At 42.0% G+C, this 288358-nt stretch overlaps 1 protein-coding gene and 1 long non-coding RNA gene across 2 annotated transcripts; both read left to right on the top strand.

The window, feature by feature from the left end:
• The first annotated feature begins 78456 nt into the window (after positions 1-78456).
• LOC148145133 (uncharacterized) lies at positions 78457-242108 on the top strand. Its single transcript, XR_015750945.1, has 5 exons — positions 78457-78706; positions 205473-205603; positions 228016-228226; positions 240784-240817; positions 240931-242108. It is a non-coding gene; the product is annotated as an uncharacterized LOC148145133 (long non-coding RNA).
• Positions 242109-244355: 2247 nt separating this feature from the next.
• Positions 244356-258620, top strand: LOC122563234 (troponin I, slow skeletal muscle). The gene is made up of 7 exons (XM_087973394.1): positions 244356-244457; positions 245011-245052; positions 246788-246919; positions 255427-255516; positions 256128-256304; positions 257316-257419; positions 258384-258620. The coding sequence occupies exons 1-7, from the start codon at positions 244356-244358 to the stop codon at positions 258385-258387; spliced, it is 651 nt and encodes a 216-aa protein (XP_087829520.1). The 3' UTR covers positions 258388-258620.
• The last annotated feature ends 29738 nt before the right edge of the window (positions 258621-288358 follow it).

Raw genomic sequence — 288358 nt, 5'->3', positions numbered from 1 at the left:
ATACATTGAGAGATTAGAAACAAATTGCAAGAAGTAGCAAATATCCACTAAAATTAACTCAATCCACTGGGGATAAGAATATAAACATAGAACCAGGAGTCAGTCATGTGGTCTTGTGAAGGGCTCCTTCGTTCTATAAATTCATGGCTCGTATTTTATTTTCCTATCCTATCTAGATGTCCCTTAATTCTATTACTCTTAAAAAAAAATCTATAAGACTTGGTTTTGTAAAACCCTATGTCAGAATGTTTGCAGCCTTTTGAGGTGGAAAATTTCAAAGACATACAACTTTCTAAGTGAAGAAAGCTCTCCTTATGACAGTCCTAAAAGGCCAAACCCCAGTGCTGAGAGCCACTTAGTTCTAGAATCTCTGACAATGCATATCAGAGGACCCATTCTGTCAGTCCTCTAAGGACTTTGTACATTTCATTGAAAAGTACATCTAATTTTTCTAAAGTCCTGGGGATATTGGCCCATTCTGAGAAAATATGCTCTTATTCCTGGAATCAATCTAGCTAACTTTGGCATCTTCATTATTTCCTACATTCAGTTGTGCAAAATGTGTGGGCTAATTGCAATTTGATTATACATAAGAATGTAAGAACTAGGAGCAGGTATAGGCAATACAGCCCCTTGATTATACTCTATCATTTAATCCAATAATGGCTGATCTCATCTTGGGTTCTTCCTATAATCATTTAACCCAATGCTAATTGAGAAGCTGACTATCTCCTCCTTAAATGTATTCAATGTCCCGGCATCCATAACAATCTAGGATAGTAAATTCCATAGATTCATTATCATTTGTGAAAGGTAATTACTCCTCCACTCTGTTTGAAATCTACATTTGTCGTTTATATAAATGATTTGGATGTGAGCATAAGAGGTATAGTTAGTAAGTGTGCAGATGACACAAAATTGGAGGTGTAGTGGACAGTGAAGAATGTTACCTCAGATTACAATGGGATCTTGATCAGATGGGCCAATGGGCTGAGAAGTGGTAGATGGAATTTAATTTAGATAAATATGAGGTATTGTATTTTGGGAAAGCAAATCTTAGTAGGACTTATACACTTAATGGTAAGGTCTTAGTGAGTGTTGCTGAACAGAGACCTTGGAGTGCAGGTTCATAGCTCCTTGAAAGTGGAGTCTCAGGTAGATAGGATGGTGAAGAAGGCGTTTGGTATGCTTTTCTTTATTGATCAGAGTATTGAGTACAGGAATTGGGTGGTCAAGTTGCAGCTGCACAGGACATTGGTTAGGCCACTTTTAGAATACCGCATGCAATTCTGGTCTCCCTGTGACAGGAAGGATATTGTGAAACTTGAAAGAGTTCAGAAAAGATTTACAAGAATGTTGCCAGGGTTGGAGGATTTGAGCTATAGGGAGAGGTTGAATAGGCTGGGGCTGTTTTCCCCGGAGCTTTGGAGGCTGAGGGGTGACCTTATAGAGATTTATAAAATCAGGAGGGACATGGATAGGATAAATAGACAAAGTCTCTTCCCTGGGGTGGGGGAGTCCAGAACTAGAGGGCATAGGTTTAGGGTAAGAGGGGAAAGATATAAAAGAGACCTAAGGGACAATTTTTTCCACGTAGAGGGTGGTATGTGTATGGAATGCCAGAGAAAGTGGTGGAGGCTGGTACAATTACAGCATTTAAAAGGTATTCTGGATGGGTATATGAATAGGAAGGGTTTGGAGGGATATGGGCAGGTGCTGGTAGGTGAGACTAGATTGGGTTGGGAGTCTGGTCAGCATGGACAAGTTGGACTGAAGGGTCTGTTTCCTTGCTGTACATCTCTATGACTCCAAATCTGTCATTCCTCAGTCTGAAAATATGACTTCCCATTGTAAGTTGCACCATGAGGGAAACATCCACTGTATCTTTACTTTGTCAATCTCTTTTAGCATTTTACATACCTCAATTAGATCTCCTCTCACTCTTCTAGTAAGAATAGGCCTAAATTGCTCAGTCTCTTCTGATAAGCCAAGCCTCACATCTCGAGAGTTAATTGAGTGAACCTTCTCTGAACTGCCTCCAATGTAAATGCATCCTTCTTCAAGTAATGGGATCCAAACTGTACACAATATTCCAGACGCAATATAAGCAAACGTAATTTGTGTTGAGGAAACTATATCAATCTTTATAAATAGCTGAATGATTCGCAATTTCACGGTGTCCCATTAATGGTGAGATCTTAAGGTATGGCATGCTGTTCAACCTTGAACTTTCAGAAAAGTAACAATTGAATCGAAATTATTGAGCCTTGCTCCTGCAGTTAGTCATTTGTTCTGAGAGGTTTTCTAAATAAGTTTATTTTCCTCCCTCTGCTTCTCTTTTCCTCAATATAATCATTGCTTCCCCTTTTTATTTTCCATTCTGTAACTATTTTGATCTTAAGTAACTCTATTTCATTTTATAATGTTTACTTTGTTTCTTTCACGAGCTTCAGATTTAATTGACTATAAGAACAGACTATTGCTACCATTAAAATAAAACAAAGATCTGAATATTTGCAATGGAAAACAGAATTTGCTGGTGAAACTCAACAGGTCTGGCAGCATTTGTGGGGACAAAGCAGAGTTAATGTTTCAAGTCTAGTGACTTTTCATCAGAACTTGTTTACATTCTGTCCTATGGCCCCAGAATCCTCTCTGATGTCACCTCCCATTTTCAATTTACATTTTGGACCCAAAAATAACTGCAGCTAAAGGATGAGGGGTAAATAATATATTCCTGGTACATACTGAAGGAAGCCACATTCAGGTAAAGGCTGCACCACTCGATTGCCTGCCTGCAAAGCAGTGAACCCCAATATATGGTTATTAGTATTGGTTAAAAAGCTGTGAGGGGAAAATCTAACAGAAGACAGACAACAAGTTTGACTGGTTGATTGCTAGTGCCCCAGAAACAATTGGAGAAGTTAGATTAATCACAGATTATAATTTCTTTAGAACAAAGAACATTACAGCACAGGAACAGGCCCTTAGGCCCTCCAAACCTGTGCCAATCCTCTATCAAAACCTGTCGTCTAATTTCTAAGGATCTGTATCTCTTTGCTCCCTGCCCATTCATGTATCTGTCTAGATACATCTTAATGATGCTATAGTTCCCGCCGCTATCACCTCTGCTGGCAACGCATTCCAAGCACCCACCACCCTCTGCGTGAAGAACTTTCCACGTATATCTTCTCCCTAAACTGCTCCCCTCTCACTTTGAACTTGTGTCCCATAGTAATTGAGTCCTTCACTCTGGGAAAACGTTTCTTGCCATCCACCCTGTCTACACTTCGCATGATTTTGTAGGCCTCAGTCAGGTCCCCCCTCAACCTCCTTCTTTCCAATGAAAATAATGCTAATCTACTCAATCTCTCCTCATAGCTAGCACCCTCCATACCAGGCAACATCCTGGTGAACCTCCTCTGCACCCTCTCCAAAGCATCCTCATCCTTTTGGTAATGTGGTGACCAGAACTGTATACAGTATTCCAAATGTGGCCGAACCAAAGTCTTGTACAAATGTAACATGACCTGCCAACTCTTGTACTCAACACTCCATCCGATGAAGGAAAGCATGCTGTATGCATTCGAGGATTCTGGATTAGAGTGGTGCTGGAAAAGCACAGCAGTTCAGGCAGCATCCGAGGAGCAGGAAAATCGACGTTTCAGGCAAAAGCCCTTCATCAGGAATACAGGCAGAGTGCCTGAAGGGTGGAGAGATAAATGAGAGGGGGGTGGGGTGGGGCGAAAGTAGCATAGAGTACAATAGGTGAGTGGGGGTGGGGATGAAGATGATAGGTCAGGGAGGAGGGTGGGGGAAGGTAGCAAAGAGTACAATGGGTGAATGGGGGTGGGGATGAAGGTGATAGGTCAGAGAGGAGGGTGGAGCGGATAGGTGGAAAGGAAGATAGGCAGGTAGGACAAGTCATGGGGATGGTGCTGAGCTGGAAGGTTGGAGCTGGGCTGAGGTGGGGGGAAGGGGAAATGAGGAAACTGGTGAAATCCACATTGATGGCCTGTGGTTGAAGTGTTCAGAGGCAGAAGATGGGACATTCCTCCTCCAGGCGTCAGGTCGTGAGGGAGCGGCGGTGAAGGAGGCCCAGGACCTGCATGTCCTCGCCTGAGTGGGAGGGTGAGTTGAAATGTTGGGCCACAGGGCGGTGTGGTTGATTGGTGCGGGTGTCCCAGAGATGTTTCCTAAAACACTCTGCTAGTAGGCGTCTAGTCTCCCCAATGTGCACCTGATGTGGTCTCCTCTACATTGGGGAGACTGGATGCCTCCTAGCAGAGCGCTTTAGGGAACATCTCTTGGACACTCGCACCAATCAACCACACCACCCTGTGGCCCAACATTTCAACTCCTCCTCCCACTCTGCCGAGGACATGGAGGTCCTGGGCCTCTTTCACCGTCGCTCCCTCACCACCCGACGTCTGGAGGAAGAACACCTCATCTTCCGCCGCGGAACACTTCAACCCCAGGGCATCAATGTGGACTTCACCAGTTTCCTTATTGCTCCTTCCCCCACCTCACCCCAGTTCCAAACTTCCAGCTCAGCACTGTCCCCATGACTTGTCCTACCTGCCTATCTTCCTTTCCACCTATCCACTCCACCCTCCTCTCTGACCTATCACCTTCATCCCCACCCCCACTCACCTATTGTGCTCTATGCTACTTTCTCCCCACCCCCACCCTCCTCTCATTTATCTCTCCATCCTTCAGGCACTCTGCCTGTAGTCCTGATGAAGGGCTTTTGCCCGAAACATCGATGCTCCTGCTTCTCAGATGCTGCCTGAACTGTTGTGCTTTTCTGGCAACACTCAAATTCAGATTCTGGTTTCCAGCATCTGCAGTCATTGTTTTTACCTGTATGCCTTCTAGACCACTCTACTGACCGGCATTGCCACCTTCAGGGAACAATGGACCTGAATACCCAAAACTTTCTGTATATCAATTTTCCCCAGGAATTTTCCAATTACTGTATAGTTTGCTCTGGAATTGCATTGTCCAAAATGCAACACCTTGCATTTGTCCGGATTGAACTCTATTTACCATTTCTCTACCCAGCTCTTTATCTATATTCTGCTGTATTCTCTGACAGTCCCCTTCACGATCTGCTACTCCACCAATCATAGTGTCATCTGCAAACTTGCTAATGAGGCAACCTACACCTTCCCCCAAATCATTTAGGTATATCACAAACAACAGTGGTCCCAGCATGGACCCCTGTGGGACACCACTGGTCACCGGTCACCATTTTGAGAAGCTCCCTCCCACTCCTATTCTCTGTCTCCTGTTGCCAAACCAGTTTTCTATCCATCTAGCTAGAACACCTTGGACCCCATGTGACTTCACCTTCTTCATCAGCCTACCCTGGGGAACCTTATCAAACACCTTACTAAAGTCCATGTATCTGACATCTATATCCTTTCCTTCATCAATCAACTTTGTCACCTCTTCAAAGAATTCTATTAGGTTTATAAGACATGATCTTCCCTGCACAAAACCATGCTGCTTATCACTGATCAGCCCATTTTCTTCCAAATGGGTATATATCCTATCCCCTAGTGTCTTCTCCAGTAGCTTCCCTACCACTGACATCTGGCTCACAGGTATGCAATTACCTGGTTTATCCCTGCTACTCTTCTTAAACAAGGGGACAACATTATCAATTCTCCAGTCCTTTGGGACCTCCCCCATTTTCAAGGATGATGCAAAGATATCTGTTAAAGCCCCAACTATTTCCTCTCTTGCTTCCCTCAGTAAGCTGGGATAGATCCCACCGGACCTGGTGACCTGTCCACTTCATGCCTTTTAGAATACACAACAATTCCTCCCTCCTTATGCCGATTTGACCTAGAGTAGATCTATCCCTAACTTCAACATCCACCATGCCCCTCTCATTAAGAATCTCACCATTTTCTCTGACTCCACACACAACTTTCCTCCTTTGTCCTTGAGTGGGCCAACCCTTTCCCGCGTTACCCTCTTGCTCCTTATATATGAATAAAAGGCTTTGGGGTTTTCCTTAACTCTACCTGTGAAGGATATCTCATGACCCCTTTTAGCCCTCTTAATTCCTCATTTCAAATTGGTCCTACATTCCCAATATTATTCCAAAGCTTCATCTGTCTTCAGTTGCCTAGACCTTATGTATGCATTGTGTTTCCTCTTAGTTAGTCTCACAATTTCACCTATCATCCATGGTTCCCTAATCTTACCATTTCTGTCCCTCATTTTCACAGGAAAATATCTCTCCTGAACTCTAATCAACCTTTCTTTAAAAGCCTCCCACATATCGAATGTGGATTTCCCTTCAAACAGCTGCTTCCAATCCACATTCCCCAGGTCCTGCTAAAGTTTGGTATATTTGGCCTTACCCCAATTAAACACTCTTCCTTTAGGACCAATCTCACCTTTGTCCATGAGTATTCTAAAACTTATGGAATTGTGATCACTATTCCCAAAGTAATCCCCCACTGAAACATCAATCACCTGGCTGGGCTCATTTCCTAACACCTAGTCCAATATTGCCCCTTCCTGAGTTGGACTACTTTTATACTACTCCAGAAAACCCTCTTGGATGCTCCTTACAAATTCTGCTCCAGTTAGACCTCTAACACTAATTGAATCCCAGTCAATGTTGGGAAAATTAAAATCTTCTATGCTCCTACATCTTTCTATGACCTCTCTACACGTTTGTACCTCTATCTTACGTTCACTGTCAGGAGGCCTGTAGTACAATCTCAACATTGTTACCGCACCCTTCCTATTTCTGAGCTCTGCCCATATTGCCTCACTGCTCGAGTCCTCCATAGTGCCCTCCTTTGGCACAGCTGTGATGGCTTCTTTGAGCGGTACTGCAACTGCTCCACCCTTTTTACCTTCCTCTCTATCCCACCTGAAGCTTCTATATCCTGGGATATTTAGTTGCCAATCATGCCCTTCCCTCAACCAAATCTCGGTAATAGCAATAACTTAGGTTCAAGCTGTATTGTTTTGTGGTCAAAGACTTGAATTGAGGATAGTGCTCTGCAGTAATATGGGTCCTTATGCCGACTTGGTCAGGTGCTCCCATTGAATGAACAGTCAGTCCAGCAAGTCATCGAGTCATAGAGATTTCCAGAACAGGAAAAAGCCCTTTGGTGCATGGAGTTTGTGCCAGTCAAAAAAAGCAACTACTTAACTACCCTAATTCCATTTTCCAGCTTTTGGCCCACAACCTTATATTCCCTGGCATTGCAAGCGTACATCTAAATAGTTCTTGAATGTTATGAGGATTGCTGCCTCTCCCACACTTTCGGGCAGTGATTTTCAGACTCCCGCTATCCTCTGCATGAAAAATGTTTTCCTTACAACCCCTCCAAACCTCCTTCCCCATACCAGAAATTCCCCCAGCCATTAATTTATCCATCAAGGGGAAATCTCCTTCCTGCCTATGCTCCTCATAATTTTATACATCCCAATCATTTTCTTCTCTCAGTCTCCTTTGCTCCAATGAAAACAACCTTAGCTTATCTATTCTCCCTTCATAACTAAAACTCACCAGCCCAGGCAATATCCTGGTGAATACCTTGCACCGTTTCCAATTCCTCCTATAATTTGGATTCCAGAACCTCACACAGTACTCTCGCAGTAACCTCACGAATGATTTATACAATTCCACCAGACCCTCCCTGTTCTTAAATGCCAAGCCTCAGCTAATAAAGGCACGGACCTCATATATCTTCTTAACCATGTTATCTCCCCGATCCAGGCATGCACACCAAGGTTCGTGATATAATCGGGATGTTAGTGGCATCGGGAGAAGCTGGTGGTTCTTTGTATACAGTTCTACAAAACTCTGCACACTAATACAAAAGCAAAATACTGCAAATGCTAGAAATGAATATAAAGCGCTGGAAAAACTCAACAGGTCTGGCAGCATTTGTGGAGAGGGAAACAGAGTTAAAATTTTGAGTCCAGTATAACTTTTCGTTGGAACTGAAACAAGGAATGGCACGGTGGCTCAGTGGTTAACACTGTTGTCTCACAGTGCCAGGGACCCGGCTTTGACTCCACCCTCAGGTGACTGCTTGGTGGAGTTTGTATGTTCTCCCTGTGTCTGTATGGGTTTCCTCCAGATACTCCGGTTTCCTCCCACAGCCCAAAGATGTGCAGGTTAGCTTAATTAGCCATGCTAAATTGCCCGTAGTGTCCAGAGTTGTGCAGGCTAGGTGGGTTGGCCAAGAGAAATGCAGTATTACCAGGATAGGGTGGGCTGCTCTTTGGAGGGTTAGGCTGAATGGCCTGCTTCTACGCTGTAGGGATTCTATGATTCTAGGTTGGTAAAAGGTGCCTTCATACTGAAGTCAGAGGGGGAAGAGGAATAAGTGGAACAGATTATGAGGTAGCCCAGGTCAAATGACAAAGGCAGTAATAATGGTGGTAAAGGAGAGATAGATAGGCGCAGGGTGTTAGGTATGAAAAGGAAAGAAATGGGTCTGCTTTCCTGAGAACAAAGTCAAAGAGACATAGCTCTGTGTGTGTGTGCGTGCGCCGCACACAGTGGGGTGTATGGTTGTTAAGGAATGCAAGAAAAATGGAATTTAGAGGCCTTACTCTGAAGCTGTGGAACTCAATGTGGAGGCTGTAAAGTACATAAATGGAAAATGATGTGCTGTATTACCAGTTTGCATTCAGCTTTGTTGTAATCCTGTAGCAAGCGAAGCACAGAAATGTTACCACGAGAGCTGGGTGATTTATTAAACTGCAAACAACTGGATTCCTATGGACAGAGCAGACGTGTTCTGCAAAGCAGTTACCTCATCTGCATTTGTCTTTACAATGTAAAGGAGACCATGCAATATATAATACCTGTACTTCAGAGGTTAAGTTATAATGACAAATTATAAAAAAAAGGTGTGTTTCTCTGGAATTTAAAAGGATAAGGGGTGACCTGATTGAAGTCTTCAATATATAAACAGGAAGACGACCGGGTGAATAAAGATAAACTATTACCACCGAGTGGTGATTCTAGAACTAGGGAGCATGGTCTGAGAATTAGGGCCAGGCCATTCAGGACCGATGTTAGGAAGCACTTTTTACACAAAGGATAGTAGATGTTTGAACTCATTTCCACAAAAGGCAGTTGATGCTAGATCACTGCTGAAGAATGGTCACTGGTCGTGAAACTTTAACTCTGTTTTCTCTTCACAGAGGAAAGAGTGAGGACTGCAGATGCTGGAGATCAGAGCTTAAAAATGTGTTGCTGGAAAAGCGCAGCAGATCAGGCCAGGCTTATGCCCGAAACATCGATTCTCCTGCTCCTTTGATGCTGCCTGACCTGCTGCGCTTTTCCAGCAACACATTTTTAAGCTCTTTCTCTTCACAGATACTGCCGGATCTGCTGATATTTTCCAGCAATTTCTGTTTTTGTTCTGGATGAGTTGTTAGTTCCAAATCTGAGGTGGACATTTTTTTTTGGAAGCAAAGATTGTAAAGGATATGGGCCACAGGATTTAAGATACAGATCAGCCATGATCTCATCAAATGGTGGAACAGGCTCAAGGGGTTGAATGACCTACACCTGCTCCTTTGTTCCTATGCTCGGATGTTCCCAATGCCTTAGCCAATAGCTCGGTACTGGTTAAACAAGCAGTCACATATCATTTTAAATATAGCTGTAGGATGATAATCTTAGGGAGCTCCTTTGGTGAACAAGGCAAACCCCAGTCAGTTCTTTCTCTTTTGCCAATAGATGCTGCATCATCTTTCTTGTAACATTTCGGTTCCCTGACCTCTAAAGTTGGTATGTTAATTGCAAAGTACCTGATACTTTAAAGTTATTTAAACCAAATCTCCATGACCCATCACTAGCCATGCCTGCTGGTGCTTTTATTAGTGAGGTCTGAATGATTGGTTAAGACTGCTTCCAAATTCATTGACATTTGTGGACATTTGGACACATTAATCAATGGACTACTATTTTCAGACTTAGTTGCTATAACTTTAATCAGTTGTTTATTACTTAAATTAACATTACCACTCCTACTATAAAACTGTGTATCAGCACACTGTCATGACAATGAATCAGAACCCCATTATAGACACAGTTTAATCACAAAATGTGTTTTCTTCTAAAAAACAAAGACATAATACCAAAATGTAATTGAAGATGCAAATTCAATGCAGTCTAGAGAGGAACACTGGAATGCCACCCTTTGAGCTTCAGGGAAGTGTCAAAGAGAAGAACTTTGAAAAGGGAAAATGCACTGCAAACTGTACTGGATTCCTCCGTGAGTCCACTTAGATTTAGAAAATGATAGGAAAAAAGATAAAACGGTGAGCTAGAAACATGTCCTTGTTTTCCCCTTTCAAGATTAAATGCTCATTTCATCTCTGATCTGGGTGTATTGTGGGCAAAGTTGTATGTTGTGAAGGCCACAACTGAGAAACCTCTTAGTCATCATTGTGCTATAAATGAAAGAGAGTCTCTCTTTACTGAAGTTAGAAAGCAAATGAAAATTACAGTCGAGAGGAAACAACACACCAGTCTTTCAGCTGACCTGCAGAACCAAGCTTCTTAAAGCTCAATGTTACTACCCAACATAACAGCTGCAACACTTCACAAAATGTCTAGACTCTCATCTGTATCTTTTTTTTTGGACTCACCTCTCATTCGCAATCTGTGCGTATATGTATTGCATAGGTTTTTCTCCTCATGTTAGTTACTAACTAAAATCACTCATCCAATAGCTCAGGGAAGCCTGGTGAATATGGCTCCATTTAATTCATTAATTAATTTGTTCTGGGGCAGGGGAAAAGGTATGCACAAGGGAAGCGATCCTTTTAAAATTAACCTTGTTACAAGGGTGCAGGTAAAATAAAGGAGGGAATATGGCTCATCCCTTTTTACTCAGAAGCTTGACAGATTAGGATATCCTATCTGGAACCTCAATGAAATGCGGACCTATACTGATCATAACAACATGGGCTAGAGGACCTCTGGAGTTAATCTTCAAAGCAAACATACAAACACGAGAAATAATTGGGGAACTTCAACCACCGAATATATTTTCATGCATACAGAGCAACATTAACAGCATTGGCCATATATCAACCTGTAAAGCACTCATTTCCTCTCTAAACTGGAGGTATGTAACCTGGGATTGAGTAAAACTGTGAGCAAAGTGAGAAAATTGTGATTTCTTTCAGAATAATGTGTATTAAAGCAATTGGCATCTTAATTAACAATATAGGTTCATTAGTTCAAATCCTCATTTTTAGTTTCAAAATCGAGGGAATTGAGAAACATAAATTTCAAGCAACATCAATGAATGACATTCAGTGTCATTGTGGATATTGTTAATGTATTATTGCAACATGGTACAGATCACATTAGTCATTCTGTTACCATGGAAATGTCTCCCTCATGCTCATACTTCATTTGTCCTTTGAGAAAATTATGCTTAGATCCAAAACATGTGGGTAAACTGTGCTCAGCACTTTCTATTCACCCACTTAAATGTCCTTAATGTAGCCTGAGTCTGTATTTCATCAGAGGAGGATTTTAATGTACAGCTTATAATCAGAATTTGCAAAGTTGGTAAACATATTTTGATGTAATTTGATGCTAAAAAACAATACTATAAATTCGAGGTTCAAGAAAAAAAAAGCAGATGTGTTTTTTTGCTTCAAGTTATATGAAGAAATGTACAAAGAAGTTCAATTTAAATTTTAAACCCACTGCATTCAGGGATTCCCTTTCAAGAACTGTCATTTCAACAGAGTACAGTACTTTACTCTTTGATGATTTGTCGAGTGCTTAAGCCAGTACTGCTACCTGAGATGCCAATATTGAATATCTTAAATAATGCATGTCAGCACATACTACCTCTGAGGCTGCTCACTCCTCTTTGCTCAGTAAGGCTCTTCTTATCCTCATGTACCCTAGCTCTGCTTACATCAGTACATAATTGACTGTAAAATACAGCTTTCCAGAATAGTGTCTGAGACCACACCCTCCTTTAAAACTGATCTCTTCTCTCTTACTGATGTCAGATTAACGTAATCATAAATTACATGAATCTCTTTCTACCACATTTGTCATAAATCTGCAATTGTGGTGGGGTTAGAAACTTTGTAATCTTTCATTCATCCCCTCCATACTATTTTCCAAGATGGATGTCTGAGAGTCAAATGAGTTAACACAATGCATTAAGTGAGTAGATATTTCAAAATTCTAAGTCTTTAACAGATTACAAATTTATATTATTTGCAATGCATACACGGTTGAAATATATTTCTTGTATTCTATATCTTCCTCTCTCCAGATTAGACAGACAACAATGTGTAACTCCGCATTAAAATTATCTTGTAAACCTCTCCAGGAAAATCACTTTGCCCTTCTTCATAAATGCCATGGCGACCTCTATTCCATTGATGTCCCATGATACATCCAAGATTGCAACAGTGATGCCAGAGGCCTCTTCAACAATAGATGATGCAACATTGAGCGTTACTGCAAAGAGCTGCAGCCCTGATGGGCATATTGCCTCTCAAACTTATGTCAATAATTTACCATCCCTGCTCTTTACTGGCACTACAACATCATGTAGAAATCATAGAGAGCCTTTATTTCTCAGGAGAACAATCTCAGTCATGCCTGTTGACAAATGTCTGCAGCTTTGTGATTTAGTTTTTGACCATCCATATGGAATTTGGTATGGTTTGATCAGCACTCTGCGTTTTGATGAACTCTTCTCTTTATATCAAGCAGGAGATAAATAAATTCTTCATTCTTATTATATCACTTGTGGTGCAATATAGATAAAAATCTAATAGTCTACTCGAGTGTTTGATGTTACCCTTTCCACCACCTTTCATGTACCAGCAAAACATCCAACTCAAGAGGTAATGCTATTGTCTGCTCCACACATATCATTCCTCCAACCCCAAGACCCTTCCCTCAGTCACCATTCTTAGCCTCCCATGAACAATGGACACAGAAAAGGTCACAGACAGCATAAACAGAAATAAACAGAAAAGAGTGGAAAGCAATAGAGTGAAAGACATGAAAATTCAATGGATGAAGAAAACAGAAAATTGACAGATAAGCAGAAGAGGTAGAAAGATGGTTTGGGAGAGTAGTTTGCAGTGGACAAAAAGAATAGATTAAATTGGATCTTGGGTGTTATAAGCAGGGAAATAAAGTATACATTTCAGCAGAAGACTGCATTTTAACAGATCATAGGTCTGGTCTCTCGTGAAGTCTAGTATAATTGTTGTCACAGTTATTACAGGAACATTTCCAGAAATTGGGTAGGATGCAGCTTAAGGATGATAAAAGATAAAGTGCAAAGATTAGGCACTGGTATTATAAGAAATAGGAGCTGTTTGTACTGAGGAAAGTTAAAAATCACACAAAACCAGGTCATAGTCCAACAGGTTTATTTGGAAGCACTAGCTTTCAAAGCACTGCTCCTTCATGAATCTAGTGTTGTGTGATTTTTAACTTGTCCATCCCAGTCCAACACCTGCACCGCCAAATCAAGTAGTGAAGAAAAGAAGATTTAGACTCATTTTTAACCAGATCCATTGTAGGAATATTCTTTATCTTTATTTTATGCAAATTATAGAATTCATTGGGATAAAATTTCCATAGAGCTCCAGTGAACTCCAGCAGAATCACAGGAAAAACAGCTGAAGCCACCTGGAGGAATGTTATTCAAATGTTTTTATTTCAATCACGCATCCTAAATGATGTCAAAACTTCAAACTTGCAATGGGGAGAAGGAACCTTTTCTATTCAGAATGTGATGTCGGTAAAGAATATACCATCGCGGTTGGCAGCAAAAGCTTATGCAAATTCCACAAAATGGGACGATTTACTGGCAAAGAAAGGGTATTTGGGTATGAGAGGTATCAAATATAATATTTTGTTTTCAATATTTCATAAGGACTGTAAGCAGCCAGTTGAACCTCAACGCTCCTTTCTTCATCTGGACGTTTCTAATTTAACATATGTTATATGAACCACAGGGAGAATAATAGCAAAGTAAAGGAGTATATGGTAGTTAAAAGAAGAAAAATATATTCTTTTGGCGGGCAAAGCCAGTGGTTTGTACTATGGGTGGACATCACAGCAATACTGTAGTATTGAGTTAAATCAAATGAAGCAAATTACGTTCTTTAATCTAATGTTAGGCAATCCAACAGGATCTCTGGGACACCCAGCTAAGTTTCTTTTTCTTGCGGCAATACCAGGAAACCAACAGCTACTTTGGCAGCTTTTACACATATATTCATCCAAACAAACTTGCTCTGAATTTGCCAAGATGTTGAGAAAGAAATGTGTTTCTAATTTACTTATTTATTGATTTCTTTTAATGTACTGACCCTTAATTTTATAAAGGTTTTGCCAAAGTTAAAATAATGAATTGGGGGCTATCAGTTAAAACTTGTATGCCAAATCACTAAGTAGTTATTGACATTAATGTTCAATTCTCACAATTATTATTGTAATCAGTTGGTGGCACTTGCATGGTCACACCAAGAGAAAAATCTTCGAGGAGAAAGTGAGGACTGCAGATGCTGGAGATCAGAGCTGAAAATGTGTTGCTGGAAAAGCGCAGCAGGTCAGGCAGCATCCAAGGAGCAGGAGAATCGACGTTTCGGGCATGAGCCCGAAGAAGGGCTCATGCCCGAAACGTCAATTCTCCTGCTCCTTGGATGCTGCCTAACCTGCTGCGCTTTTCCAGCAACACATTCACACCAAGAGAAAGACAGTGTCAAAACTGAACGGAGAATATGGTTCTGCATTGGATATCTTGAGGACCCCAAGTATGTGTAAGAACTTGAGTAGCTGTTCCACAGGTTAGCATCTCAACAAGAACAACTTTCATTTATATGGAGCCTTTAACATAGGGAATGAGTGAAGGCACTTTCTGGATGATTATAAAAAATGTTTATGCCAAATTCATAAGGAGATATTAGGACAGATTATCAAAAGTTTGGTAAAAGAAGTACCTTCTAAGGAGTGCTTTAAAGAAGGAGAGGGAGAAGGGGAGAATTTTTGGCAGAGACTTTAGGACTTGGGGAACTGAAGTTGATGAAATATAAGAGGCAGAATTGGAGTAGTACAAGGATGGTGGAAGAGCTGGAGGCGATTACAAGAATAGGCCGGGGTGACGCCAATAGGATTTGACAGCAAAGATCATAATTTTAAATATTTCTCACCAAGAGACTGTGTAGTTCAGTAAACACAAGGTAATAAGTGAACAAAACTTGATATTCATTAGGATATTTTGATATAGCCTGCAGTTGGTTTAGTTGAGTAACTTACCTTTGGTTCAGTTAGTAATCCTTGTCTGGAGGTTGTTTATTTCAGTTGCCCAGTTTCCAATACAGAGTGATACCAACAGCACCAATCAATTCCTACACTGGATTCACCCAGAGAGCACTGCCTTCTCAACCTTGCACCTCATCTGGGATGTGCTGACTCTCAGATAGAACTCAACACTACTATTCTCTCTAATGAGAGAGCAGGCTATGGTCCTTTGAGACAATGGCAACTCTCACTTTCAAACCTGGTCTGCTCTACTCTACCGGAATCTGAACATGCGGGTATCCTAGAGAAATTTCAACTCTTTATTCACACTATTTACAGTATTACACTTTTGGTTAGGACCATGTCTTGATAAACAGAAAATACTTTTTTTCTCAGCTTTTTTTATGTTTACAACATCAGTTACATCATTGAATGATTAACATTAATCCCTTACCTCACACACATGCACCTCAATGTATATCTCAGACTTCATCCATTTTATTGGACAGAACTCATTACAGTTCATCAATGGTGGGATTCCAAATATTTATCAACTATATCAATGGCTTGGGTGTGAAAATTGAAAAAGAAGTGGTGAGTAAAATGCCAATTTACCAAGAGAGGTAAGAAACTAAGTTGTCACAGTTAGGTTGCGTTGGTGGGCACAAAAATTCCAGATGGACTGTAAACTGGGGAAATGTGAACTTGTTCTGTTTGGCAGGAAGAATAGAAGTGCAGCATGTTATTGAACTGGAAAAAGATTGCAAAACTTAGCGTTATATAGGGATCTCACTGTCCCGGATGAATCACAAAAAGTGTTAAGGAAGGCAAATGGTACGTTGGCATTTATTGTTTGGTGAATAGAATGTAAAAGAAGGAAACTATTATGGCAGCGTCACAATAGCTTGGTGAGATTACATTTAGAATACTGTGTATTATTTTAGTCTCCTTAGTTAAAAAATAATACAACTGCATTAGTATCATCATTAGTTCAGAAAAAAAATTACTTGAATAAATCCTGGATTAAAGGTTGATCATGTTGAGCCTTCACTCGTTGTAGCTTAGAAAATTAAAGGCAAATAAGAGTTAAACTTATTGAAACATATAAAATCTTGAGGGGATGTGAAAAAATGGATTCTAAATGTATGTTTCCCCTTGTAGGAGCGCCTGGATTGAAGGAACACAGTTTAAGAACTAGGAACAACAAAAACAGAAGTTGCTGGAAAAGCTCAGCTTTTGTTAATGTTTCGGGTCCGGTCACCACAGAACTGAAACATTAACTCTGATTTCTCTTCACAGATGCTGCCAGATCTGGTGAGCTTTTCCAGCAACTTCGGTTTTTGTGTCTAATTTACAGCATCCCCCATTCTTTTGATTGTTATTAAGAATAGAGGGTCTCCTTTTATGGAATAGATGAGAATTTGGAATTCTCCCCCCAAAGAAGAGTGGAGACTGGACCATTATATTTAGTTAAGGTTAGCTGACATAGGTTTTTGACAGACGAGGGGGTCAAGTGTCATAGCAGTCACAGGAAGGTGCAGCTGAGAGAACAACGAGATGAACCCTGATCTTATTGATAGCGGAGCAAGCTTGAAGGGCTGAATTTCCTATCCTGTTTCTGAGTCCTTAGTTCCTATATGCACAGTCTGCTGCCCATTGACAAGAAGCAGCAGTCAGCACAAATACCAAAAAGAGAATGAGAATGTTAAAATAGCAGAAGTGTTATCGAGACTGAAATAAATGTTTTCTTCGAATCAGTCTGGCTTGTATGTGACTGCAGACCTTGATCAATTTGTTTGACACATAGCTGCCCTTTGAAGTGGACTAGAAAATCACTTCATTGTATCATCACATTCCAAATGCAATTAGGAACTGGCAAGAAATATAACTTGGCCAGCAATGCTCACTTCAGCGTAAAGGAGAAACAAAACAGTCAAGTAGATCAAATGATGCAATTTGAAATAATGCAACAATTTGTTACAGATCCTTGCTGTAATAATTATGATTTAATTGTGCCTTACTGAGTACTCCATCATGAAACTCACACCTTATTCGTCCCACAAAACAAATATACCTACACAGCTAGTTTCTGTTGTAGGAATAAATGTCATGAAATTTTATGAGGTTCTTTGTTGTAGCTGCCCAACAGCGATCTAGAGACAATATTTTAAAATATCATCTTATTGTAATCTATTTCTTGAGCATCTAAAAGAACAGAGGAAAATTAAAAGATAGAAAAGCTGGATTGCAGTAGTTGCATTGTGGAGATGAAAATTATGATTATCATGACTGAACTATGTATAAGTGATCCCAAGCACCCCTTGAACTATATTTCAAGGCTTCCTGTATTTCAACTTTCAACCTCGTGTCACTGAATGTTGATAATCCCACTTTGTGTTTGTTTTCAATCATTCGTATTTTCAGTAGCCCACTAGCTTTGAGAACTGCTGCTAGTCAATAGTTCCTAACAACTCTTGCAGTCCCAATTCACCCTGATGTATGTGTCATGCACACTATTATGTTGAAATGTTGGCAAATCAGAGTTGCATCACTCAGTGATTAGCTTTAGTTAAAAAACAGATCTTATACAATCATAGAATCAGAATGGAGAGAGGCCATTCCATCCATCGAGCTGCACTGACCCTCTAAAAAGAGTAACCTGCCTCTCTTCCCCCACCATTTAACATGGCGAACGCACCTAGCCTGCTCTTCCCTGGACACTGCAGAGTAAGTTAGCATGGACTAATCACCTAACCTGCATATCTTTGGACTGTGGGAGGAAACTGGAGCACCTGGATGAAACCCATGCAGATGTGGGGAGAAAATGTAAATTCCACACTGGTGTGAATCTAACCTCAGGCAACAGAGTCCCTGGTGCTTGAGAACTTATCGAATCTTACAGAGATTCATTCTTTGTTATGAATATTCTTCACTTTTGACCCCTGAAGATAATGTTTTCTTAATAGATTATGACTGTACTGGTTGCCCTTTCATCTCTAATGACTCACTTCAGTGAAAGATCTTTCTTCTGCATATTGCTTTTAATGAACTTGAGATGTCCAAACGTGATTTAGAGTCAATTAAATCCTATGCACAGATTAGCTTCAACAGTGCATCAAAAAGATCAGTTCAGTTGGCTTGATAACTCATGTGTTCTTAAGATAATGCCAATAATTAGAGTTTAATTCCTTTTCCAGCTGATAACTCTTGGGACCTCCCTTGACTCTGTTCCTGAGACAAATGAAAACCATCACTGAGAAGTGTAAATGAATGGATTAATGAGTAAATGAGTGCAATAAAGGGATACTTAAATCAGAGAAGGGTGGTCATTGCAAAGCCAAATCCTATATTTAAGCAAAATTCTTATTCTGCCTATTCAACCAGTCCACGCTTGCAAAACTCGGAAAATACTATTAAATGCGATTCAGTAATTGGACAACACTTGCTGAATAATCCTAAATGTGCCAAGAATTTCACAAGCAATCAATTTATATTTTTCAGTTGCAAGCATGCACCCTTGCTAAAAGCTGCAGTCAATTTGAATTAAACAGAAAAGGTGGGGGACTATAGTGCCCTGGTGTAATTGCCGTAGCAACAACTTGACCAACAGTAAATTTGTCAACATTATCATCCAGTACAAATTTTTGCTGCCTTTGAAATGTTACAATCTTTCAAATGTCTTGATGAGTGCAATGATGCAATGTTAACTCAGCTTGTCTGTTTTCTCAGCAATACTCAATTACCACACAAAGTACAATATGAAGCTAGTAGTGCTTGTTTTGTTTAATCTTGTCATAAAATATTTGCTTAAAACATGAATTCTTATGGTGGCATTTTTCAAGCTCATCACTGGGGGATTAAATTCCTCTTTAAAAGTTACTGGCCCCTAGTGAAATCATAATATCATTCCACTGCAATCTATTATCACCAACGTTTTGAAATTTGCGGTTTTCAGGGATTCAATAGACAAGAAATGAACAAATAACCTTTTCAAAATAACTTTACTAGAGACAAAATATGGAACTATTTTAACATTGAGGGATTTGTAGTGCAGAATTACCTCAGGGGTTGGTTCCTCTATTTATAATGAATATAGATGAGGAGGCTGCTGAAAATGTATTCAGAACCACTTAACTCACCAGACAGAATTACCCCCGTGCTTACACCATTCAATGCCTTGGCAGCTTGAGCTGAAAGGAAGGAAGGGAAATATGTAATGTTGAAAAAAGGAGAAAATAAAAAGTAAAAAATAGTAAAACTTGGAAATTATGACACTGGTTTAAATTGGTGTTCCGTACTGAAGTACATGAGGTAAATACAGAATAGTGCTGTCACTTCCACGTTTTACAGCTTATTCCTTCTTGCAAAGCACATGAAACATTTTTTTTTGCAAATGATACACACTATGCTACAGTCCCCCACCCCTGGTTCCAGCAACCTCACCATTTACCATATGATATGCATTAACTTTGAAAGAAGCTTCTATTCAGTTAATGAAGTGATTCCAATGGTGAAAACTGATCCAATGAATTCACATCCAAAAAGTGAGTGAAACAAGGTTGCATTTGTGAGCAAGCTATACAAGAGTATTCAAACTTAGAAGTAGGTGCCAGAGCTATAGACGCTAAAACAACTTCACATATAAACTGATTTCTGTGATTAACTACAAATGTAGGTTGTGCAGTATAATCATCAATTAATGACAAGAATTAAGTGCAAGTTAGAAATAAATAATCAGACTATGGGCTAAAGCTTTGCTATCAAGGTGGCTAGCTCAAATTAGGACATTGTCTGACTCACCGTTCCTGCCTCAGCTTAAAGGGTTCAACTCTCACTTTGAGGAGACATGACAGGGGAGAGTTGAACTAGTTTCCAAAAGATATTTAAATGGTAAAAAGAATCAACAAAATGAGCTTTAATCTTGTTGAAAGTGAACGTGGGTAATTAGAAGTGGCAAACAAAAGTGCCAAATGAATAGAATATGTATTTTGCATTAGTCTTCATTATAAAGCTGTCACAGAATATCACAGAATATCTCAGAATAATTTGCATTTAAGGAGATGGAAAGGAGAAACTCAAGAATATTACAATCTCCTGGGAAGTAGGTCAGAGAAAATTGTTGGAGCTATGTGTTGGCAAGTTCCCAAGTCTTTGAGATCTTCATCCCAGAATGATAAAGTTGTAGAAGTTTTATAGTATTGGAAAAGGCCCTTCAGCCCATCGTGTCTACAACGGGGATCAAGCATCTATCTATTCTAAAACAAAAAGATATGGATGCTGAAAATCTGAAACAAAAGCAGAAATTTCTGAAGAAACTCAGCAGGTCTGCCAGCATCCGTGCAGAGATAGCAGAGTTAACAGTTCAGGTTCAGTGCCCCTTCTTCAGAACCAGTTAACTCTGCTTTCTCTTCATAGATGCTGGCAGAATTGCTGAGTTTCTCCAGCAATTTCTGTTTTTGTTTCAGATTTTCAGCATCTGCATCTTTTTATTTTCGAATAGACAGATGCTTGATGACCATGGCAGACGTGATGGGCTGTAAAACCTTTACAACTCTGTAAGTCTGGGATGAAGAGATATTCAAATCTCATTTTCCAGTATTTAGTCCATAGTCTTGTATGCTATGCATTTCCAACATTCATTTAAATAGTCCTTAAATGTCTTAATGATTTTTGCCTCTACCATCCTTTTAGGCAGTAAGTACAAGATATTCCTCTGGGTGATTTATTTTCCTCAAATTTCTTCCAAATCTCTTACTCCTAACCTTGAAACTATTCCCACAGTTATTTACCTCTCTACTTAGGGAAAACGTTCTCGCTATCTAACCTAGCTCTGCCCTTCATAATTTTGTGCACCCGGTTCCCCCTCAGCCTTCTCTGCTCTAAGGAAACCAACCCCAACGTATCAAGCCTTCCTTCATTGTTCAACCTCAGGGGGCAGCAACCATGTAAAACAGGTTGAATGTTCAGCTTGCCCACTCTAGGCATGTCCCCATTATATGGACATTGGGGGTAGGGGGATTGAGTTCCACCATCTGTGAATAAATCATTACGGGTAAATTTAACTTATTAAATGCCATTCCTCTTTGAATATTACCCCACCCACAACATGATATATTTGGTGTGGGCAGGCCAGCAGGAGTGAGAAGCCTTCTTCTTTACAATTGGTAAGGAGAGGAGGCTGAGCCACTATCTTACCCTAATGACATGGATCTGGATTCCATTGGAATCATAGAAACCTACACTGTGGAAGCAGGCCATTCAGCCCATCGAATCTGCACCAATCCTCCAAAGAACATTCCAACCAGACCAATCTCCCTATGCTTTCCCTGTAACCCTGTATTTCCCATGGCTAATCCACGTGAGCTAAATACGGTCAATTGAGCATGGCTAATCCACCCAGACTGCACATCCATGGACACTATGGACAATTGAGCCTGGCCAATCCATCCAACCTGAACATCTTTGGTCTCTGGGAGGAAACTGAAGCATTGACAGGAAACACCTGGGCACACTGGGAAAATGTGCAAACTCCACACAGCCAGTTGCCCAAGGCTGGAATCGAACCCAGTTCCTGTGAGGCAAGAGTACTAACCACTGAGCCACTGTACCGCCTCCTAATTTGTTGAAAGAAGAAAAGGAATTGGACTTTCTTAGAGTCATAGAGAAATACAGCATGGAAACAGACCCTTCGGTCCAACCTGTCGATGCCAACCAAACATCCCAACCCAATCTAGTTCCACCTGCCAGCACCCGGTCCATATCCCTACAAAACCTTCCTATTCATATACCCATCCAAATGCCTCTTAAATGTTGCAATTGTACCAGCCTCCACCACATCCTCTGGCAGCTCATTCCATACACGTACCACCCTCTACGTGAAAATGTTGCCCCTTACGTCTCTTTTATATCTTTCCTCTCTCACCCTAAACCTATGCCCTCTAGTTCTGGACTCTCCGATCCCAATGAAAAGACTGTGTCTATTTATTCTATCCATGCCCCTCATAATTTTGTAAACCTCTATAAGGTCACCCCTCAGCCTCCGACGCTCCAGGGAAAACAGCCCCAGCCTGTTCAGCCTCTCCCCATAGCTCAAATCCTCCAACCTGGCTACATCCTTGTAAATCTTTTCTGAACCCTTTCAAATTTCACAACAGCTTTCCGATAGGAAGGAGACTAGAATTGCACGCAATATTCCAACAGTGGCCTAACCAATGTCCTGTACAGCCGCAACATGACCTCCCAACTCCTTTACTCAACACTCTGACCAATAAAGGAAAGCATACCAAACACCTTCTTCACTATCCTATCTACCTGCGACTCCACTTTCAAGGAGCTATGAACCTGCACTCCAAGGTCTCTTTGTTCAGCAACACTCCCTAGGAACTTACCATTAAGTGTATAAGACCTGATAAGATTTGCTTTCCCAAAATGCAGCACCTCACATTTATCTGAATTAAACTCCATCTACCACTTCTCAGCCCATTGGCCCATCTGGTCCAGATCCTGTTGTAATCTGAGGTAACCCTCTTCGCTGTCCACTACACCTCCAATGTTGGTGTCATCTGCAAACTTACTAACTGTACCTCTTATGCTCGCATCCAAATCATTTATGTAAATTACAAAAAGTAGAGGACCCAGCACCAATCCTTGTGTCACTGGTCACAGGCCTCCAGTCTGAAAAATAACCCTCCGCCACCACCCTCTGTCTTCAACCTTTGAGCCAGTTCTGTATCCAAATGGCGAGTTCTCCCTTTATTCCATGAGATCTAACCTTGCTAATCAGTCTCCCATGGGGAACCTTGTCGAATGCCTTACTGAAGTCCATATAGATCACATCTACTGTTCTGCCCTCATCAATCCTGTTTATTACTTCTTCAAAAAACTCAATCAAGTTTCAGAGACATGATTTCCCATGCACAAAGCCATGTTAACTATCCCTAATCAGTCCTTGCCTTTCCAAATACATGTACATCCTGTCCCTCGGGATTCCCTCCAACAACTTGCCCACCACCGAGGTCAGGCTCACTGGTCTATAGTTCTCTGGCTTGTCTTAACCACCCTTCTTCAACAGTGGCACCACATTTGCCAACCTCCAGTCTTCCGGCACCTCACCTGTGACTATCGATGATATAAATATCTCAGCAAGAGGCCAGAAATCACTTCTCTAGCTTCCCACAGAGTTCTCGGGTACACCTGATCAGGTCCTGGGGATTTATTCACCTTCAACTGTTTCAAGACATCCAGCACTTCCTCCTCTGTAATCTGGACATTTTGCAAGATGTCACCATCTATTTCCCTACAGTCTATATCTTCCATACCCTTTTCCACAGTAAATACTGATGCAAAATATTCATTTAGTATCTCCCACATTTTCTGTGACTCCACACAAAGGCCACCTTGCTGATCTTTGAGGGGCCCTATTCTCTCCCTAGTTACCCTTTTGTCCTTAATATATTTGTAAAATCCATGTGGATTCTCCTTAATTCTATTTGCCAAAACTATTTCATGTCCCCTTTTTGCCCTCCTGATTTCCCTCCTACTTTCTTTATACTCTTCTAAGGATTCACTCGATCTATCCTGTCTATATCTGACATATGTTTCCTTCTTTTGCTTAACCAAACCTTCAATTTCTTTCATCAGCCAGCATTCCCTATACCTGCCAGCCTTCCCTTTCATACTGACAGGAATGTACTTTCTCTGGATTCTTGTTATCTCATTTCTGAAGGCTTCCCATTTTCCAGCCATCCCTTTACCTGCGAACATCTGCCCCCAATCAGCTTTCAAATGTTCTTGCCTAATACCATCAAAATTGGCCTTTCTCCAATTTAGAACTTCAACTTTTAGATCTGGTCTATCCTTTTCCATCACGATTTTAAAACAAATAGAATTATGGTCACTGGCCCCAAAGTGCTCCCCACTGACACCTCACTCACCTGCCCTGCCTTATTTCCCAAGAGTAGGTCAAGTTTTGCACCTTCTCTAGTAGGTACATCCACATACTGAATCAGAAAATTGTCTTGTACGCACTTAACAAATTCCTCTCCATCTAAACCTTTAACACTATGGCAGTCCCAGTCAATGTTTGGAAAGTTAAAATCCCCTACCATAACTACCCTATTATTCTTACAGATAGCTAAGATCTCCTTACAAGTTTGTTTCTCAATTTCTCTATAATACAATCTCAATAAGGTGATCATCCCTTTCTTATTTCTCAGTTCAACCCAAATAACTTCCCTTGATATATTTGCGGGAATATCCTCCCTCAGCACGGCATGGTGGCACAGTGGTTAGCACTGCTGCCTCACAGCGCCAGAGACCCTGGTTCAATTCCCACCTCAGGCAACTGACTGTGTGGAGTTTGCACGTTCTCCCCGTGTCTGTGTGGGTTTCCTCTGGGTGCTCCGGTTTCCTCCCACAGTCCAAAGATGTGCAGGTCAGGTGAATTGGCCAGCTAAATTGCCCGTAGTGTTAGGTAAGGAGTAAGTGTAGGAGTATGGGTGGGTTGCACTTCGACGGGGCGGTGTGGACTTGTTGGACCAAAGGGCCTGTTTCCGCACTGTAAGTAATCTAAGCAGCACAGCTGTAATGCTATCCATTATCAAAAATGCCACTCCCCCTCATCTCTTGCCTCTTTTGTATCCTGGAACATTAAGCTGCCAGTCCTGCCCATCCCTGAGCCATGTTTCTGTAATTGCTATGATATGCCAGTCCCAAGTTCCTAACCATGCCCTAAGTTCATCTGCCTTCCCTGTTAGGCCCCTTGCATTGAAATAAATACAGTTTAATTTATTAGTCCTACCTTGTCCCTGCCTGCCCTGACTGTTTGACTCATTTCTGTTCTTAACTGTACCAGTCTCAGATCAATCTCTTTCCTCACTATTTCCCTGGGTCCCACCCCCCCCCCCCCCCCCCACCTTACTAGTTTAAATCCTCCCAAGCAGTTCTAGCAAGTTTCCCTGCCAGTATATCAGTCCCCTTCCAATTTAGGTGCAATCCGTCCTTCTTGTACAGGTCACTTCTACCCTTGAGGACCTCCTTTTTAAATGTCTGTCTAACTCTCTGTAATCTCCCTTCAGAATCTCAACCTTTTCCCTTCCTATATCGTTGTCCAATGTGGACAATGACCTCTTGCTGGCCCCTCTCCCCCGTGAGAACATTCTGCACCCTCTCTGAGACATCCTTGATCCTGGCTCCAGGGAAACAACACATCATTCTGCCTTTTCTCTGCTGGCCACAGAAACGTCTGTCTGTACCTCTGACTACAGAATCCCCTAACACAATTTATCTCTCGGAAGCCGACGTACCCCTCGTTGCATAAGAGCCAGTCTCAATACCAGAAACTTGACTGTTCGTGCTACATTCCCCTGAGAATCCACTACCCCCTACATTTTCCAAAACAGCATACCTGTTTGAAATGGGTACATCCACAAAAGACTCCTGCCCTAGGCGCCTACCCCTCTCACCCTTCCTGGAGTTAACCCATCTATGTGACGGTATCTGAGACTTTCCCCCCTTCCTATAACTGCCATCCATCACATACTGTTGCTGTTGCAAATTCCTCATCGCTTCTATCTGTCTCTCCAACCGGTCCACTCGATCTGATAAGATTTGCATCCAACAGCATTTATGGCAGATATAATCTGCAGTAACCCTTAAACTCTCTTCAAACTCCCACATCTGACAAGAAGTACATATCAATGCAGAGGCCATTTTTGCTCCTTCACAATCTACAGACCCAGAAAATAACACCGTCTTATTCCTCTACTAACACTGCCCCAGGTTAAATTAATAGCTATCTTGTGACTCATCCCACAACTTGAACCCTCATGTCGTTGGCACTACTGGAGTTGTTAGTCAGACTATGAGGATTTTCCCTGATTGAGGGGCAGAGGCCCAGCTCTGTGTTAAGTTAGCAAACCACTTTTACCTTACAATTGCTAGACTACATTCTTCTGCGTTTGTCAGCCAACTGCTGATTTTCCTTCCTCGATGTGACAAGTGATTCTCCCCCATTGTTAAATATTATAGATATTATATCTGTATGTCATGACATGGTGCGACAAGACCCAGTAACTAGTAATGAATCAAGGTTGATCCTGAATTTAGTGTTTTGTAATTAATAGGCCTCACACACAATGATCCAAATTTCTGAGAGTCATTGATAACCCAGCAGGTTGCAGCCTTGTCAGGACCTTCAATGTAGATAGGATCAACTTTAGTGGATGCTTGATTTAACTTACTACTCATCACTTACACAGCACATGATTGTGGTAAAAATTACAAGGGAAATTTTCTTTTAGTACAGCAATGATGGCAATTGTGATGAACTAATGCTGGTTCTGATGGGCCAAAACCTACCAGAAATCATTAAGTGCCATTTTTCTCCATGAGGCTCAACAAGTTTTCTCACTCTACCATCCTAACCTCGCCATGAAATGCGACACCTAGTATCCTGCTAGTCTGATACTAGCTCTGTTCTCCCACTCACCATAGGAGGAAGTACTTGCCGCATCCAAGGCATCTTGCAATACTTGATGCTAGTTCCATATTTAAGGAGTGTTGTGTATCCAGTCAAGCATTGGGAGCCCAAAGATGCTCATGACATGTCATTTGCCCCAGATGTGGCAGGTTGAGGGAAATTGGCACGCTGTTTTGCAGACAGGATCCTACAAGTTCCTGGTGGATGGGTGGTGCAGAACAGGGTTGTTCTCCTCCCATAGGACCAGCAGTGGAGGCCATGACACAGGCTCTTCCAGCCTGACCTGAGATTGCCACTTGGGTCAGTGTGGTCTCAACTGTCAAGTGGAATGTAGATCAATGATCCAAGAAGGTCAATGATGCTCACTTTGTCAGGGTAAGTACCACCATCTTCTCTACGGTATTTCTGCCACTGCAGCCAACTCTCACCAAGGCTCATGCTCTCCCACTCTCACTGTCACATACAACATCTTTCCTCACTTGCTCTTAACCTCTCAATCTGCCCAGACAACAAACTCCGCATGGCCCCGGTGCTGCCTACTCATTACTTAAGAGACCTCAGCACCTTCCCCAACTGCACCAGCACTAAGAGTCATGCCAGTCACTTTTATCACACTCAATTCCTCCCTTTGTCTAATTCCAGGTGAAAACAGCTCACAGTAGGGCAGAAAGAACCAGGAAAAGTGGTGGAGTGTCTGATATTTGACTCCTCATTTTCACACAGGGAGAATTCTTACAGTGCCCACCCTGAACTAATATTGGTCCAGGCCCTTGACTAGTTGCACCAGGAATGCCTGACAACCACAGTTCCCTTGCACAAAGACAGAAATTGCTGGAAAATTTCTCTGTGGAGAGAAATCAAAGTTAACGTTTCGGGGCAAGTGACTCTTGTCCTTGATCTGACTGAGAATTACTACCCTTCAACTTTAAGATCTTGACTATTTAATTGATGAAGAGACAATGTGTTTGCTATGTAGGCTGCTGCTGCATTTTGTAGGTGTGACATTGAGATGCAGTACAGTGCACTATACCACCCATGAGTGATGACTGCTGACCAACCATGACAAGCTGCTTGCCTTTCTGTCTGCTTTGAAAAGCAAAGTGAGACAGAAGTATTGTGAGCCTGTAAGCTCCAGCTGAGGGGGCAAGATACAAAAAAAAGGCAAGATCTACTAAGGTAGGAACGATATGACCATCCATAGGTGCAAAGTGAGTGTGCACTAAGACAGTGAGCGAGCACCTCAGATGCTATTGGATCGGTTCATCAGCTGGGTCCCTGTGTCTGTGTATAAAAAGTGTCCTTGGCAGGAACATTCCAATTAAATGTACCAGGCATGCCAAAGTATAACATTGAAGGACAGAAGCACAATCTAAGTGGATTGGCGATGTGCCATGTTGATGGTGAGGCTAATACATGTCAGATGTCAATGTCCATGGGTGTGGGATGCATATGGCTGCTGCCCATGGAGTGTGCCCTGAGATATTATTGTCAGATGTCCAAAGCGGAGGTCTGGAGGAGCAAGCAGTGAGCTCAAATCACCAGGTTTCGGCTCTGATTTTCAAGTTGGGCTTTATCAACATATAGTTTTTGTGTGGACAGTGGGAGAATGGGTGGATGCATACTAATGAGGTAAGATTATTTAGTAATGTGGGCGATATTTAAGCCGTTAATTGATTTCTCATTGCTTATTAGTGAGAATCTTGGCTTGGCGTCAAGAAGGACCTGACTTGAAATCTCATCTGATTTTTCCAAATTTCTCACCCAGGTGGGTCTGGGAATATTCTTACTTGATTTTGTTTGTTAAATAATGTTTTAATCTGTTTAGTTATCAGTAAAACAAAACATTCCCCAGTTGTCTATCATGATCACTAATTAATTCCCACTTGGATAACCCACATACACACACCCAAACAATTTATGTTGGCTGTTTACTCAATTATTTAGTTTGCCTTTGCATTCTCCAAGATGCTACACAAGTGTTTTCTGTAAAACTTGTTTCACTCAGATCACACGCGTTCAAAGTTATATTGATACTTAAACAGTGAATAGATATAAACTCCACGAGGGATAGTAGATGCAGATAAGTCGGGATGTTACAATCAAGGATAGGTAAAATGTTGGCTGTTGTTCTGCATTATACTATGAAAGTTATTTCATGGTAAGATGGCATGACGGTAATATAGATAGACTGCAGGCTGTTCAGATTGATACAGTGTGTATTTTATTGAAACATCTGCATAATTATTGCCTCAGCTGTTCATGGCCGTTAAGGCAATTCTGATTAGACTCCTGTATATCTCCAGGTGGTGAGCTGTTCACCTCCTTTAGGGAGTTCTTCAGAGGATTCTTGTAGTTGCGCTACCTACAGAACACCCCCACTTGCACCACAAGGTTGTGCACAGCCCAGTACAGAACAACCATCAGGGATACTGTGGCTTGAGAGTCCTGCAGAACACCCCTTCGCTATGGAGGTACTTAAAGTTTATCTTCTGTAGAATTAAAATCTGCTCAAGGACAGGACTCATTGTGCTATGGCTATCATTATACATTCACTCATCTTCTAATGCTGTCAGAAGCTATATCGTCAATAATTATCCCTTGTCCCTAAAGCCATCCTTTGAAGCATCAGTAAGCTTTGCACAGTCAGTCAGTGAGATACAGTCTGAGTGAATATATAATTCAGGGAATTGTGAGGCAATGTGGGAATTCAGTGCAAAGGGGAAGATGTGCTTTTGCATGTTTTTTTGTCGCTCAGCATTTGGAAGGTTTTTGGTAAAAGGATAAATTGAAGCCCAGGATCAGAGGCCCAGCACAAGAGTGACATCACAGGTAAACTGTAACTTCATTGATAGCTACAAATCTGACTGTGTAATCTTGGTTACTTTCAGATTGAAGGTAAACAGAAATCGTACCCCAGGCTACAAACTAAAAGACCAGAATGAAAATGTTAAAATTCAAATTAAGAACTAAATAATTAAAATAGAGATGCTGTCCAGGCGATGGGTTGTACTTGCATGATATGGGAGCTGATGAACCCCATTGTGGTGCATAGTGACCACATTGTAGGAAGCACACTAGCTTTCGGAGCGACGCTCCTTCATCAGGTGAACAATCACCTGATGAAGGAGCATCGCTCCGAAAGCTCGTGTGCTTCCAATTAAACCTGTTGGACTATAACCTGGTGTTGTGTGATTTTTAACTTTGTACACCCCAGTCCAACACCTGCATCTCCAAATCATGACATTGTAGGAAGTATTGGTTACTTGATCAACTCTGAGCTGTAGTTGTGAACTGGAGTCTGAGTTTCGAACACTGTGATACATCAGGGAGAGAGAGAGTGACCTGGATGCTGTGTTTCAGGAGGCTATCACATCCCTCAGATTAACTGCCTCAGGTTTGGTCAGTGGTCAGGGACAGGAGCGATTGATTACCAGCAAGGCAGGTAGGGGGATCTAGGAGATAGTACTGAAGGAACCTCGGCTTTTGAGCTTGTCGAACAGGTTTGAGATTCTGCTCCCTGTGTGGATGAGAGTTGGGGCTAGAGGAAGGATGAGAAAACTGACCATAGCATTGTGGTAAAGGGAGAACAGAGAAATGTGGTTGTAATGGGGGGAATAGTATATTCAAGGAAATAGACACAGGTTTCTGTGGCCAGGATCAAGAGTCCTGCAGGCTGTGCTGCCTGCCTGGGACCCAGCTTCAGGATATCTCATCTGGGCTGTATAAGAAATTGGAGTGGGTGGGGAAAGATCAGTTATTATGGTCCAAATAGGTACCAATGACATAAATAGGAAGAGGTTCGAGGTTCTACTGAGGGAATATGAGCAGCTAGGGGCTAAAGTAACAAGCAGAACCAAAAAGGTAATAATTCTCCAGATTCTGCTGTACATCTCTATGACTCTATACTACCTAAGCCAGGAGCAAATTGGCAACAAGATAGAGTAAATGTGTGGCTCAAAGATTGGTGCAGGAGAAATGGTTGGAGTAGGACATTGGCAGTTGGACTGGGGGAAAAGGTAGCTGTTCTGGTGGGACAGACTCCACCTGAATCATGCTGGGACTGGAGTCCTGATGAATCGCTTAACTAGGGCTGTGGGTAAAGCTTTAAACTAAGTCTGCTGGTTAGTGGGAGCACTTTTGAGTGGATGGATGGCTGCATTATTTATTTATGATGTGGAGGAGCCGGTGTTGGACTGGGATGGACAAAGTTAAAAAATCACACAACGCCAGGTTATAGTCCAACAGGTTTATTTGGAAGCACTAGCTTTCGGAGCGCTGCATCTTCATCAGCGAACTTGTTCCCCTTCAGAACTCTGGGGTGGAGACTATCTGATCTTGGTGATTTATCAACCTTCAGGTCTTTCAGCATTCCCAGCACCTTCTCCTTAGTGACGGCCACTGCACTAACCTATACCCCCGATTCTCTTGAAGTTCTGATGTGCTTCAAGAAGATGGCTAGATATTACTTCAGTGTGTGTGGAGAATAGATCCGTCCAAGTAAAGATCATTTTCTGTCAGTTGACTTATATGAAAAATGGAAGTATAAAAGCAAGAAAGTGAATATGCAGGACAAAAATGGATTCTGCAATAAAATCAGGTATATAGTTTCACAATTTCAGTGACTGCCTCACTCAAAGGGTGGCTGGGATTGTAAGTGCTTGACTGTGGGGTATGGATTCATTGATGAGTGAATGATTGACAGTGTACTGAATAAGTGGGTGAATGAGTAAATGAGTAACTGACTCAGCCAGTAGGTGAGTGAGCTAGCTATTGATTGACTAGGGATGGTAGCTAGATGGATGAGTGACTAACTGGGAGATGGGGGCACAGGATGAGTGATTAGTTGAGCATTTGAAAAGGTCTTGCATGAAAGATTAACAGGCAAAATGATAACTCATGGATTTGGGTGATGTGTTAGCATTAACAAAGGATTGATTAAAGGCAGGGAGGAGAGAGTGGACATAAACAGAATTTTCAAATTCACAGTCAAGTTTGCTGGCAATGGATAGTGGGGGTCCACAAGGGTCACTGCTGGACCGTCAGCTAATTACTCTAAATATTTTAAAATTTGCTACAATACAAAATTATGCAGAAAAGTAAGCTGTGGGGTGGTCATGAAGGGATGTAGACAGGTACAGTAAATGGTGAACAATGTGACAGAAGGATTGTACTGTAGGGAAGTTTAGTCAGCAGGACTTTTTTTTTAAAAGGTGTGAAATCTATGAATGTTGTTGCCCAAAGAGCTCCTGTACTCATGCGTATGGAACGTTATCTTGCAGATGCAGCAAGCAATTAGGAAGGCAAATTGCATTTTGGCCTTTATTGCAAGGGCATTGGATGGCAGGTAACTAGAAGTCTTGTTTCAATTGCACAGGTTTTGGGGGAGCTGTAAAACATGGAGTGGGAGTGGCATGTTCCACATAGTCTTGCAATAAGGGACTAATCATTTAGAACTGGGATGAGGAGAAATTCTTCATTCAGAAGATTATGAATCTTTTGGGATTCCCTTCCTTAGAAGATTGTGGACTCTCCTTTGTTGAATACAATTAAGACTGGAATGGACAGAATTTTTTTTGTCTTTCATGGAATTAAAGGACATAGGGGAGAGGTTAGAAACTGAATTGTTACTGGCTTACAGCTACATTGGGGTAGGGGGATGGATTAGTGAGTGTTTGTGTGTGTGCCAGGGGTTGAATGTGTGAGGGATGGAGATCATGACTGGGAGACAGTGAGTGCAATTGAACTTGACATAATTCCCTCCTCTTCCTTCCCACCCCTTCCCTCAATTTAGGCTTGTATATTGTGACATACTTTATCTTTCTGAAATTTGGTCCCCCGAGAGAAACATTTAAATGTGCCCCATACCCACCTCCCCCACCATGAGAACATTTTGGGCAACTCTGCTACAATGCATGCTTTTTTAAGCAATTTCACACATTTGCAGTAAGTAATTTTTAAATCATATAGAAAAGCTGCCAATGTTTTGAAACTGAAGAACCTCTCACAAATCCAAAAACTAAGAACAATTTTCAAAACATTTCCTATTGGCAAAAATAAATTGCATAGACATGTTGCTTTTAACAATAAAGAACTGTGGCAAAACACCACAGAGACCTAAGTAAAAATTAATGCTGTGCCAAGAAAGGAGATATTAGCAGAGGTGTTTAAAAAGAAACAATTTACATTGGACCTTAAATAACAAGAACACAGCTGAGAAGTAATGGGGTTGTGGGAGGAAATTCTAGGTTATGGCATTGAGGTGTCTGACAACATATTCCCTTCTTTCATGCCTCAGTTGGCAATGTAGCTCAGAGTCTGAGGAACCTGAGAGCTCAGAGGTGTTGCGGAGATAGAGAGATATGAGACAGTGAAAGGATTTGAACAGGAGGATGAATTTTAAATTTGAGGATTTGGGAGTAATTGTAAGTCAGGAAAGGACCTTTGTCAAGCTAATGCTACTTGGATTTGAGAAAAGGCAGCAGAGTTTTGAAGGACTCACAGAAGGTGGAGTGTAGAAGAGGGAATGTGATGAGCTGGTGAGAACAGCATTTAAACAAACAAATCTGGGAGTGACAAAGGCAGGATGAGGGTTTCGTTGGCAGAAAGGCTGAAATTTCGATGACAGTCAATATTGCTTTGGAGGTGAAAGCTCCACTATTGGTGATTGAAGGATACAGTCTTAGGAGATTAGTTGAAGATCAAATAGGATGACGAACCGACTGGTTCAGTCTTCAAACATTTCCTGAGAGGGGTAGTGTTAGTGACAAGGTATGGAGATTGTGGTAGGGCTGATATCTGACAATTTTATCCCATGTTTAACTGGAGTAAATGGCAACTAACCTAAGAATGGATGACAGACCATGTCACAACACAAAGATTATACAAAGATGTAGAGCAATTGTTCAGAGATAAAGTTAACTACCATTAGTGTACACACAGAAGCTATCCCTGATAAGTTCAATGATATCATCATAGAACTGCATATTGATGAAAAAAGGAGGGGGAGCGTGAATGGTTGGAGTGAAAAGTTCTGGATTTGAATGAATGGGGTTGAGAAAACAAAGAAAACTTACAGCCCAGGAACAGGCCCTTCGGCCCTCCAAGCCTGAGCTGATCCAAATCTACTGCCTAAACCTGTCGCCCAAGTCATAAAGATCTGTATCCCTCTACTCCCTACCTACTCATGCATCTATCCAGATGCACCTTAAATGAATCTACTGCACCTGCCTCTACTACCTCTGCTGGCAATGCGTTCCAGGCACCTACCACCTTCTGTGTAAAGTACTTGCCATGTGTATCCCCCTTAAACTTTTCACCTCTCACCTTGAGAGTGTGCCCTCTCGTTATGGAATCCTTCACCCTGGGAAAAAGCTTATCTCTATCTACCCTGTAAACCTTAATCAGGTCCCCCCTCAATCTCCTTTTTTCTAATGAAAACAAACCTAACCTACGCAACCTCTCTTCATAGCTGACATCTTCCATACCAGGCAACATCCTCATAAACCTTCTCTGCACCCTCTCCAAAGCATCCACATCCTTTTGGTAATGTGGCAACCAGAACTGTACACGGTATTCTAAATGCGGCCAAACCAACGTCGTGTACAATTTTAACATGACCTTCCAGCTCTTATACTCAATACCCCGTCCAATGAAGGCAAGCAAAGCATATGCCTTCTTGACCACTCTGTTCACCTGTGCAGCAACCTTCAGGGTACAATGGTTCTGAACTCCCAAATCAAAAGTAGCCATGGCTAGAAATATTTTGGCTGTAATCTGATAAAGGCACCAGTAAGTTGGGTCATACTGTGCTGAAAGAATGGTCTAGGTTGCTGTGGCTAACCATGTCAAAGGCTTCATTGTGGTTAATGAGAAAACAGAGAGACAGGGTCATTGGCCTAGGCACACAGAATACCATAGGGCCATAGGTTTTCTATTAGGGAAAGAAAACTGGTCAAAGAGATTTAATAAGGCATTTTAGAGCCAAGGACACAGAACTGGGAGAGTGTAATACAACCAAAATCTACAATAATAATGTACTATGAAAAGTTTTTGAAACTGAATTATTGTATATATTTCAGTTGAAAAGCATCATAATGCAGTAAATTGCTCCAAGTTACAATATCTTATCACCATAATATATATCTAAATTGTAGCTTTTGCCTGTATACTGGGTAAGAATACTTCAAAGCACTCTAATGCTTCAGTTTGTGTTTTTATTGGATGCATCTCATTTTATTTCAACATTCTCTGTAAAGAAACTCTTTGGCATAATTCCTACCTGATACTCAACACAAGGCATCACTGCTGCAGCTGTGCAGGGTGCAGGACGTGGAGGGAAACAAACATCACAACAGACAAAGCAGATAATGAATTAGTTCACTGTTGATGTTCCAGCCCATTGCAGTAGCCAATGTTTAGAATGAATAGTTAGAAAGAATTACAATGCTGGTGTATTCAGATTACATCATAAAAGCTGGTACACTTAATATCTACGAATTGACAGTCGGTGTTATCCAGCTATCTTTAACTCGCTGGTGCCCATCTAGTTAATTGTACATTAGAATTAGTTATATTTCTATTTTAAAACTACTGTTATCAGCCATTATGAAGAGCTATAAAAAGTGCTATTCTAACCTTTTGGTCTAAGCAAATGGTCACAGAGCGCCTAGACGAAATAAAACAAAAGCAGTGGCAATATGTAAATGGAGACATGCAAGGAGAAAATGGCTTTGCAAATGATATTTCAAGAACTTCTCATGTGTTACCACAACATGGTCAGAATGGTTTTGTTTTTACTGGCTAAAACTTCATTAAGAAAATTAAATTTAATAATATTATCCTAAACACACATTGACAACTGATTATTGTTCTTTGCTAATTTGCGACCGAACAGATGATATATTATTCCCTGAACTGGCTTTGGCAGAAAGGGAATATATGCAGGAATCTGACTTTGGATGAAGGGCCTAAGTTGATGTTGCAAATTTTTTTGACAGTTAATTTAATCAAAATCATCATTCACAGTCAATATCTGACAGCAGGAAGTACAGGGATTTATGTTAAACATTACTTCAGCATGAAGGCGTTCAGTAGGAAACCTTCCATTAGATCATTAATTCTGACTTTATACTGTATCACTGGCCAGAAAAGCAGCTGGTGGGAGGATAACACTTACAAATGCCTGCCTAATTATTTAGAAACTATAATAAACACTGTCACAAATGTTATTTAATGTCATGAGATTGAGCTATAAGGCAGAACACATTTCAAAAATGAATCAATCAATTCTAGGGCATTGTACAACATCTGTACAAACCTTTCACATTGCCTTTTAATGTGATAGCCATATCAAAGGATAAACATAGATGAGGTAGGTCACATGGGCCAATTTAGTTATTCCATCTAGAAGGACCAAACCTTCATTGCAGCATTGAGTCTTTTTAAAATGCTCCCAATGTTTTTATTTTCGTTTGACCTGGCAACTTATTCCGATTCCTTGTGCTGATGGACTCTGAAGATTAAGTTACTGTCACCCAGCATAAATTTCATTGTTTCTAACTAAATTTCTATATTCCCCTTTTCTTCCTGTCACAATTTAAGTTGAAATAATTCTACTGGGTTTAACTGTGGCTTGAGGTGTGTTGTAACACTTATACCACTCAGTTAGGATAGCATGGGCTCACGTCTCACTGGTGTCCTGGCCAACATTCATCCTGAAACAATGCCCACAAAACTGATTAACTGGTCATTTACCTCCGTGTTGTTTCTGGACTTCCTCTGTGCAAATTGCCCACAGCATGTTCCTGAGTTGTAACAGTAACTATGTGGCAAAATATCTCATTGGCTGTGAAGCAATTTGTAACATCCTGAGGTTACACAAGACATTGTAAAAAATAAAATTTATTTTACATAAGAATTGGATCATGAACCAAAAACTAAAGTCCCAAAGATAAAAAAAAGGATAGTTTCCTTTTCAAATCTACTTGCTTTTAGATGTTGGAAGAATTGTTGCATAGCCCAGTGCTTTTAATCTCAGTTGTCTTGAAGAGAGTTTTGTTTTTAATTGTCCAGCAGGGAAAGAATCAGTTGGCCACTACATAGAAAGAAAAAAACAGACAGGTACAAAGGGGAAGAGTAAGTAGTTCAGGGCCAAAGCTGAGCAGGAATAAACAGAGAGAAGCCTGGGAAGGTAAGAGATTATAAAAATTTATCTCATTGATTTGGGACTGGCACTTCAGGACCAGAGCTGAGTGGGAGCAAGCAGAGAGCAGTCTGGGAAAGTAAGAGAGTCTGATTCAAAATGGTTTTGAATGAGGAGAAACTGATAAGTAATGTCACAGGAGGGCTCTGATTTGATTGGCTAATAAGGGATCTGCTAAATTTGAATTTGTGTTAAGTTGAATCTTGGTTGCAACTTATTGGTTACAACTAATTTATTGGTTACAAATTGCATAAACAGAAGTACAAAAGCAGTTAAAATTTGAAATGCTAAATTCAAAACTAATTAAATAAAACAAGGATGGAGAGTCAGGTGATGTATTGTTTCTGCATGTTGTGGGAGCTGGTGTTGTTGTTGTTCCCAGTGACCATGTTTGTAGTAAATATTGGTTGTTGGAAGAACTCTCGATCAGAGTTGATGAGCTGGAGCCTGAGCTTCAAATTTTGTGCCCCTTAAGGAAGGGGGGGAGGGAAGAGTAACCTGGATGCTGTTTCAGGAGACAGTCACATCCCTTAGGCTAACAAACTCAAATTCAGCCAGTGGTCAGGGACAAGAGGGTGTGGCTGTGAGTGAGGTAGGGAAAGGGATCCAGGATGGAGAGTGGAAGGAGCTGGAGCCTCTGTCCTTGTCCAAACGGTCCAATGTGTTGCTCCCTGTATGGACGGGAATGGGATTGAGGGAGGATGAGCCAACTGACTGCAGCATCGTGGTACAAGGAGCAATTCAAATTGGGGCGAAGAAGGGAGTGTGGTGCCGGAAAGCACAGCATCTGAGGAGCAGGAGAATCAATGTTTCAGGCATAGGCCCTTCATCAGGAATGAGAGCTCAGCATCTCCAACATCTGCAGTCCTCACTTTCTTCTGGGGGAAAGCAAGGAAATGTTGTAATTGGGGATAGTATAGTTAGAGGCATAGACACTGTTCCCTGTGACCAAGATCGAAAGTCCCAAAGGTTGTGTTGCCTGTCTGTTGCTCAGGTACGGAATATCTCATCTGGGCTGCAGAGGAACTTGAAGTGGGAGGGTAAAGATCCAGTGGTCATGGTCCACGTAGGTACCAATGACACAGATAAAACAAGGACAGTGATTCTGCGAAGGGAGTATAAACAGCTAGGAGCTAGATTAGAAAGCAGAATCAGAAAGGTAATAATCTCTGGATTATTACCTGAGCCAAGAGCTAATTGGCACAGGGTCAATTAGATTAAGCAGGTAAATGACTCAAAGATTGGTGTGGGAGAAATAGGTTTGAATTCATCGAACATTGATACCAGTACTAAGGAAGAAAGGACCTGTTCTGATGGGATGGTCTTCAGCTGAACCGTGCTGGAACCAGAGTCCTAGCGAATCGCATAACTGGGGCTGTAGTCAGGCCTTTAATTCTAACTAGATGGGGGCTAGAGGGTTCAGTTATAGGGCAAATTAGAAAATCCGAATTAAAAGAGGCGGTAAGAGTGCAGAATGCAGGAGAGGTTATTAAAATCTCCAGCACAGACACATATAGGTCAGAGTGTATGGAAAGAGTTAGCAATCAAAGTTTAAGCACACTGAACAAACAAATGACAATGAGAAGAGGGACGGTTAATACAGGACTAAAGGTGTTATATCTGAATGCACGCAGTATAAGGAATAAGGTAAATGAGCTTTGGCACAGATCAAAATTGACAGGTATGACGTGGTGGTCATCACAGAGATGTGGTTGGAAAGGATCAGGATTGGGAGCTGAATATTCAAGGATATACATGCTATTGAAAAGATAGGCAGGTGGGCAGAGGGGATATGGTTGCCTTATTAGTAATAAATGAAATTAAATCAATAGTAAGAAACAAAGTAGGGTCAGATGTTTAGAATCTGTGTGGGTAGAATTGAGGAACCACTAAAGATTAAAAAAAAGTTATGTGCAGGCCTTCAAACAGTAGACAGGAGGTGGGGCAAAAGATACACCAGGAGATAGAAAAGGTGTGTAGGAAAGGCAAAGTTACATGATCATGGGGGATTTCAATATTCAGGTGGACTGGGAAAATCCGGTTGGTAGTGGACTGCAAGAAAAGGAATTTATGGAATGTCTACAAGATGGCTTTTTGGAGCAGCTTGTGATGGAGCCCATTAGGGAACAGGCAATACTGCATTTTGTGATGAGGCAGACTTCATAAGGGAGCTGAAGGTGAAGGAACCCTAGGAGGCAATGATCATGATATGATTGAATTTGCTGTGCAATTTGAGAGGGAGAAGACAGAATCAGGTAACAGTATTACAGCTGAATAAAAGCAACTACCGAAGCATGAGAGAGGAGTTAGGTAAAATTGACTGGAAGAGGATCCTAACAGGAAAGACAGTGGAACAGCAATGGCAGAAGAGAGACAAATGTGGACATTTGGCCACTGGAATTGATGCAGGAGAGATAGTAGTGGGGAACAAGGAAATGGCTGAGGAACTGAATAATTACTGTATTTAGTATTCATGGTGGAAGACATGAGTAATATTCCAAAAATTCAAGATACTGAGGGGGCAGAGCTGGGTGGCCATCATCAAAGAGAAGGTGCCAGAAAAACTGAATGTCCTGAAGGTGGATAAATCACCTGGATCAGATGGACTACACCCCAGAGTTCTAACGGAGATAGTTGAAGAGATAGCAGAGGCGTTAGTGGTGATCTTTCAGGAATCACGAGAATTAGGAATGTTCCCAGAGGACTGGAAAATCACTGATATGACATCTTTATTGAAAAAGGGAATAAGGCAAAAAACAGAAAATTACATATTGATTAGTCAAACCTCAATCGTGGGTAAGAACCTGGAATCCATTGCGAAAGATGAGATTTCTGAATACTTGAAGTGTATGGTAAAATAGGGCAAAATCAGCATGGTTTCATCAAGGGGAGGTCATGTCTGACAAATCTGTTAGAAATCTTTGAGGAAGTAATGAGCAAGTTATACCAAGGAAAGCCAAAGGATGTTGTCTACCTGGGTTTCAAGAAGGCCTTTGACAAGGTGCCGCACAGGTGGCTGCTGAGTAAGATAAGGGCCCATGGTGTCAGAGGCAAGGTGCTAGCATGGATAGAAGACCTTTTAGGATGGAGATGAGGAGAAGTGTCTTCAGCCAGAGTGTGGTGAATCTATGGAATTCATTACCACAGAAGGCCGTGGAGGCCATATCATTGAGTATATTTAAGACTGAGATAAATAAGTTCTTGAGTATCAAGGGGATCAAGGGTTATGGGGAGAAAGTGGGAGAATGGGGTTGAGAAACTTATCAGCCAGATTGAGAGGAAGAGCAGACTGGATAGGCTGAATGGCCTAATTTCTGCTCCTATGGCTAGTGGTGCTATAGTCTCATGGAAAATCTTCCAGTCTATTACTTAAATTAATACTTCCCTCATGAATGTCTTCTTTCTGTTGTGCTCAGTTATATTTACATTATGATGCTAAGACTATAGTAAGTTTATTATACATATTTTGTATTTAATTCTTGTGATTAGCTGAGACACAGCAAATTTTGTTTTCTATGTTGTTGAGATATTTCAATGTTTAGTGAACGCTCACACATACACTCCCACACGCAACCTCTCACAGACTTATACCCCTTTACATTCACACTCACACACATACACACACGGTGTCACAGACACTCATTACCCCTCCTCCACACCCCCCCCCCCATCCCCCCCACCCATCCCCACATCCCACACACATACAGATATAAGTTTGTGGGGTGAATCAGTACTTGCAGAATTTCTTTTTACATTGCTCAAAAACTGCATGAATCCATGTAAGATTCTGTAAATCCATTTTTAAAATTAGAATCAGTCTGATCATTGTGGCACAGACAGCCTCACAGGGAAGCTCACACTTTCAATACATTATCTGGGCCGACATGACACCATTTGTTAAAGTTCACTTGAGAATGTAACTTTTAAAAAAATGTTTGTGATTTACATATGAAAGAACCCAAACCAACATGGTAATTCTAAAAGGTGAGAGATTTAACAAACAATCCAGATCTTCTTCAATATTTAATTTCAGTTACATCACACTGTAAATTTTTGCTATAAATTCCGTGTTTTATAATCTTATTCTCCACAACCACCTGATGAAGGAGCAGCGCTCTGAAAGCTTGTGCTTCCAAATGAACCTGTTGACTATAACCTGGTGTTGTGTGATTTTTAACTAGGGATTTCAGATTAGTCATAATCTCACTGAATGGCACGGCAGTCTTTATAAGATGAGTAGACTTCTATTGCTCATACATCGTATGGTCTTTAGATGTTGTGGTTCTGTTCGCCGAGCTGGGAATTTGTGTGGCAGACATTTCGTCCCCTGTCTAGGTGACATCCTCAGTGCTTGGGAGCCTCCTGTGAAGTGCTTCTGTGATGTTTCCTCTGGCATTTATAGTGATTTGTACCTGCCGCTTCCGGTTGTCAGTTCCAGCTGTCTGCTGCAGTGGCCGGTATATTGGGTTCAGTCTGTGTTTATTGATTGAATCTGTGGATGAATGCCATGCCTCTAGGAATTCCCTGGCTGTTCTCTGTTTGGCTTGTCGTATAATAGTAGTGTTGTCCCAGTCGAATTCATGTTGCTTGTCATCTAAGTGTATGGATACTAAGGATAGCTGGTCATGTTGTTTCGTGGCTAGTTGGTGTTCATGGATGCGGATCGTTAGCTGTCTTCCTGGTTGTCCTATGTAGTGTTTTGTGCAGTCCTTGCATGGGATTTTGTACACTACATTGGTTTTGCTCATGCTGGGTACTGGGTCCTTCGTTCTGGTGAGTTGTTGTCTGAGAATGGCTATTGGTGTGTGTGCTGTTATGAGTCCTAGACAGGAGACAAAACATCTGCAACACAAATTCCCAGCTCGGCGAACAGAACCACAACAATGAGCAGCCGAGCTACAAATCTTCTCAGAAACTTTGAATGGTCTTTAGATACCTTCAGAAAAGGCACAAAGAAAAGTTAACACTATTATTCCAGGTTGCAATTGGCTTCGGGCGTATTTTTGGGTAAAAGGCAATCATTGTGTAACATTGCAAGACTTCCCCAAAACTAGGTCTTTGTCCACATTTCAACTAAGTTGCAAAGTTTTGGAATTTGTCACACCCTCAGCAATAGTTTCCCAGTTACTGCAAAAAGAAATTAGGTCGTCAATGATGATCAGCTAGGAGGCAATGGGGGAGACTAAGGTAGAATGGCAGCAACCTTCAATAGAATACAAAGGTTGAACATCACATTAATCTAATTCTTGCATCATTTTTATATGACATGTATTGATGGTGTCATGAAGATGTGGTCATGTCAAATATTAGTATTTTATTTCATTTGCTAGAGACAGACATCAAAATTTTTAAAATGGCAATTTACTGAAAGAAAGACAATGACTTAAAATGGCTGCCACTGTTTGAAATTTCACTTTTCAGTTCATTGGGATGAAGATACAGAGTCTATGGAGATATCACCAGCGATAATAAACTTCCGAGAAATATGAAACTCACCATCACCATGAGCTTTAAGCATCTACAATTCAACTGTTGGAAACAGCTCATTAAATCTAAACACTTTATCATATGATAAAGACCTTTCTGTATGTTCTGAGCACATAGACCTTTGCCGGAAGACAGCCAGCAACTAGTGAGAGAAAGCGGTTGCTCTGTGGCTCTCTCTCCGTCATTCACTTCCTCTAAGTAGGTGCCCTATCTGTTACAGCTTGATTGTGCCACAATTCAGAGAGAATTTTAAAGAAAGATTATTGTTTTACAGCAATGCTTCCAGAAAAGGAATAAGAAAAAAATCAGTTACCACTTTAACTTGTCAGTTGAGAAGTCAAAATGTTTGAATAACTACTGCCAGTCAAGACAGCAAGTTGTAAACTCTTTTGTTTATACTACTACAGACTTTAACTTGGCCAAATCAAACCTCCTCCATTCTGTAATTTGTACTTTCCATGTGTGGTTCAAGTATGTGCGTGTGCAGGATTGCAGAAACTGAGATTTTTAAAAACATCTTTAGTACTTTTCCTAGTGGTTTTTAGTATAATAAAACTAACATCTTATTTGTTTAACTCCAGAAAACCTGTCTGGCTAGTTCTTCATGATCAACAGATTAAATAGTTAAGTACACAATGGATTGGCAAATGCAGCATTTAAACAAATCAGAAACTCTTGGTAAAATTAAATGTGAAGTGGGGAGAATTAGGGAGATCATCTAGCCCTCCTCACATGACCATTAAAGCGAGGAATAGATGTCATCAGTGGATAGCAGGAATCTTCATCGAATCTAGATTACTCTTGACTAAAGTGTTTAATCAACAGTAATAATCATTCAATACTGAATTATTTTTGTGAAAGATTGGATGGATTGGTGTTTCACCAGGATCAGATTGAGTTATTGGAGTCATAGAAAGGTGCAGATAGACTGTTCTAAATTATCCAATAACGATTGTTTTTAAAAAGATTTGTAGGCTTTTAGAATCCTTCAATGTATAAACTCTCAAACCTAGTTTAGGTAAGTTCTAAACAAATTGTATAGAAATGTTATTACACATCACTGTAGCAGGTGGGACTTAAACACAGGTCTCCTGACTGAGAGGTAAGGACACTGTCACTGGGCCACGGGTGACTTGCATAAACTGAAGACTGTACAGCACATTATGCTTGATCCAAAGACATAAATTGCTGGAAAATCTCCACAGATCTGGTAGCAACTGTGGAGAGAAAGCAGAGTGAATGCTTTGGGTCAAATGACAGTGGTGATGGAGCTCAGAGAGAGGAAACAGCAGTTGACAGACAAAGAAATGGAGAATGTTGAGCCAGGGAGAACAGAAAGCTGCTAATGGGACCATTAGTGGGTGAAAATGGTTTGGCTGTGATGAAAGCAGCCCATGTGATAAGTCCAGAGGCGTGGGGGCAGTTAGGGACATGAAGGACACAAAATTTTTGACTTCAATATTATATCTGATCCTAGTTAAACATTGCACAACATTGATGCATTTAAATATGTAAGGGAATAAAATATTCTATGAACAAATAATCTACATCATGAAGGGTCCACTCACAATGATATTTTGCAAGTAAATTGTTGTTGTATCACCATAGTCTTACCAGACCATAGGGGCTGGTCTCTCACTAGAGAGAAGCGACTGGTGGTGGTATAACCTGAGGGCCACCAGACCCTCAGGTTGAGAAGAGATTGAGAAGGAGAGTCCTTTTTTAAACTGGTAATGGGAATTGAATCATTGCTGTTGCTACCACACTGCTCGAAAAACCAAAAATCCAACCAACTGAGCTAAACCAATTGTCTGAAAAACATAAGGGTACTTTCTGACCCAGTTACGACCTACTCACGCATTTTAGTTGGGTAAAGTCTAATTCCCCTTGGGTACATAACAAAAGTAGGTGTTTATATAATAACAGTGCTGGCAGTGGCACCTGGTCTACAACAGCAAAACACAAGCATCAAAGCCTTTGTCACTGAACAAAGAGACTTGGATATGTTTAAAAGTTATTATAAAAAGGTGCTTGCAAATGTTCTAAAGGTATATGTCACTCTTGGGATTAGATAACAATCATAATCTGCTCAAATTTCAGCTATAGATTTTAAACAGTCATCTGAAGCTTTCAGGTATGTTACACCCTTGTAACATATTCTCAGACATCTGTTATTCTCTGTATATTAATGTTGCAAGAAAGCCTCTAAACTATGATTCTATGTTAACTACCAGATAGAGAGTCTTAGTGTTTTCATTTATAAACTATCCTGTAATATTAAACTCTTAACCAAATGACCTTAAGGTGCAGATTTTTATAATCTGATGATTTTCAAATGTTACCCAATACTACAGAAGATTAATAGCACAGTAGGTGAGAAATGGACCTTAGAGTTGAATTTAACAGCACAATGAAGGACCACTGACAGGCATTAACCCACTGTATCACTAAACTGCAGTAGTACCAGCATGTTGGAAAGGGACAGTCACTGATATAAATATAGAGAATAAATTACTTCTATTCGTCAATCATTTAGAACAGTCTGACTGCACCTTTCTATATCTTCAATAAATTAGTCTGATCCTAGTGTGACACCATTACTCCAGTTTGAAGAATATTGTCAGTTTTGACCTATGCTATTGGAGGATCCTGGGTAATCCAAGATGGAGGACAGGAAAAAAATGTGTGGCTGTCAGAGCTGCTCTTTTTTTTGAGGTATGTTGAATGTTGGAACTGATTTCGTTTAACTCTAGGAGCAATACTGTTGCATTGTTTTGGAACGTTGGAAAAAAAAGATTAGAACAGCAGCAACATAAAAAGGAGGAATTCAGGCAAAAGTAATGACCACATGGGAAGTGAGTCAAACTGAGAAATAAACCTTTTCAGCTGTACATTTTTAAAAAAATCAAATCCCTACAAGTGTGGAAACAGGCCATCCAGCCCAACAAGTCCACACCGACTCTCTGAAGAGCATCCCATGCAGACTTATAGCCGTACCTGATAACTCTCCATTTCCCATGGCTAATCCACCTAACCTACAGATTCCTGGACATTATGGGCAATTTAGCATGGCCAATCTACCTAACCTGCACATCTTTGGACTGTGGGATGAAACCGGAACACCTGAAGGAAAGGCATACAGACAGGGACAATGTGCAAACTCCACACAGATAGTCGCCTGAGGTTGAAAGTAAATCCGGGACCCTGGCACTATGAGGCAGCAGTGCTAATCACTGAGCCACCATGCTGCACATAAAAGGCATTTGGATGGGTATATGAATAGGAAGGGATAAGAGGGATACAGGCCAAATGCTGCAAATAGAACTAGATTTATTTAGGATATCTGGTTAGCATGGACAAGTAGGGCTGAATGGTCTGTTTCCGTGCTGTGTATCTCCATGATTCTATGACTCTCTACCCATGAATGCATTCTGTAGGAGGCAGCCATTTGTTGCCATCAGTATGCCTAAATTCTTGAGGAAAGGCTTCATCATCCTCATTTTCACGTAGAAGGGGGAAAGAGAGGAAATTTGAAATTTTCCAAATAAAAAATCTTTCAAACCTACTTGCGACATACTTCCAAGGTTGGTAAGATTTGCATCTTGACATTTTGACCCAGAAGTAAGGATACTATGATAGTGCTACAAGAACCCCTTGCTAACGAAAGATCTCACTGCTGAATGAGCACAACACAATTTTTTTTTGTATATTTAAATCAATATTCCCAGCCTTTGAACAATATGGATCACAGAAAAAAATCAGGAAAATTTTGAGAGGTAGTCAATGAGGAGCTTCTCAAAATTGAAAGCAAAATGTCCGATGCTCTAACCTGTTGAGTGGCAAGATGAGATTCTCACTAGTGACAGATGAGAGTCTTACTTGCATTGGCATTCATTATTACGAATCTCACTTCATTGATATGTAGTTTCCTTCTGCCCAAGCAACCTGAAAAAAATGACATGCTAAAAATTCACAACATGCAGGTCAGCATGGTTACCTAGCAACTCCAGGTTTGCTGCTTCCTCCTTTGGACATCTCTCTTGGACACCCAGCATCTAACATATCAGGGGAGAAAGTGAGGTCTGCAGATGCTGGAGATCAGAGCTGAAAATGTGTTGCTGGAAAAGCGCAGCAGGTCAGGCAGCATCCAGAGAACAGGAGAATCGACGTTTCGGGCATAGAAGGGCTTATGCCCGAAACGTCGATTCTCCTGTTCCCTGGATGCTGCCTGACCTGCTGCGCTTTTCCAGCAACACATTTTCAGATCTAACATATCAGGCACAGTCCATCAGCAGAGATCACAAACACATCTCTCCATTGACACTTGACATGTACCAGCCTCACAACATCACCAAGGCATGTACAATATGGTTCAGTACTACAGTGCTGTACTTTGGAGTTCAGCAGTACTTTTCATTGTAATACTGCTGCTCTGAGACTTTGTACACAGGGACAAACGTGGATTCGACCAGTGGTGCATTGAGGACTGGACTGCTTCCTTGCTCTCTTGGTACTCACTCACTTTGTGTCATTGAATATTCTCAGCCATCCTGCCTTGACTTGCCTGGCTTTTTTTGGACCTTACTAAAGATATTTGGCAAATTAATAGATAGACAAGGGAGTGGAAAGTTGGGAATTTGAAAGCTGATACAGATTCTGGGGAAGGCTACCATGAAGGGGATTGTGTGCATTGGGTGGTTTACCCAGTGTAAGAGCCTGAGCCTGAGACTCACCATATGAGAAGGACTTCTTCCATTGTGTTATAAATAACAATCCGCAGTGAAGCTGAAAATGACTGTGATAACTCTCCTATGTGTTGTTGTAGTATTTCAGTCCACAGCTATGGTGGGGTCCTATCCTTCTGTCGTGCCCATTGGCCTTGGCATTCTTGTCAATCAACCCTGGGGGGAGTTTGTCTCTAGAAAGCCCAGACAAGCTGAGTGTGCCCTGCCCAGAATCAGAGACACATTCCTCAGCTTGAACTCACACGGGGCTGAGGATGGCAGGTAGGATGGAAGTCGAAGGCCTGGTCACCTCTTCTGACAGGAGGCTTCTCAGGGATGGGTGAGGAAACTGGATGTGGTTCCTTCTCTGGTTGTGTGTTTACTGTCACTACCCAGTCTCCTGGTGAGTAAGGCAGCACATGAAGTGAGATTTAAGTCCTTTGTCATCCTTGCTATCTTGCTATTGATGCTAAGTAACAAAGCCCAGAGTGATGGAGTGCAGGCACTGAATGCTTTGGACCTGACTGTCCATGGCAGCTACCAGTCTGGCCATGGAGATGGTAAATGCTCACATGCCAGAAGCAGCTTGGTGGAGTCCTACAACCTGTGAATCAGTTTGCCTGGTGGGTCCAACAATCCTGCCTGCTTCCACTGAGTAGTGGATGTTTTGTCAGCTGGGCCTTTTAGCCAGTGAGAATTTGTTGAATCCACTGGTACTTGCAAGGAGGAAAAGCCAGAATGTTGTCATGAACAAGGCTTTGGCACAGTGAGAGCACATGATCTATGTCAGTAATGGGAGAGTAGCACAGCAATGGACAATGCTTCTTACTTGCTTACTTACTTACGGTCCTGAAGAAGGGTTACACACAAAATATCGACTTCTCCACCTTCTGATGCTGCCTGGCTTGCTGTGTTCTTCCAGTCACCTGCCTGACTTAATTTGGATTCCAGTATATGTAATTTTTTTAGTCTCTTACTTGGTTGACAGACATGGAGGATGAAGGGCTTTTGCCCGAAACGTCGATTTCGCTGCTCCTTGGATGCTGCCTGAACTGCTGTGCTCTTCCAGCACCACTAATCCAGAACCCACTCCCAGTTCCTTAATAGGTGTGCAACAGCCTTTAAATGTGGCCCCAGTGCCCAAGGATCCTGGGAATTCCTGACATTGGTACAATACCTCCACTTATTGCGAATAGATAAATACATCAAGTGGGGCACCAAAGCAATGTGGTATGTACATAATGAAGAAACTTTGAGACTAGAGCATAAGAATTCTTTCTAGATTTGGTGGAGAGAAACTCTCCCATAAAACTCACCAAAAATGATCCTCAGCTGATTTCTGGGAAGATTCAGTCCGTATTGTTTAATCATGGTGAAAAATAAATTGTTTCCCTGGTAAAGGAATGTTGTGTTCCAAAATAAATGGTAGTCTGCATTGAAAGTTGAAATCAGTGCAGTAATCTGAAACCAGGCAATCTGGGAAGCATCATGATTTTGAGCTGTTTACATAAGTCAAAAAATAACATGCTCCTTCTCAGACCTAGTAATTTATCACCCTGATTCGCCTTCCTAAGTTTTATACAAAAAACATCTGTAAGCTAATAGTTTCTCCCACCACTGAATTTGGCATCATGGGTTTCATGCATTGGGAGTTGACTCCTTTATTTATGGTCTTAAGAGGTTTTCCATAGAAATTTTAACCATGGTGCTTCTGCCTCAATCTTGTCGATTGGAAATCTTATTGCTTACCATCTGTGAGAAGAAAAACAAAATTCTTCTTTTTACTGTTGCATTCTCACAACTAACCATTTATTTTAGACACCTGCAGGATGCATGAATTGGGTCACTTAACACAGTTGGCAGCCTAATTAGGAGTTACTTTTAGTGAACAGGACTGCAACTCGCTGAAAAGTACTTTCAAGATTATGATCTGATCAAAATCATTCATCCTAGAAGGAGAAGCCATTAAAACTGGTGAACGTGGCATATTGGTCTGACTTGTTTTGTACACTTCAAAATGGATGGCCAGTGTGACCAATGTTCCTGTCCTTTCAGCGACTTTCCCTCTGGGATACATTTGAAAATATTGTATAGGTTCACCTACCTAAATGTACTTAACATAATTTGGAGATGCCGGTGTTGGACTGGGGTGTACAAAGTTAAAAATCATACAACACCAGGTTATAGTCCAACAGGTTAATTGGAAGCACACTAGCTTTCGGAGCGACGCTCCTTCATCAGGTGATAGTGGAGGGCTCGATCGTAACACAGAATTTATAGCAAAAATTTGCAATGTGATGTAACTGAAATTATACATTGAAAAATTGATTGTCTGTTAAGCCTTTCATCTGTTAGAATACAGTGATAGATGAAAGGCTTAACAGACAATCAATTTTTCAATGTATAATTTCAGTTACATCACACTGCAAATTTTTGCTATAAATTCTGTGTTACGATCGAGCCCTCCACTATCACCTGATGAAGGAGTGTCGCTCCGAAAGCTAGTGTGCTTCCAATTAAACCTGTTGGACTATAACCTGGTGTTGTATGATTTTTAACTTTGTACTTAACATAAATTTGACAAAATAGGTCTTTTAATAGTTACTTGTGAAGGAAAGGCAAAAACAGGGATTATAAAAGACAAAACTCAAATTGATTAATAGCCTGACCCTACTTTATGAGCAATTAGTTATTTTGTGACAGGTAGTTGTTCTCTTCAAAAAGTATATATTATTTGATCTCTTATGGTATTACACATTGTCATTGAATACGAATAAGAGTTTTTTGGGTTAAATATAATAGAGGGTCGGGGAAATTATGAAATATCGTGTTTGAGTGAGATGGTTGAAAATTGCAGGAGAAATGGGAAGGGAGCAAGAGAGGTAACAAGAGAGAAATGTGCCTTGTTCAATTGTTCTACATTTGATTATGTGAATTTGTTGTATTGATGCCACTGTGCTTTATTGGTTAGCTGGAGATGGATGTAGAGAAAAACATACAAAGCTGTAGAAAGAGCAGGAAGCTAGATTGAACAGGGAATAGACAAGTGCTTCCCAAACCCATTGTGACTCCATTTCAAAGATTGAAAATCAGTGCAAATTCTTGGTGGGAACTGTCAGAGTGGAAAGGGAGGGGACAAGAGCCATAAAAGCAAGAGACAGAGAAAAAAAGACTTTTTTCATTCACTCATGGGATGTGGACATCACTAGCCTGTCCCTAAACCTATGATGGCAGGGGAGAGGATGGAGCTCTGTAGTGGCCATTGATGCATCAGAGTTGGTCACTCCAACATTTCAACTTGTGTCCCCACTTGGTATCCTGAACTCTTGTTTTGGAAAGTCAGGGAGGAGACATTTTAAAGCACTGTGCGCCAGGTTTTATTCACACAAATAAACTATTATCATTTTTGTGATCAGAGATATAAACTATGCAACAGATTAAGAGGAAAGACAATGAGGATGTTAGAAGAAAGAAAAGGTAAACAAAGGAACCAACACCTTGCTCAGTGGTTATTGCTGAAAGTGGGAATCTTGTTCTTTGCGTATGTAGATACAAAATGCTTGCAAATATGAAGGGCACTATCTTGCTTAAAAGCAGATGGAAAATTGAGCTTAGAGTGTACATTAACTCATGCAATTACTATTTAAAGAAGTAAATTGTGCTTTATAATGGTTATTTTCTCACTATGTTGCAAGTTACCTTCTATTATATCAAATGATTGTAAACGAATGTTGCCATTGATATTTCCTGCAATAAATCATGACAAGGTCATGGGAGAGTTCCTACATTTGTAACAATATCTGTTTTTGATAGTGAATAACAAGAAAACTTTATGGCTAAACATTATTCATACTGAAGGATCCATGAGGAGCATTGAAGGATCAACGACAATAGGAGAGTGCCTGAGGATTTGAAACATGTAAGTGGATGGTAAATATGAGGGATTATGGAGGGAGCATGTGTGAAGGGAGGAGGTCTGAGAGAGGAAAGGCCTAACATTCATCATTAAAACAGGGCTAACTTCACAATAAATTGACTTGGGCTTCTTAGCTTGGTGACTTGGCTGACCAACCACTCCAATACTACCTCAGGAATGTCTCAGAGGCATTGGCCCTGAATCCATTCTGTCCCTGCCTTTGTGACATTAAAATATGGCTGGGGTTGCGGCTGGGTTTTCTTTTGTTAAAGGAGATGTACCTATGAAATCAAGAAGTTTTGTGACAACCTCACCACCACTGCTCCCATAAAATCCACAGCAACATATTTTAATCATGAAGTTCTGATGTCTTTATCTACTTATCAAGTAGAGGATCTATATATTGTCATTACATTATGATCATTTTATTTATGCTACAGTTTGAATCTATATCTTTGTGTATTAGTTATTATGGATGTAGGGATAATGAATAACTATCTAATGCTGCACCAACTTGATGGTCTGATCTATAATATCTGTCAAAGGTTTTATTGAGCTACCTCTCTATAAATATGGTTGTCAAGATTTATCAAGCTATTGGCTTACACATTACACTAACCAGGGATGTTGATACTGAGATATAATAAAAGCCAATTTAACTTATCACATCAAAGAGATGGAGATGACTCGTAATTTAGAATTGTAGATATGAAAATTAAAATCTTAGGAAGTTTTGGAGTACACCTTTATTAAATATTAGATGGTCATAAACTGCTAGGGAGATGTAAACATGTGATTTAATTAGATCGACGACTGAAATTTAAGTGTGCGTGGGAGGATTTATAGATCAGGTTGGTGTTTTGCAAGAGGGAAAGAGAGAAAATATTTGAACTTTGTATGGCCTTTGTTCAATGAACAACAGACTTAAAGAGTTGCAAACAATAATTTAACTTGTATCCTGTTGTATTGTCTTGTTCTAAACTTATGTAACCAAAACTGAAGGGCAGGCATAGAGGGTGAATGCAGAACTTAATGGAAGCTTCCTCATGCTGCTGTTGTATGTGCTATCAGCTCACTCACTGCTGCATCAATTCCTGTGATGACATTTATTCAAATGGTTGTGTGTTTTATGTCAGATATTATCTTAATAAATGAACTAATTTACTATAAGAAGATAATACCATAAGATATAGGAGCAGAATTAGGCCAATTGGCCCATCCAGTCTTCTCTGCCATTCGATCATGGCTGATACATTTCTCAATCCCAATCACAGAAACGTAGAAGATAGGAGCAGGAAGAGGCCATTCAGCCCTTCGAGGCTGCTCTGTCATCCAACATGATCATAGCTAATCATCCAACTCATTAGCTTAATCCTGCTTTATCCCCATAACCTTTATGGGGAGTGCTATATTTAGCCGTCTCTTGAATTCAATGTTTTGGCATTAATGACTTCCTCTGGTAATGAATTCCATAGGCTCACCCCACTCTGGGTGAAGAAATGTCTCCTCATCTCTGTCCTAAATGGTCAACCCTGAATCCTCAGACTGTGACCCCTAATTCTGGACACACACACCATCGGGAAATCCTCCCTGTATTTACCCTTTCTAGTCCTGTTAGAATTTTATAAGTCTCTAAGAGAACCTTCCTGATTTGTCTGAACTCCATCAGAAACAATCCAAACCTAGTCAATCTCTCCTCAAACGTCAGGCCCACACCCCCAGAATCAGCCTGGTAAACTTGCACTGCACCCCCTCAAGAGCATCCTTCCTCAGAAAAGGAGACCAAAATCTCCATAAGCCTTACTAGTCAAGAATCTAGCTATTTTTGCCTTAAACACTCTCAATGACTTGGCTTCTACAGCCTTCTGCGACAATGAGTTCCACAGATTCACTACCCTCTGGTTGAAGAAATTTCTCCTTATCTCAGTTCGAAAGGGTCATTCTTCACTTTGAGACTGTGCTCTTGGGTCCTAGTTTCTCCTATTGGTGGAAATATCTTCTCCATGTCCCCTCTATCCAGGCCTCTTGGTATTCTGCATACCCTCCTCATCCTTCTAAAACTTCATCAAATACAGACAAATGTAAGTTGAAAGCCTTTTCACACTTGCCTTGGGGCCCACCTAAGTGATTTCATTGCCCTCGGGGGAAAGAAATGAATTTCAGCTCAGCCTGTCTTTTTTATAATACAGATTAGTTTCATGGCATTTGACCAACCTGTGTGATCACCGAATACCTGCAACCAATTTAAGTCAGTATTTTGTCCCTGTTCAAAACAGCTCCTGTCTATGGGAGTCCCGGATATTAAATTGACTGACTAAATTCAGAGATCAATGAGTCCAAATATGAAATTGTCATGGTAAAGATTGCTAACTCTACAGATAATAGTTATAGATCTGCACGTGTTATAGAAATTACTAATGGGAACTTGCCATATCCACAGAATATTAGCTACAACCTCAAAGACTTCAAAAGAAGACTTCAAATGGAGACTGGGAAGCATATTCTGAGAGCCATGCCAAATGTGGAAAATACAAATCAAATTGGTTCTCTCAAGTGAAAAGACATAGCCAATTAATCATACAGTTAAAGACAGAGGCGATGCGTACAGCTTTGCTCTGATAGGTATCAAATCAAAATGATTGACAATAGACAGAAAATGTCTTCAGAAATAACGGGCCCTGGAGACATGGAACAAAGTGTGTTATTGTGCCAAGCAGTTTTCCATTGAAGAACGTTCTGTTGTGTTCTGCAAACAGAATATGTTTCCAAAGAATGAATGCTCTGTTTGTTCAATATAAAAGAAGCTTGCATCTTATCTGCAGGTGTTGATGCAATCCAAATTGAATGCTGGATGATGTGGGAAATAAATGATTCCCTGTATTTTGCAATGTACTATGGATATGTACTTTGGATCCTGGAGATCTGAAATAATAACACAGCAAAAGTAAGGCCTCACATTTTCTAGGGCAAAGCGACCTGCTTAATTGGGCTCACATCCGTAAACATAGACTCACTCCTCAACAATGTACCCCTTTATTCTTCCTCTCTATACAAAATATTTGATGTTGGAAATCTATTCACTGATCAGAATACAAAATTATTTTAAATTTGCAGCTTCAGATAAATAAGACAAATTATTCTCCATGGAATATATTAATGTCAAGCAACTGTGACATGTTATGGTTTTGTTTTCTTGCATTACTGGACAGGTTTGAAACCAAAATAAAAGCAAAATACTGTGGATGCAGGAAGTCTGAAACAAATATAGGAAATGCAGTCCTAGCAACATCTGTGGAAAGAGAAACAGAGTTAACATTTCAAGCCTAATATGACTATTCTTCAATCCTGATTTAGAAAAGGATTGAAATCCTCTATTTTTCCTGCATATATTTAATCAATGTCAGTCTCCTAGCTTTGATCACCTAGTTACGCCAAAATGTAAAAATCCCTACATTAGTAGAAAAATAGAGGGTGTAAAAAATTAGAGATGATTTCAGAATTATGAGATTATCCTGTGAACTAACAAACATGTTGGTTCTCTTTTTTGAAAATGGTAGGACTGAGGGGTGAGCTTGATTTATTTTTCTTTAAAGTTATGAAACAGTTTAATTCAGTAAACACAAAGAAGATTCCATAACTTAAAGGGAAGAGCAAAAAGTATGGGCTATCAATATCAGATAGTCAACAAATAATTAAGTAGGAAATTTAGATGAAACATTTTTTTATTACGAGGTGAGAATGCAGAACTCATTACTTCTGAAAATGGTTGAGGCAAATTGTAGAAATGTGCTTAAGGAAAAGCTAGACAAATATTCTGCACTTTACACTGAACTAGTGTTGATCCCTGGCTTGATGGTAATGGTTGAGTTGTGGATATGTTGGGCCATGAAGTTGAAGATTGGGCTGGACTACAATTCTGCTGCTGTTGATGGCCCACAGCCTCCTGATTGCCCAACCTTTAGTTGCTAGATCTGTTTGAAGTCTGTAGTGATACACAACATGATGCAGGTTTTCTAACTGTGAAGGTGGGACTTTGTCTCCAAAAGGACTGTGCAGTGGTCACACTTACCAATACAGTTACGGACAGATGAAGCTGCAGCCAGCAGATTGTGCTTGTTGTTTCTTCCTTGTCAGTTCCCTCATCACCTGTCACAGTCTCAGTTGAGCAGCTATTAAGACCCAATCAGTTAGATCAGTAACGCTGCTTCTGAGGCACACTTGGTGGTGGACATTGAAATTCACCACCCAGACTACATTTTGCACCTTTGCCACCCTCAGTGCTTCCTCCATGTGTTGTTCAACATGATGCCATGAGAATTCATGAGGTCCAGAGTCTATGTTGAGCACTCCAGCATAGCAGTCCCAATGTCAGCATTAGCCCCGGGATATTAGTAAGGATTTTGCCGGATCTACTGGCTTTGACTCTTGTCACTTACAGAGCCTAGGCAGATGTCAGGTGGTCTGTCTGGTTTCATTTCTTTTGTTGAGACTTCATAGAAATTGATATAACTGACTGACTTGTAAGGCCATTTCGGAGAATTAATCACATTCCTGTGACTCTGGAGTTACACATAGGCCAGACCAGTTGAGGATGGTAGATTTCCTTCCCAGAAGGACATTAGTGAGCCAGATGGGCTTTTCCAATAATTGGCAGTGGTGTTATGGTCATCATTAGACTCTTAATTCCAGATTGAATTCACATTCCGCAATATGCCATGGCAGATTTTGAATTCAGGTCCCCAGAATGAGTGGCAAGGTGGTAAAGTTGTTTTCACTGCTGCCTTACAGTGCCAGGAACCTGGGTTCAATTCCAGCCTTAGATGACTGTGCAAACTCCACACAGACATTCTTCCATGTCTGCATGGGTTTCCTCTGGGTACTCCGGTTTCCTCTCACAGACACAAAGATGTGCAGGTTACCTGGATTGGCCATGCTAAACATGGGGATACAGTGAGGGGCTGGGTCTGAATGATATGCTCTTCAGAGATTTGGTGCAGACAAATTGCCTCTATCTGTGCTGTAGGAATTCGATGACAGCATTAAGCTAGGTTCTGGACTAACAGTCTAGCAATAGAACCATGAGGCCATTGTCTCCCACAGGACTAATATTCTTGGGATACATAAAAAAGAGCATCAGTAGTTTTCAATTTTCTGAGTTTTATCAAAATGTAGATGATAATCTTCCTTCTTTTAGTTCTGGACCTCATTTCCCTGACCTGACACTGACTCCCATGCAGTATAGGATTAACTATGTGTGAAATTTTACAGAGACCTGAAAGGTGTGCGCTATGGTAAGAAATCTGGGAGAATAATAACAAAGCCTTTCTTGATGTCAGGAACAACAGTTTACATTTTCCAACAGTGTGTGCTTGATGTTGAGACATGACTCTTGCTAGGGGGAGCATGTTAGTAGGAATTATTGCTCATTACCACCCTTATTAACACTGAATCTCACTATGTGGATTCCTAACGCAACACCAATTGGGAAGAAAATAGATGCTGAGAGTTCCTCATATGAAAATCAATGCTGGTGCCTGGCAACTCCTGCTCACCATTTGCTCCACTGGACCACTACCAGGCACCTTCATCTCAGTATGCCCTTGGGCAGTGGCCACATGTACCTGACATTCACGATTGGGTTTGGTTGCATCCGAAGGCTGCCTGCTTGCTGTCTTAGCACTCACACTCTTTTTGACTACCTGGATGCTCAGCACAGTCTTGTATTGCCTTTCAGCACTTTGCTTCCTCAACTATGCTTCAAAGGTGCAGACTATTTCTGTCTCACCTTACAGTGCAATGTAGATACAGAACCAGGCAGCTTGTTGTGTTTGTCAGTCAACAGTAGGGGAAGGGTGGTGGTGGACTTGTTGGTGAATAACACAGTGCAATGTCAAACACACACATACAGCATGTGCCAATTGCCTGAACTGAAAACACTCTGCTTGTGCCTCGACCAAATAGCCATGTCTCAAAGTCAAAGAGGACTAGTCCTCAGATGAATCAAAAGGGCCTGGTCTCAGTCTGGGATCTGTGTGTAGTCAGCCAAGGGCAGTGTCCGCATGCAGTCCAAGAGCTTGGCCACAGTCAGTTATCAGCTCGGTGTGATGGTCACTGTCTCAGTACAGTACAAGGAGTGGGCCACATTAAATCTTGGGGAATAAGTATGAGGGGAGGTGGAATTATTAATGGCACTGTAGGAATTGAGGGGTAGAGAATCATCTCTGGGGAGTACAGGCTGCAGCCTGGGATGAGGAGGGGACAAGAACAAGATGGAAGGTAACGGGACATAAAAGATTGGGGAACCCATAGTCATTGATGAGAGTTAATTGTCTCCCAGTTCCAGCAGATGACAGCTACATGCAGTAATCATTCACTGACTGCAAAATACCTTTTTGCTCAAGAAGAAAGATGTTTGTTTGAATGGCCAGTTTCATTTGTTACCTTTGGGTTTCTGTAAATAAAAGTTTAATATTATGTATTGTTTGAAGACATTTCTGTCTGTCTTGGTCCCATAATCAACACAGGGAAGATTTGAACTCCAGCGAACATTGGAGACAGAATAATATTGTATTCGAGAAGCCTGTAGACTGGGATGTGGTTACAGGCTGGTGAAGTGTGTAACCTGGTGCTTACACAGCGATTGAAGTAGAAAAAGCAAGGTATGCATCCTTGTGAGAAATATTAGATTCTGGCTGATGTGGCACTAGATCGTGGTCAAAGGCAACACTGGCCTGCCAACATTTGACAGGGTTCACGGACAAGTTTCCAAATTGTCACCGCGCAAGAGCTACTGATCTATTCTGACTAACCTGGTAGTAGTGAGACCTTTTGGTATGGCAAATGGTACAATTAGGCTAACATAAAATGAGAAGAGTGCTACGTAGTGGTGTAGGTAGTTAAGAGGTAATTTTGAAACAAAAGCGTGAGAAAGCTCGCTAGGCCTCACAGAGAGAAACTTTTAATTAAATTCAACAAAAATGACACTTAGCCAAAATACGGTAAGATTCCGCCTAGTAACCGTTTCTCTAATGACAGCTACTTGGACACATACTCAGTTGCTATATTATGACAGACAGCAGATCATATGGAACAGGAATCTGAGAGTATCAATTCCAGATAGGCCCTCTCTCACTCACGAGGAGAAAGTGAGGACTGCAGATGCTGGTGATCAGAGCTGAAAATGTGTTGCTGGAAAAGCGCAGCAGGTCAGGCAGCATCCAAGGAGCAGGAGAATTGACGTTTCGGGCATGAGCCTTTCTTCAGGAATGAGGAAAGTGTGTCCAGCAGGCTAAGATAAAAGGTAGGGAGGAGAGACTTGGGGGAGAGGCGTTGGAAATGCGATAGGTGGAAGGAGGTTAAGGTGAGGGTGATAGGCCGGAGTGGGGGTGGGGGCGGAGAGGTCAGGAAGAAGATTGCAGGTTAGGAAGGTGGTGCTGAGTTTGAGAGTTGGGACTGAGACAAGGTGGGGGGAGGGGAAATGAGGAAACTGGAGAAATCTGAGTTCATCCCTTGTGGTTGGAGGGTTCTTAAGCAGAAGATGAGGTGCTCTTCCTCCAGTTGTCGTGTTGCTATGGTCTGGCGATGGAGGAGTCCAAGGACCTGCATGTCCTTGGTGGAGTGAGAGGGGGAGTTGAAGTGTTGAGCCACAGGGTGGTTGGGTTGGCTGGTCCAGGTGTCCCAGAGGTGTTCTCCGAAACGTTCCGCAAGTAGGCGACCTGTCTCCCCAATATAGAGGAGGCCACATCGGGTGCAGCGGATGCAGTAAATGATGTGTGTGGAGATGCAGGTGAATTTGTGGCGGATATGGAAGGATCCCTCGGGGCCTTGGAGAGAAGTAAGGGGGGAAGGTGTGGGCACAAGTTTTGCATTTCTTGCGGTTGCAGGGGAAGGTGCCTGCAGTGGACGTTGGGTTGGTGGGGGGTGTGGACCTGACGAGGGAGTCACGGAGGGAGTGGTCTTTTCAGAATGCTGATTGGGGAGGGGAGGGAAATATATCCATGGTGGTGGGGTCTGTTTGGAGGTGACAGAAATGACGAGGGATGATACGATGTATATGGAGGTTGGTGGGGTGGTAAGTGAGGACCAGTGGGGTTTTGTCCTGGTGGCGATTGGAGGGGCGGGGCTCAAGGGCGGAGGAGCGGGAAGTGGAGGAGATGCGGTGGAGGGCATCGTCGATCACATCTGGGGGGAAATTGTGGTCTTTGAAGAAGGAGGCCATCTGGGTTGTACAGTATTGGAACTGGTCCTCCTGGGAGCAGATGCGGCGGAGACGAAGGAATTGAAAATATGGGATAACGTTCTTACAGGGGGCAGGGTGGGAGGAGGTGAGGTGTAGGCCCCAAGGGATCCTTCCATATCCGCCACAAATTCACCTGCACCTCCACACACATCATTTACTGCATCCGCTGCACCCGATGTGGCCTCCTCTATATTGGGGAGACAGGCCACCTACTTGCGGAACATTTCAGAGAACATCTCTGGGACACCTGGACCAGCCAACCCAACCACCCCGTGGCTCAACACTTCAACTCCCCCTCCCACTCTACCAAGGACATGCAGGTCCTTGGACTCCTCCATCGCCAGACCATAGCAACACGATGGCTGGAGGAAGAGCGCCTCATCTTCCACCTAAGAACCCTCCAACCACAAGGGATGAACTCCGATTTCTCCAGTTTCCTCATTTCCCCTTCCCCCACCTTGTCTCAGTCCCAACCCTCGAACTCAGCACCACCTTCCTAACCTGCAATCTTCTTCCTGACCTCTCCGTCCCCCCATCCCCACTCCGGCCTATCACCCTCACCTTAACCTCCTTCCACCTATCGCATTTCCAACACCCCTCCCCCAAGTCCCTCCTCCCTGCCTTTTATCTTAGCCTGCTAGACACACTTTCCTCATTCCTGAAGAAGGGCTCATGCCTGAAACGTCGTTTCTCCTGCTCCTTGAATGCTGCCTGACCTGCTGCGCTTTTCCAGCAACACATTTTCACCTCTCTCACTCACCCCTGTCTATTGTGTGACTATTCAATAAATGTTGTTAATACTTGTTAACATGAGGGTGGACTGCCTGCTATCAACAACCCACACAAGATCTTAACACAACTCTTTCCTGAAACTGGTAAGAATAAAGCCACACAACAGACCACGAGCGAAACTTTGCAGGGGTTCAGATTGCAGCTGGTAATCTTGCAACATACTCCCTAACAAGGTTCATGAGTGATTGGATTGGGAAATAAATCAGGTTCAGGATCAGTGTAAGAGGTACCCAGTGAAAATAAGGTTTGGGTAACGTTGAGGTTCACATAGAACTTGTAAAAGACTTTTAAAAAATAACCACCAACTTCACAAGTGGGTTAAATAGGCTGTGGTTGAAACGCATGCATAACCTAACGTCATCACTACAGGAACGTTTTGATTCAGATAAGAGAAGGTGGATGTGAAGTAGTATGCTGTAAAATTCCAAACCATTTTTGGTCTCTCCAGCCTGTACTGTCCTGCTGGGGCAATGAAGGAAATAAAGTACTCCTTTACGTTTCTCAAAGATATCCTGGCTCCATAAGCTTGTACAGTATATGTAATAGAAGATCCTGTGTTGGTAATTGCCTGACAGCATGAAAGCAGATTGGGTTTGATTAGCCTGCTTCAAGAATGGAGAGTAATTGTAAATTGTAAAGAGAAAAACCAGGAAAATCTTGTTAAGCAGTTGGAAGCATAGTGCAATTTGAATCTATTATAACCCAAAAATGACAAATGATGGATTAAAGGATACGTCATGAATGTCAACAATGTAGAAACAGGTTCAGTTACAACCTGATGAATACAATGCTTTACTCTCAGGAAGTACCCACCTGACCTTCTGGTAATTTTTCTTGGAAATGGGAGAGTGTACAAAATAATTAGCACATAATGTGTTCATGACTCACTGACTTCGAACAGTCTCTCACCTTTCCTCCCACTCCAGTGACATCTTTTTGATGTAAATTGTCATAAAGCATGCTGATGCCAAATAATGGTTTTTAATTCTTTAACTGAAACATAAAATTGAACTGTAAAAGAAAAAATTAAAACCAGGCTAAAAATGACTTGCGCTCCCTCTTAAGCTAGCCACTCAAATTGTATTACTGTGCATCTCAGTTCAACAGCTTTGGACTGAAGGTTCTAAGACAGCAGAAGCATCAAAGACAATGCCACCCTACACAAGACCCTACTCGAGGTATAGGAAAACCCCACATCTCCTACCTCATTAATAGTGCGTCAAGCAATTACCCGAGATATTCAACTGGTGGAGATGGACCATTAAAGAGTAATTGCACCTTTAATTGCATTAAAGAGTAATTTAAAATATCTTTTCAGACAAAACCAAAATAAGTTACAACTGGAACACACAATCATGTTTAAGCTATAACAGCTGGAAGAGGACCCAACTCTGTAGGTTTTAACTAAATGGTCACAGGACTTTGCCCAACAGAATTGTGAAAATAACTGAGAAGTGAGATGGAGTCCCTCCTGTCTCTCTCTTCACACGACTTAAAAATATTTGGCCCTGGTTCTATTGTTGACGCTGTTTTCATGGATAAAGGCAATTATTTTAAAGAAAGTATTAAAACTGACAGATGAGCAGCCAATTCAGTTTAGCTCAGTCACATACATCTTTTAATTAGGAGTGTCAAGACTGTTGAATTCAGTCTGATGGAATCCAAATCACTACATTACAAACCAAAGTTGCTTACCTTATTTAATGGGTTTTAAATTGGCCATCTTAGCCTTGTCCACCCTTTAAGCTGTGTCCATACATGTGTGGATTTCGAATGTGTGTGTGTGTGCAAAAATTAGTGTGTAGTTTATTATTTTACTTAGCTCAGTTTGAGTATAATTAAACAAACCTCTTTCCTTGATGAACTCAAGAAGACCTGTCCCAATGAGTCTTCTATGATTACAGCATGGAAACAGTTCTATACTTACTGAATTGACAAATAGATCCTTTCCAAACAAAAGACCTGTTGCAGTCAGGAGAGGAAAGGGCAAAAAAGGGAACCACTCAACCCCTCCACACTTGGTCATAGGAAGATGCACTGTAGATCATGGAGGAGCTTTATTTTCATGGCTGCGTTGGGGGATGGTGTCTGATATAAATTGTGCTCTTAAATTGTTTCAGTTTTATTTGTTGCTTGTCCCAGCATCGTTGGTTTGACATATTCCATAAATATTTTACAAATTGTTATGCAATCTTGAGGCCATGATGACTAGCAATGAAATATTCCTTTTTGAAGTTAATTGATGTTATTTGAAAATAATGCAATACCAGGAATACCAGGAAAATGCACATTTCATATTCCCAGTCCAAAATAGGTGGCTGTGACTGATTACTTGGGTACTTTTCCATTTGAAGCAACTATCTTTCTTAACCACCTGTACCAAGCCACCATATTAAATCACACCCTTGCACTGCTCTCTGTACTCTATGAACTTTCCATTATTTTCAAGATGTGGAGGAGTCGGTGTTAGACTGGGTTGGACAAAGTTAAAAATCAGGTAGCTGTGGTGAAGGAGCTGCGCTCTGAAAGTTAGTGCTTCCAGATAAACCTGTTGGTCTATAACATGGTGTTGTGTAATTTTTAACTTTGTCCACCCCAGTCCAACACCGACTCCTCCACACCTTGAAATAATGGAAAGTGTTCATAGAGTACAGAGAGCAGTGCAAGGGTGTGATTTAATATGGTGGGTCCCACCCAGAAAATAGTCTTGATTGACTGGACAGCAATAACACGCTATGATTCACCTTCAATTAGCTTAGCTGCAAAAGCCCATTACCTTGGTACTGGTGGTTAAGAAAGATAGTTGCTTCAAATGGAAAAGGACCCCAGTAATCAGTCACAGCCACCTATTTTTGATTGGGAATGTGAAATGTTCATTTTTCTGGCGTTGCTACATACATGGAATCCATTTCTTGTTGTATTTGTAACAGCCACAGGGCAAACAAAGTTGGCAGTATTTAATGATGGGCAGACCTGTGTATTTAGAAATAACACAAAACAGTTGGCAGAATATATTTATTTACTCTTGGTGCCAAGCATTTAAAGTTATGCTGAAATTAAATGAACTGCAGACTAATATTTAATTGAGAGTAACTAACTTTTCCCCTGCTTCTAGAATCTCGTCACAGCAAAGATAGAAATCACTCACCTGCTACTTCCATCCAGGCTGCTGTCACATTGAGGAACAGGGGATATCTTATTGCTTCACAAAGGACCCTCCTGTCTCAAAGCTGCATTCATTGTTCTGATTTGCTGTAGCCTTTAATATCCCACGGTTGCAGCAAACTTTGAGAGTAACCAATATCCATTTCCTGCACTAGACGAAACTGGTGCCTTTTATGCTGTGGATTAGAAGTGTTATTATGCGTGCTTCAAATCTGATTTCATAGCATGTGACACAATATGTGCATGAAGTGCCTAAAGAGCAGAAATCCTGCAGTTTAAAGGTTTAAAAGTTTTTTGAATGATTGACTCTGATGTATCATGACATCAAGCTCTACACATAGAGCTGGGGGCCAGCAGCATATCTCACCACCATTTCTTCACACTTCTTCATGACCTCTGCATTGTCTGTCCACCATTTCATTCACCAGCACTAACCTCATCCCTGGAACAATTCGGTAATAAGGATACCTACATCAGGCTTCAACTTATTTACTACAGCTCCACCTTCAACCCTATAATTCCAACCAAACTAATCTCTGAATTCCAAGACCTCTGCAACTTGTTCCTTGACTTCCTGACCCACAAATTGCAATCAGTGGGGATAGGCAACAACATCTCCTCCATGACAATCACCAACACCAGTGTGCCCCACAAGGATGCATACTCAGACCATTACTGTACTCCCTGTACACTGATGATTGTGTGGCCAAATTTTATCCGAACTCCAGATAATAGTTCGCTGACAATATCACCAGTGAAAGCTGGATATTAAACAGAATTCAGGATTGAAATAGCATGCTTGGTGGCTTGGTGTGAAGATAATAATCTCTCCCTCAAAATTAAAGAGCTGATCTTCAACTTCAGGAAACAAGGAGAAGGGTGCTCACCTATCAATATTAATGGAGTTGAGGCAGAGCTGGTCGAGAGCATTAAATTCCTAGGAGTGATGATCACCAACAATCTGTCCTGGACTAGCCACATTGATGAGGCTGTTAAGAAGGTACAAGAACACTCCTTCTTCTTCAGAGGGATAAAGGAAATGTCTGTAAGGACTCTCACCACATTTTGTAGATGCATCATAGAAAGCATTCTATCTGCAGGACCTAAGAATCTACAGAGGGTTGTGAAGATATGCCAGTTCATTAGGCAAGCCAACCTTCAATCCAATGACTCCAAATATACTTGTTGCTACCTCAGAAAAGCAGTCAACATCAACAAAGACTCCTACCACCCTGGTTATGATCTCTTCCAACCTCTTCTGTCAGGCAGAAGATACAAAAGCCTAAACAGACATACCAACAGGGTCAAGAACAGCTTCTTCCCGCTGTTATTAGACTTGTGAATGGACCTCTCAAATTTCAAATCTAATACTGATTTTGCTTTTTGTGCACTTTCTTTGCAGCCATAACTTTGTATTCCTCACTCTGTTCAATCACCTGATGAAATTTGTATGCTATGATCTGCCTGTACTACATGCAAAGCAAAACCTTTCACTGTACCTAGGTACATGCAAAAATAATAAATCAAATCAAGTCTGAAAATCAATTTCCTCCAAATAAATGCAGAATATCTGGTCCCTGTCAGAGTTAGAAATGCAGGTCCCTTTAAGGCTCCAACTGATCAGTTCTAGAGTTGTTTGAGACCAGATGATAGTCATCCTACTTTTACATTTTGGAATTGAGCTCTTCCACTTTCTTTTCCATTTTGATTTAATTCTCCCCTCTCTCCTGGCTTTTCCCCCATCTTTGGTGGTATTGCATTGTCCTTGTTGGTATTTGCACATAAGTTGATGAATTGGGAATATGACTGATTTAGTGGTGGTAGATAATACATAAAAAATACCATAGGTGGGGAAAAAACTTGTTTGTGATAACATTTCTAGATATAAAGAGAAACAATAACAAAAAAAGGAGATGAGCTCTTAGGGCTCTTGAGGTACAGTGATAGTGTCCTTACCTCTGAGCCAGAAGGCCCAGGTTGAAGTCCAACATCCTCCAGAGATATGTAATAACAAATCTGAACAAGTTAATTAGAAAATACCTAGTGAGTTCTTCATAGAATCCCCAGTGTGGAAGCAGGCCATTTGGCCCATCGAAGCACACACAAACTCTCTTAAGAGCATCACATACAGATCCACCTCCTAACCCTACATTTACCTTGGCTAATCCAAATACCCTGCACACTATGGGCAATTTAGTATGGACAAACCACCTAACCTGCACATCTTTCGACTGTGGGAGGAAATTGTAGCACCCAGAGGAATCTCATGCGCACATAGGGAGAATAGGGAAACTTTACCCAGACAGTTGCCCGAGGGCGGGATTGAACCTGGGTCCTTGGCACTGTGAGAGAGCAGTGTTAACCACTGTGCCACCATATCACCCCGAGGTGTCCTTGGAAAGGGAGCATGTGGTATCCACCAGTACCCTTCAGACCATTAGAGGGAAGCAGGCCCCCACCAACTCCATTCTGATTTAATCCCCTCCTTCCTTTCCTCCCTTTTTTTTTCAGTTTTGTTATTTGGGCCTTAATTGTTATTTGTTGGGTGATTTAATGATGGGTTTTCCAAACCAAAGGGAGCTGAGTTCTTAAATAAAAAACAAATCGCTGGAGAAACTCTGGCAGCATCTGTGGAGAGAGAGAGAAGTTTTGAATCTAGTGTGATTAATCTTTGGAACTTACCTTCCCAAGTGGGTGGCTGGTTTCTTGAAAAGGAAAGGATCTAGAGGGGAAAAGTAAATCCTTGTGTTTAGACCAAACCATAGATTTACACAAAAACCTCAGCAAAGTTCCATATGTCTTGTTGTAATGCTTATGTCTTTTTCACCATATGGGTATCAATGTTTAAAAACATAATAGCAGAGGATGAAACTCAAACTCTTCAGTCAGGAAGACAAAGAAACCAGAAGGTAATTCCTGTTTCTCACAAGCAGCACTCAGCCTTTTTAACGTGAAACGGCTGAGTCGACACAGCAGGATCATGAATTATCATTATCAGCTGGTGTTTTTGTACTTTGTGCCACACAAGCAGGGAAAGAATGAAATGGAAATGTGCACTCACTTCTCTAACCAAAAAGAAGCAAAGTAATGGCTTTGGCTTTATCCTTAGCAGAAAAGAGTAAAATTAAAAATAACACCTTTTTGAAACTGTATGCAACAGATTTGAACACAAAGAGGAAATAAAGATTCTCACACAATTTATGGACAGAATTTACAAAAATTTGTTGGAAACCTACAAAGTGTGGTAAATATTTGATAAAATTGGCAATCAGATTACGGAAGAATATATCATGGAATTTGAAAGGTTATATATTTGTCGTGAAAGAAATTCAATGCAGAAATTCCAGAGTCAATACTGGTGTTTAAGTTATTTAATGCTGCACAGATTTTACATACAGATACACTTTAGAGCTTTGATTCTCCCCACATCTCTGTCTCAGGGTAAATCAGCCTATTTGACCCTGAGCTGAACTTTTCTACTTTATTCCTTCATAAATTAGCACAAAGATCAGTTACTTTCATCTGCACGCCATCACTTGTTTCTGGTCTTTGTCAACTCATTTGCTGCAGAAATTCCGATCCTAAAAATCCATACCCACACTTCTGAACTCAACTATTTCGATGTTCTCCTGGTCTTTCTCAAAGCTTACACACTCAATAAATATTAAGCCATCTAAAATTCTACTGCCCTTATGCAAACATGCACAAAGTCTTCGTTCCCCATCACAAATATACACTGACCGTATAATTAGACCCAGAAAAAGATTTCCATAACTTAAAAAATTCTCATCCTAACATTCAGATCCCTTCATGGTTTCTCTCCTTCCTAGTTCTGGAACTCTAACCCTATAAGAACTCCACAGATTTCCACTGGGTACTGTTGTACAGCCCCCAATCATTTTACCTTATTATTGACCATGCTTTCAGCTGACTGGAATTCTCTACAAAAATCTTCAATAAATTTACCACAGTTTACTTATAAGAGGCCTTTTAAATCTATAATTTATACTCCTGTGATACAACCTGGGGTGTTTTATTTGAATGAAGAAGGTGCTATATGAATGCAAACTGCTCCAAGTTTACCAATTTGATTTCTGGCCTGACAGTAATGAAATAGGAGGAGAGACTGAGTTGGTGAGGATTGTATTCAGTGGAGTTATGGAGAATAAGGACGGATCTCACAGAAATCTATAAATTTCGAAAAGGACTAGACAGGTTAAAAGCAGGAAGGAGGTTCCAATGGTGTGGGAATTTGAACCAGGGGTTATAGTTTTAAGGAGAAAGAGTAAATTGTTAGGATGGAGTTGAGAAGTAATTTCTTTGCCCAGAGAGTGGTGCGCCTGTAGAATTTATCATCACAGAAGGTAGTTGAGGCCAAAGCATCATGCATTTTCAAGGCGGCGGTGGATATAGCTCTTGTGCTAAAAGGATCAAGGGGTATTGGGAGAGGGCAGGATTGGGATATTGAGCTCAAGGATCTGGCATGACCATATTGAATGGCGACGCAAGCTCAGGGGCTCGAACGGCCTGCTCCTACCTTGTATGTTTGTATGTTTCTACACTTAGCCCTAAATTGGCCCGTTATGACAAAAATAAACACTTGCCATTGGATCCACCACTGCCCAGTTTTGAGCATGTTAATGCACTCCAAGGGGAGAGAAAATTTGCTGAAAATGCTTATGCATTGTTCCTGTGATGATTCCTTCTCAAATAGTTTGTAAACAGTTTCTACCTTGTTTCCACAGCTACAAATACAATTTTAAATTAGACTCTTGAAAAGATAATTGATCAGAAATAAATTCAACCATTAAAATTTTAGCATTAAATGTTCAAAAGCAATGATAACCTAAATGGAAGAAAGTAATTATGCGTGATGCACCTAATTGATCCACTCCCAAGCTGCAAATGCAATGGATGACTACGTAATACCAGGAGATCTTTGCTAACCTATATAGCGAGATTTAGTTTACTGCAAAGGAACTTTCAACATGGAATTGAATTGTGAGTGTTTAGAGAATAAATTTAAAGGAGCTAGGGATCAAGGAAGAACTGCAATTGTTTTGTTTATTTATATTTTTCAAAAAGAAGAATACTTCTGTCTTTAGATTTTACAAAATAACTGTAAGGTTTTAACTCATTTATATCTGTGTTGATTGGAGTCAGCTGTGATAGCTGCTGAATTGTAAAATCTTATCTCAAGTAACTTGCATGAATCACTGTCTAAGTGATTTGGAGAGAGCGGTAGAGTGGGAGTGTCCTTATGACTGAGCTAAGTGACTGAAATTCAAGTTGCCTCTGCTCCAGATGTGTGAGATAATATTTCTGAACAAGTTGATTAGAAAGTATCTATAAGTTAGTTAAGGGAGGTAGTAAGTTAAATTCTTGTGATCTAAATTCTATGACGGATTCTGATGTCTTTTACAGTGGATTCTAGCTGATATATTATATTTAAATGTCTGTCACAGAGTCATAGAGATTTACAGCACAGAATATGATCTTTCAGCCCATCACATCTGTGCTAGTCATAAGCAACCACCTAACTCTTGACATGAATGTTTAACTTTTCAATAAAATCCTACAAAATTGATCATTAATTGATGATTTTGTACTTCAAGGCAAAGCTGAAAAAACGTAGGTTTTGAGCTTCCAAGGATATGTGGGGCAGATGGGTATGCCTGTGGCATTGGACTTAAGAATAAATTAACTAGGAACCTAACTCCAATCAGTTTCTAATTTACCACTTCCAGCTTAAAAGGAGGTATTCTGAGGGAGACGAACGTGCATTCCAGACATTACAGGTATTTTAGTGAGGCTATGTACCTAAGATTTTCTGTGTTCCAGATTGTCTGGCAGCATGTGGAGAACTTGGCAGCTGACAGGCAAACAGAACTGGCTCCAATAGCTAAGTACTTTTCCTGAACTGTTTGCTGGGGCAACAGAAACAGACATGTTGACCTCAACCTGTTAAAACATACATCCTTCAATTAGAATTGTGCTTCTTTGATTGCACCCCAAGATCCCTCAATCAATCTATCATCACCTGTAATCATACCCCTAACAATTCAATACCTACCTGTTTCCAACTCCTTCCCTGCATACCTTTCCCTATCACTTCCCCACCTGTCCTCATTGTCAGCCATAACTCAGTTAGTAGTAGTCTCACCTCAGGAGGGTTAACCATCTTGTGCGGTGCTGAAGGAGTGAGCACCTCAGATGAGGCAGTAAACCAAGACCATATATAGCTGTTCAGATGATAGGAAATACCTCAGGGTGTTATTTCAAAACAGAGCAAGGGTGTTATCCTCAGTGACCGGGCTGATATTTATTCCTCAATCAACTGCAAGAAAACAAATCATGTGGTTGTTATTACATTGCTGTTGTTGGAGCTTGCTGTGTCCAAATTGGCTAACATGTTTCCTGGGAGAAAGTGAGGATTGCAGATGTTGGAGATCAGAGTCGAAGAGTGTGGTGCTGGAAAAGCACAGCCAGTCAAGCAGCATCCGAGGTGCAGGAGAGTTGACGTTTTGAGCATAAGCTCTTCATCAGGAATGTCCACATTTCTGATGAAGAGCTTATGCTCGAAACATCGACTCTCCTGCTCCACGGATGCGGCCTAACCAGCTGTGCTGTTCCAGTACCACACATTTTGAATATCATGTTTCCTGCATTACTATAGCTATCACACTTCAATAGTATTTTATTGGCTGTAAAAGACTTTGAAGCATCTTAGAGTCACAAGTTTTATGGTACAGAAAAGGCCCGACAGCCTACCATGCCCTCACCAGTTGTCAAGCAATTATCTATTTTAGTCTACTTGGCCAAAGCCTTGATTGCTTTATGTTTCAAGGATATGTGGGGGTAGGTGGGTGTGCTTGTGGCATTGGACTTAAGAATAAGTAAACTCGGAACCTGAAATGAGGCAGTTTCTAATTTACCACTTCCAGTTTAAATGGAGGTAGGCTTCTTAATGCTTCTTAAATATTTTGATGGTTGTTGCCTTCTACCACTCTTTAGGCAGTGAGTTCCAGTTACCCACACCCTCTAGGTGAAACAAATTCCCCTTCAAACCTCCTACTGTTTACCTTAAAACTATGTCCTCTGGATTTTTCCCTCTAATGGGAACATTTCCCTCTATCTAACTTATCTATGCCTTTTCCAACATTGTGTACCTCAGTCAGGTTCTCCATCAGGTTTCTCTGATCTAAAGAAATTTACCCCAGTCTATCTAGTCGCACTTCATAGCTGAATCACTCCAGTCCAGGAAACATCCTGGTGAATGTCCTCTACACCCTCCCAAATGTAATCACATTGTGCAATTCTGGTCACCCCTCTTTAGGAAGACAGTACTCCAACTGTAGCCTTATTAGAAATATCGACAGCTCCATCATAACTTCCTTACTTGTCTTAATGTTTTGACTAATAAAAGTCAACATGTTTTTAGCCACTATCTACATGTCCTGCATTCAAATATTAAAGGACATGCACACCAAGGTACCACTGATCCTTCTGCACTTCCTAGGGTCTGAAAAGTATTGAATAAATTCATATGAGCCGCCAGAGGATATGGTGGAGGCTGGTACAATTGCAACATTTAAGAGGCATTTGGATGGGTATATGAATGGGAAGGGTTTGGAGGGATATGGGCCAGGTGCTGGCAGGTGGGACTAGATTGGATTGGGATATCTGGTTGGCATGGACAGGTTGAACTGAAGGATCTGTTTCCATGCGGTACATCTCTATGACTATGTCATTTTTTCCTTTTTCTACACTTGCACCCCACACTTGTGGTAAATATGATGATGAGAAGGGAGGAGATAAAAGGGTAGATGTTGCATTGTCTGTGCTTGGTGTTGGGCTGGACTGAGCAGCAACTCATGGCGGTATGAATTTTGAAAAGGGAGGAAAGGCAGTGATGTTTTTGCTGGTGACTATATGATGGAGTCATGGGTTGCGCAGTGGCTCAATGATTAGCACTGCTGCCTTACACTGCCAGGGACTCAGATTCAATTCCACCGTTGGGTGACTGGCTGTGTGGGGTTTGCACACACTCTCCCTGTGTTTATGGCAGTTTCCTCTAGATGCTCTGTTTTTCTACCACAAAGAGTGCAGGTTAGGTGGATTGGCCAAGCTAAATGGCCCATTGTGTCCAGGGACATGCAGACTAGGTGGATCAGCCATGTAGGATTACAGAGACAGGGTAAGGGGGTTGGTGGTTGGGGGGAGGGGGGGGCGGTGTGGTGTCTGGGTGGAATGTTCTTTGGAGGGCTAGTGTGGACTTGGTCGGCCAACTGGCCTGCTTTTATATTATAGGGATTCTATGAGTCAATGGAATTTGCAGAGCTGTTGAACGTGGAGTGCAACGAATAAGAAAACAAGAGGATGCCTATCCTGATTCTAGAGGGTTGAGAAGGAAGCAGACCTAAAGTTGTAGATCCAAAGTGGAAGATCCTGTCAATCATAGTGAAGATTTGTTTGGTAGGGGTGGAATATCAGGATGAGAGAAAATAATATGTATCAAAACTGCTGGTTTAGCAGGTTGCAATGGAGATGGAGAAATTGGTTGAATGAAATAGCATTCTTACATCAGGCAGGCTGGGACTAAGTGTAGTCAAGGCATCTGCGGGATTTTGCGGGTTTGTAGAGAATCTTATTAGTCACACGGGCGGCTCAGTGGTTAGCACTGCTGCCTCATAGCACCAGAGACTCAGGTTCAATTCCAGCCTTGAGTAACAATGCAGAGTTTGTGCATTCTTCCCAAGTCTGCATGGGTTTCCTCCCACAGTTCAAAGATGCAAATGTTAGTTGGATTGACCATGCTAACTTATAGAGATGTACAGATGGAAACAGACACTGCGGTCCTGAACCATCTGATGAAGGAGCGGCACTCCAAAAGCTAGTGCTTCCAATTAAACCTGTTGGACTATAACCTGGTGTTGTGTGATTTTTAACTTTGTCCCCCCATAGTGTGCAGGTTAAGTGGATTAGCCATGGTAAAAGGTCAAAAGTCACACGACACCAAGTTATAGTCCAATAGATTTGTTTGAAATCACAAGCTTTTGGAGCACTGCTCCTTCATCAGCTGGAGTGAAGAGAGGCACACAGGCACAGAATTTACAGTCAGAGGGATCAAAAGATTGTAAAATGGTGTGAGTGTCAACAGGCTGAGTAACAGGTTTCTGCAAGTGATCAAAAGTATCAGACCGGGTGAGTAAAGCGTCAACAGCTGAATAGCAAGTGAAGGGATGACCTATAATCCAATTAATTGAGGCAGAGAGATAGTTACAAAAAAATAAAAATTACATGGTGCTGGAAAGACATGATAGGTATAATCGTTCCATCCCCCACCCTCATTTCAGGAACTCCAACCACACTGCCATGCTTCTTCTCCCAGCTTACAGGCAAAAGCTCAAGCGGGAGACTCCCTCATAGATACAGGTCCAGTGCTGGTCAGAAGAGGCAGAGGATCAACTCTGTGCTGTATGGAATCGGCTGATTGGGCCATGTTCAAACAGTCCGCAGGTACCTTGGACGAGTGCGCCACCACCGTCACAGACTTTATCAGCAAGTGTGTGGTGGACTGCATACCGAGGAAGTCAATCCGGGTATTCCCCAACAGGAAACCATGGATGAATCAGGACACACATAACCTGCTAAAAACCAGGTGTGAGGCCTTCAGATCAGGAGACCCACTCAAATAAGACCTTTGCAGAGCCATTAAGACAGCTAAGACCAAAACCGATCCAAACTAGAGACCCAGACAGGTAACCAGTGACTATGGCAAGGACTGAATGACATCACAGGTTCTAAAAAGAGACAGTGCAAGATAGCAGATGATGACACATCCCTCCCAGATCGTCTCAATGCCTTTGATGCTCACTTTGAGAAGAATTTCAGCAGAGAGGTAAGACTTATTCTGACAAGTCCTGATGAACCTATCCCAACAGTCACTGTATCAGAGGTCAGATCAGTTTTCCTTCCTGTGAATCCAAGGAAAGCATTAGGACCAGATGGAGTACCAGGCCATGCACTCAGAGCATGTGCAGATCAACTGACATGTCTTCTCAGGCATCTTCAACCTCTCCCTGCAGAAGGCCACTGTCCCTGCCTGTTTAAAGAGGGCCAACATCATCCCTGTGCCCTAAGAAGTCTCATGCAGCATGTATCAATGACTACTGCCCAGTGACCCTAACTTTGGTGCTTTGAGAGGCTGGTCATGGCATTAATCACCTCCAGCCTCCCCACTACTCTTGACCCACTCGAGTTTGCCTATCGAACCTACAGAACCTCTTCCCTAGAACACCAAGAACAGCTATGTAAGAATCCTACTCATTGACTACAGTTCAGCCTTCAACACTGTTATCCCCTCAAGACTGATTACTAAACTTAGTGACCTCAGACTAAGCCCCACTCTCTGAAACTGGTTCCTCAGTCTCCTGACCCACGGGACACAATTAGAGAAGATTGGGGACAATACTTTATCCTCACTTACACTCAACACTGAAGCCCCCCGGGGTGGGTACTCAGCCCCTTACTGTACTCACTGTATACCCATGACTGCATCGCCAAATACCAGACTAATGCCATTCACAAGTTTGCTGATGATACCACCATAGTTGGTCGAATCTCAGATGGTGACGAAACAGACTACCAGGTAGGAGGTGGAAGACCTGGAATAATGGTGCACTGAGAACAACCTAACTCTCAATGCCAGCAAAACCAAGGAACTCATTATTGACTTTCGGTGGGAGGTTACTCATGCCACTCCTACACATTAACATCACAGAGGTGGAATGAGCGGAGTGTCAAGCTCCTGGGAGTGGTCATCCACAACAAGCTTTCTCAGACTCTTCATGTGGACGCACTGGTTACAAAGGCCCGACAACGTCTCTTCTTCCTCAGGCAGCTGTGGAAATTTGGCGTGATGGCAAATACCCTTGCCAACTTTTTTAGGTGAGCCATCAACAGCATTCTGTCTGGGTGTATCACTACCTGGTATGGCAACTGTACCATTCAAGATCAGAGACGGTTATAGAGAGAGGTGAACTCGGCCCGGACAATCACAAAGGCCAACCTCCTATCTATAGAGTCCATCTACCAGGCCCGCTGTCAAGGAAAGGCCGCCAGCATTCTCAAAGATCCATCCCACCCTGGCAATGTTTTTCCACAACCTCCACCATCGGGGAGAAGGTACAGAAGCCTGAATACACACACCAGACGGTTTCAAAACAGTTTTTAACCTTACTGTTGTTAGAATACTGAATGGACTCAAACTCTTAACATTTGCCTGTACCTGTGTTTTTGCTGCTGTTATTTACTTATCTATGCTACTTAACTCTGTGATCTGCCTGTATTGCTCACAAGACAAAGCTTTTCACTGTACCTTGGTACACGTGACGATGAATTAAATTCAATAAGAGTCACATGTCAAGGTTCTAACCAAAGTAACAAGTAATCCAAAGTTGTACAAATAAGGTAGAGAGTCCTTGGCTTTTGTTGTATGGAATATTTTGTAACTTAAGTTTGTCATCCACTGTTCACTTGCTGCCGCTCTATAATCAAAATTTCTGTGATTTCTATTCCAGGACACCCACAACCATCTGAGTCCCTGACATCTCACATATTGTCTGTCACTGAGGTTCTGGGACGAGATTGATCCCTCATCCACCAGAGCACATAAAGCCACCTGTTGAGACTTCTTCTCTCTCTTATCTTCCTTGGCCAAGCAATCTGTCTTGTTCTAAAGGGGGTCTGTGCATTGTGCAGGTCTTGTATCCATGTCTGGTGGCAGCTGATAAGTACAGAAGCTTTGAAATCAGTAAAGCCCATTCAGCACTTTCCACACCACTCCCTGTTGACTTGAGGCAATTACAGAAAATATCAAACACCTGTGGGATTGTACCAACCGTCGGCACAAATCAAGGGAGAACAAATCAGAATCCCTTCAACTAAAACTAATGGGGGATCTTACTGCTAGTGAACATGTCGGAGATTGAAGAACATTGGCTGACGTGTTCAAGTCAACAGTCATATTGCTTATGCTAAATCAGCAGAACACATTGATTGAGTTTCATTCACTCTGCATACTTTGGCAGGATGCACACTATACTCTTTCCAACACCTGTACAAGCATGACCTCCAGCATGTTCCACCCCTCCCCTTCCCTATGATTGCATGGATTCTATAGACACTATTTTGGAGCTCTGACAGGGTGAACTAAATTTCTAACTGACTACTTCAATCTAGTGCTCAGTGTGCAAATGATATCTACTAATCAGCAATTCAAAAATCATTGTTCAACCACTGAGCAAACATTGACTTAATTACTTCCCATGGCAATGACACTCAGAAAGAAATCGGCTTCTCATTGAAACTCTACAAATACCCAGGCAATACTCTCCTGGCAGAACCAGACAAATTCTTTCAGATAGGCCTAGTTGAAACCAAATATTGAATTCACATTTATTTTGTCTATACAAAATACCATATAGTCTATATTCCCTTTTGGCTACAGAACAGAGATACTGTTGTAATTCCATTATGCTTGTGTGGGCTTAGACTCAGTTGTGATTGCTCTGGAAGGCAATATTCCACAAGATGTGCTACTGTACAGCCACATACCAGAATCCTAACCCCCATTAAAATAGCAACTTCAATATCTCCTCCAAAAGGGCAAAAAGGAAATGACAAAGCCAAAAAACCTTCAAACATTCAAAATACGCAACATTTTTCACTTTGTTTATGGTCAGAGGCAACAAATTAAGCTCAAGTATTTTGAAAAGACTCATAGCTGGAGAAGAGCAAAACAAATGTACTCATTGCATTCCTGTTTTCTTTAATGCTCTTTATAAGTATTTCCCAAAAGTCAAGTATATTTCCTGTAAAAACATCAAAGGAATTGTACTTGGAAATAGATTAAATCTTCGCTATAAGGCAACAACTGACCTTTCCAATAAAAAACAAGACAGCTGTTCCAACAATGCAGTTTTGGCAAACACATTGATTTCCATCATTGGACAGACAGATTCCAACAACCCTTTCCCTCACCCCTGCAACCTCCACCCCCAGCCCTCATTGTTCCTGATGACTCACAAAATATTCAGCTGTTCTTGATAAGCAACACACCAGCTAATGCCCAGCTGTCCAGTCTCCTTCCTCTGAGCAAATGTTGCAATCTTGTGTCATTGAGGGACGATTGATTAAAGGGAAAACTACAGCTGCTTTTTTCATATGTCCCAAAGACTTCACTGAGAAAGCAGTTTCGTCACTAACTCCAGCTCAAGGGATTGCATTGCAGTTAGCCTCCCAAATGTGTTCTCATGTAACAAGTCTTCCCCCATCCCATAATTAAAGTCCGTTGTTGGTGCATTTTTGGGAAAGCTGGGAGGAAATAGGGCAGGATGCAAAGTTTGAAAACAGTATTTTTAACTTCCACGGTTGACATATTCAATTAAGACAATATATCCTCATTCATTGCTCACTTGATGGATTGGTTACAGTGAGAAAATTCTTCCTAAAACTGACAATCACTGAACGTGAACCCTGCTAACAGGAAGACAGAGCAGATGGCATTTGCATTAGCTCTCATTCAGCGACTGAGGATAATTCTTTTAATTCATCATCCTCACCATGGAATTAAATACTGGAAAGACTCAACAAAAATCATCTCCAAAACTAAAGCTTTAATCTCTTTGAGCTTTGCAATTACCATTTTAACTTGATGTCTGGCAATGAAAAGTGACAACATTTTGTTGCCATGCCATAAAAATTCTAAAATATAAAGCAAATTGGTAGGAAAAATTCCAAGTCCAAAATTATAGTCATAAAAATCACTACAATGTTGCAGACTTTTTATTCTGATAGATTTATTATGAGAAAGAGCCACTTTATGAGGAAACAAAGCTACCCCCTGATGAGATTGAAGATTAGGATGACCATAGTCTGTTGTTGAATATTCCCAGATATCATCCATTAATTGACTTGACTACACTTCCAAGGCTATGTAATGAGACCACTATACCAAGCATCAAATTTGGTAGCTTTCATTGTTACAATATCTGATAAAGATGATAAATCCATAATTGTATTTCTGAATGTTTCTCCTGCTAAGCTGTATAAAAGGTTTGGCAAAGATAGAGTTTTTAATAGCAATTAGAACCACACACCAATGTTCTTTTTTTAAGTTTAATTGATTACAGCACAGCAAAATAGCCATATTAAATCTTTTTATGGTCTAATTAGGTACAAAATGTTTTTTCCATAAAATTTCAAATACTTGCTTTTTGAATTTTATCCCAGCTTTCTTCTGTTTCACACATGGAAGTGCCATTGTTAATGGAGATGTGTGAATAACCAGCCCGCTACCTCGTCACAAAAACAGAAGTTGCTGGAAAAGCTCAGCAGGTCTGTCAGCATCTGTGTAGAGAAAACAAAGTTAACATTTTGGGCCCGGTGACACTTCCTCCCAACCTCATAGTTTGGTTAAATATCTGTGGTGTGAACTGAGATGGGGAAAGTCATCAGGCTGGATGAATACAAAGGCATGTAACAAAGACCAATGTTTTCCTTACTTGATGAGTCCTATATACAGATAAATAAACATACAAAGTTAGAAGCAGTCATTGGATAACTGTGAGATGCAATAACCTAGGTCATTGGCACTACATCCAACTGGAACACCCCAATTGGTGCCTCATTGCAATGAGGTCACTCAGCACAGACCACAGATTTTACTGCAAAACATTTTAGCTTTTATCCGTGCATAATAATGATTTCCGCTTGAAATAAGCTGTTGGCTCATCTAACATATCCAATTAATGTCTCACAATATTATAAACACATTTTTATATTCAATAGCTTAGAATTTTACGTATTACAAAGAGCTGTTTAGGCACTTATCGACATCTGCCCTAGTTCCTTTCTCCTTTTCCCTTTCTGGTAATGTGTGACACATGTTTACAGCTCTTTTATTGAAACACTATGGTTGAATTACTCATTTTCCATGCAATGCATTCACTCCACAGGCAAACACATTCTTCCTTAACTTGGGGCCACAGTGACATAGGCTGTGACACATTCAACTATTAAAGCGGAGACTTCAAGTGATCTTTAGCTGGATAACCTTTGCATTTTTCTGAGAAACTGCTGGATTAGGACAATGAATGGTGCTTTGAAGATTAACATTAAGCTCAATTTTTAGAAACAAAATGCAAATTAGCCCAAGCAGACAGGAATAAAGAGAAATCTTGTGGCACAGCGTGTACCATCCCTGTCTCTGACCCAGGAGCTCCAGCTTCATGTTTCACTCTAGGACTTGATACTCACAGAAGGTGCATTCGTAACGTGAACAAACAGGTTGCTAATCAACCTGTAAATCCTTCCCAATTATTATGGCAGATGGTAAGTCTGTTGTTGTCGGTTGGAGTTCTAGACAATGTTTTCAGTGTATTACTCTAAGGCAGACAGATGATGAACTTTGGGGTAATTTTTAAAGCAATTGTTTATTTGCATCATGCTAACTGTATTTGTTACAATACTACACAAGGTCTGAGCTGTTGATCTTTCCTTAGATCATCATATGGATATGACAGCACCAATGACATAACATCCTATTTACATTGTGGAGAGTTAACTTTTTACATCACTCCTTTCCCCCCCAAGTCTTATATGTGCACAAACATAGAGATAGTCGTTGATATTGTCTCACCAATCTTTGCAACCTGGATCAGAGTTCTCATTGTAATTGTTGAGGATCTGTAAACACTGACTTTTAGGAGCCTTAACTCTAATTCTATCTCAGAGAGCTTTACTGCCCAGGTTTTTTTATTCCCACTCTCTCTCACTAAGTATTTGAATCTAGAAATATGATATGCATCTGATCAAAGCAAGGAACAGTTCAAAGTACTGACTATAGTCAACATACAGTATTAATAAAAATTAGTTCGAAACTTAGTTACTTGTAGATTCCCTTTGTGAATCCTATTCATACACTGCATTCCTTTTGTGTTATTAGACTCCAGAGAAGCAACCATTTCTGGGCAGTCATTTTGTCAGTAATGTAAGTTTGACCTGACTGACTAGGCCATTTTACTACCCCTGTCCATCTTGAGATATTCAGCTCTGGATACAAAGCTAAGCTGATATTTGTACTGCTGTTGTCTGTTCCAGACTATTTCTTCAGCTGCAAGGACAATTTGTGTGCCCCATGGCATTGGACAAAAGTGTGAGAAGGCCTGCTCAATACTGTTCTTCCCTTTTCCAAATGTGTCTGTGACCATCAGCAGTGAGGCATGCATCAGTGAGTGTATAAGGGAAAGATGTCGGGTCCTTAGCTTTTGGTCCTGCTCGACAGTTGTGCAACAGCAGCAATGATAGCTCAAGAATGCCAATTCAAAATCTTCACTCCTCTCCAGGAGACAATTGATTATGATTGCTCTTCTTTTCAGGAGATATTAACATTCCTTTTATGTTCTCAAAAGATTATGGTGATGGTGATCCCAACACCATGCTGATCTTGCATTTAGAGTTGCCTTAAGGGTTTGTTGATTTGAAATAAGTGCAGTAGAAATGTGTCCAATTGTGTCACCATTGCCATGAACTTTTGTCATTCAGTCACATTCTTGGATGGTGGGAAATCATAAAGATTTAATTTTTTTTATGTCTACCACCCTGCCTATCGTTTGCATAATGTTTCCTAAAATATTTTTACAGGTTTTGAGAACTTGCACTTCTTGTCTGGGTGAAACAGTATCTTGTAGAATTTTAAACACATCTCTTACTCTTTGGTCATGCTCTGTTTTCATATAACAATGGATCATGATACCCTCCAATCTTACCAACGTGTTTAAAATTATCCTCTGGAATATTTCTATGCAGATGTGATCCCACATAGTCAAAGCAATGATGCCCAAAGGACGCAGTGAAGAATGTTAAAATCTTTGACCTTTCACCTCCTGTTAACTGCCAAAATCCATTATTAGCGTCCAGCTTTGTGAAAATGGTACTCCTTGCAAGTTTTGCCAAACTCTCATCTGTTCGAGCAAGGGAATTTATTTCATGTTCCACTGCCTTTTTCATATGAGTAAGATCGACACGAATTCTGATAGTACCAAAAACAGAAATTGCTGGAGAAACTCAGCAGGTCTGGCCTCAACTGTGGCGACTAAACGGAGTTAGTATTTCAAATCCAGTGACCCTTCTGTCTTTGTACTTCAGCTTTGCTGTTAACTGCCCTTTGATCTTCAGTTTGATCCCTCCTGAATCTTGTAGTCGAATTGCTAAAGCTTGCAATGTTATTTGATTGTGCCATTCTATCTGGTTAGAAGATACTGAGGCTGTTGTTCCTGTGTATTTTAAAATTGCTAGATTTCCATTAACCTTCATATTTGCATTCCAGCATTTGCTTTTAATTCTTTGATTTCTCAAAGGAAAGTGAACTCTTTACTTTCTGAATGGAGATTTTTGTATTGAAGGTAAGCTTAAAAAAATTCCTTGGAACAACACTTTGATTTGAAATGACCAAGTGTATTTTGGGAGTCATCTTTATACCCATGGATCTTCTTCTTGCCACAATGAGGACATGACAAGATAACACTTGCGGCTCATTTTTCATCCTTCATTGACTGGTGCCACTGTGTGGTTTTGGTTTTGCACCCATATACTGAATTGATTCAGAGCTTCTTAATCCAAGGGATGTGTCTCTTCCTCCCAATAAGGATTTGATTGTGGTTTTTGGACTTCAACCTGTCCAGCCAGATGCACCTGCTTTCATCGAAGTTAGATATTCTCTAGGAAGTCAGAAAGACTTTTGCCAAAAATCCCCATCACTATTCTATTATTAACATTTTCTTTAGCATCCCTTAATCACAACTGGCTGCCAAGCAGCAAAGGTGATTAATCATGGAGCTGATGCCTTCCATAGGGTTTTCTCCCTCATCTGCTCAATTTCATTCTCTCAATTATAATGTTGTGCCATGAACACTAAAGTGAGGCTCAAATATGTCAATTGCATCCGTGAATACTGCCATCTCTCAATTCACTATTGTCTAACAAGCACGTCATCAATGATGTTGTCGATTGTGTATAGCATGGTACTGACTTAGCCCTATTGCTAACCCTGAAGCTTTTCTGTACCACATGATCTCTTTCTCCAATTTTTCAAGTGTTTCTGGAATTAGGAAGGTCAAGTCCACTTCAGCACCTTTGTCAAGATTTCCTTCCTGTGGTAGTACTTTGCTAGGTGCTGGGTGATCTTTTTCTTCCTTGCTTTCTCTGCTCATTGTGACAGTAGGAAGCTCGCCAGGAAGATTCACCCACTGTATCAAACACTGCTGCTGGGTCAGCTTTCAGGCTATTTTCAGTTTGTTCACCTATGCTACCATCTGTTGCTGTCAGGTGGAATTCTAGATGATGCTTTTACTGCACTGCTCCAACACAGGGAGATAGCTGGACTTTTGCTTCTTCTGCAATTGTTCATTTACACTCTGCTAGCTCTATATAGTATAGCTCTGCAGAAGGTCTAAGCTTTTGCTCTTTCTTTAGAGTTTCTTCATCATAAAGTGGTCATAGACTCTCTACAGTGTTGAAGCAGACCATTCAGCCCATCATGTCCGCACCAAGCCTCCAAAGTGTATATTACCCATACTCCCACCCTAACCCTGCAACCGTGCGTTTCTCATAGCTAATCCACCTATCCTGCACAATCCTGAACTCTATTGGCAATTTGGGACAGTCAAGCCACCTAACTTGCATATTTTTGAACAATGGAAGCATCCGGAGGAAACCCATGCATTCACAGGGAGAATGTGTCACCTGAGGGTGGAATCAAACCTGGGTCCCTGGTGCTGTGAGGCAGCAGTGCTAACCACTGAGCCATTATGCTGCTATGTGAAATGATGTTGAAAGGTATAGCTTCCTATATACATACTTGGGAGTTAATCCTTGACTTAACAGTAAGAATGAGAGGAGACTCCTGACAGCCAGGCTTTATGTCAAGTGGTACCACTTATGGTGTCTGGTGAGAGGCTACCAGTCTATTTCAGGAGCCCAAGAAAAGCAGACTTAAGCATGTGCTTTGTCTGCTTTTTGCACAAGTAGGTATGAAAGAAGAGGCAATGAATATAAAAAACAAACTTTTATGCAATGGCATAGTTTCGAGACCAGACACATCTGTACCTTTAAGCAAGTTATATGATATCAAACATCTGATGTTCCAATGTAAAGGTACCCACCTCACCTTCAGTCATTCTTTCTGTATACTGTATTGGCATCAGTCAATACAGTTCAGTTAATTAGCTATATGAATGTAATGTACAGGAACAGCAGTAAGCACAAAACAGGCTGTGTGTAAGTCTGTCATATTGCAACAGTATTAGCAGTTAGTCTTGTCAAAAAATATCAAAATATCTGTCTCAATATGAACCTGATTCTCTGTTTAAAAGTCACCTGGATTAATTTAAAGAGCACCATAAATTGCATCATAGCGGCAATAAGTGAGCAATCAAAGCCAGGCCTGACAGCTAGTTAGTGACAATAAGTGGTTGCTAAATTTTGAAAAAGTTAGTTTCAGTTGTGAAAAACATTTTTTTGGAATGACTATATAGTTGTCTTTGAAAATATAAATGGGAAAAGATGGAAGTTTGTACACAAGTATGTTGTAGGGAATAAACAAATTATTTTTAACAACTTGAAGGTTGACTTATTGGTTACATAAGGTCATCTACCTTTGGAGAAACTGGATTTTATACTTTTGTGAGACAGAGACACAACAGGTACCTTTGGCTTGAAAAACTGTTGAACAAATAGTTTTACTGCATATTCAAGTTGCTGTTTATCATAGAACTGTCTATGACTCTATGAAGGAGGGCAGTTGCACCTCAACCTCCAGAAAGCTTGCGTTCTTCTGTCAGTGGGAAATAAACAGCACTCAAAGACTCTGAAAACAATGTCCAAAGCAAGCAAAAACCTACTGGTCCAATTGATCAACTACTGAATTGAAGATCTTCTGCACTGGATAACAGCATATCATTAGCAAAATCCTAAAGCACTATGAGAAAGTCACCACATTCCACCCCTTGTGGTTTGGACTCCTGCTCTACAGAATTGATTTCTTTTTGTTTGTGTTTTCCACAGATGATAATTCTACAGTAGTTTTGCCTGTTCTTTTTGTGAATGAATTGGGATTTAAAGCGACTGAATTTAAGTCTGCATGTTGAAAATTAATGATATATTTTGCCACTCATTAGCGGATAAATTTATTTATAATAACTAAGTCTTTTTTGTTTATTGGTGAAACCCAGTGCACCTTTCTTTTATCTTAGGTAGTATTTACAGTCAGAAATTAACCTTTCTTATGATTAAATTGGTCACATTTCACTTCTGTGATAACCCATGAAATAGTTGAGCTTGCTTCACAGTGAATTCTTCCCATCAGGGTCATGACACTATTCAAGAAGAAGGTACAACTTTGGAGCAATTGTAGTAGGCCAGCAGTATGTTCAAATGCTGTAATGATTCTTGATTCCAGCAATAGATTCAGTGGAAGAACCAAATCATGCTTGAGGCATGGATTGTCTCACCAATCAAGACAGTTCCCAGCACTTCATGACATATACAAGCTATGATCCAGAAAAAAAACATATTGTTAGAATATTCAATTGCCCAGAAAAATATCCAAAGTGCCACACACTGTTCCACAACAGTTTGTAATGAACAGTCAACCAATACTGAAGAAGTGTCCAAATTTACACCCATGACAATGGATGGCAATGCCCAAGAGATAATCAAAATATTATGGTTTTTAGACCCCAATCATGTAGTCCTTGTGTTAAATTGATTTTTTATGCATTCACAGGATGGCCAGCACTTACTGTCCATTCCGAGTGAGATGTTGTATAATGGCATATATTCCAGAAAAAGTCAGACTTGTACCTTTAAGACCAATACATGACATCTTGACATGCGGCATTTCTTTAGAAAGATACACACTTCGCTTTCAGTCACTCTCTTTAACGGAATGGAATTAGTATAGTGTCCTCAGTCAATCAATTATATGTGGATAATATACAATAACGTCAGTAAACACTGACCACTTGTGTAAGTCTGTGATCTTACAGATTTGTAAAATATTAATGTTGCTAATATCTGTCTCAACAAAAACTCTACTCTTTATGGTATTTGCTATGCAGTCTAACACATAATATTTCTGATGTGGCTTTCTGGTTTTCTCAGTAAGGCTAGTAACACCAGTAAAGAGAGAAGCAGAGTTATGGTGGAGATTTCTTATTTAGGGTCCCTAACCATTCCAGTTCAAGATGGTAACATGTCTGTCCACCCACCTGACCCAATAAGAGTTCTGCCAATTCTGCAGCTTCAAGAACACCAAGAGAAGTGGCTGCTGCTAAGGCTGCAAAGGAGGCTTCCAAACATAGCTCCCCAGCATTTAACTGGAAACCTGACACCAATTTCAGGTAGGTAAATAGATAGACAAGCAGACACAGACAAAAGATGGATGCATGGGTAATTTTCAATGTAAGCTTTTGAGATGAGCATGAAATGAGGGACAATCACTGGAATAGCAAAGATGTAGCTGTCTATTAATTACATAAATAAAATGATACAGTTGTATTATTCATGTAGTAATGATGTAACATTATACTTTTGTGTAGTGTTTGTAGTTAATTCCCATTCATAACTGATCTTGCAAAGATACTAATGAACATTCTTCTTGCATTACTGCAATCTATGTGCTGAAGATAGCCCTGCACTGACGCTTGGTAGGGTCAAATTATATATTTACTCTAAGAATATCTCTAGCACATATGCAAAACACTTATTTCATTTTAAAAAAAACTTACTCTGTAGGGCTCCAGGTACATTGTCCTCTCTTACTGTAGGAATGGTGTCAGTTGACACATAGTGTAAATAGTGCACCAGGTTCATAGGGATAAAACACCTTTGGAGGGGAGGGGAGATGTGAAGTAAAGTGAATTATATTCACATGAAGGATAACTCCTGAGCATATGCAAAAGGACCTTTGCCACAGTGGCGTTAGATCACATGGAACTGGTGCCTGATTCTGTCGGGTTCCAGATAGGATCTCCCCTTTTACCAGCCTTTTTCTAGAGTTATGTTCAATAAAACCAGTTAATGTTCATCTAGATGTGTATAAACGCTGCCTTTGGAGAAATGCAGACCAAGCGAAGATGATGAAACAACAATATGTTTTTCAAGTCAGAATGCTGTGTAACGTTGGGATTTGGAAGTGAACCTGATGTATATGCGCATCTACTTCCCTTTGTCCTTATAGCTGGTGGCATGTGTTTGGGAGGTTCTATTGAAAATTCCCTTGCAAGTTTTACACTGCATGCTATTGATAGTACACATAGCACCTCTGATACACATGGCAGAGGGATTGGATATTTGACATATCTTCTTTGCAACACGTCAAATATTGAATGATTTATTTATGGAGAAAACTGAACATGCTTTGTAAATGTATTTGAAGAAAATAATATATCCAGTATAAAGCTAGTAGGAGTCTCTATAAGTTATCTATGATAAAAACCAAAGATCAAATCATCTCAAAAATCTAACTTTTCCAGTTGATTTCATTCCACATCCTATTAAGTTCTACTTGTAAAAAGAACCTAACTCACCCATTTTAAGGTTGAATAAAAGGAATTGATCTCACTGACTTTACATACCTATTGTTTGATTAAACACTTGTGTAATAAATTTATGTTTGAAATGTAAATTATAGCTTTTTTAATCCCAATGTGTTACCTTTAAAATTCAGAAAATAAAAGGTCATTTTGCCCAACAAGTCAATTATTTCCACAACCATGACAATTTGCTCCATCACTGACTCAACTGATCCATATAATCCCTCGTAGAATATTTAAGCAAAATTCAATAAAGTGGAAAACGTTTTAAATATATATTTCATTTTTCAACCCTGGTACATTGTCCTGGACAGAGTCCATTTCCCAGGAGCCTAAGAATCGAGATACAGCATGAAGTATTTGATAATTTCAATTTATACTTAATGTTGAAGTTGAGTACCATCCCATTTTTATGTTTAATGGGGTTAATAAGCATAAGTGAAAAAATATTCCACTAAGTCAGCATTCTCAAAAATGTACCATTTTAGTTAGTTTGCATGAATTTGAATTATCCATGATCCACAACATTTTACAGACTTGGCTTATGTTTTACAAGTCTCTTCCGGTCGGGAATATTCTTTGCCCCTCTTCTGTGAACTTATAAAATAAGTAATCTAATTCTTCAAATATTTGTAGTAGTACAAGGTCACTTCCAAATGTGTTTGGGGTTTTTCGAGAGAACACTTGTGAAATGACCTTGCTGATCCACAAAATATTCAGCTGCAGTTAATTTTGCTATGTACTAATGGCATCAGTCAAATTTCCTTTAGAATTTGCAGAGCAAAGAATGGAATACAGGGCCAGGAAATTATTAGTTGTCAAAATGTATGAGTGGTGTTTCCCCTCTGTCGTGAGGTTTCCCTTCGAGGATTTTCTTTAAGCAAGACTGCCCTGAAGCACTGAATGACTTTGCTTGTTCCGTTCTTTGCTAATTAGAAATGGGCTTGTTGTGTGGGGGTCGGTACTGAATCACTGATGTGAGCAATAATAATTTACCGTCATTAACTTCTGCAAGTTACCAGCCTGTTCAGTATGGTGCTGAGAAATATGATCCCTCTCTCTACCATTCAGAAAACTTTTTCTATGCAAGTTTCAAAACTCAAGTGCATAGAAATATTCGTGCATTTACAATAAGTTCAAGACAGATTTTTAGTTTAGTGCCAAATATTTTGAAGCTTGCTCCTTAAAACCATATTATAGCTTAAAAACATTACTTACGTTGTTTCAACATGGAAAAGAAAGGTAATGTGGAATAGATCAGAAAAGTGGCCAGATCTAAAAGCAAAGGGAATGCTAATGACAGCAGAGATGGTAGGGGGTGGCTTGGTGGCTCAGTGGTTTGCACTGCTACTTCAAATCACAGGGACCCAGGTTCAATTCCTGCCTTGGGTGACTGTGTGTTGAGTTTACATATTCTTCCTGTGTCTTTCTGGTTTTCCTCCAGGTATTCTGGTTTCCTTCCACAGTTCAAAGATGTGCAGTTTCAGTGAATTGGCCATGCTAAATTGCCCTGTAGTGTCCAGGGATGTGCAGGATGATGGGTTAGCCATGGGAAATGTGTGGTTACAGGGATGTGAATGGCTCTGGTGGGATACTCTGGAGGGCTGGTGCAGACTTGATGGGCCAAATGATCAGTTTCTGCACTGTATGGATTCTATGAAGTGAAATAGATGAACAGTATGTGTTGGAAAAGCTCAGCAAGTCTGGCAGCATCTGTGAAGAGAAATCAAAGTTAATGTTTCCAATGCAATGACCCTTCCTCAGAACTGATGCTAGCCAGGAAGATGTTGGTTTACATGCAGAAGATAGAGTTGGTTGGGAGTGGTGGGGAGGAGTCCTTGGGCCAGCTGCTGGTGGCATGTTGATCACTTTGACTGTCAACTTTAGAAGGAGAAGGCAGACTGGGGATGATAGCAAGGCCAAGAGCAGCAGCAGGTAGTGGAAAGAGACAAAGAGCGCCCAGCTCAGGGAGAGGTCACTGACAGAGGCCCTTCATGATGCATGGACTGTCCTGGAGAACCAACATTTTTCAGCCCAACCTCCATTTCCTGGGATGAGTGAGGCGCAATGCTCACACAGGTTCCTTATGTCCTGGGTCACTGTCACAGAACTTCCCCAGATGCTGGAGCAGGAACTGAGGGCCATAAGAGTGAAAGGCTGTCCTCTTTCAATAGCTGTGAATGTCACTGTGCCTGTATACAACTGGTTCTTTTCAGGGAGTGACAATTGACATCTCTCAGTCATGCACCCACAAATGCAACAGAACAGTTGCCAGTGGGAGATTTTTCTGCCATGTGATGAAGTGAGTGCTGCAGCCCAGGCTTTGGGATTCAGGAACATAGCTGGTGTCGCTCAAGTGTAGGTGCCATCAACCACACATGATGTGGAAGTGCTAGTTTTGGACTGGGGTGGATAATGTTAACAATCACAAGCTTTCGGAGCACTGCTCCTTCATCTGGTAGCTAGTTCTGAAAGCTTGCACTTCCAAATAAATCTTTTGGACTATAACCTGGTGTTGTGTGAGTTTTAACACACATGCACACACACATGTCACTGATGAGGCCATTTCACTATACTGTGGAATTCATCTACGGGGAAGCGTTCCCATTCAATTAATGTCTAGGTCACCTGTGATGACTGTTACCACTTCCTGAAGGTGTGTGCCTTTATCCTAGCAGCTGCCATGACTCCTACATCCTAGAGAAGTCCCACCTACCTGGGGTGTTTGAGAGTACTGGTGCTTTACAAGCTTGATTACTGGGGGACAAGGGCTACTCACTGCGAGCATGGCTCATCACACCATTGCGCAACCTCCTGACAGATGACAAGTGCAGGTTTAATGGCGCCCATGCCTCGATCAGGACTCTGCTGGAGCAGATGACTGGACTTTTGAAGATATAGTTCACTGCTTGAAATGGTCTGGGGAGATCTTCAGTAGAGTCTAGACAGAGTGTGCTGCAACATCCAGGTGTGCAATGCTCTGCACAACAGAAGCAGGCAATGAGGTGATGTGCTGGATACTGAGGAACTGGGGAGGAAACCGGAGCAGTCTTCCATGGGGGACAAGGACAGTGGGGAGGAGGATGCTGTGGTTACTCTTGAAAGAAATCAGCTGTGTTGGGTACAATAAGCTGGACAAAACCTCACTGACACACGGTTCCAAAAGAAGAGAGCTGGGTACAGCACATGATTACAGACTGTGAAGTATTTATTGGTTATGATGCTGAAATCAGGCATGCATTTTCAGGGAGAATCTCAGCCTCTACTGTCTGTAAATAAATGCTCGTGTTTCAGATATCTTGCACGTGATATTCCTCTCCTGGAAACGACACGTTGCTGATGTTCAGACAGGCTGGTACAGTGTTTGATGTGCTGATTAAACAGTGCCGAGGGTGAGAAGTGGGCAAGAGAATGTCAACTATGTGCCGTGGGTAGTTTGGCTTTGGGGATGTTCCATTACATCACCAGTGAGAGGCAATGCTGGATTGCCAATTGGCATCTGGGTTAATATTACCCTCTCAAAGATGGTACAGGCAGCCAGGACGCCAGTCTTTTGGTAGATAACAAAAACAGAAATTGCTGGAAAAGTTCAGCAGGTCTGGCAGCATCTGCGGATAGAAATCAGAGTTAACGTTTTGGGTTGAGTGACCCTTCTGAGAACTCTGAGAAAGGGTCTCTTGACCCGAAACATTAACACTGATTTCTCTCTGCAGATGCTGCCAGACCTGCTGAGCTTTTCCAGCAATTTCTGTTTTTGTTTCAGATATACAGGCATCCAAAGTTCTTCCAGTTTTTGGTAGATATCTGCTGATTGATGATTTGTTCTGATGGGAATGGGATCAGACCTCATGGATATCATAGGGAATGGGATAAGTAGTCATTGAGTTTGGTAAGATGTGGGGAGATAACTCACGAGACCCTGCAGCAGAAATCCCTCCAAAAAACAAAATGTAACTGGGAGTTAGTCAAAAACTGTAAAATTCAGCCTGATATGTTTGGGACCCATCTGATTGATTAACCAAGCAGAGAGGTGCCTAGCACAAGATGACCCCCGGGCATACTTTGCTCTTAACTCCCACAAAACCACATTCTACATGTTGGGAATCAGTTGATCATAGGCTGGAAGCTGACATCAATCATGCAAATAATTCCAAGAGTGTTAAAATCTCCTGGATCTCAAGCAGTGAATTACTGGGTGGTTTCTTATCCAGCTTAACACTGGTTAAATTGATCCTCTTCCCTGCATATCATTAAAACTACTCCCATCAGACCAGTTAAAAGACTGATAATGTAAGGTTTTAGTAAAGATGGAAGCGACTTAAAATCTATAGCCGAATCCTATTATCTTCTGATATGGTGCAAGATTCAGTTGTGTCAAAAAAGAATGTTCAGAATAATGCCTCCTATTTCAGTAGGTTACCTCATATGACAACAATAAATAGATTTTGATGGATCTGTCCCAAGATTATATTGTGAAGCTGATGGCTGTATTCACAATGTCAAATTATTTTTATAGATAATTTCTAAGCAACCTGTAATGATACATCTGAGGATGAGGTGGGACTTGAATCCCAGGCCTCCTAGTTCAGAGGTAGGGATGGCATGGTGGCTCAGTGGTTAGCACTGCTGCCTCACAGTGCCAGGGACCTGGGTTAGATTCCTGCCTCAGGCGACTGACTGTTTGGAGTTTGCAAATTCTCTCCATGTCTGCGTGGGTTTCCTCTTGGTGCTCCTGTTTCTTCCCACAATCCAAAGATGTGCAGGTCAGGTTAATTGTCCACAGTGTTACGTGCATTAATCAGGGGTAAATATAGGGAAGGAGAATGGGCCTGAGTGGGTTACTCTTTGGAGGGTCGGTTTGGGCATGTTGGGCCGAAGGGCCTGTTTCCATACTGTAGGAAATCTAATTTAATCTAAAGATACTTTGATTGTGTCTCAAGAGCCCAGCAACAAATAGATTTTATAAATTTCTCTGGTGCAAATGGTTTTTGGAAAGTTGTATTGAAAACCAAATGCTGCTGGGGTAATGAAAACTTAAGATAACTTGGTATGAGTGCCAAAAGCCAGTTTCCCATATCATTAATGTTCATTACATTTTTTAAATTTCTTGCTTGGCATATGAATATATCTGAGAAGGCCAACATTTACAGTCCATTGCTAATCACCCTTTAAACTCTAGTGATGAGCTGATTACGTGACATTTTTTCTGCTAGAACTCAGTTCATTTATCCTTACAATTTTCAGAAAAAGATCAATAGAAACTAAACAATTAGTAATAGGCAAAAGAGGAGGTCAATTTGTCTTCTATTTACTTAGTTACATGCTCCACCTACAGATGACAGTACTGAAACTCCGGTATATCAATCCAAGACCAGAAACTGAGGTGCAAGCTATATAACTAACATCCTATAGAGCATGTAGGAGATTTCAAAATATACATTAATGTCGCCCCAAGAACTTACATCAATGGTGCTTTATCGATATTAAACCTTGTCATCAGAGAAGATTAATTAAAGATGAGTAACAGAGGGGGATGAGCACTAAAGTTGCTTGCAATTACAACATACATTTAATTATGTAGCATGAGGTCAATTGAGCCAATACGCACATGTTTAGACAGAGTGCATCATTATATATTTCCTGGTGACACAACAGAACAATTGAAGTTAGCTAAATGAATGTTTCTATTCAGAGCTGTTAGGAAACACATTTCAGCATCTAATCCTATATTTCTTGAATTTAGTGTTAGCCAAGTGGGAAGATGAAACTTACATGCCATACATGAAAGTGAATGCAAACTGGATGCCTCTTCACTTACAAATGCACATGAGGTATAACATCCTGTTGTTAATTTCTTGCTTGCACAAGCTCTATTGAAGTGATGTGACAGTGCCATCACTCAGATTTGTGCTGATGCCAGAGATTACTCTGGCGTATGAACATTTGGGATGCTCTACTAATTTAAAGGCACCATATAAAACTATTTATCTAAAGCTGTTGTGTACAGATTGTTTAATTGTTGGCTGCCACCATGAGAAATTAAATTAGGAGCAACAGATCTCTCCACATATTAACCATATTTTGACAGCGAGTTCCTTTTTTTACTTTTTTGACATGGCATTTGCAGAACAAATAATGTTTGAGGAGATGACTCAAACTTTTTTTTATTTACTTGTGGCATGTGGGCATCTAGAATCATGGGGTCATATAGATGTAAAGCATGGAAACAAACGTTTTGGTCCAACTCGTCCATGCCGACCAGATATCCTAAATTAATCTAATCCCATTTGCCAGCGCTTGGCCCATATCGCTCTAAACCCTTCTTGTCCGTGGACCTATCCAGATGCCTTTTAAATGTTGCAATTGTACCAGCCTCCACCACTTCCTCTGGCAGCTCATTCCATACACTCACCATCCTCTGTGTGAAGAAGTTGCTCCTTAGGTCCCTTTTAAATCTTTTCCCTCTCACCTTTCCCTCTCTAGTGTTGGACTCCCCATGCTGGAGAAAAGACTTTGTCTATTTATGCTATCCATGTTCATCATAACTTTATAAACTTCTACAATGACACCCCTCAGCCTCCGATGTTGCAGGGAAAATAGCCCAGCCTATTCAGCTTCTCCCTATAGCTCAAGCCATCTAACCCTGGTAACATCCTTGTAAATCCTTTTTGAACCCTTTCAAGTTTCACAGCATCATTCCTATACCAGGGAGACCAGAATTTGTTTTGGCTAGACCAGTATTTAATGCCCATCCCTAACTGCCCAGAGGTCAGTTAAGGGTCAACCACATTGCTGAGGTGCGAAGTTACATGTAGACAAGACCAGGTAAGAATGACAGATTTTCTTGCCCAAAGGGCATGAGTGAACCAGATGAGTTTTTCCAACAATCAGCAATGATTTCATGGTCATCATTAGATCCTTAATTCCAGATTCTTTATTGAATTCAAATTCCACCATCTGTCATGGTAGGATTTGAAACCGAGTCCCCAGCACATGAGCTGAGTTTCTGGATTCATAGTCAAGTGATAATATCACTAGGCCACTATCGCCCCACAAAAATCTGCATTTACTGCATTATTCCAATGAGGGAGGATTTTTAAAATGAAGGCCACTTCTTTCTGGAGGAGACATGAGCTCAGAATTCACCTTGGTTGATGGTGCTAAACAATGCTGTCAGAGCAGCTGCCACTTATATGCAGAACCTAATAGGCAGTTCCACGGGATATAATGGATGGCTGCTCTGGCATTACTTGTTTATGTCAGAACCTGGGACCAATTTCTGTTGCATGATGTGAAGCATTAATATGCTGTCTAGAGTTGTGATGAATATTTACTGGAGAACAGTTGATAACCAAGACTCCTTGCTGTTCAATTTGTTCTACATTTTGAAAGATGTTTTTACTTTCACATGGTTTCTGACTGCTAAGCATTGTTGTCCATTCTTTTATTTTCTAATACAATTTTACTCGACATTTTTTCTCTTGTAAATCTTACATTTTCGTGTATATACGTTGTACACGTGTTATGATGAGAATTTTGATCTCACCGTTTATAATTTCTGGAACTTAATTCTGTAGTCATTCACACATAATCGTTGATAAATTTGTTTTGAATTGCACTATAATACATTGTTTTACACGTTATCTTAACAATCAATCACTGTAAAATTATTTGTCCAGTGGGGGTAGGGTAATGCCTATTGTTTTCCTCCTTTGCTTGATTAACAACATGGTTTGTAGAAAAGAAATCGTCCTGGTTTTTTTGGGATGCACAACATGGTGCTGTTTTCCAACCAAGTGCCTGCAGAATTCATTTTGGGACAAAGCCGACCAGATATCCTAAATTAACCTAGTCCCATTTTTCAGCACTTGGTCCACACTCCTCGCAACCCTTCCAATCCATGTACCCCTCCAGATGTCTCTTACATGTAGTAACTGTACCAGCCGTCACCACTTCCTCTGGCAGCTTATTCCATACACGCACCACCCTTTGTGTAAAAACATTGCCCCACAGGTCCCTTTTAAATATTTCCTCTCTCACCCTAAACCTATGGCCTCTAGTTCTGGACTCCCCCAACCCAGGGAAAAGACCTCATCTATTTACCCTATCCATTCCCCTCATGATTTTATAGATCTCTATAAGGTCACCCCCTCAGCCTCTGATGCTCCAGCCTATTCTGCTTCTCCCTAGAGCTCAAACTCTCCAAACCTGGCAACATCTTTGTAAATCTTTTCTGAACCCTTTCAAGTTTCACAACATTCTTCCGATAGTAGGGAGACCAGAGTTGCACACGATATTCCAAAAGGGGTAGGGTAAATAGACAAGATATTTTCCCTGGGGTCGGGGAGTCCAGAACTAGAAGGCATAGGTTTAGGGTGAGGGGAAAAAATTTAAAAGAGACCTAAGTGGCAACTTTTTCATGCAGAGGGTGGTGCATGAATGAAATGAGCTGCCAGAGGAAGTGGTGGAGGCTGGTACAATTACAACAATTAAAATGCATCTGGATGGGTATATGAATAGAAAGGGTTTACAGGGATATGGGCCAAGTGCTGGCAAATGGGACTAGATTAGGTTGGGATATCTAGTCAGCATGGATGAGTTGGACCGCGAGGTCTGCATTCGTGCTGTACATCTCTATGACTCTCTAATTAAACACAATGCTACTGGTGGGACATTAATTGTTTATGACAATTTTGAGCTTCATGTCATCTGCAAACTTAGAAATTATGCCTATGGCTTTTGTGGCCCAGTGGTAATGTCCCTATCTCTGAGCTGTGAGATGAGGGTTCAAATCCCAACTGCCCCAGACATGGATCATAATATGTATGAACAGTTTGATTAAAATAAAATGCCCTGTATAACCATGTCCAAGTTATTAAAATGTGTCAAAACCAAAAGCTGTTGTCCTAGTAGTAACTGTTCAAAATGTTCATCGCTGCCATTGGCTCTCTGTCTCATGGCTGATTTTCACAGAATGATAGAATCTCTATAGTGTGGAAGCAGGCCATTTGGCCCATTGAGTTCACACTGACCCACTGAAGAGCATCCCATCCAGTCTCGCCTCACTGCCCTATCCCTGCATTTCCCATTGTTAATCCACCTAGCCTGCACATCCCTGTAACTATGGGCAATTGAGCATGGCCAACCCACCTAACCTGCACATCTTTGGACTTTGGGAGGAAACCGGAACACCCAGAGGAAACCCACGCTGACAGAGGGAGAATGTGCAAACTCCACACAGTCACCTGAGAGTGCAATCAAAGCTACGTCCTTGGCACTGTGAGGCAGCAGTGCTAAGCATGCCCCCCCTAAATTTGTGTCCATGTTGCCACTGTCATTTTAGTTTCACGAACAATTCTGTTTGTGATGCATTATTGAATACTACCCTTGTAATGAAATGTCAGAAAAAAAACATCTCATTGATGGTCTTTGGAGTAACATAATATAGCACACAGTCCCATCAGTGATCCCTGTCCACATGGTTTACATAGACCTGATCTCAGTCGAATTGTTGAAAGGATAGCAACAGTTAGTCATGTTTCAATATTAGCCCTCCCTTTACCAAACTAGAAAGCAAGTGTCAGTCCATCTTCCACAACAGTTTATTTGCATTTCATAATTTAATACAAACTGCAACTCCTCTTACTGGTGCAAACTAGCCATTTATAAAACAAAATGAACCCGTTGAGAAATCTATGAAATTCTAACAGGATTAGACAGGATCGATGCAGGAAGGACATTCCCAATGTGGAGAGTAGGGAACCAGGGATCACAGTATAAGAAGACAGGGTAGACCATTTAGGACTAAGATGAGGAGAAGGTTCTTCATCCAGAGGGTTGTAAACTCATGGAATTTATTACCATGAAAGCAGTCAAGGCCAAAACATTAGATGACGTCAAGAAAGAATTGAATATAGCAACTGGGGCTAAAGGAGTCAAAGGATTTTGGGGAAAAGCAGGAACAGGTTATTGAATTGGATGATCAGCAATGATCATAATGAATGGCAGTGCAGGCTTGAATGGTCAAATGGTCTACTCCTGCTCTTTTTTTATATTTCTAAATTATGACACAGCTGTAAAGCAGGTGGGACCTTTTATTTTCATTTGTTCAGAGATGGACTGGGACACTTATTCTCATTATTTTCTTTCTTCATATCCAGAGATGCTTTTACAGATCAATAAAATGTTTTTCCGAGATATTTTTAATCGTACACTACAAAATCATCCATGTCTCTAAGTAAATGAACAATTAACTTGCAAAACCCATCAGGGGCAGCACAACAACAACAAAACTGAGGAAAAAAATGAAGGAGGAGGCTAAATCAAAATGGAATTGTAAGGGGGAGGTAAGACACTTCATCCTCTGCAGTGCTCACCTCTCTCTAAAGACACCGTGAGTGTTGGTGCTCCCTCTGCAAGAACACTTAGGCACAAATGGAACTGCACATGGTCGGAGCTTTGTTTTACAACTGATCATCTTTTTTCACACTACCAAGTCACTCTTGGTAATTTTCACCTGTTATTCACTGCCAATAAATCATCCATGTTTACAGTTAATCAATTTGTGCAGTGGGATCCTTTTTATATTTCCAAATCAGCTCATTCAGAGATATTATCATACACCTCTAGTCCAGGTAGGACTTAAACCCAGCTCTCCACAGTAGAGACACTACCACTGCACCATAAGACGGCTCTAGTGGGAGCCTTTTCCTTTATCAATATACAGAATTGTTATGATGTGGAGCTGCTGGTGTTGGACTGTCATGGACAAGGTCAGAAGTCACACAACACCAGGCCATAGTCCCACAGGTTTATTTGAAGGTGAAGTCGAATGAAGGAGCAGTGCTCCGAATGCTTGTGATTTCAAATAGACCTGTTGGACTATAACCTGGTGTCACTTGACTTCAGAATTTTTTTCCCTACCAGCAAATCACCCATGGTACTTTTCATCTATTATCGACCACCACTAAATCACCCATGTTGCCAATTGTTCAAATTACATGTAATGCTCTGCAACAGTGGGCCCCTTACATATATGCTGCAATGAACATTACTGCTCTCTTGTAACTCAGGAGAATGTTCCAGTTAATTCTTTATTCTCATCGTTTACAATATTGACAAGTCTCAGTTTTCTGAAAACTACGTAGTGAGGATTATAGAAAACAACTCAAATTTTCAGGCCCAATCTCTATCCAGTAGACAAAACAAAGGTTGCATGAGCTCTTTTATTCAGCTGCAAAGTTAGCATTTTAATGTGAAGAGTATGAGAGAAGCATTGGTATTTGTAAGAAGTAGAGGAGCGACAATTTGGACGGTTTAAGAGAGAAAGTGACCAAATTTTTCAATGTGTATATTTAATTTAAATATCAATCTATTTAGATGTGTTATGACACTGCCATCACCATCACATCCTGAAATGGACTTGAACCCAGATCTGTATACTAAATGCAAAATAGGATAAGTCAATATATTTTTTTCAAACTTATTTCTTTACACTGTACTATCATTTATTTGCAATCTATTTCTCCGTTTCAGCACCATTTATGTCCCTGGAATTTTGCCAGAAACCTGTGCTATCACTCACAGTAACCTTGGATAGAAATATTTTTTGCAGCAGTTAGAATGGTTTACTCATGGAGGATGTGGGATGTAGAAATTAGAGATCGTGTTTGACATTGCTCCCAGTATTAAATTTTTGCCCTCAAAAGATTGTTTCTGCATTAAAGGAGAATTTTGCTATGATTAAAACTGGTGCATTGGATAGATTTTTACACCTGAAATATTCTGTGAAATGTTTTGATAATTAAGATCTGTCCGTTGGAAAAATCTGGCCGTTGGAAAAATCTGAATATTTCACCACCAGAGATGTGCCATTGTTACTCCTCCTAGGTTACAGACAGAGTCAACATTCCTCTGTCCCACTATTCAAAGTGACTACTGGGAAGTTTGATGAGAGCTGTTCTTTTGGAAAAATTAAAAATTGATGTGCCACATTATAAACCTTGTTCAGGACATCTGGCAGCATTTGAAAAAATATTGTAATTATATGGGACAGTTACTTCTTCATCGTTAACAATGGCCTGTATAAAAGAAAGAATTTGTATACTGCTTTTCATAATAACCCAAAATGCTTTCCACAATCCATGTTTTCTAATATTGGTGACAATCCAATGACCACATTAGGTATTCTATTCCAGGAATCCATTTGGTAATGGACAGGCAACTCTTAGGTATTTATTGTAAATACTGTATCTTTTTATATCTTTGTATTTTGAGTGTGAATTGAAACAGGAAAAGGACTGTTCAAAAATCCAAGAATGGTGGACGTGTTTGCTATCCATTTAAAAAGCAAGCTACCAGCACTTATTATAAGTATTGTTTGCTTTGTTGCTTGTTTAACTATTGGAGGAAGTATAGTTGCATATGAACTGGCACCAGGAAGTGTGTGAAAGGTGTGATGAAGCTGCTCCCTTAACAAGGTTATGTTGTCCTTGGTTTTTTTTTTCAGAAAGTTTACAAAAGGCACAGACTCCAAAATGTCTGGGTTTGAATGGGTTTTAGGGCCAGATTGATTATAGCTAACAGATACTGCCTCAGGAAAAAAGGTTTTCAAGTTAGAAAAAAACACTTGTACAATGAAAGGATAGTGGCCAGTGCTCTCTGCTCAGCTTGTCTCTGGTTTGGTTTGGTTTTAGCACAGTAGTGTTTGAAAGCAGGTCCATACTGATTCTCCCTCTCTCTGACATCTCTCCAGTAAGACACTGTGTTTGATTTTACCTCTTGCACCAAGGGTGTTTACGGAGTTTGTTGTAAGTATTTGGAATAGAATCATTAAGTTAGGATGATCTGTGGGGTTTTCAGATAAGTTAAGTTATTCAGTATTCTGTTCTCTTCTGTTTGTGTTTCATTTGGTAATCTTGTAAATAAATTTTGTTTTGTTGAAAACTAAGTGGTTTGTCCAACTTCATCCTTCCTGGAATATCCCTGTTACACCTGCTTACAACAGCGAACAATGCTAGGGTCTGGGTGACTTTCTTGAAATATTTTGAAGGAGTCTGTCCTGGTCCAGAACAAAAGCGAGATCTGGCTAGCAATGAATGACTGATTAATCTGAGGAGAGATGACCAGTTGTTGATGACAAAGTCCTTCTGCCTGCCAACAATTGTGTGATTGGCTCCTAGATAGCTTGTGGGTGAGAACAGAACAGCCAAAGACTTTGGACCTCTGGAAAGGAGATGTCTTTTTCTCTGCAGTTAATAAAAAACATCTAAAGCCTAAACAAGGCCAATTAAGTTCCATCACCAGTTGGTATAAGCTGTGGCTTTTAACTAGTAATTCAGTAGTAAGTTGCGTGTGGTTCCTGCATGCAAGTGAAAGTACCTAGGTCAGGGAGGGATCTGTGAACAACAAATCCTGATAAGCCAAAAGGATCATCTCAGTGAACCCTGGGAGAGGGATGATTAAACTGCCTTCCCAGGTTTTCCTTTCATCCATAACAACAATGTTTTATCGTCTGTGTATGTGTGTGTGGGGGTTTCATAAAGGGTCAGAGTTTTAATGAATAGAATTATATGTCAGCAATTCATAACTGTTGACCTCAACCAGAATAGAATAGTTTGTAATAAATAGTAATTGTTGTTCAGTACAGAAAACTAATTTGTGCTTTCTGTGAACCCACGTCTAAAGGACAGGTAAATGTGGGAATTCTGCGTGTTTTTATAAAATCTTTAACTTTTATGATGATGCTGGGAGTAGCAGAGCTTGATATCCAATGCTCTATCCCAGTGAAATGCAACATAATTTGCAGAGTTTTGCATTACTTTCCACTTCTTATCGCAGAAACCATAATTGTACTCTTTCTATTGATTAAGATTCAAGTGAATGAACATTTGAAGGCTAACACTAACATGCAATTTAATGAAACTGAAGTACAACGCATGTTTGGTAAAATATTGGTGGTGTTAATATCTTCACCCAAGCATTGTAGGGAGGTCAAATATGGGAAACTAGAGGCATGCATTGATACTGTAACACCTGCTGCCTTTCCATGAAATTTCTGCTTTACTGGACCCTTGCTTGTACAAGACATTTATCAACTCACTGTAACTAATGAGGAGGATAAATGAAACCAAAGCAGAATATATCAGAGAAGCTCAATAGATCTGGATGGCATTTGTGGAGAGGGAAGCAGAGTTAATGTTTCAAATCCAATATGACTCTTTTTCAGAACTTCTGTACATTAACTCTCTTCATAACTTTCTCTCTTCATAAATTATGCTAAAAGTCACCCAACACCAGGTTATAGTCCAACAGGTTGGACTATAACCTGGTGTTGTGTGATTTTTAACTTTGTCCACCGGCTCATCCACTTCATAGATTATGCCAGATCTGCTTAGTTTCTCCAGTATTTTCTGTGTTTGTTCCTGATTTACAGCATGCAAAGTATTTTGGTATTATAAGAAGATAAGTCCAGAACTAGAGGGCATAGGGTGGGAGGGGAAAGATTCAAAAGGGACCTAAGGGGCAACTTTTTAATGCAAAGGGCAGTGCGTGTATGGAATGAGCTTACAGAGGAAGTGGTAGAGACTGTTACAATTACAACATTTAAAAGGCATCTGGATAGGTACATGAATAGGAAGGGTTTAGAGGGATATGGGCCAAATGCTGGTAAATGGGACTGGATTAGATTGGGATATCTAGTCGGCATGGATGTAGGTAGACTGAAGGGTCTGTTTCCATGCCGTACATCTCTATGACTCTATGACTCTAAGTGAGTTCAGCCATATTTCCCAAATGGTATATGATGTAACTTTATTTTTATTTGTATCAATAAATGGAATACATCTTGAGACAACAGGAATGAGTGTGATTTACCATGACCATCACATTTGTTGAGAGTATAAATGCGAGGGAAAAAACCACCACAAAAGGAAGACATATAATACTCTGAATATAGATAAGATCTATCTCGCATGTTCTCATGCTCAAAACTTTAACATTGTTTTGCTCATACAATAGAATTTTTTTTTCCTCTTTGCAGGTTGAATAATCTTTTGTTAATTTTTGAACAGATGTGAACCATTGAGTAGGCATGCTCACATGATTTTGGTAAATTTCAAGGAACTGAATGTTTTTCTCCCTTATTCAGCAGATGTTCTCCAAAATGATCTTTGCAGACACAATGGATTATTATCAGCCAGGCTAATATTTAACAAGGCATATTGTTGCAAATAAGAAGTTGTACTTAGTTGTTTCCTGATCTAATTGCTCTCACAATTTTTATGCAAAATTGTTAAATCACCAATGTGTTAATTCAAGGTTCGTGTTAACAAATAAAAGGCAGTGGCTTAATAAAAAAAAGTGTTCTCCCAGCAATAAAGATAAAGATTGCTACAATTTTAAGGGGCTGACTTAATTCTATAACTGAAACAGTAGTTAGTTCTAAATATATAAAAAGAATTGCCATCTAGATGTCAAGGTATTTTGGATGACTTAATCCTTAAGCTCTTTTTTTTGAGTGCAAATTTTATTTGTGAATACATAGGTTGTCACTGGTAGAAATTAATTGTAGAATTCCTCACATCAGCTTTACATGTAGCCTCTATTGTTAAGTGTAATTAGTTCAGGATTCAAGCAATGCTGTTTAGTGGACACATCGACACTTAGAAATGATCGTGGCTGAACTATTTTAAGTTTTGGACCTATCAGCCATATTGAGAATCCTGGTTGGATTCCACCTAGAGTACACCAAGCTGTCCTGAGCACCCTTACCTGAGAAGGATATATTGCCCTTGGAAGAAGTGCATTCCAAATGCATAGAACGATAACAGACCTCCAAATGTTAAACAATGCAAGAAGGTTGTATTCCCTATAAGTTAAGGAGTGATTTAACTAAACATTTGGGCTAGGAGGAAGTGAGGACTGCAAATGCTGGAGGTCAGAGTCAAAATGTGTGGTGCTGGAAAAGCACAGCGAGTCAGGCAGCAACCGAGGAGCAAAAGAGTCGACGTTTAGAGCATAAGCTCTTCATCAGGAATAGGAAAGGCCCAAGGGGGCTGAGAGATAAATGGGAGCAGTGTGGGGCTGAGGGGAAGCTAGCTGGGAATGCGAGAGGTGGATGAAGGTGGTGGGGGGGTGGGAGGTGATGCTGACAGGTCAGAGCGGAAGGTGGAGTGGATAGGTAGAAAGGAAGATGAACAGGTAGGACAGTTCAAGAAGTGTGGTGCCAAGTTGGAAGGTTGGATCACAGATAAGGTGAGGGGAGAGGAGATGAGGGAACTGGTGAAATCGACATTGATCCTGTGTGGTTGGAGGGTCCCAAGGCAGAAGGTGAGGCGTTCTTCCTCCAGGCATTGGGTGGCTAGAATCTGGTGGTGGAAGAGGCCCAGGACTTGCATGCCCTTGGTGGAGTGGGAAGAGGAGTTGAAGTGTTCGGCCATAGGGTGGTGGGGATGTTTAGTGCATGTGTCCCAGAGATGTTCTCTGAAATGTTGCGCAAATTTGGTCTGTTAGGCCCTTTTCTGGCTACGTGTAGACTGTGCCAAGTATTTTGAAGGGCTTTTGCCATGAGGCCCAATGAGTTTTCTCACTGTATCATCCCAAACTCAACTCATAATGACCTTTCACGCCCTATGCCATCCCTTACATGTGATTCCAGCTGCATATTACCAAATGTTATTTCCCAAACAACTTGCCATTCAGCAAATACCCTGGAATTCACTTGCCCCTGTGCCATTTTTAAAAGCCTCTTGTTTAGCTTTGGCTCCCTGCGGTGCATTGGTAGTGTTCCTACCTCTGGACCAGGAAGATTGGTTTTAATCCCACCTGCTGTAGAGGAGGGTAATGACATCTCTGAATAGGTTGAATACAAAAACAGGTTCAATAAAAAATATAAAAACACTTAAAAGCCTGAACAAGCAGGAAGAGTGTGGAACTGCTGTGCATGGATCCTGAGGTTTGTCCTGGTCATGGTGGGCAGGGGGAAATTGTCCCCCTGCTTTGTGGCAGGGTCCTGGGGATCCTGCTGGATGGTGCGGTGTGGAGGCAGGACTGCGCTTTCCTTCCAGCCCAGCAATGGAGGCTGTGATACCAGCACATGTCAGCCTGGTGTGAGGTCGCCACATCTCAGTCCCCTGCTGGAATGTCCAGCAGTGTAGGAAGAAGGTCGATGATCTTCTCCCCTGCACCAGCGTAGGTACCACCACCTTCTCTCCAACACCTTACACTCATTCCATCTCTGCTAGTGCCCATCTCCCACCAAGGTTGACATTCTCCCACTCTCATTATTGTCTGCAACATTTTTCCTCACCCAACCTGACCCTGCCCTCTCAAGACACGCCAACACCATGAACCCTACTGGCCTCCTGCATGATCTACACACTCACTCAGGCTATTTCCCCATCTGCACCAAAAATAACAGCTGTGCCAGTCACTTTCATCTGCCTTATTACCCACCTCTCTCTCATTCTCGGAATGAAACATCCCACAACAAAGCAGAATGGATAAAAATGGGTGGTAGGCTGCATGTACCTTATATGGAGAAGATCCTGACTTTGATCACCTGAATATCTGACTTTTTCTGAGCCCTTGTACTGATCATAGAATCCCTACAGTGTGGATGCTGGCCATCTTTGGCCCATTGAGTCCACACCGACACTCCAGAGAACATCCCACCCAGACTTGCACTCCCCCAACCCTATCCCCAAAACTTGTACTTCTTTGGACTGTGGGAGGAAACTAGAGCATCCAGAGGAAACCCAGACAGATACGGGATGATAGTGAAAACTCCACACAGTCACCAAAGAATATAATTGAACCCAGGTTCCTGCTGCTGTGAGGCAGCAGTACTAACCACTGAGCCACCCCATATTGGAGGCTGTCCTTGATTACTGGGCTGGCATTCCCTGACTGAAGTGTGGCCCCTGACAAGCTTCCTGCTTCTGTATCTGCACTAAATGGTAAGGTAAAACAGAAGTAATATGATTCTGATATCTTTGGCTGAGGGGGCAGATAGAAAAAGGATAAGCAATGCAAGGCAGGGATGCTATGAGCCTGGGATCTTGATGAAGTGTTTTTGCCTGATATGTCGATTTCCCTGCTCCTCAGATGTTGCCTGACCTGCTGTGCTTTTCCAGCACCACTGTAATCTTGACTCTAATCTCCAGCATCTTCAGTATCCACCTCCGCCCTGCTATGAGCATCCAGGCAGGTTCGGAGTGAGTGGGCACTAAGAGAGTGAGAAAATATCTTGGAGAAGCAGCCCAGTGCAGTCCATGAGCTGCCTGCAGTGCACAGTATCACGATGATAGCTGGTACTATGTCCCAATGTACAGCACTGAAGTGCAGAAGTGTCCTGTAAGTGAATCAGAGAGGTGTCATGAGCTTCTTTGGTGTTGGCACATGCACAATGTAATGTCCTTGGACATGGATTCCATGTTGTTAGTGCCATGGAATATGCCCTGAGATATTGATACCTTGAGTCCAAAATAAAAGTCCTTCAGACTAAACTGTGAGATGAAGTCACCAGGTATCCACTTTGGCTTCCATGTCAAATTTTCTCAAAATCTAGCGTGTTTGGTGCAAGTAACATTTCTGCCACACAAATGCCAGACAATGATCATCTCTAATAAAAGACAATATAACAATTGTCCCATGATATTCAATGGTGTTACCATCACTGAATCTCCCACTATCAACATCTTGGGAATTACCATTGACCAAAAGCTGAACTGGACTAGCCATATAGCCACAGTGGTTACAACAGCAGGTAACAGGCTAGCAATACTGCAACAAGTAACTCATCTCCTGACTCATCAACATCTGTCCACCATTTACAAGGCACGTCAGGAGTGTGATGGATAACTCTCCACTTGCCTGGATGGGTACAGCTCCTACAATACTCAAGAAGCATACACCATCCAGGACAAAGCAGCCCACTTGATTGGCACCACATTCACAAACTTCCAATTCCTCCTCCATTGATGCTCAGCAGCAGCACAATGAACTATCTACAACATGCTCTACTGGAAATTAGTCAAATATTCTTGGATAGCATTTTCCAAAGCCATTACCCCTCCATCTAGAAGGACAATGGGAACAACACTTTGTGTAAGTTTCCCTCCAAGGCACTTGCCATCTTGACTTGGAAGTATATCGTTGTTCCTTCACTGTCACAGATCAAAATCCTGGAATTCCCTCCCTAAGGTCATCCTGAGTCTACCTACAGTGCAGGGACTGCAGTAGTTTAAGAAGGAAGCTCACCACCAAATTCTCAAGGGCAACTTGGGACAGGCAAGAAATACTGGCTCAGCCTGTGATGCCCTCATCCCAAGAGTGAACAAACAAAATTCAAACAAATGTTCAACAAAAAACAGAAGTTGCTGGAAAAACTCAGCAGGTCTGGCAGCATCTGTAAAGAGAAATCAAAGTTAACATTTTGGGTATGGTGACCTTTCCTCAGAACGGACCTGAAATCTTAACTCTGATTTCTCTCCACTGATGCTGCCAAACCTGCTGAGATTTTCCAGCAACTTCTGTTTTCATTTCTGATTTACAGCATCCGCAGTTCTTTCGGTTTTTATCAAAAACATGAGTAATGTTTCAAATAAACCTATCCCAAATTAAGGCTTACTTGGAATCCTTGCTTCATCAGTGTGTTATCTGGAATTTAACACTAAAGGACATACTCCTGCTATCAACTCCCTAAGATCCTAGAATGTGGGCCTTGCTACCAGATGGCTGGCATACATTCAACTGTTGTGATTCTAAGGCTTTGTAAATTTGCTATGCTTCAAATAGTGTTGTAAATGTAAGCTAAAATTAAATAATGAAGAGAAACATGTGATCTATTATGCATTCTGCCCAACAACAACAGGCCTGCCTGGAGGACAAGAGAACTCAGGTCAACACTTGGTGAGTAAAGTGCAAAAAGTTCTCACATTTGAATATAAAAGCAAGAGCAGGAGGAGCTGACTGTGGGTTGACATTCTATCTCCAAGATTTTGAAAACAGAGAGAGACAGAGGTCTCACAGAGACAGAAGGCTAGAGTTAGTGTGGGCACCAGAGAGGAGAGCATACCGTTTCTGTAGACGACAAGGTAGAAAATGGCAGGGAGAAAAGACTCTGGTTGAAGAGACCAATGTCATTGCAATGTAAAGGATCAAGAAAATTTGTTTTGGTGAATACTGCGGTGGAATGAAAAATCACTTGAAGGACCTTCCCACTGAAAGTTAATTTGAAACTTCTCCAGTAGTTGATAGCTGCACTTCTTTGGCAGTCCCTCAATGTTGCAACTTACCACACTGGGGATAAGAAATTTCACTGGAAGCTGGTAATGACATTGAACGTATTTTAGGAAGGCACACAATTGTCCAGGGAGCTCACAATGAAGTATGCCTATGGTCAAGGGCTTGCAAAGTTAAAAGTATTCACGTATTTTACTAATTAAAGAGGTAATATCTTTTCTATAGCATAGCCTATTAGATTGGTACAGTAAAAGGATTCAAACTTGAAATCTTCGATTTAGTCACTGATTTGTTCCTGGATTACAACATAAGGGATAGCTAGATTAACGCATGTGAAATAAAGGGATAAAAAGATATGGAATTAGAACACAAGGAAGAAGTTTGAGAGGAGCCTCTTGTGGGACATAAAAATGAATTAGAACAGTTGGGGTGAACAACTCTTTCTGTGATGTAAATACCAGATAGTAGCTACTAGGTATGCTTTTACATTCACTTTTTAATTGAAGATAAAATGACTAACAGGAATTTCAATACACATAACAATCAAATTGCTCACATGATTTGGAGATGCTGGTGTTGGACTGGGATGTATAAAGTTAAAAATCACACACCACCAGGTAATAGTCCAGTAGGATGTAGGTTTGCTCGCTGAGCTGGAAGGTTCACTTTTCAGATGTTTTGTCACCATACGAGGTAACATCTTCAGTGAGCCTCTGGTCAAAGTATTGCTGATGATTCTGGCTTTCTATTTATATGTTTGGGTTTCTTTTAGTTGGTAATGTCATTTCCTGTGGTGATGTCATTTCCTGTTCTTTTTCTCAGGGGGTGGTAAATAGGGTTCAAGTCAATGTGTTTGTTGATAGAGTTCCGTTTGGAATGCCATGCTTCTAGGAATTCTCGTGCGTGTCTCTGTTTGGCTTGTCCTAGGATGGATGTGTTGTCCCAGTTGAAATGGTGTCCTTCCTTATCTATATGTATGTATACTAGTGAGAGAGGGTTATGTTGTTTTGTGACTAGTTGATGTCCATGTATCCTGGTGGCTAGTTTTCTACCTGTTTGTCCAATGTAGTGTTTGTTACAGGTCTTGCACAGTATTTTGTAAATGACATTAGTTTTGCTTGTTGTCTATATAGGGTATTTCAAGTTCATTAGCTGCTATTTTAGTGTGTTGGGTGGGTTTGTGGGCTACCATGACTCTCAGCAAGGCAGATTTGTTACATTTTCAGATTTGAGCCTTTGGGTGGCAGGGGGATCTTGCCTTTAATCACCTGTGTCTTGCTTGATTGCAACAAGGATTCCGTTCTTCCACACCTCATGGATTTCTGAAGAAGCATCACTGGACCCGAAGCGTGAACGCTTTCTCTCCACAGAGGCTGCCAGACCTGCTGAGTTTTCTGGGTTTTTTTGCAAATAAATTTATGTTTTAACAGGAACTAATTTACCCAGGCTTACTTGAGTTAACAAAGGATTGAGTTTTTTAGTTACTAACCATAAGAAAAAATAAGAACGCAATGCGCATACATGCAGATGAGGAACAAGAAGTGAGCCCAAGAGAAGTCAAAAGCCTACTAAAAAAAATTGTGGGTCAGTCTCAGAGGCATTCATGAAGAGTGAATAGGAGAACTTTACTGCCACAGAATGAATATTACTGGTCGCACTGTTATTAGTAGTTGAACAGTGAATTTAAGATTCTTATCTTTTCAGGTTGATTGAAATTCTTTTATCCTGATTCCTTTCAAAATAATCAGAGTTTTTTTTACCTTTCTCTACATGTAGACCAATAGTGTTTACTGGCCATTCTTAAAGTTGTGACCTACACAGCACACAACTCCATGCATTCGAATCACATGACGTTAACATGTACACACCAGGGTTGAAGTTGTCTGAAGTACAACATTGGAAATGCTACATAAATGCAAATTGTTGTAAATGCAGGGCTGGTTTCAGAACGTTTCAAATACTTATCGTAGTGCATCAATGATTTTTAATCTGGAGAATGTTTTAAAATCTTGTAACTTTTTATAATTTGCCCCTCAGTATATTATCATAGAATCTCAGAATTCTGTCTGCACCAGCCTTATGAATGAACAGCATGCCTCAATACCATTCTCCTGCCTTTCCTCCCCCTAATCTTGGATATTGCTTTTATTTAAATAATCATCTAACATCCCCTTGAATTCTTCCATTGAATGCAGGTCCACCACACTTACAGGTTGCACATTCCAGACCAGGCTACTCACTGTGTAAAGTTCTTGCTCACTTTGTGTTTGCCTTTTTACAAATTATCTTATATTTGCACCTTCTCATTCTCGGTCCTTTAATAAGAGGGAACAGTTTCTCCCCATCTATTCTGTCCAACCTTTTCATGATTTGAAAACTTCCAACAAATTAAGAGCAGTAATTTTTAAAAAAATCAAGTTGTGATCCAGTTACCATATTTTGCAATTTAGTTAGAATTATCATTATTCTTTATGCTCTATTTAGATTGTGGTCTGTGGCCAAAAAAAAAGCAAATGTGTTTTTTTCATGATTAGTTATTAATATTATTTACTTGTAGGTGTCTTACACACCAGCAAGCAAAACAATTCATTTCTCCCAGCATTTATTGCTCTGTTGCTTATCAGGCTTTTACTCATTTAAAGTAATACACACCATAAATTGTAAGGAACCCTAACCTGTCCAAAAATGTATAAATCCCAAAATATTGTGAATGCATAAAGCTTGAAGTGACATTTCTGCACTGGTGTGAATTTCGAACCAGAAGTTGCATTTAAAGGAACTAATGCAATAAAATTCAATTCGTGAGAAAATTATATGTGATTTGTAAGTGAATTATCAAGTTCTGAGATCATAGACCCTGTTTACATGAAGAGGATTTGAAAATAATCAGTCACTTTTAAACTTGGATATTTTAAAAGTATTGTACCTTCCACTATTAGTTCATTAAGAAGGTACCAAGATGGCGATTACAGTACTACTCAGTTAACTTGGTACTTGCTAAAGTCCTTCCCAAGACATTGTTAGCTAAACTTGATGCTCATAGAATTGAAAGCAGATTATTGATCTGGTTAGGGAATTGGTTGAGTGGCAGCAAACAGAGACAATGGACATGAATTCTAATTGGCAGGATGTGACTAATGGTGTTCCACAAGGATCTATGTTGGACACTCAAATATTTACTGTGTTGATTCAGAATTTAATGATTCATTTAAAAAAAACCACATGTCAAAATTTGCCAATGACAACATAGACTGCAGTGTACATGAAAGATTAAATTACAAAGAGTTAGATTAAGTTGTAGGCAAACCTGGAGTAAATAGATTTTAATATTGATAAATTTGAGATCATCCACTTTGGATCTTATCAGGATGAAACAGGCTACTTTCTAAATGGAAATGGTGGTCCAAAAAAACTTGGGATCCAGTGAGACAAATCACTTTGAATGTTACAAACAGGCACAGAAGATTAATGCAATGTGGCCTTTATAATTCAGGGGAAAAGGAACAGTCATTCTTCAGCTATATAAATCCCTGGCTAGGCCACAAGAGGAGACTGCAAGCAATTCTGAGCAATTGATAAGAATATACCACTATCAGCTTCAGAGGGCATGCAACATAGATTTACTGGAAAGACACATGGATTCCAAGGGTTAATCTGTGAGGAGAAATTGTAAAAAAAACAATTTTGTACTCCCTCAAATTTAGAAGGTTAGGGGTTTGAAGATAAGGAAGGATACAGGACAAATAATTTTTGCTTGTTGATGGGTTTAGGATATGAGAATGTAATACAAGAGTTGTGCTACAAGTTTCTATGGTGAAATGCAATGAAAGTTGATAAACAGCCACAATGATACATTACTGGCCTCCTATCTCTAAGCGTGTTTAGAGCCATAGAGTCATAGAGATGGACAGCATGGAAACAGACCCTTCGGTCCAACCTTTCCACGCCGATCAGATATCCCAACCCAATCTAGTCCCACCTGCCAGCACCTGGCCAATATCCCTCCAAACCCTTCCTATTCATATACCCATCCAAATGCCTCTTAAATGTTGCAATTGTACCAGCCTCCACCACTTCCTCTGGCAGCTCATTCCAAATACGTACCACCCACTGGGTGAAAAAATTGCCCCTTAGGTCTCTTTTATATCTTTCCCCTCTTACCCTAAACCTATGCCCTCTAGTTCTGGACTCCCCGATCACAGGGAAAAGACCTTGTCTATTAATCCTATCCATGCCCCTCATAATTTTGTAAACCTCTATAAGGTCACCCCTCAGCCTCCGACGCTCCAGAGAAAACAGCCCCAGCCTGTTCAGTCTCTCCCCATAGCTCAAATCCTCCAACCCTGGCAACATCATTTCTGAACCCTTTCAAGTTTCACAACAGCTTTCCAGTAGGAAGGACACCAGAATTGCACGCAGTGCAATTCCAACAGTGGCCTAACCAATGTCCTGTACAGCCGCAACATGACTTCCCAATCCTGTACTCAATACTCTGACCAATAAAGGAAAGCATATCAAATGCCTTCTTCACTATCCTATCTGCCTGCGAATCCACTTTCAAGGAGCTATGAACCTGCACTCCAAGGTCTCTTTGTTCAGCAACACTCCATAGGACCTTACCATTAAGTGTATAAGTCCTGCTAAGATTTGCTTTCCCAAAATTCAGCACCTCGTATTTATCTGAATTAAACTCTATCTGCCACTTCTCAGCCCATTGGCCCATCTGGTCCAGATCCTGTTGTAATCTGAGGTAACCCTTTTCGCTGTCAACTACATCTCCAATTTTGGTGTCATCTGCAAATTTACTAACTGTACCTCTTATGCTTGCATCCAAATCATTTATGTAAATGACAAAAAGTAGAGGACCCAGCACCAATCCTTGTGGCACTCCACTATCACAGGCCTCCAGTCTGGAAATCAACCCTCCATCACCACCCTCTGTCTTCTACCATTGAGCCAGTTCTGTATCCAAATGGCTCGTTCTCCCTGTATTCCATGATATCTAACCTTGCTAATCAGTCTCCCATGGGGAACCTTGTTGAACGCCTTACTGAAGTCCATATAGATCACATCTACTGCTCTGCCCTCATCAATCTTCTTTGTTACTTCTTCAAAAAACTCAATCAAGTTTGTGAGACATGCTTTCCCATTCACAAAGCCATGTTGACTATCCCGAATCAGTCCTTGTCTTTCCAAATACATGTACATCCTGTCTCTCAGGACTCCCTCCAACAATTTGTCCACCACCGAGGTCAGGCTCACCGGTCTATAGTTCCCTGGCTTGTCTTTACCACCCTTCTTAAACAGTGGCACCACGTTTGTCAACCTCCAGTCTTCCGGCACCTCACCTGTGACTATCGATGATACAAGAGGCCCAGCAATTACTTCTCTAGCTTCACACAGAGTTCTAGAGTACACCTGATCAGGTCCTGGGGACTTATCCACCTTCAACTGTTTCAAGACATCCAGCACTTCCTCCTCTGTAATCTGGACATTTTGCAAGATGTCACCATCTATTTCCCTTCAGTCTATATCTTCCATATCCTTTTCCACAGTAAATACTGATGCAAAATATTCATTTAGTATCTCCCCTATTTTCTGTGACTCCACACAAAGGCCGCCTTGCTGATCTTTGTGGGGCCCTATTCTCTCCCTAGTTACTCTTCTGTACTTAATACATTTGTAAAAACCCTTTGGATTCTCCTTAATTCTATTTGCCAATGCTCTCTCATGTCCCCTTTTTGCACTCCTGATTTCCCTCTTAAGAATACTCCTACTTCCTTTATACTCTTCTAAGGATTCACTCGATTTATCCTGTCTATACCTGACATATGCTTCCTTCTTTTTCTTAACCAAACCCTCAATTTCTTTCGTCATCCAGCATTCTCTATACCTACCAGCCTTTCCCTTTCACCCTGACAGGAATATACTTTCTCTGGATTCTTGTTATCTCATTTCTGAAGGCTTCCCATTTTCCAGCCGTCCCTTTACCTGCGAACATCTGCCTCCAATCAGCTTTCGAAAGTTCTTGCCTAATACCATCAAAATTGGCCTTTCTCAAATTTAGGACTTCAACTTTTAGATCTGGTCTATCCTTTTCCATCACTATTTTAAAACGAATAGAATTATGGTCGCTGGCCCCAAAGTGCTCCCCCACTGACACCTCAGTCACCTGCCCTGCCTTATTTCCCAAGAGTAGGTCAAGTTTTGCGCCTTCTCTAGTAGGTATATCCACATACTGAATCAGAAAATTGTCTTGTATGCACTTAACAAATTCCTCTCCATCTAAACCTTTAACACTATGGCAGTCCCAGTCGATGTTTGGAAAGTTAAAATCCCCTACCATAACTACCCTATTATTCTTACAGATAGCTGAGATCTCCTTACAAGTTTGTTTCTCAATTTCCCTCTGCTCATTCACCTCAGCTTGCTGAATATATAATTTGCTTTTCTTAATAAATCTAGTACTTCAGAAAATATTAATATGAATATTTACTTCTACCATGTGGGCGGCAGGAGATCTGCAGATTATTTACCAATGAAAATTAAAATTGGGCAAAGTCTGAAATGAACATCTAAACAACTCCCATCCACTTCCTGCTTAGTGACAAAAGTGAAAATTCAACTTATTGAGTGGAAAATTATTTGAAAAAGAAATGTCCTTTCTCATCTTACTTAGGTTAATTATCTTCTTGTAACAGCAGTAGAGACACAAAAGATCACTCCTAAGCAGTTAGTGAAGATTACACATATTTGTAGAATTCAATCGTGTATTCAGTGTCAAGTACCCTGTAAGTGAATGTGAGAAGGAGGATTGAGAAACGTATGCCTCCTTCTAAAGGACAATTTGTAGAGGGCAGCCGAGGCAACTGGTCAAATTAATGTTCAGCCATCTTGTGTTCTCTAAGCAATGAACAGTTGTCAAATATTCTCTATAAATAATACACCTGCTCATAACTATTATTGCCCACACAATGGATAGCACATGTCAGGCGTAGGTGTAATCATGAACAGTAGGTGATTAACTACAAAAAAGTGCAACTAAAAATATGCTTGACTCATGCAAAAAAAGATGGGGGATGATTTGCAAAGATAGTCTTTCTGACATCAGAACCCACACAGTAAATCTACTTCACTGTGCATTCTAGGCTTTGTATCAGAAACAAATAAATACAGAGTGACAGCAAGCAGTGCGTGACAACCAGATAGGGAAAAGGGAAGAGAAAGAAAGAAGACCTGGGTCCAAATCTTCTGAGAAATGGTAATCACTGTCAGATTGCCATGGCAACCCTGTTTCCTAACCCTGACTTAGAGCTCCACGTTTCTGGCTTGAGTTTATGATTTGAGCCTCTTGAGAAACAAAACCACCCCTATTTTCTTACACCAAGACTGTCATGTTTTGAAGTTTAAAGGCACTTTGATAAGCTTTGGAAATAAGGTGTGTGCTAAGTACATGGGTGAAGGTATAGGGTGGCAGGTGGATAGATGAGGGGATAAGATGGCAGTACTAGTGGGGCTAGGGTGCCAAGTAGCTGGGTGAAGGTGTTGGGTGGCAGATATGTGGTAAAGGTGCAGGCAGGAGGTCAAGGAGGAGGTCAGGATGTGGGGTTGGCTCAGGGTCTGTCAGGGTCAGGGATCAATATGATACCAGGGGACCTATCAGTTTGGGGTTGGGGTGAGGGACGTTAAGTTAGCATAGATTGGAAGTGTCAGGCAGGGGTTCTTTGGTGAGTTGGGTTGCCAGTTTCATATTTATCTGTAGCTCTTCATTCTTCCAACTTTTCCTGGCTCACTATTAAAACTAACCCACTGAAGCTTGGGATTCTACCTTAGAGTTGCATACATTTTTGGAGGAATTCAGTTGAATTGCTCATCGCAATTTTAACTTGTGAGAGATTTAAACACCAGAGAGACACTTTCACAGTGTGGGGATATTGTGGCTCTGACAATTAGCTACATATAAGCCGATTTATAACCTATAAGTCTAATTTGCAACGTGGATTGCAAATCTGAAGCAGTTCAAATGAAGATTAGGTGAAGTTTCGCAATAATGTGCTATTGCAGAGGCAGAATAGAAATCAATGTACAATGTTAGCAATTACATTTCTATATATTTTTTATGCATTGTAAGAGTGATGGAAGCAGATACCAAAACAATTTTTGAAAGAAATAAAAGAATAAAAATACCCAGAGCTATAGGTAGTGGAGTGGGGCTTATTGGCTGGCTCTCTAAGAGCAGACACAAGCATAATAGCTTGATTTGTTTCCTTCAGTGTTGTATTATTCGGTCCTCTCAAGAGGGAGTGCACTTGAAAAGTACTTGATTGGCTGTAAAATGTTTTGACATGCCTCAGGTATGGCAGCTCCTACCACAATCACAAATGACATCCTTGTAACAAAAAACTATCTCTTCTCATTTTATTGATCTGTCTGCAAAACTTGACATGGCTGTCCATGAAGTTCTACTTGAATGTCCGTGTAATCATTCTTATTTGTCCAACTAAAGGATCATCTGCACTCATACTTACTCCTACACTGACACCATGACCTCTGCTGTTCCCCATGGCTATATATTAGCGACCAAACAATTTCTCGTCGGCCTACTGCACCTCAGAAATTTGCTCTGAAACATAATGTCAGTTTTCATGCCTATGGTGACAAGCCAGCTTTATCTCATCTCTGTATCTCCATATCAGTCCAAAGTCTCTCACTGTCAGACTGCCTTTTGACAGCCACTCCTGGATGACTAGAAATTTTGAAAGAAGAATTAATTGTCTTTGTACCTCATCACAAATTCTGTCCCACATTTTCACCTCCTCCTCTGGATGATACTGACTGTCTGTCTCAGGGTGCTCCTCTTGCCTACTTTTTTTTTCTCTCTGTGATACTCTGTGTTAGTCTGGGGTTCCTCCTCCTGCCTACTCCTTTGTTGCAGATGTTAAGCACTCTAGTACCCAAGTGGAGAAACATAATCTTCATGATTTTATTTACCCTTTCTGCCATTGTCATTTCCTTCAGTTTTCTTCATTCATCTTTTCATTTTTAACTCATGGACCTTCTTTGGATTGGTCCATGTTTATTGGTAAAGTACTATACTGGTTTGACATTCCATCTGCAAAATGGCTGACTGGAGACTCTCCCATTGTTACAACTGCCATCAAACATGTTAAAAGGATTTACAAGCTAATACAAGCATACAACTTAAGAGCAGATGTGAATCATTCAATCCTTTTGGCGTGCTTCACCATTCAAAAGATCCTGGTTCCACATTCTCATTTGCCCTCCATAACATTTGACTCCCCTTTCTAAAATGAATTGATCTACCTTTGACTTAGAAATAATCAATGACTCCACCTCGACTCTTTCTTGAGGCAGAATGCTCCACAGTTTGTGCAACCATCTGGGTGGAGAAAGAAATCTCTCCACCTTTGTCCTAAAAGGACATTATAGTGATTGTAAAGAGGCCAGCCAAGTTGACCTCATAGAATATGCGTTCCCGGATTGTGGTTGTAAATCTGGTCCAACCAGGGAGCCATGGCTGACCGATATAAACAGGAGAGTCAGAGGTTCTGTTTACGTTGAGAGCTGGCGCTGAGGGAGCTGGATCAGTGTCAAGGACTCTCCATGAGTAAATAAAGGGTAACTTGGTGGCATGATACTGGCCTCAGTGGAGTTACTTCAGTGGCAATGAGAGAAAAGCACGTTCCTGAAGACTTTCACTCGTGTTACGACACGACAATGGACTCTTCTGCTAATTAAATCAAACACACAGAAAAGCTCACCTCGCCTCATACTCTGTTAAAGTATGAGTGACAGAGAACTCTCCAAATTCCACTATTTAAAGAAAAATATCAATTTGAACAGTAAACAACAAGTATTTACAACTCTAAGCCTCCTTTCTCACAAAGGTCTGTTTTCTACCTCAAACTCCATAACAATATACTAACCCAATAAAAAACCCCAGTAAATTACATCAACATAATTTTCAAACCAGATAGTGCCTGCGGTATCTGTCTTCCTCTGGCTGTAGATCTCCCTGGGTCATCTTCAGTCTTTTGCTGCAAAGATGTTTCATATTAAAAAGGTACCTTTGATAGAGAGTGTTTTGAATGGCAGTCCCTCTCTCTCTAGATGGCAGGTTTGTCACGCTCTCTGGCTAACTCTCAAAATGCTGGCTTATTTACAGCCTAAACATCAGATCATCTCATTGGTAAAACAGTAAAATTCAAATTCGATTGGGATTTAGTATCCTGGGGCATTATTTAAACTGATTGGTTAAATTTGAACTGTTCTGAACACAGCCGCCAAATGTTACATGTTTTTCATTTTCCAGTACACTCTGAGACTGCTAGTCAGTCACATGACAGGTGCCTGCAAACTCTCACTACCAAAATAGTTTTCACTCTTTCTTAAAAGTACAGTACACACCTTCAACTTCATAACACTCGCAACAGTCCAATCTTTCCTTTGGGGTGAATGATCTATCAGCTTTTTCAGCCATATTACAAACACACCTTGCATGGCCAACAAGTCCTCATGTGGGATTTGAACTCCACATTTCTGACTGTTATAGTATTTTGCCAATAAACATGGACCAATCCAATGAAGGTCCATGAGTTAAAAATGAAAAGATGAATAAAGAAAACTGAAGGAAATGAAGATGGCAGAAAAGATCAATAAAATCACGAAGGTCATGTTCCTCCACTTGGGTACAGAGAGCGTGTTTAACATCTGAAGCAAAGGAGTAGGCAGGAGGAGGAACCCCATTACTATGCCACTTTGACACAAGACCTCCTGTGCTCACTAAACACATTTCACCACTTCTAACAGTTCCTAACCTAATAACAACATCAAGACTGCAGGAACATTGTGGCTAGGTTTAAATGCTATAATTAAAGATAGGGAAAAGGTGCCGTGGTCTTATCAGACCATACTGTTGCTCTCTCATTAGATAGAAAAAAATGGTGGTGGTTTAACCTGAGGGCCACCACACCTTAAGCGAAGGGAGAGGTTCAGAAGCAGAGGCCTTCAAATGCTATATCTTCTTAGGAATACCTAAAAATGTCCAGTCTCTGAAATTGCAATAAATTCTACTGAGAGATGGAAAGTAAGTCAAAAATGTATCTTCCACGTTTATCAGAGATTAATGAATGTGAAAGTTGGTACATGTTCTGGTAGATGCCTTTATTTGATTTTTTTTGGCCCCAGCTAAAACATCACATCATAAACTACAGTTGACTTTAATCAGTTAAATATATGCTACATGGTTTCCCATGACAATCTGACATGCTGTTCCATTTAATTAACTTTCGTTCTTCCTGTTGTTAAAGAAACCATCAAAATAAAACACAATAAGTTACTTAAAAAAACATGAGGATGTTTTCATGACAAACATTACTGTCAGTAAAAGGGATAAAATATTGTTGGGTATAGGAAGGGGATTGCATTGATCTTGTCTCTGGCTTTTGTGAAAAAAAAACAGATCGTTGTTTGCAGTTATAATTCATCTAGTAGGAGAATCTAGAAGAAAACAGTTCCATAAGGAGTGGAATTCCTTTGAATTATCCAACAGAAAGAATAAATTCACCAGCAGTAAAATATAAACACATAATGAAGGAAAAAAAGAATGAATGCAAAACTTTTCTCAAACCAAGTTAATAAATAAGGTAAAATTTTAATTTGTTTAAAATTAATAGATCTGAATTATACATTTCTCTAGGGATTTGGAATAATGTTTGAACTTGGGTAAAAAGCAGGGAAATTGGACTAATTAAAATTTTAATAACTAGCATGACAGTAATGATGGGTCAAATAGCCTCCTTCAGTGCGATAAGATTTCCATGATTAACATGTTACGAAAAAGGATTGAAAATACTGATCCTTGCAAGTGAGACTGGATTTCCTTTAATGTGCTTGACCACATAATATAGAAAAATATTAAATGGATGGCACTAAATCAATCATCAAGCCGCCTGCATATCTTCTCAATGACAGTCTCAGATGGGCTTCATTACAGACCTAATCCTTCCTACTCATATACTCCACGATTGACAGCAAGTGATTTACCACGAAACCAAAGGGTTAAGCATTACTCTCTGTTTCTCTAATGAAGAGTGCTAAAAAAAACACATTTGTATACAATTTCTAAGGCAACACATTTGACAAGATCTGTAACAGCTTAGTTAGTAAGGTCTAAGATTCTGCTCGGAGACTCAGAACATCTCAGCTTAAATCACAGATTTCTCTTGAGTTTCTAGAGTTGAGTTTGGAAGTAACAAAGGTGCTAAGCTTGGGCACCATTGTTTCTCAAAGAAAGTCGAAGGCTGCCAGGGTTCTAGGTCCAGATTGTTATTTTGTTGCCTGCTGGGATGAGGCGCTCATGATAACGGGACTGAGCTTGACTTTGACCATAATATGGGCAGCACGGTGGCTCAGTGGTTAGCATTGCTGCCTCACAGCACCAGGGTCCCAGGTTTGATTCCAGCCTCGGGTGACTGTGTGGAGTGTGCACATTCTCTCCATGTCTGTGTGGGTTTCCTCCAGGTGCTCTGGTTTCCTCCCACAGTCCAAATATGGGTAGGTTAGGTGAATTGGCCATAGTCGGACTGAAGCTCGGCAGCATCAGAAGGTGAAGAAGTCAAAGTTTTGGATGTGACCCTTCTTCAGGACTTGGGTTAGGTATAGGTAGAGCTGCAGATAAAGGGGGTGGAGGGGGCAGGGTGGTGAAGTGGGGATAGGTAAAGACAGGCAGAGGGTACGATCTGGTTGGTCAATGAGAGGAATGAATCCAGCTGGTGGCCAGGAACAGTGGAAGGAAAGGGGAGGAGCTGGAAAGGGAGTCAGGTGAAGGGAAGGGAGGTTATTTGAAATTGGAGAATTCAATGTTGTGTGGTCCGGGCTCTCACCTGCTCAGGCAGAAGATGAGGTGTTGTTTCTCTAATTTGCGGTTTGGCTCGTTGCGGCAATGGAGGAGGCCAAGGATGGTCATGTCGGAAAGGGAGTGGGAAGGGGAATTAAAATAGGCGGTGACTGGAGGTCTAGTCAGCCCCAATGAGCCTGGTTGAGATGCTTGGCGAACCATTCCCCAAGTTTACATTCAGTCTCCGCGATGGAGAGAACATCACATCAGGAGCACCTGATGCAGTGAACTAGGTTGGAAGAGAAGCAGGTGAACCTCTGTCTCACATGGTAGGACTGCTTGGGGCTCGGGATGGTTGTGGGGGGTGGGGTGAGGTGGTGGTGTACCAGGTTTTGCATTTTTTCTGGTTGTAGAGGAAGGTATTTGGGGTTTCAGGGGATTGGGGGAGAGTGGCACAAACCAAGGACCTTCGAAGGGAACACTCCTTGTGGAAGGCAGAGAGGGATGGGGAGGGAAAGATGTTCTTCGTTGGAGTTGGCGGAAGTGTTTAAGGATGATAATTTAAGTGTTTAAGGATGATAATTTATTCTTCTTGCCAAAGTGCACAACTATCAAGCTTTTTGCTTTTGGCTTAACTTGTCTATATCCTTCTGTAGACTATTTGCTTTCTACTTATTTTTGTGTCATCTGCAAACATAGCCATGGTACATTCATTTCCGTCTCCAAGTTAATCGTATATATTATAAAGATTTGTGGCCTTAGCATTGATTTGTTTGGCACACCACTAGTTGCAGGCTGGCGTCCTGAAAAATGTCCCCGCCCCCATCTCAACTCTGTCTTTTATTAGTTGGCCAATCCTCTTCCTATGCTTGTACAACACCGTGGCCTCTTATCATATTAGGTGGATATATGTGCAGTACCATATCTAACACCTTTTGGAAATCCAAATCTATTACAGCTGTCTATTCCCCTGCTTACTACCTCTTCAAAGAACTCTAATGGTTTTGGCAGGTGTTGTTTCCTCCTCATGAAACCACACTGAATCTGTTTGATGATATAATGTATTTCTAAATTCCCTGTTTTCCATCCTTTAAAAAAAGAGCCTAACATCTGCCAAATTACAGATGTTAAACTAACTGGTCTATATTTACCTGAACAAGTGGGAATCTGATAAGGTTAAATTAGTTTTCTGACAGTATGGAAACAGGCCCTTTGGTCCAACAAGTCCACACAAACCCTACGAAGAGTAACCCATCCAGATCCATTCCCCTAACCTATACTTACCCCTGACTAACGGACCTAAGACAATGGGCAATTTAGCAGGCCAGTTCACCTGACCTGAACATCTTTGGATTGTGGGAGGAAACCAGAGCACCCAGAGGAAACCCACGCAGATACAGGGAGAATATGCAAACTCCACATAGACAGTCTAGAATTGAACCCAGGTCTCTGGCACTGTGAGGCAGCAGTACTAACCACTGAATTCCCTGTTTTATTTGACTCCATCCCTTTTTGATTATGGGTGTTATATTGGCAGTTCCCAGTCTTCTGGAACTTCACCAAAATCTAAAGGTTTTGTGTATCCGTTATCTCTATAGCTGCTTCCTATAAATTCCTAGGATGCAACCTGTCGGCTCTAGGTGAGATATCAGCCCCAAGCCCTATTAATTTCCCTCATCTCTTTCTTGAGTAATAGTCATTGTGATGGCTTCCTCCACAATTCCACTCCCTACCCTTTAGCCCCTTGAATATTTAATATTTTCTACCCATCTGGTGTGAAGATTCATGGAAAGTAATTATTCTTGGTGCAAAATAATTAAGCTACTTCATGGTTCTCCATTATTATTTCTCTAGATTCATTCCTAAGGGGCCTATATTTACTTTAGCTTCTCTCATCTTATTATGTAAATAAAGAAGTTCTTACGATGTTTTTTTGTGCTACTTGAGAGTTTGCCATCATAGTTCATTTTCTCTGTCCTTTTGATTTGATCATCTTTTATTAGCTTGTTGGGTTTTACAATTTCCCCAGTTCTCTGATCCATGACTAATTTTTGCCATTTGTATATTTCTTCTTTCAATTGATACCATCCTTAACTTCCTTTGTTGACCATTTTTTCTCTTGTGTAGTGTTTGGGAAATTGGACAGCATGGACGAGTTAGACTGAAGGATCTGTTTCCATGTATGAATCTATGATTCTATGATTTCATAATTCTTATTTCTCACAGGGATGTAGCAATGCTGTGGATCATCAACAATTTTCTTAATCATCTGCCATTGTTCCTCAACTGTCTTTTCTCTTACAATCCTTTTCCTGTCCACTCCAGTCAACTCTGCCCTTAATCCCCTACCATTATCCTCCAATGTAATTTTCTCACTCTCAAGCTGAATGCTAAATTCTACCATATTGCTGTCACTGTAATCCCCAGGGGATCTTTTACTCAGATCATTTGTTAATCATGCATCATTATACTTTGAAGATCTAACAAATACTCACAGCACATTGTTCTCGCAAACAATCCGAAATACGCTAGATGAATTTTTCCACATGACTACCTCTGCCAATTTAATTTTCCTGACCTATATGAAGATTAAAGCCACCTATGATTAATGTACTGTCTTTTTTACATGCCCTCCTTATCTCCTGATTTATTCTCTGTCCTGCAGAACACCTACTGTTACTAAATGCCATCCATTTAATAGTTCTCTGTATTATGTGGTCCATCACATTAAAGGAAATCCAGTCAAGTTTGCGAGGATCAGTATTTTCAATCCTTTTTAGTGACATGTTAATCATGACATCTTATCGTACTGAAGGAGGCTATTTGGCCCGTCATTACTGCTGTGCAGGTTATTTGAAATTTTAATTTGTCCAATTTCTCTGCTTTATAATCCTGTGAATACTATTACTTTTTCTTCTCCTTGTTATTTCTTGCCTCCACCGATATTCAAGAAGCTTGATACCATCAAGGACAAAGCAGCCTGTTTGAATGGCACTGCATCTATTCCCTCCACTCCACCAATGCTCAGTGGTAGCAGTGTGCACTATCTACAAGATGCACTGCAGAAATTCTTGAAACATCTTCAGACAGTACCTTCTAAATCCAAGACTTTTCCATCTCGAGGACAAAGGCAGCTACGTGGGAACCGCCACCTGGAAAGCCCCTCCAAGCCACTCACCATCCTGACTTGAAAGTATAATCACCATTATATTTTCAAGTTTTAAACTAATGCGGCAGGGGACTGGGAACCAGAAGAGAAAACAAGTAGGCAGCGAGGTGAAGACTAGAGACTGTAAGAATTGTGAAGATAACATTAATAAAGGGAAGAATAAGCAGAGAGCAGGTGAGCACAAACGAACTGGTGGCCTGAAGTGCATCTACTTCAATGCAACGAGTATCGTGTATAAGGCAGATGAACTTAGGGCTTGGATTGGTACCTGGGAGTATGACATTATTGCCATCACAGAGACTTGATTGAAGGAAGGGCATGATGATTGGCAACTAAATGTTCCAGGATATAGATGCTTCAGACAGGACAGGGAGGGAAGTAAAAGGAGTGGAGTTGCATTGCCGGTCAGGGACAATATGCTAAAGGAGGACACTGTGGCAGTCTTGGGTAGTGAGGCATTATGGATGGAGCTGAGAAATAAGAAGGGTGCAGTTACATTGTTGGGGCTGTATTACAGACCTCCCAATAGTGAGTGTGAGGTAGAAGAACAAATAGGTAAACGGATTATGAATAGATGTAGAGGCAATAGGATAGTGGTGAAGGGAGATTTTAATTTTCCCAACATTGACTGGGATACACTTAGCTTCAGAGGTCTGGATGGAATAGAATGTGTACAAAGCGTCCAGGAGAGTTTTCTAGAGCAGTATGTCAATAATCCGACGAGGGAAGGGGTCACATTGGACCTGGTACTGGGGAACAAGCCAGGACAAGTGGTAGAAGTTGCGGTGGGGGATTTCTTTGGGAACAGTGACCACAATTCTGTAAGTTTTAGAATACTCATAGATAAAGAAGAGAGTGGTCCTCAGGAAAGAGTACTAAACTGGGCCAAAGCCAATTATATCAAAGTTAGGCAGGAGCTGGGAAATGTGGATTGGACACAGATATTTGAAGGGAAATCCACATTTGAGATGTGGGAGGCTTTCAAAGATAGGTTAACGGTAGTGCAGGATAGGCCTGTCCCGTTGAAGGCAAAGGATAGGAAGAGCAAGATTTGTGAACCGTGGATGACAGGAGAAATTGTGCGACTAGCCAAGAGAAAAAGGAAAGCGTACATAAGGTCTAGGCAGCTAAGAACAGAACGGTCCCTGGAGGAATATCGGAAGAGTAGGACAAGTCTTTAACAAGGAATCAAGCGGGCTAAAAGGGGTCATGAAATAGCTTTAGCGAGCAGAATTAAGGAAAATCCCAAAGCATTTTATTCTTATATAAGAAGCAAGCAGGTAACTAGAGAAAGGATTGGTCCACTAAAGGATAACGAAGGAAGGCTGTGTGCTGAACCTGAGAGAATGGGTGAGATTCTGAATGATTACTTTGCATTAGTGTTCACTGAGGAAAGGAACATGATGAGTATTGAGATTAGAGATAGAAGTTTGATTAGTCTGGATCACATTGGCTTAAGTAGGGAAGATGTGTTGGTATGCTAGAGGTTATTAAGGTGGACAAATCCCCAGGACCGGATGGGATCTATCCCAGGTTGCTGAGGGAGGCGAGAGAGGAAATAGCTGGGGCCCTGACAGATATCTTTGTGGCATCCTTAAATACAGGTGAGGTGCCGGAGGACTGGAGGGTAGCTTATATTATCCCCTTGTACAAGAAGGGTAATAGGGATATTCCGGATAACTACAGACCAGTGAGCCTGACATCGGTGGTGGGAAAGTTGCTGGAGAGGGTACTAAGAGATAGGATCTATTTATATTTAGGAAAGAATGAGCTTATCAGTGATAGGCAACATGGTTTAGTGTGGGGGAGATTGTGCCTTACCAACTTAATAGAGTTCTTCAAGGAAGTGACCAAGTTGTTAGATGAAGGAAGGGCTGTTGATGTCATACACATGGACTTTACTAAGGCGTTTGATAAGGTCCCCATTGTAGACTAATGGAGAAAGTGAAGTCACATGGTGTGCAGGGTGTTCTAGCTAGGTGGATAAAGAACTGGTTGAGCAACAGGACACAGAGAGTAGTAGTTGAAGGGAGTTTCTCGAAATGGAGAAAGGTGACCAGTGGTGTCCCACAGGGGTCAGTGCTGGGGCCACTGTTGTTTGTAATATACATAAATGATCTAGAAGAGGGCACTGTTGGTATGATCAGCAAGTTTGCAGATAACACGAAGATTGGTGGAGTAGCAGAAAGCATAAGGGACTGTCAGAGAATACAGGAGGATATTTATAGACTGGAGAGTTGGGCGGAAAAGTGGCAGATGGCTTTCAATCCAGACAAATGTGAGGTGATGCATTTAGGCAAGTCTAATTCTAGGGCAAATTATACAATGAATGGAAGAGCCTTGGGAAAAGTTGATGGGCAGAGAGATCTGGGAGTGCAGGTCCATTGTACCCTGAAGGTTGCTGCACAGGTGGATAGAGTGGTCAAGAAGGCATTTGGTATGCTTGCTTTCATCGGATGGGGTATTGAGTATAAGGGCTGGCAAGTCATGTTAAAATTGTACAAGACATTGGTTCAGCCGCATTTAGAATACTGTGTACAGTTCAGGTTGCCACATTACCAAATGGATGTGGATGCTTTGGAGAGGGTGCAGATAAGGTTTATGAGGATGTTGCCTGGTATGGAAGGTGCTAGCTATGAAGAGAAGTTGAGTAGGTTAGGTTTATTTTCACTAGAAGAAAGGAGATTGAGGGAAAATCATGAAGGTATAGACAGGGTAGATAGAGACAAGCTTTTTCCCAGGGTGAAGGATTCAATAACCAGAGGTCATGCTTTCAAGGTGAGAGGTGGAAGGTTTAAGGGGGATACATGTGGCGAGTACTTCACACAGAGGGTGGTGGGTGTTTGGAATGCATTGCCAGCAGAGGTGGTTGAGGCAGGCACGATAGATTCATTTAAGATGTGTCTGGACAGATGCATGAGTAGGTGGGGAGCAGAGGGATACAAATGCCTAGGAATTAACCGACAGGTTTAGACAGTACATTTGAATTGGCTCAGGCTTGAAGGACCGAAGGGCCTGTTCCTGGGCTGTGAATTTTCCTTCATTGTCACTGGGTTAAATCCTAGAATTTTCTAGGAGAAAGTGAGGACTGCAGATGCTGGAGTTTCTTGGAGAAAGTGAGGACTGCAGATTTCTAGGAGAAAGTGAGGACTGCAGATGCTGGAGTTTCTTGGAGAAAGTGAGGACTGCAGATTTCTAGGAGAAAGTGAGGACTGCAGATTTTCCTGAAGAAGGGCTCATGCCCGAAACGTTGATTCTCCTACTCCTTGGATGCTGCCTGACCTGCTGCGCTTTTCCAGCAATACATTTTCAGCTCTAAATCCTAGAATTCCCCACCTCATGACATTGTGGATCCACCTACATCATATATACTGCAACAGTTTAAGAAGGAGGCTCACCACCACTTTCTCAAGGGCAACAAGGGACAGACAGTAAATACGAGTCCAGTCAACAATGCTTATGTCCCATTAGTAAATAAATAAAATGTTCTACGTCATCTGATCCATGATCATTTCTTACTATTGAAGCTAATCGATTTTGTACTGTGAAAGCTGCCCTTTTGAAAAGTCACATATCCCTGAATATTTAACTCCAAGTTTTGATCACCTATCTCCATACGGATGCTCTCTGTGCCCAAATACTGTACATAGAATGTAGAGCATTTTAGCGAAGTACAGGCCCTTTGACCCTCGATGTTGCGCTGCTCTGTGAAACCAATCTGAAGCCTATCTCTCCTACACTATTCCATTCTTGTCCATGTGTGTATCCAATGACCACTTAAATGCCTGCAAAATTGGCGAGTCTACAACTGTTGCAGTGCATTCCACAGCCCTACTACTCTCTGAGTAAAGAAACTACCTCTGACATCTGTCCTATATCTACCATCCCTCAATGTGAAGCTATGCTGCCTCGTGCTATCCATCACCATCTGAGGAAAAAGGCGTTCACTGTTCACTCTATCTAATCCTGGGATTATCTTGTATATCTCAATTAAGTCACCTCTCAACCTTCTTCTCTCTAACAAAAACTGCCTCAAGTCCCTTAATCTTTCCTCAAAAGATTTTCCTTCCATACCATACAACATTCTAGTAAATCTCCTCTGAACCTTTTCAAAAGCTTCCACATCCTTCCTATAACGCGGTGACCAGAACTGCATGCAGTACCCCAAGTGCGGCCGCATCAGTGTTTTGTACAACTGCAGCATGACCTCATGGTTTTGAAACTCAATCCCTCTACTAATAAAAGCTTACACACCATATGCCTTCTTAACAGCTATATCAACCTGGGCGGCGAATTTGAGGGATGTATGTACATGGACACTGAGATCTCTCTGCTCATCTACACTACCAAAAATCTTACCATTAGCCCATTACTATGCATTACTGTTACTTCAACCAAAGTGAATCACCTCACAGTTTTCTGCATTAAACTCCATTTGCCACTTCTCAGCCCAGCTCTGTAGATTATCTACGTCCCACTGTAACCCACAACAGTTATGGATAGTTCCTCCTTCGGCACTATCCACAACTGTAACAACCTTCGTGTCATCTGCATATTTACTAACCCATCCTTCAATGCCCTCATCCAGGTCATTTATAAAAATGACAACACTGTGGCCTTAAAACAGATCCTTGCAGTACACCCTAGTAACTGAACTCCAGGATAAATATTTTCTATCAACTACAACTCTCTGTCTTCTTTCAGCTAGCCAATTTCTGATCCAAACCGCCAAAGCTCCCTAAATTCCATGCCTCTGTATTTTGTGCAGTAGCCTACCATGGGGAACCTCTTCAAATGCCTTGCTGAAATCCATATACACCACATCAACAGCTTTACCCTCATCCACCTGTTTGGTCACCTTCTCAAAGAACTCAATAAGGTTTGTGAGGCATGACCTACCCTTCACAAAACTGTGCTGATTATCCCTAATCAACTTATTGTTATTGAGAAGACTATAAGTCCTATCTCTGATAATCTTTTTCAACACTTCAACCACAACTGAAGTAAGGCTCACTGGTCTATAATTACCTCCACTCCCCTTCTTGAACAAGGGAACAACATTTGCTATCCTCCAGTCTTCTGGCACTATTCCTGTAGACAATGATGACAGATAGATCAAAGCCAAAGGCTCTGCAATCTCCTTCCTGGCTTCCCAGAGAATCCTAGGATAAATTCCATCTGGCCCAGGAAATTTATCTTTTTTCACACTTTCCAGAATTTCTAAAATCTCCTCCTTGTGAACCTCATTCCCATCTAGTCTCTTAGCCTGTTTCTCAGCGTTCTCCTCACAGCATTATCTTTTTCCAGTGTGAATACCAATGAAAAATATTCATTTAGCACGTTCCCATCTCCTCGACCTCCACACACAACCTCCCGTTTCTGTTGTTGATTGGCCCTAATCTTACTCTAGTCATTCCTTTATCCCTTTTAAAGCTATAGAAAGCTTTAGGGTTTTCCCTGATCCTATCCACCAACAACCTCTCATGTCCCTTCCTGGCTCATCTTAGCTTTCTCTTCAGGTCTTTCCTGGCTATCTTGTAACTCTTAATTGCCTTCACATCTCATCCTAACAAGTCTTCTTCTTCCTCTTGACAAGAGATTCAACTTCCTTAGTAAACCACGGCTCGACAACTTTCTCCCTGTCTTGACAGGTATATTCTTATTAACGACACACAGTAGGTGTTGCTTGAATAAGCTCTACATTTCTATTGTGCCCATCACCTCCTTCCCCATCCTGTGCATCCTAAAACTTGTCAAATTGCATCGTAACTGCCTTTCCCCCAGCAGTAGCTCTTGCCCTTTGGTGTATACCTATTCCTTTTCATTGCTAAACTAAACATAACTGAATTGTGGTCACTATCACCAAAGTGATCACCTACCTCCAAATCTAACACTTGGCTGGGTTCATTACCCAATATCAAATCTAATGTAGCCTCGCCACTTGTTGGCCTGTCAACCTACTGTGTCAGAAAACCTCCTGAACACAATCTTAAAAACTGACCCAGTCAAAGTATTTGAACTATCGTGTTCCCAGTTAATATTTGGGAAGTTGAAGTCCCTCATAACATCTACCCTGTCACTCTCGCTCCTATCGAGAATCATCTTTGCTATTCTTTCCTCTAAATCTCTGGAACTATTCAGAGGCCTATAGTAAACTCCCAACAGGGTGACCTCTCCTTTCCTGTTTCTAATCTCAGCCCATATTACTTTAATTGACAAGTCCTCAACTGTACTTTCTGCAGCTGTAATACTGTAGTTTGTATAGGTTCATGCATTACAAATGTTCATTGGAAGAGATGCTGTTGTATAGTATATCAACAAAAATGCACAGCTTTGAAAGAAGCAAAATGCATGACCAAACTATGAATCCATCTGTTATTTACATTTTTCCTCAAAGTAGTTGTCTTTATTTTCAAAGAATTAGAAAAGCAGTATCTTACTTTTAAACAAGGTTTCTAATCGTCGTATATTTATTTTCATTCACAGTTACTTACAAAAACAAGAGAATACTGGTTCAGTCCGGCATTCAAAATGTTAAAAATGACAGGAAATAACAAATACCAATTCTAATGTTGAAAAAAAATGTTTGACATTCAAGAAAGAATGTTTCATAAATCCACCCACACAGGTTTGCTGCATCAACCAACAGCAGCCGAAAGGTTTCAGTATCATTTTAAAACATATTTTTGTTTTGATTTTGTTGGTAAACTTTGGAGTGCACAGTAGTTTTAGTCCAAAACACAATTTAGCAATTCCAAAGTACTGACGGCCTTGTCATGTCTCAAATCATAGGTTCAGGCCATACATAGACTAAGCTTTTTTTTTCACTGTGGATTTTGCACAAATGCGTGTCTTGCAGTTTAAACATGAATCAGGTCTCAATCTGATTCTGGAGTATTACATCCTGGAGAGGTACTCCCTGGAGACTGTCATCTCATAAAAAAACATAGGAAAAGTAGTCGACCTTTTATTCCCATTGAGCTCATTCTGACTTTCAATGAGATCATGGCTGATCTGGAAACTAACACTAAGCACTTGAGCTTTGCCATTTTAGTTAACGCCTTTCAATAACAAGAAAACTAACAATCTCAAATGGAAGAAAATCAAAAATTGATAATCATCAATTGCTAATTATGAAAGATAGCTCCAAAATGTTATTGCCCTTTGCGTATAGAAGTGTTTCTTAATTTCATTCTTGTCATGTCCGGCTTCCAGTAATTTTTTAACAATGCTCCAAGTTTAGACTCCCCAACCAACTGTAAAAAAATCATCTCTTTCTACCGTGTCTGTTCCTTTCATTACCTTAAAAACATCAATCTAACAACCTTTAATCTTCTAAATTCACCAGGAATACATGATAAAATTGTGTACTCTCTTTTCATAATTTAACCCTTGGAGTTCTTCTATAACTAGACTACATTTAAGTTGTTTTCCTTCTGAGGCTAATAGATGACTCTATTATTAGATACATCACAATCTAAGGGTAGGGGTAAGACATTTAGGACTGAGATGAGGCAAAAATTCTTCACCCAAAGTGTAGTGAGCATGTGGAATCTTCTGCCACAGAAAGCAGTTAAGACCAAAATTATTAAGGAATTAATTATAGTTCTTTACGCTAAAGGGATCGAAAGATATGGGGAGAAAGCAGGAACAGGGTTCTGAGCTGGATGATCAGCCCCAATCATACTGCATGGCGGAGCATGCTCAATGGGCCAAATGGCCTACTCTTCCTCCTCATATCCATGATTCTATTCACCCGAAGGTTAGATGTCCCCCAAAGCTGTTCACAGTGATCTTGGTGTGGTCTAATTATTTCTCTGTACAAATTAAGGGCATTCTATTTCTCAAAACACAAATGGCCAGCATTCCATTAGACTTGGAGATTTTTTTCAGATCTGTTTCTGAAATTTTAATGAACTAACTACCTGGACATCTTTGGGTTTCATCTGCTTTTCAGCATTTCATTCTTTGAAGTATAACCTTGACCTGGTCAAAGACTCAAAGCAGACTCACAATTGCCTGAATTGAAATTCATTTGCCACAGTTTTGCTGATTCACTTAATCTTACTTCTAATGTTATGCTTTCATTTGCATTGCTCACAATGCTGCCTATCATTGAGCCATTGGCAAAGTTTGATGTGTAGCTTTTTATCCCAAGAATATAAGTCACTTATATCATGAAGGCCTCAGTGCAGATCCATTTGGGACATTAATCTTGTTTGTAATGTTATGCTTTCGTTTCCATTGTTTACAGTGCTGCATATCATTGTGTCATTGGCAAATTTTGATATGTGGCTTTTTATACCAAGATATAATATGCATAGTTAAGGCAGATCCATTTGGGACATGATTACTCACATCCTGTCCATTATCCGGACATGCTCCCTCCTTCCACTCAAACAATTTCCACATCAATAATTTTTCTTTAATGCCATATGCTTGAACAATGCCATAACCTACAATCCTATTTGGGAGAAAATTTATTAAAAGTCTGTAAAGACCTGTATAAATAATATTCCACTCTTTATTATGTCAGTCACCACTTCAAAAAATGTCAAGTTTGTCAGCTATAGTTAAGGACTTATACACTTGATGGTAAGGTCCTAGGGAGTGTTGCTGAACAAAGAGACCTTGGAGTGCAGGTTCATAACTCCTTGAAAGTGGAGTCGCAGGTAGATAGGATAGTGAAGAAGGCGTTTGGTATGCTTTCTTTTATTGGTCAGAGTATTGAGTACAGGAGTTAGGAGGTCATGTTGCGGCTGTACAGGACATTGGTTAGGCCACTGTTGGAATTGCACTGCGTGCAATTCTGGTCTCCTTCCTATCGGAAAGATGTTGTGAAACTTGAAAGGGTTCAGAAAAGATTGACAAGGATGTTGCCAGGGTTGGAGGATTTGAACTACAGGGAGAGGCTGAACAGGCTGGGGCTGTTTTGTCTGGAGCGTCGGAGGCTGAGGGGTGTCCTTATGGAGGTTTACAAAATTATGAGAGGCATGGATAGGATAAATAGACAAAGTCTTTTCCCTGGGGTGGGGGAGTCCAGAACTAGAGGGCATAGGTTTAGGGTGAGAGGGGAAGGATATAAAAGAGATCTAAGGGGCAACTTTTTCATGCAGAGGGTGGTACGTGTATGGAATGAGCAGCCAGAGGAAGTGGTGGAGGCTGGTACAATTGCAACATTTAAGAGGCATTTGGATGGGTATATGAATAGGAAGGGTTTGGAGGGATATTGGCCGGGTGCTGGCAGGTGGGACTAGATTGGGTTGGGATATCTGATCGGCATGGACGAGTTGGACCGAAGGGTCTGTTTCCATGTTGTACATCTCTATGACTCTATGACTCTATGTGATCAGTCCTTTCAAAATTCCAAGCAGTTCCCAACTTTTACTCAGCTTATCCTTAAATATAAATTTATGAAAGATTCCAACTACAGAGATTAGGCTAACTGGGTCATTAACACTTGGTTGACTTCCTTACAGTGCAGTGACGTGCACCACTTTCCAAAAGGAAGGATATTACAAATCGTGATAACTTAGGAAAATTGTGGCTATAGTTATGGTGTTCTTATCTATTTCCATGAGAGCCTTGGGATGGAAACCATCGGTTTGAGGAATATGGTATTCAATAGTGTCATTATTTTTGCCATTAATGTTAGTTTGTTTGCTTAAGTTTTTATGATTCCTGTCCCTGAATAAAAATTATTTTCCTTCGGATGTCTTGCACACTGATCGATTATATAAGAACACACATGAAAAAAATCTTTCACTTTCAATATCACTATTATCATTTTAAAACAAACCACATTGCACCTGGCCTATATTTAAAAAAAGATTTATAACATTTATCATGGTGATCTTTACATTCCTTAAAAATTTTCTTCATACTCTTTTTTTGCAGAACTTACCAACTGTTTTTATTACCTTCTACTGTTCTCTGCTTCTCTCCTGTTTGTCAGGATCTGTATTCCTTTTGCATTTTTAATGCTTTCCTCGTTTCATTTTTAATTGCACCTTAACTTCTTCATTATCTATGGCTGTTGCATTTGGCAAGCAGAGCTCATCTCTCTCAGGGCTAGCCGTGTACATTAATTAATGTCATCTATCACTTTGATTGATGCCAAATGTGAAATGTTCCTAGTTTTAATCTTCTTGTAAAATTAATCACGATAGTTGGACTCTGAGTCAAAGAGTTCTGACCTAAAGTTGTGATTGAGCACAAATTCAGGCACAGCTTCTAAATGGGTTCCTGGGTAATGTTACATGTTTGGAGGTGTCACATTTTGGGGATGGCAATGGCTGGAATAGGGATGCCAGTGACCAGTGGCTCAGTGTGGAGTGGGGGTACTGGCCGAGTGTGGAGTGGGGGTACTGGCTCAGTGTGGAGTGGGAGTACTGGCGCAGTGTGGAGTGGGGGTTACTGGCCCAGTGTGGAGTGGGGGGTACTGGCCCAGTGTGGAGTGGGGGGTACAGGCCCAGTGTAGAGCGGGGGTAGTGGCTCAGTGTGGAGCAAGGGGTAGTGGCCTAGGGTGGAGTGGTGGGGTACTGGCCCAGTGTGGAGCAGGGGTAGTTGCCCAGTGTGGAGCAGGGGTAGTTGCCCAGTGTGGAGTGGGGGGTAGTGGCCCAGTGTGGAGCGGGTATAGTGGCTAAGTATGGAGTGGGGGTACTGGCCCAGTTAGGAGGGGGGGCACTGGCCCAGTGTGGAGCGGGGGTAGTTGCCCAGTGTGGAGTGGGGCGTAGTGGCTCAGTGTGGAGCGGGGGTAATGGCTCAGTATGGAGCGGGGGTAGTGGCCCAGTGTGGAGTGGGGGATACTGGCCCAGTGTGGAGCGGGGGTATTGGCCCAGTGTGGAGTGGGGGGTACTGGCCCATTGTGGAGTGGGGGTACTGGCCTAGTGTGGAGTGGGGGTTACTGGCCCAGTGTGGAGTGGGGGGTACTGGCCCAGTGTGGAGTGGGGGGTACTGGCGCAGTGTAGAGCGGGGGTAGTGGCTCAGTGTGGAGCAAGGGGTAGTGGCCCAGGGTGGAGTGGGGGGTTACTGGCCCAGTGTGGAGTGGGGGGTACTGGCCCAGTGTGGAGCAGGGGTAGTTGCCCAGTGTGGAGTGGGGGGGTACTGGCCCAGTGTGGAGCGGGTGTAGTGGCTAAGTATGGAGCGGGGGTACTGGCCCAGTTAGGAGGGGGGGCACTGACCCAGTGTGGAGCGGGGGTAGTTGCCCAGTGTGGAGTGGGGCGTAGTGGCCCAGTGTGGAGCGGGAGTAGTTGCCCAGTGTGGAGTGGGGCGTAGTGGCCCAGTGTGGAGCGGGGGTAATGGCTCAGTATGGAGCAGGGGTAGTGGCCCAGTGTGGAGTGGGGGGTACTGGTCCAGTGTGGAGCAGGGGTACTGGCCCAGTGTGGAGTGGGGGTAGTGGCTCAGTGTGGAGCGGGGGTACTGGCCCATGTAGAGCGGGGTAGTGGCTCAATGTGGAGTGAGGGGTAGTGGCCCAGTGTGGAGTGGGATGTACTGGCCCAGTGTGGAGCGGGGATACTGGCGCAGTGTGGAGTAGGGGTAGTGGCTCAGTGTGGAGCGGGGGTACTGGCCCATGTAGAGCGGGGTAGTGGCTCAATGTGGAGTGAGGGGTAGTGGCCCAGTGTGGAGTGGGATGTAGTGGCCCAGTGTGGAGCAGGGGGTAGTGGCCCAGTGTGGAGTGGGGGGTAGTGGCCCAGTGTGGAGCAGAGGGTAGTGACCCAGTATGGAGTGGGGTGTAGTGGCCCACTATGGAGTGGGGGGTAGTGGCCCAGTGTGGAGTGGGGGGTAGTGGCCCAGTGTGGAGCAGGGGGTAGTGGCCCAGTATGGAGTGGGCTGTAGTGGCCCAGTATGGAGTGGTGTTAGTGGCCCAGTGTGGACTGGCGGGTAGTGGCCCAGTGTGGAGTGGGGTGTAGGGGCCCAGTGTGGAGTGGGGCGTAGTGGCCCAGTGTGGAGTGGGGGGTAGTGGCTCAGTGTGGAGCGAGGGGTAGTGGCCAGTGTGGAGTGGGGGATAGTGGCCCAGTGTGGAGTAGGGGGTAGTGGCCCAGTGTAGAGGGGGGGGTAGTGGCCCAGTATGGAGTGGGGAGTAGTGGCCCAGTGTGGAGTGGGGGGTAGTGGCCCAGTGTGGAGTGGGGGATAGTGGCCCAGTGTGAAGCAGGGGGTAGTGGCTCTTTATGGAGTGGGGGGTAGTGGCTCAGTGTGGAGCGAGGAGTAGTGGCCAGTGTGGTGTGGGGGATAACAGCCCAGTGTGGAGTGGGAGGTATTGGCCCAGTGTGGAGTGGGGGATAGTAGCCCAGAATGGAGTGTGGGGTAGTGGACCAGTGTGGAATGGAGGGTAGTGGGTCAGTGTGGAGTGGGGGTTAGCAGCTCAGTGTGGAGTGGGAGGTAGTGGCCCAGTATGGAGTGGGGGGGGTAGTGGCCCAGTGTGGAGAGGGATACAGTGGCCCAGTGTAGAGTGGGGGGGAGCGTAGTGGCCCAGTGTGGAGTGGGGATGCTGGCACAGTGTGGAGCAGGGGTAGTGGCACAGTGTGGGGCAGGGGGTAGTGGCCCAGTGTGGAGTGGGGTGTAGTGGCCCAGTATGGAGTTGGGGGTAGTGGCTCAGTATGAAATGGGGTGTAGTGGCCCAGTGTGAAGTGGGGGGTAGTGGCCCAGTGTGGACAGGGGGTAGTGGCTCAGTATGAAATGGGGTGTAGTGGCCCAGTGTGAAGTGGGGGGTAGTGGCCCAGTGTGGACAGGGGGTAGTGGCTCAGTATGAAATGGGGTGTAGTGGCCCAGTGTGGAGTGGGGGGGTAGTGGCCCAGTGTGGAGCAGAGGGTAGTGACCCAGTATGGAGTGGGGTGTAGTGGCCCAGTATGGAGTTGGGGGTAGTGGCCCAGTATAGAGTGGGGTGTAGTGGCCCAGTATGGAGTGGGGGGTAGTGGCCCAGTATGGAGTGGGGTGTAGTGGCCCAGTAAGGAGTGGGGTTAGTGGCCCAGTGTGGAGTGGGTGGTAGTGGCCCAGTGTGGAGTGGAGGGTAGTGGCCCAGTGTGGAGCGAGGGTAATGGCCCAGTGTGGAGCAGGGGGTAGTGGCCCAGTGTGGAGTGGAGGGTAATGGCCCAGTATGGAGTGGGGAATAGTGGCCCAGTGTGGAGTGGGGGGTAGTGGCCCAGCGTGGATTGGGGGGTAGTGGCCCAGTATGAAGCAGGGGGTAATGGCCCAGTATGGAGTGGGGGGGTAGTGGCTCAGTGTGGAGCAAGGGGTAGTGGCCAGTGTGGAGCGGGAGATAGTGGCCCAGTGTGGAGTGGGAGGTAGTGGCCAGTGTGGAGTGGGGGGTAGTGGCTCAGAATGAAGTGGGGAGTAGTGGACCAGTGTGGCGTGGGGGCTAGTGGACCAGTGTGGAGTGGGGGGTAGTGGCCCAGTGTGGAGTGGGGGTTAGCAGCTCTGTGTGGAGTGGGAGGTAGTGGCCGAGTATGGAGTGGGGGGTAATGGCTAGTGTGGAGTGGGGTGTAGTGGCCCAGTATGGAGTACGGGGGTAGTGGCCCAGGGTGGAGTGGGAGGGGTAGTGGCTCGTGTGGAGCGGGCATTAGTGACCCAGTATGGAGTGGGGGGTTAGTGGTGTAGTGTGAAGTGGGGGGTAGTGGCCCAGTGTGGAGCGAAGGTAGTGCCCCAGTGTGGAGCAACGGTAGTGGCCCAGTGTGGAGCGGGTGTTAGTAGCTCAGTGTGAAGTGGAGGGTAGTGGCCCAGTGTGGAGTGGAGGGTAGTGGCCCAGTGTGGAGCGGGGGGTTGTGGCCAAGTGTGGAGTGGGGTGTAGTGGCCTGGTGGGGAGTGGGGAGTAGTGGCCCTTTATGGAGTGGGGTATAGTGGCCCAGTGTGGAGTTGGGGGTAATGGCCCAGTCTGGAGTGGGATGTAATGGCCCAGTGTGGAGTTGGGGGTAGTGGCCCAGTCTAGAGTGGGATGTAGTGGCCCAGTGTGGAGTGGTGTGTAGTGGCCCTGTATGGAATGGGGTGTGGCCCAGTATCGAGTGGGGGGTAGTGGCCCATTGTGGAGTGGGGGGTAGTGGCCCAGTATGGAGTGGGGGGTTGTGGCCCAGTGTGGAGTGGGGGGTAGTGGCCCAGTGGGGATTGGGGTGTAGTGGCCCAGTGTGGAGCTGGGTGTAGAGGCCCAGTGTGGAGTAGGATGTAGTGGCCCAGTGTGGAGTGGGATGTAGAGGCCCAGTGTGGAGTGGGATGTAGTGGCACAGTGTGGAGTGGGGTGTAGTGGCCCAGTGTGGAGTGGGAGGTAGAGGCCCAGCGTGGAGTGGGGTGTAGTGGCCCAGTCTGGAGTGGGATGTAGTGGCCCAGTGTGTAGCTGGGTGTTGAGGCCCAGTGTGGAGTGGGATGTAGTGGCCCAGTATGGAGTGGGATGTAGTGGCCCAGTGTGGAGCGGGATGTAGTGGCACAGTGTGGAGTGGGGTGTAGTGGCCCAGTGTGGAGTGGGGTGTAGTGGCTCTGTATGGAGTGGGGGGTAGTGGCCCAGTGTGGAATGGGGTGTAGTGGCCCAGTATAGAGTGGGGGGTAGTGGCCCAGTGTGGAGTAGAGTGTAGTGGCCCAGTGTGGAGATGGATGTAGTGGCCCAGTGTAGAGTGGGGGGGAAGTGGCCCAGTGTGGAGCGAGGGTAGTGGCCCAGTGTGGAGTAGGGGGTAGTGGCCCAGTGTGGAGTGGGGGTAGTGGCCCAGTGGGGAGTGGGGTGTAGTGGCCCTTTATGGAGTGGTGTGTAGTGGCCCAGTCTGGAGTGGGTTGTAGTGGCCCAGTGTGAAGCGGGATGTAGTGGCCCAGTGTGGAGTGGGGTGTGGTGGCCCTTTATGGAGTGGGGTGTAGTGGCCCAGTCTGGAGTGGGTTGTAGTGGCCCAGTGTTGAGTTGGGGGTATTGGTCCAGTATAGAGTGGGGGTAGTGGCCCAGTGTGGAGTGGGGTGTAGTGGCCCAGTGTGGAGCGGGATGTAGTGGCCCAGTGTGGAGTGGGATGTAGTGGCCCAGTGTGGAGTGGGATGTAGTGGCCCAGTGTGGAGTGGGATGTAGTGGCCCAGTGTGGAGCGGGATGTAGTGGCCCAGTGTGGAGTGGTGTGTAGTGGCCCTGTATGGAGTGGGGTGTAGGGCCCAGTGTGGAGTGGGATGTGGTGGCCCAGTGTGGAGTGGTGTGTAGTGGCCCTGTATGGAGTGGGGGGTAGGGCCCAGTGTGGAACGGGGTGTAGTGGCCCAGTGTGGAGCGGGATGTAGTGGCCCAGTGTGGAGTGGGGTGTAGTGGCCTTGTATGTAGTGGGGTGCAGTGGCTCTTTATGGAGTGGGGTGTAGTGGCCCAGTCTGGAGTGGGATGTAGTGGCCCAGTGTGGAGCGGGATGTAGTGGCCCAGTGTGGAGTGGGGTGTAGTGGCCCTGTATGTAGTGGGGGGTAATGGCCCAGTGTGGAATGAGGTGTGGCCCAGTATCGAGTGGGGGGTAGTGGCCTAGTGTGGAGTGGGGGGTAGTGGCCCAGTGTGGAGTGGGGGGTTGTGGCCCAGTGTGTAGTGGGGGGTAGTGGCCCAGTGGGGAGTGGGGTGTAGTGGTCCTGTATGGAGTGGGGGGTAGTGGCCCAGTGTGGAATGGGGTGTAGTGGTCCAGTATAGAGTGGGGGGTAGTGGCCCAGTGTGGAGTGGAGGGTAGTGGCCCAGTGTGGAGAGGGATCTAGTGGCCCTGTATGTAGTGGGGGGTAATGGCCCAGTGTGGAGTGGGATGTAGTGGCCCAGTGTGGAGCTGGGTGTAGAGGCCCAGTGTGGAGTGGGTTGTAGTGGCCCAGTGTGGAGTGGGGGATAGGGCCCAGTGTGGAATGGGGTGTAGTGGCCCAGTGTGGAGCGGGATGTAGTGGCCCAGTGTGGAGTGGGGTGTAGTGGCCCTGTATGTAGTGGGGGGTAGTGGCCCAGTGTGGAATGGGGTGTGGCCCAGTCTCGAGTGGGGGGTAGTGGCCCAGTGTGGAGTGAGGGGTAGTGGCCCAGTGTGGAGTGGGGGGTTGTGGCCCAGTGTGGAGCGAGGGGTAGTCGCCCAGTGTGGAGTGGGGGGTAGTGGCCAAGTGGGGATTGGGGTGTAGTGGCTCTTTATGGAGTGGGGTGTAGTGGCCCAGTCTGGAGAGGGATGTAGTGGCCCAGTGTGGAGCTGGGTGTAGAGGCCCAGTGTGGAGTGGGATGTAGTGGCACAGTGTGGAGTTGGGGGTAGTGGCCCAATCTGGAGTGGGATGTAGTGACCCAGTGTGGAGTTGGTGGTAGTGGCCCAGTGTGGAGTGGGATGTAGTGGCCCAGTGTAGAGTGGGGGGGAAGTGGCCCAGTGTGGAGCGAGGGTAGTGGCCCAGTGTGGAGTCGGGGGTAGTGGCCCAGTGTGGAGTGGGGAGTAGTGGCCCAGTGGGGAGTGGGGTGTAGTGGCCCTTTATGGAGTGGTGTGTAGTGGCCCAGTCTGGAGTGGGTTGTAGTGGCCCAGTGTGAAGCGGGATGTAGTGGCCCAGTGTGGAGTGGGGTGTGGTGGCCCTTTATGGAGTGGGGTGTAGTGGCCCAGTCTGGAGTGGGTTGTAGTGGCCCAGTGTGGAGTGGGGGGTAGTGGCCCAGTCTGGAGTGGGATGTAGTGGCCCAGTGTGGAGCGGGATGTGGTGGCCCAGTGTGGAGTGGGGGGTAGGGCCCAGTGTGGAATGAGGTGTAGTTGCCCAGTGTTGAGTGGGGGGTAGTGGCCCAGTGTGGAGTGGGGGATAGTGGCCCAGTGTGGAGCGGGATGTGGTGGCCCAGTGTGGAGTGGTGTATAGTGGCCCTGTATGGAGTGGGGGGTAGGGCCCAGTGTGGAATGGGGTGTAGTGGCCCTGTATGTAGTGGGGTGTAATGGCCCAGTGTGGAATGGGGTGTGGCCCAGTGTGGAGTGGGGGGGTAGTGGCCCAGTGTGGAGTGGGGTGTAGTGGCCCTGTATGTAGTGGGGTGTAATGGCCCAGTGTGGAATGGGGTGTGGCCCAGTGTGGAGTGGGGGGTTGTGGCCCAGTGTGGAGTGGGGGGTAGTGGCCCAGTGGGGATTGGGGTGTAGTGGCTCTTTATGGAGTGGGGTGTAGTGGCCCCGTCTGGCGTGGGATGTAATGGCCCAGTGTGGAGCTGGGTGTAGAGGCCCAGTCTGGAGTGGGATGTAGTGGCCCCGTCTGAAGTGGGATGTAGTTGCCCAGTGTGGTGCGGGATGTAGTGGCCCAGTGTGGAGTGGGGTGTAGTGGCTCTGTATGGAGTGGGGGGTAGTGGCCCAGTGTGTAATGGGGTGTAGTGGCCCAGTATAGAGTGGGGGGTAGTGGCCCAGTGTGGAGTTGGGTGTAGTGGCCCAGTGTGGAGAGGGATGTAGTGGCCCAGTGTAGAGTGGGGGGGAAGTGGCCCAGTCTGGAGCGAGGGTAGTGGCCCAGTGTGGAGTAGGGGGTAGTGGCCCAGTGTGGAGTGGGGGTAGTGGCCCCGTGGGGAGTGGGGTGTAGTGGCCCTTTATGGAGTGGTGTGTAGTGGCCCAGTCTGGAGTGGGTTGTAATGGCCCAGTGTGAAGCGGGATGTAGTGGCCCAGTGTGGAGTGGGTTGTAGTGGCCCAGTGTAGATTGGGTGGTTTGTGGCCCAGTGGGGAGTTGGGTGTAGTGGCTCTGTATGGAGTGGGGTGTAGTGGCCCAGTGTGGAGTGGGGGCTAGAGGCCCAGTGTGGAGTGGGGGTAGTGGCCCAGTGTGGAGTGGGGTGTAGTGGCCCAGTGTGGAGAAGGATGTAGTGGCCCAGTGTGGAGTGAGGGGGCTGTGGCCCAGGCCCAGTGGGGAATGGGGTGTAGTGGCCCTGTATGGAGTGGGTGTATTGGCCCAGTGTGGAGTGGGGGCTAGTGGCTCAGTGTGGACTGTTGGTGTAGTGGCCCAGTGTGGAGCGGGGGTAGTGGCTCAGTGTGGAGAAGGGGGTAGTGGCCCAGTGTGGAGCGAAGGTAGTGCCCCAGTGTGGAGCAAGGGTAGTGGCCCAGTGTGGAGCGAGGGTAGTGGCCCAGAGTGATGTGGGGTGTAGTGGTCGAGTGTGGAGTGGGGGTAGTGGCCCAGTGTGGAGTGAGCATAGTGGCCCAGTGTGGAGTGGGGGGTAGTGGCCCAGTGTGGAGCGAGGGTAGTGGCCCAGTGTGAAGTTGGGGGTAGTGGCCCAGTGTGGAGTGGGGTGTAGTGGCCCAGTGTGGATTGGGGGTAGTGGCCCAGTGTGGAGTGGGTGGTAGTAGTCCAGTGTGGAGCGGGGGTATTGGTTCAGTGTGGAGTGGGGGGTAATGGCCCAGTGTGGAACAGGGGGTGGTGGCTCAGTATGGAGTGGGGTATAGTGGCTCAGTGTGGAGAAGTGGGTAGTGGCCCAGTGTGGAGCGAAGGTAGTGGCCCAGTGTGGAGCGGGGGTTAGTGGCCCAGTGTGAAATGGAGGGTAGTGGCCCAATGTGGAGTGAGGGTAGTGGCCCAGTGTGGAGTCGGGTATAGTGGCCCAGTGTGCAGTGGGGTGTAGTGACCCAGTGTGCCGTGGGGGGTAGTGGCTCAGTGTGGAGCGGGGTAGTCACCCAGAATGGAGCAGGCGGGATAGTGGCTCAGTATGAAGCAGGGGTAGTGGCCCAGTGCGGCAGGAGGGGTAGCAGCCCAGTGATGGGGGTAGTTGCCCTCAGCAGGAAAAGGTGTAGCATCGCAGTGTGGGAGGAGGGGAATTGGCCCAGTGATGGGGTGTGGTCCAGTGATGGGGTAGCAATCCAGTGCAGAGTGGGTGTAGCAGCCCAGTGCGTGAGAAGTGTAGCAGCCTGGTGCAGGAGCATAGTGGTCCAGTGTGGACACATGGTGGCGCAGTGTCCTGGTGTTGAAAGGGGATAGCAGGCCAGTGCTTGGCAGGGATAGTGGCCGAGTGTGTAGTGTGGCAGCAGGCAGTGGTCAGACCACGTGGAGGCCCCATGCGGAGAGTGTTTGGAGAAAGACTGCAATGTTTGACTTTTTAACTTTGCTCCTTGATTTTTTTCTGATCTATGTTTAAATTGTATAGAGCTGTGAGATAATGTTTTTTCTTCCTTTCTCTATTCTGTAACTAAGGATTGTACCGAGGTACATTTGTACCTAAGATGGTGCTTTAATTGGCAAAGTATAAGCTTTTCATGGCAATCATTTGAGTATATGTGACAATAAAGCTAAATTCAGTTTAGGTCTGAGAACGTTCTGTCCTCTCAGGTGGATGTATTTCAAAGAAGAGGAAAATTCCTCCTTGATGTTGAGACCAATCGGTCAAAGCAACATCATGACAGCAGATCTCAGGTCACAATCACATTGCTGTTTGTGAGACCTTGTGTGCTAAATGAATATGTTATGCATTACTGTAGAGACTATATCTCCGTAAAGTAATTAATGGGTTGTAAAAAACTTTAGGCTATCCTAAAATCACGATAAGCACCATATAAATGTCAGGCTTTCTTCATGTTAGCTCAATTTAAAACAACATTAACCTCTACAGCTACAAGCATTAAAAGTCAATGTTACTGCTGAAGGAGAAAACTGGCATGTAGTGAATTGTCTCTGTTGGAGAAGGTTTTGGTTCTGGAAAGTTTAATGCTGAGGAGTGCTGCCCAATATAATCATGTCACCTGATGATGATCCAGAGCAACTCTGAATCTTGAAGGAGATAGATGTATCATCCAAGTTCCCTTCATCATATATCGAACAATAGGCAGAATATTCACAGCCTGAATGACATGCGCATCAGTGAGTCAATTGGGAAAGTAGGTTGAGAGTGGCAGAAATTAGATTCTCAGCATTGAGTAACAAAGCTTGATTCTCCAATTAAGATTTAAACAGTGAAATGGGAATTTTGCCAATGAGCAGGGAGGTATAATTGCATGTATTGGCATGTCATTATTTTCCAATCTCACCTCATTGATATACAGTTTCCTCTTAGGAACATAGGAACATGATTAGACTATTCAGCCCATTAAGCCTGTTCTGCCACTTAATTCAATATGACTGATCAAATACTTGAATGTCTTTACTTATATTATGCGATAATCATTTTATGCCATTGATCAGAAATCTGCATAAATCTACACTTTCCCTTACCATTTAAGAAATACTCTGCACATCTGTTCCACCTATTGAAGTGAATAGCTGCCATATTCTCGCCCACTCACCTAGCCTGTCCAAATCCTCCTAAAGACGCTTTACATCTTCCTCACAGTATACATTCCCACTTAGCTTTGTATCACTTGCAAACTTTAAATATTACATTTGTTCCTCACCTCCAAATCATTGATATATATTGTGAACAGCTGGGGTCCAAGTACTGATCCTTGTAACACACCATAAGTCACAATCTACCAGTATGACAATGGTCCATTTATTCCTACTCTCTGTTTTCTATCTGTGAACTAATTCTTAATCCTTGCCATTCGCTACTTTCTAACCCTTGTGGTTTTATTTTTAGAACCAACTTGCTGTGAGGGATCTTATCAAAAGCATCTGAAAATCCAAGTGTACTCATCCATTGATTCTCCCTTACAAATTTTGTCGGTAACATTGTCAAAAGAAAACTCTAAGAAGTCTATCATACACAAATTCTCATTAAAACTCCATTCTGATTATGTTGAATCTGATTATTAATATCCAAGTGACACTTTATAACATCCTTTATAATAGCTATGAGCATTTTCCCTGCTATCGATGTATCGATCCACTCACTGGATAGACATTAGACAGTGACAATTCCCAGCATGAAAGTCAGAACAGCTACCTACTGACTCCAGCTCACTGCTTGCTTGTGTAGGCCTCCATCTTGTAGAACAGATACCAACATCCCAAGGGTATATCCCATACGGAACAACCACCCACACCCTATTCTGGATTAGTGGTGCTGGAAGAGCACAGCAATTCAGGCAGCATCCAAGGAGCAGCGAAATCGATGTTTTGGGCAAAAGCCCTTCATCAGGAATAAAGGCAGAGAGCCTGAAGCGTGGAGAGATAAGCTAGAGGAGGGTGGGGGTGGGGAGAAAGTAGCATAGAGAACAATAGGTGAGTGGGGGAGGGGATGAAGGTGATAGGTCAGGGAGGAGAGGGTGGAATGGATAGGTGGAAAAGGAGATAGGCAGGTAGGACAAGTCCGGACAAGTCATGGGGACAGTGCTGAGCTGGAAGTTTGGAATCCACACCCTATGTCTAAGGTTTGCAATTTTTGAGAAGATTTGTAACTCAGGTTGAGGTTCAGGTTATAAGTTTGCTTGCTGAGCTGGAGGGTTTGTTTTCAGACATTTTGTCACCATGATAGGTAACATCATCAGTGAGTCTCTGGTGAAGTGCTAGAGGTTTGTCCTGCTTTCTATTTATGTATCATGGTTTGTTACAGTGGGTGATATCATTGCCGGTTCTTTTTCTCAGAGGTTGGTAAAATGATATCATCCACTGTAATAGACCAAGACATATAAATAGAAAGCAGGACAAAACACCGGGACAGAACACCAGTGCTTCACCAAAGGCTCACTGATGATGTTACCTTCCATGGTGATGAAACGTCTGAGAACAAACCTTGCAGCTCAATGAGCAAATTTACAACTTTGTCCATGGTGTTTTGCAGCCACCACATAACCTCATGGCATGTCTTTAACCCACTTACAAAACTGAATGTAAGTTTGCTCACTGAGCTAGAATGTTTGTTTTCAGACGTTTCATCACCGTACCAGGTAACATCATCAGTGAGTCTCCAGTGAAGCATTAGTGGTATGTCCCATTTTCTATTTATGTGTTTAGGTTTCTTTGGGTGGGTGATAACATTTCCGGTTCTTTTTTCTCAGAAGATGGTAGATGGGGTCCAAATCGATATAATTCTGGTTAGAATGCCATGCTTCAAGGAATTCTCGTGCTTGTCTCTGTTTGGCTTGTCCTAGGATGGATGTGTTGTTCCAGTCAAAGTGATGTCCTTCCTCAGTGTATGTAAGGACGCTAGTGATAGTGGGTCATGTCTTTTCATGACTAGTTGATGTTCATGTATTCTGGTGGCTAGTTTTCTGTCTATTTGTCCGATGTAGTGTTTGTTACAGTCGTTACAAAGTATTTTGTAAATGACATTTGTTTTGCTTATTGTTTGTATAGGGTCTTTTAAACACATTAGCTGCTGTTTAAGTACGTTGGTAGGTTTGTGGGCTACCAGGATGCCAAGAGGTCTGAGTAGTCTGGAAGTCATTTCAGAGATGTCTTTGATGTAGGGGAGAGTGGCTGGGGTTTCTGGGCGCGTTGTATCTGCTTGTTTGGGTTTGTTGCTGAGAAATCGGTAGACTGTGTTTATTGGGTACCCATTCTTCTTGAATACTTACAAGACAATCCTGCCTTCAGTGTTGCATTTTGGACAATGGATAGCTGGTTTATTTGTCAGCTGCTGGCAGAATATGTGGTGCACAGGGATAGATGCCCATCTCATGGATTTGATCAGACTGCATCTCAGGCCTCCTTGCTTGTTCTCTTAGTGCTCATGTATTTCATGCCTGACTGGATGCTCACAACATGGCTACCTTGCAATGCCTAAACTTTCCTTTAGTCCTTTGCTTCCTTGACCAGAACTTAAAGGCTCACAACACTTCTGTCTTGCCTTGCCTTTTAACACCGAAACAAAGACAGACAGTTCAACATGACTGTCAGCAATGATTGGTCAAAGAGGTGGAAACGTTGCTATGTGACAGTGTCTATGTCAATCTCATACCTGCACCATGTACCAACAGCACATGCGGTGAACACACTGCATGTGATTGCAATAAATGGCCACATCTCCAAAATCGAAGGGGAATAGTCTTCAGTCATGCCAAGGGAAATTCCTATCAGACAGGAGGTACTTACACAGTAATTCAAGGGCAACATCCAATGTCAATCCAAGGGTCTGAAAATGGGGCAGTCAGTGTCTGGGGGCCTGCAATCACTGCAGTCCAGGAGCGAGCCAAGGTTAGTCCCATTGGTGTGATGCAACTGTTTCAGGGAGTCATGTTAAGCCAGTCAGGGAGCCTAACAAAAGTCAGTCATAAATCTGATCACTCATCAACTGAGGCTGTCCATCCAAGTCAGTCAGGGATTTGCTTGACGTTTAGGTCTCACGGTCAAAGGGGATTATCAGGGTCTACTGCTGGGGCAGGGAGGCTCTGTGAATTGGATGCAGCATGCTGGAAGGTAGAAGGAGAAATTGTTGTGAACAATGTTCCTTCAAAGTTGTAGGCACAACTGCTGTGAGGATCTACATACAGTTATTGGTGTGCTAGCACCTGTTCTCTGTATTGTCTTCTGGTTCTCGAAGTGGCAAAGGGAGAAAGAATTTAGCAGGAATGCTGGGTGTGAAGGGGAAGACAATGATGATAACATTAAGGATATGGATTATTGCAGGGATGTCTCATTGACTTTGGCAACAAAACTGAGTATAACTAGGAGACAGTGCAGCATGATGGTTAGCATGGACTGGAGCTCAGGGATAATGTTGAGAGATGCAGCAGTATTTCATACATGTGTGTGTGAATGTGTAGTAGTTCAACAATGAGTACAAGGAAGAAAGGAAGTTAAAATTTCAGGCGATTCTTAATTACCCCAGGATGAGCCTCCCCAACACAGGCAAATCCTAAATGTGCAATGGAAATGGAAAATGGCTGTGCAAACACCTGAAGTAGGGGAATCAATGCCTTTGTGTCTGAGCATGCAGGGTCTATCTGTGACTGATGTGAGGACATTCAAGGGACAATTGCAATTCAGGTATCCCCTATTTTTCGAATGTTCGCCTTACGCAATTTCGCTTTTATGAAAGACCAACATTAGTATTTGTTTTCGTTAATCAGAAGAGGAGTTTTGCTTTTACAAAAAACAGTGATACTTTTTCCCATATAAATCATGCACCTTTGCTTTACGCCATTTCCAGCTTTCGAAAGGTTTCCTGGAAACGCTCTACTTTTGGATAGTGTGGGCTACTTGTAATTAGGCATGTTCACAGTTCAGGTAGAGATCATAATATCCTATATATGAAAAGCACTCTGTGTGCAACAGTGTGGGTTACAGATCCTTATCACAAACTATCTTGACCTTGTCATAGGTCATTACAGATTCCACATTTGTCATCTGTGAAGCAAAACTAATCACAGGTGACACAATTCCTCAAGACAATCTGGGAACTAAATAGTTTGCACAAAGGCGTAGACTCGATATTTCTTCCAATTTAAACTGTGTGCATCCACCAACATGCTGGTATTTGCAAAGCTGCCTTTCTTGGGTGAGTGGTGGGGGGAGCAAGGTATCAGTGATTATGCATCACTTACAATATTTGACTGTATTTGTACAACATGGCTGCATACATTGGATTAAGATCCAGCATCTGATATCCATGTAATAGGGTCTCTATGGCCCTCTTTGTCAGAGTTCTCCATGTCCTAATCTATGAAGAAGAATGTTAAACCATGATTTGGAGGTGCCAGTGTTGGACTGGAGTGGGCAAAATTAAAAATCACACAACACCAGGTTATAGTCCAACAGGTTTATTTGGAAGCACTAGCTTTCGGAGCGCTGTTCCTTCATCAGGTGGTTGTGGAGTATAAGTTTGTAAGACGCAGAGTTTATAGCAAAAGTTTACAGCGTAATGCAACTGAAATTATATATTGGAAAAGACCTGGATTTTTGTTAAGTCTCTCAACCTTTAGAATGACTATGTTGGTTTCAGTTCTATCATATGTAAATCCCATAACTTTTTTCTAGAAGTTACATTCTCGAGTGAAGTTAACAATAGGTGCCTTTAGTATCTGTCTCATTCTTGGAAATATGCATCTCCATCAAGGATGGGCACTTCAGCAACTCACTCCACTGCAAACCCACGGATAACCTCACGATGCTACACTTCTCCAGCTTCCACCCGAAACATATGAAAACAGCCATCCTGTATGGACAAGCCGTATGCATACAGAGGATCTGTTCAGATGAGGAGGAACGTGATGGGCACCTGGAAGTACTCACGGATGCCCTCATAAGAACAGGGTATCATGCTTAACTCATTGACTGCCAGTTCCGACGTGCAACAGCAAGAAACTGCAATGACTTCCTCAGGAGACAGACACGAGCTGCAACCGACAGGGACTCTTTGTTGTTCAGTACTTCCCAGGAGCTGAAAACTATGCCATGTTCTTCGCAGCCTGCAACGCATTGTCAATGGGGATGAGGACTTCACCAAGACCGTCCCCACACCCTGGCTTCTCACCTTTAAACAACCACCAAACCTCAAACAGATCATTGTTCACAGCAAACTGCCCGGCCTTCAGGACACCATTCAACCTTGTCACGGTAGACGCTGAAAGTCAAGTCAGAGTGTTGACACGGATACCACCATTACATGTCGGATACCATCCACCATGTCGGCAGCAGGTACTCATGTGACTTGGCCAACATTGTCTATCTCATACGCTGCAGGCAAGGATGCCCTGAGGTATGGTTCATTGGCGAGACTGAGTAGAAGCTACGGTAATGGATGAATGGACACCGCACAACAATCAACAGACAGGAGTGTTCCCTCTCAGTTGGAGAACACTTCAGCGGTCCGGGACATTCGACCTCAGACCTTCGGGTGACCATCCTCCAAGGCGGACTTCGGGACAGGCAACAATGCAAAGTGGCCGAGTAGAGGCTGATAGCTAAGTGCAGTACCCACGGGGTTGGCCTCCACTGGGACCTTGGGTTCATGTCACACTACAGGTGACCCAATGCACTAGACACACACAAACACACACATGCACACCAACACTCACACCCACCCACACCCTCTCATAGACTTATACCCCTTTACACTCACACTCACACTCACACACATACACACACTCGCATACATCTCCCCCCCCCCCCCCCCCCACACACACACCCACAAGCACATATACACATATACTTTTGTGGGGTGAATTTGTGCTTGCAGAATTATATTTTATTTTGCTGAAAAACTGCATGAAACCATGTAAGATTCTGTAAATCCCTTTTTTAGAAATAGAATCAATGTGAACATTGGGGCATAGACAGCCTCACACCTTCAATACATTATCTGAGATGACATGGCACCTATTGTTAAAGTTCACTTGAGAATGTAACTTTGAAAAGGAAGTTCTGAGATATACATATGAAGGAATTGAAGTCAATATATTCATTCTAAAAGATGAGAGAGTTAATCAGGATTCAATATATAATTTCAGTTGCATCACACAGTAAACTTTTGCTATAAATTCTGTGTCTTAAGATCTTATACTCCACAACCACCTGGTGAAGGAACAACACTCCGAAAGCTAGTGCTTCCAAATAAACCTGTTGGACTATAACCTGGTGTTGTGTGATTTTTAACTATGTTAAACCATTATTTATAATTGACGCAAATGCTGACTGCTCACATTACTAAAAACATGTTCTGGTATTATACCTTATATAAGATCAATGTTTTTGAACAGATTCCAAGTCCACACTTCTAGTGAGTGCTTTATTTCTGTTAAACACACTTCATAAAATTCCCAGCCCACTGATTTCGAGCTGCCCCTATTTATACAATGAATTCATGCCCAATTAATTGTACTTAACACATTCCCATTGTGCTATTAGGTCTCAGGGATCCTGTCAGTCTTATTGGGCAATAACAGATCTTTTGTTTCTTTATAAATACATCAATATTTATAATTATTAAAAAGACACCAGATTATATTTCTATTCTTTTATTTCCACATTACATTTCCAAGTATCGTTTTGCTAGTACATCCACCAGTTTCTTATAGTTTCCTACTTTCTTTGTAAAAGAATCATATTACTGACTGTTGCTTTCCATTCACTTCTACTTTGGAGAATTCCTTGTTCTTTAGCTAAAAATATCACAACACCAGGTTATAGTCCAACAGGTTTAATTGGAAGCACACTAGCTTTCGGAGCGACATTCCTTCATCAGGTGGTAGTTCTTTAGCAACTGTGTTGTAACTGCAGTAACAATCCATTGACTTTTTCATGCGTACATTGTGTCAAGTGTAGTGAATTATCATTGACATAGCACTCAATGGGCATTGCTGCTGCTTCCCTTTGTAAAACTGCTTCCAATATTTCCACTGAGAAAATGCCATACCTGCTGTGTCATCAAGAGTTTCTGCTGGCAAGACACTTCACACTATTCCCCTGATCTTTTTAACTTTTTAACTTCTCAAGTTAAAGAGCAGCATCTATTTCCTTTTCCCACAACAAAAATGATAAACCCTCCTGCACTTGAGTTTTGCCTAAGAGTTTTGCCTAAGAAGCATTTATAAAACAAAAGTTTCCTTTCTCTGGCATCTCCCAATAATAAAAATTTCAAAACACAATGCTCCATTTTAATTTTTCCAATGTCTTGTTTACCCAAATCACACTTTCCACCTTGGAAATTTTCATAGTTAGACTCAATGCTCATACTTCAAAACCAGCATCTGGCCAGGTTAAGATGTCCAGCCAGTGCACCTATACAGGTAAATTTTGCAATTCCTCAATTTCAGTTTTGGGAGTCATTGCATCATTTTGTCAGGCTATACTTTGAGGCTAACATTTGGGGCCGACATTTTCCAGAAAGGATTGCTGATGCAAAGTGGCACTCAGTCTATTCTGTCGGATTTCCAATCCAAAGTACTTAAAAGTCCCAGATTGATTTGGAGATGCCAGTGTTGGACTGGGGTGTACAAAGTTACAAATCACACAACACCAAGTTTTAGTCCAACAGGTTTAATCGGAAGCATTAGCTTTCGGAGGGCCACTCGTTTATCAGGTGGTTGTGGAGCGCACAAATTGTAAGACACGGAATTTATAGCAAAAGTTTACAGTGTGATGTAACTGAAATTATACATTGAAAAATATCTTGATTGTTTTTTAAGTCTCTCATCTGTTAGAATGACCATGATGGTTTCACTCTTTCATATGTAAATCACAAAACGTTTTTAAAGAAGTTACATTCTCAGCTTAACTGTAACAATTGGTGTCAGTGCAGATAAGATGTTGAAGGTGTTAGCCCCCCCTGTGTTCCCTGTCTATGCCATAATGTTTAGACTGATTCTAATCTAAAAAGTGAGTTAACAGAGTCTTACATGAATTCATGCAGTTTTTGAGCAAAGTACAATGTAACTCTGCAAGTACAAATTCACCTCACAAATGTATATGTGTATGTGTCCTTTTGATTTGTGTGTGTGTGTAATGGAGGTTTGTGAGTGTCTGTGAGAGAGAGTGGTATATGTGTGTTTGTGTGAATGTAAAGTGATCTAAGTCTGCGAGAAGGTGTATGTGTGAGTGTGGGAGTGTGTATGTCTGTAGGAATGTATGTGTCTGGGGTGGGGGGACTGTGAGTGTCTGTGAGAGAGAGCTTAAGTGTGTGTGTGTAAAGTGTCTAAGTCTGTGAGAGGATGCATGTGTGAGTGTGGGAGTGCGTGTGTCTGTAGGAGTGTGTGTGTGTCTGGGGTAGGGGTTGTGAGTATCTGTGAGAGAGAGTGTATATGTGTGTGTGAGTGTAAAGTATCTAAAGCTATGAGAAGATGCATGTGTGAGTGTGGGAGTGTGATTCTGCAAGAGTGTGTGTGAGTGTCTGTGTGCATATCTGTGTATAGGAGTGCCTGTGTGTGTGTATAGTGCACTGGTGGTCACCTGTAGCGTGACCTGTAGTGTGACATGAACCCAAGGTCCTGGTTGAGGCCCTCCCTATGGGTACCGAACTTAGCTATCAGCCTCTGCTCGGCCACTTTTCTCTGCTGCCTGTCCCGAAGTCCACCTTGGAGGATGGTCACCCGAAGGTCCGAGGCTGAATGCCCTGAACCGCTGAAGTGTTCTCCAACTGGAAGGGAACAGTCCTGTCTGTTGATTGTTGTGCGGTGTCCATTCATCCGTTGCTATAGCCTTTGCTCGGTTTCACCAATGTACCATGCCTCAGGGCATCCTTGCCTGCAACGTATGTCTAACTTCCAATTTTGAATTCTGATTTAAGCTCATTTATGTTAATGTATTCAAATTCATTGTTCCCATCTCACAAAAATTAATTTGCCTGCATCATAAAGATGCTTGTTTGCTGCCATTCATATTGCCAGTAAAACATGGGTCTCCTTTAAACTGAAGGCAATTCAATTGTAATAAGATGGACCTTACTGAAAAGGCCAAACTCTAGATGCATTATTTAGGCCATATATACATTTATTCATCTTCCAGAGTGTTCTCACTGCATTTGCTGCTTCTTTTCAAAGACAAAGAAGCATTTTACCCTAAAACTGGTCTCTCTGCAGAAATACAGTTTTAATATCAATTGGTCTATGTGTCCAAGCATTTGTTGCTAACAAAACTAAACAAAACTTTCAAAATAGCTTTTCATGCTGTTGTGAACCCACTGTTATATCTTGATCCTACAATTTTTCTTCAAACCTCATGACATTAGGCCTGCTTTAGCCTTATCTGAAGAGCTGTTTTCAATGCACATTGTCCAATGTGATAGAGTTGATTTTCCTCTGTCAGGCAACTCTGAGCACAACTCAAATTCTTTCTAGCTCTGCAGTTCTCATTGTTTGCATCTTTTCTTATTTGTCTTCTCATTTATTTGTGGCACTAAGGTCTCATGATCACATAGGCTTCTGCCTGGAGTGATATTCCTGATGTGTCCAATATTTCTTGACCTTGCTCAACTATGCCCTCCACCTTGCCTTCTATTTCTTTCTGGACTGTTACTCTTAGTGATCTTTATCCTACTAATATAATTTATGTCAACAGTCCATGTTCTCTTTTGAGGGGCATGTTCGCTCCCTAGTCCACTATTTGAGTTTACACTGTATTCTCTTGCCTTCCATCGTTGTGCTTCTTATTTCCAGTCCATTTACCTACCATCTTGCCCCTCATACAGTGCATTCACCTGTCTTCTATATTTTCTAGAGGTATTACCTGCTCTTCTTATAATGGTTCTATTCCTTCATTGTCTGGACCCTTCTGGTAAATACCTAATTTTCAGAAATGATTTGTCCATCATCATACAAAATATCAGTTGTGGCAATTTGATCCTCAAAGACTTGTGCCTTTTGGATTTGAGAAGTACCTGATACTTTGTTATTTTCCATAACTTCTTTAGAATCTGGAAATGTGTTGTCTAAATCAAGGAGCATTAAAAATGTATCTGGACAGTCTGTATCCCTTGTTGCACATTTATTGTTTTCCAGTCTTTACAACAATTTGAGTTATGTGGGATTATAAGGAAAGGCTGGGTAGGTTGAAGGTTAAGGCCTCGGAACATTTCAACCCCAGGGCATCAATGTGGACTTCAACAGCTTCCTCATTTCCCCTTTCCCCACCTCATCCTAGTTTCAAACTTCCAGCCCGCACTGTCCCCTTGACCTGTCCGGACTTGTCCGACCTGCCTAGCTCCTTTTCCACCTATCCACTCCACCCTCTCCTCCCTGACCTATCACCTTCATCTCCTCCCCCACTCACCTATTGTACTCTTTGCTACTTTCTCCCCGCCCCCACCCTCCTCTAGCTTATCTCTCCACGCTTCAGGCTCTCTGCCTTTATTCCTGATGAAGGGCTTTTGCCCGAAACGTCGATTTTGCTGCTCGTCGGATGCTGCCTGAATTGCTGTGCTCTTCCAGCACCACTAATCCAGAATCTGGTTTCCAGCATCTGCAGTCATTGTTTTTACCCCATAGAAGGTTAAGGGGTGACTTACAGAGGTTTATAAAATCTTGAGGGGTATAGGTAAGGTGAATGGCAGTTGTCATTTCCTTAGGGTGGGGATTTCAAGACTATGGGGCATATTTTTTAAAGTGAGAGGAGAAAGATTTAGAAAAGACATGAGGGGCTTTTTATTTACACAGAGTGTGATTCATGTGTGGAATGAACTTTCTGAGAAAGTGGTGGATGTTGGTACAGTTACAACATTTAAAAAGTACATACATGAATAAGAAATGTTTGGAGGATATGGGTCAAGTGCAGGCAAGTAGGACTGGTTTAGTTTGGGATTATGTTCTGCATGAACTGGTTGGTCCAAAGGGCCTGTTTCTGTGCTGTACGACTCTATGACTCTGTAACAATCTTCCACTGATCTCTACCTTTTTTAAGCCCATTTTTCTTAAAATAAACCAGATCTCCCTGATTGAAAATAGATTCTGATAGACTGACTTCATATTTTCAGGCTCACCAAATTCATGCTGAGAATTCAACTTTAATTAAAGCCTGAATGCATTGCTAAGATGCTAGAATGACTTATTTGGTATTTCTTTGGTATTTCTTACAAATCTCAAAAAGTCTTACATCTCTTCTATAAATTGTTGTACTCCACATCCTCATTTCTACATCCTTTATTGAAATGTTTAACCTTTATGTCACTGGTTGCTCCAAGGATCCCAAGAGGAATCTGGGTGGTTCTGAATCCAATCTGAATCCCATACCATTGATCCACTAGTGTATCACTATTGTTACTGATGAAGTGTGACACTCTGAAGAGCTGTGCGAGGCAGGTGAGAATATTGAGCAAGAGGAACACCACCATCTACATGATAGTGTATTGTAGCATCACATGCAATAAGCCAGACAGGACATATTGACACCCAGTTGGGTGCAGTTAGCACGTATCGGTTGCAAATTTGTTGCTGCTCAAAAGGCAACAGTCCATGTTTGGTTCCACCTGCAAATATATGTTCTGTTTGTAATCCTTTGCTTTTGCTGTAAGTGAATAAAAGTGAATGCTTTAACTATGTGAAAATTTTCCAGTACGTGGTGCTCCCACATTGAATACCAAGAGGATGTTGGGCTACACCGGGCTTTGGGGAAAGAATAGCACTTCCTTTGGCAGAGTTCTAAGATGGGATACTGGTCAGGACAGGAGGACTGGCATCTTGTGTGAGTTAATTCTTAAATATCAACACATTTATGAATATATAACTTGGTTTGCAATGTGATCTTCCTAACTCTAACCCTATCACACCCATACAGTCAATGTGCCCTGAGCTCTCTTTCCTTTCGGTTCCCTTCCCACTACACGCATGAAGACCGGCAATTTTTGGCTGTCAGTGCTTGACCTGTTGCCAGTGCTGGGATTCCCAGGAGGTTCTAGTAGTGGTGAGTATCTTCACTTCCAGCAGGAGGGAAGATAGGATAGACAGATGCACCGGAGAGGTGTGGTATACAGGAGAGTACCAAGAATGGTGTGGAAGTCGTGGAGAGAAAACTTTCATGAAACCCACCAAAATTGACACTCAGTGGATTTCTGGTGAAATTTATTTTGAGATAAACTGTATCTTGCTTAAAACAAAGTCCTCTTATCATTAGAATACCGAATAGTTTTCATCTACCATACAAACCAAATGGGATCTGTCAATCCGAACTTAAAAGGCAGCAAAACTACCTTGTGGTTTCTAATAGTCCAGATAATAACATCATGGGCAGTACTGAGGATTCATTCCTAACCAGAATACTAAAGGTTCCAGGTGAAACAGTCCCAAGCAAATATATCTCTGTTGATTGCAAACAGAGTTGTAAACTATTGTATTCAATTCTAACTGTACATCATAACCTTAAATGATACATGTCTTCTGGATATGTTGAGGTGTTTCATTAACTATATATCATTCCTCTATGGCAACCTGTTCCTCTAATGCTAGCCCAATTCTTCCAGACAGAATCTAACCATCCCCCCTTGATATTGATTGTCATTACCCTCATTCAATCCCCCACTATCAATATCTATTGACCAGAAACTGAACTGGACTCGTGAAATAAATACTGTGGCCACAAGGGAAGGTCCACACTAGAAATCCTGGAGCAAACAATTCACCTTCAGACCACCCCCCTGAAAAATCTGTCCACTACCTACAAGGCAGGAGTGTGATGGTGTACTCCCCACTTGCCTGGATGAGTACAGTTCCAACAACACTCAAGAAGTTTGATACCATTCAGGATAGGTAGCCCACTGAATTTGATTTGATTTGATTTATTTATTGTCATGTGAATTTTGTTAGAAAATACAGTGAAAAGTGTTTCATAGTGTCACCGCTCTCCAGCGCCATCTTAAAACACAGAAAAAAAACCCCATAAAATATAAAGGCAGAAAAGTGAAAAAATAAAAAATGTGTCCAACTTTACAGTCCTTCTTGTTAACTGTTCCATCATAGGCCATAGGCCTAGTACCGCTCACTGTGCTGCTGCCACTGGAACGAATGTTGCTAGCCTTCGGCGCCATCTTGCCTCTACTGACACCCTCACCATTATGAGTCATCATAGAATCCCAACAGTGTGGAAGCAGGCCATTTGGCCCAACATGTGCACACTGACCTTGCTGAAGAGTAACCCACCCAGACCCATTCCCCTGCCCTATTACTGTACATTTGCCCCTAAATAATGCACCTAACCTATACATCCGTAAACACTATGGGTAATTTAGCATGGCCAATTCACCCTAACCTGCACATCTTTGGATTGTGGGAGGAAACCGGAGCACCTGGAGGAAACCCATGCAGACACGGGGAGAATGTGCAAACTCCACACAGACAGTCGCCTAAGGCTGGAATCAAATCCGGGTCCTTGGTGCTGTGAGGTGATGGACCATGCCAATGCAGACACCATTGATTCCATCCGGTACAGCACTGGTCCAAACACGACTCCACTGCTGCTGTGAGTCCACTTTGAACCCACCTTGCCATTGCAACCACTGCTGATGCCGTCGGATCTTGTACTGGGCCCAGATTCACCTCTGCTGCTGCCTCCAGGTGTCTGTATTGGTCACATATGCTGCCAGGAACCCAAACTCACCTCCTCAGCAGTAGCCACAAAGTAGCATGGGGACCATTTCGGCAATGCAGACACTTCCGGGAATCTAAACCTGCCTCTGACGCCGTTACCGTGATGCCACTGTTGCCATCTCTGAATTCTTCACCAAGAGGTCAGTAAAATAAAATTGAAGAGAAAAAAACATGAGAGCAGTATGAGGGGTGACATTATAGAGGTTTATAAAATCATGAGGGTCAGTAGACAAGGTCTTTTTCTGAGGTGCAGGAGTCCAGAACGAGAGGGCATAGGTTTAGGGTAAGAGGGGAAAAATTTAAAAGGCACCTAAGGGGAAACTTTTTCACACAGTGAGTGGTGTGCTTATGGAATAAGCTGCCAGAGAAAGAGGTGGAGGCTGGAACAATTACAGCATTTAAAAGCATCTGGATGGGTATATGAATAGGAAGGGTTTAGAGGGATATGGGCCAAATGCTGGAAAATGGGACTAGATTAGGTTGGGATATCTGGTCATCATGGATGAGTTGGACTGAAGGGTCTGTTTCTGTGCTGTACATCTCTATGACTCTATGACTCTAAAGGAGAAAGAAAGAAAAAAAATCGAAGAGAAAAGCAAATAGAGCGGACGAACCCCAGGCTCAGAAGCCCTACTCCACCGCCAACTTCCCAAAATTGGCCAAACTGACATCTTTGATGTTGAAACTTTATTGCTGGAACAGCACAGCAGGTCAGGCAGCATCCAGGGAACAGGAGATTCGACGTTTCGGGCACAGGCCCTTCTTCAGGAATGAGCAGAGAGTGTTCAGCAGGAGAAGATAAAAGGTAGGGAGGAGGGACTTGGAGGAGGGGCGTTGGAAATGTGATAGGTGGAAAGAGGTCAAGGTGAGGGTGATAGGTCGGAGTAGGATGGAGGCGGAGAGGTCAAGAAGAAGACTGCAGGTCAGGAAGGCGGTGCCGGGCTGGAGGGATTCGGCTGAGACAAGGTGGGGGGAGGGGGGATGAAGAAACTGGTGAAGTCCAAGTTCATCCCCTGTGGTTGGAGGGTTCCCAGTCGGAAGATAAGACGCTCCAACGCCCACATTTCCAACGCCCCTCCTCCAAGTCCCTCCTCCCTACCTTTTATCTTCTCCTGCTGAACACTCTCTGCTCATTCCTGAAGAAGGGCCTGTGCCCGAAACGTCGAATCTCCTGTTCCCTGGATGCTGCCTGACCTGCTGTGCTGTTCCAGCAATAAAGTTTCAACTTTGATCTCCAGCATCTGCAGACCTCACTTTCTCCTCAAACTGACATCTTATCTGCTAACATTCCCTTCAACTACCAATGATGCTCAGTAGCAGCAGTGTGTACTAGTTACAAATACAATGCAGAAATTCATCAAGACTCCTTGCACAGCACCTTCTATCAAAAAGGACAAGTGCAGCAGACATGAGAGCACCGTTGACTGCAAGTTCACCTCCAAGCAACTCACCAACTTAACTTGTAAATGTATTGCTGTTCCTGACTCAAACCCTGAATCTGTCCTTACCAGCTCTGTTGGTGTGCCTACACGAAGTGAACTACAATAGATCAAGGAGGCATCTGTTATGCCAGCACTTCCTCATGGTCATGAGCAATAACTGCTATCCACGACCATTTCCCCTGGGAGGGACATTTGCTAATGCTCTTTGGGAGGGTTTAAACTAACTCAACAGGGAGATGGGAACCTAAATTGTAGTTCCAGTGTTCAGGAAGTTGAAAGTAGTGAGGTGGAAATGAGGTTTCGAGGTCGCAAGAGTTCACCAGCAGGCAGAATGGTGGTTTGGAGTGTGTCTACTTCAATGCCAGGAATCTGGAATAAGTTGGGTGAACTTGCAGCATGGTTTGGTATCTTGGATTTCGATGTTGTGGCCAGTTCGGAGACATGAATAGAGCAGGGACACGGATGGTTGTTGCCGGTTCCGGGATTTAGATGTTTCAGTAAGAACAGAGAGGATAGTGAAAGAGGGTTGGTGCTACGTTGTTAGGAGAAAGTGAGGACTGCAGATGCTGGAGATCAGAGCTGAAAATGTGTTGCTGGAACAGCGCAGCAGGTCAGGCAGCATCCAAGGAGCAGGAGAATCGATGTGGGCTTATGCCCGAAACGTCGATTCTCCTGCTCCTTGGATGCTGCCTGACCTACTGCGCTTTTCCCGCAACACATTTTCAGCAGTGTTACATTGTTAGTCAAGGACAGTATTATAGTGGCAGAAAGAACATTTGAGGACTCGTCTGCTGAGGTAGTTTGGGCAGAGGTTAGAAACAGGAAAGGAGAGGTCACCTGTTGGGAGATTTCTATCGGTCTCCAAATAGTTCCAGAGATGTAGAGGAAAAGATAGTAAAGATAATTCTGGATAGGAGCCAGAGTAACAGGGGAGTTGTTATGGGGGACTTTAACTTTCCAAATATTGACGGCAATACCATAGATCGAGTACTTTAGATGGGTCAGTTTTTGTCCAATGTGTGCAGGATGGTTTCCTGACACAGTATGTAGACAGGCCAACAAGGGTGAGGACACTTTGGATTTGCTACTGGGTAATGAACCTAGCTAGGTGTTAGATTTGGAGGTAGGTGAGCACTTTGGTGATAATGACCACAATTTGATCCTGTTTACTTTAGCGATGGAAAGGGATAGATGTATAAAGCCTGCCTTGAGAAGTTTTCCTCCTCTCTCTACAAGAATCTCAGGGACTCCCTCTCCCACTACAACTCCCAGGTCATTTCCTCTGCCCTGAAGCTCTTCAACCATGTCCTGAAACAGACTCGCTACCACAGCCACATTTGCTTCCTCAGTGCCTGCCTCTATACTTCAGATGCTGCCTGAACTGCTGTGCTTTTCCAGCACCACTCTAATCCAGAAAACAAAGCAGGACCAGAGTTATTGCTGCGGGAAAGGCAAGATGATGCAATTAGGCAAGATTTGGGATGCATAGAATGGGGAAAGAAATTACAGAGTTGGGCACAATTGAAATGTGTAGCTTATTCAAGAAACAGCTACAGCGTGTATTTGATAAATAAGTATGTACCTGCTGGCAGGGAGGAAATGGTTGAGCAAGGGAGCTGTGGTTTACTAAACAAGTTGAACCTCTTGTCAAAAGGAAGAAAAAGGCTTAAGTTAGGATGAGATGTGAAGGCTCAGTTAGGGCACTTGAGGGTTACAAGTTAGCCAGGAAAGACCTGAAGAGAAAGCTAAGAAGATCCAGGAAGTGACATGAGAAGTTATTGACAGGTAGGATCAAGGAAAACCTTAAAGCTTTCTATAGGTATATTAGGAATAAAAGAATGACTAGAGAAAGATTAGGGCCAATCAAGCATAGTAGTGGGAAGTTCTGCGTGGAGTCTGAGGAGGTAGGGGAAGCATTAAATGAATATTTTTCATCAGTATTCACACTGTAAATAGACAATGTTGTTGAGGAGAACACTGAGATACAGCTACTAGACCAGATGGGATTGAGGTTCACAAGAAGGAGGTGTTAACAATTCTGGAAAGTGTGAAAATAGATAAGTCCCTGAGCTGGATGGGATTTATCCTTGGATTCTCTTGGAAGCAAGGGAGGAGATTGCAGACCCTTTGGCTTTGATCTTTAAGTCGTTATTGTCTACAGGAATAGTACTATAAGACTGGAAAGATAATAAATGTTGTCCCCTTGTTTAAGGAGGGGAGTAGGGACAATCCTGGTAATTATAGACCAGTGAGCCTTACTTCGGTTGTGGGTAAAGTGTTGGAAAAGATTATAAGAGATAGGGTTTATAATCATCTAGAAAGGACTAGGTTGATTAGGGATACTCAACATAGTTTTGTGAGATGGTGACCAAACAGGTGGATGTGGTGTATATGGATTTCAATAAGGCGTTTGATAAGGTCCCCCATGGTAAGCTATTGCACAAAGTATGGAGGCATGGGACAGAGGGTTATTTAGTGGTTTGGATCAGAAATTGGCTAGCTGAAAGAAGACAGAAGATGGTGGTTTATGGGAAATCTTCATCCTGGAGTTCAGTTACTAGTGGTGTACTGCAACAATCTGGTTTGTTGCCACTGCTATTTGTCATTTTTATAATGAGGGCATAGAAGGATGGGTTAGTAAATTTGCGGATGACACTAAGGTCAGTGGAGATTACAGAGGGACATAGATAAACTGCAGAGCTGGGCTGAGAGATGGCAAATGGAGTTTAACACGGAAAAGTGTGAGGTGATTCACTTTGGATGGAACGACAGGAATAAAGAGTACTGGGCTAATGGTAAGATTCATGGTAATGTAGATGAGCAGAGAGATCTCGGTATCCATGTACATAGATCCCTGAAAGTTGTCACCCAGGTTGATAGGGTTGTTAAAAAGGCATACGGTGTGTTAGCTTTTATTGATAGAGGGATTGAACATAGGAGCCACAAGGTCATGCTGCAGCTGTACAAAACTCTGGTGCAGCCACACTTGGAGTATTGCATTCAGTTCTGGTCACCGCATTATAGGAAGGACATGGAAGCTTTGGAAAGGGTTCAGAGGAGATTTACTAAGATGTTGCCTGAAATGGAGGGAAGGTCTTATGAGGAAAGGCTGAGGGACTTGAGGTTGTTTTTGTTAGAGAGAAGAAGGTTGAGAGGTGACTTAATTGAGACATATAAGATAATGAAAATGTGTTGCTGGAACAGCGCAGCAGGTCAGACAGCATCCAGGGAACAGGAGAATCGAAATTTCGGGCATAAGCCCTTCTTCAGGAATCCCTGAAGAAGGGCTTATGCCCGAAACATCGATTCTCCTGTTCCCTGGATGCTGTCTGACCTGCTGCGCTGTTCCAGCAACACATTTTCAGCTCTGATCTCCAGCATCTGCAGACCTCACTTTCTCCACATATAAGATAATCACAGGGTTAGATAGGGTAGACACTGAGAGCCTTTTTCCTCAGATGGTAATGGCTAGCATGAGGGATCATAGTTTAAATTGAGGGGCGATAGATATAGGACAGATGTCAGAGGTAGTTTCCTTACTCAAAGAGTAGTAGGGGCATGGCCTACAACAGTAGTAGACTCGCCAACTTTAGGGGCATTTAAGTGATGAAAATAGGATAGGATAGACAAGTGGATGAAAATAGGAAAGGATAGATAGGCTTCAAATTGGTTCCACAGGTCAGCTCAACATCGAGGACTGAAGGGCCTGTACTGCACTGTAATGCTCTATGTTCTATGTTTGATGTTCTAAGACAACAAAGCTTACATCCCATTAATGATTAGAAAATATGGCAATTGTGGTAGTGCTCGGACAGAAAAGTCATCTCTGTCTTCTACCTCTCCTTAGCCCCCAAGGAAATGTTTTTTTTTTAAAATGGACATTTATTTCAACTGACTTTGGGGCTGCTACCTCTCCATCTTGCAGAATGCTCTTAGCAATGAGTGGGAACTGGTGAGGTTAAAATTAAGTTTGAGTCAGGAACACTAAACATTTTTGATTTCAATCTTTGAATTTGAAGGCGACACTTGCTTGCCTCATCTGAGGATTTAGGTGGATGTCTACCCACATCTCATGTTCATAAGAAGACTATAAAACCTGGGAGTAGAAATGGGCCGTTCAGTCATCAAATCTGCACCACTATTCAATAAAATCATGGCTGATTTGACTATCCTTAACTCCACTCTTCTGTCTTTACTCTGCACCCTTGATTCCCTGACTGATTAAAAATCAGTCTATCTCAGCTTTGAGTATACTGAACAAGTCAGTCTTGATGGCTCTCTGCAGTAATAATTTCTCCAGATTCACTTTCCTCTGAGAGAAAAAAAATTCCTCCTCATTTCTGTCTTAAATGTGCGACCCCTTATTCTGAGATTATGCCCTCTAGTCATGGACATTCCGAAAGGGGAAACAGCCTTTGCTCATCAATCTTGTAAGCTTTATTCTTTGGAATTCCAGTGAGTACCACTCATCATCAGACAGTCCCTCCATACTTGTTATCAAGCTTGTGAATCTTCTCTGGACCGCTTCCACTGCCAGTACACCTTTTCTTAGAAAAGAGGACAAAACTTTTCACAATATTGCAGTGGTAGTCTGATTAGTGCCTTGCATAGTCTTACCTAAACCTCACCACTGTTAAACTCCATTCCCTTTAGACTAAAAAGCTACATTCCATTTGCCTTCCTAATTACCTTGTGATTCCTTGTTTCAACCTCACCACTTGCCTTGCAAACTATTTTTGTGTCAACCGCAGTCTTTGTTATGGTACATTTATTTCCCACATCCAAGTTAGTAATTGTACTTTTACTAATTATTGGGACCATTTCCATAGGTCCTTCACCTTCCCCTTATCTAATCCTACTCCTACCTGCTGCCTGATATCAGTAACATTGGTTCTTGTGTGGGAGGTTTGACTGGAGTAGTTCAAAGAGGCCGGTGTCAGCGTCAACTTCACTTTGGTGAGCCTGAACGCATAACCCCATCTTCCCTGTCTCAATCTTAAGTAAAACTGGAGCCCAAATGTTTGTGATAAATATTTCAATTCTTACCCTTCTTGGGTCACACAGACCATAACAGGAATGTTGTTTATGTTTAAAACAAGCTGCAGTACTTGACATTCGCTTACAAGGGCATTTACTCAGTCTCATTAAAATTGAAATGCTGGATTAGAATAGATTTAACCCTTTGAGCACTCCTACTGAATGGGCTGTATTATAATGTAGACTGTACAAAAAGTTTGAGTACTGGTGGGAGATTAAAACCGACAAAATTGACAGAGCATCAAGAAGCCATCTCCAACTCACAGTTTTTGAGTTTGACTGGAACACTTGATATTGTCTTGGAGAATAAAGTTACCACTTTCAGTCTGCTCTTGCCTGCGGTTCTCATGAAGCTCCTGAGCTCATGGCCAACCAAATGGTCGAAGATATATTTCAGAAGGCCCCAAACACTTCAAGAAATTTCATCAGAAGCAAGCAGAGATGAAGTTGAAGGGTTGGAGAACTTGCGCAGATCTCCAAATAAACAATCGACTTATTCTTTCAAGTACCATCTTCACCACATATTATAGAGTCTGCAGATTGAGTACTGGACTTATCAGCCATTTCAGAACCTATGAAACTGGACTGGAAGCAAGTCATCCATGACCCCAACTGACTAAGAAGAAGATTGATGTTGCTGAATTGAAGTGATAGATATTCTGTGCTGAATGTTCCCATTGCTTTAGCTCTATGTTATTCTTTGGAAGTTGCATGGTCATCCTGACATTGCCCATGTTGACTTTACTGACTCAGTCATCTGCTGCTCACCTCAGTAATTATGCATTCAGGTTCAAAGGATTCGAGGTGTCCTCTTTTCCTGTGGATACGCCAAGAAGACCACATCACCAGATGCAGCCATCCAGCACCCAGCTAATGGCCAAGGTCCATATTGATTTCCACATCAAAAGCAACACAGTTAATGACTATTTGCGATCAACTATGGTTATATGCTACTATCATCTCTCTGTCTCGTCACCCTCACTCTAATTGTCACGTCACAGTCACTCACACTACTCTCACATCACACCTAGGCTAATGGTCTACCACTGTCACTATTATATGTACCATCTCCACTCAATGGATCTCAGTTATCTCAACCCCCCCAGACTACAAACCCTTTCTGTCCTCTCCACTCCCTACTTACTCAGTGGGACACTCCACTTTGTTTCCTTGTCCAGTGTAATCACTAATAGCTTATTTTTAATTTGTTCACTGGTTGTAGGTACTGTTGGCTGGACCAACATTTATTGCACATCCCTAATTGCTCAGAGGGCAATTAAGTTCAATCACGCTACTGTGGGTCTGGTGTCACATGGAGGCCAGGCTGGGTAAGGATGACAGATTTCCTTCCCCAAAGGGCATGAGTAAACCAGATGAGTTTTTATGACAATTAACAACAGTTTCACAGTCATTATTATATTCTTAATGCCAGATAGTTCCTCCTTGAATTCAAATTCCATCATTTGCAGTATTCGTACACCAGTCCCCAAAACATTACCTGGGACTCAGAATTAATAATTTAGTGATAACACCACCAGGCCATTCCATCCCCTCTGGCACTTCTGTCCACATTCAGCTCACTCCTCTGTGATGGAAGGTCCTCAAAATGTCTGCAGAACAACGTGAGCACTCATGTGGGGTTGCCAAGTACTTCACGTCCATGCACCAAGTCAACATCATTGTGTTGTACTGTGTTTCTCTTCCATTATCATGTAGTCATAACATTTTCAAGCTTCCAACCTATTGCACATTCATTAGGCTCTCTTCTTTTATGTAGGAACCAGCAGCACCCATGCTAATGTCACCCCAAAGAATTGTCTCCCTTCCATTTGGACTTCCTCCAATTCTGAGGAAAAGGCCCAGACCCCTCAGAGGACGCACAAGCCAGGTTCTCTCCTGCACCTTCCACTAGCTCAGAAACTTTCATCTTGGTGAGTTCTCTTTCTAGATCAGATTCACAGATATATTCTCTTGAGCACATTACTGGCACGTCTCCCCAGATGGTCAAGGAAAGCTTGTCTCAGTTTTCTGACACACAGAAAACTACTAGAGACCAGGCACCTTCTCAGGCTCAGGTAGAAGATGACCCCATTAATGACTTGGTGCAAATGTGCAGTCACAGGAGCAGCAAGCAGATTTGTTAGCGATACTTACTGGATCAAAGGCTGGAGGAGTCCACCAACATGATCAGTACCACACTGGCTCTGGTATGCGAGTATCTAACAAGTAGGCTAGCAGCTGCCATGGAAAGCCAGTTCAAGCAGAATGCTTAGTGTCTGTTGGAAATGCATGCAGACCTGAAGTCTATCTTTTTAGCCATTGATGCTCAGTGTTGACAGCATAGCTTGGAGGGATGAGAGATCACCACCTCACTTCAAATGCCTCTCCCTCTCAAGGACATGGGGTGATGTCAACAGATGGAGAAGGAACCGCATACAGGCACATCACTCTACCCCCATAAGATTGCTCTCAAGAAACACCAGTGAAGCCAGAGCCCTCCACCTGCTCTTCACCTATAAATCCCCAACACTGTGGAAGTTGCAGCTGAAGATGACAGGCTGGCATCTGCACAGGACAGTCTCAGTTTGACTATCTCTCTGGCCACAAATACCTCTTCTGACATCCATCCACATCTTTCAGGCTAGGAGGGACCATGACAGAGCAGGTTCCTTCCAGCCCAATTGTGGAGCCAGGATAAGGATGAGATATAGTGGGTGGGCAAGGAGAGAAATACTCTTATAGCACACAGGCAGCATGAGTGATACATTGGTGTAACACCTTCTATCTTGGAAATACATACGCACTTTCAATCACCACCAGTCTGATGAAATGCCATGATAGCTGTAAGACCCAATAACATAGTTACAATGTCAAAGCTAAACAGAATCTTCAGACATCCCAGGGGGGTTAGGAATTAGCAAGGCATTGCTAATTTCTGAGAAGCATCCTAGATAGCAGTCATTGTTAGGCACCTTTCAACCCACATGGTCATTAGTAAGAGCAAGTCTTTGAACTTTAATGAGGATATCACTGAGGTTGAAAGTAACGTGAATGCCTTGTAATAGGTTCCACACTTGCAAGTCACCCCCTGCATCCCACAGTGCCCTGAATCCTCCCATGTTATATCAGTCCCCACACTTTTTATTTGGAGTTGTTCCCATTCACAGCCATTATGTCCTTCTATTCCAGCTTAATGCAGCCCATCTCCACATTTGGGTTTCAGTTTTTCCCCAACACAACGTGGACTCTCCCTGATAACATCCCCAAATATTTACTGTTCAAATTTACAGGCCTGACTGTGTCCCACCCTCTTAGATTGACTTGTGTGGATAGCCCTGATGAAGTGGGCATGGCCCACCCCTCTGACTCATGCCTCTATCACTCCTTGGCTGATGTGGCTGTAATCCCTGGATTCATTGGACTTGGTTTACAGTCTGACCGTGGACTTATTCCCAGATTGCAGGGAGATGGATCCCTGGACCTTCCTTGCAACAAGTGGCTAACTGACCATGGCTAACCGTCTGGACTGAGATCAGATGATGCCCATCACTGAGTGTGGCAGCAACCCCAGACTGACCATAGATCCCCTTCACTCCACTAAGGAGTACTCCCCTCGGACTTCCACACATGGCCATTTGGTTGAAACACATGAGGTAAGTTTGCCGGATAAGCTGCTAGCACACTTTGTTGATACCATACAGCTCATATCCAACATCTTGATTTATCTCATGGGAGACCAGGACACAGAGATAGATAAAAAGAGGACTAACAAAGACAGAATCAGTACCAAGAGTGAGAGAAAGGACCAGCAGAAGGATGACGAGGAAAGGAGTAGGTAAAAAGAACCAACAGAGGGAAATAGAAAAATCATAGAGTCATAGAGATGTACAGTGCAGAAGCAGACCCTTTGATCCAACTTGTCAATGCTGACCAGATATCCCAACCCAATCTAGTCCCATTTGCCAGCACTTGGCCCATATCCCTCTAAATCCTTCCTATTCATGCATTCATCCAGATGTCTTTAAAATGCTGCAATTGTACCAGTTCTACCACTCCCTCTGGCAGCTCATTCCATACATGCACCACCCTCTGCATGAAAAAGTTGCCCCTTAGGTCCCTTTTATAACTTGCCCCTCTCCCTCTAAACCTATGCTGTCTAGTTCTGGACTCCCCCAAATTCAGGGAAAAGATTTTGTCTATTTACTCTATCCATGCCCCTCATGATTTTACAAACCTCTATAAGGTCACCCCTCAGCTTCTGACGCTCCAGTCTACTCAGCCTCTCCCTATAGCTCAATACCTCCATCCCTGGCAACATCCTTGTAAATCTTTTCTGAACCTTTCAAGTTTCAAAACATCTCTCAGATAGGAAGGAGATCAGAATTGCACACAATATTCCAAAAATGGCTTAACCAATGCCCTGTACAGCTGCAACATGACCTCCCAACTCCTATACTCAATGTTCTGACTAAGAAAGGAAAGGATACCAAAGAGAGAAACCAATAGGAACAGGCTAAGGAGAAGTAGGACTGAAGATAGAGAGAAAGAGAAAGATGTTGAAAGGAGACAGAGAACCAGCATAGAGATGCAGTTCACAGGAGATATCATCACAAAACAATTTCAGATGATCATTTTCCTTTAGATATTCGAACACCAATGTCTCAGGAGTTTCAGGATGTCATGTTAGGTTGTGTCAAATATTCATGCCTTCTAGAAGAAGACCCACTCTCTGATGGGTGTGTTGATTACACATTCTCAGGGACTGTTTAAGTCAATATGGCCCTCAGCTTTTTTGCCTCTGGTTCTTTCAGGACTCTGCCACAATCATATGTACGATCTTCCAGTCAGCCACATAAAAGTATAGAAATTAGGCCACTGAGGGCTTGTATCTCAATCTGGCAATCTCTGAACATTTGCCAGCAATGACGCAAGTTGGAAGGAGTGAGCTTTCAGATTTGCGGCTCTGATTTGATTCCGATGGCGGAAGTACATCGTCAGTTGCACAATCATGGCCACCCAGCTCTTCCCAGAGTAACCAACAGAATTAGTCAACCACAAGGATTCTCACTCTATTGATTTGCAACTGATGCCCAACCACAAAAAGATGTTTGTGCAGATTTCTGTGAGATTCCCAGGCAGCTGTCATCATTCCTTCATCCCACAGTCATCAAAGTTCTTGGATCTCTTTACTCCTGAGAGTGGTCTCAAGAGCAATTGTTTCCGCGGCTGTCTGCAATGCCAGGGATGCACTAAGATCTGGCAGTATCTGTAGAGAGAAAGCTGAGTTAATATTCCAGGTCCAGTGACCCTTCTTCAGAATTGACAGCAGCTGGGAAAAATATGGCATATATACTGATGACAGGAATGGGCTGGGGGAAAGGATCAAGTGGATAGATGGAGATGAAACCAAGAGAGAGAGAGTCAAGCAGACAAAGAGATAGATGATGGTAGGTCAGGGAAGGGTGGAAATGGAAAATATTAGGTTGCATCGGTTTAATGTGAGAGGGGAAAGTTTAAAAGTGCCAGGGGAGATAGTAGAAACAGATACATTAGCAACATTTGAGAGGTATATAGGCAGACACATGAATAGGCAGGGAATAGAGAGATACCATGTGCGGATTAGATTAGATTAGAATGGCATTTGGTCAACAGAGACACATACGGTGGGCCTGTTCCTGCGCTGCACTATTCTATGTTCTATATTCTAAAAGCTAATCATGGGGACCATAAGTAAGTGACAATAGATTGGCTGTGCTGAACACAGCCCCATGTCAGTACTGAAGAAGTGTAATGGAACCTGAAACATTAACTCTGCTTTCTCTCCACAGATGCTACCAAAACTCCCGAGTTTCTTCAGTAATTCCTGTTTTTGTTTCAAATTTCCAGGAGCCACAGATTTTGTTTTATGTTTATGCACAAATCAATGCACCGACTAGGATGCACCAGGGCATCTTGTCAATCGAGAATGCAACAAGTGCTCTTCTCCTTCCCTTTGCCCTGATAATGGCACAAAGGAGACCTGCTTCAACCCCTCTTTAATGTCCCTCCTTCATTATCCAAGAAATCATTTCCTCACATACAGCATTAAAAATGTTACAAGTTTGTTTACCAGCATGACAAAATAGGTTGGCTGAAAGCAGTCTGTGTCATGATAAGAACTAAGGATTGGGGATGAGTGAAGGGCTTGGAGCATGGTTTTCGGGTTCTAACATGATTGAACTCAATGTTGAGTTCTGAAGGTTGTAGGGTTTCCAAGCAGAAAATGAGGTTCTATTCTTCCAGTTTACACTGAGCTTCATTCGAGCACTGTAGCAGATCCAAGACAGAAAGGCTGGCCAGGGAACTCGGTGGTGTGTTGAAGTGGTAGGCAACTGGAAGACCGGTTTCATTTTTATGCATAGACACAAATGTTCCACAAAGTAGTCACGAAGCCTGTGTTTTGTTTCCACAGTGTGGGGGAGACCACATTGTGAGCAGCGACTGCAGTAGACAAGATTGAATGAAGTGCAGGTGAATCTCTCCTTCACCTGGAAATTATGTTTGGAACCTTGAATACTGAGGAGGGAGGAAGTAAATGGGAAGGGGTTACATCTTCTGAATTTACATGGGAAAGTGGCGTGGGGGTGTGGGGAGGTGGTGGAAGTGAATGCGAAGTGGACCAGGGTGTCCCAGAGGGAATGGTCTCTGCGGATTGCTGACAAGGGCGGGGAATATGTGTTTCATAGCGGCATCCCACTGGGGGTGGTAGAAATGGTGGCTTATGATCTGTTGGCTATGGAGGCTGGTGGTCTAGAAAGTGAGGAACCAGAGATTCTACCTGTGTTGTAGGATGTAGTGTGGGCAAAAGGGCAGGAGATGGGTCAGGCCCCAGGCATTTCTGAGGCCTCCCTGCAGAAGGTGACATAATCAGAACAGATGAGACGGAGATGGAGAAACTGAGTCAATGCCATAGAGTCTTTATGAGAAGCAACGTTTGAGGATGTATAATCCAGGGAACTGTGGGACTTGGCAGATTTGTAGTGGATATCAAAGGTCAGCCAATCCCCAGAAATGGAAACAGAGATGACAAGAAAGGGAAGTAAAGAGTCAGAGATGGATCAACTGGAGGTAAGAGCATGGTGGAAATTGGAAGCAAAATTGATAAATTTTCCCAATTCCAAACAAGAGGATCTGGCAGCATGGCTCAGACTTGGGTGACTGTTTGGAGTTTGCATGTTCTCTCTGTCTATGCAGGTTTCCTCTGGATGCTCCCATTTCCTCTTAGAGTCCAAAGATGTGCAGGTTAGGTGGATTGGCCATGTTCAATTGTCCACAGTGTCCAGGGATGTGCAGGTTTACTGCATTAGCCATGGGAAATGCTGGGTTATGATGATAGGATAGGGATGTGGGTGGGATGCTCTTTGGAGGATCAGTGCAAGTATGATGGACTAAATGGCCTCTTTCTGCACTGTAGGGATTCTATGATTTTATGAAAGAAGGAAGCAGCACTGATGATGTCATCAATTGATTGGAAAAAGAGTTGTGGGTGGGTGTCCGAGTAGGACCTGATCAAGGAATACTCCACGTACCTCACAAAGGCACGTGGTTACTCACGACCACACCTCTGATGTGAAGAAATTGTTAAAAGAGAAGTTGTTCAAAGTGAGGACACGTTTGGCGAGGGGGAGGAGGGTGGTGGGAGATGGGGATGGTCACAGGAAGAAGCGGAGAGTCCTGAGCACATCTTGGTGGGAGATGGCCGGGGAAAGGGATTGTATGGCTATGTAAAGAGGAGATGGCTGAAGCTCGCAAACTGGAAATTCTGAAACTGAAATATCAGAGGAGTCACAGATGGAAGTGGGAAGAGACTGAAGAAGGGGACGAAAAAAATCAAGTCAAGGCAGGAAGAAATGAGTTCTGTGGGGCAGGAACGGTCAAAAACATTGGGTCTGCCCAGGCCAGTCCTGTTTGTGGATTTTGGAAAGAAGGTAGAAGCTGGCTGTGTGGAGTTGGGGAACTGTGAGCATTGAGGCTGTATGGACAGGGAGATCTCCAGGTAAGATGAGATTAATGACTGCTGTAGACACATGTTTTATGGTGGCATCATGGTCCAGGGGAGGATAGAAGGAGGTTTCTGAAAGCTGGTGCATATCATCCACAATGAAGAGGTCATTACACCATACAACAGTCAGACTTGATCATAGGGTTGGCTGCATGAGCACAGAATGCAGTCAGTTCACTCAGTTCAGAACAGGTGAGGGGAATAGAGAAATGAAGGTGACCAATGTCACATTGACAGTCCTCAATGAACAAGTTGAGAGCAGGTAAAGGCCAGAGGGAGGAGTCCAGGTAGAGGGAGAATATTGGAAGTGGATGAAGAGTTTTGAGGGATGGGGAGAGGACTCTTGTTCAAAGAACTGGGCATGGAGGTGAAGGAGGTGGAAGAAGAGTTCAACATCATGTTGTGCCTGGAATGCATTGAGGTGGGGGAGCAGAGGAATAAACCTAAGGCTAATAACATTTGTTTAATCTAACAAAACCCAATGCAAGCAATATTTTCTCAGATGCTTGTGTGAATGTACGTGTGCAACCACAAAGCCTGTTATGTGGTCCAACGTTTATGGCCTCAGTGGAGGTAGATGCAGCCCGTTCACATCCAAACCCTGTCTGCCAGGATGCTCTTAGCTGATGACTTGTTAGTTTTGGAGTCTGTGTGAATACCACCAAACTGATTCATATGTTTTTCAGTAAACACACTCTTGGACTTTGAGAAAACAGATTGCACGTGGGCTGCTGAATGACAAGAAAGGCTGTGGGTGGAGAAGACAAAACACGTTGTGTAGAGATCCCACATAAAAGGTTGTTTTTTGCCATCATTGCTGCATAGCCGAGCTGCACTTGCCTATTTAGAGGATACCCCATTCACCACCCAATTCCCTCTCTCGTTTTCTGTGCTGCAAGAAGGGACAAATGAGGCATAGCAGTGAATGTGATGGCATGGGTTAACCCAATAGAGGAATACATTTGCTTCAGGTGACAATAATGGACTTGCACAAGGCTGAGGGTGAATGAAAGAGCTGGATAGCTGAGTGTACCTTCACATGGGCTGCAGCAGTTCAAGAAGGCGAGTTCATTGTCACCTTCTCATGGACAATTAGGAATGGGCCATAAATTTGGCCTTGCCAAAAATGATCACATTCCAAGAACAAAAAACAGCTCAGTTGGGAAGAAATGTGTAAGAAAATAATTCAAGGAAACTGTTAGTCAGGATGCTGATTTTAGAAGTTTAATGGAAATTACAAGCTATAGAATATAGTCAATAGTATACATTTCCCTACTTTATGTTTAACATTATTGAAGGTAAGTGCAAGAAAATAGTGAGCCTCTTAGTCTTTCAATTGTAGCCCCACGAGTGCAAGGAATTTGCCAGTTTTGTTCACTATTTATTTTTCAACAACGTTGTATTCAAAAGATAAAAGGAATTAATTGATAGAAAGGTGTGATCATTTATAAAACTTAATAGCTGTAATAACAGTCATTAAAAGTATGGAACCGAACTTTCATTCAATGCCAAACATTTATGAATATAAGGTGCTGCAGATGCATAATCAGATTTCTCCATGTCAGCCACTCCTATAACTGACTTGGTTACCTTTGTTTTATTTGTAGAAACAGCTTGTATGGTAGCCAGTCCGGGACAACGGAACAATGAAACACTTTTGTGATCTTCATGTCTTAAACACATATTCTCTGGCAATCCCTATAATATTGATTTGGAGGTTAACCTGATGTTGTGTGATTTTTAACCCTATAATATTGGACTGAATGAAATATAAAGCAAGATGGTGTGAGTTTGGTTTCTAAATTGCTTCCTTCAAGATGGAATAAAGATTTGCATTTGATATAATCAATTCAACTTGTGTTTCTATACTATTATGGACTTAAAGAATGCACAAGCTCATCTGCAAGAGGGAAGAGGGACATTTTTTTTACATAAAAAGGTGAATTGTTTTACCTGTTTCTATCAATAGCACAGAGATTATTTTTCCCTCAAATTGCTTTTGCTGTCTTTCCTCACCAAACTGGTCTGTTGAATGTGTTTTCTTTCAGTAAACATCTCTATTGAATGACAAGTTGCCAGATGTCTCCTAATTGACCAGATGTTGCTAATAAATGAGCTATTGTTTTGCAATGTAGGCAAAGCAATTACCTATTCTGCACTTTAATCATATCTTACATGTCTATAAATGGTCAACCCAGAATGGGGCAGTGAGGAGGACGTTTCTCCATCATGCAGTCTTCTGCCCAAAACAGCAATTAAAATTGTTCATGTTCAAGTTGTTTCCATGGCCACAAAACCTCAAAAGGCACCACACATGAATAATGTTAACTTTGAAACATTAATTTCTTTAGAAGTTTAGGAATGATTAAATAACTCAGAAAAGGTAAAATGACTTGCTTATGCTATACAAAACAATAGTACTCTATATGCATTTCACTTCAAACGTCATGAACAGCTAGTTGTGTGTAAGGTCCCTTTCAAATGAAATAGCTTTGCTATGAAATAGCATTGTATCTGACTGATAGGTGTAAATTTCAATATGGTTCTACCTATCATTAGCAGGCTTGGGAGACTACATATTGTGTTTAGCAGAATTGGTAGGCCAAATGATGTTATTTCTGCAAAAAAATTACAGGTAAGTCTATCTCAGCTTCAATTCTTTGTGACGCTTTAAAACTCACAAAAGATTTTGTAGTTTGTCATTATAATTTGGGTAAATAATTCTGCTCTATTCTCTTGTGGAAGCAAACACTGAATTGAAACAAACCACATAAATGTCATAGCTACAGCAATATGATGTTAGTCAACACATGTCGCCTGTGTGGGCAGTCTGGTTAAATATTTCCCAAGTCTGGAATGAATCAGCTTTCTGTCGTAACCATGTAAACATTTATGTATGGAATGCTTCTGACAATAAAAAGAAACACAGCATAGTGAAAAACAGTCTGAGTTATCTTAAACTAACTTATTTTGTAGAAGAGATCTCTGGACTTAATGCCAATAATGTGAAAGGCATAGATGGAATGTTGGTGTTCCTTCTCCAACACCCAAGATGCGTTGCAAATTTTGGTATCAGAGAGCTGACTCAGTAATGATGCACTCCCACTCTTGTCGACTTGGAGCAGTGAGCCCAAAAGTAAACTAGTGCAGTGATCCCCTTTATTTAATGAGCTGCAGATTTAATGACATCACAGACATGTCATTAGGTATTTCTCATAGGCAAGGTCAAAGTTTTTCAATTCATCACTTTATAGGCGAATTGAAAGACTTTGACCTTGGTCTGGAAGAACTATCTAATGACATGTCTCCCTGTCGAAACACAGCTGAGATTTCCATTTGGCCTTTTAAGTGGTTAATTCTTTAGTTCATTATGTGATGAGGGCTGCTAGTACACAAGACTGTTTTTGCAGGCATCTTTTCCCACAGCATCATCATTATCTGTTATTTCTTTATCAGCAGCAATCAATGTTGAAATTTCAAGGGGAAGTGACAGTGCTCGATTTTGATGGGAGACTAATTCATACAAAGGGAAGAAAGACAAGTGTGACTGCATTCCAGGCATTTGGTGCCCACTCAGAATTGCTGCAAGAGCTAACTTTCCAGAATCGTGCTCATCGGTTAAGGGTGTAAGAGGAGATTTAAAATGCAAGCTTCTTGAGGGAGCTTTACTGCCTCAAAGCCCAGTCTCAAGATGAGCACATAAGGTTGCTACAACATTATATTTTTGCGTAGCTGGATCCTTCAAGTCACTGCTGAAAGCATTTTGTTCAGTAAGTCATTAAGCTGTTGCATAAAGCAAATGTCTGAAGGCCTATTTATCATAGTAAGGATGCTGCTGTGCTAGAGAATGCACCATTTTTGATAGATAACAAGTTTCCCTGTACGTATACGTCATCATTGATGATACACAAGTGGCCACAAATTTACCTGACAACAACCTAATGTCAGATATTAACATGAAAATCTATTGATGTTTGTCTTAATCATCAAAGTTATCCCCTCTGGAAAGAATAAACAGGCTGAGTTTTTGTTCCCCCCAGAAGTAGAGGTGTTCAAAATGATGCAAGGTTTTAATAGACAAACAGAGAGAATGTTTTCATTTGTGAGGAACTGAAATCTAGAGCCATCACTCTAAGGTTGACACAAAAAGATCTAATCGGTGATTCCAAAGAAGTTTTTTTTAACCAAAGACTAGTAAGAATATTGAATGCAACATCACATTAAATCCTTGAGACAAATGGTATAGGTGCATTGAAGGGAGAGTCAGACAGATTTATAAAGGAGAAATAAAGTGACGGATTTAGGTTGTGTCAACAGATTTAGTCAAGGCAGAAAGGAGGAGAAAACAAATAACTGAGTTTGCTGAAAATCAGAAACAAAAACTGAAATCACTGGAAAAACTCAGCAGGTCTGGCAGCATCTGTCAAGAGAAAGCACTGTTAATATTTTGAATACTGCTTCAGAACTGAGGAAGGGAGGAGACTCCAGTAAATCAAAAACACCATGTGAATGATTTGATCTGAATGGCTAGTTTTTGTGCTGCAATTTAATTCTGCCAAATATCCTTTTCAAGGTCAGAAAAATGAAAAGCAATGTTCATTCTTACACGTGCAGTTAAGATAATTCTGCTCCCTCATGGAATAAACCTATAAACAATGGACCAAACAAGAATGTTGTTTGACAACTTGATGACAGTGAATGCTGGAGCAAACACTTGAAAATACTAAGATCTTTCTCTAGCTAGGACACAACTTTAGATAAACATTAAGTTCTTTAAATTGCCAATTAGGAACTGATTTAATCCCCAATTCTGGATTTCCCAACCAGAGAATCTATTCTCTGACCTGTCAATGATTTGCCAGGGTGATTGAGGTCAGTGCTCAGAGAGAAGAGTTTCTTTAGTAAAACTGAAAAGTTGGGAAGGCTTTGGACAATTTTGCCAAACATACTTTAATCTCCCAAGTCTGAAGATCATAGACACTCGAACACATCATTTAGGCTAATACTATACTTCAAACGCATGCTGAGGAAGTACAGTTTTACCTTTGAATAACATATTAAATTAAGGCTTGTCTATGTCACAGTTGAATGTATAAGAGTCAAATGCATTATTAGAAGCAGTTTTCCTGTTACCATGCCAGAATTTATCCTCAACCACCATCACAAAAGCAAATTAACTGGATATTTATCCCATTACAGGATCTGGCTGTGCATGAATTGGTATCTCCATAATAAATATGGCTATATTTCATAAGTAATTATCCATCAGGGCCTGACTGCAATTTTAGCTTGACTTGCGAAGGAAGGCTGTGGCTTCCCCTTCACGCCAAACTATCAGCAAGAGGAGCTAAGACCAAACCAGGTCCAGAAAGACAAGTTAATTTCTTTGGTTGTTTTCTTTGACCTGAGAGCTACAACAGTAACTTTTTAAACTCTCTGCCTAGTGCTGGAGGTTGAGCTGAAAACAAAATGTCCAACCCACTGCAGTGCAAGGAGGGCACTTTGAGGTGTCCTCGGATCCCATATGCATTGATCCAATTGATCTCCCATCCATACTCATGGGAAACATTTAATATCAGAATAGGATTGTGGGTAGCTTCCAGGAAATAAAAATTGCACCTCAAGTAATTCATTCATTGAAGAAATTACTTAACTTCAGCCTTAAAGCAAAGCACAAATGATTTATTTTCAAAAGAAAACCTTAAAGTGCTCATAAATGGTGGAGAAATCAATTCATATCAGTTGGTAGAAACAAGCTGCTGAACTAAATTCAACACAAGAGAGTATGACCTGTTTACATCATGTGATATTTTGGTTCACTTGCTAGTGAGAACTGTCTTCATCGTTTTCAGCATATGATGGATGGATGTTTATTTTCCTTGGGTACTCCAGTGCATAGTTCAGCAAGCTTCATTAATTTCCACTTCTTGGTGGAGGATAAAATGAAACTTGGAGGATAGAACTGAGTTGGCTTCTTTTCAGAAAGAAAAACATGCTTTCATTTCAGTACTAAAAGAACTCATTAATGAAAGAGATTTATCACAGATTGAACTGCAATTGAACTTATATTCCTGCCAGATAGAGTCATCTAATGTTGCGCTAAGTATAAAATTCATTTACTTCTTTCTAGCTTTCATTTGGATCTTGTTAATCTCTATGTTGCACCAATTCATTCTCTCAGATCTATTCCACTGCTTGGATTGTTGATTGACATTAGATTAGGACCACAGAACCAAAGTGTGCATACAGCTGAGAAGAACACCATTCAGTCTATTTTCCCTGTTTTCGGTCTTTGCTTGACCAATTCAAAGTGAACCCCAATCCATGCTGTTCTCACCACATTCTATTCTATATTTATCTGCTTTGGCACAGTGGCTCAGTGGTTGGCACTCACAGTGCCAAGGACCCAGGTTTGATTCCACCCTCAGGTGACTGTCTGCTTGGAGCTTGCACATCCCCTATGTGTCTGTGTTGATTTCCTCCAGTTTCTCCGGTTTCCTCCCACAGTCCAAAGATGTGCAGGTTAGGTGGATTTCCTATTCTAAGTTATCCTGTAGTGTCCATGGACGCACAGGATAGATGGGTTAGCTACGGGAAATGCATGGTTTCATGGTAGCGGGGTGGGTCTGAGTGGGATGCTCTTTGGAGAGTTGGTGTGGACTCTGTGGGCCAAATGGCCTGCTTCCATTCTGGAGGACTTCGATAATTCTATATTTGTGATTCAAATTTCCATTAAAAGATGATGCATTGAACCACTTCCTGTAGACAAAGCAATCCATGTTCAAACAAAACTGTGCACAAGAAAAGTCTTTTAATTTCATACAGATAATCCCCACTGCCTCCACTCTCTCAGCCTGGTCTAAACTAACCCTGCTGGACTTGACATACATTGTCAGCCCAACCCAATCCAGCAAGTTTTGACCACCAAATACATTTCCAACTCTAGAGTGACCTGACTCTGTTGGACACAACCTGACTGCTGATACGGACTCATACCCCCCCCCTTGCCTGAATTATCCTTCACTCACCTTGAGCAACAATCCTTTTACCAGCCCATCTGCCACCCTACTGCCTGCCCTACCCTATACTTTGCCTTAATTTTCCTTAGCTGCTGCCACAGTGGCTTTGGGAATGTTCAGGTAATTTAGATCCCAAAATACGGCAGCAAGCGTCGTTAAAAAAAGCGGCACATTTTTACCTGTACCAACATCCAGGTGCTGATTGGATTCCTCCCAGGCTATCTCTAACAAATCCGTTGAGCACAGACCAAACTCAGAAAATTGGCCAGAAAACATGCTGACAGGAAAGTGGGCCATTTTAAAAGAGACTTGCTGTCATGTGAATCTGTTCCTTCAGTATTCGAATTACCTGGACCAATATGTTTGCAATAACTCCATGTTCCACAATTAGAATTCAACCTCCGCAGCCCCAAGTTAGATTTTGCTTTTGTTTATTTCATGTTTATAATAAAGGACATTCTAATTCATTTTATTTGCAAGGTAATGCAGTTGGTTTGGAAGGCAAAGTGAATGATGTTTAAAATAAGGATATTTTGTTCCAGTTATACAGAGTGTTACTGGGAACACATCTGAAGTACTGCGTACAATTTGGATCTCCTTATAAGAAAGAATGTAAATGCATTAGAAGCAGTTAAAGAAGGTTAGTTCAACTGATGCCAGGGATAGTGGGTTTTTATTATGAAGGAAGGTTTGTCTGACCTAGCCTGTATCTATTGGCATTGAGAAAAGGGAGGTGTTCTAATCAAAACATATATGATCCTGAGGAGACTTGCCAGGATGGGACTAGAACAAGTGGGCATAGATTTAAAGTAAAATCTCTTCAATCCGTGACAGTGATAAGGAGGCTGTCAGAAACTCGTAATCCTTTTCCCCAGAGAGTGATGGAAACAAGGTCATGGAATACTTTGAAGGCAATGTTAGATAGATTCTTGACGAACAAAGGAGTCGGGAGATATTAGGGAAGTGGTGCAGAGTTGAGGCCGCAATCAGATCAGCCAAACATTTTATGAATAACAGACCAGGCTGAAGGGGTCAAATGGCCTACTGCTGGTCCTAATTTGTTTTTTCATGTATAAATTTTATTCAATGACAGGATGAGGGCATTGTTGGCTAGGCCAGCATTCATTGCCCATACCAAATTACCCAGAGGACAGTATGAGTCAACTATGTTCTATGGGTCTGGAGTCACATGTAGGTCAGACCAGGTAAGGATGGCACTTTACCTCCCTAAAGGACATTAGTGAACCAGATGGATTTTTCTGACAATCAATCATGGATTTATGATCATCATTAGACTCTTAATCCCAGATTTTATTTTGTTGAATTCAAATTTGACCAGAACATTCCTGGGTCTCTGGATTAACAGTCCAGTGATAATACCACTAGGCCATAAACTATCCCTTTTATATTCCCTTTAACCATTTTAATCATCTTCCTCATTTCACTAATTTACTTTCTGTTTTCCTCATGGCATTGTTTTCTTGGTGTCTTTAAGTTCTGGCCATATTATTTACTTGCCTAGTAATTTATAATCACTCAGTTGTTATTATCCCAGCTGATGTTACTCCAGGAGTCAGACTAAAGAACCCAGACTAAAAACAGGCCCAATAGATCATATTTAAAATTTAATGCATGGTCTTTCACTGAAACATAGGCACACAGAGCTGCAGATATGTTTTTAACAATAAAACAGAAATTTAGTAAATAAAAGAAACGAAGATAAAATAGAATAAATCAATATATTTATATATAACACAATTTGAAAGATTTCAAATGCACATCAAAATACAATCCCATCTATTCATTTCCCTGTTCCCAGTATCATTTTATAGTCCTCAAATACCATAGAGGGAGTTCTCTTTTCGATCACATCTATAGGCTTGACTTAATTGTTTCTTTCAATTCCCAGATTTGAGCTTGATAGCCTCTTCCTTAATTGTTCACACAACTGCGCTAAAATTTTATTAGCTTCAAATAATCACTTCAGGGTTCAAACCAAACATTTTGGTTTGGAATTTTCAAACTAAAACCATTACACTGATGTATCTTAGTTCTTAACTGTTCTGCACTAACGTTGTTCTGCAGGAAAAACTGTCCTTACATCTGTCGCCAGCCAGGTCATCTGTGAACTACCCAAACATTTTGCTAAACTCTGGGTTTTTCGAAGTCATCATCAATCCTGGGTTATTCTAAACCAAGAGCAAACTAATACCATTTTGTATTTGCTCTTTCTAGTCATATAATTCTTAAATTATAAACAAACTCACATTATCAACCCAATCACCCGTTCTCCGATGTAAACGTTATGGCTCCAGAAAGACTGACAAGTAAATGACTGAACACCTTTAAAGAAACAAACCCACATATCACTAGCTCAATGTTCTAACTCTAAAGTAAATGATATTAATATACATATATAATTAAACACAAAACATGAAGTGTTTCTCTCTTCACAGATGTTGCCAGACCTGTTTCATTTCTCTAGCACTTTCTATTTTTATTTTACATTTCGTTTCCATTGAATTTTGCTTTTATTGCACTATCCATGTTTATTTAGCTTCTTACCTTAAAGCAAAATATTTGTTTTCTCTCTATCTCATATTTTCTATCTCTTCTCATTGGTGACCTATTCCTAACAATTCTGCTCAATAAGAGACAAAATTCCTTTTACTTCACACAACATTTACCTGATGGGGTTTAACCATTTCAAGGCTATTGTCTTTGAGGTTTTGACTTCACAGCTGAGAAATATATTGCATTGTATTTGGATAATAGTTTGCATAAGTAATTTTCAGCATATGGGCATCACTTGCAAGATTGGAAATTTTGCCCAAATCCAATTACCCTAGAGAAGGCAGTATTGGACCCTTGGAGGTCCTCATATAATGTTGTCATGAGGACAGTTCCAGGCTTACATCTGCTGTATATGGACACAATGGTGTGTGATGACTCTTAGCAATACAGCCAAATAGGTCAGGATACCGTGAAACCTGTTTCTTCAAGATCAGCCAATAGATGGCAAACTTGTGTAGGGCAGAACTGCTTCCTGACAAGGACTGGATTTTCCACAACTGGAAATTTAAAAGCTGAGCTAAAGACAAGTAGAGCTTACCCGTTATGAGAAACTGACCTTCCAAATGGTATTTGATCTTGGTTCTCAGAATAACTGTTCCACCAAATTGTACGTTACTGGTGTCAAAAGAAAGGTTAAGGAATGGCACTTTTAAAAAGCATCACCTTCTAGTGATTCATTTAATATGAAGTAAATTAATTGCAGAGATGGGAAAAAGTAAAGAGAAATAACTTGTACATTGAAATATGAAGACAAGATGCTGAAAACACTTTAGAGTCAATGAATTCATTTGAAGTGTACTTCTCTTGCATTATTGCGAATCTAAGAAATCAACTCTTTATTGCAAAGATGATTACACAACAGAGATACTTGCTCAATTAATGCATTTTAGTGCTGTCAGCTTAGTGTTAAAAGGTTCCCCAGGAAGAATAACATCTCATTTCGTGCCATGGAGTCTTTTATATTCATTCAAGAGAGTTAATGGAGCTTCAGATCGTTGTTTCATCTCAAGGGCAGCACTTCTGGTGATGTCGCTCTCCCTCCGTAATGCACTAAATGTCATACCACACCAGTAATATCCTGGCAATTGGAGGAGACTGAAATGAAGTCACATCCAGGAAATGACAGAGATGAAATGTGACTCTCTCCCATGCCTGCTGGCTAGCTGGAACTGGCGAGTTGTGAAGGCACAGTGAGAGGAGAGGCAGTTCAATGTAGTTGTACCTTTTCATGGGTGCAACTCCTCAGCAATGTTTGAATAAAATATAGAGCTCAATTTACCTCCGGGACCAAATTGGCATGGTCTTGGAGTGGAGCAATTTCTCTGCTGACTTTGCCAAAAATTTGGGAACAACTCAAATTTACTGGCCAATTGATAGATCATTGATGCACATTCTGATTCCTAGAGAGCTATGAGGATCCAAGACAGTGAACAGGAAGAGATAAAAGCAAAATAAAAAAATCTCTTAACATTATTTAACAAAATGATGATACCATATATATTATGTGAGGGATTGGTAACATAATGGCCATGTTAGTGGACTTGCAGTCCAAAAGACTATGGTACAGACACAAAATATTAATTTCCACCTCTGCAATTGGGAAATGCTCTGGAAGACCACTGCATTTTGGACAGACCAAGGAGCAACTTCAACAAGTTGATGGTCCTCCAAAAATATTCGGTCTGGTGGAAAGGTATCCACAAGGGAGTGGAGATTAACAACTTGGGGTATGCCTCTGGAAGGATAATAACTTGGGAGATGTCACCCAGGATCTATTCATAACATTCCTTTTAGTCTTCTTCATCAACTCCCACTCTCCTATTAGTCCCTCTGTTGGCCCTTATCTGAAAATTCCATTTGCTGAGGAATGTGGGGTTCAGGGAACAGTGCTGGTACTTGCTATCTGCTGCCTCAATCTTTTCTTCCTCTGTTCCCTCCCTGTTTCCTTCTTTGTTGCATTCTGCTTGTTGGAGGACTTAGTGGATGGAACATGACTCTTCCTATCCATAGCTGCCTGGATATAACTAAGACTGCGCTTTGGGCAGAACTTGTAAAGGTGGTTTATGCTGCTACACAGACTACAGCATTTAGTCTGCTACCAATTCTTTGTCAGATGACCTTCCTGATAGCAATTCTTCTCGATGACAGTGCTACAGTTTGCCACCTTGTGGTTAGATATGCCACAAGATGACAAATTTTGGGCTGCTCAGCATTGACCAGGTAGCCATGACTTCCCTATTATTTAAATTGGAGGGAGGGTGGAGGATTGTTTCCTGACCATCCAACTTGCAAATTTCCTTCACCAGCAATTTTGTTCAAAGCCCAAAAACATCTCTGATCTCGTTGCAGTACTCAACTGTGTTGATATATCTACTGAGGAATGTAAGCATATCCAGAACAGATATTACTGACTTTGATGAGGAAAGTGAATGTACTGCAGCCAGGTTTTGCAGATGAACCAAAAATATGTGGAACCACAAGTGGTGAACATGATACAATGAACCTGCAGAGGGATATTGACAGGTTATGGGGAATAGGGACGCTGAACGTTATTTAAATAGAGAATGACAGCTGAAAGCTACAGAATTAGAGGGATTTGGAAGACCTCATCCATGAAACACAAAAAGCTAGCATCCAAGTTCAGTGGGTAATAAGTAAGGCAAATGGAATGTTGACCTTTATTTCAAAGGGAATGGATTATAAGCATAGGAGGTTTTGCTATAAATATACAAAGTACTAGTCAGACTACATCAGGGATAGTATCAACAGTTTTGAGACCCTTATCTAAGGAGAGGTTTGCTGGCATTGCAGGCAGTCCAAAGAAGGTTCACTAGGCTGATACCAAGGGACTGTCTTATGAGGAGAGGTTGAGTTGATTGGGGAATAAGAAGAATGGGAAGCAACCTTACTGAAACATAGAAGGACCTTAGGGGGCTTGAAAGAGTAGATGCGAGAAAGTTGTTTCACCTGGTGGAAGAGCCTAGGACCAGACAGCTGGTCTACTTTGGCTTCTATGGCTTATAGTCTCATTGTCTTAACATTGGGGTTGCATAGGTGCACTGTTACTAACAATTCCCATTGTGATAGTAGGGTGAAAGGTGCCACTGCCATGAAGATTTTCAGTCTTGGAATGTTCTTCTTCTTAAAAATCTTGGAAGAGCTTTAATGGTCTTGAAGGTTAGATCAAAATGTCTAGCGCAGTGGAAGTCCTGCAAACATGCAGCTTTGAATCCACACAATTCCAAAAGAATCTTCTTAGTGAGGCAAGTACATTCAATTGGCATTCTTCCTTCATAATTTTTCACCACTACCCTAATGGTATTACATATCCCCTGGTTTGGGACATTACTGGTTAAAGCCTACACCCTTTCTGATCACGGGCTCTCCCATGTCAGTAAGCTTCCCTGTTCCCAAGGCTTATCAAGGCTTCTCCCCTATAAGGGAAGTGGCTACTTTTGTAATGCATTGGCCTACACCTAAGAGCAGTGAATACAAATACCTGAATTATGGTGTCAAGGTGCACCGAATATTGAGTTTTTGGCCTCATCACTCTTGTTCCTGCTTGTACCACCAGCTGAAAAAAACATATTTAAAAAGAAAATTGGCTTCAGCCTAATGTGAGCATTAAATAACGTGAGGGGAGCCAATCTTATAGGGTGTTCAAATAATCGTTACACATCTTACTTCCATGAACAAAGGACATACCATTTATTTTGGGCTTAAATACTACACGCAAACCTTTAGTCGAAACAGATACAGTAAATGATCTATCTCTGACGTGTAGTGACCATATTAGAGGTTGTTTAGCACTTTAACAGCAGACATTACATGTCCAACCTTCCAGGCCATTGTCACTACTCATGTTCTTCCATTTCACTGCATCACCTGAGTTTTAGTTTTGTTAGAGATGATCAATTCTTCAGTATTGTTTTTGATTTTCAAAATAAGTATTCACAGATATTCTGCTTGAGTTTTGAAAGAAACATATGAAATGATCTCTTGTTCCAATTTTGCTGCCTGTAACATTCAAGACACTGACAATAAAAATAGTACCAACATGAGTCAGTCAGAAAAGATTCATTAAGCCTTATATAGAGCTGCAGATGTTTTAGTTACAGACTATCTGCCATATGGCATTTTGACCTTGAAGATTGTTTACAGAACAGTTTCAAGGTATCAACTATCTTGTAATGAAGCCAACTTTTACTGAAAGGGGATTTCATTTCTTATATGTTAAACTAACAATAAAACATTTTAACATTACTTCTTATAATGTTACATTTCCTTACAAGAATTTTCTTTTAAAAGAACAGCATTCTTGGAGACGTTTATCAGAGACTTACATTTGTTTTCTTTGCTGAGAGAGTTAATGACATAATTATCCTGTGGTATGTGAGCAAAATTGAATCCATCACTTTAACTGATCTCATTCTCATGTTTCAGGAAAGCGAGATGACCTGGGGTGATGACATATCCATTCTTTTCTCTTAATATTTGTTCTAAACTGTTCACAAACTTAGTAAAGTGTCAGATTTCATTGAGATGAGCTTCCATACATATATTCCCACCGTTGCTAAGACCAATGTTCCCACCTCCACAGCATTGCCTGACCTGCAGATCAAGCACTGTTAAATCTGCAACCATGTCTTTATCACTTCGATTTAATAATACTGACACAGTCTTAGTTGACCTTCCAATTTCCACATTCCAAGTCTGAAGGCATCCAAACTCACACGAAATCCTATTTATTCATTCCTCTATGCTCACTGAAAACAACAAATGCTACAGATCACGGGGGGTCAGGCAGTATCCATGGAGAGAGAGCAAGCTAACATTTCAAGTCTTAATGACTCTTTATCAGAGCTTCAGCTAACTCAAAAAGTTAGCTTGCTCTCTTTCCATGGATGCTGCCTGACTCCCTGTGATCTACAGCATTTGTTGCTTTCAGTACAGATTCCAGCATCTGCAGTAACTTGCTCCCTTTATGTTCACTATTGGCTTCTGGTTATATAAACTTCAAATTATCACCTTTAATTTCAAGTCCTTTTATATCCTCTCTCAAGATGACAGTGCTTATCTTCTACCCACTGCCACTCCCTTGGAAGTCAGATTGAGACAACAGAATGATAACTTATATGCATACCATTGGTTTGCTCAATGATATTCCATTCCTTGAAGAGGAATCATACTGGACTTGAAATGGTAACACTGTTTCTTTCTCCACAGATGCTGACAGACTTGTTTGTTTCTACAGCATTTTATCTGTCTGTTTTAGATTTTCCTTACCAACTCTGTTTTGCTTCAGTTTAAAAAGGATACCTTTTTCCCAGACCACATGAATAAATGTTTTAACAAGTGTCGAAGAGTGTGGTGCTGGAAAAGTGCAGCAGGTCAGGCAACATCCGAGGAGTGGGAGAATCACCGTTTCAGGCATAAGCCATCACGTATTCCTCCTCATATTCCTGATGAAGGGCTTATGCCTGAAACATCGATTCTCTTGCTCCTCAGATGCTGCCTGACTGGCTGTGCTTTTCCAGCACCACACACTCTTCAACTCTGATCTCCAGCATCTGCAGTCCTCACTTTCTCCATGTTTTCTTCTTTAAATATATTTTTATTGAAAAATAGATTTGTTTTAATACTACAACAAATACAAAACAATGCAATTCAAAAAAATACAAAGAAAGAACACCAAAAAATGTAAAAAATGCAAACCACTCTCATGCACAAATGTGTAAATATGTATAAAAAAACCCAACTAACTGCTTAATTAAATAAATAATTACTAACAACAAACTAATTAATAATAATACAGCTCAGCCAAACGAAACACTAACTCTCGAATATTGAAAGCATTAATTTTCACCTATTCGCAGTTTCCCTCTCTGGATATTGGACTCATAAAGCACAATCGTTACGGCTATATAAAAGCCCTTATTAAGGTGGCAGACAAATCTGCGTCCAGGTAGTCCAAAAAGGATCGCCATGTCCCATAGAAATTCTCAGTCTTGTAGTGTACCATTCTTGTGAGTAAATCCAAGGGGATATGCTCCACAACAACCTTCCGCCAACCCGACGGGCTTGGGGGATTTTCAGATACCCAACCTAACGAGATATTCTTTCTTGTGCAGAAAGTAAGGATGTTGAAAAGTTTTTTTTTTCCCCATGCGCATCTACAGGGAACACACTGGGCAGGCCAAGAAGAAGAGAGATCAGGTTTTTCTCCACCTTTACACCCCTTACACCCCTAATCCCCTCCATTGCACCTGCCACAGCGCTCCAGTAAGTTTGAAGCCTATCACAGGACCAGGGACAAAGGGCTAGAGTGCCTGTACAAAAACTACACTTGGGACATTTTGAAGAGACCCCTGGCTGAAATTTTGACAAATGATCCGGAGTTAAGTGGATCCTGTGGAGAATCTTTAACTGCAAAGCATGGGCCCTATTCCAAATTGATATCTTTCTTGTGTCTTGCCAAATATCTTCCCATGCCTCTGAGAAGACCTCTATGCCTCACTCTCTCTCCCACACCCTGCAGAGTCGATCAAACTCATCTGAGGGGGTGCCACCCAATTGATGATATAAAGTGCTGACAGAAAGTGTACTCTTGGCACTGAGCACCCTCCTCTCTATGTCAGATTTGTAGTGATCAGTCAAAAGTGTTGTCTTTTTTTGAATAAAATCCCTGACTTGAAAAAAATGAAAGAGGCCCCTGTTAGATAGTTCGTAATTCTGTGCTAACTGATCATAGAACATCATTGTGTCTCCTTCAAATAAATCGCCCATGCAAGACACACCCCTCGCTGCCCAATATTTGAATCCTGAATCCATCAACCTTGATTGAAAACCCAGCATACCCACTATAGATGTAAAAAAAGATGTTTTGCCAATATTGCTTCCCTCTGCCAAATGGTTATGGCAATATTCCCTAACTGTCCTCATTTTGTCCAAAATCAGCAAGCTAGTAAGGGGGCACCTTGCCAGAGAGGTTTCGATATCTAACCATATTGAAAGAGGGTACCCACAAGCCCAATTACTCATGTAATGTAAAAGTGAGCTTAATTAATAATTTTTAATGTCTGAGAGAACCACTCCCCCCAGTCTGTGAGGCAATTGCAATTTAGCTAATTTAATAAGAGGTCGTTTACAATGCTAAATAAAAGAGCTAAACCAGCCATTCAGTCTCCTGAACATTTGTTTATTGAGCATCCAAATGGTGTACAACAAACGGGGGAGAATATTTATCTTAATAAGTGCTATCCGAGCTAACCGTGAGACTGGAAACGCCTCTCATCTTTGAAGCTCATCTGGTCCTCTTTAACAATAGAAGGTAACACAGTCTGCAGCCATAATGCAAGAGTCTTAGAGTGGATTTTAAAGTCCACATTTAATAATGAAATGAGCCTATAAGAGGCACAGTACTTGGGACCATCCTTTTTTTAAGAATAAGCAAAATATCGGCCTCTCTTAGAGATGGCAGGAGATGATTGTGACTGTGTGAGTCATTGAACATGTTGAGCATCAGGCCTTACAATATGTTTATAAATTCCTTATAGAGTTCACTGGGAAATCCATCAGGACTGGGCGCCTTTCCAATATGAAGCTGTTTCACAGCCTCTGCATCTCTTGCTCTGATAAAGAGGCATTGAGAAAAGAGGGTCACACCCGAGAGCTCCAGATCCTTGAAAAAGCACCCAAGCTCGGCCCACCTCTCCTCACAACCCTCAGATTGATATAACTCAGAGTAAAATCTCTGAAATGCCACATTAATCTTTTTGGAGTCACAGATTAGGTTCCCAGACCCTTCCCTAATCACCGTAGTGGCTTGAGGGGCACTCCTTTTCCTGGCGAGATATGCTCGGTACTTGCCTGGCCTGTCACCATACTCGTATAACCTTTGCTTTGTGAAAGTAAGCTCCTTCTTTGCCGTCTGTGTGAGCATGGAATTCAATGTAGACCACAGTGCCGTAATCCTCTGTGGCTTGGCCAATGAGGGCCTGTCAAAGTTAGCCTTCTCGACTGCCTTCAACCGTGCTTCGAGGAGACATTGCTGCTTGCCTTTCTGTGCTTCCTACTGGCAGACCATAAAATAACTAAAACTCCTGGCATAGGCTTTGGCAGTTTCCCAAAGGACAGATGGGCTACTAACCAAGCCTGAGTTAATGTCTAGGAACTAAATTCCCGAGAGAAGTACTCCTCAAACTTATTATCCTTAGGGATAAAGGGATCCATTTGCCAGTGCTTCAGGCCCACAATAACGTCCTTAATCTTAACTAACAGGTACACTGGTGCATGATTGGAGATGGTAGTATTACCAATTGTATAATGCCACCAAGTCCAGGGTTACCATGGGGGTCAGAAAAAAAATCAATCCTGGTTTGACATCTGTGTGGATTGGAAAAAAAACATAAAATCCCTGCCTATAGGGTGGAGATGCCTCCAAACATCCACCAACCCTAACTCCACACACAGATCCATGAGTTGTTTAGTTTGTACAAATGGTATTGGGCGGGGGGGGGCTTTGGGCAACCTGTCTACTGTGGGATCCATAAGACAATTGAAATCTCCCCCATGGTAATATGCCAGGATTCAAGATTGATCAGTTTTGAAATTTGAGGGGATTGGCTGGAGGGTAATAAACATTTAAAACACCATATTCTTCCCCGCTTATCAGGGTGTTGAGAATTACAAACTTTAACACACTTTAGTAACTTAAATGGGAGATTCCTCCTAACCAATATAGCCACTCCCCCATTTCTGGTATTAAAAGGTGAAAAGTAAATCTGATCACAGCCATTCAGCTGTAGTTTCAAATGCTCCCTATCATCCATGTGTGTCTCCTGCAATTAAACAATATTTATCTTTTCCTTTCTAAGACTCGACAGTACCTTCTTCCTCTTAATTGGTGAGTGACTCCACTTGATGTTCCAGGTACACCATTTAATCGAGTCATTAGCCACAACTTTCTGCAGTAACATTTAGATTCCAGAGAGGAGGAACTCGAATTACAAATCACCGGCCCTTAGTGTCACAAGATCCATCGAACATAAAACTACATAAACTAAAACCACTACAGTTAACGAATCTACAAAGCTATCAAAGACTATATACATCAAACACAAAAAAAAAACCAACATGTAAAGCACCAATGGTGCTGAATAGGGGAACTCACCCCTGGCCTAAAGGGGCAACTACACATCCCAAAATCCAACTTCCCATCCCGCTGCCAATACTGCAGCCAGGGCATTTAAATACCTGAACCGGGCATAAACTACCCGTAAGTAGGCATCTAGCCATCCCAATCATTTCCCCTCCTCCTAGATATAGTTGCACTGCAAACACAAGCAGAAAAGAAAGAAAATACACCATGAAATAACAACGTGAATAAGGAAACTCTGAAAACCAAAAGGGCAACTATCCCACCCATTCTTTGGTATAACAATTTAGAAATTGAAAGTACAAACCTCAACCGCCGCCAAACATAGTTTAGACCAGATTATTACCAATAAGAAAAGAAAGCCCTGATTCCTTTTATGGTGGTTGGCTGGCCCAGCACTCAGAGCTAAAGAGCCTATTAAAGTGAATCAGGCTGTAAGGGTTAAAAAGGGAAAAATTCAAGAGCAGACCTACACAGACTATGAAGCCAATGAATCCCAGAGGATAGTGTTAGCAGGAATCCGGAAACAATAGTTCACGCCATCAAAACATTCCAGGGAAACACTGGAGTGAGAAGAGACTTAGTGACACTGATCAGGAATGGGGCAAAACAATGTCAGACTAAATGATACTTGACTAGGTGAAGGAGAAGACATTAACGGCCCCGTTAGTGTATTACCTAGAATAGACAGTTTCCAATCTGTTTCCTATGCTTTATGAATGTGGATATTGGGATAGCCATGCAGCAAAACATTAATCTCAAAGTTTTGCTTTTTCCTGTATTTGCCGGAGTTAATCAGGATAGTCCTCAAAATACTCTCTCTGAATATTCTTGAATAAATTATCAAAAACTTACATATAATGTTCCTGAGGTAGATTATGAGAAGTAACCACAACAAGTCCTTCTGTTGTCTCTTTTTCTTTTGACTGGCTTGTTAGATAATTGCCTACTTGCTCTCAGAATGAGAGACACATTTTATCTGCAACACAGGGGTGACTAGTGGGTGTTTTTTTTACTGCAGTTTGCAAACACAAACCCAAGCTAGCACACATATCTGCCTCAGTTCACCAGCACACCTCCTTTCACTAATATACCTTCATCCATTAGCACCTATAGACTCAGGTTATCATCAGTTTTTATCCCCTTTTTGTATATTTATGGAAGGGCAAAACACAAAAACAAAATGTCTGGAAGCATTGACAAGAGCCGGGGAGGTAGTTTACTTCCATATCTTTTCCTGTTACATCACTTCCTCTCTCTTTTGAAGTTTTCATGACACCTTACATTCCATTGGTCCCAAACAGGGCATCACCAGACAGCAATGAATTCATTTCTGCAAATTTATTTTTATATTAAAGCAATCAACTCATAAATTGCATGTGAACACTTTTACAGCTTTGGGGTTCTGGTCTGTTATCATGACATGAGTAAGCACTGGAATAGTAATATAGGTAGTCAGCAGAAAGTGCATGCCCCCTAATAGCATTCTGATTCCTCATGATGGTTAAAATGCTGAAATTGTTTTGTTACACAGTAAAGGGATTTTGACTGCTGCCAATACATTGGATGTTGACCTGCATGATAATCTGGGCACGGTCACACATTGGTGACACATTGTAAAAATGTTAGCAGATCTGATAGATCACTGAATTTAGAAACAGCATCGCAAATCAATATGTTTTCAGTTGTGTGCCCTATAGGAAATTCTATTACCCTGGCAAAACCCTGTGTGCATTTTGTGTGCTTCACTCTGGTAAAGGAGGAGACATCCAGTCCACTCTCAGTTCCTCAGTGTCATGTTCAACTCAGACTGAGCTTCCAGCCACATATCCAGTTTGCTCTTAAGATTATCAACTTGCAGCTCCAAAATATTGCATTTTCCAAACTTACTTCACCTTATTTGCTTCTGAAACCTGCTTCCCTGATTTTATTTCAAGATTTGACAATGCCACCACTGTCCTAGTTGGCCTCCAAGCTCCACCCTTCAGAATCTTCAGATCATCCAAACTCTGTGTCTATAATCTAAATTGCACCATGTAGAACCTACACATCTCCCCTGTGCCTTTGAGTTTAAAATAGATTTCCAGTCCAGCAATTACTCAATTTTAAAATTCCTACCTTAGTTTTCAAGTCAATCTCTGTCTCTACAACATCCTCAAGCCTAATAACACTGAGATGTCTGCCTTCCTCCAGTTATGGCTCCTTGTTCATCCTCCATTGGAATCATTTCATCACTGGCAGGTATGCCTTTAATTGCCAAGGTCTCAACTGTGCAACTCAGCAATTGCTGCTCCCACAAAGATTTGCATCTCTCTACCTGTCATTCCTGCTTTTTAAAAAAACACTGCTAAAGAGCTGTCTGTTTGACCAAATGTTTGGTCATATTTCTTCATATTTCCTTTTGGGCCATAGTTATTTTTGTTGTTGGGTAATAGTCCTGCAAACAGCATTGGAGTATTTTATAACATTAAATTTAATATGTAAATTAAATTTACATGCTCCAAGGCCAGAACATCCTTCCTGAGATATAGGGCCCAAGATTGTGCACAATACTCCAAATGTGGTCTGACCAGAACCTTATAGGGTCTCAGAAGTAAATTGTTGCTTCTATATTCAAGTCCTCTAAAAATAAATACCATTATTGCATTTGCCTTCCTAATTACTGACTCAACCTGCAAGTTTATCTTGAGGGAACCCTGGACTAGAAATCTCAAGTCTCATTGTACTTCAGACTTCTGAAATTTCTCCCCATTGGGAAAATAGTCCATGCCTCTATTTTTCTTACCAAATGCATGACCTCACACTTTCCCACGTCGTACTCCATCTGCCACTTCTTTGCCCACTCTCCTAACCTGTCCAAATCCTTCTGTGTCCTCCCCACTTCCTCAATGCTACCTACCCTTCTACCTATCTTTGTATTGTCTGCAAACGTAGCCAGAATGCCTTCAGTTCATTCATCTAGATCATTAATGTATAAAGTTAAAAGTTGTTGACCCAACACCGAGTCTTGTAGAACACCAGGTTTCACCAGTTCTCAACCTGAGAAGGATTCTTTTATCCTCACTCTCTGCTTTCTGCCAGACAGCCAAGCTTCTATCCATGTGAGCACCTTGCCTCTGACACTATTGGCCCCTATCTTACTCAGTAGCCTCCTGTGTGGCACCTTTTCAAAGGCCTTCTTGGAGTCCAGGTAGATAACACCCATTGGCCCTCCTTGGACTAACCTGCTCATTACTTCCTCAAAGAATTTTAGCAGATTTGTCAGGCGTGACCTCCCCTTGATGAAACCATTGCTGACTTTGACCTATTTTACCATACACTTCCAAGTATTCAGAAATCTCATCCTTCACAATGGGTTCCATGATCTTACCCAGGGCCAAGGTTTGGCTAATCGGTCTGTAATTTTCTCTCTTTTGCCTTACTCTCTTTTTAAACAGGGGTGTCACGTTAGCGATTTTTCCAATTCTATGGGACCCTTCCCGATTCTAACAATTCCTGAAAGATCACCACTAACGCCTCTACTATCTCCTTAGCTATCTCCCTTAGAACTCTGGGGTGTTGTCCAGCTGGTCCACCTTCAGGCCATTCATTTTTTCTAGCATCTTCTCCTTGCTGATGGTCACCATATTTAGCTCTGCCTCCTCACTCGCTTGAATTTTTTGGGATATTACTCGGGTCTTCCACCTTGAAAACTGATGTGAAGCAATTGTTCAGTTCCTCAACCATTTCTTTGTTCCCCACTACTATCATTTCAATATCATTTTCCAGCAGCCCAATGTCCACTTTTTCTCTCTTTTGCCCTTTATATCACTGTGAGCTTACCCTCATCTTTAATCTTCTCCCTCCTTATTTCTTTATTTGCTGCCCTCTGTTGGTCTTTGTAAGGTACCCAATCCTCTGGTTTCCCACTGCCCTTCACCACATTATATGCTTTCTCTTTTGCTTTTATGCTATCCTTGTCTTCCCTACATCCTCCATGTACAATACATCTTTTTCCACGGGAAGAATCTCTGCTGTGTCTCCTGAATTACTCCCAGAAACCCCTGCCATTGCTTTTCCACTGTCTTTCCTGCTAGGCCCCTTTCCCAGTCAATTCTACCCAGCTCCTCGTTCATGCTTCTGTAGTTGCCTTTATTCAGCTGTAATATTGTTACCTCTGATTCTATCTTCTCTGTCTCAAATTGCAGAGTAAATTCAATCATGTTATGATCACTGCCTCCTAAAGGTTCCTTCACCTTAAGCTCCCTTAGCAAGTCTGCCACATTGCACAACACGAAATCCAATATTGCCTGTTGCCTAGTGGGTTCCACAAGTTGCTCTAAAAAGCCATCTGACAGATATTCCAAAAATTCATTTTCTTGGGATCCACTACCAACTTGATTTTCCTTTCGATAAGGAGACCAAAACTGCTCACAATATTCCATATGCGCTCTGACCAGAGCTTTATACAGCCTCAGCGGTATATCTCTGCTCAGTCCACCTGCACTGATAAAATGATGGCATTCTCATCCAAGCTCCAAAATGTCACCGATTCAAGTTCTACTCGAAAGATCAAAGTTTCACTGGAGACCGCAATGTAGTTCTAAAGATGTGCTGTGGGATTACAGAGAACACAATATGCAGTGGTCTCCTTTCAAACTGTAATGGCTTTTGGACTAAGGTACTATTAAACCCTTTCAGTTGGATGAAAAATATCTTCCCAGCATCAGAATGAATATTTATTCTTCTAACCAAATCACCCCCTTAGAGGACTTGTCTCATTGCCATTATTAGGACATGTTTGTGTGCAAATTGGCTTTCTACATTACAACAGTGTTTCTATGTTATTGGTTATAAAATGCTTAGGGCGGTCATAAGGTTGTGAAATGCATTACATTAAATGTTAAATTCTTTCTTTGGGGATCAAGTAGTAGAAATTGGCTTAGATGTGACAGCAGTTATAGGAGCAATGCAGTAGAGCAGAATAGAAGGGATTTTTATATATAACATATAAGCCAGCAACAGCTGTGTTTTTCAAGCAAGTACAGCCGTTATGAGGTAAGGGGTGAGTATAGAAAAAGGTCAATGAGCTGATTTCATTAGGTGTCAATTTATATGCCAGCTCTACCTGATTTAGATATTCCAAAATTTTGAACACTTTTGTGAACACTCAGCAAGGAAGCCACTGCTGAGAGAAATTGTTGCAAATGCAAGTAAGCATGAGTTAGGGACAGATTGGGAAACCCCTGTTTCTTTCATGGATATTCCTGACTACGGTGAAAGTGAGGACTGCAGATGCTGGAGATCAGAGTCAAGAGTGTGGCGCTGGAAAAGCACAGCAGGTCAGGCGGCATCCGAGGAGTAGGAGAATCGACGTTTCGGACATAGGCCCTTCATCAGGATATGCCCAAAACGTTGATTCTCCTTCTCCTCTGATGCGGCCTTCCCTGCTGTGTTTTTCAAGCTCCATACTTTCGACCCCACATTCCTGACTACGTCAGCATTTACTCCTAACCTTTAATGGCCCTGAAGAAGGTGGTTCAAGTTGCCGTACTTGGGCTGTAGGTCCTCACACAGTACTGTGAGGAAGGGAGTTTCAGGATTTTAACACAGTGACAGTGGAGCAATGGCATTTTGCTCCAAGTCAAAATGGTTTGTGACTTGGCAGGCAGACCAAAGAGCATTTTTCACCGAGTTGATGGTCCTCCAGGCACAGTCAATGTTTGTCTCGGTAAGCGTCCTGTGGAACAGACTGTAGAGTAGAGTCCTGTGTCACAGAGCTGCTTGGGATGAACCTCATCAAAAGCCACTGCATCTTCCTCCACACTTCCTTTACAAAGGCACATTTTGGCAGGAGATGTGTGACAGTGTCTCCACCCCCACCTCCCCACCTACAGATGCTTCGAGGGCACTGTGCAGTGCTACAGACCGACCAGGTAGACATGAAGGATTCCACAGGTAGTACCCTTCCCACCACTATCTAAGCCATGTCTTGCTGCTTGTTAGAAAGTTCTGGTGATGAGGCATTCTGCCAAATGACTTTGACAGTCTGCTCAGGGAACCACATGACAAGATCCACCCTCTCCTTTACCCTCAGGATCTCAAGGACACTATGTACTGACCAAAACTTGTTGGTTTTCCAGAACAAGGAGAGGACCTCAAACGAGTATTGCAGTCTGGCACATTCCAAGCTCCAGGACTATGGGTTGAGGGATATACTAACACTTCGGGCAGCTGCTGCCAAGACACAGTGGGGAAAGACACCGCCTGAGGTCTTTCTGCTGAAGTTAAATGTTCAATTATCAGAATCTCCTTGTGCCTCAAAACATGCAAATATAATCTTGTATAGATATGAGGTATCTGTGGTTTGCCTGGATAGAGTCAAACTCCAACGTTTGTTAGTTTCCTTAATATGCTACTGTACAGAACCAAACTGCATTTGTGACTATGTATTTCTGCAAAGGTACTTTTTATGAATAAAGTATATTTTTGAACTAAAAGAAGGTGTGTAGCTTAGCAGGAAATGTGTAGTTGGTGCATTCCAAAACTGCAGCCATTGTTCTTCTGGATGGTGGAGGTTGCAGGTTTGGAAGGTGTTTTCAAAGGAGCCTTGGTGATTCACTGCAGTGCATCGTCTAGATGTTACACATGCTACCACAATGTAAAGATGAATTGACCACAGCTGTTGATGTTATACATAAACAATCTGAATGAAAGGACCGAGGGCATTGTTGCTACGTTGACAACTGACACAAAGATAAATGAAGGCACAGGTAGTGTTGAGGAAGCAGGGAGGCAGCGGAAGGACTTGGACAGGCTTGGAGAGTAAACAAACTTGCAGCAGATGGAATGTAATGTGGCAAAGTGTGAGATTATGCACTTTCGTAGTGGCATAAAGTATATTTCAATCTGAAAAAGCTCTCATAAATTGGAAGCACAAAGAAACTGAGGAGTCTAGTTCAGAATTCTCATATTCTGAACATGCAGGTGTAGCTGGCAGTTAGGAAGGCAAATAGAATATAAGAACAGAGATGTACTGCTGAGGCTGCATAACGGTCTGGTGAAACTACATATGGAATGTTGTGAGCAGCTTAGGGCCCCATATCAAAGGAAAGATGTGCTGGCCTTAGAGGAGATCCAGAGGAGGTTTAAAGAGTGATCTCAGAGATGAAGGGCTTGGCATATTAGGACTGGTTGAGGATTCGATGAACTTTCAAGGGAGGAAAATAGAAGGATCTGATTTAAAACCTACAGAATTCTAAGACCCATTGACAGACTGGACATGATAAAAAAACATTTCCACTGGTTGGAGATCCTATGACCCAAGGGCACAGCCTCAGAGTGAAAGAGCGACCCTTTGGAATTGAGATGAGGAGGAATTTCTTCAATCAGAGGATGATGAATCTGTGGAACTCGTTGCCACAGAGGGCAATGGAGGCAAAGTCATTATGTGCATTGAAGACAGATAGATAGGTTCTTGATTGCTGAGGGTATCAAGTATTATAGGGAAAAGTCAGGAGAATGGGGTTGAGAAACAGATCAGCCATGATCAAATGGCAGAGCAGACTTGATGGGCCAAATGGTCTAATTTTTTTCCAATATCTTATAGTCTTTAATTAGATTAGATTAGATTACATTACAGTATGGAAACAGGCCCTTCGGCCCAACAAGTCCACACCGACCCGCCGAAGCGCAACCCACCCATACCCCTACATTTACCCCTATACCTAACACTACGGGCAATTTAGCATGGCCAATTCACCTGACCTGCACATCTTTTGGACTGTGGGAGGAAACCGGAGCACCCGGAGGAAACCCACGCAGACACGGGGAGAACGTGCAAACTCCACACAGTCAGTCGCCTGAGTCGGGAATTGAACCCGGGTCTCTGGCGCTGCGAGGCAGCAGTGCTAACCACTGTGCCACCGTGCCGCCCAGTCTTATGGAATGTCAAGTGGTGATGGCTAGGTTCTCTCTTTCTGGAGATGGTCATTATCTGATTTTTGTACGTTATTAATGTTACTTGCCATTTCTTAGCCCAAGTAGGAGAAAGTGAGGACTGCAGATGCTGAAGATCAGAGTCGATAGTGTGATGCTGCAAAAGCACAGCAGGTCAGGCCGTATCCGCGGAGCAGGAGAATTGAGATTTCGGGCATAAGCCCTTCATCAGGATTGATCCTGTTGAAGGGCTTTTGCCTGAAACGTCGATGCTCCTGCTCCTCGGACGCTGCCTGACCTGCTGTGCTTTTCCAGCACCACACTCTCATTTCTTAGCCCACGCTTGGATGTTAATCAGGTTTTTTTGTATAAGCACATGGACTGCATTAGTGTCTGACATTTCATGTAATGATTAGTGAACACTCCCACTTCTGACCTTATGTTGGAGGGAAGGAAATTGATGAAACAGTTGAAATTGGTTGAGCCTAGGACACTATCCTAGGGAACTCCTGCAGAGATGGTATTGGACTGAGATGGTTGTCTTCCAACTACCGTAACCATTTTGGTTTGTGCAATGTGTAACTCCAATCAGTGGAGAATTTTACCTCAATTCACACTGACTTCAGTTTTGCAAAGGCTCATTGGTGTCATACTCGGTCAAACGATGCCTTGATATCAAGAGCAGTCACTCGTGCCCCTTCTGTTGGTAGAATGTTGCTGTGGCTGCCTTCCTAAGAATGCATCTGCTGTTAGAGGAGGACCAGGGCTGATACTACCAAGGAAGACAAAGAGCACACAGATCAGGGAGAGGTCCCAGTTATGGAGAGGTGGTGGTGTCATTGTAATATCATTGCACTAGTAATCTTGAAGGCCAGGCTAGCGTCTGAAGAACAGTTGTTTGAATGCCACTATGGCAGATGATGATACTTGAATTCAATTTAAAAACAATTGGAATTAAATCTATTCTAATTGCGACATTGTAATCACTGTTCATTGTTAAAAACCCACCTGATTCACTGATGTCCTTTCAGGAAGGAAGCCTGCCATCTTTACCTGACCTACATGTGACTCCAGACTCACAGCAATGTTTTACATTCTTAACTGCACTCTAAGGATGGACAATAAATACTGGCCTAGCCTGCAACACCCTCATCCAATTAATTAAATAAAAGTTGAGTGGACCCATGGGAACACCAAAGACTTTAGACCTGACTCCATTTCCTGGGGATGAATGAGGTGTAAGGTCAGTGCAGGCTCTGAGTGTCCTGGTATGCTCTGATGGAACATTGCCAGATTTAAAAGCAGGTTCTGGCAGGAAGAGTGGGAGGCTACTTTCTCTTGCTGGTGGCTGTGAAAGTCACAGCTGCTTTGAACATTTTTCTAAGGAATGGTGGGCATCCTGTGTGGGATCTCTCAGTCACACACCCACAAAAGACAGTGACTGAAGCCATCAGTGCAAGGCTGCAATGGTTAGATTAGATTAGATTAAATTCCCAGCAGTATGGAAACAGGCCCTTCAGCCCAACAAGTCCACATCGACCCTCCGAAGAGTAACCCATCCAGACCCATTTCCCTCTTGACGAATGCACCTAACACTATGGGTAATTTTAGCATGGCCAGTTCACTTGATCTGCACATCTTTGGATTGTGGGAGGAAACCGGAGCACCCGACGGAAACCCACACAGATGCAGGGAGAATGTGCAAACTCCACACAGACGGTTGCCCGAGCTGGAATTGAACCCGGTCCCTGATGCTGTGAGGCTGCAGTGCTAACCACTGAGCGGTTCTTTTCATTTCCTGCTGTCAGTGCTGTAGTCTAGGCAGTGTGATTTGGAAACATGCCCCAGGTGCAAGATACAATCAACGGCATGTACGTGGCACTTAGAGGGTGTATTATCTTTATCACAACTCTGCAGAATTCGTCAATTGGAAGGACTTCCCATTCAATTAATGTTCAGGTGAAGAGTGTGCCTGCTACAATGACAGCTAATTCCTACATCCTGGAGCATGCTCATGTCCCTGGTGCATTTTAGAGTCCAGATTGCTAACAAGGCTGGTTACCTGGGGACAAAGGCTATTTACTTGATCACGTAACTCATGACACTATCGCAGAATGCTCTGACTGATATGGAAAGCAGATACAATGCTATTCAAGTTTGACTAGGGCTGCAGTGAAGCAGAGTTGTGGGCTGCTGAAAATGCAGTCTGCTGCACTGCTCCTCGACAAAATCCATCACATCATCCTGGAATATAGTGTCCTGTACAATTGGAAAAGGATATGAGGCAATGTATAGAATGCTGAGGAACTAGGAGTATGGGAGTAGTCTTTTGAGGAGGATGAGGAGACTGTGGAGGTGAAAGCTCTCCTTGTGTGACAGAGCTATGTTGGGGCTGCAACCTAACAGGACTTGATTGACACTAGATTCCAGCAGATGAGAGCTGGATGCAGCTCATTTTTGGAATTCTTTAGTTGCTTGCCTGTAATGTTCTCTTTCTGGACAATGACAATTGGAATAGGAATTGGGAACAGAGAAGTTGTGACGTGGAGGAGGTGTTTGGATAAGGTGTAGTTAAGGACATGTACACTGTGTGGCCTGATGGTGAAACTGTGACTAGGGTGAGAGAATCGGGTTATATATGTGAGGAAGTGTGTGCTATGGGCAGCGTGACTTTGTAGATGCTGTGCCACTACTTTGCTAATTTCTGATTGTAAATGCTTGTTCAGATGCACAGCAGCATGTTAAAGATGGCGCAGCTGCCACGGGTGTGGTGCACTGGCAGATATTTTGTCTGGGAATGAAATGTAGTAAAATGGGGCTGGAATCTCATGTGAGGGGCAGTATAGGGTGGGACAAACAGTTGATGTGGTGTATTTAGTAAGATACACCAAGAAATCTCACAAGGGCCTTGCTGAAATTCCTTCGAAAATGTGATTCAACTCACTCTTAGCCAAATACACGTTAAGATTCAACCTTTAGAATACAATGAATCAGCCTGACATTCAATGCAGAAATAATAGGTGTACTTCCAGTTAGATTAAAGTATAAAGATGAAGATTCTTAGGACATGGATACTGAGGCTAATTACAGTATACTTACTGGCATTTAATACATTTGAGCTAACTCATTCTAAAACAAGAAATAAACCGTTCTGATCTGGATGTCAGCAAAATAATGGAGCTTATTGAGTTATGGGGCATTCTGTGGTAAGGTTTGAAACCTGTCAGAAAAATATCCAATAATGTAGCAGGAAAGGGGAAGAATTCTACTGCAGCATAAGCTCAGAATTTGTTTGAAAATAAACTGAGTTTTGAAAATTATGGCACAAACCAGGTTTTATAGGCAAGGTACTATTAAAGGAGAATTGATTTCCCTACATCTTAAATAAGCTTAATATAAGTCTTTGGTATAATTCTGTCTAATATACAACAAATGTGACAACTTCCAAATTTATGGGTTTCTGTGATTGCACAGGATTTTTTGTGAATCAAAGCCAACTTCTCCCTGGACTATTTAGTAGGTAAATCTGTCACCTTCATGTGATGCAATACTACAGTGTTAGGAAGGTCAAAGGTTTGAAGCTTAGCATTTGGTGAATGAAGTCAACCATAGGCAGCAGTAGTGTACAATTAAGTTGCTGTATTAACTCTAGATTATGGAAGGCTAAATGATGCCCAATAAATGTTATTTAGTCACTTTTGCTGTGCAAATATGGAAGTTAATTGAAGACAGAGTCAAGCTCAGCTATGCTGATCACCCTCAATGAATTGACCATCCACTAGCATGATCTAGATTCACTATTGAACAATAGTCAATTCATCAAATTACCAGAGGATAATTGGCACCTGTGGAAGTTTTTCCCAGTATGAACCACTGGTATTCAGGAGAACATGCAAAAAATTGGAAAGGAACAAAGTAGAGACCATAGCGCTAAGTTTGAAAGGTATCTAACGATTCATGGAAAAAGCAGTGTGTGCACATCAAATCAGTTGTTCCGTGTGGTAGGAGGTCATGTCAGAAATAAATTTGCTAAGCATTTTGAGTTCTTTATTTCCACCACCTGCTGTAACACATAGCTAGAATTTAAAAGGTAGTTTCTGTTCCAATATTTTTAAAAAACACAGCCAAAGAGCCTTTTCTTGATCTTCTACCAGGTTCTACTATTTCAGTGAGCAGATCTACATTAGCAACTAATTGATTATTTATAAGAAATGCTTCCTTCTTGTTGAAGTGTAAAACTGGTATTTACTTTACTTTCAGCATATTCTGGAGACAGAACCAGCAGAGGACTGCAATAATACTCCCTGATTTATTCAGCCATGAATTGCATGTACCGTCCCATCGCAGAACAAAAAGGAAAATGTCAGAGTGTGAAATAGGATCTGTGGGTGGTGTATTTAACAACATAGCACAGCAGGAAGTGAGAATTTTGGCATCTGCGGGGTTCGGAAAAAAATAAGTCCTTGACATTATCAAAAGATAGCAGGTGGCATTGTTTATGTTTCAAAGTGGGCTATGCTAACTGTCCTCAGTTGGTTAAATTCATGAAAAGCACAGATCAAATTGGATGAATAAGTTCTAATGAGGTGAAGTTTGCACTCATTTAAAAGGATCATCAATATTAAAAAAACTTCCAAAGTTTTAAATTAAATTATCAATGAGGCATCATTTAAAGTGCACTGTATTGACAGCTTGCAAACATTTCATATTTTTGTTTAAAAGTACAGAAAAATCTTGACAAAAAGCAACAAAATATTTCACATTTTATTGCAACATTTAAACCAGATTGACTGGGTTCAAGTCCCACGCCAGGATTTGAGCAGAAAAATATCAACAGGTCAGGCAGCATCCAATGAGCAGCAAAGTCGACATTTTGGGCATAAACCCTTCATCTGGAATGTGGGAGGTGGGTGAGAGATATATAACGGGGTGGGGGTTGGGGTGTGGGGAAGGTAGCTCGGAAGGCAATAGGTACTTGCAGGTGGGGTGTGATAGTGATAGGTTGGAGGGGAGGGTGGAGCAGATAGTTGGGAAGGAAGAGGGGCAGGTAGGACAGGTCAAGAGGGCCGAGTTGGAGGGTTGAATCGGGGACTTACACCCAAAACTTTGACTCTCCTCCTCCTCGGATGCTGCCTGACCTGCTGTACTTTCCCAGCGCCAAACTTTTTGACTCTGATCTCCAGCATTTTTTCTCACTTTTTCCCAGAATAATATCAAGGCTGGCACTTCAGTGCATTACTGATGCTCTGCTGCACTTTCAGAGGTGGGCTGGCTTTTGGATGAGATCTTAAAGTAACACTCGACTAACCTGCTTTGCCAGTTGCAAAGATCCATGGAGATAATTTCAAAGAAAAGCAAGGGTTTTGTTTTCTTGTGTTCTGACCAAAATATATCCCTCAATCAAATACCTGTAAAACAAAAGGGCTAGATTTTTCAATGACTAAGCAGTTGTTATTCCATCATAGTTGGGAGTTGTAAATGGGGACACTTCAATTTCCTAATGTAGCAGATTCCGAAGGAATTGCCTGGAAAATCGAATTGAGCAATTTCCATACAGCTGGCATCCTCTGAAAGGATCCATTTAAATCCGAGAATTTAGAAGGTTTCAAGAAAATTAAATAATAATTCCTCAGGAAAAGTTTTAAAAGTTTATTAAATAAATAGGCTAATTCCTGAGTAACTATTCAATTGACATCATACTGACATCTCACACACTCCCAACTGCAACGCCTCCAGACCCCTTAAACCTACAGCTCTTGAGCTGGCTCTCCTTTGGGAGCAGAAACCATAGTCCTGTTCCAGAACAGCTCTCTCATTGCCCCACTCTGTACTTGCTCCCAATTCTCCACCCCTCCCACCCTCCCATCCTCGACCATCAAGAGTAGCTTCTTTCTGCTTTTTCCTCTGTGCCAGGCCTGTTCTTTTCCCCTGCTCTGAACAACATCCCCCTTCCCTGCTCTATACCTGGTCCTCTGCTTCCCCTTATATGGAATCATTTCCCTCCAGTAGACTTGCTCCCACTTCACCTACTCTGGACCTGGACACCATATACCCTTCACAGCTGAGGAACCAACCACCCCATCCACCACTTTGTATTCATTTTCCCTGCAGCAGAAGAGACTCTCTCTTAACCGATCTGTTGTATTCCCTCTTTCCTTGATCTCACCTTCTCCTGCTCCAGATCCCCAATCTCCATTCTCCAACCCCCATGACCCCACCCTCTAGAGTGCAGGTGTTGGACTGGGGTGGACAAGGTCAGAAATCACACCACATCCGGTTATAGCCCAATGCATTTATTTGAAATCACAAGCTTTTGAAACACTGCCCCTTCATCAGATGGAGTGAAGAGAAGCACACAAGTATAGAATTTATAGGCAGAGAGATCAAACATCATTCAAAAGGTGTGAGTGGCGTATCAACAGGTTGAATAATAAATCTTTGCAGGTGATCAAAAGTGTCAGATGATATGAGGAAAGCATCGACAGCTGAATAGCAAGTGAAGAGATGTGCTATAATCTGATTAATTAAGGCAGAGAATTAATTACAATAAAATAAAATAAGGTGCTACTGGAAACACTAAATGGCTGGAATAACATACTAGCAGCAAGGTCCCTTACCATGTTCTATCTGCAATCAGCCTTCCTCTCATCCTGCCCACCCCTCTCCCCAACCTCCCCGACAGCTAAATCTGGTTCCCTCCACCCCAACCCAACACCACAGTCCCACAATCCTGTCATATCTGAATTCACCCAATCTAAACTACCCTAAACAATGCATCATTTCCCTGGAACTCTATACACTGGGCACATTTCTACCTGGCAAACTGCTCAGACTTGATTGACATCGTACCCAAATAGCACCCTCCTGACACCCTAACACTTGCAGGGCAATCACCCAATTTAGTTAGAACCATGGCACCTTACCCATTTTGCACCTGTTCATATGACACCTTAACCTCATGTATCTTTCTGCACTTACTGCTTGACAGGAACTGCCAAAATGACTGTTAGTGATTCTCAAACTTTACACATCAGAATACAACAGCTGAGACATGATTCATCTTCCCAACAGTTCTGCATTCCAAGACAATGGTCAGAATGGAAGAAAGGCTCTGCAGATCTGAAGAAGCCCTGATCGGAATTTCCTGTTAGAAATGTAGAACTCTATCCCTTTATAAAAATAGAAAGGGCGAAATGACAATTTTCATGAATGCAAAAAGACCTGGGCACTATCCAGGCTTGGGCTGACAAGTGGCAAGTAACATTCCTACCACACAAATACCAACAATGACCATCTCCAATAAGAGACAGTCTAACCACTGCTCCTTGACATTCAATGGTGTTACCATAATTGAATCCCCCACTATCAACATCCTGTGGGTTACCAATGATCAGAAACTCAAGTGGACTTACTATATTAATATGGTGGCTGCAAGAACAGCTCAGAGCCTAGGAATACAGAGGTGAGCAAGTCATCCCCTGACTCCCTAAAGCCTGTCCAACATCTACAAGGCACAAAGTAGAGGTGTGATGGAATACTCCCCATTTGCCTGGATGGGTGCAGTTCTGACAATACTCAAGAAACTTGACACCATTCAGGATAAAGCAACCCACTTGATTGGCATCATATCCACAAAAATCCATTCCCTCCATCACTAATGCTCATTAGCAGCAGTGTATACCATCTACAAGATGCACTGCAGAAATTTACCAAAGATCCTTAGATAGCACCTTCCAAACCCTCAACCGCTTCCACATAGAAGGACAAGGGCAGCAGACATCTGGGAATATCACCACCTGCAAGTCCTCCTTCAAGCCACTCACCATCTGCTGATGATGTTGTGTGGACTTGAGAATTGAATAGCTTATGGTCTTGAAGGAGTGATAACTAACTTCCAGGCCTTCCTCACAGTGGCTATTATAGCACAACATACAATTAGTTGCTAACATAAAATAAACTACTCTTGCTCAATACATGTGCTACTTCTAGTTAGACCAGCAAATGGTTTTCCTCTGCCATGCTTGGCCAAGCAGGCCCTGTAGATCAACTTTGATCTCCAGCATCTGCAGACCTCACTTTCTCCTGTAGATCCCTTCACTTAAAGAGAATGGTGATGACCAACATTGTGAGGTGCAGACTTGGTTTTATTGTGCATTGAGGTCCAGCTTTGTGATGGTTATTAAGACCTGCAGAGAAGCATGTGGAGTAGACAGACTGGCATTAGGTAAAGAGATTGTCAAATAGTCTTTCAATAATGTAACAGTAGTCCTGACAGTGACATTACTTTCATCTTTTTTTTGACAGGTTTTATCAATTTTAATCACCAAGGAAACAAAAAAAAATCTGAGATAAATAAAGGGAGGGTGAATCTGATCATGCAATGTTGAATTCGACATGAAAACTGTACAGCAAAAGAATCGCTGCGAAGGACTCCAGTAAGTATTGAGCACCAATGACCTCACTGCTGCAACTTAAAATATAGCATCTCCAAGAATCTTCCAGGCTTTCTACAATAAATAGCCAATTGTCACAATGTGCAACTTTGTCTGACTCATCACACTTAAAATTTTTGATCAGAGGATTTCAGATGGAGACAGTATTGTGCCAGTTGCTGGGGCATGAGGTAGTGGAGCATGGATCAAGTATTTCTGAGCCTGCATTTCAGAAAAGTGGATTCATTTTTTTTGCATTAATTCAATTTCATTAATTGGCAGTGATGGATGAAGGATGTGTGGATATAGGTTAATAGTGTACTTGTAATTATTACAGAACTAGCTCTTGTAGTTGATCTCACAGGTATTTGTTGTTGTAACTTTGAGAAAGACTGCAGTTCAAGGATTTAGATAATGCAAGAAGCTAGCTTTGCCAATTCTTCAAATTTGTTCACCGAAATCAACAGTGAAACTTTCAAGACTACACTTTATCAAATGTGGTAATCCCACAAGAAACTAATTTCAAAGATATAGAGCAATAGAATTTAATGTCCACCCACCAATCCATGGTGAGTTTGCAGGCAAGGGGAGAGTTTTAATGAGATGGGAAAGCGTAGCATGGGAATCTCACTACACTCTTGCCTCTGCCCAATTACATTTGGCTCAAGAAGGCTCATGGACAGCTTTCACATCCAGCTGGGATTTGAGACTTTTATCCTGACTTAAAGATCTCATCTCACTGCCACTGCTATTCACACAGCAGTGGCCATGACAGCTGTCATGTGAGAATCCGAAAAAGTAAACGTAATCTGGTTTGGTCACGGGGTTCCTGGAGGGTGGGTCCGTTGTTCAAAGGCAACCAGTGCCTGATCAAAAGACTTAGCATCGGGAAAAGCAGAACCTGCTGAGAGTCCACCATTTCTTCTGAACCCATTCCCTAATAGCCAACACTCTTCTCCCACGCACACTATTCCAATCTCACTTGTCTGAAGCCTAACTCCTTCATTTTTCTAAGGCTGATGAGTGAATTACCATCAGCAACCACTATTCCCTGTGGTGCAAGTAGACAATGGGAAGCTACCAGCCTCTGATTGACTGGAGGCAGAATTTCCATCCCCAGGATCCTAAATTCCAGGAAAAGCCCAACAATGGCCAGTTAAATGCCTGATGGACAATTAATTCTAGTAAGCTTTCATAACTGTGTCAATGCAGGACTCAAATCTGCAGCTTCACCAGCCAGTGGAAATCCTTGGTCACCAACATTAAATCCTGCCTTTTGTCTCAGATGATAATTTCCACCAGCAGTCACAGCCATTGCATTGGACCATCCCCCTTACAATGTATTTTTCAATGAAATTATCTTTTCAACAGAACCAACACTGTGCAGGGTTGAATTATTTTCAATGATGCCCTTAAAATGGAAAACTTGAGAAGGAAAATAGCATCCCTATTAACTAAACAAGGAACAAACAGATGGATCAAATTTATGTTACATGGACCAAAATAACTTTTAAGTGGAAATTTCTCATGTCAGACTGTGAAGGGGCATTAATGCAGTGGCATTAATAGAAGCTGGTGTTCCATGTCATTTGTTTCAGATATGTCACTGATGTGTGGTCTTGCCTATTAAACTGAAATAGTCACAATAGCTATCCAATTTCTCACACCCCGCCCCAGGTGGGTCTCAAGCCAAGGGCAATGCATTCTCAATTTTTAAAATGGTTTGCACTCACTGAGTTCCAATTTGCTGCTAACCAGTTGTTTATTTCTGATACCAGTATTAGACATTGATGCATTTTTAAGGTTTTTGATTCTGGCTGCAAAATTTGGCTACACTGCTCTCACTCAGTTTTGATGTGGGCTATGTTGAATGTTACCTTGATAAGAATGGTAAGTGTATGTTGTTATATGCATCCAAGACATATGAAAGTTGTCATGTCAGTCAAAGTCTAGACTGCTTTGAGGCCACCCTTGCATTTGGAGCCTGCCAGTCTAATCAGTACCCTCTAAAACACAAATGAAGAAATATGAATTTGATTGCAGGAAGTAGCTGTCACCTGCACTGTTTAAAGGATCATTACACACTGATGCTGCAAATAAGAAAGGTATTTGTTATGACTGCAATAATTCTGGGCACACCGTCTGGTCTCAGGAGTAGATACCATACTGGCAGACCATACTTGCAGAATGAGAAAGAGATTTCAACTTTATCCAAACAAAACTTCCAAATATTCCGCACAAAACTTAACAATTTACCTAAATGCATTTCATTGTCGTGTGTGTTGCCTTTTAGAGTCATGGGGATATACAGCATGGAAACAGACCCATTGGTCCAACTTGTCCATGCCGACCAGATATCCTAACCTAATCTAGTCCCACTTGCCTGCACTTGGCCCATATCCCTCTAAATCCTTCCTGTTCATATGCCCATCCTGAAGCCTTTTAAATGCTGTAATTGTACCAGCATCCACTAACAGTACAGTTTTACCCTGGTGGCTGTAATATGTTTGGTGAAGACTGCTGACTTTGAATGGAGGAGATTGAAAACAGCCTAGCAGGACACACTGAGCAGCTCTGCCCTGAATAGGCAAACTTTAGACTGAACAAGGGGGTAGTAGTCTGGACTGTCTGGTTGACAAGCAAGAGCACGCACAGAATGACAGTGGTGGGGAAAGAATGTTGCCACTGTGGGAGATGGAAGGAAGTACTGTGATTTTGCATATAATTTCAAAGAAGTCAGTGCTCCTTTAAGACAGTTACATGAAATAAGACATTCTAATATAAAGGTAAATGTCTCAACTTCTGTCACTCTCAGTCCAATGGAGTTGTTGTATTGCGTTCAGTCAGTTATGTGTATAGACTATACAGTACAATAGATGAGAAACTCAGTATGCTACATGAAGGAATGTAACCAATTAGAATTGTTTATAAGCTTCAAGACATTTATATCGACAAAACTCCAATCTTTTTGATATATATTACTTCAACTAATTTGTAGGGCAGCGGGCCATAGTGTACTGGCAGTGATGTTTGAGCCAAAATAACTATGTCACCAGGTTAATGCTGTCTGAAGCCAATGCCATTTCCCCAAGGTGGTGTCAGAAATTCTTGTAATCTGAAGCACAGATGGTAGGACAGCTGTGAGAGGCCACATTTCCCTTTGAACACAGGATTCATATCCTCAGCCTGAGCTTCCATTGCAACATTGAGATATTGGCTGAATTCTACCTGTGCTGACATGGCAACTGAGACATCAGCCCTCAGACGCTGCACTATGGCTGGGTCTGGAAGTTTTCTCAAGGAATGGCTGCCATTTACATTCTGGAAAGATAGTCTCAGCTCTGCCTGAAACGCTGTGTCAATTTACAGCAATTGAGGATTCCTTCGTACTCCTTGACACTGACATCAGGATTTCTGGTAGGCATCGTGCATTTTAGTGTATATGTTCATTAGTCAGTATTCACGAGCTGTGTCATCAAAGTCCCCTTCTGAATTCTTTGCAACAGAACTTGTACATAAGCACACCCTGAAGGGAGCTTGCACCATCTTGGCTTTTACCTGCCTTGGCTGCAGTCATTTTGTGTTGGTGCTTTCATGCACAGGTCTTGTCTTAAACAAGTCTTTAATTTTGTGCAAGGCTGGTGCAAGCATGAAATCAAATGACACTGTTTTCATCAGTCTTTTTCATCAATCTGTTCTTAGTCTAATCCACTATTCCTTAGAAGCATAAAGGCAAAACAAAAATGCTTTCATGTGAGAAGTGGGCAGAAAGGAAGAGGTGTATGGTGACATGTTATATGAGAAGAGATTGTGGGACCGAAGTGAAACACGAGAAGTGAGATTAGTTAGGAATATCCTTGTTAGTCTCAGACTCAGTCCTGGACATGAGCTAAGTTATAGTTGCACCAAAGGTATTCCAGTATCAACCCTTCCATGGGATGAAAACATGTTGGCATGGTTACTGACTGAGGGTTTGGTGCACATTGCAATCTATGTACCTGTTTGCAGGAATTTTTTTTCCCAAACTTGTTGAGGCTCCCACTCTAAAATCTAAACAATCTGAGGCTTAGAGGACGATCATTCCCAGGCTTAATTTTGATATAATTGACAAGATTGATGCCATTTCTAACAGGCCACATGAGTCTTATTTGAAGGGATAATCTACTTCGTCAATAAAGGGGTCTTGAGGTGCAGTGGTAGTGTCCTTACCTCTGGGCCAGGAGTCTTGAGTTCAGGTCCCACCAGCTGCAGAAGTGTGTCATAACATCTCTGAACAAGTTGATTAGGAAAAACATATATTCTTTCAGTAGAGTTTCAATTCTTAATCCTGGCCTTTTTTTTATACAACTGGAAAGGTATTAGAACTCTAAATCATGGGGCAACTTTATGCTTCCTGATGATTCCCTGCAGGGCTTTGCAGAAGAGATTTGGCCAAGAACTCCTATCAGTGTTCATAGGAGATTACTCAGGGTGACTATCTAACAGGCCTGATGGCTAGAAAGGTCAATGCTATCAGAATTACAAACAACATCTGAATTTAATGTAGAAAATGCTTCAATGATCTCAGCAGACCTAAAAGGATGAGAATAGCTCTTATTCTCTCAATTTCTTTCAATAACTTTTTCCAATATTCCGCTAAACCACTCAGCAATGATGCTTAACAGTTCACTCCTCCAAGTCACATCTTTCATTGTACAATCAAACAGATACAGGCAACTTATCTGCTTCACTTTCCAGGCACATCACCTGCTCAGTTTGTTTTGTTTACATCATTTAGCAACAGTGACATCTTCTCAATTCCCAGCACTTTCACAACTAGAATTTCTCTCAGATTGCTGACCACATTTCTGATTTCACAGATTTGGATCTTAAATTTATTATCTCTCCATACTCATTCCTGTCATTACTGTAGCCCAGAACATACTCATTATGTACAAACTCTGCATTTCCATTCCCATTTTTAAAAGCCGTTCCCTGACCATTGGGCAAGGCAACACATTACCAGGAAGATCAAAACCAAGATATCAGACATCAACTAATACACTGCCAATTAAATTCATCACTTTCATTTGAGTTTGTCTTTGATACAGTGTGCAGTGTGGTATTATATCCATTTCTTTGTCAGCATTATGTGTGCTATTCATAGCAAAGTTGGTTGAATGTGTTCATTATGCAAAATGATGAGACTGTTGAAAGATTTTACAAGGGCTATTAATACAGAGGGGTTTTGTGTCAGCTCATATAGCAGGGGAATGATAAGGTCACCAGAATCATTGTGCAATGACATCACATCTATTGTTGCAAAGCTTTGAGATAGCTATCTTTCCCCTGGTGATTCCTGATCTTCCTCCTGTAAACAACTGCTGTTGCTTTTTTTATATATGGGTGTAACATAGAGTCATAAAGTCATAGAGCCATACAGTCATGCTGCACGGAAACAGACCCTTCGGTCCAACCAGTCCACGCCAAACATAACCCAAACTAAACTAATCCCACCTGCCTGCTCCTGGCCCATATTCCTCCAAACCTTTCCTATTCAGGTATCAATCCAAATGCCTTTTAAAACTTATAATTGTACCCGCATTCACCACTTCCTCAGGAAGTCCATTCCACACTCGAACTATCCTCTGTGTAAAAAGATTGCCTCTTATGTCTTTTTTAAATCTCTCTCTTCTCATTAAAAATGTACCTCCAGTCTTGAAATTCCCCACCTAAGGGAAAAGAAAACTACCATCAATTCTATCTTTTTATTATTTTATAAACTTCTGTCAGGTTACCTCTCAATCTCCTTTGCCACAGAGAAAAATGTCCAAGCCTTTCCAGCCTTTCTTTATAACTCAAACCTTCCATACCAGGCAACATCCTGCTAAATCTCTTCTGAATCCTCTCCAACTTAATAATATCCTTCCGAAAACTGGTTGACCAGAACTGGACACAGTATTCCAGAACAAGCCTCACCAATATCCTGTACAACCTCAAGCTAACATTTCAACTCCTGTGGGCACCAAATTTATTTCTTGGTTGACACTTTATTTTGTGTGAAATTAATTTACATGAATCTCATTTTACTTAACGTGAAGCAACGTAGAACTGAAAACAAATTACGTTGAGAGTAGTTCAAGTGTCACCATTATTCTTGTGTGCAGTTTATTTAATAAATAGCAGAAGATTTGTGAACGTGTTTCTTCCTTTAATTTGTAATTAGGAGGCACAAGCGATTATTGGCATTGCGTGATGTTCTCTGATATTCCTGTACGATGCAGCAAACTACAGTGATTTGGGAGACACTTTGTGTAGGGTAAAAATTCTGATGAAGGGCTTACGCCCGAAACAGCGATTCTCCTGCTCCTCGGATGCTGCTTGTACTTTTCCAGCACACACTCTCAGATCTATTCTTTATACTCATCTTTTGTGTACATTGGTTACACCTGTGTTGTATGGTGAAGTTTCAGTGAGATATCTGAAGCCATATGTCTTGAGTGTTCCCTTTGTTCTCCAGCACCAACATACCATTGGTGGAAAGGTTATAAGTTGGAGGTGAGGGTGAGAGGGAAGGGCTGATTTAAATATGGAGGATATTTGGACCCTGACAAATACCTATGTACCTGACCCAAGCTTACACGATCATTTCCTTTAGTTGGAAGTAATGGCTAGACATTACGATCTTGGATGCTACATTACATTCTTGGGTGCTACTGGATAATGGTCTGGAATTCTGAGCTCAATCTCTGGGCAGCGATGGCACATTCGGTGAGGGGGAAGGCAATCACTGCTGGAAACCCCTCTTTTCCCCCTCTGCTGTTTATTCAGGTCAATGAAGAAAAACAGTGGTAAACCCTGGCAAACAAATTATCATTGACCTATTTAATGCAGGCATGTGCTGCAGAGATGTCCTCGATTGCTTGCTGAAAGAAGCTTGTAACCAAGAAGGAAGGGTCATGGTGAATTTGATTACCATTGGCAAACCATTGCTCTTCGGTCTAGTAACCAGTTAGTTTCACTATACAGGGCCTGCCTGGAGTAATGCAACTTTCAGATGCAATACTTTTTGGATAGATTTAGGAAACCAAATTTTGACTTGAAATCCCAGATAAGATATCCATTAAGCAGTTCCCTCTCACATGTCTTTTAATTGGTTTAGGTCATGTTCGTATTGGTTGCTAAGACTGCATTTGTTTTAGCTGTCCTTGCGGGAGATAGTGACACCATGGTAATGGCACTAGTTAGGAATGCTCTGATACACGTGTTTAAATCCCACTGTGGCAACTGGTAGAAGTTAAATTCTATTTACAGTTCTTGAATTCAAAGTCAGTCTCAATAATGGTGACCTTAAAAACTGTAATTGGTTGATTGTTTCTTAAAAAAACCTGATTCACTATTGACCTTAAAGGAGGGGTTCCTGCCATTATTAGTAGGTTAGGCCTATAGATGACTCCAGACTCGCAGCAATGTAGACATTTAACTGCACTTTGAAGTGGCATAGCAAGCCACTCAGGTAAAGGGCAACTCATACTGGTTTTGCCAGGGTTGCCCACATCCCATGAAAACATAAGAGGAAATAAAATTAAACCAAGTGAAATGAAATGCGCCGTGATAGAATCCATGATAAGCAGATGTACCTTTTTGAGAGTAAATAATGGATATATATGTCACAAAAAGGTCATCTCAAAGATGAAATTATCCAAATAATCCAGGAGCATAATTCTATGATCCCATAAACTGCAGCTGAGACCTCAACTAAATCTGCTTCTTAGACAGTCGCTCGGATTGAGGAGCTGAATTACATATGGTTTAAAAGTCGGATCCTATTTGGTTTTACTGGAAGGGATTAAGGGATGCTTTTACAACTTTGAGTTAAAATGGAATATTGTGTGCAATTCTGGTCACCCTCCTATAGGAAATATGTTGCGAAATATGGAAGGGTTCAGAAAAGATTTACAACAATGTTGCCAGGCTTGGAGGGTTTGAGCTGTAAGGAGAGGCTGAATAGGCTGGGGCTGTTTTCCCTGGAGCATTGGAGGCTGAGGAGTGACCTGATAGAGATTTTTAAAATGATAAGGGGCATGGGTAGACTAAATAGACAAGATATTTTCCCTGGATGAGGGAGTCCAGACTTAGAGGGCATAGGTTTAGAGTGAGATGGCAAAGATTTAAAAGGGACCTTAAGGGCAACTTTTTCATTCAGAGGCTGGTGCATGTGTGGAATGAGTTGTCAGAGGAAGTGGTGGAGGTTGGTACAATTACAACATTTAAAAGGCATCTGGATATGTACATGAATAGGAAGGGTTTTCAGGGATATGAGCCAAGTGCTGGCAAATGTGACGAGATTAATTTAGGCTATCTATGGATGAGTTGGACTGAAGGGTCTGTTTCTGTGGTGTACATCTCTATGAATCTATGACTCTATGATGCTAAGTACAGTATACTATTGATTCCGATGTGCACTGGTAATGACACCACCCTCTCTGGCAGGCAAAACAGCTGACTCTGAAAAATTAATGTTCAAAAGAGTGTTGAAGGGAATACAGCAGGAATGAAGCAGTAAAATCATCTTCACAGCTTTTAACTGCTCACTCACCGCATTTCTGCTTGATAGGCTATTTAAGGTAGCCCCTTTGCATTGGAGCAGAAAGTGCTCAATAACCCTGGAAAATAACCCTGAATGGCTCAGGCCACCATAGTTAAAGGAAGCAAGATAAAAGTAAAGTTGCCTTAGTCTTAGAGGACCATCGAGCTGCTCTCTCATTGGAAAAACACAACTGCTGGTGGTTTAACTTGAGGGTCACCACAACTCAGGCAGGGTGAGGTTAAGAAGGTGGTGACTCAGTTGTTGGCATCACTTGGCATTGCAATCCAGCCATCCAGCCAACTCAGGATGTAGCTTCGCAACATAAACTAATTCAACACAGACCAGCGACTAACTTAGGATTTTTGTGATGTCCATTTACCACCTCAGTTAGTAGAGGAGCCTTCCAAATATGTTTTGACTTCTCTTATACCAACAGAAACACTTAATCTGTTGGCACATCCAATCTGCAATTATAACCCTACTTATAGATCCACTGGGTTTTTTTTTCCCCTAAGCAGGCATGTTACATCTGTGGAGCAGGTGGGACTTGAATCCAGGCTTCCTGGTTTAGAGGTAGGGATACTATTTCTGCACCACATTAACCCTTCCTATCAGCATCCAGTCTGGTATGTTTTAATTATATTCTTCAGCCACTTTCCACATTTTGTTTAACTGTAACAAAGGTTTATCAAAATGTGATTACTTCTTGAATCTGCACTACTACTGACTAATTAATCTGCATTTTTGCAGTTGTCAATTTAGGTTAATCAAATTGGTGTTTCTTAATTACCACTTGGCACATTCCATCATCTTACTTATTGCAAATCTAATTTCAATATGAGGACCAAATTGTGTTGGATTGTTAACTTGCAATCACACTTTAAATTATTTATGCTAGCAACATTTTTCACTACCAAAATGTCTAAGTCATTTTGTTTTAATCCGAGAAAGCCTTTTTTTCAGATAATGACATAACTGTAATTTGTCAAGTGTTTGGCAACACTTTCTGCTACTGAAAATGTCAGGTATTGCTCTAAATTTAGAAGACATAACTTAGGGATGGTTGGCATAGACATCATTTCACCAGGTCCAAATCTTTCATCAGCAAGCAAACTTTATTGCCATACATAAATTAGTTAATTATTTTCCTGACTGTACATCCTGGATGAATTGTGTTCAGCTTTTAAATAGTTTATATTGTTCAACCATTTGTCTACAGTTGTAATTACTCAGTTACATAATGAACATATAAACAGCTCAAAAGTTAAGAATTAAAGCCTCTTGATGATTTAACATGAATCAAAACTCAGGAAACAAGGTTGATTTAAGTATAATAACATATAACAATGGGTACAGGGATTGTGATGAATCCTGAATCTACCTGCTGTTACTACAATACAGGCAGCATGCCAACCTCATGCTGCCAGCTTGTTTTCACATTCTCTGTGTCCAGACAGCTCTAAATGTTTTTGTCTATTGGTTGTACTTATTAGCAGGGACTTAAAATCATAACTTTCTAGCACCATTAAAGCTAGCCTGTATCTCACCGTGCTTGTAGCAGAAGCTGGAAGTTGTGGTTGAAGAGAAACTGGTGTAGAAAACAGTCAGGGATGACACAGTATACAACACAATGGACTCCAATAGTTTCTGACATTGCTTGGAGATCTGAGTAGGGAAGGTGAAAAGGATACTAGAAATGCCCTTTATCCATAGAGGATGCAGCAGGCTTTCCAGACACGCTGTCAAAAGCATTGGGAGAAGACAAATACAGAATTCGATGTTAAGACTCAAGCCGCAAATGCCTAGGTGCAGAATTGTGTGGGGTTCAATGTTCACACGTAAGTGAATCTTCCAATGCCATATTCAACCAATTGCAAAGGCAATTGCATTCACTGCTGAATTGGAAGAAGGAAATACCAACAATCTCAATCAGAACTCATGGCTAATTGACATATACCTCATCTCATCACAGATTTAGCACTGATGCGAGCCTCCCACTTACATCTTGAGGCTTCTGAAGAGATAGTATAAATGCATTGGAAGGGGAACCAGACAGGCATGTGATGGAGATGTAAATATGTATCGATATGCTCATGATAGTCGATTTAAGCTTGAAAATATGGGAGGAAGCACAAAGTAGCATTGATAAGTTGGGCTGACTGGCCAGTTTCTGTCATGAATATCCTGTGTAATCTTATACATTTTGGGCTGAAACCATTCAGTCATCCTTTGTATAAAATCATCTCTGACTGCTCTTATTTCAAACCAATTCAACATGATGAAATAAACTATAATTTAAGAAAATGTTACATTACAATCAAAAATATAAATAATTTGCACAATCACAATGTTGGATTGATATTGTACTGTAAAGTTACTGTAAAGTCAGTAGCAATTTTGTGAAGCAATTTAAAGCTGTCATTTTAGACATGTTCAAATTAACAGACTGTGCTGAAAGATCCTGCCTGCTCACTTACAATCAAACATGATGACTTGAATGTTTATACATTCCCTCTGTACCATTTATGTTTTGCACTTTAAGTGCATACATATTTAATTCCTAGGGAGAATGGTCGCAAGAAAATCTTTACTATCTGAGAGACAAATACGGCATCTCTAATTATTAAATAGCTACTTCAAAGGACTGCAGCCCCAATTTTAGGCTACAATAGTATAATGCAATGTTTCTATTGATACACGGTGGATTATTTTAGGTTGCAATGGAAGTAGTGATGACATTTAGTTGCTGGCATTGAGTTGAATGGGTAGATACATTTAAGAATATTGTTTGTATACCAACTTATGTCTTCCTGCAAACTAGTTTCTCTGGAGACCAAAACATGAGATTCTGCAGGACAATGTCTTATATTGATTTGACAACCCTGAAGTATTATTCAAGTGTGCAGTTAGTGTGCTGTCAAACTAAGCTAAAAATGTTACAAAATAGATCAAGCATTCCTCTGGATCTCATAGATGTTTTAGTCACCTACACAAATTGAAAATGAATGTTTAAAGACTATGGCGAACAATAACCTATTAATTTATACAGAGCATCATTGAGCAATGGTTTTCATCAGCAAGTTATACAACAAATAATCCCAGCTAAAGTAGAGTATGTGACCTTCACACTCTTTGGTCACATGCTATGATATAGAGATGATGTCACAAGCATGTACCTTAAAGGAACATTGACACACTGACTATAGGTCAGAACACAACATCTGTCTTTTTCCAAAGGTGAAGACTGTCCCCAAACAGATGGATGTGGTTTCACATAGACACGTGGCACGGTGGCTCAGTGGTTAGCACTGCTGCTTCACAGCACTAGGTTCGATTCCAGCCTTGGGCTGTGTGGAGTTTGCACATTCTCCCAGTGTCTGCGTGAGTTTCCTCTGGGTGCTCCGGTTTCCTCCCACAGTCCAAAGATGTGCAGGCCAGGTGAATTGGCCATGCTAAATTACCCAATGTGTTAGGTGCATTAGTCAGTGGGAAATGGGTCTGGGTGGGTTACTCTTCGGAGGATTGGTGGACTGTTTGGGTCGAAGGGCCTGTTCCCACACAGTAGGGAATCTAATCTAACATTCAGTCAATTTAATAACTTTACAATCATGTAAATCAGAGTTTTCAAGATTAACATTTCAAATTCCAATGAAGCATTTGACCACTCATCCTGATTGGGTGATCACATACCTGCCTGGACAGATATGTGTTGTTCTCTGCTGCATTTGATTAATTACTTGTTTGCCTTGTTGTTTGCTGATTTTGATGTTATTTAACATGGCCATAAATCACCATCATCAGAGACATCCTCCTCACTCCCTTTGTGCACGATTGGTGTGCCATGTATCTCTTTAACTTTTTGCTGTCTTTGAAGAAAAATGTTCTTTGCTTTAGAATAGTTAGACAAATGGTTGCTGGGCAAGATTTTTTCCATTTGCCTTCTGGACAGAAATTGAGCTGGGGTTGGTAACCTGGTAATTCTTTCTCCATCAGAGTTGCACAGAATGCAGCACAGCAATGTAAAAACCTTGCTTTGTTGCTCTACATTGCCCATTGATTTGACAGTATGTACCATAGGTTCTGCTAGACCAGTTGAGCATAAATAGTGCATTGACAATATACGATGGGTCACTCGCCACGTGGTGAATCAGGAATATCGTGAAATGATTTGCTGGTGTACTGCAGTCCACTAACACACGTGATCCAAATAAACTGAAAATTGAATTCGTCATGTCAGCAGCAGTTGCACCTGTATTGTTCAGTCATTAAACAATAGGAAGTTTAGAGAAGTAATCACAAAGTGATTTTATCTGCCTATGCTCTGGGAGTACTACTCAAAGTGTGGATGAACGTTGTGTGCATTTCCACGTTCCCTTCACTTTTTGGGCAGTTATGTTCAGCATATCTCACATCAATATGTGAATCATTGAATATCCTGATTCATCTCCAGATTTATGCATTAGCTATCTGTACATTCAGTATCCATCTGTGTCTGCTGTAACATGGTCAGGATATCTTCATGTAATACTTTTGCTGTTTCAGCTGGTTTACTACTAAACATGACGTGTTGTTATATTCCTAGTTCACCTTAGTGCAGCTAAACTGAACTAATGTTCTTAGGTACTTCTTTATTAATGTCAGGCCATCCCTGGAAAATGATATTTTGTGGTTCTTGTAGTTGCTCAGCTTTGGCAGTTTAAAATTGCAACAGTTGACACTGGTACTGACAAAGTGTAATAGATCACCTTTAGTACATCTTCAACTTTATAGCCAAAAGCATCAATACATAGATCAAGCGGACTTCCTTAGTTGGACTGTCTGTTCAAGGTGTCAGACATACTTATCTTTGAATGCGGCTTCTGCAGAAATGTTGAAATATGCTAAATAGAAGTAGTTCATTTAACCTATCAGTTACTTCAGCATTCAATGTAATCATGGCTGATCCTTTATCTCATCACTATACTCCTATTCTCACCTTAGACCCCTTGAAACCTTTAGAACATAGAAACATAGAACAGTAGAGCACAGTACAGGCCCTTCAGCCCTCAACATTGTGCCAGCCTTTTATCCCACTCTAAGATCAATGTACTATCCTCCGTGTGGCTATCCAAGAGTCTCTTGAATTTCCCTTATGTACCTGACTCTGACATCTCCTCTAAACCTTCCTCCAACCACCTTAAAATAATGTCCCATTGTGATAGCCATTTCTGCCCTGGGAAAAAAAGTCTCTATGTATTATCTCTTTCTATGCCTCTCATCATCTTGTACACCTCTATCAAGTCGTCTCTCATTCTTCGTCGCTCGATTGAAAAAAGCCCGAGCTCCCTCAATCTTTATTCATAAGACATACTCTCCAATTCAGGCAGTATCTTGGTAAATGTCCTCTGCACCCTTTCTAAAGCTTCCACATCCTTCCTATAATGAGGCAACCAGAACTGAAGACAATATTCCAAGTGTGGTCTAACCAGGGTTTTCAAAGTGCCTTGGATTCAGGAGTTGGAGCTGTGAATTAGAAAGCTGCTCATGACATTTTGTTCATTAAGAAAGGTGACAGAGAGAAACCAGGGAATTACAGATCAGTTAGCCTGACATGCATGGTGGGGAAATTATTGGAGTCTATAATCAAGGATAGGGTAACTGATCACCACTCAGAATTTCAGTTATTCAGGGAGAGTCACCATGGATTTATGAAGGATAGGTTATGCATGACAGACCTAATCGAGTTTTAATGAAGAGGTGACAAAGATAGTTGACAGATGTAAGATGATGAATGTTGTTTATTTGGACTTCCAAAAAGCTTTTGATAAAGCCCCATACAAGATAGTGTTAACTAAGGTGGAAACCCACAGAACTGAGGGCAAATTACTGACATGCATAGAAAATTGGTTGAGTGGCAGGAAACAGAGAATTGGAAAAACGGTTAAGTACTCAAATTGGCAGGATGTGACTAGTGATGTCCTGCAAGGATTTGTATTGGGATCTTAATTATTCACAATATTATTAATGACTTGGATAAAGTCATAAAAAGTTAATGTCCAAATTTTCTGATGATTGAAAATTAGGCAGCATTGTAGACAATGTTGATGACAGTGTAAAGTTACAACAGAATGTTGATAGATTAGATGAATGGGTAAAGCTGTGCCAGATGGATTTTAACATAAGTAAGTCTGAGGTTATCCATTTTAGCTAGAAAAAGGATAGATCAGGTTATTTTAGAAGGCACAAAGTTAAATATAGTGGATATCCAATGAGATTTGGGTCTTAAGTGCATAGCATTTTAAAGTGCCATGAATAGGTGCAGAAAACCTATGTAAATGGAATGCTGGCCATCCTATCTAAAGGACTGGAGTGTAATGTTGCAGACATTATGTTGCAGTTACACAAAACCCACTCATTATTTTCCAATCTAATGTGACTTCCTGAATCAAAGGATGCAGTAACTGTCTCAATAGTCACTTTGAAAACTATAAGATAAGGTTCATCAGGACACAGGGACTGTCAGGCTGCAGCTCCAACAATTTACTCTAGACCATTTTAGTGGTGATTTTGATTTCTTGTGCTCATCCCTTTCTTCCATTTCCTGGTTTATTGCTTCTTCAGGGAATAGTGAAGACAGGTTCAAAATACCTATCCAGTTCTTCTGAAATTCTCTTATTTTCTGCTGTTAATTACCAAGTCTTATTTTCTAAACAATCAATCTTCACTTTGTTTAATTCTTTGCTTCTTTAAATATATATAAAAGTCCTTACTTTTTAAAAATATTTTTGAATAGATTTCAGTGTATTTTTTCTCCTCTGTATTAATATTTTGATCACTCTTTTTTGAATATTTTGTCCAATCTTCTGACCTGCGACCTATCACTTCACAAATATATATATTTTTTTAAAACTTTGATCCTATCATGAACATTTCTAGTTAACCACAGATGATGGGTTTATTTCTTGGAATTTTTCTTAACAGCCTTAATGTACCTATTCATTACATTCTTAAATATTCCCTTAAATGTCTGAGACTCCACCAAATGGGCCACTACCCCCAGCTCCACACTGAGCTATTCTTTAAATTTAGCTAGTTCTGCTTTTATGCTCTCATTTTTGAAATAGTCTTGGACCCACTCATCTTTCTCTCAAATTGAATTCAAAAATATAATAGTCACTGGTACCAAGGTTATACCTTAGAGGATATAATGATACATTCACAATGAGATCATTAATTTGTCTTATCTCATTTCACAATACCATATCGAATATAGCTTGCTGTCTGATAAGTTTCAGCACAGATGCTGTTCTAAAGAAATTATTTTAAAACATTCTATGAACTCTTTGTTTATGCTGGCTTTGTCCATTTGACTTTCTAGTGGATATATAGATTAAAATCTTCCATGATTATCATTGTGATGTCTGACAGTTTTCATTATTTCTTTCCTTCTACCCCATCTGACTGTGTCATTACTGTTGGTAGCCTACATGCTTCTCCTACAAGTAACATTCTAAAGTTGAAGGCATTCTCAATGTTGATCTGTTACACTTCGGCCTGAGACTGTCTGATAAGTTTCCGTTTAAAGTTGTCAAAGATTATTAACTACATGAGGTGCTAAAGACCATTATCCAAGGATGTGCTGAGAATATTTTAAAAAATACCAAGAAGCATTGTTCATTTTGGCCAAACAGAACCAAATTTGCAAAATTACAACAAGACATCTTCCAAGATCAAGCAAGTTCTAATACCGAAAGCATTACGCCAAGTTATCATCTCTATTTCACACCAGAAGCACATAGGTATGCATGTTCAAAATGATTAGCCCAGTTACTGGACAGGGATGAATCAGGGTTTTCAATGATTTGTGAATGCCTGTGAGGTATGGCAAATGTATCAACTCCAACAGTAGAGGGAGCCTTTGTATCATACAATTTTCTATCCACTCCTTGGATACAGGTAGCAACAGGCTTATTCACAGCGTGTGGGTAAGATCTCATCCCTGTAACAGATTAATTTTCAATCACTTCCCATAGTTCAATGACAGTTAAAATATCTGGTCAGCATGGACAGGTTGGACCGAAGGGTCTGTTTCCTTGCTGTACATCTCTATGACTCTATGACTTAGTAACACCATTGCTGTTGACGCAATGATTGCTATTTTCAGTTTATTCATTGTCCTGGATTAGACGGCATCTGACAACTGTGATGAGAGGTCCCTAATTTATATCATTTTCATTCATTCATGGGATGCAGGCCTTGTTGGCCATGTCAGCATTTATTGCCAGTCACTAGTTACCCTTGAGAAAATAGTGGTGAGCTGCCTTCTTGAATTGCTGCTGACCATATGAAGTAGGTAGAACCAGAATGCCACTGGGGACAGAGTTCCAGGATTTTAACCCAGCAATCGTGAAGGAATAGCGACATCTTTCCAAGTCTGTCTGTTGAATGGCTTTATGAAGAACTTGCAAGTGATGGTGTCCCTGATGTGTGTCACTATTGTCCTTCTAAATGGTGTTGGTCATGAGCTGGAAGGTGCTCTCCAAGAAGCTTTGGTGAATTTTCACAGTGCATCTTGCGATGGAACATTATACTTGGAATCTTAATTGCAACATAGAGACAGATGGGTACTGGTCACTTCTGCGAAGAGTTTTCTGTCAAATAAAAGATCAGATATTACTTCTAGAACAGTGAGTAAATCGAGCATTTTGACAGAAAGAAGATGGCTGAAAATCCCTGTGGTGTTAACAGAAAGATTTTTCTACCATTGGGTTTTGATTAATGGGTAAATAAATAGAGCCATGGTGACAGACTTAGAAAGAACTCAACAAATTACCTCCATATTCCACAGCAAAGAAACCAAAAAGCTTCAGCCCAGGAAGAAAGCTAAACAGTTGAAATGATTCAATTTCTTTGGACTTCAGTCTTCATAATGCTTACACATTCCTGTGTCAGGAAATAGGTTGAGATTTGATTTCACTGTGTGTTTTATGATTATTATAACTGTCTTCTTTATAAATATATATTCATATTACATATATATATCTCATGTACATATATATAGCTTGTGTTTTAATTTCTTCTTTTGTATAATGATCTTTTCATTACATTGGAGTAAATATGCAGCCTCATATGAATATGTTTCAGTGACTCACCACCACATTAATTAACAATTAAAAAATGAAACATATGACATATGGTTTAATTCTGGGATCTGACTTGTCCAGTAGTATAATCAGCTGGGAGCATAACGCAACAGATTGCATTATACTTGCAAACTACTTAAAGAAATGAACTAATTAAAGGAGTGATCCATTCCAAATAATTACCTCATTCTTCAAGCTAAAATACTGTAGCAAAGTGTGTGGTATGCGTTAGCAAATCAATGATCATTAAGTATTGAGCAACAAGGCAAGAATTCCTCATTACATTTCTGCATTGTCATGCAACATCAAAGGAGCAGTGATTCCATCTTATTTACATTTTACATTTGAAAGGCAACTGCAAATCATCTTGCCCAGCAACTAATTATCTAACCATTCTAAGACACAACATATTGTTTTTCAAAAGACAGTGGCGACGGAGAGAGATAGGCAATGAATGAGCTGTTAGAAAACCACCAAAACTGTACAGTGTGCATTACAATTTTAAAAATAAATATTTAGATCCCATCAAAGGCTTCTAGATTTTACAACTAACCTAGATCACACAAAGTATTCACTGACAATGTGTTGCATTGCAAATGGAGTGAGGCTAGCTCAGACCAATGTACACACATCAACAGTGCATAAACAGTGAAGAAGAAGGCTCCAGTGATGATGATTGTGTGGTGTTATTGAATGACAAACCCAGTGCAACAATCTTTCAGTGCTTTGACGATGAAGCACTCCCTCGATACAAACCTTTCGACAGTGCAGCACTCCCTCAGGACTGACCTCTGACTGTGCTATATTTGGCTCTCTACCTTACCCTGTGCTGAACCTGGTCCAACAGTGTTCAATAGGGACATTACAGAGGAAGCATTACTAATCCTGTGCTGTCCATGTCCTGGAAGTGTTTGATGGATACTATGCAGAGGGTGATTTTCTCTGGAACAAACACTGTGCAATGGTCATTCCTGAATATGAAGTCGATGTGGTTTCCCCCTCTTATTGTTCGCCCATTCCCTGTGCAGACTGAGATGATAGAGAGCAGGCCTACCTAGACTAGATTGGGTATACGTGTGGAAGGATCATTCTCAATGTGTCAGCTGATGCTATGTGCTCCGTTCAGTTTCTTCCCCTTGCTTCATCTTCATGGTGACTTCTTATAACCAAGTGTCAGAACTGTTTATTTCAGATGGTAGTTAAGAGTCAATTTCGCTGCTCTGGGTCTGGAGTCACATGTAAGCCAGTTTGGATAAGGATGGCAGATTTCTTTCCCTAAGGGGCATCAGTGAACCAGCTGGGTTTTTACAATAATTCACATTGTCCTCAGTCTATTTTCTTATTGCCAATCACATCCTCACATTAGCCTGGGCATCTTGTTTGTCCAATGACATGAAACTGATTCCTCTCCTACTGTTGTAATTTCCTGTTTTCCAAATCCCAATGATATGAACAACTTCTCAGGGGTAACACCCATGCACCAAGACAGACACAGAAGGAGAGCAACTCAGACCCAGGACAAAGATGTCAAACACTTGCAACAAAAAATAATGCATATCTCTGCAAATGGGCATATAATACCAAATCAGGATAAGTTGTCAAATCTCCAAGCATTATATTGAAATATTAAAAGGTAATTTTGCAAAATGTGTTTTGCCTGTTTGTAAAATTATTAAATTGACACCATATGTATATCTATTTGGGATCAATGCTTATAGAGTCATAGATTTATACAGCATTGAAACAAATCCTTCGGACCAACTCGTCCATGCCGACCAGATATCCTAAATAAATCTAGTCCCATTTGCCAGCATTTGGCCCACATCCCTCTAAACCCTTCCTATTCATATACCCATCCTGATGCCTTTTAAATGTTGTAATTGTACCAGCCTCCACCACTTCATCTGGCAGCTCATTCCATACATGCACCACCCTCTGCATGAAACATTTTTGCCTTAGGTCCCTTTTTAAATCTTTCCCCTCTCACCTTAAATTTATGTCCTCTAGAATTAGACTCCCCCACCACAGGAAAAAGATCTTGTCTATTCACCCTATGATTTTATAAACTGCTATAAGGTCATCCCTCAGTTTCTGATTCTCCAAAGAAAACAGCCCTAGCCTATTCAGCCTGTCCCCAGAGCTCAAACCCTCCAAAACTGGCAACATCCTTGTAATTTTTTTCTGAACTCTTTCAAGTTTAACATCATCCTTCCAAAGCAGGGAGAGCACAATTGAATGCAGTATTCCAAATGTGGCCTAACCAATATCCTATCCAGACACAACCTGACTTCTCAACTCCTATATTCAATGCACTGACTAATAAAGGCAAGCATACCAAACACCTTCTTCACTATCCTGTCCACTTCAGATTCCACTTTCAAGGTACTAGGAACCTGCACTCCAAGGTCTCTTTGTTCAGCAACACTCCCCAAGACCTTACCATTATGTGTATAAGTCCAGTCCTATTTTGCCTTTCCAATATGCAGCACCTCACATTTATCTAAATTAAACTCCATCTGCCACTCCGCGGCCCTTTGGCTCATCTGATCAAGATCCCATTGTACTCTGAGGTAACCTGCTCCACTGTCTACTAGATCTCCAATTTTGGTGTAATCTGCAAATTTACTAACTGTAGCTCTTATGTTCATATTCAAATCATTTATATAAATGACAAAAAGAAGTGGACCCAGCACCTGATCTTGCAGTGTACCGCTGGTCACAGGCCTCCAGTCTGAAGAGCAACCCTCCACCACCACACTCTGTCTTTACCACTGAGCCAGTTTTGTATCCAAATGGCTAGTTCTCCCTGTATTCCATGTGATCTAACCTTGCTAACCAGTCTACCATGAGGAACCTTGTTGAACACCTTACTGAAGTCCATACAGATCATGTCCACCTTTATGCCCTCATCAATCCTCTTTATTACTTCTTCAAAAAACTCAATCAAGTTAATAAGACATGATTTCCCACGCACAAAACGATGTTGACTATCCATAATCAGTCTTTGGCTTTCCAAATACATGTAAATCCTGTCCCTCAGGATTCCCTCCAACAACTTGCCCACCACTGATATCAGGCTCACTTTCTATAGTTCCCTGGCTTTTCCTTACCACCTTTCTTAAATATGGCACCACATTTGCCAACCTCCAGTTTTCTGACACCTCACTTGTGGCTATTGCTGGTATAAATATCTCAGCAAGGAGCCCAGCAATCACTTCCCTTGCTTCCCACAGAGTTCTAGAGTACACCTAATCAGGTTCTGGGGATTTATCCATTTTTATGCACTTTAAGAAAGCACAGCCTCCTCTGTAATATGAACACTTTTCAAGGTGTTGTTACTTATTTCCCCACATTATCTATCTTCCATATCCTCCTTCACAATAATCTTTGAAAAAACAAAGGATGCTGTGTTATGTTCCATGGTCAGCGTATTAATGTGTGTGTAAGAGACATGCTCATATATCATAACTATTATAGCATTTGGCCTGAGGGTATGAAGTTTTATATCCCTTCTTACTTCTGACCAATTGACACATGGCATTTTGTTGGAAATGTAATCCTCTGTTGTAACCTATTAAGTTATTATTAGTTCAGATACTTGTACGTCTGAGGAATATAATGTCTGAACATAATAGTTAATTCTAACAAATGTCTATTATATTCTTAATGCAATAAAAACCAACAAATTTTTAAAATATTTCAGAAGATAACATAAGCATAGCTACATCAGATAAAACACTTTATTGAAGACAAACACACACCACATCGTGAGCCATTTTCCTGGCAGCTTTATCCGTCTTACCGGCCACTTTGAGGGCTATGGTGAAGAAGTCTACCAGTCTACCATGAGGAACCTTGTCGAACACCTTACTGAAGTCCACCTTAGCTGAAAATGTGTTGCTGGAAAAGCGCAGCAGGTCAGGCAGCATCCAAGGAACAGGAGAATCGACATTTCGGGCATAAGCCCTTCTTCAGGAAACGTCGGGCATAAGCCCGAAACGTCGATTCTCCTGTTCCTTGGATGCTGCCTGACCTGCTGTGCTTTTCCAGCAACACATTTTCAGCTCTGATCTCCAGCATCTGCAGTCCTCACTTTCTCCTTGAAGTCCACCTCAACCAGGCTGAGAATTGAACCCATGCTGTGGTTATGATTTTAAAACACATTCTATCAATCAAGCTAACTGAGCTAGCTAACCTCTTCTTAGACTGCTATGAGCCATATGAATGCCTTACATTGATATTGCAGCGTTACATTAGACTTAATTATGCAGTAGGTAAAAGTGAGTACTAATGAATTACTGATGAAGGGATTTTGCCCGAAACGTTGATTTTCCTGCTCCTCGGATGCTGCCTGACCTGCTGTGCTTTTCCAGAACCACACACTTTATTATGCAGTATATATGCAGTGCAAGTGTCACAGCACCAAACTAAGGACAAAATTACAATTAACTCATGAAGACTTTGGCTGATAAATTATTAGAATTGCCCGTAACTGGATATTGGCTGAACTGTCAGCTTTTTGACTGTTTGACTTATCTGGTATGGTGTGGTACCTCTTTTGTTATGCTGAAACTGGCTTCAATGTTCATTTAAATATAAAGACTGGTGTCACCAGTGATCAGATTTCTATGTAAGCAGGGATAGTGTGCTTGACAACACAAACCCAGACAGCAAATGTTTGTCAGATCTGCCTCCAAAATAACATGATTGATGTTTCTCAACAGACGTGCCTGTCCGGTCAAATGAATAAGAAATTCCACAGTTTTCATGTCGTTTGGCAGAAAGGATAAATGAAAACGCGGATAGGGCTATTTTTATTGACCAGTTGAATGCAGCTTTGAAAGCTTAAAAGGATCAAATACTCCTGCCTCCTCCTATTCTTCTGCTTCTTCCCTTGTCACCCAGCAATACATTTCATTTCCAATCTGCAAGGAGGTAAGGTTTCTCTAATAGCACTCCGAAATGACAAAGATTGAGAATAATAAACATTTAATTGTGATATCAAGTGATAAACTGTTTTTAAGCTCAAGGATATTTGTTTAAGCAGCTTATTGCCTTTGTATGGTCATGTATACATACGAACCTAAGATGGTTATGTTTCAAAAAAATGTTTACAATATATCGAAAGACCGAGTTATATTGATTGCAGCTATGTGTCAAGTATGATATAAAACTAGCAGACAGGGATTAAGGTTTAACTGCATGCTTCTCCAAGTTACAGCTTCCAAGGCACATCGGAATTCTGGACATGATTGTTTTCCCCAGACAGCTATTAATTTGAGGTGACAGTAGCCAGGAACAATTGCTTTCCAGCAGGATAAAAAAGATCTGATCAAAGTGTAAAAATTGAAAGTCTGTGTTCTTTCACCAGCTTTTTTCCTAATCCATTGTGGCACTTCCTTTTCCTCCTCAGTTTAGAATCATTCCCATTTCTTTAACCCTCCAGTTCATACTCATTCTGTTTTTCCCCTCCTTTCCCAATCTGAGCAGTTAATCCTCACTTTCTGGTGAAACAAATGGTACTGAGGATGTAATTTTGCCTCTGTTATGGATAGTAAGAGACACAGTGGATTACTTTGTCTTTTGCTTCTCAGTTGGCAGTTGTTGCTACAAAAGGTGCATTAAGGGGATTTTTGAATGTTGTGGTTTTTGGTAATAACTGTGAGGCAGGATCTTTGGTAAAGTTAAATCAGAAGAAAAAAAGATGTTTACTCACACAACACCCAGGAATATAATATCTGTGAACCTCTCTCATTTCCTGATGAACACAGGCACAAATACAAGTAAAGGTAGATTCTAAGGAACAATGCACACAAATAGATTATTAAAAGAATGCAAGAATTAAGCCATATGCCACAGATATTTTCTTTCTCACAGTTCTTTGTTAAAAAAAATGGAAATTGGAAGACTCTAAACTTCCAGATGACTTTGTGGTCAGGTTTCTACAGAGGCAAATCTTGACAGGCGAAAGTAAGTTTGTCTCCCTTGCATGGCTGGGGTTAACTTGATGTGGACATGTGAAAATTCTTCTTGTAGGAGGAGCATTTACACTTGTTCTCTTGATGCATTTCTTTCTCATTCTTGGTTTATAGATTGACCTGTGGTCAGTTTCAGTCACGTGATTAATACTTCTGTTGTTCATTCAGAATGATTTAACGTTAGAGGCCAGTGCTGAGCAATGGAGGTGTATGATGTGATCTATCACATCTGCGGACAACTTGATTTGTTTCCTAATAGGGCTTAGTGTTAAGATTTGAGCTGAGAGACAGTAAGTAAACGATCCACGTATTTTGAGTTTTGGGTAAGCGCATAAATAGTTGAAGGAATGAATCCCACAGATGGTTTTCATATTGGTGTGTCTATTCAAGGGATAACACCCCACCAATGGTCATTTACATTTTTGAGGAATTTCACAAAGCATGAGCAGACATATGATAATCCTTTGTACAAAATCACAAAAAGTCACCTCACCTTGATATGAATCTTCGTTCAACGCAAGTTATCCATATCCCGTGCTGTTGTTTTAGTTTGCAGTGAAAACTGTCTAACATCTCCATATGCTCGAAAACATATGACATGAACATAACACTTTGTCCTTAGACCTTTTGTTGTCCCTTCCTTACAGTTCATACTTACATCCTCCTCTTCTCAAATACTCCTTTAACACCATTCTGAAACTTTTCTTCCAAGTTGGCAAGTAGTTGACAAATGGCACTTCTAACCTTGATTACAGCATCCACTTTTGAAATCTTAATCATCATTGTAAACTATGATTATTTAACAATTGTATGGATTAATCCCAAGAACCCAAATATGATGGGCCAAAATCTCAGAATACACTCAGATTCTATGAACAAATGAAAAAGTTCAGGAGAATCAAGGAATGAAACGAGGAAGCTAATCTTTTCTAAAAGGTGCTTTATTCTGAACCTTATGAGTATAATGATATTAAGTTATTGAAAAATCCAGAAAAATATTGTATTGGATATTTTGGAAATAGCAATTCAAACCACCAAGTATTTTTGCTAATTTCCTTCTTTTCTATTCAAAGCAGTAACATTGGATGAAAGCCTTTCTACTAAAATTCCCTGACTGGAACAAAACAAACTGCAGAACTATTGAAAATGCAACCTAAAGTTTCGACTTTTATTTGAATATGGAGGGAATTACAAAACATTTTTTGGTTAAAATACCACAGGAGTGGTATCCTGCCTGATATTGTTTTCCAGATATTTAAGTATCATCCAATTATATTTAAATATTAGTGTGAGAAGTTAGTTGTATTAATAAATGGAGCCACTTGGCTGTGTTGTCTATATCTGAAAATGTGTTGCTGGAAAAGCGCAGCAGGTCAGGCAGCATCCAAGGAGCAGGAGAATCGACATTTCGGGCATGAGTCCTTCTTCAGGATTCCTGAAGAAGGGTTCCTGCCCGAAACGTTGATTCTCCTGCTCCTTGGATGCTGCCTGACCTGCTGCGCTTTTCCAGCAACACATTTTCAGCTCTGATCTCCAGCATCTGCAGTCCTCACTTTCTCCTGTGTTGTCTATATGGCTATTGTGTGAATCAGATTAAAACCAACAGCACACACAATTAATCCCTGACAGATTTAGGATCTGTATCCTCACTCTACTTTTAGAAAAATATCACATTATTTTACAATGGTTTGGTGAATAATCTGCCTTCAAGTGGAGAATTCAAAATGAAGAGTATATTAATAAAAATGTAAACACTTGCTAAGAGTTTTTCAACTGTAAATGTTTCCATGCCCCATCATACTTGCAATTGCCTGTGATAGCTGGAGATGGCTCCGCAATGGGATTTTCCTTATCTCTTTCATTGTGTCCACTCCCTTGTGTTACTGTTTGACACTGTCTAATATCAGTTTGACTAATTTTATTTTGTTGTGAACAACTGGAATTTGAGTCCAGTTCAGACATGACTGCTCCTTTAACAAAGATGACAACATCTGCAGAACGGTATAATGTATTGGTCTCCACCCAGTTTGAACAAGATTTATAAGTTGCATCATTTACTTTTATATCTGGCAAACAATTGTGGTTCAAAATGAGATTTCAAGTTGAAGAATTCATGGGAAATGCAGAGTTATAGGGATAGAATGAGTTTGGGTGGGATGCTCTTCGGAGAGTCAGTATGGACTCGATGGGCCGAATGGCCTGCTTCCATACTGTAGGGATTCTATGAACATTCTATGAATTCTTAGCTTGAGCTATTCATTCACAGGATGTGAACATTGCTGGCTGGGACTTGCTTCTCATCCTTTTTTTTAAAAAAATTCTTCTGCGCTATATGGACAGCACTGGCAAAGTTAATATTTGTTGCTCATTTCTAATTACCGTTTTGCTGAAGGGCTTGCTTTGCCATGCTAGAGGTAGTTAAGCGCCAAGCACATTGCTGTGGGTCAGGAGTCACACGTAGGCCAGACCAGGTAAGAATGACAGATTTCCTTTCCTACCAAGGACATTAGTGACATAGATTAGGTTTTTACAACAGTTGCTGATAGATTTACTGTCACCATTATTGAGGTTAGCTCTATGATTCTAAATTTACTAATCACATTTATATTTCACCACCTGCTGCAGTGGGATTTGAATCCTATTCCCAGGGTATTTGTCCTTCAGAGAGTGATGGCGAGCCACTTCCTTGAACTGCAATGGACTATTTGGTGAAAACATTCCCATATTGTTATTAGACAGGGAGTTTAAAGATTTTGACCTTGAACAAATGAGTAAAGGATGATAGATGTTGAAGTTAGAATGCAATTTAACATGAGAGTAATAGTGGAAGCCACGGTGTTCCAGTCTGGCTGCTACCCTTGTCTTTCTAGGTGCTTGAGATTTGGGATGGGTTGTCAAGAAGCCTTGTTGAGTTGTTTGACAAGCTGAACTTTCTCAGCAAAGTATTTTCTCTGGCAGTCATGTGTCTGATTTCTCTAAATGTTCTAATACTCTGATAACTGAAAAATGTTTAAATTTCTTGTGTTCGAAAATAACCTGAATATTCATTACCACTTTACAGATGCTTGACCAAAATTTAGCATTTGGATGTCTGTGAGGGGAGATCAAACTTTAACTGGTCAAAGAGTAAGACACAGTTGGCAGTAATAGTCATCTCTCCATCATTGCAACATTGCCAATACTTGCACAATGAGACTGCCATGCAATTGAACTTGAGAACCAAATTGATCTGAATACTGGCACTTCAAAATTGAAACACAGTTCTGTACAATATCACCACTAATGTTTCCCACACAGTTGTGTTATGAATATCTCTAAACCAGCTTAAGTTGTGTATTAAGTTACATTATGATGTTAAGCTGTGATATTTTTGTGAGTCTAATTACGGAGTCCCATTCTGCATGCATACAATATGTGGAATTTCAGGTTGACGCATCAATGATTTACTTGCTTGAAGGTCATTTTAATAAGCATTATTAGTAATTCATATATGGATTATAGATTATTTTAATTGAGCTTTGCATTAGGCCACTGTTCCAAAATTTTGATTTGACATTCGTAATTATTTTTAGAAATTTGTTACACTTTAACTAAAACAACACATATCAATGAGTGGATTACCTTTGATATCACTCATGCAGAAAATAAGCTTAGATTTATCTTGTCGAAACAGAGAAACCTCAATTATCCGAATATCAATTATCTGAATTTTGGATTATCCGAAGGAGATCTCACTAGCCGATAAAAACATTACGTTAAAGAGCTGTTTCAACCCTGATCACATCTTTTGTTTACAGGTACAATGATTAAAAATGAACTTGGCTCACTGAAATGCTGCCTAGAACAGTCCTGGACAGTCCAAGCACTGTCTCCAAATGACTGACTGCCCACCCTCTCTCTCTCTCTCCTCACACACTTTCTCTGGAGTTCTACACAGGGGTGAACCCTAAACCCTCTCTTCCCCAGATAATCTCTCCAACAATGTCCTGTACGGGGCAGAGGTAAAACCTCTCAAAACATTGCAGTAAAAAGGTGTGTGTGTCTCCTATTTTGGAGACTTATCCCACAAAGGCAGCAGCGGTCTTACTGTTGGTGTACAGTCTGGGTGCCCAGGGTGGGGGGACAGGGGGTGGTGGACAGTTGGGGGTGGGAGCGGGTCAGCCGGGGAGGGGGGGGCATGGGAGCACGGATGAGGGTTGTGCAGTGGGTGGGGATGGGGGTGGGTAGGAGGCAGGGTGGAGGTGGACAGTGTCAGTGTTGGACGGGATTGGGGGGGACAGGGTGGACGGGGTTGGGTGGCGGACGGGGGTGGGGTGGAAGCGGACGGGGTTGGGGGGAGAGCAGGGACAGATGGGGTTGGGGGCGGGTGGGGGCAGGGGCGGAGTGGGTGTGGACGGGTTTGGGGGCAGGCCGGGACTCGCGCAAGGCATGCTGCTGGCTAGTCTCCTGAATGGGAAGCAGACTTCACAGAAATCCCTGAGCCCCAGAGGAAATCAATTAATCGAATAATCAATTATCTAAACGAAATAGTGCCTGCCCATCTCATTTGGATAATCAAGGTTCCTCTGTAACTCTTTGTTTGCTCATACTCTCTAGTTTCTCCTTTTTTGCTCTAAAACATTACATTTATTACTTTTGCTCTCATCTGACTTTCAACCATTTTGCTTTCTCTTGTTAGTATTTTTGTCTTGTTAATTTTCTCTTCCCTTGGAATTGACAGCAGATCAATCATCTCCTCAAGCCTGCTTGATCATTAAATGAGGTCATGGTTAATCTGGAACTAAACTCCTCTCTCACATCAGTTCTATATTATATTATATCCTTGCAAAAAATCTATGAAATTCAAATTTAAAATGTTTTATTGTGCTTGCACCTACTGAGTTTTATGGGGGATTTCCACCCATCTCCAAAATTTTACATGCCTAATATCTTTTCTTAATCAGCCTGGCAATGATTTTAAGATAATACCCTTGTCTTGTTGACATTTAACAAGAGAAAAATGTTTTCTCTATGTACTTTATCAATACATTTCAAAAATCTAAAGTAGCTCATTGAAATTGTCCCTAAATCTTCCATATTTTGGAAAATCCAGTTTTAATTTATATAATCCCAACTATCAATTTAACCTTGGTATCCTAGCAACATTCTGGTGAATCTGTGCTGCCGTCCTCTCAAGTCCAATATATCCACTGGTGAGGCACCGTTCCCAAACCCAGTACATGGCACCTGAGATATGATCTCGCCAGGACTTTTCAAGCTTTTTTTATTCATTCATTGGATGTGGGCTGGACAGCATTTAGTGTCTGTCACTAGTTGCCCTTGAGAAGGTGGTGGTGAGCTGCCTTCTTGAGCCAGTGCAATCTACATGCTGTAGTTTGATCCACAATGCCCTTAGGAAGGGAGTTCTAGGATTTTGATGCAGCAACAGTGAAGGAACAGTGACATATCTCCAAGTTAGAATGATGAGTAGCTTGGAAAGGAACTTGCAGGTGGTGATATTCTTATGCATCTGCTGTATTTGTCCTTAAATGGAAGTGGTCATGGCTTTGGAAGGTGCTATCCAAGGATCTTTGGTGAATATTCTACAGTGTATTTTATAGATAGTACATACTGCTGCCAATGAGCATCAGTGATGGAGACTTCTGGATATGGTGCCAGTCAAATAGGTTGCTGTGTCCTGGATATTGTCAAGCTTCTTGAGTGTGTTGGAGCTGCACCCAAGCAGGCAAGTGGAGAATATTCAATCACTATCCTGACTTCTGCCTTGTAGATGGTGAACAAGCTTTGAGGAGTCTGAGGTGAGTTACTTGCTACTGTATTTCTAGCGTCTGACCTGCTGTTGTCACCCCTGTGTTTATGTGGTGAGTCCAGTTGAGTTTCTGGTCAATGGTAACCCCCAGGATGTTGATAGTAGGGGATTCAGTGATGGTAACAATAAATTGTTTGTTATTGGAGATGGTCATAGCCTACCATGTGGCGTGAATGTCACATGGTACTTGTCAGCCTAAGCCTGGATATTGGCTAGACTTTGTTGCATTTGAACATGGACTGCTTCAGTATCTGAGGAGTCCTGGTGCTGAACATTGTGCAATCATGAGCAAACATTCCCACTGGTGACCTTATGATGGAGGAAACAGCAGTTCCTCTCTTTTATATTTTAGTCCTTTAGTTATAAAGGCTGACATTCCTTTTTTTATATAGTGGTTCTTTTCCCGATCTACCCTCTTTCCATTTTCCTTCTCTCTGGGGATAGGTTCACTGACTTGAAACGTTAAATCTAATTTCTCTTCACATCTCCTGCCAGACTTGTTGAGCTTTTCCAGCAACTTCTGTTTCTGTTCCTTCTCTCTCCTGTTTTCTCTCACTCCCCAGGTATATTTCAATGAGAAAGCAGAAGACATTGACAATCCCAACCTTTAGTGGGCAATACCTCTGTACGTCAGTATTCAGGCTGATGGCTGAGATACTCATCAACAGTAACCTTGAACACAGTGCAGATTTACAGTCACAAAGAAGATGCATAGATAAAGAGAGAGAGAGATCAGAATTAACATTTGAGAGGTCCGTTCAAAAGTCTGATAACAGCAGGGAAGAAGCTGTTCTTGAAACTATTTGCACTTTGAATCAAACTTTTATACGTTTTGCCCAATGATAGAGGGTGGAAGAGCATATAACTGAGGTAGGAAGGGTCTTTGATTATGTTGATTGCTTTCCCGAGGCAGTGGGAAGTATAGATGGTATCAGTGATGGGAGGCTGGTTTGTGTGATGGACTGGGCTGTGTTCATGACTCTCTGTAGTTCCTTGCAATCTTTGGGAAGAACAGTTACCATACTATGCTGTGAAATATCCAGATAGGATGCTTTCTATGGTGCATCTATAAAATATTGTAAGCATCTTTGCGGACATGCTGAATTTCCTTACCCTCCTGGGGAAGAAGAGACATTGTTGTGCAAACTTGTCTGTCGCATTGACATGGGTGGAGCAGGACAGATTGATGGTGATCATCACTCCCAGGAACTTGATGCTCTCAACTATCTCCACCTCAGCACCATTGATACAGACAGTGATGTGCCCTCTACTCTGCTTCCATAAGTCAATGACCAGCTCCTTCATTTTGGCGATGTTGATGGAGAGATTATTGTCTTTACACCATGCCTCTAAGCACTCAATCTCTTTCCTGTATTCCATATCATCATTGTTTAAGATCTGCCCTACGACAGTGGTGTTGTCAGAAAACTTATAAATGGGGAATTGGGGTGGAATTTGGCCACACAGTGTGATTCTATAAAGCGTATATCAAGAGACTGAGTATGCAGCCTTGTGAGACATCTGGTGTTGAGGATGAACCTGAAGAAGGTGTTGTTGCCCAATCTTACTGACTGCTGTTGGTCAGGAAGTCAGGATCCAGTTACAGTTGGGGAGAGGAGACCTAGATCTTGGAGTCTAGAGATCAGTTTGTTTGGAATTATGGTGTTGAAGGCAGAACTGCAGTCAATAAATAGGAGCCTGACATAGATATCCTTGTTATCCAGATGTTCCAAGTGTGAGTATAGGGCCAGAGAGATGTTGCATCGGTAGGTGAATTGTAAAGGATCAAGACAATCTGGTAGGCTAGAGTTGGTGTGAGCCTTGATTAATTTCTCGAAGCTCTTCATAATTATGGAGGTCAGAGGAACCAGGTGGCAGTCAGTGAGGCATGCTGCATGACTTTTCTTTGGCACTGGGATGAAGGTGGTCTTCATGAAGCAAGTGGGAACTTCAGATCTTAGTAAGGTTCAGGATTACTGTGAATACTCCCACCAGCTGGTCCTCACAGGACCTGAGTGCACTACTGTGGGTTCCATCTGCAGTTATTTTCCATGGATTCACACTCAAAGAAGGAGGTCTTACTTCCATGCCTCATCCCTCTTAAAGGGCCAATTTCACCTCTCTTGTAATAATCTGCTTAAGAACAATTCAGTCTTGTGTTTTAACGCACTTGTTAATGCACCAGCTAAGATGTCAATAAAATCTGGACTGACATAGCCATCTACATGCTTTCATTTGATTCTCAGGATTGATGTTCCTCACATTGGCCATTCTTTGTACCATTTGAACACATATTTGAGTTTGGCTCCTCCATTCTCTCTGAAATCAAAGATAGAGTGTATGTATGAAAGATCTGTTACTGTGCTGCCTCTAAACAATTGTTCTTTACCACAATGATTTCCAGATATAGCATTTGTGCCCAACTGGGAGTCTGCACATCTCAGGAGAAAGTGAGGAGTACAGATGCTGGGGATCAGAGTCAAAAAGAGTGATGCTGGAAAAGCACAGCCGATCAGGCATTATCTGAGGAGCAGGAGAGCCGACGTTTTGAGCATAAGCTCTTCATCAGGAATTGGGGGGTGGGCTGGAAGCCCAAGAAGGCTGAGAGCTAAATGGGAGGAAGGTTGGGCTGGGGGCAAGGTAACTGGGAATATGATAGGTAGATGAAGGTGAGGGCTGAAGATGATAGTCAGAAAGGAGGTTGGAGTGGATAGGTGGGAAGGGAGAAGAAGAAGTAGGACAGTTCCAGAAGGTGGTGCTGAGTTAAAGGTTTGGATCTGGGATAAGATGGGGGCAGAGGAAATAAGGAAACAGTTGAAACCAACATTGATGCAGTCTGGTTGGAGGGTCCCAAGGTGGAAGATGAGGTGTTCTTCCTCCAGACATCAGGTAGTTATGATTTAGCAGTGAAGGAGACCAAAGACTTGCATGTCCTTGGCAGAGTGGGAGGGGGAGTTGAAGTGTTCAGCCACAGGATGGGATGCCGATTGGTGTGTATGTCCCAGAGATGTTGTCTGAACGTTCTGCAAGTTGGTGTCCTGTCTCCCCAGTGTAGAGGCTTCCTCCACCGCCAAACTCTAGCCACCCCACACCTCATCTTCCACCTTGGGACCCTCCAACCACACGGCATCAATGATGATTTCACCAGTTTCCTTACATCCCCTGCCCCTAGCTTATCCCAGATCCAACCCGCTAACTCGGCACTGCCCTCTTGAACTGTCCTACCTGTCTATCTCCCTTTCCACCTATCTGCTCCATCCTCCTCTCTGACCTATCACCATCACCTGCTACCTTCATCTACCTATCGCATTCCCAGCTATATTCCCCCCAGCCCCACCCCATTCCCATTTATCTCTCAGCTCCCTTGGGCAACACCCCCCATTCCTGATGAAGAGCTTATGCTCAAAATTTGGCTGTCCTGCTCCTCGGAAGCTGCCGGAATGGCTGTGCTTTTCCAGCACCACACCTTTTGAGTCTGCACAGCTCAGTTGATAGTGCTCTTGCCTCTAAACCAGAAGGTCCTGACTTTAACTCCCACTCCAGGACTTGCTGTTAAATCATCCTGGCAAATCATTCTGTACTCAGCTAGAAAAGAGTTTGGAGAGGGCACACTGGCTATGTTCATTTATGAAGTGTGATTCACTAACTTAAAACCCAAGTAAGGCTCAGTGAAGAGCAAATATCTGCATTGGTATTTTTCTGGTGCACTCTCAGGAATGATCTGTTCCCTTAAGGATCATTAACCAGGAATTACACTCTCAACAGCTGTACAATGGAAGGCTGAGATGAAAGAATAAAAATGGCAGGATAAGAATGTTGTCATTTAGGATTACTAAAATGATCATTGTCATGATTGTTATCAGGTCACAAAAGAATATCTCAGAATATGAGTTTCCTGATTGGGGCTATCAATCTGATCTGATCAGGGACCCCTGGTTATCAGATAAGGAGTGTCAGAGGTCCTGTTCACTTTGAAAGCCGGAGAAAGCCAGACCGTTGCCAAGTACTTTACATGCGTAAATAAAGGGTGACTGGCTGACGGGATACCAGCCTCTGTGGAGTCATTTCAATCATATACTATTCGCCACTGAAATCAGGTCAAAGTGATTTTTTAATAAACTAATTCATGCGATGTGGGTGTCACTGGTGAGACGAGCCCTTATTGCCTATCTATTATTGAGAAGGTCGTGGTGAGCTTTCTTTGTTGAACCACTGCAGTCCACAACACAGTCATTGGTCTGTGCAGCCTATTTGGTGAAGACACAGCCACATGGGAAGGAATTCTAGGATTTTGACCCAGCAACACAAGGAACAGTGATTTGTTCCACGTTAAATTGATGAATGACTGAATGTTCTTTCTCATGTGTGTCACTGATAGTAAATGTTGTTCATGAGTAACTTAGAAATCTCAAACTCTCGGGTGGACAATTTGAGGTTTTACAATTTACCCATGCTTCTTCCTCATAGTTGTTAGCTTATAATCTATGGAGGATCATCCATGATTTCTGTCTCTGGTGTTTGGCACTCCACTTACACAATAAGCACAAGACCAGACCAATGACTGTGTTGTGGATGGTAGTGAGTATCAGAGAAAGGCATCAGATTGTATAAAGTTTAGGCTGAACAACATGGTGGATGGATAGCTGGGGATGAGATACTGTGCATAGCCTTTGCAGGCAAGGTTGGCATGAGGGAATATGATAGAATAGGCTGGGAAATTTAATAAAGGATATGTGGCTGTGGTAGCAAGTGTGCTTCAGGAAGCAGAGGTCCTTTGCAGTTCTGAGAAAGTGTGTCCCTCAGCTGAGGCAGGGCTGACTGGAGAGAGATAAGGTACCAGCGCATGGCTGTGAGTGTGGAGCAGAGGATCCGGAAGGAGACTGTACCTAGAGGTTTTGAATTTGTAGGCAGGTTTGGAGTTTTTGGCATTCGAAATGCCAGAACCTGTGTAAGTACAATGAATTTTCAAAAAATAGAATATTTCTTAAATTTATTATTGCAATAATTGATTCCTGATGAAGGGCTTTTGCCCAAAACGTTGATTCTCCTGCTCCTCGGATGCTTCCTGACCTCCTGTGCTTTTCCAGCACCACAGTCTCGACTGAGAAATTTAATAGATAAGGGGAGGATGTGAAGAATGCATCAGAATGTAGATGGATATGCAGCAGAATTCACTTGGCTTTTATTGGTCTGGTTCAGTTAATAAAATGATCCTTGAACTGAATTCAAAAGCATGAAATAAAATGAAATTACAGCTTGCTGATTAGCAAAAGATAAAATTGGTTGGATAAGTGAATAATGTTATCTGTTGACATTTAAGCTATTCTATTCTTAGGGACTTAGCAGTTGAGATGTGAGATTCTCTTCCTGTGAGTCCCATCTCATTGATTGAACAGAACTCAAAAGTTTAACTTTAGCTTCAACTTACTGTAATGGTGGTGCTGATTTCTGGCACCAGTTCCATAAAAAGCCTCAGATACTTGATAAGGAGACCCGTGCTCTTCAGTCTGTTCCTGTTACGGTGATGCAAACACACCATTGACATTTACTCCTTATTTAAAATGGAAGGTTCCAAATCGTATAAAGTAATTTCACACTTCAGCTCAATGCCCTTTATCAGTGGTTTATTTTAAGATAAATATCATACAATTAATAGTGAAGCAACAAGCTGGCTTGGTCTTAAAATATTTTGTTCTTTCCTACAGTTTAAAGCACTACATTCAAAATGCCCGAACCTGCGTAAGTTCAATGAATTTTCCTACATTGAATATTTCTAAAATTTATTATTGTAATAATAATTATATTCATATTGTAAAACTCATGTGCTATTTTATGTATTATTATTCCTGCAGGAGAGAGGTAGGAAAGCTAATCTCATTGGAATGTTCTGCATGCATTTAAACATTACCTTTATCCCAGTTTGCAGTTAACTCACAATTTACTACTAGTCTGCTGGTTGTAGTTCAAAAATTATCATGATGTCAAGTAAATAGTAAGGTCTGCCTAATCAACATTCATAAAACAAATAACATGAAGCAGCTGCTAATAATGCTGTCTTTCGATGTACCCGTCATGATTTGCTGAATTAACTCTGTGGAATTTCTATTTACTAAGGAGTGAGAAAAAAAGCAAACAATGTTAACAAAAAATGACTGACATTTTAATTGTGACACAATGCATTTTTTTTAAAGTCAACCAAATTTTCATGAATTAAGACAAACCCTAACAATTCCTTGATTTTCAGCTGCTACAATGCTTGTTGTGATGCAAATTGTGTTTATGTGAGAAAATATTTTATATCGCAGTTGCTTATAATGAAATTTATTGAAATAGCATACTCATCTGGTGTATTGGCCAGTTATTGCTCCGATATCTACATTATTAATTAGTTAGGCGAGGCCCCGCTGACTAATACACTGCTTTTTATTATGCAGCGATTGAATGTTTAATAACTTACATTACTCCAATAGGAGAGTTCCCCTTTCTATCTACAAAAAAGTAATTAGAAAGGAATTAATGTTTTCAATTGTGGGATCTACACCCTCCAACCAATGGTTTGTTTGTAAATAAAATTCACAAATATTAGTACTTCAGTCAAAATCAATGTCACATCCGATATATTCTGAGTTGGCCTGAAATGTACTCCTGCTCATCCCTTTTGTATCAGGACTAACCTAAATAATAATTGCAGTTGCAAAGTTAAATTACACTGACAGAGCTAATTTGAATTTCTTTTGTCTGAAGAGAGTTGTGATTTGGTACAAAGAATAAAGGTTATTCCCAATGATTTCAATTTTCTTTGTTATTCAAACAAAGAATTTTATTTTTTTGTGAATACTTGAGAATCAAAATATTAAAGAGAAAATGTTCAGAAGTAGTGTATTTCATGAGATCATACAAGTCTGTAATTCTCATCTGGCACTTTTTTCCAATTTAAGGGCATATGTTCCCCAAAGAGGTCTCATTGAAGTGCAATGATCCTAAGGATATAGACAGCAATATAAAAGATAGTCAAGAATTTCTGGATTACTGTGGTATTAGGAAGATAAATTTAAGTACATCCCTTTAAACTGAAGCCAGTTTTATATTGATTCTGTTTTAGCACAGATTCTGGAGGATTCTGCTTCTAAATCCAATTTCTATCCCAGAAGCAGACCCATGAGATATAATTTTGCTGGATTATGATAAATGAATTTAGTTCTGTAATTGCTGAGTGCTTACTCACTTGTGCTAGTCTTCCATAATTGGAACAAAGACAGCACCAGAATAAAAAGGAGCTACAAAGGGCTCTTGTAATGCAGTGGTAATGTCCCTGACTCTGAGTGATGTGGTCTGAGTTTAAATCCCACCTACACCAGATGGGTGTCATCATAAATCTGAACAGATTTATTAAAAATGTCTACAAATGCAGGTCTGAATCACAAATTTGCCTTCTAGAAGGATCCTGTAGAACTACCTCTGGGCCAAAGGACCTAAGTCCAATCTGCCCGAGAGCTGCTTCACCCAGCTTCCACCATAAGCATGTGAAAGAAGCCTCTCCCTACAGACAATCGCTGCATATACACAGGATCTGCTGAGAGGAAGAGAAATGCGACAGACATCTAAAAATGCTGAAAGGTGCCCTCAGAAGAATGGGATATGATGCTCAATTCATTGATCACCAGTTCCGACATGTGACAGCAAAAAGCCAGAACAACCTCCTCAGAAGACAGACACAAGACACAACCGAGTCCTCTTCATCATCAAGGACTCCCTGGAGCAGCGAAACTACACCATGTTCTTCGCAGCCTTCAACATGTCATCGACAACGAACATCTCGCCCCTCCACTTTTTGCCTTCAAACAACCATCAAACCTTAAACAGACCATTGGTTGCAACAAACTTCTCAGCATCAACCACAACACCACATAACCCTGCCACGGCAACCACTTGCAAGACATGTCAGATCATCGACATGGATACTACCATCACATGTGGGAACACCACCCACCATGTACACGGCAGACACTCATGTGACTTGGCCAATGTTGTCTACCTCATACATTGAAGGCAAGGATGCCCTGAGGCATGGGGAGTCCATGCAGATGCTACGACAATGGAGGAATGGACACAGCACAATAATCGCCAGATGGGAATGTTCCCACCCATTTGGGGAACACTTCAGCGGTCAAGGACATTCAGCCTCCGATCTACGGATAAGCATCCTCCAAGACGTTTGAGATACACAACAACGCAGAATCACCCAGCATAAACTGATAGCCACGATCTGTACCCATGAAGATGATCTCAACCGTAACCTTGGATTCATGTTTAGATTACATTACAGTGTGGAAACAGGCCCTTTGGCCCAACAAGTCCACACCGACCCACCGAAGCGCAACCCACCCATATCCCTACATTTACCCCTTGCCTAACACTACGGGCCATTTAGCATGGCCAATTCACCTGACCTGCACATCTTTGGACTGTGGGAGAAAACCGGAGCACCCGGAGGAAACCCACGCAGACATGGGGAGAACGTGCAAACTCCACACAGTCAGTCGCCTGAGGCGGGAATTGAACCCGGATCTCTGGTGCTGTGAGGCAGCAGTGCTAACCACTGTGCCACTGTGCCACCCACATGTTGTGCTACATGTAACCCCACCATATTATTCTGTAAAAGTTTCCTTACTATCCTGTTTGGACACCATCACCTTGATAATTTGTTTTGATCTCTCTACCTTAATTAGTTTGTACAGTTTTTGATTACTTGTTACTTTGGTTAGACCCTTGGCATGCAACTCTTATATCTATCATGTTATTCCAGCTTATTTGATTTGTCTCCAGCAACATCTTATTTTTAATTTTTTTTTGTAATTATCTCTCTGCCTCAATAAATTGGATTATTGGTCATCCCTTCATTTGCTATTCAGCTGTTGACACTTTACTCACTCGGTCTGACACTATTGACCACCTGCAGAGACTTCTTATTTAGCCTCTCGACCCTCCACTCACACCATGTGTGCGATCATTTGATCTCTCTGCCTATAAGTTCTGTGCCTGTGTGCTTCTCTTCACTCCACCTGATGAAGGAGTGGCGCTCCAAAAGCTTTGTGATTTCAAACAAACCTATTGGACGAGAACCTGGTGTCATGTAACCTCTGACCTTCACAACATGTCCAGATAGGTTGAATAAAATAGTGAAGAGCAGCTTCAATCTTCTGAAACATCGCCATCTAGAGGTGTGGGTCAATACTGGCCATCACCCTTTTGCACTTTATTGCACTTTGTGTATGAAATGTTTGATGTGTCACCACTCCTGCAACGCGCCATTCTGCAAGCAGTGTCTCTTCACCAATTTGAAAAGGTTCACCAAGAGTTCATCAAACAAGTGAAAAATGTACAAAACTAATCGAAATGAAGAGAAATTATTGTGAGTACCATTTCCTCTGAACTGTACGGTTGCTCCAGGGTTCCGCGTACTGCGCAAACAGTGCAGCATTGTTTGATAGGTCTGGAAGTCACTGTCACACGTGTTCCTTGGAAGGCCACACAGCCAGAAGGAAAGTTCGAGGGGGGAACACTGGATGAAAGAGAAGAGAATGAGTGAGAAACAAAACAAAACTGTAAGACTAAATAATTTTCAAAAAGAATGCAAAAAGAAAGTCAGAAGTCACACAACATTAGGTTATAGTCCAATAGGTTTATTTAAAATCACAAGCTTTGGAAGTGCTGATCCTTCGTCTGACTTCTGACCTTGTCCATCTCAGCCCAACACTGGCGTCTCCACATCATGGCTAACAAGCTTGAAACAAATATTGCAGATTTATTTTGACACGTACAAATTACAAGACAACATTACGACAGAGTTTCAGGCGTCAGAATATGGAAGTAGCTGGCAAAGAACATGATGTACAGCAATAAATTAACCTACTTATTTATGTTTCTTTTAGAGAAAGTCAAAGATCACAGCATCTCGTAAGCTCCTGCTTAAGGTAAACTTTTGGAATTTATAATTTATCAATTTTAATCAACTTCTACTGTACTTCAGCAATTTTCAATGGCTGCTTGCTTCCAGTTAAGTTCCAGCAGTACGAATATTGTTACCATGCAGAAAATGAAATTTTCCACAGTGACATTTCTTTCTATGCCTTGATAGGCCAAGGCTAGTGGAATGAGAAGGAGCAGTGTTGCAGATCTCTCACTGAAAGCCTCCCACATCATCCCTGGGAAATGCTTTAATAACTCAAATGCTCCATCTAGTGTTCATCCTGAGAACTGATGTAGGTCAGGAGCATTATAAAGGATTTGAAATTCAGGTTGCTCCCAAACATGAGCCTTAAAATCTGGCAGCACCAATATGCCTTTGGGCCGAAGGTACAATAGGACATGTGCTTGTCTTCAGATATTGCTATTGACCAATCTACCATACAGCCTTAAATACCTCCAATAATTTGAGAGGAGAGAGCACAAAGTAATGCAGAGATGGTTAGGCTGCAGAAGGAAGAATTCAACGAAAGTGGGCAGAGACAATGTGGGAGAGGCAGTAGACTGGAATGTCAAGGTTCAGGGTGGGTCTGGGGATGGGAGGAGCACTAGAGGATCTGGAAAGCACCTAGAAGAAAGGTAGAGAAGTGACAGGTTGTAAAACCTGGTCCTAGTTAAAGGCAATGGCAGCACTGAAGGAAAATGGTGACTTTGGTGATGAGGATGGCAACCACTTTAAAGGATTGAGCAGCAAATCTCAAGATCTGTAAGTCATCATTTTGGAGATACAGATCTGAAGGGAGGTTGGGGGCTGTACACACAACACCTGGAATGTGGCACTGAGCTAGCATAGAGAGATTTTGTGGCAGTGAGTGTCACTCCCTTGAATCCCAGCACTCCTTTGTTATGCAAACAAATATTAATGACTTTACCCCAGCAGTGAAGGGAAGCTGGCCTCAGTGTGAATACTAATGGGATCTGATGGGAAAGTCAATTATATCAATGGAGCACGATTGAATTACCTACAGTGTGGAAACAGGCCCTTCGGCCCAACAAGTCCACACCGACCCTCCGCAGAATAACCCACCCAGACCCATTTCCCTGAGACTAATGCAGCTAACACTATGGGCAATTTAGTACGGCCAATTCACCTGGCCTGCACATCTTTGGACTGTGGGAGGCAACCCACGCAGACACAGGGAGAATGTGCAAACTCCAAACAGACAATCGCCCGATGCTGGAATTGAACCTGGGTCCCTGGTGCTGTGAGGCAGCAGTGCTAACCACTGGGCCACCATGCCGCCCCTTTCCAGAGTCAGTTCTTGTTGTTTGGATCTCATATTATCTCTTTTTCCCATAGTCACAGTCACAAAACTTGGATTCACCATGAAATGAGCTTTGACCCTAACTGTCCTTAACAACTGCATATCTGCCCCACTTTACCACTGGGTGCCTATTCAACCAGCAGCCAATCTATTGGAATTCAGCATGTATTTTAGAGTAAGAGACGTTCTCGTATATCCCAGAGGATACATCATAAATTCCATTCTGTTACATTGGAACTACGATCCTTTGCACCATTAAATAAGCCAACTCTTTGAGTGCACATACTTCTAGATAACAGAGTACTGCCTTACTGTTGGGCAATCTCTATGTAAAAGCTATGTCAATATGATCAATTATCGAAATAAGAAACATTTAAGGTATGGCAAAAGTTTAACAAACCTACAATATGGTCTCTAGAGCTTGCTGCTGGCTAAAGCAACTGAAGAATTAGCTCAAGAAACAGCAGAAAAAAATGAAGAAAAAGAAAGATTTCTTGGCGAACGAGTCCCACCGATAAGATTAGCTGGCCTGTCTTCTACTCAGCTGCAGGTAAACTTTTACAAAAAAAGGCATCCAATTTCTTCTTTTTATTGTAAATCATAATTTTTATCTTGTATCATGGTTTTCAATTAAATGTACAAAATTGAAAATTGTAGGGCCTTGTGCTCAGGTACAGAAACAGTACACCTTCTGGTTGGGTAAAGGCACTGCTGAGTTGTCATGAGTTTGGAGAATAGTCTTTGTTCGAGAGAAAGCTCTGTCTTCCTCCTATTCTAAGCTCTTCTGCATCTCCAGATTCCATCATCACAACATTGATATTTATACCCTCTGCAGCCTTGGCTATAAAGTCAGCATTCATTCCTTTATTCCCTCCAGCTTCCTCTCCCCCTTTCAGACACTCCTGGAAGCATAGCTGTCTGATACAACTTTGAGCCTGTGTCTGAGGAATTGACTCACACCCGATGCCACTAGAATTAACGGACACTGAAAATGTGTGCTGACTCCCTAGCTCCATTTTCATGGAGGTGGACTGGGGATGTAGTAAGTAGCAGGCTGGTAGCAGGCTTATTAAGAACCACTTAAGACCAATTAAGGGTTGTCAACTGGAATTTTTTTTTTGCCAGCCCCCAGGTTCTTGCAGGAAGCAGCCAGTCAGGAGGTGACATTCCTGCAGCAGTCAAGGAATCCACTGTTTCAGAAAAGTTTAAAGGTGCTCTCTGTTTACAGAGAAAAATGTAAATGGGAACAGAGAAAAATTATAGACTTCTCAATAAGGTGTAACATTTTCAAACTAGAATATGGTTTAGTCAAAGAAAGTTCATTTCTATTCATTGATTTCTAACTGATATTCTTCCTGTAGAGTGAGAAATCACAACCAGCTCTCTCTAGCTTTTCATGTTTAACTAAGAAAATGCAAATGCCAAAAGTTGTTGCTCATTACACCGTGCAAGGAAGTATTGCCATCACCAGAAAAGAACAAATTACAGCCTATGTCTAACTCCAGAAAATATAAAGGTGAATATCGCTCTAATACCCACATTGCACATTGCAAGAACATATCCTGGTAGCAAAGATGTGCAAGTTAGGTAAATTGGCCATGCTAAATTGCCCATTGCGCTTCCAGGATTTGAAAGTTAGGGGAAATGTAAAGTAATAGGGTAGGGGAATGGGTGTGGGTGGGTTACTCTTCGGCAGGTCGGTGTGGACCTGTTGGGCCGAATGGCCTGGTTACACACTGTAGGGGATCTATGATTCTATAATCCTGGTTGTCTTCTAATTGTAACTAGAGAAGCTTGACCAAAGGTCATTAATTCAATTTGAAACTGAATTCAATGAGGGATGTCACACCAATTACTACGGATGATTATTTTTCTGCATGAAAATAACTTAAACTTTGAACTTTCCAAACTTCCTATTCTCACGAGCTAAAAGTGTATTCCTCCACTATGTCCCCAGAGATGGAATTTCAATGTTAGTTTGGCTCCATTCTATGCTTTGGCACATTTCCCTAGAATCTCCAGCATGAAACATTCACCTTTTCAGGGGTTTTCAGACCTCCTGACTCCAGTATAGCAGAAGGGCACATTCTTTAAAAACCCAGAAAGTTTTCTCCTGCCATATTGCTTTAGAGAAATAAAGTAATTGGTGCGCAGAGCCCATGGTTGGAATATGACCCTCACTCCATTCTAAGATTGATTTGCACTGAGGTAGCTGGTCACAATGCTTAAACGGTCTATATATTAGATTGCAACTGCAGGTTTTAAAGTATGATTGATTGTATTTTGTAAGAAAAATCAGGATTCTGATCAGGAGGAGCAGAATTGTTTTTGTCTCTCACAGATGTGCATGGGTATTTGGAACTCCCTACCTCAAAAGGCAGAGGAATCACAGTCTTTGAATATTTTCAAGTCAGTGGTAGATAAATTCTTTATAAGCACAAGGTGAAAGGTTGTCCAGAGGAGGGGGGAGTTGAGAGTCTAGCGCTGGAAAGGCACAGCAGGTCAGGCAATGTCTGAGGAGCAGGAGAATCGACGTTTTGGGCATAAGCCCTTCATCAGGAATCAGGAGGGGGTGTTTGGAGTGATCAGGTTAACCATGGCTGAAATAGTGCAGGGGACCGAGAGGCCTCCTCCTGTTCCTAAGTCATATGAACATGGTGGGAGTGCTGCACCTTATTTCACATTCAAGGTACACAGACTGCTGCAAGTCTTCCAGCACCATCCTCATCGACCTGCCCCTGTCTGAGCACCCTCCGCCCAGCCCCACTCCCCCCACCATCCTTCTGATGACACTGGCTCATGCAAGCACAGAAAATGTAACATCTGTCCCTTTATTTTCTACCCTCCCTTTATTGAGACCTTAAGGTGTCCTTCCAGATGAAACAATGATTTAAGCTCACTGCCTAGTTGGTTCTACATTACAGATTCCAAATACAGACTGGAGGACTGTGGAAGCATAAGACCATCAATATAGGTGCAGAATCAGACCATTAAGTCCTTCGAGACTGCTAGTAGGAGAGTCCAGCACCTGAGTGCGTAGCCTCAGACTGAACCCTTTAGAACTGAGAGGAGGAGGAATTTCTTCAGCTAGAGGATGATGAATCTGTGGAACTCATTGCCCCAGAAAGCTGAAGAGGCCAAGTCATTAAGTGTGTTGGCAATAGATGGGTCCTTGATTGGTAACGGGATCAAGGGTAATGGGGAGAAGAAGGGAGAATGGGGTTGAGAAATGTATCAGAGCTGATAATGTGTTGCTGGAAAAGCGCAGCAGGTCAGGCAGCATCCAAGGATCAGGAGAATCGACGTTTCGGGCATGAGCCCTTCTTCAGGAATGAGGAAAGTGTGCCCAGCAGGCTAAGATAAAAGGTAGGGAGGAGGGACTTGAGGGAGAGGCGTTGGAAATGCGATAGGTGGAAGGAGGTCAAGGTGAGGGTGATAGGCCGGAGTGGGGGTGGGGGGCGGAAAGGTCAGGAAGAAGATTGCAGGTTAGGAAGGTGATGCTGAGTTCGACGGATTTGACTGAGACAAGGTGTGGGGAGGGGAAATGAGGAAATTGGAGAAATCTGAGTTCATCCCTTGTGGTTGGAGGGTTCCTAGGCAGAAGATGAGGCTCTCTTCCTCCAGCCGTCGTGTTGCTATGGTCTGGCGATGGAGGAGTCCAAGGACCTGCATGTCCTTGGTGGAGTGGAAGGGGGAGTTTGAAGTGTTGAGCCACGGGATGGTTGGGTTGGTTGGTCCGGGTGTCCCAGAGGTGTTCTCTGAAACGTTCCGCAAGTAGGCGGCCTGTCTCCCCAATATAGAGGAGGCCACACTGGGTGCAGCGGATGCAGTAAATGATGTGTGTGGAGGTGCAGGTGAATTTGTGGTGGATATGGAAGGATCCCTTAGGGCCTTGGAGGGAAGTAAGGGGGGAGGTGTGGGCGCAAGTTTTGCATTTCTTGCGGTTGCAGGGGAAGGTGCCGGGAGTGGAGGTTGGGTTGGTGGGGGGTGTGGACCTGACGAGGGAGTCACGGAGGGAGTGGTCTTTTCGGAACGCTGATAGGGGAGGGGAGGGAAATATATCCCTGGTGGTGGGGTCCGTTTGGAGGTGGCGGAAATGATGACGGATGATACGATGTATATGGAGGTTGGTGGAGTGGTAGGTGAGGACCAGTGGGGTTCTGTTCTGGTGGCAATTGGAGGGGCGGGGCTCAAGGGCAGAGGAGCAGGAAGTGGAGGAGATGCGATGGAGGGCATCGTCGATCATGTCTGGGGGGAAGTTGCAGTCTTTGAAGAAGGAGGCCATCTGGGTTGTACGGTATTGGAACTGGTCCTCCTGGGAGCAGTTGCGAATTGCGGTCTTTGAAGAAGGAGGCCATCTGGGTTGTACGGTATTGGAACTGGTCATCCTGGGAGCAGATGCAATTCAAAGACCGCAATTCAATACTGTACAACCCAGATGGCCTCCTTCTTCAAAGACCGCAATTCGCATCTGCTCCCAGGAGGACCAGTTCCAATACCGTACAACCCAGATGGCCTCCTTCTTCAAAGACTGCAACTTCCCGCCAGACGTGATCGACGATGCCCTCCACCACATCTCCTCCACTTCCCGCTCCTCTGCCCTAGAGCCCCGCCCCTCCAATCGCCACCTTGACAGAACCCCACTTTTCCTCACCTACCACCCCACCAACCTCCATATACATCGTATCATCCGTCATCATTTCCGCCATCTCCAAACGGACCCCACCACCAGGGATATATTTCCCTCCCCTCCCCTATCAGCGTTCCGAAAAGACCACTCCCTCCGTGACTCCCTCGTCAGGTCCACACCCCCTACCAACCCAACCTCCACTCCCGGCACCTTCCCCTGCAACCACAAGAAATGCAAAACTTGCGCCCACACCTCCCCCCTTACTTCCCTCCAAGGCCCTAAGGGATCCTTCCATATCCACCACAAATTCACCTGCACCTCCACACACATCATTTACTGCATCCGCTGCACCCAGTGTGGCCTCCTCTATATTGGGGAGACTGGCTGCCTACTTGAGGAGCGTTTCAGAGAACACCTCTGGGACACCCGGACCAACCAACCCAACCACCCCGTGGCTCAACACTTCAATTCCCCCTCCCACTCCACCAAGGACATGCAGGTCCTTGGACTCCTCCATCGCCAGACCATAGCAACATGACGGCTGGAGGAAGAGCACCTCATCTTCCGCCTAGGAACCCTCCAACCACAAGGGATGAACTCAGATTTCTACAGTTTCCTCACTTCATTTCACTTCCCCTCTTGTCTCAGTCAAATCCCTCAAACTCAGCACCGCCTTCCTAACCTGAAATCTTCTTCCTGACCACTCCGCCCCCACCCCCACTCCGACCTATCACCTTCACTTTAACCTCCTTCCACCTATCGTATTTCCAATGCCCCTCCCCCAACTCCCTCCTCCCTACCTTTTATCTTAGCCTGCTGGACACACTTTCCTCATTCCTGAAGACGGGCTCATGCCCGAAACGTCGATTCTCCTGCTCCTTGGATGCTGTCTGACCTGCTGCGCTTTTCCAGCAACACATTTTCAGCTCTGATCTACAGCATCTGCAGTCCTCAGTTTCTCCTTGAGAAATGTATCAACCATGATTACATCACAGGGCAGAGTCGATGGGCCAAATACCTAATACTACTCCTACATTTATGATCTTATGATTCCGCAATCCTCCAGTCTGTGTTTGGTCTCTACAATGTGGAAGCAACCAGGTTGTGACCTTGAATCACTGTTTCATCTGGAAGGACTCTTTAAGGCCTTCAACAGAGAGAGGGCAGGAGTTAAAAGCACAAATGTTGCATCTGCTATGCTCCTATCCATGAGCAAGTGTCATCAGAAGGGGATGGACTGTTGGGGGTGATTACGGAATGGACAATGCTATCATTGAAGCAATGCTTCCTTCAGGAAATAGTAGTGGTATGTTGGAGGTGGCAGAAATGCTGGCAGGTGCTCCATTGACTATAGAGGCTGATGGAATGGAAGCTGAGCACAAGGGCAACACTCTCACAGATCAAGCAGGGACAAAGGTACTGAGTCAGAAGTCTATGAACTGGGGTAGATCGAACTGAGGGCCCTATCAAACAGAGTTTGTTTGAGTCCTCAACGAAAGTAAATGAAAGACACGACCAAAGCATTGGTATGGAAGGTTGCATCATCGGAGCAGTTCCAATGGAAATTATTAGCTTAGCAAATAATGGGTGCAGACTAAAGTGAATGTTTCTTTCTATCGGATTGTCAGTGCTAATTTGATGTTCTCCCTTTTCTGTGAGCAACCACAGCAGCAAAGCCTTTATGTGATCTGCAATATGTGGGAACAGGGGATATCTCAGTTATCTGGATAGTTGTTTGTGATGTGGAATGATGTCTACAATCTGGGTTTAATTCCCATGAAGATCCTGTCTTCTCATCCTTGCCCCTTTCTGAGGTGTGGTGACCCACAGACTACTCTCTCTTTCTCTCTCGCTCTTTTTTCCTTCTGTTGCGAGAACAACCCTCTGAAAGTATAGCACCTTTTCAACAGAATGTTTTACCTTTAATCTAAATATGCAAGAGCCACTTTTCAGTTTCTTGAATAGAAAGCCTTGACTGATATCTCAAAGCTAGACAGTTGTGATCATAGTCTCAGCTGACATTTCAGTGCAGTAGTGAGGGTATGCTAAGCAGTCTTTTGGGTGTGATAGCAAACAGCCATACTGCCATCCTCTGTGGCTGATTTTCAAAATGTTTTCATCTCTAGACAATTAAGTGAGTTTCTAGATCTACGCCATCATACAGTATACAGCATGGAAACAGACGCTTCTACCTAAACAGTCCACGCTGACCATAATCCCATACTAAACTAGTTCCACCTGCCTGCGCTTGACTATATCTCTAAACATTTCTTTTTCATGTGCTTATTGAAATGCCTTTTAAACATTGTAACTATGGGACTTTACTATCTGTAAAATAGGTGTTGCATTTATCTCCATTACAGTAATGACTGTGCTTCTGCAGTTTTTCATTATCTGTGTGGCACAAGGCTGTTATATACATTATACAAATAGAAGCTATCTTCCTTAAGGCAATATGATTAAACCTAAAATTCAGAACAGTTTCTGCAACAAACATCGCAAGACATTTAATCCTGGACTAGAAGATGATTAGCATATGTGATTGGTTGGTGCCATCAAATTGAAATTGGTGTGGGTTGGAACAGTATTTATCTAAATTCAATTTTGCAGTCGCAACGATTGTAGTTTGGGTTTTACATTGAGCTAAGTTTCATTGTTCATTAAAGCAAGACATCATTTGTTATTCATTATTAAGGGAGTGACTTCATATAAACTAATTATGTATCATCAGGGACAATTCTCACTGCCTTATTTTATTGAGGGGAGAAGAGCTAGTCATTTTGAAGAAATCAAACAAACAAATAAGATGGAGCTTTATTTCATTAATATGTATGAGATTCCTGACTAAATAGTTCCATAGAGATCAGGAATAAAATAATTTAATACTGCTTGAATGTCAGGATGAACATTCAACTCCATTTTTGAGTGTAAGTCAAATCCAATATATGCCCAGTGTGGCAGGGGATGATCCATTATTGTTCATTCTGCATTTGTGGGTGATTAAAAATGGCAGCTATTTGAGAGTCCACAGTCTTCCTAGTTATCTTGACATTAATATTTAAAAGAGGATGTTAAATATAAAAGCGATACCCACAACAGCAGGAGGCTTCATGTGGGGGAACTTGTGACCTACCTTGGTCAGAAGGCCTGCCAAATCAAATGTCAGGGATCCAAGGAGCTGTTCATGGGCTTTCTGCTGGATTTCCAGAGCCAGATCAGACCTGGAGATGCCAGCCAACTGGAGGCTAGCACCTCCAGAACTTGGCAGTGAGATGGAGGTTGTGGTTGCTATCAAGATACCACCACCTGATCCTCAGATAGAGAGGAGCGCCGGGCTGTTAGAAAAGCCCCCTGCCCCTGCAACCCTGGTGTCACAACTTCTTCCCTCAGTCAGTTCCCTTAATCTTGTGCAAATCAAAGGATCCTCATCCCTATCAACCTTCACCAGCTTGCTTGTTCTGGTTTATCGGTTAGGGAGGCTGGCTCTTTCTCATCCTGCCTGATGTTGAAGTAATTGCAGCTCATGTGAGACGAGGCCCATCAAAGGTTGTTAATATGCTTAGTTGGTTGAATGGCTGGTTTGCAATGCAGAGTATCACTAACAACAAAGGTTCAATTCCTGCTGTCACATGTACATCCTGCATTCTCATCCTTACAACTCACCTGAGGTATGGTGACTGTTTGGTTAAACTCACCACAAGTTGTCTCTCCCTAATAAGATTGGTGAGATACCTCCACAGAGTCACCAAGTCACCCTTTATTTTGACATGAATGGTCCTTGGCTTTAGTGCTGCCTCATTCAGATTCAGGTATCAGAGTATCAGCATCTCTGAAACTCCCCTTTCTGTATGTCAACCAGCGCCCCCTGATTGAGCCAGATGTATAGTGCCATTCAGAGAATTCATATTCTATGAAGTCCAGCTGGCTGGCCCCATTACAATCACTGCAATTGGCATATGGGTATATGGCAACTTTGAATTAACAACCTAAGGGCCTTAGTTGGCTGTCGGTTGAGATGGTCAACTATGGGCATTCTCAGCAGCAATTAAGTTCTGAAGTGGTAGAAAAGGGTGGTATCTCTCTGAAACCAATCTGCCCATAAGGCCAAAGTCCCAACTGATTTTTGTGAGGAAAACCTCTGTCCAACTGCTACATTTAGTTCCTTTATTGTCTGGTAATGTGGCTATTACTCTGAAGGACATATTTTCCTGAATGTAAAGGAAATCTATCTATTTAGGGTGTCCAATTGTTGAAGGTTAAAAGTTATTTAATGATATTGACTATACCGGCATGAGTAGTGAATCTGGAAAGAGATATTTATGTATAGCAAATTTGAAATATTGATTTGTTAAATAGTTTTAAACTTTTAATACATTTATTTATTACATTCTATAACAAAAACAAATTTGTTACCTTCAAAACTAAAGGATCTCTGCCAGGAACTCCATGAGAAGGTACATGTAGTGGATGAGGAGCGATATGATATTGAAGCCAAGGTGATACACAATACAAGAGAGGTATGTAATCAGTGGCCTGTTAGCTTCTCCTTCTCTCCAATGGACAGTGTTAATGCAGCTAGGCTTCCTGTCTAGAGATGACTGATAGACAGTGGCATCCATTTCTACGGCATAACCATCTTGAATTGCCAATCTGCATTCCTGAGAAAGACTGGAGCTGTGACTGTGGCTGAATCTTTGTCAAAATCTGTTCTATGAATAAAAATTTGTTAAAACTAAAGAAACCCGTTGGAGGGATATTTAACCTTATTTGATAGGTAGAGTTTTGTTTTGTTGAGACTAAATATGGCATTAGGGCTAAAGCAGGAGGTATTTCTACGCAGTTGCATTGTGTTTCTCATGTCCTCTTCTTAGCTCATTGCATATGTGTGCAAGGTACAATTCCCAATTTTATGGGAAGGTGGGTTGGCCATTCTGTCTGACCAGGACCTTCCAGTTTCCAAATTTTGAGTGCCACTTATTATCAAAGTTAAATCACGCTCGGCCACAACATTGTGACTAATGCTGGTCTTAAAACAAAAAACACGGCCATTATTGTATGACTACTATTGGTTAACATGTCTTGTATTTTCAATGGATTTTACTGATCTTTTTTATCTCTGATCTTTAAGATTAAGGACTTGAATCTGAAAGTTTTTGATCTCAGAGGGAAGTTCAAGCGCCCGACCCTTCGTCGGGTTCGTGTGTCAGCTGATGCTATGCTAAGGGCCTTGCTGGGATCTAAACACAAAGTATCCATGGATCTGAGAGCTAACCTGAAGTCAGTCAAAAAAGAAGATTCAGAAAAGGTATGAAAGTGTACAGCAGCCATAGAAAATTCCATTCTCTTACTATGCAAGGACATAGTAGGTCTCAGCTTCAAAGCAGCTCATCAGTTTAACATACGTCCATTTTCTTACCCTTTTACTACTGGCCAGGGTTGAATGTTGCTGATAGAATATCTCAATGACATATTTTCTTCTGTAAATGAGATGCTTTGTGGGCAAAGAAAGGAGAAACCTCGAGTATGAATCTTGGCCAATTCTAGGAGTTAAACTCAAAGCTCTTTGGTTTTAAATCCAGAGTCTTAATTCTGGAGAGAATTGAATCTTAGTACACAGACAGCCATTGATGATAAATTTTGAAATAAGTAATGATTATATAAGAGACATATAGAAAAATGTTCCTGAGTGTTACTTACAAAAATATAGCATGTTATAATGTCAGGTGGTTTAAATTTAATGTTTGAATCGGTTAGCTGTCCTTTCTGTACCCAACAATGCATTGATCAGCATCAAATGGCCAAGATTATAATATATATTAGAAATAAAAATACAAAAATACAGCCTCCAGAGCTTAAAGACAGTCAAAAATGAAGATTCAGAAAAGCTTCAGTCTTCTGAAATATCTTCAATACTTATTCTCAATCAACATCACTCCAAAAAGGATTTGGTCATTTTTTTTATGTGAGAGTTTGCTATCTGCAAATTGGCTACCCACTTCCCTACGCTACAACAATGGTTGCACTTTAGAAGTACTTAATTGACTGTAAAGCATTTTAGCACAACCTGAGATTCTAAAAGGAGCTGTATAAATGCAAGTCATTCCTTTTTAAAGGTAGCCAATGATTTCACCAACTTTTAAGCCTGATACTCCATAGAAGTAGCACAGAAGTACCTTATCTGAGCTGTCTTTTTAAAATGGGACTATAAAGAACAAAAAATGAACTCTGCTGTAGCTTGACTTTATGAATGATAATTCTTCAGGTTGCACAGATTGATAAGGCACTACTGCTGACATGTATTGTCTCTAACTCTTAGGAACGCCCTGTTGGAGTTAGTGACTGGCGTAAAAATGTGGAGGCAATGTCTGGAATGGAAGGCAGAAAGAAAATGTTTGATGCTGCTAAAACTGGTTCTGGCCAGTAAGTATGAGAAGAGCTTTGCTTTATCCTTCAGCAATATATATTATTCGTTGACAGGACTATGAATAGTAAAACCAGACATTTTCCCAGAAAGTTAGCTCTTCCACATAATTTTCATTTCATTCGAAATTCCTGTCAAAATATTGCAGCAGTGCAACAATGCCCTTGTTCATTATCCAGGCACTGTATGGATGGTTGTTTGCAGCAATTCAAAATAAATATGCAAATTGTAGCTGGAACAAACTGTGGAGAAATTTTATTATTCCCTGCTGCGCACCATTTCAACTAAAATTGCAAGATTTTTTTATGTTACATGTTTTACATTTCCCTTCGGTCCCTTTTCATGTCAAAATGAAATATCAGTAAAACTGTAAAATCTGTTGTCATATGTCAAGTTGATTCTACTGCTGTATTTGTAAGTCTCCATTTTATAGGCATTCAGCCTCATGGTGATGGGTCCCTAAAATGAGTTACTGATGGGGGGGGGTGGGGAATTATCGGCTTGACCCTTCAGGTGGTCCAACCACAGGTAATATCTTGCATTTGAACTTTCTATGGAGACAGAAGGTCCTATTGACTGCACTGCTGGACCTCCACCACCTCTCCCACCCATCTGCCATCCTCTGCATCCCCACCCCCCACCCCCTCACCAGTGCCTCCACAGTCCTGATAACCAGACTCACATCATGTCCCCCACTATTGCAGCTCCAGTATATGAAGGCAGCAAAAAGATTATTCTTCCAACGGAGTGAGCTGACTGTGGAGGTCCAAAAACCAATATTTAATGATCCTGAGTTCTCTAGGTTAGGGTGAGGGCTGCCTCCATAACTTCAAAACTGAAGTCAAAAGTGGGCCGACACAAAATCTATTCCTAAACATTGAACGTTGTGACAATAATATTCTCTAGAAATTACGCAGTAAATTTTTCTTGTTCTCACACATCTTAATTATACATAACTTCCAGATGACTTCGCTTCAAGGAATTCAAGAAATTGCAACCTTTCACTGCCTTATTGATGTGCATTTCTCTGCATTTGAGGATGTCCAGAATTGCTTGAAGAAAATACGCTTTGCACAGGAAAGAAGAATGAGGAATATTATTTTAAGGCAGACAAAATAAGGAAATGAGCTAACTAATAGAGTGCTCCGGTTTTCTGCATTTGATGTAAATTGAGATAAAATAAAATGAAATGAAACCCCAGAGGACAATGTAAATCCCAGACATTTACTTTGAATCCGTCATTAAAACTTGTTTAGTCTACTGGTATTTCATGAAAAGGAAAATAAGTTTGACAACATTTGGTGGTGTGTGTAGCAACATTTAATGAAGAGCAGCAGAAGTGCTGAACAGAGAGGACACAAGCTCAGCCTGAACCTTCAAAAAATGCTCTGGTAAGAATTCATGTATGATAATGGGGAGAGTTTCAATGTTACTGTGAGCAGACAGCATTACAGCAAATTGCTTAGCAACAGCTAAAAGTCACCATCACCTTCTCAAAGGCAATAAATGCTGGCCCAGCCAGCGATACACACATCTCTTGAACGAATTTAAAAAAATGAACAGATGGCAATGGTGATTTGTTGTTGTGGAAAGCAAGATAGTAAATCTGAACTTTTCCTGCTGGAATCATGCTTGTGGCTGTTCTCCATAGAAACATATACGACAAAACAAGAGGTCCTGTGCCCCATTCTTTTGTCACCTCTCAAAAAAGACTTATTCAGTCTAATTAATGTTCCCGCTTTTAATTCGAGAAGTTATGGCACTTTATGAGCATGTCCAAGTGAATATTAAATGTTTTGAGGGTTTTTGTTTCTGTCACACTATCAGGCAGTGTATTCCGGACCCACATCTTCATCTATGGCTAAAATAACTCTTCAATTCCTGTCTGCCTTTATACCATTTTCTTCAAATGTATGCTTTTGGTTATTGATTTCTCAGTTCATAGAAGAAAGGTTCCTTTTATCAATTTGATAGGCACCCTTTGTCATTTTATAAATCTCCCTCACCTCCTCCCTTTCAAACAAAACAAGCTCAACCTGTCCAATTTCCTTTATCGGTAAAGTTCTCCAATCCTGGCAACGTGCTCATAATCTTCTCATGACTCCCTTTAATATGGTCATAGCATTGCAAATATTGCAACTGTATTACAGTTTCCAGAACTATATGCAGTGTTCTGTATGCTCTATTTTAACTCGTGCCTTACACAATCTTTTTCTTTTCTTTTATGGGATGTGAAGGTCACTAGTGAGGGGGCAGCATTTATTACCCATCCCTCATTGCTCCGGAGAAGGTAGTGGGTGAGATGCCTTCTTAAACGTGCATTCCCCCCATAATACATTTGCACCCCTTGTGCTATTATCAAGAAGGGAGTTCCGGGATTTTGCCCAAGTGACATGGAGACATCGGCAGTAGAGTTCTAGGCAGGGTTGGAAGGGAACTTGCAAATGATGGTTTTCTCATGTATCTGCTGTCCTTGGAGTCATAGAGTCATAGAATTGTACAGCACAGAAATAGACCCTTCGGTCCAACTTGTCCATGCCAACCAGATATCTCAACCCAATCTAGTCCCACCTGCCAGGACCCAGCCAATATCCCTTGAAACCCTTCCTATTCATATACCCATCCAGACACCTTTTAGATGTTGCAATTGTACTAGCCTCCACCACCTCCTCTGACAGGTCATTCTATACACATACCACCCTCTGTGTGAAAATGTTGCCCCTCAGATCTCTTTTGTATCTTTCCCTTCTCACCCTAAACCTATGCTCTCTAATTCTGAACTCCCACACCCCTTGCCCTCTCAGTGGGAGAGATTGTGGGTTTGGAAGGTGACATTGAAGGAGACTTGGTGAGTTCCTGCAGTGCATCTCGTAAATGGTGCATACTGCTTTCACTGCAAGTTGGTGATGAAGGTGAGTGTTGAAGGTGGGAGCAAAAACCAGGTTGCTTTGTCATGGATGGTGTTAAGCTTCTTGAGTGCTTCTACCTACCTTGGCAGGTGCAGAGAATTCCAGCACGTTATTGACATCTACCTTGTAGATTGTGGACTAACCTTAGGGAGAAGCTGTGCTACAAAAGCTAGCTTCCGAGATGGTATTTATATGGGTGGTTCAGTTCAGGTTCTTAACAATAGTAGCCCCCAGAATGTTGAAATTGTGAATATCAGAGAAGTTAAGGCCACTGAATGTTAACCAAAGATGGCTATATTCTCTTTGTTTGAGATGGTTATTTTCAAGTGTTGTAGGTTGCAGATGTTATTTGCCACATGTCAGTCCAAGCCTGGAGTTGCCTGAGCCTTGCTTCACATGAACATGAGTTACCTCAGTATCTGAAGTATAGAATGGTGCTGAGAGCATTGTGTAAAAACTAATGAATAGCCCCACTTCTCACCTCGTAATGGGAGGAAGTTCACTGATGAAGCACCTGAAGATCTTTGGGCTCTGGACAGTATCCTCAGGAACTCGTGCACTGATTTCCTGGGTCCGAGATGATTTTAAATATTGCTAAAAGGAGATTAGAAGTTGAAGCTTTTCGTTTTGCAATCAAGAGGACTAGGATACAAGAAATAGACATGAAATACTGAACGAAATGAGGATACTGATTGGTTGAGCCACCATTGGCAGGAGCAAGATCAGATATCCATCAGGTTTAATTCTCAGGCCAGGTTGGTAGATTCTGATTGGTCAAAGTGTTATCATAATTCACCTGCACACCATGCTTATTCATCCATGACTGGCATTGGCATTTTATTTTCAGAGAGACATTGTTAGTATCCTAGCGTCTGCCAATACACTGCCTCTTGCAGGGTAGACTGGTCTAGGGCACCAAGACTACCAGCAGAGTATGGCTGTAGTACAGGTACTGTGCAGGGACAGGAACTCATTCTTCAGCATGGGTCAGGATGTCTACCAGGCTTCTCCCATGTTCTCTCAGACACAATGACCTCGTTCCTATTGGCATGCCCAGAGAGTGCATGCCTTGCCCTGCCATACCTTGCATTGGCAATTAGTGCAGTCAGACAACCAGAGGACAGTCCCATGTCAAAGGTAGCTGCATCTTGACTCATATCAGTGTGTCATTTCAGTCCAGCATTTGTAGCAGATGGCAGTTACATGCACGCTGAACACCAATGGCATCTGAAACAGCAGTACAGCATGTCTGAAAGGCTTAGAGCAGTGGTGAACAGTAAAGTCCATGGGTGTCTCTCTCAGTCAGTAGGGTCTAGCATAGTTGCTCAAAAGCAGAGTCCTACACCAGTTCTGGGCTTTGGCTACAGTCAGATACAATATTGAGACTGGCTGCGAAAGGATTCACAATTATTAGGAAGGGAGCTACACTGCAACCAGTGGCTGGGAATTCACAAGGAAACACTATTGTCCTGAAAAACATGACAACTTGGCAACACAGACATGCTGGGTCACTATCCTGCAGCATGACTGTCTCAATTGCACTTCCCTATCACTGTCACTGCAGGGAATCAACCACATAAATGGGAAGCACACGGGTTTATGAAACGTAAGGAGTATTGATATAACATTGATTGAAAACCATGCTTCCAACATGACATTAGAAACCAAACAAACTACTTACACCACATCTTAAAGTGAACAGACTATTTACATGAGATTTCCATCCATTGCCCACAAGAGGAATTTTCTCTTCCTCTTTTTCACAATCTCTCCTCTGCTTCACGAATGGGGTTGAGGATGTCTGCTGCACAGTGATACCCATTGATTCTGGTGGTTTGGTCAGGCACCTGAATAATGAGAAGAATTTCCATTTCCTCATCAGTTCTGCAGTCTCTCACTGACGTTGCAATGCCAGACTAGTAAGATGCCACAAAACTGACATACAAATTAATGAAACATTCCATTATAAGGTTTCTAATGGTTTCTTTCGCTAGACGATTAATGCAGAAATTTAACAAATATGCTGGGGACACGGATTCAAATCCCACCATGGCAGATGGTGGAATTTGAATTCAATAAATGAAAAATGTGGAATTAAGAATCTACTGTTAATAATGAAACCATTATCAATTGTCAGGAAAAATCTAATGTTCATCGGGGAAGGAAATTTGCCATGTTCACCTGATGTATATGTGAGTCTAGAGGCACAGCAATGTGATTGATTCTCAATTGCCCTTTGAAATGGCGGTGCAAGCCACACAGTTGTATCAATCACTACAAAGGAGAAAGTGAGGTCTGCAGATGCTGGAGATCAAAGTTGAAACTTTATTGCTGGAACAGCACAGCAGGTCAGGCAGCATCCAGGGAACAGGAGATTCGACGTTTCGGGCACAGGCCCTTCTTCAGGAATGAGCAGAGAGTGTTCAGCAGGAGAAGATAAAAGGTAGGGAGGAGGGACTTGGAGGAGGGGCGTTGGAAATGTGATAGGTGGAAAGAGGTCAAGGTGAGGGTGATAGGTCGGAGTAGGATGGAGGCGGAGAGGTCAAGAAGAAGACTGCAGGTCAGGAAGGCGGTGCCGGGCTGGAGGGATTCGGCTGAGACAAGGTGGGGGAAGGGGGGATGAAGAAACTGGTGAAGTCCAAGTTCATCCCCTGTGGTTGGAGGGTTCCCAGTCGGAAGATAAGACGCTCCTCCTCCGACCGTCGCGTTGTTGTGGTTTGGCGGTGGATGAGTCCAATGACCTGCATATCCTCGGTGGAGTGGGAGGGGGAGTTGAAATGCTGTGCTACAGGGTGGTTGGGTTGGTTCGTCCGGGTGGCCCAGAGGTGCTCTCTGAATCGCTCCGCAAGTAGGCGGCCTGTCTCCCCAATATAGAGGAGGCCACACCGGCTGCAGCGGATGCAGTAGATGATGTGGGTGGAGGTGCAGGTGAATCTGTGGTGGATATGGAAGCTTCCTTTGGGGCCTTGGAGAGAAGTGAGGGGGGAGGTGTGGGCGCAAGTGTTGCACCTCCTGCGGTTGCAAGGGAAGGTGCCGGGAGTGGAGGTTGGGTCGGTGGGGGGTGTGGATCTGACAAGGGAGTCGCGGAGGGAGTGGTCTCTACAGAAAGCTGATAGGGGAGGGGAGGGAAATATATCCTTGGTGCTGGGGTCTGTTTGGAGGTGGCGGAAGTGACGGCGGATGATGCGCTGTACATGGAGATTGGTGGGGTGGTAGGTGAGGACCAGTGGGGTTCTGTCCTGGTGGCGGTTGGAGGGGCGGGGCTCAAGGGCGGAGGAGCGGGAAGTGGAGGAGATGCGGTGGGAGGGCACCGTCGACCACGTCGGGGGGGAAATTGCGGTCCTTGAAGAAGGAGGCCATCTGTGTTGTACGTATTTTGAACTGGTCCTCCTGGGAGCAGATGCGGCGGAGACGAAGGAATTGGGAGAATGGGATGGCGTTTTTACAGGGGGCAGGATGGGAGGAGGTGTAGTCCAGGTAGCTGTGGGAGTCGGTTGGTTTGTAGTAGATGTCCGTGTTGATTCGGTCACCTGAGATAGAAACAGAAAGGTCTAGGAAGGGGAGGGAGGAGTCCGAGACTGTCCAGGTGAATTTGAGGTCGGGGTGGAAGGTGTTAGTGTAGTGGATGAACTGTTCAACCTCCTCGTGGGAGCACGAGGTAGCGCCGATACAGTCATCAATGTAGCGAAGGAAAAGATGGGGGTTGGGGCCAGTGTAGTTGCGGAAGATGGATTGTTCCACATACCCTACGAAGAGGCAGGCATAGCTGGGGCCCATGCGGGTGCCCATGGCTACTCCTTTTGTTTGGAGAAAGTGGGAGGATTGGAAAGAAAAGTTGTTCAGGGTGAGGACCAGTTCGGTCAGTCGAAGGAGGGTGTCGGTGGAAGGGTACTGGGTGGTACGGCGGGAAAGGAAGAAGCGGAGTGCTTTGAGTCCTTCGTGATGGGGGATGGAGGTGTACAGGGACTGGATGTCCATGGTGAAGATGAGGCGTTGGGGACCGGGGAAGCGGAAATCCTGGAGGAGGTGGAGGGCGTGGGTGGTGTCACGAACGTAGGTGGGGAGTTCTTGGACTAATGGGGACAGGACCGTGTCTAGGTATGCCGAGATGAGTTCGGTTGGGCAGGAGCAGGCTGAGACGATGGGTCGTCCGGGGCAGTCAGGTTTGTGGATTTTGGGCAGGAGGTAGAAACGGGCGGTGCGGGGTTGTGGGACTATGAGGTTGGAGGTGGTGGATGGGAGGTCCCCTGAGGTGATGAGGTTATGGATGGTCTGGGAGATGATGGTTTGGTGGTGGGGGGTGGGGTCATGGTCAAGGGGACGGTAGGAGGAGGTATCTGCGTGCTGGCATTTGGCCTCAGCGGTGTAAAGGTCAGTGCGCCAAACTACTACTGCGCCTCCCTTGTCAGCTGGTTTGATGGTGAGGTTGGGGTTGGAACGGAGGGAGTGGAGGGCTGCGCGTTCCGAGGGTGAGAGGTTGGAGTGGGTGGGAGGGGTGTGGGAGTTCAGGTAGCGGTTAATATCGCGGCGGCAGTTTGCTATGAAGAGGTCGAGGGGTCCTGTCCCCATTAGTCCAAGAACTCCCCACCTACGTTCGTGACACCACCCACGCCCTCCACCTCCTCCAGGATTTCCACTTCCCCGGTCCCCAACGCCTCATCTTCACCATGGACATCCAGTCCCTGTACACCTCCATCCCCCATCACGAAGGACTCAAAGCACTCCGCTTCTTCCTTTCCCGCCGTACCACCCAGTACCCTTCCACCGACACCCTCCTTCGACTGACCGAACTGGTCCTCACCCTGAACAACTTTTCTTTCCAATCCTCCCACTTTCTCCAAACAAAAGGAGTAGCCATGGGCACCCGCATGGGCCCCAGCTATGCCTGCCTCTTCGTAGGGTATGTGGAACAATCCATCTTCCGCAACTACACTGGCCCCACCCCCCATCTTTTCCTTTGCTACATTGATGACTGTAAAAGGCGCTACCTCGTGCTCCCACGAGGAGGTTGAACAGTTCATCCACTACACTAACACCTTCCACCCCGACCTCAAATTCACCTGGACAGTCTCGGACTCCTCCCTCCCCTTCCTAGACCTTTCTGTTTCTATCTCAGGCGACCAAATCAACACGGACATCTACTACAAACCAACCGACTCCCACAGCTACCTGGACTACACCTCCTCCCATCCTGCCCCCTGTAAAAACGCCATCCCATTCTCCCAATTCCTTCGTCTCCGCCGCATCTGCTCCCAGGAGGACCAGTTCAAAATATGTACAACACAGATGGCCTCCTTCTTCAAGGACCGCAATTTCCCCCCCGACGTGGTCGACGGTGCCCTCCACCGCATCTCCTCCACTTCCCGCTCCTCCGCCCTTGAGCCCCGCCCCTCCAACCGCCACCAGGACAAAACCCCACTGGTCCTCACCTACCACCCCACCAATCTCCATGTACAGCGCATCATCCGCCGTCACTTCCGCCACCTCCAAACAGACCCCAGCACCAAGGATATATTTCCCTCCCCTCCCCTATCAGCTTTCCGTAGAGACCACTCCCTCCGCGACTCCCTTGTCAGATCCACACCCCCCACCGACCCAACCTCCACTCCCGGCACCTTCCCTTGCAACCGCAGGAGGTGCAACACTTGCGCCCACACCTCCCCCCTCACTTCTCTCCAAGGCCCCAAAGGAAGCTTCCATATCCACCACAGATTCACCTGCACCTCCACCCACATCATCTACTGCATCCGCTGCAGCCGGTGTGGCCTCCTCTATATTGGGGAGACAGGCCGCCTACTTGCGGAGCGATTCAGAGAGCACCTCTGGGCCACCCGGACGAACCAACCCAACCACCCTGTAGTACAGCATTTCAACTCCCCCTCCCACTCCACCGAGGATATGCAAGTCATTGGACTCATCCACCGCCAAACCACAACAACGCGACGGTCGGAGGAGGAGCGTCTTATCTTCCGACTGGGAACCCTCCAACCACAGGGGATGAACTTGGATTTCACCAGTTTCTTCATCCCCCCTCCCCCCACCTTGTCTCAGCCGAATCCCTCCAGCCCGGCACCGCCTTCCTGACCTGCAGTCTTCTTCTTGACCTCTCCGCCTCCATCCTACTCCGACCTATCACCCTCACCTTGACCTCTTTCCACCTATCACATTTCCAACGCCCCTCCTCCAAGTCCCTCCTCCCTACCTTTTATCTTCTCCTGCTGAACACTCTCTGCTCATTCCTGAAGAAGGGCCTGTGCCCGAAACGTCAATCACTACAAAATCTCAACAAAGAAATGAAATCAGATAATCACCTAGTGTCAACACGGCACCAGAAAAGACAATGGCAGAAACACCCCTGTTGACCCTGCAAAGTCCTCCTCACTAACCTCTGGGGGCTAGTGCCAACATTGGAAGAGCTGTCAAACAGACTCGTCAAGCAACAGACATAGTCATACTTAGGAATCTTACATTACAGACAATGTTCCAGACACTACCATCACCCTTCCTGGATATGTCCTGTCCCACCAGCAGGCCAGACCCAGCAGAGGTGGTAGCACAGTAGTATACAGGCAGGGGCTAAATGGCATGGGAGTCCTCAACATGGACTCTGGACCCCATGAAGTCTCATAGCAACAGGTTAAACATGGGTAGGGAATTCCTCCTGCTGATTACCACGTACCATCCTCCCTTGGCTGATGAATCAATACTCCTCCATGTTGAACAACAGTTGGAGGAAGTACTGAGGATGGCATGGGCACAAAATATACTCTGGGGGTGAGCTTTCAATATCCACCACCCAAGAGTGGCTCGGCAGCAGCACTACTGATCGAACTGGTCAGGTTCCAAAAGACATAATTACTTCACCAGATTTGTGGCAGGTGGTAAGGGAACCAGCAAGAGGGAAAAACAAGGAAATTTAACACAAATAGCCAAACTTCTGGTATTAAAATTGGCTCTAATGCAATGAGGGGTATGTCGGGTTCCAAAAGATCGATTGTGTTAAGGGACTCTCTAGTCCGAGGTACACACAGATGTTCCTGTGACCAGCGGTGATAAAACAGAATGGTGGGTTGCTTCCCTGGTGCCAGGATCAAGGATGTCTCAGAGAGGATGCAGAATGTTCTCAAGGGGGAGAGGGTCCAGCAGGAGGTCATTGTACATATTGGAACCAATGACATAGGAACAGAAAAGGTTGAGATTCTGAAGGGAGATTACAGAGAGTTAGGCAGGAATTTAAAAAGGAGGTCCTCTAAGTCTGGATTACTCCCGGTGCTGGGAGCTAGTGAGGGTAGGAATATGAGGATAGAGCAGATGAATGCATGGCTGAGGAGCTGGTGTATGGGAGAAGGATTCACATTTTTGGATCATTGGAATCTCTTCTGGGGTAGAAGTGACCTGTACAAGAAGGATGGATTGCACCTAAATTGGAAGGGGACTAATTTACTGGCAGGGAGATTTGCTAGAGCTGCTCAGGAGGATTTAAACTAGTAAGGTAGGAAGGTGGGACCGAGGGAGATAGTAAGGAGAGAGATCAATCTAAGACTGGTACAGTTGAGAAAAGAAGCGAGCCAAACAGTCAGGGCAGGGAGGGAAATAGCAGAGAACAAGGTAGGAATGATAAATTAAACTGCATTTACTTCAATGCAAGGGGCCTAACATGGAAGGCAGATGAACTCGGGCATGGTTCGGAACATGGGACTGGGATATCATAGCAATTACAGAAACAACTCTCAGGGATGGACAGGACTGGCAGATTAATGTTCCAGGATTCAAATGCTACAGGAAGGACAGAAAGGGAGGCAAGAGAGGAGGGTGTGTGGCATTTTTGATAAGCGATAGCATTCTCAAAGATCCATTCCACCCTGGCAATGCTTTCTACAACCTCTACGATCGGGGAGAAGGTACAGAAGCCTGAACACACATACCAGCCAGTTTTGAAACAGTTTCTATCCTATTGTTGTTAGAATACTGAATGGACTCAAACTCTTAACATTCATGTGTCCCTGTGTTTTTGATTTTGCCGCTGTTTACCTATTATTTACTTATCTATGCTACATAACTCTGGGATCTGCCTGTATTGCTCGCAAGACAAAGCTTTTCACTGTGCCTTGGTACATGTGGCAATAAATTCAATTTAATTTGATTCAATTCAATTCAATTCAATACAGATGTACTGTGGGAGGATATTCACAGAAATTCATCCAGGGAAGTTATTTGGGTGGAGCTGAGAAATAAGATAGGGATGATCATCTTACTGGGATTGTATTAGAGACCCCCCAGTAGTCAGAGGGAAAGTGAGAAACAAATTTGGAAGGAAATCTCAGTTGTCTGTAAGAATAACAGGGTGGTTTTGGTAGGAGATTTTAACTTTCCAAACATAGACTGGGGCTGCCATACTGTTAAGGGAGTAGAGGGAGAGAAATTTGTTAAGCGTGTACAAGAAAACTTTCTGATTCAGCATGTGGATGTACTGACTAGAGAACGTGCAAAACTTGACATATGCTTGTGAAATAAGGAGGGTAGATGACTGAGGTGTCAGTGGGAGAGGACTTTGGGACCAGCAACCATAATTCTATTAGTTTTAAAATAGTGATGGAAAAAGATAGACCAGATCTAAAAGTTGAAGTTTTAAATTGGAAAAAGGCCAATTTTAACGGTATTAGGCAAAAACTTTCAAAAGCTTATTGGGCGCAGATGTTTGCAGGTAACGGGACAGCTGGAAAATGGGAAGCCTTCAGAAATGAGATAACGAGAGTTCAGAGACAGTACATTCCTGTTAGGGTGAAAGAAAAGACTGGTAGGTGTAGAGAATGCTGGATGTCTGAAGAAATTGGGGGTTTCGTTAAGAAAAAGAAGGAAGCATATGTCAGGTATAGACAAGATAGATCGAGTGAATCCTTAGAAGAGAATAAAGGCAGTAGTAGTATACTTAACGGGGAAATCAGGAGGGCAAAAAGGGGACATGAGATAGCTTTGGCAAATATAGTTAAGGAGAATCCAAAGGTTTTTACAAATACGTTAAGGACAAAAGGGTAACTAGGGAGAGAATAGGACCCCTCAAGGATCAGCAAGGCAGCCCTTATCTGGAGCCGCAGAAAATGGGGGAGATACTAAATGAGTATTTTGCATCAGTGTTTACTGTGGAAAATGACATAGGAGATACAGAATGTGGGGAAATAGATGGTGACATCTTGAAAAATGTCCATATTACAGAGGAGGAAGTGTTGGATGTCTTGAAACGCATAAAAGTGGATAAAACCCCAGGACTGATCAGGTGTACCCGAGAACTCTGTGGAAAGCTAGGGAAGTGATTGCTGGGCCTCTTGCTGAGATATTTGATATCAATACTCACAGGTGAGGTGCCGGAAAACTGGAGGTTGGTTAACGTGGTGCCCCTGTTTAAGAAATGTGGTAAGGACAAGCCAGGGAACTGTAGACCAGTGAGCCTGATGTCAGTGGTGGCAAGTTGTTGGAGGGAATCCTGAGGGACACGATGTACATGCATTTGGAAAGGCAAGAACTAATTAGCGATAGTCAACATGGCTTTATGCATGGGAAATTATGTCTCACAAAATGGATTGAGTTTTTTGAAGAAGTAACAAAGGGGATTGATGAGGGCAGAGTGGTAGATGTGATCTATATGGACCTCAGTAAGGCATTCGATAGGGATCCCCAAGGGAGACTGGTTAGCAGGGTTAGATCTCATGGAATACAGGGAGAATTAGCCACTTGGATACAGAACTGGCTCAAAGATAGAAGACAGAGGGTGCTGGTGGAGGGTTGTTTTTCAGATTGGAGGCCTGTGACCAATGGAGTGCCACAAGGATCAGTGCTGGGTCCTCTACATTTTGTCATTTACAGAAATGATTTGGATGCGAGCATAAGACGTATAGTTACTAAGTTTGCAGATGACACCAAAATTGGAGATGTAGTGGTCAGTGAAGAAGGTTATCTCGGATTACAACAGGACCTTAATCAGATGAGCCAATGGACTGAGGAGTGGCAGATGGAGTTTAATTCAGATAAGTGCGAAGTGCTGTATTTTGGGAAAGTAAATCTTAGCAGGACTTATACACTTAATGGGGAGTGTTGCTGAACAAAGACATCTTGGAGTGCAGGTTCATAGCTCCTTGAAAGTGGAGTCGCAGGTAGATAGGATAGTGAAGAAGGCGTTTGGTATGCTTTCCTTTATTGGTCAGAGTATTGAGTACAGAAGTTGGGAGGTCATGTTGCAGCTGTACAGGACATTGGTTAGGCCACTGTTGAAATATTGCGTGCAATTCTGGTCTCCTTCCAGCGGAAAGATGTGAAACTTGAAAGGGTTCAGAAAAGATTTACTAGGATGTTGCCAGGGTTGGAGGATTTGAGCTATAGAGAGAGGTTGAACAGGCTGGGACTGTTTTCCCTAGAGCGTCGGAGGCTGAGGGGTGACCTTATAAAGGTTAACAAAATTATGAGGGCCATGGATAGGATAAATAGACAAAGTATTTTCCCTGGGGTCGGGGAGTCCAGAACTAGAGGGCATAGGTTTAGGGTGAGAGGGGAAAGATATAAAAGAGACCTAAGGGCAACGTTTTCACACAGAGGGTGGTATGTGTATGGAATGAGCTGCCAGAGGAAGTGGTGGAGGCTGGTACAATTGCAATATTTAAGAGGAATTTGGATAGGTATTTGAATAGGAAGGGTTTGCAGGGGAATGGGCTGGGTGCTGGCAGGTGGGACTAGATTGTGTTGGGATATATGGTCGGCATGGACAGGTTGGACCGAACGGTCTGTTTCCATGCTGTACATCTCGATGACTTTTTGCAGCAGAGAGCGGCGGGAGCTGGTGGAAGTGAAGTCAGAGCGCAGAGGCTGTTGGGAAGTGGGTGAGTGTTATTTAAGTAGGTGTATTCTAGGCCCCAGGTCCTACACAGTAGGGTCTCCTCTAACCTAAATTAAAAGTCCCCTCCCCCCCGCTATTTAGTTTAAACGCAGCTGTGTTGCATTGGCAAACCTACCTGCCAGAAATGCTGGTCCCCCACCTATTAAAGTGCAACCCATTCCTCTTGTATAATTTATCCTTACAGCTAAACATACCCCAATGATCCAAGAATTTAAATCCTTGCTTCCTGCATCAGTTCCCCTGCCACACATTCAAGTCCATTATCTCCCTGTTCCTGTCCTCTCCAGCCTGAGGAAGTGCAACATAACATGGGGGTCAAGGGAAGTTTCTGTTGTGAAAAGAGCGAGTCTTTGGCTCGGGAGTCTTTGACAAAGAAGTTGAGAGAAGTGATTACACCACAGTTGAAGAGGGTGAAGACATGACTGCCAAGCTGATTCAGTGTACTGAGTGCATGATGTGGGAGGTCAGGAACTCTGGTGTAGCTGGCTCGCATAACTGTGGAAAGTGTGTACACGTTCAGCTTCTGACAGAGCATATTGCAGCATTGATGAAAGAACTAGATGACTTCAGGCTCATCCGAGAGAACGAGATCTTTCTGGACAGGACTTTCAGTGAGGTTATTACATCGAGCTTACCAGAAGAGAGTAGAAGGGAGAAGACGATGAGGAAGGCAGAGATGAGACAAGTGCAAGAGACCCCGGGGGAAGTACCTGTCAGGAACAGGTTGAATCTCTTGGAAACCGTAGAGACTGATGTCACTGCCAGTCCGAGAGGCGATCAGGTCTGCCGATCAGAAGTTGGCGTGGAGGCAGAGCCGTGGTAATAGGGGACTCCACAGTGAGAGGGACAGAAAGGGGTTTCTGCGGCAACAGGCAGGATTTGAGGATGGTGTGTTGCCTTCCTAGTGCCAGGATTAAGGACATCGCAGACAGGGTGCAGGAAATCCTCAATGGCAAAGGTGAAGAACCAGATGTGGTGGTGTATTTTGGCACAAATGACATCGGGAAGAAGAGGAGGGGCATTCTACAGCGGGACTTCGGAGAACTCGGAAGAAGGCTAAAATGCAGGACATCCAGGGTGGTTATCTCCGGTTTGCTTCCAGTTCCTCGGGCTTGAATGTGTGGCTGGGGAACTGGTGCAGGAAGCAAGGATTTAAATTCTTGGATCACTGGGGTACGTTTCGCGGTAAGGATACATTATACAAGAGGGACGGGTTGCACCTTAATAGGTGGGGGACCAGCATTCTGGCAGGTAGGTTTGCCACTATAACACAGCTGAGCTTAAACTAAATAGCGGGGGGGAGGGGACAAACTGGAAGTTTAAGAAGGAAGTTAAAGGGCAAGTTAGAACAAGAGAAGTCAAGAAAGCCAACGGAATCAATGGAGCAGAAAACTCAAAAAAGGATCATGCCGTAAGGTCAAGTGAAATAGGGATTGATAGGAAGGATGAGGGCAGTAACAAATTAAAAATATTATATGTGAATGCACGAAGCATCAGAAATAAGGTGGATGACCTTGAGGCTCATTTGGAAATTGGCAGTTATGATGTTGTGGGGATAACTGAGATGTGGCTTCAAGTGGACAGGGCCTGGGAAATGAATATTCAAGGCTACACGTGCTATCGTAAGGGCAGACTGACTGGCAGAGGGGGTGGGGTGGCCCTGTTGGTAAGGAATGATATTCAGTCCCTTGCACGGGGGGACCTAGAATCAGGGGATGTAGAGTCAGTATGGATAGAGCTGAGAAATTCTAAGGGTAGAAAGACCCTAATGGGAGTTATCTACAGGCCCCAAACAGTAGCCTGGATATAGTATGTAAGTTGAATAAGGAGCTGAAATTGGCCTGTCGCAAGGATATTACTACAGTTGTTAAGGGGGATTTCAACATGAAGGTAGACTGGGAGAATCAGGATGGTACTGGACCCCAAGAAAGGGAGTTTGTGGAGTGCCTCCGAAATAAATTCTTAGAACAGCTTGTGCTGGAGCCTACTAGGGAGAAAACAATTCTGGATCTGGTGTTGTGGGCGGCACGGTGGCACAGTGGTTAGCACTGCTGCCTCACAGCGCCAGAGACCCGGGTTCAATTCCCGACTCAGGCGACTGTGTGGAGTTTGCACATTCTCCCCGTGTCTGCTTGGGTTTCCTCCGGGTGCTCCGGTTTCTTCCCACAGTCCAAAGATGTGCAGGTCAGATGAATTGGCCATGCTAAATTGTCCGCAGTGTAAGGTAAAGGAGTAAATGTAGGAGAATGGGTGGGTTGCGCTTCAGCGGGTCGGTGTGGACTTGTTGGGCCGAAGGGCCTGTTTCCACACTGTAAGTAATCTAATTGAACTGGATATGATCGGGAACCTCGAAGTAAATGAGACATTAGGAGGTAGTGACCACAATACAATAAGCTTTAATCTGCAGTTTGAAAGAGAGAGGGTAGAATTGGAATTGACAAAATTTCAGTTGAATAAGGAGAACTATGGAGCTATGAGGGAAGAGCTGGCCAAAGTTCAATGGTGCAATACCCTAGCAGGGATGGCAGTGTATACCCAGGTATTTCTGGGTATAATGCAGACGATGCAGGATCAGTTCATTCCAAAAAGGAAGAAAGATCCTAAGGGGAGGCAGGGGTGGCCATGGCTAACGAGGGAAGTTAAGGACCATATAAAGACAAAAGGGAAAAAGTATAACATAGCAAAGATGAGTGGGAAATTGGAGGACTGGGAAGCTTTTAAAGATCAACAGAGGATAACTAAAAAGGAAATACACAAACAAAAAGTAAGGTACGAAGGTTAACTGGCCAAAAATATAAAGGAGGATACTAAAGGTTTTCTTAGGTATGTGAAAAGAAAAAAAAATGGTTAAGACTAAAATTGGGCCCTTGAAGACAGAAACGGGTGAATTTATTACGGGAACAAAGAAATGGCAGAAGAGTTGAATTGGTACTTTAGATCTGTCTTCACTGGGGAAGACACGAGCAATCTCCCAGATGTAATAGTGGCTGAAGGACCTGAACTGAAGGGAATTTATATTAGGCAGGAAATGGTGTTGGAGAGACTGTTAGGTCTGAAGGCTGATGAGTCCCCGGGGCCTGATGGTCTGCATCCCAGGGCACTGAAGGAGGTGGCTCTAAAAATCGTGGATGCATTGGTGATCATTTTCCAATGTCCTATAGATTCAGGATCAGTTCCTGCAGATTGGAGGATGGCTAATGTTGTCCCACTTTTTAAGAAAGGAGGGAGAGAGAAAACAGAGAATTATCGACCAGTTAGTCTGACCTCAGTGGTGGGAAAAATGCTGGAGTCAATTATAAAGGACAAAATTACGACACATCTGGATAGCAATAACAGGATAGGTCAGAGTCAGCATGGAATCTTTTGAGGATGTAACTCTGAAGATGGACAAGGGAGATCCAGTGGATGTAATATACCTGGACTTTCAGAAAGCCTTTGATAAAGTCCCACATAGGAGATTAGTGAGCAAAATTAGGGCACATGGTATTAGGGGCAAAATACTGACATGGATTGAAAATTGGTTGGCTGACAGGAAACAAAGAGTAGTGATAAACGGCTCCCTTTTGGAATGGTAGGCAGTGACCAGTGGTGTGCCTCAGGGATCAGTGCTGGGAGCGCAGCTTTTTACAATGTACATTATGATATAGATGAAGGTATTAAAAGTAATATTAGCAAATTTGCTGATGACACAAGGCTGGGTGGCAGGGTGAAATGTGAGGAGGATGTTAGGAGAATACAAGGTGACCTGGACAGGCTAGGTGAGTGGACAGATGCAGTTTAATGTGCATAAATATGTGGTTATCCACTTTGGTGGCAAGGACAGGAAGGCAGATTACTACCTAAATGGAGTCAAGTTAGGTAAAGGGGCAGTATAACGAGATCTAGGTATTCTCGTACATCTGTCAATGAAAGCAAGCATGCAGGTATAGCAGGCAGTAAAAAAAGCTAATAGCATGCTGGCCTTCATAACAAGAGGAAATGAGTATAGAAGTAAAGAGGTTCTTCTGCAGCTGTACAGGGCCCTGGTGAGACTGCACCTGGAATATTGTGTGCAGTTCTGGTCTAAAAATTTGAGGAAAGACATTCTGGCTATTGAGGGAGCGCAGCGTAGGTTCACGAGGTCAATTCCCGGAATGGCGGGACTATCTTCCGCTGAAAGATTGGAGCAACTAGGTTTGTATACGCTTGAGTTTAGAAGGTTGAGAGGGGATCTGATTGAGATGTATAAGATTATTAAAGGATTGGACACTCTGGAGGCAGGAAGCATGTTTCTGCTGATGGGTGAGTCCCGAACCAGAGGACACTGTTTAAAAATAAGGGGTAGGCCACTTAGAGTTGAGGAGAAACGTCTTCACCCAGAGAGTGGTGGGTGTATGGAATGCTCTGCCCCAGAAGGCTGTGGAGGCCAAGTCTCTGGATACTCTCAAGAAAGAGTTGGCTAAAGCTCTTAAGGATAGTGGAATCAAGGGTTATGGGCATAAGGCAGGAACAGGATACTGATTGAGGATGATCAGCCATGATCATAATGAATGGTGGTGCTGGCTCGAAGGGCAGAATGGCCTACTCCTGCACCTATTGTCTATTGTCTATTGACTCTATGACTCTATATTGAGAAACGTTTGAAGGCATAGAATTGTTAAGGGCAAATCACATTCATTCGCCTGCTTGATTCTTTTTCTGATGAGGGAACACAGACATTTCATAAGAGTAATGTTGTTGGTGCAACATACATGGTCTTCAAAAAAATAAATTTGTTAAAGTGTCAGACAAGAGATGTGTGAGCAAAGGTAGAGCTCATGGAGTAAAAGGGACTGCAGCAACATCTATGTAAAACTGACTGAGTGGCCAAAGTAATGGTGAATTGTATATTTTTGGACAGGAAAAAGGTTTGGAGTGGAGTTCCTCAGGATCACTTTTAGGACACCTGCTCTTCGTAATTTATATTTTTTTGTTTAATTTATATTAATAACCTGGACCTAGTGTACAGGATACAGTTTCAAAATTGCAAATAATACAAAACTTGGAAGTCTTGGATGAACACATAGACCTTCAAGAGGATGTAGACAAGTAGGTGAAATGTGTAGAAATGTGACAGATAATTTTGAATTCAGGGAATTGCAAAGTGATTAATTTAATTTAGAAGCAATATAAAATAAAGGATGGTGTGAATTGTGTTCAAATAGCAACCAAAATCGGTGAATGGCAAAATTAGCCTTGTTTATTCAGCAATTACAGTACAAGTTTGAGGCAACAATAGAATCCCATCATACAGTTCTTAGAAGAGCCCCCTTATACTCATATTCACATATTAAGATTCCATTACTATGGTGTTACATTGTTTTATCTATAGTATACAAAAGTTTGAAGGACTTCTGTCCTGGGAGACAGAAGTTGGGTTAAAACATGCTAACTGCTGGCTGCTACTTCTGATGGGATTAAGAGTGTCTGTCCAGTCTGCTTGCATAATTAAGAGGTGTTAGTCCTTTGGTCTCTTAAATTAGTAAGTGTTAGCAAAAATGCTAGGCCTACATGCTCTAAATAAGTTAGACATTGTACCTGTAATTAACAAAAGAATATTAAACTGATTCCTGCAGTTGGGTTGTGAGATTTATTTACGTTGCTGATATGAATTTCCTTCATTCATGCAATTTCATGGCAGTGCTGTTTTGTCAGTTAGTTTCTTAAAGGGATAATGGCCCAATTAAAAAGGTATTTAAGAAGTACTTACTAATTGGGGAATCTATTCAGGTCCAGGAGATGGTTGGTAAGAGTTGATTAATATTATAATGTTTTATGGAGACTTGATAGGGACTTTATTGTTCTGTATGCTACACTTATTCAGAAGTAAACACTGCTTGTAGCAAGGGCTGATACGGTGTGAAAATGTAGTAAAGTAGAGCGAGCTGGTGAGTGAGTTAATAAAGATAACCTATAAAACAATATCTCAGTACAATTCTGAAGACAGCAGAGAGGGGCCTGGGCGTATACATGCATAAATAATTGAAGGTGGTAAGACAGTTTTTTTCTTTATTTATCCTTTCATGCGATGTGGGCATTACTGGAAAAGCCAATATTTGTTACTTATCTCTAACTGTCCTTAAAACTGCTAATTTTTCGCAGATGGCATTTAAGAATCAACAACACTGCAGTGGGTCTGAAGTCACATGTAAGCCTGACCAAGTAAGGCTAAAAAACAGTTTCTTCCCGAACAACATAAGTAAAACAAAATAGATGGGGTTTTATAACAATTGATGATAGTTCCATTCTAGCCATTACTAAGATTTCAAATCCAGATTTTATAAATAGAATTTAAAATTCTCCAACTACTATAGTGTAATTTGAATCCAGATTTCTACTAGCCCCTTAAGCATTTATCACACCCCCACATCCCAACTATACCCACCCATTCCCCCTTCCCCTCCAACCCCGCAATTTGAAAATTTACTTAATAAACATTTCGGTATCCTGAGTTTTATCAACAGGAGCGTAGATTATGGAAGCAACCCAGTTACGTCAAATCTGTACAAAGCATTAGTTTAGCCCCAAATGGAGAACTGCATTCAGTTGCAGGCAGCAGATTTTAGGAAGGATGTGAATGCATTAGAGAGAGTGAAGAAAAGATTCATTAGGATGGTTCCAGGGAACTACAGATACAAAGATGGATTTGAAAATCATGTACTATTCTCCTTGAAGAAGAGAACGTCAAAAAGAATTAAGGTATTAAAAATCACAAGATTTCTGGACAAAGAACTGCTTCCTATTGGTGGATGATTTGAGATCTTGAGGTTACAAATGTAAGGTAACTTATGAAAGTTGCAATGGGCTCATGATTAAAAAAAACGTTTCTCCTAGTGACTGGGTAGAATCTAGTATGCGGTCCATGGGAATAAGGTGAAGGCATTCAATAGGGAAATGGATCATTATCTGAAAAGGAGATGTTTGCAGGAGAAATAATTGCACAGAGGCCGGTATCCCATTACCGAGTCACCCATTATTTTTATGTGCACTAGAACTGGCCTATGTAATTTTGCCTGTCCTCGGATGCTGCCTGAATTGCTGCACCTTCCAGCACCACTAATCCAGAATCCTATAACTGGCCTATGTCTGACAAGTCCAGACCCAGTCCCTAGAATGTGGAGACTCTCTGAACCTCCTGTTTCTATCTGCCAGCCAGGGCTCCCTGATTGACCCAGGTTACAACCCCAATCAAGGATCTCATAGTCAATGAGATCCACCTGGCCATCATTCCAATACTATAGTAAGGCTTTGAGGAAAAGATAGCAGAGTGGCATAAAGTCAGTTGCTCCTTCAGAAAGACAGGCCTTATTTTTGCTAAAACCATTTTTTGATTCTAAGTTAAAAGAGCTATATCATTGTAAGTCGGTATTGTTATGAGCAGATTTATTTTTAAAAATCTGAATAAATGACATCACTTCAAATTACAGGCTGGGATTTAGGGGGCTCAAAGGCAAGAGCAGGGCATGGCTTTCAGTGCCTTCCCATTCCTCATCTTTGTCCTCATCCTTGTCCCCATCCCTCACCCAGCAGGCAGGCTGTTCCATTTCACCATTGGAAAGGCAAGCACTGTTTTCACCTGCTGAGGGCAGAATAAAGGGCAACAATGGCTTCAAGAAGCCCTCAAGTAATTTTCTAACTGAATACTTCAGGCCCTTTATTTACTGTAAAGCAAGAAAGTCAAGCTTTAAATTTTCAGCCCAGAACCTAATCTCTGTGGTGGTGGAATGGTGGTGGGTCTCACCCAATGCAAACTGGCTCTATTATCTATTTCTCTCGCACCACCCTTGCTGCTTCTTGGGAGGGGAAGATTTTGCCGATCATTTTGGCAATTATATTATTGGCATTCCTTCGCTCATTCATTGCAATGTGAAAGTTCAAAGCCATTTGTGCTCATGAAATTTAGTAGAATCTCTGATATCGCAATGATCAAACGTCTTTAAAATGTAACCTGAGGGTCTTTCTCCAAATGGTTACAGTGGTACCATGCCACCAACAATCAGTACTCCACAACCTCTTGCTTTATGTGCTACATAGTTTATTTAAATTAAAATAAGCAGAACTGATACTGTAATTACTCCATAATTCACATAATTTTGAATAAATATTTAATGTTATTAAGAACAGACTTCTGACATGAAATTGGCAATGATAATTTAACCACCTACTGAGTTGGAGTCATATCTAAATATTCTTCAAGTCTGTTCGCACTTAGTAAATTCTTTGTAAGAAAATGCATTCACCATAATTACAAATAATATTTTAATGAGTAATTTAACAGAACCTCTGTTAAATATCAACCAACATTTCCTGCATAGATTTTTCTTTCAATATGGGATTTTATTTCTGTTGAAATGTCGTATATTTCACAACCAATGTTAATGCATTTAAATTAGGTTGTTTAGAGAATGAACCAATGCAATGTAGCCTATTGATAGTCAGCTATGACTGAACAGGAGATATTTTACAATCTTTAATATAGGGATATATTCAATTAATAGGATTTCACAGCTGTTATTCACTATCAATTCAGTGAGAATGAATAATTCTCACCTTAGATTTTATCTTTGGAATCAGTTAATGGTTCAAATAGAAAGTTGTAGCTTTAGGCTCAGTCTGTCATCAATCACATGGTTCATTAATTTACAATATATCGGAACTCTTGTCTGCTTGCAAAATAAAATGACAGCTCATACAAGGAAACAGCTTTGAAGACCCAATGACACTAATCATAATAGGTTGGGGGAATTCACTCCCAATATCTTGAGAAGCACATTATTATTATTGCTTCTGATTAATTCAGTGCCATGTATTCATGGAAATATCATTGTTAGAGGATACATATATCAGAGAAAGTGTTGGGTGGGGATAAACTCACAATGAACAAGTCTTGGCTGATCTGTTTCATACTAACTGATTTATGGTGACTGCTGAATAATAAAGCACTTTTCTTTGTGTCTTGTGACTGCACTGCACCTTCTGACAGCAGACCTTGACACAATCCATAAGCTATTGGAGTTGACTTTTGTCTACAGCAGACTTCAGACAAGCAGTGGCAAGACCGACTGCTATACCTGCCTGATGATATTGGTGAGAGGTCTAAAACATAGGGTACAGCCTCACTTAAGTTCACTTGGTGAGCTGTTGGCATGAATTACATGCTGCTGGGAGAGGAGAGAGGTTGGTGGGCTTTCTGGTTCTTAAAGACAACTTCACATTTTAAAGGAAAAGAGGAATCTTCATTGATGTTGAGTGTCAAGTGCATTTCTGTAGCAGTGGACACCATGTTGATGATCAGGACATCCCAGGTTTTGAAATTGCCTTGAAATATGTCATTCGAGAAGAGGAAGCAGTGCAAGCCAGTGTCAGAAACAAACTTTCTAAATCATTATCCTCCTGCCCAAAAGTGGCCCTAACTAAGACTACAAGACTTTTTTCTTAACACAGCACATTTCCTTTTCGTTGTAAAGTGTGCTTTCACAAAGAGATAGATAAATTTCCGATCAATTACATTCCAAATTAATATTTCAGGTAAGACATCTTGCAAACCAATGTACTGTTGCCATTGCAGACATGAGGTGTTTCTTGAACTCACATGAACTTTAACTTCACTGTCATATTCCAGCCACTGTTTCCTTTATAAAAGGTTTAAATGCTTTCTTTACATACAAACAATGTCTATTTCTTAAGGCAAGTGAATTAAAGTCTAAAGTTCAAAGAGGAAAATCACGGTGGGGCAAGGGGGGTGGGGTAGAAACCTGGCAGAGTAAAGATAGACTGTGGTAATAAAAAGCAGGAAGCACTCCAAACAAACAAAAAGTAAAATCCTAAAGGTTTTCTGCAACAAAGAAGCAAATTAATAGAATTCAAGTGGATAGACAATATGCGGATTGATGGTGTTCAGCATCAGACAAAATATCAAACTTCCTATTTAAATTTAAATAAATCTGTTTTGTCTGATCTCTGCACAACCTACATTGGGTAATTCAAGGGAAGACAAGTTTTAGTTTATAAGTACAGAACTGTTGCTACAACACAAGAAAATAACACATCATGAAATGACGTCAGGTCTGGAGAAGGGCAATATAGATCTTAAAATCTTTGTCAGATTTGGTTTGCGCCTAATTCCCTTCTGCCTTAGTTTCAAGAATGTAATCAATGCTCAATTATTGTCATGCACATAAAACATTTAAGCAAATTTATTTGTGCCAGAATGAAAAACATCCACTCCATAACTAGTTCTTGATTGGGATGAAGTAAATAAAGTTAGTGCCTTTTGTGAGTTTGAATAAAGTAGGCCATATCTTCCCTGAGTCAAGTTAACACAGGGCCCCTCTAAAAATGGCAACTGACCGAATTCTGAGAGTCTTAGCATTATGTCCTGGGTTTTTGAATTTTAGGGTGCCTTCTAAGATTGCTTGACAGACTTTTAAAGTAACATGGTACACTGCATCTCAGAGGAATTATAAACCAGAAGTTACATGAGAGAAACTTTTCAAAGTAACTGGGCCAGCATTTTATCTTACCCATACTTAATGACCCTTAAAAACATAATGACGAGCTATGTTCTTGAACTCTTGCAGTCCATTTGTCGTATGTTGACCAAAATACCATTAGGGAGGAAGTTCCAGGATTTTCACCCATGTTCCTGAAGGATCTAGGTGATATCTAGAAGGATATTGTCATGAATAATTAATTCTTTATCTCTTCAAAAGTCTAACCTGCTGGGCATGTTCAGTATTTTCTGTTTCGATTTCAGTACAAATGCTGGTTGACCTTTTCTAAAGTTTATAGCATTTGATCTAACATATCCAGCAATGGCAGTTTCTCTCATTTTTTATTTATTCTGTCTGGGGCATACATGGGGCATCAAGTTGCACTATTAACTTGTAACTATTGTTTTCAATGCAGGCAGCACACAAAATTTCTCTTGACTGATAGATTGCATCATGTTGAATGGCACATCTCAATCGGCCAGGCACAGTAGATAGGGAGATGAACAGAATTAACATGTTGGACTTCGGATACCTCCTGAAGGCAACAACTGATTTGGGAAGGTCTGGAATTTCCTAGAACCGAATCAGAAATTGCTGGAAAAGCTCAGCAGGTCTGGCAGCATCTGTGAAAAGAAATGAAAGCTAATGTTTCGGGTCCAGCAACCCTTCCTCAGAACCTCAGAAACGGACCTGAAATGTTAACTTTGATTTCTCTCCACAGATGCTGCCAGACCTGCTGAGCTTTTCCAGCAATTTCTGTTTTTGTTTCTGATTCACAGCATCTGCAGTTCTTTTGGACACTATCTGGTATTTCCTGGAGCTGGTTGCTACTCTAATTTGCCACAATTCTCCCATGGCTGGACCACATTAAATGTAACAGTGTCCCATTGGGCTTATGCCCGAAACGTCGATTCTCCTTCTCCTTTGATGCTGCCTGACCTGCTGCGCTTTTCCAGAAACACATTTTTAAGCTCTGATCCCCAGCATCTGCAGTCCTCACTTTCTCCCATTCCAAGGTGCCAGGTTTGCAGGATTAATCTGAGCCACTACCCTGGAGCAGGCATGTCCACATGGTATCAGCTGCCTCTACACACTGCCCTTCTGTTTTAAAAGCTTGCAAAAAGTGGCAAAGGAGTTCCTTCAACTTGGGGCACCCTTTCTCTCACTCTCTCCCTTCCTGCCTTCATTGGTAGGCTACAGCTCCTTTTATGCTAAAAGGGCTTCAAATGATTCTCTAACACTGGAAGTGAGATTACCATCCAACAACTGGCCCTCCCTTTGGTAATTATGCTGAATGATTATCTTAGACACTGTAAAATTTCAGGACCTGTTGAAATTTCATCCCAGTGTTGGGGTCCCAAGCTCAAAATACAAATGCAAACCAATATTGATTAAGTCATTGACCTGAATTAACTTTCCTCAGGATTCCTTTAGCTGTATTGTTGATACTGGGAGTGGTCTCAGTGGAGCAAAAGTACAGAACTGGTACCATTTGAGAGGAAAGCATACCTTCTCTTACTTATGGATTGTTGGGTTTAACAGTTTTTTAATGGCATGGATCCACTGAACTTTCTCCACAGGTTCTCATATTTATGATTGCAATAGACTAGATTAATTACCTCACTAATTATATGCAACTTTCATGAAATATAATATTTCAATTACCTCTCTTTTGCAACGATATGTTTTATCTGGATCTAGAAGGAACTCAAAGAGTTAATGCTTGATTGAGTGCACTGAACATCACCCACTGTGATAATGTCATGAGGACTTGGTAAGAAAGTAAAATATCTTGTGGGAAAAAGACCTTGGGATATATCCTCCTGAGAGACTTTGCAGTAATCAGAGTCTACTCTTATAACCCATGAATAGTTGCAAAAATGGACTAAACTAGATGTTTTTTTACTGTACAAGAACTCACATATAGCAGCACGCACAAGATAGTTGGTGGCAAAGTCAGAGTTGTTTCAATTATAACTTGCTCTAGCTTGCAAAAAGCCAAATGTGCAAACATTTCAGCTCACTCTCACACCACAGCCATTGATTACATTATCCTTGTGTTTTGAGCTGTGTCATGGTTGTCGTATTTTAGAAAGTGTGTCCTTTCTAAAGTGAAGACAACTGGGGGGCTGTTTCTTACTGAAGCTCAGGAGAGAGGTTTGGTTCATATATGCTCTAAGTGGATATTGTCGCCTTCTCAGATTGTTTATCCTCATCCTCTTGCACTTTTTCCAAAAGCTTGGCTTTTCTATGTCACCTCAAATCATTCCTCCTATCTTTCTATAGTCCAATAAGTACAAAACCTATGAAAATCATGATTGAAGGCAAGTGATTTAGAACATAGAACATAGAAAAGTACAGCACAGTGCAGGCCCTACAGCCCACGATGTTGTGCTGAAGATCAATCCTAATCTGAAATAAAATAACCTAACCTACACACCCCTTGAATCACTGCTGTCCATGTGCATGCCCAGCAGTCGCTAAATGTCCCTAATGACTCTGTTTCCACCACCATCGCTGGCAACGCATTCCATGTATTCACAACTCTCTGTGTAAAGAACCTACCTCTGACATCTCCTCTATACCTTTCTCCTAACACCTTAAAACTATGACCACTTGTGTCAGTCAATCCTGCCCTGGGGAAAAGTCTCTGGTTATCGACTCTATCCATACCTCTCATTACCTTGTATACCTCGATCAGGTCTCCTCTCTTCTTCCTTCTCTCCAGAGAGAAAAGTCTGAGCTCAGTCAACCTCGTCTCGTAAGACAAGTCCTCCAATCCAGGCAGCATCCTGGTAAACCTCCTTTGTACCCTCTCCAAAGCCTCCACATTTTTCCTCTAATCGGACAACCAGAACTGGGCACAATATTCCAAGTGTGGCCTCACCAGGGTTTGGCAGAGCTGCAGCAAAACCTTGCGGCTCTTAACCTCGATTCCCCCTGTTAATGAAAGCCAAAATACCATATGCTTTCTTAACGACCCTATCCACTTGGGTGGCAAATTTGAGGGATCTATGTCCCTGCACACCCAGATCCCGCTGTTCCTCCACACTGCCAAGAATCCTGTCTTTAATCCTATACTCAGCATTCAAGTTCAACTCTCCAAAATGCATCACTTTGCATTTATCCAGGTTGAACTCCATCTGCCATTTCTCAGCCCACCTCTGCATGCTGTCAATGTTGCACTGAAGCCTGCAATAGCCCTCGATACTATCAACGGCATCTCCAACCTTTGTGTCTTTGGCAAACTTACTAAGCCACCCCTTAAACTCCTCATTCAAGTCATTTATAAAAGCTACAAAGATTAGAGACCCAAAACAGAGCCCTGCGGGATACGACTCACCACTGCCATCCAGGCAGAATACTTTCCATCTACAACCACTCTCTGCCTTCTGTCAGCCAGCCAATTCTGAATCCAGACAGCGAAATCTCCCTGTATTCCATACCTCCTGACTTTAAGAATGAGCCAACTGTGATGAACCTTGTCAAATGTCTTGCTGAACTCCATGTACACCATCCACATCCACTGCTTGACCTTAGTCAACCTGTCTCATCACTTCCTCAAAGAACTCAATAAGATTTGTGAGGCATGACCTGCCCCTCACAAAGCCATGCTGACTGCCTTTAATCACGCTATGCTAAATCCTAACCCTCAGAATTCTTTCCAAATCCTTGCTGACCACAGACATAACACTGACTGGTCTGTAATTGCCAGGGACTTCCCTATTCCCGTTTTTGAAAAGAAGGAAAATATTCGCCTCCGTCCAATCCTCCGGTATGATTGGAGAGTAAGGAAGCAAAGATCTTCGCCAGTGGCTTAGTAACCTCCTTTTTCGCTTCCCGGAGCAACCTAGGATCAGACTGATCTGGCCCTGGGGACTTATCAATTTTAATGTCTGCCAAAATTTCCTGCACATTAACTTCCTCAATCTCAATCTGTTCAAGCCGGTTTCCCCGCTCCTCAAAGTCCTCATTCACAACAAGGTCCATTTCCTTAGTGAAAACTGAAGCAAAAAACTTATTTGGGGCTTCCCCTATCTACTCAGACTCCACACACAAGTTCCTTACGCTATCCCTGATCAGGCCTACCTTCACCCTGATCATTCCCTTATTCCTCACGTATGAATAAAATGCCTTTGGGTTCTCCCTAATCCTTCCTGCCAAGCCTTTTTCATGTCCTCTCCTGGCTCTCCTCAGTCCATTTTTGAGCTCCTTTCTAGTAAGCCTATAATCCTCTAAAGCTGTGCTAGACCCTTGTTTCCTCCACCTTACGTAAGCTGCCTTCTTCCTTTTGATGAGAAGCTCCTCTCTTCTCGTCGTCCAAGTGTCCTTAATCTTATCTTTTCTGGCCTGTCTCAGAGTAACAAATTTATGCATCACTCGCAACAATTGCTCTTTAAACAGTCTCTACATATCTGTTGTGTCCTTTCTGTGGAACAATTGCTCCCAATCTGTACATCCCAACTTCTGTCTGATAGTGTCATAATTTCCTTTTCCCCAATTAAATATTTTCCCATGGCAACTGCTCCTTTCCCTCTCTATGGCTATGGTAAATGTGAGGCAGTTGTGGTCACTGTCACCAAAGTGTTCTCCCATCACGAGATCTGACATCTGTCCTGGCTCATTGTCAAGCACCAAATCCAAAATGGCTTCTCCCCTTGTTGGCCTGTCTACACACTGAATAAGGAAACCCTCCTGAACATACCTAACAAAAACGGCTCCATCCAAACCATCTGCACTAAGGAGGTTCCAATCAATATTAGGAAAGTTGAAGTCACCCATAACAACAACGCTGCTACGTCTGAGTTTTTCCAAATGCTGCCAGCCTATGAGTTCTTCAATCTCCCTACTGCTAAAAGTGGGTCTGTAGAAAACCCCCAATGAGGTGACCACTCCCTTGCTGTTCCTAACTTCCACCCATACCGACTCAGTAGACAAACCTTCCTCAACAACCTTCATTTCTGTAGCTGTGATCAACTCTATGATTAACAATGCTACAATGATTTGTGAAGAATCATTCAAGTCAGGACCAAATCCTTCCCCATGTGGCCTGGAAGTATTAGCAAATCAAACAACTAAAAAGAAAATCACCAAATTATTTTAAAATGCAGAAAAACTAAGAGAAAAAAATCAGCAACTAATCAAAAAATAATTGGCGATGCTTTTATTTGGGATCGTTGAGTGATCCTTCTTGGTGCTGGATACATGTTCAACTGTCTGAGATTAACAGTAGGCTTCAGCTGGAGCACTGACTCCAAAATGGCACTGATGATGTCAAATCAACACGTGACACTGATGGCTAGCTAAGCCTTCTTACTCTATTATTCTGGTGCACGTTTCCTGCAAGTTTTGCTGCACAAAAATGGAGCTTGATGCAGCTTGCACAAGATAAAATGAGTGTTGGCTGCATGGGCTATTATGGAAGTAGTATTAGTTTTAAAAAACATCTTAAATTAAGTAGCCAAGTTTCCTCACCCTCTGTATTAATGGAAGTCGTTATTTACAAAAATTGCTGATACTAGGATTAGTCTATTAAGTTATAAATTCCTCTACAGAGCCACTGTTTTTCGAAGAGCTGGATATTCTTTTTTTAAATTTGCACAAAAGCAATTTCCTCTTAACTTTCCATATACATTACAAAATAAAATTCAGGCATTTTGCACAACACTACAGGAGTTCCTAATCACAGAATATTCTTTGAATGTGATTAAGTACGTCCTTTGGGGTTTGAGGTGCAAAACCAGTTATAATGAGTTGCTGTCTGAGATGAATCATGCTTGGCAAACCAGAATTTTCTCTTGCCATTTATTAGACATTGGAATACTCCCTAAAGTGAAGCACATGAATGCATTCTGCAATATGAGGACTGAATTATAATTTGCAAACAAAATTAAAATAATAATACCAGCTCAAATAACTTTGAAGTATGACATTTACTTTGACTATGCTTCAGTGATTAATGATTCATTAAAGTCAAGTTTAGATGAATAGAGACAGATTAGCATTTGTGTAATGTAGAATGAAGCCATTCATTTCTTGTATATTGCTATATTCCAGCAATAGATTTGAAAAAAAATCCTCTTCTTTAGAGAGCAAATGGTTGTATTGGGTTAGGGTCAGCATTACTAACTAACAAGGCTGAAATTTCAGACGCTTGTGCTGGTGAACTAGATATTGCATGTGCTGCAATGCCAACCACTACCAGCTTGTCTAAGGCCTACAAAATTATGAGGGGCATAGACAGTGTTGATATAGTTTAGTAGAGGAGCATAAGTTAAGGTAAGGAACAGGAGATTTAGAGGGGAATGTTTTTCACTCAAAGAATGGTGAGCCACCTATATCTCACTGACTGAAAGGGTGTATAGGCAGGAACCATTATAACATTTAAGAAGTACTTCCATGAACATTTGAAACTTTATAGCACACAAGATTATGGACTCAGAAATGAGGTTAAAGGAGATAGGTACTTGATGACCAGTGCAGACCCGATGATCTGAAAGACCCTTTTTTCTTGCTGTAATACTCTTTATAAAGTACTTACATTTACCATTACCTTATTTCCCATCGCCAAGTTTCTGACTTCACAGAGTCAGTCAGTCTGAAAGATTCACAATGTGTTCTCTTTGAACTTTG

Source organism: Chiloscyllium plagiosum, unplaced genomic scaffold, assembly GCF_037043375.1.
Source record: "Chiloscyllium plagiosum isolate Xiang-an unplaced genomic scaffold, Cpla_swu_hap1 HiC_scaffold_26, whole genome shotgun sequence".
NCBI lineage: Eukaryota > Metazoa > Chordata > Chondrichthyes > Orectolobiformes > Hemiscylliidae > Chiloscyllium > Chiloscyllium plagiosum.
Note: the sequence above shows the minus strand (reverse complement) of the source record. Positions and strands in the feature narration are given on the sequence as shown.

What these genes read in the sequence shown, in the direction of transcription:
- LOC122563234 (XM_087973394.1), top strand. Translation starts at nt 244,356, where the DNA reads ATGTTTGATGTGTCACCACTCCTGCAACGCGCCATTCTGCAAGCAGTG. An exon ending in TGATACACAATACAAGAGAG is followed by an intron (nt 255,517 to 256,127) that starts GTATGTAATCAG and finishes CTGATCTTTAAG; the next exon opens with ATTAAGGACTTGAATCTGAA. An exon ending in AAAAAGAAGATTCAGAAAAG is followed by an intron (nt 256,305 to 257,315) that starts GTATGAAAGTGT and finishes TCTAACTCTTAG; the next exon opens with GAACGCCCTGTTGGAGTTAG.